Consider the following 282,523-nt stretch of genomic DNA (forward strand, 5'->3'; position numbering starts at 1 on the left):
CCAATGGCAGGACCCCCATCAGGCGCAGTGGGGGGCTCTCTATCTCCTCCCGGGCTCACGTCACGGACGAACCAGCCAGTCCAAAAATCCCTGACAGACAAACACTTATCGCCACATTTTGGATGAAACGCGTTCCTCTGCCCCGCTAGTTATTTTCTTTTTTCATATGCAGGTGTGAATTTCTCACCTTCTGCTCGGCTGGGAAACGTAACGTGGGAATTGAAAGAGGCCGACGTTCTGGCTGTGCTGACTCTCACCCCCCCTCCCCCCCCAGGGAAAACAGCTCCCGTGCTGCAATGGGCACGAAGGCAGCGCTGCTAAACGGCGGCAGCTCAAACGTAGTAGAGGGGCGCTCCGACATGCCTCCAGGGCATCTGCTCTGGTTCTCCCTGGTTCTGCTCGGTTCTCTCTGGTTCCCCCTGGTTATCCCTGGATCTGCCTGGTTCTCCCTGGTTTTCTCTGGTTCTGTATGGTTTCCCCTGGTTCTCTCCAGTTCTCCCTGGTTCTCTCTGGTTCTCCCTGTTTCTCCCAGGGCAGTCGCAGGTGCCGCCACAGGCAGGTGGCAGGAGCTCGACACACCCTCCACTCTCAGATTTTCGGCACCCTGCTGCACTGCCAGAAGACGTAGAGATGCTCAGGGCGTCAGAACAATCAAAACACAAGGAAGTAATGTGAATTAGAGAGCAAAGGTTAAAGCGGTGGCATTCTGAGAAACATTGATTGCCTGGAATCTGCTCTGCCACTGGCCAGCAGGGGGCAGTAAAGCAATAATGCAGATGTAAAGGAACACACTGTGCCCACAGGGGTCTATTAATGCAGATTCTGTTAGTGTTTATGAACAGTGGATCTATTAGTATGAAAGAGTATCTCTAGGATAACATTTACCCAAGCATTCCAAAGCCTCCAATGTACAATAAGCTGCAGCCATTTGCTTTTCCTCTTTCGCATCAATATTTTCTGTATTTTTACTGTGAAAACTTTCTAGCGAAGAGGTTTTGGAAGCACTAACAGCTCTCCCCACCGACACGTGCTGACTCTCTGAGCAAAGCCATTTTCCAGTTTCTTTGACAGATGGCTAGACAATGAACCGTGCAGGAAAGCTCAAAGCTCATTTTAATGTCCACACTGGGAATGACCATTTGCTTTTTTTGTTCCAAAGCCATGTATGTGTGTAAGACGCAGAGTCATGGTGAGCGCTCTGCTGATACGTTCGTGCGGTTACAGTGACATCCATTTACAGTGATCTCATTCACACTCCTTGGCCTTCTCTCCTGTCCTGTGTCTGACTCAGCCTCCAATGAGCAGCCTTCTGTCCTGCCCTGTGGCTGACTCAGCCTCCAATGAGCTGCTTTCTCTCCTGCCCTGTGGCTGACTCAGCCTCCAATGAGCAGCTTTCTCTCCTGCCCTGTGGCTGAATCAGTCTCCGAAAAGCAGCCTTCTCTCCCCCACTGTGACTGACTCATCGTCCAATGAGCAGCATTCCCTTCTCCCCTGTGACTGACTCATCCTCCAATGAGTGGCCTTCCCTTCTGCCCTGTGGCTGACTCATCCTCCAATGAGCAGCCTTCCCTTCTGCCCTGTATCTGACTCAGCCTCCAATGAGCAGCATTCCCTTCTGCCCTGTATCTGACTCAGCCTCCAATGAGCAGCATTCCCTTCTGCCTTGTATCTGACTCAGCCTCCAATGAGCAGCATTCCCTTCTGCCTTGTACCGGAAGTTGGCTCATTATACAAAAGCCCACCCACTTCGCAAGCAAAGGCTGCCAGGTTGACATCCGTTAATTTACTGACAAGATCTTAAGCTCACTGTTTTACTGTGTTAATGATCCTTTGAGTCTTTTCTTATTAATCCGTATTCAATATAAAGTTAGCAGTTAAACCTGATCACCTTACACAATAGATTTTCCTAAGTAGATTTTTTTTACTGTTCCTTTTACCGATTCCTGTCTTTTTGACAATCATCTGATTAAAAATGTGGCACCTGAAATAAAATCTGATGACATATTTATCACGGTGTCACTGCACAGAGCAAAGTCAGCCAGCTCTTGCTGTGACCATCCTCTGCTGCTTCCTGATAAGGTCACTTGTCACACAGTCATTGGCCCGGCTCAATGAGCATCACGTCTCAGATCAGAGTGCGTCAGGGCCATGCACAACCCGCACAGCACAGAAGCGAGTGCTTAGAACACACCGACATGTGGACACTTTGTAGCACAGAGCACTCATTTGAAGAGCATGATTCAGCTATTTACTTTTTCTTCTTCTTTAGGGAAAGAAACATGCTGTTCCATAGTCTTGCCTCCAAACAATGGCAAGGAAAAGCCATGAAAATTACAGGGAAAACAAAATTTTTGAGTAACGTGCACCCAAGTGATTAAACTGTCACATATAAACATGTGACTCAATTAGAGGCGGAGCCACACCTGCTACCAGTGGTCAGGCTTGTGGAGATCACATGACCAGAGCATGATTCGCTGCTGCTCACAGCATTAAGTTAATGAATGTTATGTTGATGTGAAACACTGTGCTGTCACTAAAAACCATGTTGCACCATGCAGGGTGTGTTTGTGTAATGGATTTAATTTGTGGGCCCTTTGCCTCATTATTTATCAGGACGACCACTAATCAGTGGTGTCTAATCAATCCTTATCTGCCTCTCCTTGGGGCACATTTAGGAGGACAGGGAAGTTCTGCTTTGCACCCGGGCTATGATGGCATTATGATGGCATTACAAACTAAGTGACTGATTTTCTACAGGTACCGTCCCTCCCCCGCAAACCCTCACTGTCACCCGCGGCGATTGGGGTGGAACAGATCATTGGATGCTCTTTTGGACAAATGTAATTTCACAAAAGCTTCAAAATGAAGCCTTAATTAGGCCCAAAATGCCTGCCTTAGGATGAATGATGCACAGGGCGGATGTTATTTTTGATTGTTTGAAGGTTTTTGTTGGTTTTAATACCTTCCGCTGGCAGAGAAAGCAACATCATCGGCTGGCTTGCTGATCGATACACTGCCCTTAGCACCAGGAACCATTCTACATGAGCTGAGTGGGGATGAACTTATCCCCTTGAAAGGCCCCCAACGCCCCCACATGCTCCCACCTCCTCCCCCTGCATGGTTTTGTTCCTTTTCACTTCCCTGTTCTTGTTCCCTAAAGGTAACCTTTAAGCAGCACAACACTGCCACTACTTAGCCGGCCAAGTCAAACTCTAATGGGGTGTGAAGCTAAACGGACACATGGGGTGTGAGGCTATATAGACACACGGGGTGTGAGGCTATACGGACACACGGGGTGAGAGGCTACACGGACACACGGGGTGTGAGGCTACACGGACACACGGGGTGTGAGGCTACACGGACACACGGGGTGAGAGGCTACACGGACACACGGGGTGTGAGGCTACACGGACACACGGGGTGTGAGGCTACACGGACACACGGGGTGAGAGGCTACACAGACACACGGGGTGTGAGGCTATATGGACACACAGGGTGAGAGGCTACACGGACACACGGGGTGTGAGGCTATATGGACACACAGGGTGAGAGGCTACACGTACGCATGGGGTGGCCGGCATCTCTGCAAAATAAATCAAACACAAACAGGGCATACAGATCTATTTAAGCTAAATAGATGCAGGGAAAACATTTCCAAAAATAATTCAACGAAATGTGTCCTGGGCAACTAATGCGCTTCAAATATAATTGTGGGTAATTTCTTTCTGAAAATTGTGACTCTCTGCAAGCAGGGTTAAAATAAGGTTGGACAGAAGAGAATAATCAAATAAAAATGAATTAAAAACAGCTGCCCAACATACAGCCAAATGTAAAAATAAAAATCCAGGAATGTTTTGACAAATGGGTAACCCTTTCACGTGGCATTTTGTGATAAGGCAGCTGAGATCATATTTCGAAATATAATTTCCTGTAACTTCACGAAATTCAGCACTTGCAGTTATTAATACCAAAATTAAAGCCATTTGTATTACACCACATATTCTATTGTCAGAAATTCAATTTTTCACTTTTTTTTATTTGTAATTGTAAGCATGCAGTTGTGATTGGGGATAGGAGATTTCATCTAAATTCATCATGACTGGATATAATATAAATTCAATTGCCTATAGAAGAATACAACTGAAAAATGTGAACAAACCAAAAATAAAATTATTATTTTAAAACTCTGAAGTTATAGTCGAGTCTGATTCTGCAGTGTACCAGTTGCAGAAATTAAAGCATTTTGTAAGTTTGAAATGTGGCCTTTACCATGAAGACATAAATGGGGAATCTAATTAATTTAACTGGTACAGACAATAACAAGAGCTTGGTCATCCCTGGCTTTCTGCAGCCAAAGGACACCTCAATATCTCCACCTGTGCTAGCCAGCCAGGGGGACAGGGATACTGAACCAGGGGGACAGGGACACTGAACCAGGGGGACAGGGACACTGACCCGGGAGGACAGGGACACTGAACCAGTAGGACAGGGACACTGAGCTGGGAAGATAGGGACACTGTTACAGTGGGACAGGGACACAGAGCCAGACACGTCCAGCCAGGGGGACAGGGACTGGTACCTCAAGAGCCACCTTGCAGGTTTGCTGCAAGCAAGATGCACCCTGGGTAATCCCAGCAGGTGCCTGCTGCATTTTAAAACCAGCCCCATTAGAAGATGGCAGAGCCCAGCGAGATGAAGGATACAGTCATAGCAGAATAAACAGGAAATCGATGACGGCAGTACAAAAGGGAGGATTTGTGTTGGCGTTTTCACTCACTACTCATATTTCTGTTTATTTTCAGCCTTTTTTTTCAATTTCAACAGCGTAAGCCTAACCTTCGAATTGTGTAACAACTGGTGCCCCCCCCCCCAAACTGATAAAAGTATAAGCAAGCGTCAGTGTGTGGGAGGGGGGGCTGTTAGGTTGCACTTACCACCCACACTTGCTGCAGCCCCCCTTTGCAATCAGGCACGGTTACAACCCCCTCCCCCCCCCCATCAGCCCAAGACACTCAGAAGGGCTTGTTATCCATTTGCCTGCAGTCAAAAATACACATTTCTTGAACCACACTTAACATACAGTATTGGATTCCCAGCAAAGAGAAGCAGAAAATGGTTAAGGACACTCACATAATCTGCCAATGAAACAGTAACAATATAAAATCTGGGCATCCTGAATTTTACTCCATGGTCATTTTTTTGTCATGGCAACAAAATCTATTAATAAACTGAGGTTACACAGACTGTTTGATTTCATCCATCTGTCTCCTTAGCACATACCCAGGTTACAGCTTAGAGGGTCTGCAGCTGGATAAGATGCAAGGCCAAGGTAGGCAAATACTGTACATGCATACCCTTTGGGCAACTTGGAGATAACAGCCAAACTGCTGGAATGAAGCCGGGAACCAAGGAAATGCCATGGAACACAGAGGTGGGATCAGAACCAACAACCTTGAAGGTGAGAGGAAACAAGAGCACCCAGCAAGTCACTACAAAGACAGGGCTAATGAAAGGTCTGCGTCTTTATCCTCACCTGAGCAAAAGTAATAACAAAACACATTATATTGCATAGTATATTTCCTGTTTTCATGTAATCTGTTAATGTAACCCGTAATGTAACCCCAAAGCAAATACCAGCACACAAACTTTCTAAAATACTATCTTGAGCTGCTTTCGTTATTTATATATATGTCTGAAATACAGAAATGAACGCTCTTCTAAGTACGGCTGATTATTACATAAACAAAGCAAATGATGAACACGGGTGTCATTTAACAATTGTGTCGGGTTAGGTGTCTAACCAGCTCTTCCGCGTGAGTTCGCAGAATTAGGTGAAGCGTCTACCGCCTTTGCTCCGTGTGGTTTCCGTTCGTTTCCCCGACTGAAAACAAAAAAAAAAGTTGAAAGTAGGTTGCTGCCTGCCCAGATAAAGTGACGCGCTGCACATTAGTGGGATCATTTATGCATGATATTTATGGAGAAGATATCAGCAATAAAATCAGGTTAACCAAATTTTTGTCCGACAATGAAGGTAATCAGAATTCAAATAATAAATCTGACAATAATAATAAAACATTGACTTCCATTCGCAAATTAGCATATATTCTGTCTTGGACCGTAGTTCTCCGATTACAGACTCCAGCAATAAAGGTTTTTTTGTGACGGAAATTGTATCATAACCTTATTAAATCTGAGATCTGGGACAGGTGTCGAGAGACCAAGCTAATAAGGAAACAGTCGAAGTGTCTGGGAGTTTAGAGGCGGGCGAGGGTACGGCGGCTCGCGCGGAGGGCTCCCGTCGCGAGCTGCGATAGCGCGCTGCCTCGTTCATTATTTCGAATCCCCCGAAGAGCGCGCTGCTGATGGCGGGGGAGGCGACGTTGTCATGGTGACCCCGAGCCTCGTGCTTCCGCCCGTCAGTCAAAATCATCGCAATTTCAGCACTCAAGCCGGGGAGGAAGAATAAGGTGAATGCGATTTAGACCAATTTAAACGAGCTCTTAAAACGCTGGAGCCGTCGTGGTCTGTTAGATAACTTTACTTCCAACAGTTTTCACTTGGATAACACAGCTACTTATTATTTATGCTAAATGACACAGCGGCGGTAGCATCACTTTATAACTGATGGGTTCCTCCTCACATCTCTTAGGCAGTTAATGGCCTAGTTGTGTTTAGGCTCATGACCTTTCATTTAGACGTTTGAGTTAGATTAAATGTTGGTGGATGAATGAATCGTTCATGAAAAACGGCATTCCTGAAAAGGAGCCACCCTCACAAATTACCTCAGCAATCTCAGCGACACTTCCTTTGTTGCCAGTTTCTGCTAGTCATTTGTGCAGTCTTTCATGTGTATATTACCAACGCTATCATTAAACTCTATGATACTAAAGTCTAAGGGTCTCTTGTAACCATGTTATTTTATTTAAGGTTACTTGCTTGCTTATTATGACAGAGAAGTTGTAGACATGGATAATGAATTAGACCTTAACTGAGCGATTATGTCACATATAAATTACCTTATGCGACTATTTTGGAAAAGATGAAACAGACATTCATATTTCTAAGTAACAGCCCTGCATCTTGTGTACCTCCTACATTATGAATGAACCATAGAAGATGATACTTCCATTCAGAGGCGTCGTGTATGGTACAGGTGTAATGCTAAGCATTTTCTCTCCCACAGTCAGTATTGCTATAAATATGCTGCCTACTCTTACCCAGCTCCTTGGCCTGCTGGAATTTACCGAGTGATTCATATTTTTTCAGATTGGGGGAAATTGTTTTTCATGCATGACGGCAGCCACTGTAAGCAAAGTTAAATTCCTTTAATATCATGTAGAAGAAATACAAGCTCAGGCACAACAATGTATAGATTGAAAAACCTGCGGGAAATATTGAGCCCCCCCCCCCCCTGCCAAGCCGGGATGGCTTCAGGCAGATATTGCAGTCTCACGGTGGCGATCACGGTGTTATTAATTTCGTGGCGAAGCACTGAGAGACGTTACAAGCTAAAGTGCTCTAATTGCCGCGGTGGAAGTGTAGGTTGAGGAACATGTATATTCCCCCAGTGGCCCCCAAGCCAGAGTTTTAGCTCCTCCCCTCGGGGTCGTGGTCCAATCAGGCGGCCCCCTCTCGTTCGTCACCACATGCACCCACGAGGAGGCGGCACAGGCTGGCGTTCTGCTCCTTGGCGTCCAGAATATTGCTGTCAACCCACAAGAGCTGTGTGCTCAGCTTATCAGATATCAGGTAGCGGTTTAACTTTTTGAGAAAGCAGGGTAGGCATCCCACACATGCACCGGTCTCCCATGTCATTAGAGGTCCATTACGAGAACCAAATTACACAGTAATTAGAGCAGTGCAGCCTCAGTGTACAGCCTGTGATATGTACAGTAACACACTGCTTGGTGGTTGGAGCTGGGAGTCAAGGCCGAGTGTTAAATAGGTGGAGTTTGCTTACATGATTAGCCGCAGATTGTAAATACGGATGGCGTTCAGAGGAACCCAGCTGATGACTAGAGCTGTGGTGGAGTCTGAGCTTTATGCGCTCTGTCCAAACGCCTGAAAGTCACAGCAATCAAAAGTTAGATCCTGAACACGGGTGTGTGTGTTCAGCACATACCCATAATGCTGAGGGTCTAGCATTCACCTCTCTCTGCTGTCAGAGTGTTGACTTCTGCTTGCTTATATGTGTGGTTGTTTAAGCGAATGAAAATTTGATCGTGGTGCTGAGTGTTTGCCGAGTTTGGTGTGGATATGTGTGTGTGCTGTGATTCAGGGCTGTGTTTGAGGGGGTTGTGTGCTGGGGGAGGGGCGGGGAGGGGGCTACGTGTTTAACAGGTGTCCCAGAAACCCCCTGACCGGAGCTGCTGTCTGGCTGTCCTCTCAGAAACAGCGAGCAGGACGGCAGGAGGCCCGGTGAACTGCGAACGGGGCACCATGCCAGCCTGGACCCGGTGCCGACCTGGTGGGGCATCGCCCACGCAATTTGACTTTCCAAGGAATGGCGTCCTTCACACGCTGCACGGTCTCAGAGCCAGGGGTCTATGCCAGGTATATGTGCCAGGTGTGTGTGTGTGTGTGTGTGCCCAGGTATGTGTCCATGTGTGCGCTCTCTGCTGTGCGTAGCCTGGTGAGAGCTGTCCTCTCCTGCCGTGGACTGAGACGACTGCACATATTCAGCACGGTGAACTATAAACAAACAGGCTGTGCATTATAATACATTTGCAGCACTTGCTGATTTTTACTCAACAATGTGCATATTGTTTCTTGCTCAGTGAGGTGGTGCAAACCACCTTTCATTTGGAATCTTTTTCTGAAACATACAGCAACAGCACTAATGAAACAAAGCAGTATCCCACCTCTCAGGCGAACCTTGAGTGCTTAGGCCAGCTTGTTCCCGACTGCCATGTGAAAACACTGCTGTAGAATGGGCCTGGTTCAGAGTCAGGCCCGGTTCAGAGTCAGGCCCGGTTCAGAGTCAGGCCCAGTTCAGAGTCAGGCCCGATTCAGAGTCAGGCCCAGTTCAGAGTCTGGATTTACCTGCTGTAGAGTTGCTCAGGCCTTGTTATATAATAAATGCATTTATCTCCACATCCTTCATAAAGTATCCTTCTTATGCCAAACCCTTATGTTAAATAAACACAATTTAACATGTAAATCTGAGGTATTGCCTAGACATATGCATGGGCATGAGTTATGACATGTGAATGCCGCGTCTTTCTCATTCAGAGTGGGACATTTCCCTGGTTATTAACGTGTCCTTGTAGCTGGTGACTCACTGCCCGTGGCTGCCTTTCGTTTACGGTGCCACAGCACGCCCGCTCACACGCTCCTTCATCTTGCCGTTTTTCCTCCTCGGTTACGTAACATGGAAGGTGTAAGCGGACGCAGGCTCCTGTTCTCACCTTCCATTCCATCGTTTTTTTCTGCTCATTTTCTCCTCATATCACCGTTACCTGCATCACGCTGCTCCGCGTTTTTTTCACCACGTCCCGTTTTCTTCCGTGGTCCCGTCAGACACCCCGATTAAACAAGAACTTTACTAAGCTGCTGTGTCAAAACCTACCCCGGCTACAGGACCTAGGAGTAACTACACATAAACTAAGCAAGGTCAAGTGAAGCAGCTAAGAAACTCTGCTTGTTAACGAAAGCCTGTAGGTTCTCGTCCCAAAGCGGGTGTGGCTGTTGTGCCTTTTAGCGAGATGCCTGCTTTATCTATTTGTACAAATCGATACAAAAACAAATACCCTCCGGAGACACTTTATTAGGCACAGCTGTCAGAATCAGGGCGCATGCTAACAGGTTCAGGAGGTCTGGCTGTGGTCTGACCAGGCTTCGGAAGGTACCAGGCCATTGAGAATGCAGTGCAATTACTAATAGAGCTGAGTGGTGGTACTGCAGGGAGGAGGTGTCAGGCCGAGGAGACGCTGGGGGCGGGAGGTGCAGTCTGGGTCAAGGTTGCCAAGTCCGTGCCGGGCTCCTCTAGAAAGGAGGAAGGAGGAAATGAGGTTTAGAGAGGGGAAGGAGGGCAGGTGGGGGTTGAGGCCGGCGCTCCCCAGTGTCCAATGTGGCCCGGGCTTCTCCTCACCTTCCGAGCCTCCCCGTTTCATCCTCCACCTCCACTCTTCATCCTCAGGCATCCCTCCTAATCAGTGCCCGCTGGCTATGGGCAGCTCAGAGACGCCAGGATGTTCCGTCTTTATTCCCGTTTATTTGAAGCTTAGAGTTGAAGTTGAGGTCGGTAACCTGTCAGGTGCATTGTGGGATTTTTATTGCTTCAAAATGAAACACAGGGTAAAGTCTCAGTCTCATGGCATTTGGACATTTTACATCCTTTCCTGTGAGAGGGAGAGCAGGTAGCTTACACCTACATAAGTAGGCCCTACATCCCTCAAAATAAGTCTTCGGTACTTGCTAAATGCTAAGGTAATAGTAACAGCGTTAGTCATCTTAACGTGTTTGGTGAGGCATTCAGCCTCGTGAAGCACCTTCTGCAGCAGGTGGGCTAAAGACCCTCGAAGCACGCTGAGAATCAGGAAGGGTGACGGCGTTCTGTAACATTTTCATTTTCCTACCATGCAAAATTAGGGAATGCAACGATGGCGGGGAGTGGATCGGGCCGGGGGAAGGGGGGGGGGGGGCGTATAAAATCTACTGAAATTATTTATTTCAAGTTTCAATTTCATTCATTTTATAGTCAGACTGTAAATCTGCCTGAATCCATTTTTGGCGCTCAGAATAAAAAGGAAGCTTTCTCTCTCCCCAGAAAAATGGCTGAGCAAAGCAGTTCCAGCAGAGCGACTCAGGCCGGCGTGTCTCACGTCAGCAGCGGCCCTTGGAGGCCGTCGAAAGCAGGCCGCCACAATTAAATCAAATTTAGCTGCCAGTGGAGTGTCAAATAATGCTTAAAGTGAAACTACGTCTGTACTTCTAAACCCTGTATTTTTAATGACCTACCATTATACAGAGAGACTGAAGGCAGTTCTGTACGTAAGAAACAATTACGGCTGCGACTAAGACACATTCACTGGCCGCAGTTAAATTGCACGCTTCACCCAGCTAAAGGCCCTTTCTGCCTAATGACAGCTCCCGGTTTAATTACCACCCAGGCTGGGCTGTGTGGGGGTGGGAATGGGTGTGGGTGTGGTCTCACCTCCAAACTTTTCATTAATAAGCTGTCACCAAAGCATCCTGACAGCTTTTGTCTGATTGGCTGGGCATCCTGACAGCTCGCCTCTGATTAGCCGGCTTCTCTGCCAGCTTGTATCCAATTGGCTTAGTCAAGGAGGGCTGTTTTTTTCTGCACACTCAAGATAGAGCGGAGGTGGATATCTCCAGGAGATGACAGCCATGTGATGGGGGGTGGGGGGGTGGGGTGGGGGGGGGGCTAGGGTGCTTGTTTGCTTTGCAAGAGATTTAATGATTTTGTCAATTAAAGAGCCTCAGACTCGATAGCATCTGCCGCAGTGTCAGTCGTGTGCCTGCCGGTATCTCAGGCGCCTCTCTGATTTCTGTCATTTAGGTCGGTGTCTCTGTTCGTCTCCAGTTGGGACGGGTGCCAGTATGGCTCATTCACCAGTGCAGGAGGAGCCGGCTTTGAGCAGTTCACCTCGCCGTACATTTTGTGTAAAACATGCCGGTGTGTCAGCCGTTCCGGCGACTGCGATAGCCCCTCCCTCCCCGCGTTCCTGCCTACACAAACACGCACACAAATGGTGGGCTGGCTCCTTCAGTCCTCATGCCTAATTCCACATTAAATGGCACATTGCGGCCACACTGGTCTCATGTGCACTGCTCACACTGTCGAAAGTTCTCTCCTGTCACTGGGTTCTGAAATTTCATATCCGAAGGTCGGCGCTTAGCTCTTATCTTGCTCAGTGCCTTGGCAGAATGAAATCGCGATTGAAGGTGAGGAATTGACCTCACTGCGGAAGGCATCTGTGTGTGAGGCAAACACTCTGCCTCCGTTTCAGGTGTCTTTATCTATACATTCATTTTCTGTCAGCTAAGTTACTTTAGAAAACAGCGAAAGAAAGCTACGTTTCAAGCTATTCTTGTTCCTAAGATCAATGCGAGGGGTTGGATTCTCAGGCTGTCAAGTCGACCCAACAGGCAGCCTGATGAAAAAGGATGAGGAACAAACATCACAGAGCCCATGGCCGCCACTTCCTTACATCCGATGTTATTAATCTGACAGTCCTGCTGGGACAGGCGATGTTTTCATAATAATTTTTTTCAAAATTGAAGAACGCTCTCCATCACTGTGCTGTGTGACTCCTTCAGTTACCCCCCCCCCACGCACACACATACAGACATGTTTTTAAAAGCAGTCTTGGTGAAAACACAAACTTGAGTGCAAATTTTGCTGCATTTATGGGATCAAATTTTGGAAAAGGTCTACCTAAAAAATCTACTTTTTTTGTGGGAGGGGGGTCAAGTGCAGGGAGGTTTATTGAGGAAATCCCAGAATGACAGAATTGCGAAGGTGAGAATATGACATTGTTTTAGTGGTTCTCCTGCTGGGACACCATCTACAGGTGCCACTGGCACAAAGCACCCCCCCGACTCTGCCCGCATTTTCATTACATTCCTAAAAGTATTTCAGGCTGATCTAAAATCTCTTGTTAGAAACCACACAGATATCCCTCAGTGGTACCCAACAATGAAATACACCAATCAGCTCAGAGAATTAAGAAAAATACTCTGTACGGTATATACATTTGCTCTAACCCCCGGAAAACATCTACCCTAGACTGTAACACTCAGTGTCTGTAGTTCATTGTCCTCTGGTCGAGCACTAATCATTACTTCATTAACCTCATTAACCACAATTTCCACAAACAGAAATGATGACATCTTGGGTTGTTGGTCCTGCCTAGAGCACATGCAGCAACACACACACACTCTATGGGCAATTTAAGGATGCCAGCCTGCCTAACGGCACAGCCTTGGAGTGTGAGAGGAAGCGGGATCACCTGGAGCAGAGCCTCACAGCACGGGGAGAATTCACCCACTGCACACCGATTCCAAATCCCAACCCTTCAGCGAGGGGTCAATAATGCCCCCAACTCAGCAAATTCAATACACCAGGCAGCCTCCTGTATGACGCACTGAAGCAGAATTTTAAACACACTAGTCCAGTGTTTCCCAACCCAGTCCTCAAGGACCACAGTGCACGTTTTTGCTCATTTTTGCTTGGGAGATGGGAGGGAGCAAAAATGTGGACAGTCTGGCAGGAAACACTGCTGTAGTCTTCTACCCAGTGCTGAGATGTGTGGAGCTTTTTATCCAAGGCAGGAGCCTGACCTGTACATCCATGCCGTGCTGCTATCAACTAGCTCTTCCTGTGGCCGTGCTGCCACTGCTGCCATGTGAGATCTGTCATACCTCACTGTGAGCCAGAGATCTGTCCGTCCTCACTGTCAGTCAGAGATCTGTCCGTCCTCACTGTCGGCCAGAGATCTGTCCGTCCTCACTGTCGGTCAGAGATCTGTCATACCTCACTGTGAGCCAGAGATCTGTCCTCCCTCACTGTCGGTCAGAGATCTGTCCGTCCTCACTGTCGGCCAGAGATCTGTCCTCCCTCACTGTCGGTCAGAGATCTGTCCTCCCTCACTGTCGGTCAGAGATCTGTTCTCCCTCACTGTCGGCCAGAGATCTGTCCGTCCTCACTGTCGGCCAGAGATCTGTCCTCCCTCACTGTCGGTCAGAGATCTGTTCTCCCTCACTGTCGACCAGAGATCTGTCCGTCCTCACTGTCGGCCAGAGATCTGTTCTCCCTCACTGTCGGCCAGAGATCTGTCCTCTCTCACTGTCGGCCAGAGATCTGTCCATCCTCACTGTCGGCCAGAGATCTGTCCTTCCTCAGTGTTGGTCAGAGATCTGTCCGTCCTCACTGTCGGTCAGAGATCAGTCTGTCTTCACTGTCGGTCTGAGATCTGTCCTCCCTCACTGTCGGCCAGAGATCTGTCCTTCCTCAGTGTTGGTCAGTTATCCTGCCCACTGTGCAACCTGCACCTCTGTCTGGTAATGCCAAGGCTTTGGCCACCTTCGCCTGTGCTTAGAGGAGAGCCAATCTGAAATGAAAGGGATCCTATGCGCCTGATCTTCAGTACAGCACCTCATGCTTGCTTGCACATTCAGATAAACACACTCCAGACCTCCAAGGACAGCATGGACACATGCAGATGGACGTCAAAAAGCGTAATTATTGCTGTGATCATTAGTCTAGATTTTTCCTTAAAATCTTTTTGCCACAATTATGGAATTGCGGTCTCGTTGGGTGAATAATAAGCAATGGAATGCAATAGAGAAAAATGTAAGTATACTGATCGTAAGTGCATTATACTCACCTGTCCAACTTAACAATGTGCTGTGGATCCAAACCATACATAATGTCAGCAGACTGTACAATAAGCCGCTAGACAGTATAATGGGAGTGAGGGCTTTTGAGCAGAAAGCAGTTTAACAAGAGCTTTCATCTGAACACGTACAAGCGTGTGCTTGTGTTTGATGTCTGGGAAATGCCCTGCATCTGCTGTAATTGGGGGACGGCTCTTCACCGTGACCCGATCTACCGCAGACTGTTTCACAGTTTTCACAATTTCACAATGTCTGCGTGAATTTGCATATACATTATGGAGACTGATCCGGGTGTGTTTTCTCTGTGCCTTGTAGACGGACACGCAGTGTTGGTGAGCAAAACCTCTGCATCTGTAAAATCTCCAGTCAGACCCTGTGGTAGAACAATTGAGCATGGCCATGAATTTGAAATAAAATATCCAGCTGTGTAGACAGGCAAAAATGTAAAAGCACCATAAAAGAGTATGATTGTATGGTCATAAGCAAGAACATATGACCCAACTTTCAAACAAACGTGCAAAACGGAGTCACTGAAGCCTTTGGTGACCTCTGACACACATCTATGTTTAGTCTTCAGCCAAATGACGGTTAATTGGATCTGGCTTTACCTGCGATGCAGGCAGGCGATGGGGGCTCATACGCCTTTTCATGTTGGCGGGGGTCAGAGGCCCAGCATGAACACCTGGTTAAAAATGACGCTGTCCAAATCCCCACGTTAATGACGAGAAGCCGCAGCATCATTACTCTCAAGATGCTCCCCGTATTCTGACAGAAGAGGAGCAAGAAGTGGGGAAGAGACTTATGGACAGAGAGCCGGGAAGCACAGGGCTGTCAGCAACAGGCTAATCAACCTGGATCCACAGTCTGAGCAGCACAAGCAGTGGCGTGGCGGGAATGAGCCTCATCCGTTAGTCAGCCACAAAGACGGGCACAGAAAGCGCCCCTCCAGTGCAGAATCCGCCTTCTGCTTGCCCACTTACACAGTGATGTGAGCAAACTGGAAAATGGAATATTATTATGGTGAACAGAGAGAGAATGTATTCAGGCTTCACAATGGCAAGAATGGCACAATTCGCAACCATACATTGTGTAATGTATTCTTGCAGAAATAGTAAGTCAATATCTAGTAGAAATATAAAAATACATATTTTCCACCTCTTGCAAGGGTCTAATCCAGGGTTCTTCAACTCTGGACCTCGATTCCAAATCTAGGCCTTGTTTTCAGTTCCCCCAGGTAGTTGTTTAATAATTACTGACTCTGATTGGTCAGAGGCTTCACACCTGACTGACAGGTAAAGGAAGGCTAGAAAACCAGCAGTGTTTGAATAACCCTGGTCTAATCCATCTGGTCCTGGTCTCCCATAATGGTACTGAACCTCACCCCCCTCCTTCTTCTTGTCGGTGATCTGCCCACAAGATGGGCATTCTCCATATAGCCATTTCAGGCTGAGCGTGGATCACTCCAAGGGTGAGTAACTATTTTGGACTGGGCACGCTTGTCCTTTTTAGTACCTATCATCCGGGGTCTTTGTTGGATCATACTCTGTTCGTTCTCTTCCCACAGACCTGTTCTGTACCTCCTATACACACCATAATTGAACACATGGATGTGCAGTTATACATGGTCATGTATACATGGTATAAGAGCACCGTGGGTCAAAGGTCAGTGACCAGTGACCGAACTTCATAGTTGTGTCCTTTGACCTCAGAGAGGGGTGAAGTTATCAGCCAGTCACTACTTGGGGGTGGGTTGGATTTGGCTCCTGGGCAGGAGGCTAGATGAAGCGTAGAAACCCAGGCGAACAAACTCCAGTGCAAGATGAAACCAATGAGTAAAAAGTGACGCCATCACTGAGGTCCTGCTCATCAGACCTGAAAGAACCATTTTCAAGGCATGAAATGTGCAGAGAACTTTGGCTAAAAGATGGTAAAACCCTAAAGGTGGGAGATTCTGGAGGATCACTGTAATTGAAATGGCTACAGTGGTCAGTGGCGGAAAGGCTGCAGGGGTGGATGAAATCCATCCCAGTAAGCTGACAGAACAAATAACTGGGAGATATGGTCAAAACGCCTCTTCAATGTTGTGTCAAAGGGCAGTGGTGGACCCTGTTTTTAAAAAGAGGGCCCAGAGGGCATCTCACAACTATGGGGGGGGGTTGGGGAAAATTTGTCAGTCTTCCTGAGAACACCTGGAGAGGAGGAACCAAGGATTCAGGAGGAATATTCTGGATTCCGGCCCGGCTATGGAACGGTGGACCTTCTCCCTTGCATAGCTATGTGAGAATTTGTCTGATCCCAAGAGAACCGATTTCGGTCATACCCCAGTTTTGATAACATTCGCAGTTGGGGTGTTTCGCCTTCGTACGGCAGCCGAGTTTATGCAGTACTAAGTTTATCCAGTACTTATGCTAAGCCTGTGTTGGGAATCACAGGGCAGCGGGGACAGAAAGACATAATGACCCAATCAGGTGGAATTCATGCGATCACAGTCATCGCAGGCAGTTCATAAAGGGGGGGGGTTAAATTCAGCCTGACATTCAGTGCTTCGCTGCGTCAGCCCAGTACCAGGTGTTTCATTAATTCCTGTAACCATAGCGACAGTGCAACTTCTGGGCTTGTCTCCGCCCAGTCGGCCCCCCTCCCTATCTGTGTCTTTTCCCTCTGTTTCTGACTTTCAGTCCTCTGTCAGGCTACAACCCGATGCCTGGTGGGGGGGGGGGCTATTCACCACAGCAGTCCCACTGATGCCGCTCTGAGACTCATCTTCCAGGAGATAGTTTGATCTTGGCTGTCTGAGATGGGCCTGGTATCCACTAGCAGGAGGAGAACAGGAGACAGGGTTAGCATGGCGGCTACATGTTGCAGAGGGGGAGGCGGCTTCTTACAGACTCACATGAGAGTCACTGCTGTTGTTTTCCTAATCTTGGGAATTTCTCAGTAAATACCCAACCTAGAGGCACATTTTAGTATTTAATTTAAATTTGGAGATTTAAATTAAATGCATTTCATATGTTTGAAACAAACAGTGAAATTACCAGGCAAGGACCTTCTGGGAGGAGAAATATTCTGTTCATAGCGGAGGAGCCTGTTTATGAAATGTAAAGCGTAGGTGACTGTGGCTTCTTAGGGAAGCCGTGCTGTTCACATAGAAACTGTGGCAGAGAGCCAGTAGCTACACAGGATGTGGCTTCTGAGGAAAGACCGGTGTGGAAGAGCGGTGTGCTGAAATGCTCAGACTTAAAGGCGTGTTCAATTTTTTGCTGAAAGGGATGCAGAGGGTATAATATGTCAGCTAACGTAGTTACCCAACAGTTGGTTGGATTGTTGGATCGTAGAACTGGTCGTTTAAGAATTGCCGTAAATTTATAGCAACAATATCCAATGCTAAGACTTGCAATTATCAAGAAAATCATCATAGATAATAATACCTTTTGTACAGATTTTTTTGGCATGCCTGTTTGTTTTGGAGACATGCAGTCCCCAATAACTTCACGGGTAGACATGTCACAGGCCCCCAGTCACATCCAATAAGTAGCTCTTTAATGGGCTTTTGTGTCTGCATGCGCAGCCATTAAGGTCCATGCTTCACACACAACACATGGGTAGCTTTCTCCTGTTGCATTAGCCTTCTGTATATGTGCGAGGAGAAGGCCTTAACCCAAGTAGCTTACATAAATGAGACAAATCTCTTATACTCAGGATCCGCACCTAGGATGCTGTGTGATTTTTTTTAGAGAAGAGAGGCTGGATCGCTGAAGGAAAATGCCTTTTTACCGCCGCCACGTCCGGACGGCTCAAGGCCATTGAACTGGGCTGTAATGATGTAATGATGATGTCATTTCTCATGGACACATTCGTCTCAGTTGATGTGCCGGTGTTTTTACCACGGAGGAGGTCAGCTCTGTGTCAGACCAGTGACAGATTCATAGGTCATGTGACCCTCGGAAAAGCAGAGCACTGCAAAGAGAAGAGCAGCATGGCACTGACAAGGCACTGACAAGGCACTGACAAGGCTGGCATAGTACACATGGTGGGGGGGGGGGGGCTTGTCTCAGACAATCTTGCCCATTTTTTGGCCGTGCAGAAACACCGGCCAGGCAGTGTCTTCACTTAATTGCGCCTCCACATGGTCCCGGCAAGTCCATCACAACTGTTAGCATCTAATCAATGAGCGTCGTCTATCAGGGCTGGTCAGCGTGTCACCTGGGTGCACTCTCTCCACAGACAGCGTCGGGGGCAGGACAGAAGAATATGCATCTGTGGCATGGGGAGACGTACAGGGGCACGGAGAGGGGGGTATGAATCACCGTAATGAAGGAATGTTCTGGAAAAGCTCTAATGAACGGTTCCCTGGGCCAGCATTTGTGCTGCTCTCCTGCCGTCTCTGTCAGAAAGCAGCCCCTCACACCCCCCCCCCCCCCATGCATGCACACGCCCCAACCACTAAAGGGAGTGAATGCAGCCCACCCCCCCCAGACACGCACACACACCCCAACCACTAAAGGGAGCGCTAATAGTATGCAACTCCAAATGAGCTGAAAAGCTGAAAATTGCATTCAAAGGTGCAACAGAGGTGTCTGACATCTTTCCTGTCCTCATGTCCCCCCTCCCCATCCTCCCCCCATCCTCCCCCCATCCTCCCCCCATCCTCTGTGCTCATTCACACACACAGAGGGCTGTAATCCAATTACCGGCAGGAACAGGCTGACAGATGGTCGGCACGGCAACACCTTCGCCCCTGCCGTCAGCTTACAGGCTCCGGCGAGGAAGTCGCACTGCCCGCACCCACAGCAACACGGCCTGGGCTCCGCACAGCCGGCGCCGCGGCACGTCAGGCGTCGGGAGCGATGTGCTTCACATGTTCAGTCAGCAGAGCACAACATCTGTCTGAAGAGGTAATGGGGAACCCACAGCTGTGCTCATTAATGAAGATGGAATGGGCGAGCCGGACGCGGATCTGGATGGGCAGGGCAGAGGCTTCCTCTGATGTTCAGAGTCACAGAGATCAGTTACACATACGGGTGGGAGGCAGAGCTTAAACTGCAGCATTGCCACCAACATCCACGTCTTGAAAGGATGGAGTTACAGACCTTAAGTCTGCAGGGTGCATCTGTGACTTTTCTGTACATTTCTGTGACTGCAAAGATTGCTGTGCATTCACGCACCTCAGTCATTCGCAAATCTCCATCTAATGCCGACTTCACACGAGTTACTGTGCACCTTAGTGAATTTATTAATATCTTGGCCAAATTAATGACTTCACAGCCAGCAGTCCAAGACAGTTGATGCCCTACCATCATCCCAAAAGCAAAGACCTGCCCCATTGCCTCACAAAGTAGAGTGATACCCTTACGCCATGCTTTTTTGTGATGAGGAACTAAAGTACTTTGGGTCCCAATCGCATGAAACCATTCAGAAGAACCAGTGCACCAAGGTCAGCTGTAACCTTCCAGGCCACAGTGCGATCTCTGGGCAGGTCAGGTTTGAACCCCACAGCCTTCCGGATCAGAGACTCCCAGCTCAGTGGAGGTCCTGACCCACATTAAGTATCAGTGCCGTTTATGTTCAAAGCTGCTGTATGCAAAAGAATTATATTATCTATCTATCTATCTATCTATCTATCTATCTATCTATCATCTGCCTGTCTCCTTTTGAAAATAGCTATTTACATATCAGATGAGAACGGAAGCACTTCAGCAATCATCCTGTTGGTTTCCATAGAAACCATAATTGAATTTGCTTGTAGAAATGACTGCAATTGAGCTTAACTTAAAATAAACACACCAATAAATTCAATAATTGCTTTAAAAACATCAGGACCTTAATGGGGTTAAAGGGAGAATGAGATTGACAAATACATAAGAAATATATACAAATTAACTATCTGACATTTCTTAGCATTTTTATTTGAAAATTTTAAAACATTTAAAACACTTCTCAGCACATCAGCTGTGGTTACTTATAATATTAAATTCATATATATATTTATGCTGCAACTCTAATCAGGACTAGTGGGTAGAATATGGATGGATCAACAGATGGATGGATCAACCAAGGGATGGATGGATGGATGGATGGATGGATGATGCCCCGCCATCTAGGCACGTTTGTCTCCCCCTGATGGCCATTATAAGCAGGTAATAGGCGGGATGAGTCAGGGCAGAAGTGCTCTAAATGTGATGTGGTGAAGTGGTCTGTCCACATCAGGCAGCCTAGAAGTGATACTTATTCCTGCACCTCCAATCGTAGTTCCAGTGAAGTGGGACCAGAGACGTGTCAAGCTGGTAGAATTGTCATTTTTACTTGTAGCGTGACTCACAGTCAGGAAATTGCACTGAAATAACAGACAAGGCTGGCTGGTGTTCGAGCTGCACTGCCTTTTGTCGGCACCCTACGCCACCCAGACAAGCGGCAGATACTCACCACACTCCGCCATTAGGATAAGCTTAGGTAGAAAAATAGGTGCTGAATGGACGGCCGCAAAGCCGAACCCTATTTACTGCCACACACTTTGTTTATTTTACACAAATATTTCATGAGAGAGGAGCAACATCTGTGCTACGCAGTATGAGGAACCGCTGGCTTTGATGCGACGCTCCATCGCGAAACATCCAAGGGAGCAGAAAGGACCAAGAACTGAGAGCGGCTCCAGCTCGCGGGGCTCCAGCTCGCGGGGCTCCAGCTCGCGGGGCTCCAGCTCGCGGGGCTCCAGCTCGCGGGGCTCCAGCTCGCGGGGCTCCAGCTCGCACGTCTGAGGGGGCCAGAGCCATGGGCAGGGGCCGGTGGGAGGACGCCTTCACGGGACCATAAGGGGCCTGAGGCCATGGATATCAAGTATAGATGCGTCTCAAAAAATAACTCCTACGTGGGCCGTTTGCGTAATGCTCAGAGAATATGCTGGGGTGGCTACAGAAAGTGGGAGTGGAACTAGATTTCCTGGTCCTGAGGAGGAGGATGAGGAGGAGGAGGAGGAGGAGGAGGAGGATGAAGAAGGTGTGAGGTATGCCTTCCCACTTGGGACTGGTTGGATCTGTTCTGGTGGGCTGTGTGTTAATAGATTTTACTGCAGAAAGCAGAAAGGATCTGGCGTCGATTTGCCTGGGGGAGATGAGCAGCTCCGCATAGTTGGGTTCAGTGCAGAGTGACTCGAGTGAGGTGAAAGGTTACCACAGGCCGTGTGTGCAGGCACTGCAGTGCTCACTGCGCTATTTATAGGCACAGGGCTCCTTCAGCGGATGTTGCCTTCTAGACATCGGTGGAAGCAGAAAATCAAAATACGCTTTGCGAATGCACCATCACTGTATAAATTCACTGTATAAATTTAGGTGCAGTGCCCAAAGCATCGAAAACATTTGAATGTGGTTTTTTAAAATGGCAGCTCACTGGAATATATCCAGTTTACCCCACTGTCTAAAAAACCCCAGCATCAAAAGGCTAAGGGGCACTGGCAAGGTTCATGCGCTTTCATGAGGAAGACTGCTGTATCACGACGAAGGCGGGGCACCAGGTTCTTCCCTGTACCCCCCCGTCGATATGTACGCAGCATTGTCAAAGACAGTGGAAATGCACATGTAAATGTCAGAGGATGCAGGGCACCTCATATACCACTCAGGAATGCAGACAAAGGTGGAATTAGGATGATAAGAAGTCTGCAGGGGAGACCTGCTGAGCTGGAAGCACGCCAGGCTTGTGTGTACCCTCTGTGAGAATGACAAGACGCTCTCATTTTCCTTATTGGCAAGACAATACAGAGTTTAATCACTAGTCTAAATAGTCTAGAGCAGTTTTTAGACGCTGCTTCTCCCTGAACCATTCAAGTGTAGCTGAAACAAGTGTCTGATAAGGACATAATGACATCGCTTCACAGATTGGTGCCCTACATTGTTTTCAGGGACGGCGTTTCTCTTCCAGCCGGGTGACACTAACTGGCTGTGACACCGGGGTGCGCGGAATACACAGTGAGCAATTAAAGCACTAAAGTGATTAATATCCTTCAGCGGCTGATGGAGAGTGATTTTGTCACACAGCCGTTCTTTAGGATGAGGACAATTCATTATGACGTCCCGTCTGCACAAGATGGCGTGTCGAGATTGCGCTGGATAGAGACATCTCATACACAGATAGTGTCTGTATTGAATTGGACAGGTCTTGGGACTCGATAATTTGTTTACTGGAGGTGACGAAGAGCCTCTTTCACAATCTGCAGCTCCTAGACCCCCAAAACAAGCCCAAAGCCACCTATTGTTGGTCGACAGTCATGACTCAATCCTGGCTTGTTATCGCTTTAATGAGTCAAAAGTTATCCCTGCTTCAAATGTGTGGAACGATACTGTGTCCCAAAATATGGAAGAAAGACAGGAATAAGACCCTGTGTCCTTAACATCTTCAAAGTCCCTCGAGCACGGAAACGTGATGTGACATCCATATAATAACAGGCTGCAACGAGGCATAAGGCGGCTGATAATATCGCATGATAACGAGGATAAAAATACAATCGCAGGCAGCGTGTCGCGATAAGCGAGGGCGACTTGAATCGGCGCTCTGGCGAGTCGCGTTTGCACACGGTGAGTCCCGCCTTCTGCCGGGCCCCTTTCCGCGAGGCGCCTGTCCGTCCCCCTCCCTGAGCGACAAGGCCGGGAGCAGATGGAACGGGAAGCATGTGCTAAACGCACCATGACAGATCGGGGGGGGGCTCAGCTCCTCCAGAAAAGCAGCATTGTTGTTTTTTTTCCTCCAGGCTTGTTTCCCCACCGTCTGTCTATTTCTGTACACAAACGGCTCTCTCCCCCCTACATGTTTCACTGCCCATTACGCTGTTCCTAAGCAACTGTCAGAGGATATATCCTGCACCAAACCTGCTACAGCATGGTCTGTTTCTCTAATTACTTGCAGATGGCTTCATCACTGAAGTAAATGTGTGCTTAAAATGAAACAAAGTCCTAGAATTTTTTTGGATGTTTTATAATCAGCACGATGCTCTCCTCACTTGCCACGGCTCCTCTTCGCCTGATCATTTGCATCTTCTTACATGTTCCTGAACAGTTATGTACTCGTGCCTTCTTCAGTCGTCTTGGGGCCAGAACGCTTGGTCGATCCTACCAAGTCAGTAATCGCTTCCCGGAGAATGAGATGTAGATGCAAAATGGCTTGTTAATTGTAGAACATTCCATGATGTTCTGGCATAAAGCTGAACATCTGCTTAAACCAGGCTGGAGCACAAGCTATACGTGTAATAAATGCAGATATTTAAGCGCATATGAAACACTACTTTGGCCATTTCCTGATTCTTAAATTTTTAACTCCGCTGAACCACACAGTACTTGAGATGCGTGCAAGCTGCATCTGGGCGAGTAGGACCATGACAAAGCACAGAGAGCAAAGCCGGTACCTTCTGCCTCCTGAGCTCGTCCTCCTGTCTTCATTCGAAGCTCCTGGTTTAGACCGTGGAAGAAAAGGATCAGTTTCACATATTAGTTTGCATTCTTTCATGTAATTTTAAAAAGATGCCAAAAGCGATTGTGATTTATGTAGGTCTTGTTCATGTATCTTCATACACTGCGCTGTTTAGCAACCTACTTGGATTCTGGTCACACTTAACTCGCTCTTGTGGTGCTTTTAACTTCTATAAGGTCGGCACTTCAAAAAGAGCCAAACCTCCAGAAGCTTCTGAGGCCTTGCAGCACCAGCATGACACCTACCTGGCTGTCAAGGAGCCCTGAGTTCTCTGCTCCAGAAAACAGGACAACACTGAGTCGATAGCTAAAGACCCCCGAGTTCTCTGCAGCAAACTGTGAGGCAATGACCCCCGAGTTCGCTGCTCCAGAAAGCAGGACAACACTGAGCTCCTCTGAGTTCTGAACTCTATGGGAAAAAAAACAGCAAAGTTTTCTGTTGAGAACTTGCAGCTCCTGGCTTCACGGAGCACTTTTAATTAAGCGACTGTGAGCGTGTGGGCGGGGCAGACCGTGGCAGATGAGCCGGTGAAATACATTAGCGCCGAACACGTCTAAGGTGTGAACTTCAGTGCCGGAACAGACAACTTACATCCCGGTGCCATGGAAACGGGCTCCGAGTGGGACCGGAATCGAGCAGGCAGAAAGGGAGATATGTATATTTCTTTTTTTCGCCCGGGTGTCTCTGGAGCGAGCAGCTCTCACACCAATAATTGTCACTAACGACTGACAGGCTGCTGAAATCTCAGCGCCAAGCCTCACTGGCTCGCCTGCTGCGACAGCGTCAGGAAGGTCGTCAGCAGGGGAACGTCAGACATGCCTCACGCCATCCCACCTGCCTCTCAGGGCCAAGGCGGGAGGACGGGGGGGTTGGAGGGGCGGCTTTCTATGCCAGCAGGTGACAAAACGCCCACGGAGCATGTGCGGGCGGCAGACACACAATTCCTGTTCATTAGAGCAAAGTTTTAAAGCACAAGTGACATGGAGAAACCCCCCCCACCCCCCTAGGAGCAATGGGGGCCTTGTTAATCCATGTTGAAACCCAACTCCACTGTCACCCTTGAAGTTTTTAACCCCATTTTGCATCCTGAACACTGTTGTGGCTTAGAGATACGCAAAAGCTTCCTCACTCAGTCACTGACGACCAGTCATCACCTTCACACAGCCTTGGACAGGGCCTAGAAGGTGCTCAAGCAAGAGACAGGAACGGCTGGAAGCCATTTCAGAAGCATGGAGTAACTGACACCGTTCAGCTTAAGTGCCCTATCTTAGGGCTGCATAACAGGAGCTATGACACACTAAATGCTCGTTGTTTCTGAACCATTAGGGTTAGACCTGCTAGCCAATGCTGTCACATTTAGTCGTGTGGTATATGTGGTATATGCTGTTTTCTGTACTTTATTTAGCAGAGGCTTTTGTCTAAAAAAACAACATAAGCAAGTCAGATAACACATTACAAGCATAATACATCATAAGTTAGATATAAATGCAAAACACATTCGCGCATCCACCAGTAGCAAATGAAAGCATTTCAGGGACCAGTGGCCAATGACAGAGAGGAAGAGAAGGTCAGTGGCAGGTTGAGGTTAACCTCACACTCTAACTGCTTTGTGAAATATTCTCATTCAGAGTAAGTCACCTCATCTGCCATGGTGTCCACACCAATTGCCGCCCCTTCAACACAAGGCCAACCTCCATCTGACCTGTGGCTTCATCCTTGCTGGATGGATCACGCGGAAATCCAAGTGAACAAATGAACATGGCTATTAACAGTACTGTACAAACGGATGCGGGGCGGTGGGGGAACGTGCACAAATGCTAATGTAAAAAAGGGAAGAGTAAAATGCGGGACGGTGGGGAAACCTGCACAAATGCTGATATAAAAAAGGGAAGAGTAAAATGCGGGGCGGTGGGGGAACCTGCACAAATGCTAATGTAAAAAAGGGAAGAGTAAAATGCGGGGCGGTGGGGGAACCTGCACAAATGCTAATGTAAAAAAGGGAAGAGTAAAATGCGGGGCGGTGGGGGAACCTGCACAAATGCTAATGTAAAAAAGGGAAGAGTAAAATGCGGGGCGGTGGGGAAACGTGCACAAATGCTAATGTAAAAAAGGGAAGAGTAAAATGCGGGGCGGTGGGGAAGCATGCACAAATGCTGATATAAAAAGGCAGAGTAAATGTATATGTTGGTTTCATATAATGTACTAGTGTTCAGCAACAAAAACAAACTAATGTAAAGCAACAGAATTACTCAGTTTACTACTTGTACTGTTGAAACTGTAATTGCACTTCTCAGTTTATACACACACACACGGGGATGTTTGTATTGGGTATAAACTCTCAAAGTGCTGCTATTCTTGGTGCCAAATGCTTTGGTTACGGCATTGCAGAAACTGCCACCCCTCTTGATACATGCCATGATGTCTCTTGTTTCCAAAGAATGGTGTGATGAAGAAAGAATATCAATGGCAGAAAACACCTTTTTAACAAGAGGTCGGAGGAGATTGGCCAGACTCATTAAAGCTAACAGGCAGGCCACAAATTCAAAAGTTACAGCTCTGTACAACAGAGGAGCACAGAATGATGTCTCAAGGAAAAAGTCTTGAACCTTGGAGATGGTTTTGGAGAGAAAAGCGAGTCCAGATCAGTATTATTTTGGTGTCCCTAACAAACTGGCCGTGGGACGTATATTTTAACAACACAATGACAGCACCGAAGGCACGTTCCGGGGGGGGGGGGGGGGGCTCGCACACCTGTCAGCCCCTATAATCCACCAGTTACTGCAAAGTAAGTAGGAGCATTTACACAGAGAATGTGGAAGGGAGTGCAAAGTGCACTTCTGGGGTAAAGTTTGTAGTGTGAGAGCAGGTTTATTCTATTCCCGAAGAAAGGGAATAGAATAAATTTTAGGGAAACTTTTTACTGCCAGTGGATATCCTGGACATTAATATTATCTCCTTTTTATGTCAGTACATGGCTGCTTAAAAGGTCATTCCTACAACCAGATTATCTCTTAGCATGTTTCTGTTGGCCAGTTATTAGGCATTAATTTAAGGTAGTAAAGACACTCACCACTGAACAGCCGCTAGTAGCAGTGCTTTCATAATCCTTATAAGACCCACAACATTATCTAAATCTGCCCTAAATATCTGCTACAGTATGCATTAGTAAGTTAGTTATAACATGTACGAGGAATTTGAAGTTGCGGTAAATTATAAATAATCTGTTGACATTGGAATTCGTTCATGAAACACTGAAACAAAGAGGTAATAAAATATTACCTAGACATACAAATCAGGGGAAATAAACAAAACCGCGATCTATACAGAGCCCCCGGTGCAGTGACTCATGGACTCATTTGTCCTTCAGCTGTAACGCTTTTGTTGTCATTGATTTGTTGCTGGTTCCGCTGATTTTCTTTCCTGTGTTAAAAGCAGCTCTGATGATTTCGCGTATATTTCATGATCCAAACCAGGACCGCCGGAATCGTGGGTCTCATAATCGCTTGTGGGAAATTATAATTACTATTGTTGTCGCTATTATTATTATTATTGTTGTTGTTATAACATGTTTTAGTTGTTAGTAATAATAATCATATTAATAATAATCATTTATAACAATTGGTCTTTGTGGAAGTTTTATATAGAAGAGCCGTAACGACTTGAAACTTAACTGAGCGAAAGGGGAATGTCCAAAGATGAGCTGACTTTCCTAACCTGCTGCTATTTAATGACGGCTGAGCAATAACTCGCTGACTAGTTCGCAAACACAGCAGGTTACACGTGTCTGTTAAGACAGGACTTTAGCAGGGAGGTGATGCCTTAACGGTTTCATCATTGCACAAGGTGTGGTCGCCATGCATCTCGAAAAACATTATGGTTCATATTGATAAGATTAATATAGGTTTACTGCCCAATTTGGTAACTAATATCGGCACAATTTAATGAAACAAAGAAGATTCTACCTAATCTAATAAAATGGGGAACAATGCCAACTTATATTCAGTAAGTATATAATTAATGCTCCAGGACACCAGCGGCCGACCGTCTCCTAAATCATCGCAGAAGCAGACGCCGGGCGTGACTGCGCCACCTGCGCATGTGACTGCGGCTCAGGCCGGCTACAGCTGCTCTCCTCACGCCGAAAGACTCCGCGGACGAATCCAAGTCCACGTCACAAGCGCTAAAGAAGTGTCAGAAACACCAACAGCATCTCACCGGCTGTCAGACGGCAATAAAGAGAGCTTCTGCTGGTCCGGCGAGGAGCGGCATTTGGTCTAGACAGGGATGATTACAAAAGCAGGAGTCAAGAGTCATTCACAAGAAGAGACACGCAGCAGAAATAGGAAGCAATTTCTAAGCAAAATTATTTTAACAGAGAAAGACATTTCTACTGTATCTGTCCATGCATGATTGCCGGTTTAACACGGATGCTTAATTTCCCTTTCCAAGAAGACAGAACTTCAAAAATGTTTGTTACTGTTGGAATAGTTTCATCAGTGATACTGTGATGTGAAAAAAATAACAGATTTTCACTTGTATTTTCTATCAAGACTGTGTAGATATTTAAAAAAACAGCTTCACACAAGGATGTTATTACCAGCTAAACTGCATATAATCAGGCTCAAATGTAACCAATTCCCCTGAGGTTAAAGGTGGCAGAACCGAGGAGGGACGAAATAACTCAATATACAGTGAACTCGGCTGCAGATTTCCAGATTAAATCCGTATTTCGGAAACCAATCGCCCGTCCTCTGCGGAAATGCGAGGCTGCCCTCTAGTGACTATAGGAAGAATTTCACATAAAACTTGATTAATTTTATTTTCAGCTGCGGCGGGAGATGATTATTAAAGGCCAACGCCTCCCCTCACACGTGTGATCGAGCAAGTATTATACAACCATTAGCTGAAAGTTATACTTTTCTTTTTTTTTTTTTAAAAAAAAAAGAACAGAACAGAAACTTTAGTTCATTCAAGGAGGCCGCTATCTTAACGCAGGGCTGGGCAATGTCTAACAAATAATATGCGATATTATAAAGCACACACGCCCGCGGCACCAAGCGGGCCGCTTACATTTGTAGCCCAAAAAAAAACATGAAAAAACGACACAGACAGCCGGATCATTGTTTTTTACTCTCTGTGGAAAACAATCAATTGCCCAAGGGATCTAAATTATGATTTTAAAACATCGGTGCGCCGCCTAAAGCAGCAGGTCGCAAACGTTTTACACAGCACACCACAAAAAATACTACGGTCTCTAACTATCAGTTGCGATGAAGAGGGTTTTAAAAATAATAGGCCACTAGCCATGTAAAAAATATATTATCGTCGATTACCGATATCGTCAAATGTCAAAAGCCTACTGTAAGGTGTTAGTTTTAAAATACAGGTATTGTGCGTTTAGTTTTAATTGAAATGTCATCGTTTATGGGTCCTTCTTTCTGTGCCACTCCTCTCTTATACAAAATGGTTAATTGTTAAAAAAAACGCGGATTTTATTGAACACCACTGGCTGCGAGAACTTCCTTGTGGATATAATGCATGCTTACGAGGTACCAGCCTGATAGTGAAAAACCCATAACTGCAGAATGAAAGATGTGAATCTGGCACATTGTGAAGGCCATTTCAAGATAACATGCCTGACAAACATTCTGTAACAAATCTTAATTTTATTTATTGATTAGTTTACAGAGCATACATAGACCTGGCGCATAGCGGTGTTCGCAGGGCTGTCTGCAGTTTGGTTATGCAGATGAAGCGCTTTTCACATACGGCTCCCAGATCGCTTGGTTTAGGCCGCGGCTACTTTTTTTTTTGCATAGAGTTGCTGCCCCTTACAGGGCGAGGAGAATGACATCGAAATCGTAAACAGAGCTGTTAACAACGAGAAGGAAAACTTCAAAGGTTAAGACGGTTAATACCCTGAGTACAACAGGGCTACCAGATTTAGGCGATCTGTTACAAGTGAAGAATCTGAAGCACTGGTTTGGAACTGCAGGTTCCTATGCTCCAATAGCGATAGCGCTGAAAGCAAACACTTGCAGCCTGTGGGCCACGCCCACTGACGATCAGGTCCACAGAAACGTCAAGGACGCTGATCGTCATTACCTTCAGACACTTAACAGTCGATTCCATCAACAGCACGATCCCAGAATTATCATTAGTGCAACATTTCATAAGAGCAGGAGGCTTCAGCGCAGCCGGAGTGCTCACTGCTGGATTGACGTCACTGACCACGATGAACCTCACGTGAGTGTCACGCGCAGAGGGCCAGGGTTTGCAACTAAAGAGGAGCGATGGAAAGGCTTATGTACAACGTGATTTTAATCAAGTTTAAAACAAAAAAACTCAGATGCAAAACATTTTTTGTTAAAGACAGATGGAATCTTTTATACAGTATCATCATTAATGTACCAAGTAACCCACAAGGCATTGATTGTAAGAGTAAAGAACAGAAAAGGAGACTGGTGTTTGCCCAGCTGAAGCTCAATAAATCGATGCGGAACATTTTCTTGAAATCCTGCCCCTAATATAATACACAAACATCTAGAGAGCACTTCATTACCTTATTCAGTATAAAAATAATATACAGTAGCGAGATAGAAGAAACGTTTTCATGAGAATTGGAAACAAAGAGTCAGTCTTCCCTTTTCCAGGGGTAGCCTGGTCTGATCATTGTGCGCAGTATCTGTGCAGATCCACTGATCAATATTACGCACAGCAAAGATGGCAAACAAGCGGAGGCAGCCCACCTGCTCGCCTGCGCAGGCCAGCAGATCTGCTCAGCTACTGCGCAGCTCTGATGCCCTGAAACCCAAGGGCGTCCTTGGGTGCCTGCCGTTCCCCGTCACTAGTGTTTAAACACGATGCATCTGGATGCAAAGCTATTAGTGGAGATCAGAAGTGTTAAGAGAAAAATAAAAGAAGCAACGGAGGCTGGGAAAGTTATGCTGGGAAAGATTAGACTGTGGCAGGTTGCACGGTGATGTTTCTGCCAGAAGTGCGCCCCCTATTGCTGGGGGTAGTACGGCTGCTGAGGCTGCGGCGGCTGCTGGGAGTACGGGTACTGCTGCTGGGCGGCTCCCGGGTATCCGGGCTGAGCTGGCGGCTGGTACGCCATGTAGGGCATGTTGTACTGCCCGTAGCTGTATGGGTTGTAGGCCATGGGCATGTGATAGTACCTGCGAGGGAAACAGTCACAGTCACCCAGGTCCACAGCTCAGCTCCCGCAGGCAAACGCGGCGGCCGCGCTGGGGCGCTTACCCGGGGTAGCCCTGGTAGGTGGGGTAGGGGGGGCCCTGAGCTTGCGGGGCCTGGGGGGCCATAGCCGGGGCAGAGGCCGCGGCGGCGGGCAGAACAGGAGCCGGAGCGGCCTGCGCTGGCGCCATGGCCGCCGAGGGAGGGGCACAGGCTGGCGGAGAGGAGAAGTTGGGGGGAGGGGGCCTTGCGGGGGGTGAGGGCTTGCTGGGCTGCTGCTGAGGCTGCTGTGGGGGGGACAGAGAGGCGTCAGTCAGAACGGGACCTGGAACTCGGCGCCCGGCTGTTCCGCCCCCAGAACCGGGAGAGGCCAATGAATGCAAACGGTCGTGTTCAAAATAACACAGAGGAACCTATACAGCTACAGAAAGACACTCAGTGGCCACTGGTACAGCAGAACCTCCTCTGCCGCTAGAACCGCCACAAGGATGGACAGGCTGTGTATTCAGGGCTCCCTGTCTGCACCCCGGTCTGCACACCGCCATGTACTCAGCCGCTGTTGGCTTTAAGGAGTCTGCCCATTCTCCGCTGACCTTTCCTCTTACTGTGGTGTTTTCAGCCAGAGAAATGCCACAGACGGCATGTTTTTTTTTTTGATCACACCGTTCTCCAAACACTACTCACCGTAAGAGGGTGACCGTTTCAGAGATGCTGGAAGTACAACATATGGCACCAGCAATCACCCCATACTCAAAATCAGGTGTCTCTGCCAGCAGGGGGCGGTACACACTGGAGCACAGCCACCTGATTGGCTGATTGCAGGAGCAGCTGGCCACTGAGGACAGGCAGCTTATCGCACTCGTTGGGCAGACGGCTGCTGGACTTACAAACATGGTCCTGGGGGCCGGTGTAGGGCCCCCGGCACTGGCAGGGGGGGTGGCCCCAGGGCCCGCCTGGTAGGAGGGCACGGTGAAGGAGGGGGCACTGGGCTCCCGTGCGATACTCTGCTGCAGCTCCCTGCAAAGCAGGCAGAGGGAGCCATCAGCCAGTGTTTGGGGGGGGGGGGGTCACAAAGATACAGCCAAGAGAAATCAGGGAACTGCCCCCCCCGACCCCCACACTCTTACTTGAGCAGCTCGTCTCTCTCGGTCTTGCGGGCGAAGACGATGTCGCTGCATTTGTTTTGGAAGCGCAGGAGAATTTCAGTCAAGTCGTTGTAAAACTGTCGGGGGAGGAGAGAGAGCATCAGAAGGGTTAAGCTGAATCACTACATGGAACCTTCCGGGAAGTAAATAAAGCGGAAAAACAATATCCTGCTATAGGTCACCGACAGAAGCTCAATCACTCAGGAATCAGAAAGAACGAGTGCCACAGCAGAAATGAGCAAACGCCCCCTCGCAGACCCGTGACCCAGACGGACAGGAATCCCTCCTGCCTGGCGCTCACCTTTGTTCCCTCCCGCAGGTTGCCGGTGATCTCCATGTAGCTGTCATGGGCAGCGGCCAGCTTCTTCAGGACCTCCTCCCGCTCGTTGGCCTCCATGTTGGACTGCTTCAAGGCGGAGAACTCCTGGTGGGACGTCTGGGAGGAGGAGGAACGTTGGGGTAAATGCTCAGGAGCGCCGCAGCTGGCAGCGACATGCAGAGGCGTCAGCCAACGCAAACGGGCAACAGTGCCGTTATGACCACCTCACCAGTACGGATATCTAAGCTACAAGCAGGCAACGCCGGGCTACTGTACGGCACAGTTCATGTGCAGAGGGCATTCGAGGTGCTTTACAGGGACAGAAAACACAGGTACATTTAAAAACCTATTTGAGTAGAGATTATCTAATTAGCTATTCACACAAATAATAAATTGCATAAAACAAAATAAGTAATAAAGCAAATTAAAAGATGATTTATCAAGAGTAGACTTAAAAATGGCTGCCGTTGGTTCCCAGGGGCCTCTCCTCCAGTACAGTGGCTAAACGCTGACTGACTGTTTGAATTTTATTCTAGGCACGATTAGGAGGCCTGTCACTAGTAATCTAAGAGCTGGCAGGCCTGTTGGGCGTGTGTTTTGGGCCTGAGCCATTATGTGATTTATCAACAAAGGATTAAAGTGGACGGCGATGGAAGGAGCTGAGAATGTGACTGAGGTGCTCATTTTTCTTGGTCCCCGTAAGTCTGCTAGTAGCAGCACTGAGAATAAGCTGCAGCCATCTACTGGTCTCTTTAGCTGGTCAGTAAGGAGACCACTGCAGAGTTGCTGGGGATGGAGGCTTGGATCAGCAAATCCAGATCCAGTCGGGATAAGACCCCCCCCGAACTGGGTGATGACTTCCTCCACAACCTGGTTTATGACGGACTGGTTAAAAACAGCCCCTGTAATTATCCAGTTTACAACCACCCAGCTTACTCTGTCTGAGAAACCTAACTACCCGATAGTTACAACTGACAGAAGTTCACAGTTTGCACATCTGTTTCTAAGCAGTTAAAACCATTATTTTAAAAAGTTGGTGCGGGTGGGTCGAGACCCCAGGTGCCAAGTGTGAACACATAGAATTGGCACTTCCAAAATGCTGCAGGTGATGGGGTTAAATTCTGACTTGTGATTTCCATGCGGTGGTGAGGGCAGCTTATTACCACTCATTATATTAATGAAGAAAGATGCAAGTTCGTCACACTGGCTGACAGTTTGATGCGACAGGCATGGTGGGGCGGGGGGGGGGGGGGGATATGATGCTGTGCTTTAGATCCTTTACAGCCTCCTAAAGTTTAACCTATATTACCCAGAAGCCCAGCTGCTAAATACACTGAGAGGCTACAGGGACGCAGCTACGTCGCATGTCGCATGTGCTGGTCCCGGTGATGTTCCTGCAAGGACAGGCAATAGCTCAGACCTGCACGTTACTCAGCAGCTCCTCCTGGGCCCGCAGATTCTGCTGCACCGTCTGTCTGTAGCTGCCGTACATGTTGTTGAGCTCCGAGACTGACAGGGCCTCCTCGTCGATGGCTCCGTCCTGGGCCAGAGCGGTGAGGAACTTGCTGGCCATATCAAACTGCACAGACTTGATGTCACTCTCCAGTTGCTCTCGCTCCTTCTTCAGCTGTTCCAGCTGAGCCAGCTGGCTACGCAGGACATTCACCACCTGCACAGTGGAGATGCGTGGCTGTAATCAGTTCGGGAACTTGGCGATCCTGCCGTTGGAAGCGGGAAGGCTGAGTGTCAGCAGTGTGGCTCGAACGGCGGCCATGAGGCGGGAGCACAGGGCCGAGACCAGGTTCCGCACTCACCTCACTGCCCTGCAGAGTCATGGCCGGGTTGGCGGACGGAATGGCGGCGCTGAGCTCGGGCTCCGGCTTACACAGCAGGGCGATCATCTCGCAGTGTGCGTTGTAGCGCTCACGCACCACCTGGTCTGCTTGCACTGCCTTGTCCAGCACGTTGCGATAGTTTGTTCCCTCTGGAACCGGGGGGGGGCAAAAGGAACAGCATCACAGGGCCGCTCCGGCACTGGGCCGCCCCAGGCAGGGAGCTCCGGCACCGGGTAGCTCTTTGGAAACAGGCGTGGCCACAGAATGCGCATGAAATCAATGATGATAGATCGACAGGAAACTAGAGACCTCTTCCACATGTCCACCGGTGGCCTACGGAGAACATTCACCTGCTCTCAGGGGCTTGTATAGTTCTCCAGAAGCCGTTCTGTTCCAGCGCTGACTGAACTTGGTCCTCAGTTCATTGTCTGTGGACTCCTCGTCATCCAGCATTTTCAGAGACTGAGGAGAGGAGAGAACATTGATCACATTTTCTGTGGCTCAGGATGGCAGCCTGGGCGGCTGCGCTCAGGTGTAGCTGGGGGGCACTAACTTCATCGAGGATCTCCCGGTTCCTCTGCAGCAGGTCAGGTAGATCCTTGATGAGCTGCTCAATGCTCTGCAGACCCCCCTGCTGGATGATGGTGCGGGACTTCTCCAGGATCGACTGGGGCACAGAATCCCCAGAGAGGTCCTCAAGGGCAGCAGGGAGGTTCAGTGAAGCCAGCACCCTGACAGGAATGTTACATGTATGTTTCTCAGCAACTGAGCAGCTCCTGAAACAGGCACCCAAACCCTGAAGGTGCAGTCTGACCGGCCGCTACAGTACAGCCGCTCACCCGTTGCAGAGGTTTGTGGCCTCCCTCATGGTGCCGATGAGCTGGTTGACATTGTCGGCCTTCCGTTGATTGTAAGCACTCAAGGACTGCTGCACGATCATGGGAACCATCTTCTCAAAGAGATCTGTAATAAGCAAACCAAAATCAGGATGATGGGACCGACGTCACAGGCAATGAATGCCAATGTGATGACCCGATTATGATTCTTCCACAACTTCCTCACGTAGCACTCCTGCCCTACTGGTCTTACCACTGAACTTCTGGCTGATGGGCACCTGGATGGCGGTGGGCTTCACCAGGGCAGCCTTGCCAATCTGCTCCAGGTCTTTCTGCTCTGGCACGCGGTCATGGTAGATGAAGTCATTGTCTTTCTTCCCTGCTGTCAAAGCACGTGCGATCTTGTTGGAAAGGTCCTTCACGTTAACGTACTCGTCGTAGCGTGTTGCGACGGTCTTCACCAGCTCCGATGCATGCTGAACAAACGAAACGTGACAGCAAATGTAAGCGACACAAGGGGCAAACACACAACGCGGCTTCTCTCGCCGTGGCAAAGTGCAGCTGACGTAACCGTCACCTGAAGCCTGGCAATCTCCTCCCCAAACTTCTTCTGCTGCTTGGCCAGAATGGACTGGTGGTACTCGGCGTTGGCCTGCATGATGCAGTGCTTGGCAGCCAGCACCGGCAGCACCTCCTGGAAATAAAAATACTGACCAGGGGAGAGTCCAAGCACAAACAAGCACAAAGACACCACATGGGATGCAGGTGGAGAATACAAGAGAGAGAACAAAACACAGGAAATGAGAATTAAACATTAATGCTTCTGGCTGATCAAATCAGTGAAAAAAAGAAAGAAGAAAACTGAACAGGAAGAAAAACATTGGCTGGAATGACTGACACGGACAGATGAGCTCCTCATGGTCTGCTCCTCACAACAAATTTATGAAAGAAGACTTTGTGTCAGTTGTACATCTACGAAATAAACTAGTCATCTTACAGGGTGCTCAGGAAGAGGGCATGGGGTTAGGGCAGCATGAAAAGGTACAGCATATAGTGTACGAGGTGGGCCTATATGTCCTTACGGCATTTAGAGTGCGAGGTGGTACAGCATGAAGTGTACGAGGTGGCCCCATACGTCCTTACGGCATATAGTGTACGAGGCGGTACAGCATATAGTGTACGAGGTGGCCCCATACGTCCTTACGGCATATAGCGTACGAGGCGGTACAGCATTTAATGTACAAGGTGGCCCCATACATCCTTACGGCATATAGCGTACAAGGCGGTTCAGCATATAGTGTACGAGGTGAGCCTATACATCCATACGGCATATAGCGCACGTGTTGGTACAGCATATAGTGTACGAGGTGGCCCTATACATCCATATGGCATATTGTGTATGGCGGTACAGCATATAGTGTACGAGGTGGCCCTATACGTCCATACGGCATATTGTGTATGGCAGTACAGCATATAGTGTACGAGGTGGCCCTACATGTCCGTATGGCACATGGCGTACGATCTATAACACGCCCGTAGTGTATGAGGTGACCTTGTCTGTACCATCAATTAGTCATTTTGTTCAATTTTACGCTCTGAAATGTCTTCAGTACTTTACATAGTGAGCAAATCGCTTCATTTACACTGGTTTGCCATTCTGATCACAGAGGGTGAAAAAAATCATCATTCAAGCCAATGTTATCTGATCAACATTTTCTGTTTATTCGTTAACAGGTTAAATCAATGAATGTTCATTTCAAACAGGTCAAAGATCAGATTTATCTTTTCTCTTGCTTTTTCCTGTTAAGAATTATTGTTAAGTGAATGCTGTATTTCCTGAAGGGCCCACAAGCAGATCCTGGGCCAGATACAATCATTTGCAAGTGAAGTACTTTTCATTTATCTACAGAGTAAGCACAGCCTGTTTAAATCCTCCCTTTAAAGACCACATGTATACTTGTGCTGCATGCTGAGGATCTTGGTCATTCTCATCCAAACGAGCTCCAGTACTTGGACAACCATAAAGTAACACTTGGTTAGAGTCCAGCCAGTCCAGACCCTCATTAAAAAACAAGCACAAGCCGCTCACCTCCAGCACTTGGCTAGACTGCAGCACACTCAGATCACATTAATATTAAAGATGTCATATTTTTACTTGTTTAGTACTTATATATCGTGCAGTCTGATGCTTCAATGGAGCAACTACATGCTGGTTTAAGTACTCAAACCAGAAAGAAAAAAAAAAAAAAATCAGGCTATAGTTATTTTGAAGTCGCACACCAAGCTTTTAGTGCAGTGTTTCCCAGTGCGGTTGTCGGGGAGCCCAGACGCTGGGAGGGAGCAAAAACGTGGACCGTCTAGTGGTCCCCTGAGGACCGGACTGGGAAACACTATTTCAGAGCTTTGATTCTCACTCCTATGCAGAGCGGCAGCAGCTCAGGAAGCCAGAACCCGACACTCAGCAGCCTCTAGACGGGCCACCGACAAAATCGAAGGACAGTGAACGTGGAAGCGTCCCTGCTGTGCGCCGACAGGGGTCGAGAGACACGGAGTGAGACGCATATGACAAGTGGGTCACAAGACCAAAGAGCAGACGAGCACAGATGAGAAAGGGTTCCATTTTCAAGAGGCCAAACAGACGAGACTGCAAGGCCCAGCTGACACTGAGGGACACCACTGTAACAGGCCGATGTGCTGGGAGCAGGCAGTGTCACACAGCAGCACAAACACTGGCAGCGTGGCTGGGTTCCCATGGTTACTGGGATCCTGGAATCTCTCTACTTCTCACGGTTTAAAAAAACAACTAAGTAAAATACAGGGAATCTGTGAAGTACTTGGGGGGGGAAATGTGTTTGCCTGCAGCTCTGCTGTCTTGTGTATCGGTTCTGAATTTAAATTTACAACGACGTAGCTGCTATAGCTGTTTGACTCCGTGTTTTACTGATGAAAAGTACGGTGCTACACAGCACACTTAGTGCTACCCGTCTGTAGGGTCCTGGACCCTGTGAATGTCTGTGGGGGGGTCTGGACCTACCTTGGGCAGATTCTCTTTGTACTGGCACTGCTTGAAGGCGTCGCTGTAGAAGTCTGCGGCCTGGTTAGCCAGCTTTGCGATTATAGCATCTTTCATTTTGTCTGCAAACCAAACAAATGGAAAACAATCTGTGTTTTGCCCCACAAAGAATAACAGCAGCCACTGCCTTCAGCTTTCAGCAATGACTTTTTAACTATAAATTTTATAACTATAAACTCATCCTAGCTTCTGTGAACTTTAAAATAACTTCTCAAATGAAAGAATACAACGGGCTCTAAAAAATTAAATGGGGATAAATGAAAATCCAATAGTAAATCCATAAAAGGGTGTTGGGACAATGGATTTGCATTGTGTAATTATGTAATTCATGATATTTGCACGATTACAACATGGCACAAGTTCCATTTATGTTACTCTGGCTCCCTCTAGTGGGAATAAGTGCATAGTGCAGCATTGAAAGCAATAGATGAATGAAGTTGCATGTCAAGTACCCCAACTCTCAGTACTGGCCAAGCAAACCCATTTGGTCCTGGGCAGCTTTTAAAAACCTATCCCTTAATCAGCATGCGCCCGGCTGCCCCTGCACTGACACAGAGGTGCGATTAGGCCGCAGCAGGCGATCGCAGACTTAGGAGCGGCATGTGGCATGCGGCGCTGTCACCGCCCCCACCCAGCGCCAGGCCCCCGGCCTTACCCGAGGTAGCCTTGATGAAGAAGACCTCCTGGGCCTGAGCCAGCATGATCTGGCTAAGGGTGCCGACGGTGTCCGGGGCGATGTCCATGGTGGGCTCCCGGTTTAGGGCCGACAGCACTGTGTCTTTGATGTGGCTGAAAGCCCCACTGGCCAGCTGGGGGAGGGGGGGGGGATGTAATGGTTCAGAACATATATTCATCATCCAAAGAGCTTACAAACATCACAGCAGCTGGACACCCGACAGGACTGACAGACAGACCGCAATGTCTCTCCTGGGACTCCTGCCCAACAGCATAGCGGTAGCTGCCGCATGGGCTTCTAAGCAGCAGCGTTTGACTGACGTGTTGATGCAGGAGACTCTTCAGATGCCCAGGAATAGTATAAGAAAAGGCACGGCATTCTGGGAGACGTGCAGCCCAGGCTGAAGCTGGTGGCACCGCGGACGCTGCGGGGAGCTGCTCAGCCTATTACTGCAGTGAGACGTCACAGGGACCGGGCTCACAACGGGGGAAACATCAACGCACAGCGCTGCGGCTTTCAGGAAGGCGGACGCCACGCTAAAGTGCCCGGGTGCCTGACGGACAGCCGAGCCGCATCAGCAACGGGACAGACCAACGGGACAGACCAACGGGACAGACCAACGGGACAGACCAACGGGACAGACCAACGGGACAGACCAACGGGACAGACCAACGGGACAGACCAACGGGACAGGACATAACTGACAGGGCGGGTAACTGACCTGGTACAACTTAGCAGCAGCCTTCAAGCCTTCGTCGTTCTCCAGGTTCTGCTCGGAGGCGATCTGGCTGGCCAGCGCCGCCACGTTGAACAGCACGCATGTCTTCTCATAGCCCAGGCTGGCCAGGGCTGTGGGCATCGAGCACACATGGGTACACAGGCAGGGACACGTGTCAGGTGGGCTTGGCTGCTCACTATGAGCAAGAAGGGAAGTTTAAGTAGAGTTTTGCCCACTGTGGAACTGGCCCATTGAGAGTGACGAGCCATTTTGCCCAACTCTGCGTTGCCATGGCAATGGGCTCTGTGAGAATGTCAGCCGACATAATGCGAGCAGAAAGGCTCACTGAGCAGAGCTCGGGGCTCGTGCTGCCCGGTCACACTGCATCAGCTACGGCTCCCAGAGCACAGAGGGACAGCCGGGGGACCCGCTCCCTCGGTAGCCCTGACAGAAGCAGGGAATCGCCCTTTGGAAAGGAGCGTGATCTGGAGCACAGGGTACTGGCACCCCTAGCTGGGTGGCAGGACCGTGACGGCGAGCGTGACGACGTGGAGGCGGAGCTCCCCGACAGGGCAGCTAGCTACTGCAGTGGAGAGCCACACTGCATGCAGGCAGGGGGTGGGAGGGCATGCATCTTTAAATATGTGCTTAGCAGGGTCGCCTGACATCTGCGGGGGGGGGGGGGGCTTCAGATTCCACTTCTGCTCTGTGTGTGCGCGTCTCCGTGCAGTTTTCATGTTCCTCTCATGTCGTGTGGGTTCCACATGCATCTACGGAGCACCTCACCCCCATGAGGTTATGGGAATGCTTATATCTGCGAATGGATGCACGCAGAGAAGACTTACCAAGCTTGACCGAACCAACGAAGAGCGATCCTTTGTCAAAGGCATCTTTCCAGGTGAATGTTAAGCAGAGCTGAAAATAGAGATCGTGTTAGCGATGAATCTGACAGCATCCTGCAGAGCACATTTAATAATATCCTGAATGCACAGCTCCATGAGGGCCAACAGTCCCACTGGCTTAAGCGACATATGATCTGCAACACTATACATAATGCAGTCTGTTGGAACCAAAGATTGTCATCTGTTACAAGTCAAACTGACAAAGAAGCAAGTGATACTTTAGTAAATTAAAAAAAAGATACCTGGTTTTCCGAAAAGGGAAATTTGGGTTCAATAGCACTGAGCTGATCATAGTACCTGAAAAACAACCACAAATCATTAAAAAATTCTTTAATGTTTCCAAGGGTCATACTAAACATAATTCATTTGTTTTAAGCAAACAGAATATCCTCGTTCATAAAAGAAGTCACATTATAAGCAATCGTTTTCATCTCATTCGTGTGTGCGGCCCTTTATAAGGCACATGACAGTAGCTTCTGTTTTCTGGGACTTTTTTACTGCAGTCTTGGTCTGTCTATGGAACTCTGCAGCCCTAAAAGGCTGGAGTCAGGAGTCAAGGAACGAAACAGCAACACTAACAACGTATGTAAAAGACTCAGAAACACCACATGTGACGGATGACATGAAGATCAACAAGGGTTTTATCATCATTCAAATAAAACATGACACTGGCCAAGAGTTATGTGGGTAACTTTTTAATTAAAAGTAAGACAATATTGAAATATAAGAAATAACATGAAAGCAAGGATTTTAAAAGGGGGGTGATTCTGAAAGCAGCTCCCATTTAGACACAGGCAGTGATCAGGGCAGCCACAGCCTCAGAAAGCCCAGAGAAAAGGGATCCATTGCTGCATCTCATTAGAAAACTGACCTCAATGCATTACTGGTACAAAACAAAAAAACCTCTCAAAACATTTACATGTTTAATTATTTATTTCATAAATGCTTTTGTTAAAAATGGCCAACAAGTGAGGCAGATCACAAGTAATACCAAGCACACTGAATGCTAAGTGTTTCTCACTGCAGAGACCATTAAAGAAAAGGCAAACATACTTTGTATATATATATATATATATATATACAGTGGATCCTAAAAAAAGCACTGTGTCTAAAAGCTGCTTTATGAACAGCACTGCAAGGGCAAGCAGCCCCCCAAAGCTGAAGGTGGTGATTGCAGTGAGGGGATGAAATGCTGCTTGGGTCTCCCGTCACGTCCTGTGTCTGGCACAGTGACACGGGGCCTCAAAGGGCCTGCTGTGCAGGAACACGCCACGTATGCGCAGTCAGCGCAGAGCAGCTGGGGTCAAAGGCTAAATGCTTAAGCAATTATTACAAACCAGGAAGAATCTCTCTCTCTCCGCATAAGCGGTTCATTCAAGGTCCGTCTATGTGCCTGGGTTTCCTTAAGGCTGCATTAAATATTCTGACCCCTAGGGACTTACGGAAGAGGCTCTCAGAAGCCCCATCTATTATACATGAGACAAAGCTCAGGATGTTTTAAACTCTGTTATTCACACAGCTTTTAACATGGCCAGCTGGCATCTCTGTAAATGTGAAGAAGCATCACATAACCCCCAGTACACACTGCTGCCAGCCAGCGGTTGACACAGCACCTACGCATAAATCCGGATGTATCAGGATATTATGATGCAGAGCCTTGTGCACACGACGCCCATAGAGAATGCCAGTTATCTGGGGTCACCGTGTGCAGGAATGTCTGTGTGCCCTTCACAAGCTGGTGGTCTCCTGGCGCTTTGTCACAGTGACGATGTGAGCCGCAGCCTGAGGAGTGCTGATAAAGCCTGTGGCTGATCGGCGGCACTCAGGGACAGCAGCTGGGGCTCATACCCGTCACGCTGCTCAGTGCCCCTCGCCCAGACTCTCCTAGGAGACGCACGCGGGGGACCTACACAACCTACTCAAGCTATGCAACTGTGTTCCACTTACATTCACCATTTAAAAAAAAAACTATGATACAACAGCACAGAACATGAGGGCAGCAAAAAATAATCTTCCAACTGCTTATCTAATACAAGATCATGGCTGTAAATAATCAATCCATCCATTCTGTAGTCCACTTACCCTGGACAGGGTTGCAGTGCAAACTGACAGAATTACTTTCACCTAGGGCTGGGCGATATCATATCGATATTGCATCACGCATGTGCAATAATCACCAGAGCTTCAGATGACAGACGCAACATTTGGCCGGGCGCCAGCTTTTTGGTGCTATACGGATGTTTATTTAACCCTAAACGATTTTAATCGTAGCAATATAGACAGCAGGTAGACTCAGGCAAAGCATTACATCTTTAGATTACCTTTGTCCTTCTAAATGCATATGAGAAACTTCAAACAAGGTCACCACAAAACTCCAACAAATCACTATACAAAGTCGGCTGTGGATTTGTTAAACAAATTCTGACAGCTTTGTTCCCTATGCAAACACGATCCCGCTGCCCTTCCAGTTTGTCCATTTTCCCACACACTAAGTGAACTCTGCAATCCTCCTTCATACACATTTTAGCGTCTTTCCAGTATCTCCTGCTTCTCTGGCATTCTTAATGTCGGCTTAAAGCCCATGTCACGATCCTGAATGTCCACAGCACCACGACTGAAAGACCGGCTGGTGAGACGACCATTCAAGGGCCTTTCTGAGGAACTATAGTTACCACAACAAAAGAAGCGTTCTTAACGTGTCAGTGCTTAGGTCAGGCCTGTACTCCAAATTCCACATGACGCTTCTGCAAAGTCCACCTTATCCGATATAAGGGTAAAGGGGCAAAACATTTTATATCCAGTAGTTTACCTGCAGAGACTATGCAAATTCCAACCCCCCCCCCCCCCCCCACACACACACACACACACTCTCCTTTTGTAATTACATGTACAGCAAATGGATGCCTCACCACAAGAACATATTTCTGGGGACAGAACATTGAGCACAAGTTTTCTAAACAGAAATTTACATTAGTGTTAAATTAACAAGCAGTGTTACTTGGTATAGTTTTTTTTATATAAAGTGTATTAATTTTTATAATGGATTGATCATGAATTCCATTTTCCTAAACATTAATATAATACTGTCAGAAACACATGTATCAAGTATAGCTTATGTCCTCCATGAGCTGCAGGAAGGTTACTCCATCATGAACTTTGTGTTTACTTCCTTGATATTTATGGTACTCAGGCTGCTCTGCACCCCCCATTCAGAAAGGCAAATATATGACATACGGGCACCTGACTTGGGGAAAACAGGACCGGACCAGACCAGCAGCCCCCCCCCCAGGTTAAAAGAGGCCCGAGGCTGGTCTTCAGTCACAGGGTGAGTACTCAAATGGCTGCGGGGAAAACTCCCACACAACTGTTGCAGGCTTATTGCCAAGTAAGCTGCTTAGCTGAACATTCTTAAGTGTCAGTGTATTCGGCTGAAAAGGAAGAAAGCGACTTACGATAAATGCCACTGGTAGTTGAATAAATAATTAATAGCAATATACAATGAAATGCTTGTGCACAGAGTCCTTCCCTCGCCGCTCACGGGAAAATGCTGTGTCACGGTGCTCACAGGGGTCCCGGCTTTAGGTCATTTTACACACAAACGACATCTCCATAAAGCCGTGGGACGGCTGTCTGCCCGACCCGCCCTACCAAAGAGCTACCCGCCAGGCTGGCTGTCATCATGCCGGGCTCCGCCAAGCTGCTTTTTCACATTCATCTTTAGCTCACGCTTTTTACTGCCCCGTCGAACACAGCTATGTGTCAACAACGATTTACAAGTTAAAAATGAGTAAACGCAAAACCCTTTTTATCACACGCTTAACGAAAATCATTAAATGTAAACAGCTCGCGTGTCTGAGAAACGGCGTGATCTTTAAAACACATCACAGAAAATCATAACGGGCGATATTTTTCGTGCAGACTAGCTTGACTGTACGTAAGAGGCTGAAACCTGCGGTTAGATGGCGCCTCACCTCATCAGGATCTCCAGCGAGCTTTCGTGCTTATCCAGCGGCCTATTCAGGGCATTCTTACGCAGCTTATTCAGCTCTTCCACGGCACGGAGATACTCCGCCTGATCTTCGCCCGCCGCGTAAGTAGCCGTGATAAACTTTGACAAGGGTTTCACCAAGTCTACATCAGACGACTTTTTTAACGGTACAGAAATAAATGTCGCCATTTCGGCCCGCGACACTGCACACAAACAACTGAAGAGGGAAGTAATCTTCGGCCGAATAACAACAGGAGTCACTTCCTGGGTACGGCTAACGGGGGTCACGTGGCAGTGACGCACGAGAAAGCGGAACCATGAACGGCGCGCGATGGGAGTTTGCACATGCGCACGGCGCCCGATTATTTCCATGATTCCGTCCCAGTTCCAGTAAACCACGCCCCTAATTTTATGACGTAGGTGTTATGACCAATCGTCTTCATTGGCTAACATTTGAGAACTTGGGACGGTATCTGCGTACGCAGTAGGACGGTGACCATTTCCGTAGTCGCTGTAGAAAGCTGAGAACGCTTAGCAGCCTACTACAGTTTAAAACCGTGGAAAGTTCGGTTTGTGTAATGACATTAAACTCAACGGAAGCTGACACGTACTGATTCTGACCCGGAAAACAATTATTCATATAGTTTAAGTTTTAGGACAGCTGGCTTAGCAGATGGTTTTTATTCTAAATATTTAAGACTATCCATGCACTGAAGCTGGGGTCGTTGTGTTTGGGTTAACTTCCATGCTATAATTAAGCACAATCTAATTGGATAATGTATAGGTTGTGCAATTCTTGAAAATGCACCCTGGAACGCATGATTAAATCGGCACATGGATGGGGATTAATAATCGTACCTGGACTTTTGGGTCATCAATGATAAATTTTGTCAGCTCACAAATCCATCAGTCCACTGGGAAAAGGCCTGGTATGCCAGGTGGCCAGGACAGCCCTGCATGTTACAAGTCCTAGGCAATAAAAATGTGTGACTTGACGAGTTAGGACACTGCTGTGACGAGAAGGTCACTGGTTCAAATCCCAGGGTTGGTAGAGTGATTTCAGCATTGGGCCCCAGAGCAAACCCCCAAATGCACCAGGGAATGTCTGACCCTGCTTTCTCAATTATGCATCACTTTAGATAAGTGCCTGATAAACTGTAATGAAATATCAGTAATGGTGTGTATATTTGAGGTAAGCCGAATAATTCCATGGCCACTACAATGGCGTAGCAACTCTGACTTAACTGTAGGACCTTTATCATGTAACTTACCTTCAACAAGTAATCAAAACAGTGAAAGTCTGAAAGTACTTTGCACATGTAAAGCTACTGCTGGATGGTACATGTGCACAAAACCAAGTCGAGGGGCGGGGCTTTGCTGTAGGGGCGGGGCTCTGCTGTAGGGGCGGGGCATCAGGCACATTCACCTATACTGCAGCAGGTCGTCTGCTCCTCCCACCCAAACAAGCATCACACAGTTTTTTCACTGGCATTTTTCTGCACTTTTTTTATTCCACCTTCTGTCACATGGTTTACATTTTCATTCCTGTAAATTTTCAGTGCTGCATTGGTAATGTTCACGTGGGGAGGAGGAAGCTGCCTTCTCGCTTCCCCTCGTGCTTTTAAATTAGAACAGCAACAGTAGGTGCATGCCACACAGAGATGCTCAGTACAGGTCCTGGAGGTCACCAAGTACAGAGGTGTCCACCAGCCAAAGTCCGCAGCCTTCATGTCTGACTGCCAAGAAAAGTACACCAAATTTTTTTCCTTCTTAAAAAAAACAAACTAAAAAAAAAAAAAACCTAAAGGACCGTCAAGACAGGGGGTGATTTTATTAAAAAAAAAAAAAACATGCACTCTAAAATGAACTACAGTACAGATGAATACAAAAAAAATGGCACAATGAAAAATGCCCCAGACAGCCAAGAGGCACATATGGACCAGTCCCACACCGGCATGGCACAAGCTCTCGCACTGCAGACGGGATGTGCTGAATTATCAGAGGGCACATTCCAGAGTTGAGGTCACACGCCATCGTCACAGTCAGGCACAGCGAGCACAGAGAAATTAAGTATTTTCAGCAAGGGGGGGCACTCCCCACCGTTTTAAGCAAATACAAAAGGTTTGGTCCACTTCGCTGTCTTTGAGGACGACCCTCACTGCCCGCTTTGCTAAACTCTTGACGCAGAATAATTTATGGAAATCCACATGCAGGATGCACATGAAGTAGCCTAAGCCATCAGGAGGAACACTCCAAATGACTCAGCAGGCCTGCCCTCCTGAATGCAGGCCGGGGGCGGGACTCTCCCCTGAGTACATCTACCCACGTGCAAGCAGGTGGACCAAAGCCAATATGGTACCAAAATGGGTCACCCAGGGCGAAAAGGACGTTAAAACCCATCTAAAAGGCGGGAATCTGCAGCCAGAATAACCAGCCTAGGCTGTGGGACGGGGCGTCAAACAGCTTCCAGCAGCTCTTTACATACGGATGGTTATGTTCTGTTCTTTTGTGGGGCGCTAGCGGGTTTAGCTCCCCTGCTGGCAGCCACGCATAAGCGCAGGCACACAGTCCCGCCTCCTCTGTGAGCCATTTCCACAGCACACTCGGCAGGAATTCATGGCGGGAGAAAGCGAGCGAGAGTACGGCTTCTCCGCTACCGTAACTGCGGGCTCCTGCGCCGCGTAACCCCCCCCCCCCCGCCCGTCCCCTCTTGCATGCTAAAATGCGCCGGCACATTCTCAGCTTCACCTGGGCATTTCTCCTGCACCCAGTGTGCTGGACCCCTTCGGGCTCACAAAACCTCAAGTTGTACGGCCACCGTGAGGCGCTAGCAATGCTGGGCCAAACACCAGTGAGGCTTAACAACCCTGACCCTAACCCCCAGCCCACGAGGGGAGAGAGGGCAAGAAAGGTGGTGGAGGAAGATGGGGGAGGGGACAAAACACAGACACACACACACACACACACACACACACACACACACACGATGCCCAAGAGCCATTCCCAGCTACGCTCCTTAAATCATGATTTCAATATGAAACAGTGTTACCCTGAAGTCAGATTCTAACATTTAATTGGCTCTAGGCTTCTCCACTTGTCCTTCTTCCTGATATCAAACCAGACGCCATAAAAGAGAAAATCTTGGCAATGGATCCTTCTGACGTCGCTTCTTGCCGTTTTACTTCAAAATAACGTGGTATCCCTCTCCAGTCTCATCTGCAAGCAAGAGGTGAATTGCCGATCAGGCAGGTACGCAGGACCAGGACACCAGCACGACCTCGTCAGGTCAGGCTCGGCCTCCATTACTCACGCAGGACAGTTACGGCTCAATTTCCACGTTTCAGTTACGCAAACAAGCAATTACATCATGTTCTGACTCGCTGCCATGAACAGGGCTGTCATAAGGATGCTCGTTTTAAAGGGGAAATGTTAAGAACAGACAGGAACTATTAAGATTAATGCGAGACATGGTGACTGTACCTTTCATTGTGCTAATCACAAAGCAAGTCTCATCTGGAAGATTGTAAACCATCTGTGAAAAGCAGCAAGGAGTCAATGTCAGAATCAGTCAGAAGAGTATTATGTGCATTTTAAAAAGAGGGAAAAATGTCAGGAATGATTGCGGGAGGAGACTGCGCGGCCAGGCGGGGGCGCTGTGGGCGCACTGACCTGGTCACTGAGCAGGATGTGTATGCCTGTGGGCCCCTGGCGGAACACCTGCTTGACCTGGGTGAGCGAGAGGCCGAAGACGGCGGCGATCTTGCGGGTCAGCTCGCAGGCCGTCATCTCCTCCAGGTACAGGGCGTGATACACTGCCAGTGTGCCAAAGCGCTCGTCAGCAGTGCTGCCAGTGAGCCTCAGACCTACTGCGCGGGCCCCACACTTACCGTATATGGCACAGCCAGAGTGCTTCCTCTGGTGGCCCTCAGCAGCGCCCTCTGGTGGCGGAGTGTCAGCCTGCTGGACCTCCTGGCTCACGTACACAGTCAGGCGGGGTCTCACTGACCTGGGGGCACATGGTGGGTATTTCACATCCGTGTGTCACACAAACTGGATTCATTCTAATGCGAAAGGCTTGGAGCTGCATGCAGGAGCACATGGACGAACTGAGCTCATTAAGAAAGTCACAGATAAATGCCTCATTCCCACCCCCACCGCCACCCACCCCTGCCCAAACGCTGCCATATTTACCTGGATTTAAGTGCATTAAACAGTCGGATACCATCTGCTGCTCCGCATATCTGGACTAGGTCCTCACGGGTCAGCTTCAGTAAATCAGAACCTGTTTTGGGAAAAGCGGCACGGGGGAAGACCAATCAGCAACCAGGATGGACGACGGCACTCGTGTCACATGACCTGACACCAGGAGGCTGACTGTGTTGACGATGTGATGTACTGGTGAAGCAGACATGAAAAAAGATAGCGGGAGGTCACTATGGAGGCTGACATTACCTGAGAAATTCGAGAAGACTCTGGTGTAGGTAGCAAATCGATTCTTTTGCAGCCACTGCTGCACATCCTGCATGGAGGCCAAGGGACTGAGCTGCTGTGGAGGAGCCAAGCATGGAGATGTATGCGTGTGCGCACACACACACACACGGACACGGATAAACGCACACACACACACACACACACACACGGATAAACGCACACGCACACACACACACGGACACGGACAAATGCACAAACACGCACACACGGACATACGCACAAACACGCACACGCACACATGGACATACGCACAAACACACACACACGGACAAACGCACACATACAAACACACATGGACATACGCACAAACACGCATGCACGCGCACGCGCACACACACACACACACACACGTCAAAGAGGTAAGCACACTGACTGGAGGAAAGTGTAAACAGTGGCCGAACACACTTCAAATTCAACTTGTACGCTTAAATATTTTTCATAAAAGAATACACCATATAAAGTATTAAATAATTAAATATTTTTCATATAATGAATATATTAGAGATGCACCGATCGATTGACCAGGGATCAGAATTGGCCGATTTTCAGCATGCTCACCTCGGACCAGCCGTTCAGTCTCATGTATCTGATACCGAACCAGACCGTTTTGCGCTTGCACCACACATCATATGCACAGTGGTGCAGGCAAGAGCCTCCCAGCCGTGAGCACACTTACAGCCGTGAGCACACTTACAGCTACATGCTAACATGTCGTTCGTGAGGAAGTTCCTCACTGTGAGGGAAGCGTGGACCAGCGTGAGGTTTTTCCCCAGTAGCTGCAGTGCCAATCCTGCCACCAAGCCCCAAATTATTCCCTGTAAATTGGAGGACCTCCTTACAGGGCTGGATGCAGATTAACATCATACCCAGGATGAAGCAATTGCAGGTTAAGGGCCTTGCTCAAGGGCCCAACGGAGTAGAATCACTCTGGGCATTCACGGGATATGAACCAACAACCTTCAGTTGCTGGCACAGATCACTAGCCCCAGAGCCACCACTCCGCCTTTTTCTTATGACAGAGTAACAGAGAAACTTTAATTCCCTGTGCTATATGGTCAGTACAGTATGAAAAAGCCTGATCTTAATCTAGCTCACTAGCGATGTAAGAATTGTTTGTACATAAAATGCGATGTAGGTATTAATATTTACCGTGCACCTATTATTATTTGGAAGAGTATAGTACACTTCAGTTATTTGGAGGTTTGTGACCCATGGATTTTTTAATATATATATATATATATATATTTTTTTTTAAAAAGAGTACAAAAAAAAGAGAAAAAGTTAAAAGTTGTGCTATCTGGTGAATTTTAAACATACTGGAAAATGATAAGTAACTGACATTTGTTTTGTTATTTTAATCTGTTGCAGCTGCTCTTGTTTGGTAACGTCAGACATGTCAGATAAAGCTGGATGTACAGCAGCTCATTTTCAGTTAAATGTTATTTGTACCTCTTTCCAGTCACAGGGGCACTTTATTAAGAGACTTAAGTGAGAGAAGATCCTGTAACTTAGTGCACTTCGGGGGACAATTTCTTTTATCATGAAAATAATCTGATTTTTGTTTGTATATGCTGTCAATTATAATTAATAGAAAGAAACGGCAAAAATCATCCAAGAAAATTGCAATCAGTGCATCTCTAGAACATCTTACTCTTTTTGCCAATTCATTCTTTCAAAAACGTGCTAGAATTCTCCATTGAAATGCAACGATTTTTCGATGGTTCAATCAAAAATATCAGGTCAATTTCACCCTCAACTTCCCTTATAGAACTCTATAAAAAAACCACAGTTAACTAGGTGCCAAGTTTCACTTTTCAGTAGCAAAATCCAACAATCAACAGCAGAAACACATTGCGGAAATGAAACTGTGGTCCCCACCCATACAGAAGGCACTCGTGTTCCCCCACCCTGACCCAGCTAGACACCAGTACAGACAGAACCAAGGCAGGAAGTCAGATTTCTGCTCCGAGGGGGCGGCAGAGGGAGGTGGAACTCACCTCCAGAGCAGGATGGCTGACTGCATCTCCCTGATGATTTGGTGATGAGGAATCACTAGGGAAGGCGGGGATATCAGTTACATCAGTGATCTAATGTAAGAATTCTCCTTCCCTCGCTCGCTGGCTGGCTGGCTGGCAGGAGCCGGGTTACCTGTCTGCGACAGGGGCAGCGTAGGAGGTGTGCGAGGTGGAGGTGAAGGAGGGTGTGGCCGCCGCCGCCGCCGGTGCTGCTGGGGCGCTGCTGACGTAGGCGCTGTCGGGCCAAGGCGAGCACTGTGGGACCAGGGAGAGAGAGCCCTGTTAGCAGCCCTGCGGGCCATGAAGAAGAGACGCTCAAGCCAGGGAGAAGCACTCTGGATGTCAGTGTGCTGTGTGTGTGCTCTCAGAGCGTTCCCTGTGCGCGGCCTGCGCTCCCTGTGCATTCTGTGTGCTCCATGTGCTCTGTGTGTTCTCTCTGTGCTTTATGTGCACAGTGTGCTCTCTATTCGCTATATGTGCGCCCTGTGATATCTGTGCATTCTCTGTGCGTGCTCTGTACCTGTGCACCATGTGCTCCTTGTTCATTCTGTGTACTCTGTGTGCCCTCTGCATGTGCCGTATGCATTCTCTGTACATGCTCTGTATTTGCTATCTCTGCATTCTCTGCGTACACCATGCGCTCTGTGCCCTCAATGTGGGCACTCTGTGTGTGTCGGCTGCGCTCTGTGCTCTGTGTGTTGTATGCCACACGCTCTCTGTGCGCTTCGTCCTGTGACATGTGCTCTCTGAGTGTGCCGTGTGCTCTCTGTACGCACCATGCTGTGACATGTGCTCTCCGTGTGTGCCGTATACTCTCTGTGTGCACCATGATGTGCCATGTGCTCTCTCTATGTGTTATGTGCTCTCAGTTCTGTGTGCCATGTGGTCTGTGTGCTATCTGCGCTCGCTGTATGTGCTGTGCGCTCGCTGTATGTGCTGTGCGCTCGCTGTATGTGCTGTGCGCTCGCTGTATGTGCTGTGCGCTCGCTGTGCACTGTGTGTGCTGTTGCTACCTCCCCAACGCTGTTCTCATGGGTATGTGCAGTCACACCTGGACACAGTCTATCAAACACAGTATCAGTTGACTTCCTACACAAGTCACTTCAGATAATGAACATAATGCAGGCTTAATACAGACTAGGGCCCCACCGGCCATAAAAACACACCCTCCTGCTAGGGCTTTGCTCCCCACCGGCACTTTCACCAGCTAAATAACACCAGAAAGCGCCAGCCAGCGTCACACGCCATCCTGGGCTTTGAGTGACTGGGTGGGTGCTGGCTCCAGTCCCAAGGGGGCGGAAATGCAAGACTGAGTGATCAGGAGCATAAATTCTGCTACACAGTATAATGCTTTGGATTAAAAAAAAAAAAACAGCCGACATTATGATCCAACAGGCCTGGATCAGTGTTTGGATGGATGTATATTTTAAATAAAATCTGCAAGACAAATTAGCAATGATTAATATCTATTATTAACTGGTCTTTAAAAAGCACAATTATTTCAATAAAGGATGAGTCTGCTTTCTCCCAATAGAAATGGAAAAAAAGCAGATTCACAGAAGAGGAAGAGGGGGGAGAGTGTGCGAGAGCAGAGAGACAGACAGCAGAGACCACGAGGTTCATGCCAGCATTCTGAGAGTGTTAGATTTAGGAGTGGGGGGGAGCCCCTTCCAAAGAGGGTGGGGGGATGCGCCCGGGGGCCCAGTGCCCAAGGATCCAACACGCTCGAGTGTTGAGGGCAGGAGGAACAGAATGAGACCCGGAGCCCAGCTGGCCATGGGGACTGGAGGCCCTATATCTAACACCGTGAGCTTCACACTGGCTTATGAGTGCCACAAGTGAAATGTAAGCAGAAGTCCTTACACTGCCCCGCTTGGCCAGAGAATCGCCGCAGTCTGCGGGCAGTGTCCGCTTGCTGGACTTTTTCAGCTCATGTTCAACTGCATCTTCTATTATAGGCTCAAGTCTCATCTAGGCAAACACCAGAGACCGAAATCAATGGCTTAAAGACACGGTGATCACATATTTATGCAGACGCAGCTCCACCATTGGACAGTTAACAGACCCCCTCCCCCAACCCAGAGCACATCAACAGCCACCGGAGCCTTCCTCTGAGTCCTGCTCTACTGGCAGTGCATGCACACCCAGACCACAGGGGGGAGCTCTACCCCCACACCAATGATCTTAAGCTTTAATGTTGCTGAAGCCTTAGCTGATAAAGAAGGTTGGACCAGACTCGTAGGAATTGGAGGGATGTTAAATTACTTGGGCCCGAACACAGAAAGTGAGAGTGTGTTTCCTTCGGGGAAGAACATGCCATGTGGCCCCTTTGAAAGTGCAGTGGAGCTTCTGGGAGCTCGGCACTGGAGGCAGCAGGACCGCTGTCGGCCCAAACTTGCACCAGGGCATGGGAGCGAGCCACGTAGGGACATCTACCCCAGAGGATTAAGCTGTTCTACACCCCAGCACCTGGCTAGCGTCTTCCTCCCGCCTGCTGACGTGTGAGGGTCAGGCCACAGCTGGTGGCGGCCCCCCCGCGCCCCCCTGCCCGCCCCTCCGCCCGGCCCCTGGCGCACACATGCCTCAGACAGGATGGTGGTCTCGTATGAGGGCTGGTACTTCTCCTTCTCCTGTGCCGTCCTCTTCTCCATCTTCTCCCGGTCGGTCTTCTGCTTCCGATCTGCTCCCTTTGGCTGAGAAGAGGAGATTCCCCAGGACGTGTGGGAGTCAGGAGAGACAGCTGGGGGCGGAGCCTGGCTGGGGGCGGAGCCTGGCTGGGGGCGGAGCCCAAGCGAGTGTGCTTCCCAGCCTGGTCACATTCCTGCCCCATCCCAGTTCCCAGTCAAGAACACAGAATACCTGCTACAGGTGAGCTGGGAGCTGGGAGCTGGGAGGGAGCAAAAATGCAAACTGCCTGGGGATCTGGGGGCCCCTGAGGACCCGGATGGGAGTCACTGTGTTAAAGAGACTCTGAAGCAAAGCGTGCATCACAGGGACACACCTGAGCGAGAAAGGGAGGGAAAGAAAAAGACAGAGAGAGAGAGAGAGGGGACAGAGAGGGAGAGAAAGAGATGGGGAGAGAGAAGGAAAGAGACAGAAGAAGAGTGAGGGAGAGAAAAAGAGGGAGAGAAAGAAAGGGGGGTGAGCGAGCCGTAGACAGAGGGAGACAGGGAGGGAGGGAGTGAAAGAGAGAGGGGGAGAGAGAGATAGGGAGAGAGGGAGAAAGAGAAGGAAAGAGAGAAAAAAATGGAGAGGAAAGGAAGAGAGAAGGAAAGAAAGAGGAAGAGAGAGAGAGAGAGAGAGAGAGAGAGAGGGCTTCACCTTGAAGACCTTGATCTGGCAGCTGGCCGAGTGCAGGTGCTCGCTGTACTCCCCGCTCTCGCCCGGCCGGAAGGTGTCGATCTGGATCCGGAACGGCACCCCCTTCTCGCCACCATGCTTGCGGGGGGTAAACTCTGTGCTGATGCAGTGCACCTGCAGCACAGGAAGACGTTTCTGTAGTCAGGTGCTGAATCAGTGAGACGCTTCGCTGACAGGGGTCAGAACAGCGGCCATTGCTGCTAAAGTGACTGTGGCAGCTGGGGGGGGGGGGGGGGATGATACTGAGACCGGGTCTCAGTATCAGGAGCGGAGTTAGCAGAGACAGCCTGACCGACCCCAGATATTAAATACGTTGGCACGGGCGAGGGCACGAGCGGAGTTAGCAGGGACAGCCTGACCGACCGCGGTCCAGCAGGTCCCAAACGCTGCAGCGGAAGAACACAGCCATGAGTGATGTGGCAGGATATCGCTCAGCAAGGCAGCACACGAGCCGGCTGGAGCCCAACAGCGGCAGCTAGTGCTATCAGATCACACAGACGCTGAGGGAGCGGGGGGGGGGGGGGCGCACCTGGACAAAGACGGAAGTGCGTTTGGAGAGGTCCCACAGGAACTCTGCGGCGTTGAGCTGCGAAGGGTTGGTCTTGGGATCAATGATGCCCACAGACATGGGAATATCTGCAGGGGATGGGAGGAGCCAGCGTCACATTACTGAGACACTAAGAGCCGAGAACACACTCACTGCTACGCCGCAGCAGCCCCGCGCACGTCAGGCGGGGAAACGATCTCGTACGGAGAGCCAACACCTCAGAGCCTCTGGGCAGGAGCGAGCAAGTACGGCACAGCAAGCTGGTTATTTGCTGGAATAAACATATTTATAGTTTTAGCCGATATGACCGATGAAAAAGAAGCTTACCATTTACAAATTATACACTAATTTATACATCTAGACTTACAAATAAATAATTTAGAAACTGTCACCACACCAGAAATACACTATAAAACAAGTTTTACAAATTTATTCTGAGGGGGAAAAAAAATCTATTAGCACTGTTCACAGTTTGTCACTTTGAGATTAAAGTTCATCGTGACTAAAGAACTGCTTGTTCTTTTTCTATATTTTTATTTAAATAATTTTTTTTATAATACAATTTGTATTTGTAATATAAATTACCCATCACTTATTATAACTCAAGAAAATAATTACATGTTGAATTATCTCCAAATACAAAAGATATATTGAGAAGGGGCCAAAAAGCCTTGCTGAGCACACGACCATATCAGGCCACAGCTGACATATTGGGGTGGAGCCGTGGTGCATGCTGGGACAGCGCGAGTCGGCCTCACCGATGTCCAGGAGCCTGTCTCCTGGGCGGTTCCACTTCCAGCCCTCCAGCTGCTGGTGCTCAGTGTACTGCAGACGCCGGTCGTGAAACACCACTCGCACGATGCTCTGTGGGCGGACGGCAGCCATGAGTGTGGCCTCACACGGACTCCCGGCCGGCACCCCCACGCAGAGTCGTCCGTTAGAGCGGCGTCACAAAATGCCGCTTCGACAATCGCAGTAAAAGGAGTGCGCTTAAACATGACACATCCGTGCCGCTCAGCGAGGGTTACGCAATCCACTTACTCATGCCCAACTTCTGACCTGCTTGTAAATCATTGTAGCAGAAATTTAATCTGTGATCAGCAGAGGCGGCCTGAATCGCCGGGTGTGAGATTAGCTTTAAGACGCGTCCTGCTGCTTTAAGGGGCACAGACAGGGCTGGGGGCAGGCGGCCCCCCCCCACAGAGCGCGCTAACGTCTCCTCACCTTCACATTCTTGTTGTTCAGCTCGGGAAGCTCGCCCGCCTTCCGGTTGTCCAGCATCCTGATCTCGTATGACTGACCTGCAGCCATGGGGGGAGACAGTCAGGTCCGGTCCTGTCCGGTCCGGCGGCACAGAGCCACATCACAGGCCCGCCCCCACCCTGCCTGGCCCCGCCCCCACCCTGCCTGGCCCCGCCCAGCCACACACCTTGGTTCAGGTAGGTGAGTGTCTCATCATGCAGCTTGACAGCGGGAGAGGTGGACGTGCACAGCACGTACTGGAAGGGGGGGTTTGTGCTCTCCGCCTCGGAGGGGAGGCCGGCGTCCTCCTGCTTGAAGATGGGCAGCGCCAGGACATCACTGAGAGACGAACATAAACAGAGACAAATGTGAATGTCTCAAACGCCACGGCAAACCTGCGGAGGGAACATAGGAGAGGTCTGTCCTGATACCCAGCAGACAGCAAGGCTGTCCTGATACCCAGCACACGGACAGCACTGCCCCCACTATTGCAGGAGGGGTCACCCATGACCACTGGAAACTAGCACACTTCAGAGGGAGCAGTACATTTTTAACTGTTAATAATTTGATTAGTTATTCAATTCAAAATGTTAAGTCTGATACACACAGAAGCTAGGGCTGCACGACATCACACTGCGATAGTCACGATTATATGGCACACGAACAATAATCACCAGGGCTTCAGATGACGGGTGAAACATTTGTCCAGACGCCGGCTTTTTGGAACTATACAGACGTTTACTTACACCCACAATTTGGTAAGCAGGTTAGTAGTACAGATGCAAGGCGTATTATGACGCCCAAAAGTATAAATTCAGTGTACCCTTATCTTTATTACATTTGATTAGTGGGGCACTCCACATACTACTGTTTTGGTATACTGTGGCCTGGTATACTGTGGCCTGGTATACTGTGGCCTGGTATACTGTGGCCTGGTATACTGTGGCCTGGTATATTGTGGCCTGGTATACTGTGGCCTGGTATACTGTGGCCTGGTATACTGTGGCTTGGTATACTGTGGCTTGGTATACTGTGGCTTGGTATACTTCAGTACAAAGTGGCGGCGAAGAAAGCAACAGCTCAGCAGCCACGACATCTTTTAAAAGAAGAGATATTGTAGTTAAACAAGGTAAAACGACGTCAGTGGTGTGGGGGGCATCACAATACTCCCCATTCCATGTACACAGCCTTGCTCTCATACAGCCAGGAGGGGGCAACAACGCCCAGCCAATTCCCATCCTACTGGGGGCAGGTTGCTAGGCAACATTTGAGCGTTTACCCCCCCAGTGGCAGGCAGGGTCAGCCGAGGACGGCCAGAGGCAGCAGAGACGGCGGTGTTGACAGGGCTTCTACTGACAACACCAGATGAGACACCCACCTCCCCCCCCCCCCCCCCAAAGCAGCAACTCCACAGTCTGCTCAGAGCTGGCAAGACCCAGATCCGGCCCTCCTGTAATCGTTGCAGGTGTCTAAAAGCCTGCAGCATGCTGCGCTGTCAGAGGAGCACCCCCGCACCCCCCCCCCCCATGCTCCACCCCAGGTGGAACCGCAGGCAGAGTGCTGTCGGCACGCCATGTTCTGAACGGAAGGACACGCGCCCGGGCTGGCGCCTTGGCCTGTCAGACCCTGCGGCCGAGCCTGGGCCCACCCGACAGGCCGGAACCTGCGACGGCCCAATCAGCCCTCACCTTCAGCAGCGCAGGCTCACCGCGGGGCAGCAGCTTCCTGTAGGAGGGCGCGGACAGATCACAAGAGCAACGGGTGCTCAAAGTGAGCTCTCAAAAAAAAAAGAAAAAAAAAAAACAGCTGCGTTTCAAGACTGCAGCAGCAAAACCATAATCATCCAGCACCTGCACAACTCTGCAATACTCACCAGCAGCCCAAGGCACGGTCCTTCACTAGCAGTGACACAGATTCTGTCAGGACACACTCACCATTCACTGCCACCCACAACAGAAAAGTGCCCGTGACTTTTAAAAATTCAGTGAAAGCAGCACAATTCCAAATTCACAATACTAAGTAGTAACACTATCCTATTTAAAAAGTTACACCAAACTGAAAATAAAACCACTGCACAATGCAAATATGAGTACCTGCATACACCTACAGCGTGCCACTTTATTAGTCTTTCCCATCAACCCCACTTGTTTACCTTGTGATCTCCTGTTGAATTGCATATCCAACTCAAAATAACAGTACAATAATCATTTGCCTGCATGTATAAAAGGACTATAGTAACTGTGACAAATGTGTCACAACTGAGTGTTTTTTTTAAGTAACATTCAGCTCCCTGGCAGTGCCTTGGTCCCAACGCTGTCTGAAACTGGAATTTTTACTGTAATCATTTTACAGCTCACCAGTGTTAACTCCTCATTGCTATATGCCACAACATAAGGGGGAGGCAGCTATACTGCAGAGGGTGCGAGGCGACACCCCCCCTACCTTGACAATCTAGCACGTGAGCCTCATGCAGCTGGGCTGGTGGGGGACAGCTTTGGAAATTGTGACGGAAATGTCGCATTAACACCGAAAGACGAATGCCAATTAAGTGCCACTTTTTTCATAAACAGAATTCCAGCATCACAACTGCATGCAGCACATGAGACAGACACATTACCCTAAAGATTGTTAACCACAGTGCAGGTAATCTTCCAACCCTCCTCACTCACACAAGGTTACACGTTATAATCATCACTAGGTAAAGGTGAGATACAGGAGATGGCACAAGGTCTACTTCATTTAACCCGTAACGAAGTTCACGGACCAGCGGTAACCTTAAAATATGGCTGTCATTTCTCTGCTCAGCATAACATCTAGCCATCATGTGGGCAAAACCCTAAGCTATACAAACACCTTTCAAAGACATCAGTTTTAAGTAAAACAGGACACCAAAGCACTGATCAGCTCTTCTGGAATCTACAAGAATCTTCACCGGTATACCATACCGGTATGCCATTTTCTATGTCTGTTAGAAGTTCGCTTGCAAATGTGTGTTGCGGAGAATCTGCACTCCATGTGACGATTTCCACAAGTTTCACCGATTGTATAAAATTACAAAGATATCACAAATATCAATCTCCCTACAATCTATTACAACGTGGAAAACTAAAACCATTATGCAATTAGCCTAAGACCACAAACCAGAGCATCGCTGGTCGTGACATACAAAACTAAATATCGAGACCAGACAATGATGATAAAAACGTAATGTATGGGGTAACTATAGCTTTCTATATGCAGTTTTATTTATATGATTAATGTTCAATTCTCGGTATAAATGAGCCTCGCTCGTTTTGATACTGAAAATGAGACGCTGGCACAGCGGTTGCACGGCGACGAGATGCGGCGGTGCGTTCGGCCGGTGTCGCCGAGCCCCACGCCGCTCGTGACATCGGAACACGACGGACGACCACGTGACCAGGGGAGGTTTCGAACCAGGGGCCAGCAGCAGGGCTGGAGATTCCGGCACAGGACCACCGTCAGACCTTCACATTGTGACCCTCTGGTGGCGAACTGTTCAAACCAAAAAACTAACGTGCATAATTCATTCTTTTCAGACAGAGATGTGGGGGCAGGAGGAAGAGGAGGCATTTATACACCGCTTCCGGGATTACTGGTGGCTGTACGTCCGAGCAGATCGAGTGCATCGATTTAATAGCTGCTTCAGAAGTTATCAAAATGCAAACATTTTGTGTAGAAAGCATGTCAGCAGTACAAAGGCACGGCTGCTTTTGCACAGACCTCATACTGTATGCGCCCGCTCCAAGCTCCTGACCAATTCCAGACAGACTGGCATCGAAGTCGTGCACAAGCCCGGACTCGATCGTGGCATCATCCATCTTCAGCACCCATGCCATGACGCCCAGCTCCTTCTCCTCCGGCTCTAGACGAATGGCCGCCAGCGTTCCCCTCGGCTGAGATGTAGCTGGCTAGCTACCAGTGTTATGTGGGGAGCAAAGGGATTCAGCAGCTAGCTAGCTAGCTAGCTACCAAGATAGGCGTATAAACTGCTCACCGCCACAACAGAGTCCGTCATCAACTCCAAAGGTATTCAGAACCATAATTTCATAGAATTGTTTATCCAAGCGAGTCCAGCTTTAGGTCTTCTCTACGCCTGGTTTGATATCGATAGATAATCGCGCGATTTGCAATCACAACTGGTGTGTTACTTGGCTAACGGCAGTACACATAGGGCTCTGGTGTTCCGACACGAAAAAAAAAACCCAAAGAGGATGTTGTTGACAGTCCGCGCGGCGCGTAGCACGCAATGCCGCTCCGCGCAACTCGCCAGCCGAGTAGCTGCGACCAATGGCGAGCATCCAGCAGCCGAACTTATCCGAAGCTCTACGCTGCTCGATATTCTCCGGCTCGCATCACGAGCCCGGCCGACGGCTTCCGCAGTCCGAGGCCGGCTTACAGCGATACTAAAGAATTATCCAGGTTCCACACAATCCATCAACATGGCCTCCTACACACAAAGGCCCCCCCCGACTACAGCCGCAGGAGGAGAGGCAAAGGAATACAATAGCCAATCAGAGATAACGTCTTCCGCAATAAGGTGGCCGTAATAGCCCAATGGACTGGTGCAATATCCTGGAGCAAGTCGTTCATTGGTTACAAGAGAGCGACCATTGGAATGGCGTGGCCAAAAGCCAATTAAAGAGATGTATTTTAAAAAACGATATCATTTATTGGCTCCAATTTTTGAAATATATTATATTTTTATATCTGAGTGAAGATTTATATTTACAGAATTTGTGCACCGCTTAAATGAAAGGGTTGTAAAGTACAATTCCAAATCAAAAGTATTTGAAATGGAAATAAAAGTGGAAATAGTACAGATAATCTAAAGTCCAATCGTAAAAGCTTCCCTCCAAATTATGTTGTAATTTCGTTTTCATTAAAAATGTACTTTTTTTTCCTCGTTAATTTCCACAGTTATCCTGCAGCAGCTACCTGTGTTCTATGCTTGCGCCGGATGTGCGCTTGTGACCACCTGGCCCATCCTGCTGGAAAGCTCCGCTCACCGCCAAGGCGTACGGGCTGTTCCGGTTACCGACGCCTCCGAAAGGCTGCAGCGCCCGGGCGGGGACCGGCCGCTTCTCCGCACGACGAACGTCACGCGGCCGCCAACCTCCCCATTCCCTTCCGGAATCTGACCGTCATTCCCGGAGTTTTGTTTAGGACATATGGAAAACTTCTAGCACATCCATTATATTTAAGTTCGTCGAACTTTAGCATTGCTAAATCTATAGTTTACATATGACTCCAATCTGTCACAAAGGCAGCATACATTATTTGTATATATTAAAGTATAATTGCTGGTTGAATTATATTGCTGTCGTATATGATAATCATATCTGTGACAAAATCCAATCTGAATTGGTAATCTGTGTTATTATGCCCTCGCCCCACCTCGACATTTGTGAATTTCACCATCGATCTCAAGGGACGAAAGTCCACCTCAAAGAGTTATCTTTTAAATGTGCAATTCTGCAGCTACTCCGATAAGTATACTTCGTTTGCCCAGCTTGAATTCTCGTGCGCCCTTTCCATATTATTATACCGTTTTCTCATGCCCTGCTTCACAGTATAAACGCGGCATTTCATAACAGCGCGACTTCTGACCGCACTTCGATCTGTGTCGGGCACCTATTTTCATGTTGAGCAATTCCGTTACCATGAACGGCAAACCCTCCCGCCGCCAGTCCGAGAAAAACACTGTGCATGAAGGTGGTTACGGCTGTCGAGTTTTGCTATTCCTATTTTGACTATTCGTAGCTCCTAAACACCTTAACAATTAGATAATTGCGTATATACAAATTTGCCATTTTAAAGAGTTATTTGCTCTATAGTTATGGGACGACTACAAATGTTCTGCGGTACCTACGAGTTTGTTATCGGTTTAGATTTATGAATCGTCAGTCTTATGAACGCTTCATTCTTGTAAGAATACTTTATATTACAAATACATAATAGAAGAAAATGCCCGAGGTTTCCAACTTGTTGCGAATTCAGAAGTGTTTTTTCCAATATAGGTTGAAGTTTGCAAAACAGGAAACAAATGAACGGTGCTCTTTTCCGTTTTGCATCTGTGGCGACATATACACGGCTGTGACAATATTCATATATATTCTTGGAAATACTCAAATGACACGCGACGCGATGTTGAAATTAATCGGCAAATACGCAGGGATGATTCATTCGTGCAGAATTACTAAACCTGACAGTCTGTATATTTACAGAGGTGTTTTTCCACTTACCGAATGTAGTTGCAGTTTGCATTGGGTCGTGGATCAAAGCGCTCCGTGTATGACTGCCAGAAAAGCATTGCCGCGGACATTGGGGATGTAGATCCACCACTACGTATATAAATATTAAACACATACTTCAGCAGCTAACATGCTATTCGCGATGTCTTCTGCCTTTAATCGGTAATTAATCAGACATGGATCTTGGCGATAACGGGAGGTGGCGTAAGACGACCTTTCCCACCGATTGGAGCAAAACAGCGCTTTTCTCCTTTAGCACACGTGCAGTTGGGTTGCATAACAGTACGTAATATCAAGGTGAAATTAAAGTGCAAAAATATCTGCAGAGGGTTTATATAGTGAAATCTTCCCCTAGTTGACTTAAAACAATTTATGCAATCAGTGTTTTCATAGTGTTCCGAAAAGACGCTTACTGATCAGCTTTATTCTCTGATCAACTTGCAAATTTAACGAAATATGAAGACAACAGTCTGGCAGGTAATATTCTGTACAATTTTATTGCCTGTATATGGACAACTATCAGCAGAAGGCTATAAATACACGAAAGATAACAGAACAGTGAAAACTAATGTTACAGCTCATGGGGTTGGGAGGGGCACTAGGAGAATGAGAGAGACACAGAATCAAGCCTTTCAAGTCTGCAAATACATTTTCTACAATTTTCCCCTTCCGAATTAATGTAGCCTCGGACCATCTCCAGCATAACCTTCGGTGCCTTTCCCTAAACATTATATTATAATATATATAAAATCAGCACCTGTCTAATCCAGAGGAGTGAATACCCCTCCCCCATACACAAGGGGGTGATGTAGAGCTGGCGCGTGAACGCCACACCTGGGTCAGGATGTACCATGAAACCGGGGGGGGGGGGGGTGAATGTCATTCAGGGAGCATCCACGCAGTGTTACGTTACTGGGGGAGGCTGAGCAGAGGATCAAAAAACGAAAGACGGGGGGAGAGAGGTAAAAAAAAATATATATATCTGGGTTTAGTCATTTTCCCACCACACAGTCCATGTAGCGATTGCCGGCTCAGTCTCCGTAAAGCACAGACCGAGCAGCGAAAAAGCCAGCCTCCCCCCGGGGTGACGGCCGGTCTGACAAAGACTAGACATGGACTTCAAGGCTGCAGACTTAACAGATCGAGGGAGAAAATAAAACAAGGAGCTGGTTAGCCATTGATTACATTGGACGTCCTGACAGCTGGTGTGTGCAGGTCCTGCCAGCAGGGGGCGAGCCGCAACAGTGAGCGCTGGCCCCTTCTAGCTTGCAATGTAAGAAGAGGGAGCCACACTGCCAGTTCAGGGTCCATTGACAGTTCCTCCATTTTGCATGGGACCAACCACAGATGCACACAAGCAAACACAAAATAAAGCAAATGACAGTCCGATCTGTTCGTACCACTGCTCCACTGATAAGTTAAAATTCAGTGTAAAAACTAGGAATTCACCAAAGGAAAAAAAAAAGCTTTAAGGGCAAACAACTTGAAGTTCAGGATAACACTAAACAGAATACTGCCTTTGCTCTGATTAGACAAACCTGTGAGTCGCATGTTTTAGGGTTAATGTCCATGAAATATCTGACTGCGCTCCCCCATGTTTGGAGTTAGCAAAACTGTTAGCACTGAAATGCTATTTGTAGGCGATGCTTCAGCAAATGCAGTCACTGTTATGGATGAAGGTCACCGCGCTTAGACTGCACCTACCACCACCAGTGTTACATGTTAGCGTTTTGTAACATTTATTGTAATATTTGTAGAACAACTTACACAGCTGATCCATGTCTTCATAATCGTACACTTGTGACCATATAAAAAAAAATTGCACATTATATATATATATATAGATATATATATATATATATAGATATATAGATATATATATATATAGATATATATATAGAGGTCACAGGTAACACTGCCGTTTACCCAGGGTGATGGGACCTGAGGTGGAGAAAGCCAGCATGCACGGGGTCCAGTTACTGGGTATAAACTGGAAAGCGGCCCCCAGTGATAAAGCTGAACTTGTCCCACATATCCAGGTGGTGGGGGGGGGGGGCATCGGAGCCCTTCGCAGCTGAAGACGTTGCATGGGTTGAAGTAGCATAACGTAGCTACATGCATAGCAAAAGGTGTGTGTGTGTGTGTCTGTGTCAGTGTGTGTGTGTGTGTGTGTGTCTCTGTGTGTGTATGGAGTCTAACTGGGCGGCTTCCTGCCCATGTCCCCTTCCTTTCCTGTCCAGCCAGCAGAAGGCACTGTCCCCACTCCCTTGCATCACCCTCTATAGGCCCTGGCCTGAGATGTCAGGAGATGGCTCTGTGTTGCCGGAGCTTGTCTGGGCACGCTTGATGTACAGATTCAGCAACTTCAGCTACAGGAGAGGAGGAAGAACGAGAGAGAAAAAAAATGTCCATCCATTAGAACAGACAGCATCCTGAACTCATCTACAGGCATGGCAGGTAACTAAATCAAGAAATCCTCTGTTTTTTCAGTTGGATGCTAAAAGCTCACAGTGACATTTACTGCTGAGGTCTGGCTCAGGTCAGGAGAGATGCAGGGAGGAGGAGGAGAGACGAGCTGTGGAAGAGTTAGGGGAGCTCACCTTACTGCCGGACAGCTGGCTGAGGTGTGGCTTTAGGTCCTCTCCGATGACGGAGTACAGCGCCACCAGGCAGAAGACGCAGGCCTTTCGCACGCTGCTCTCAGAGTTGTCGTATCCCTGGCAGGAAAGGAGACAGTCACGTGTGTGCTCACGCCACACGCCGCCATCGAGCACTGCGGTCATACCGCAACACCAACCACAGGGGGCAGTGCTGTCCTGGGTCAGGCTTGGAAAAGAGCCTACCTGTATGAGTCCTGGGATGATCTCAGGAAGCATCTGCCTCAGACCGTCCTTGGACAGCCGGTCGATGACCTTAGTCTGCATCTTAATGGCAGCCAGGTTGATGGGATATTCGGCTGTCTGTACAATGGGGCACAGCACCTTGGTGCACTGCTCTGGGCTGATGGAGCTGGCCAACATGGCTGCCGTCTCTTCTGCCGCCCGCACCACCTGTGGAGGGGCAGGGGGGCATTCAGGCAGGGCAGGGAATGTCGGCACAGACACAGACAGGGAACGCTATTGCCTTGAGTGGACAAACTCTCTGGCTTGTTTGTCACCTAGTTGTAGGTGAGTCAGGCATGAACTCACAGTGACTAACTCTGCTGTCAAGGGCACAGCTGACATAGATGGGGGACAGGGGACAGCAGAGTTCAGGGTTACCCCAGTAAGGAGTTGTGTGGGGGGGTGAAGCTGAGTGCGAGTCTCCATCAGTTAATGCTCTGTATCCGTTTTGGTAACAAGGTACCACCCAAAAGGTGTGGAGTTTGTATACCACACATTTATAAAGAAATGGAATAAAACTGAGGGATGTTTTCTGATCAAAAATTGAGATCTTCAAATTCCACAAAACCAAGGTGTTACAAGGGAGCCCTGCAGGAGAGTGTGGAGCAGGCCGGACCTCCTTGTGTGGGTCCTTGTGGGACTCCAGGGCCTTCATGATGGTCAGCTCGGCATAGTTCTTAAAGCGGGTCGGCTGCCGGTGCAGAATCTCCTTCAGCACCCTCAGCGCCAGGGCCCGGATCACATGCTGGGAGGGACAGCAGACTGGTCACATAACTGGGTGGCGGCCTACCATGCAGGTCATCGTCACACCACATTTGAGAAATACCATTGGGAGGCTTCTTGAGACACCCAATACAGTTATGCATTGTAGTGAACACTGTGGTCATGGAGGGAAGATAAAGCACTTGGTACGGAAATCACAGTGAAGCAAGAAAATATTTCTGCAGCCAGGTGCAAGAGTGTCGAGGGGAGGGGTTTATCATGAGGGGAAGGAGGGGTTTATAACAAGGGTTCAGGTATCAGATAACAGGCTCCTTGGTTTGCTTGATAACATTACCCCTCCCAATCAATATTCGGGTCCTGGCTGCAGTGATATGCTTCTCAAGTGAAGAACAAAATGATGCATCATGAAACATTTGCTGCATCTTCTGAGCCCACTAGATGGTGCTCTCTATTCAAAAAAGGGCACAAGCAAGCCCCAAAGCAAACCAAGAGCACCATCTAGTGGGGTCATAAAATACGGCAAGTGGTTCATGATGCGTCATTCTGGCCATCATTAGCAAACCTAATGAAGAGCCATTTAACATTAATTCTAGTCCTTGGCAATGACAAGGTGCAGTCATTCTGGGTCTTAGCTGGAGGGTATAACTTGATCAGTTACTAGTTCCCACCTCACGATCACCCAGAGTCTCCAGCAGCAGTAACAGGATGGTCTTGAAGTGCTCGTCCCACACCAGCAGCTGGCCATCGCGCACCAACCGGAGCAGCTCGCACAGGGCAGCCTTGCGCTCCTCCACACGCTCGTTGTGATTGGACAGCTCCTTCAGCAGCTCTGAGACCAGTTCTGACTGGTCCAGACCACCATCTAATGGGACACGATAGATTGAAGCACTCGATCCTCAGGCTGTTGGTGCACTGAGTATAAAAACCCCGTCAGTGTGACGGAGAACTGATGACAATGTGGCAATGTGACACTACACTCAAACACCAACACCAGCTCAGCTCAGCCACACTCACACTGGCAGGTGTACAGACACACAGACATAGAGATCCCACCCAACAGGAGGTGGTGCCCCCCCCCCATATACCTTCGGGGAAACGCTGGACGTCGTCGGTGAACACAGCCTCCTTGAGGGCGGCCTTGCTGAAGGATGAGTCACAGTAGTGGGCGGGATTGTAGTCCCGTAGGCCACGGGGGCTGGAGTGCAGCAGCGGCGGCATGGTGTTCAGCAGGGACGTCTTGTTGTCCAGGGCCGTGCGCCCGCTGTCTGTGGACTCGACGCCCATCCTATACTCCGGCCCGGTGCTGCCGACACCCCCCTGACAGACAGGGCTGCAGGTTAAGGCTGGTTCATACGGCGTACAAGCCCAACAGTCGCATATCCACTCTGCATATGCGTACGCGGAAACATTCACAGCCACATACTTTGCACATGTGTGCAACATGATGTACTTATATTTTTTTACTAATAATATAAATTATTCTGATATTCCCCACACACCACAGAAAAGAGGTTTGTGTCAGTTTCTCTGTTTTATAAATTCAGAAAACCAGCTCACAGGGTTGCCAACCTTGGTCAGCTGGCTCACTAATCCACCAATAAACCACATTGAAGATTTCCATAAACACTAAACAAGCATACATCATGGCCAGAAGCTGTGGTAAGCTACAAATTCTCACATATTCTTTGGACACAGGACTAATGTTCGATGTCACTTAAGAGCCCGGGGGGGGGAACGCAGCTCTGTGCCATGACAACTGCAGCAGAGAGCAAAATAATCCAGTCAGGTGTCAGGGGTAAAGGGTAAGGAGCAGACAGCCGGCATGGGAGGTGAAAACAGCAGATCCATGTCAGTCCACTGGGGCTGCAGCCACCGGAGGCAGGGGGTCAAAAGCCAGTCAGCGCGCCAGAAACTCTCCACATTTCTTGGCTCTCTTGGGGGACAAATTGGCATGTTAGGGGCCAAAGCTTTGCTTTGATCCCAGCGGGCAGCTGGTCCAGTGAGGTTCCACCACCTCAGCGGCGAACATGAGGAGTCAGCAGCGTGTCCCCCAACAGCAGCGCCCCGCCCTGACTGACAGGAAGCACCCTGCGGCCCTAAGCAAGCCGACCCAGAGAAATGATCAGAGGCTGCCTCATTCATACCGTACAGCCGGAGCGGGGCTAAAAATACTCAGAGTAACAGGAACGCGGTGAAGTTCTGCAATTCGGAAAACTTGAACCCAACAAATTTCAAATAAAGGTATTTTCATTTACAGTACAGCTGCGCCGGATGTCCAGGTACTGGCAGGACGTGCACCACCCAAGCCAGGTGTATGCTATGATAGGAGGCGGGGCCAAAATTCTCAGGGGAGGGGCCACGGCTAATGCTGCATTACACTTGCACCTGGAAGTTGGAATTTCCCAGTTCCTAGTCAGAAACTTCAGCTGGAATGGCCTCTGAATGGCCTCAGACAGTCGGCGGAACTGTTACAACACCGACCTCAGAATTCAAGATGGCTGCTCCCTTTAGCAGAAGTTAAAGCTGTAGTTATATACTGTTTATTAAGACATACGATTTATTTGTGGCTCGATTTGGTCGCACACACAGTCCTGTCCAACTGCTATCAGACATTGCTATGTTGCTAAGATGTTTATATGCACAAAATACCACGTAAAGGATCATTATCAACTGATCTTGCTAACAATGGCTAATGGTGAACCTGGATAGAATCGGCATCATTAAATGCCTTTCCGACTTTGTATTGCAGCGCAGTGTGACGACATTCCCAGCTATGACATCCAACCTCTGAGGTAAATGGAACACAGAATGGCAGAGCTGGTACCAGTAAGAGCTAAATGACAGTAAGGGATGTCGAGCAGGAAGGAGGACACAGGCACTCATTTGTGGGGACTAGCCCCCCCACCCCGGTGCTGACAGTGCAGCAAATAGTGACGTGAGCAGCAACTGGAGTGGCACCACCTAGGGGGCAATAGTGGTCGGTCTGCAGACGCTCACCCCATCGCCATCCCGCCGTGGCGTGTCGCTCATGTCCTCTTGACTCCGCACGCTGAAGTTATGGATGGCCTCTGTGACGCCACGCAGCGAGCTGTAGATGTCCTCAGAGTTCATGTTCTCCGTGTCGTAGTCAAAGGCGCTGTCACGGTAGTGAGAGAGCAATTCATTATGCCAAGATCATCAGCCAGCTGATTCTGGGTGTGCAAAACACGGCCGCAAATGACTAATGGCAGGTTTTACACTCTGACACAAGAGGCACCACTCTGGGCCCGATTAGCACAAGGACCGGCTCACCTGGGAGACGGGGCATTCTGTGAGGTGTTGGTGGGCGAGGTCAGCGGGCTGCCCCAGCTGGCCGGGGATCGAGAAGTGTGCCGGGTGAGGGGGCTTCCCACGGAGGTCTGGGAGGGCCAGAAAAAGCACCATCAGCCCCACACCGCAGCAGGCGAGCCTGCGAATGGGGTGTGCGGGTCAGGATACACCTACCTGTGGCGTGCCGCCACTGTTACGGAGGTGGCTCTGCAGCAGCTTGGTGGCTCCATCCTGAAACGTTTTTGGTAGAGCGCCCAGCAGCATGGTGAATTCGGGGGTGTTCAGCTGGAACAAGGAGATCAGCACCGACTGGGCAGCCTGCAGGCGAGGAGTAGGGGAGGGGCGTCGTAAGCAAGCCGACAGAATGGACTCCATCGTGCTGCCTTTGGAAAGGAGCAGCATTCTAAGAGCAGAAGCTCAAAAAACAAAACTCAATTAAAGGGGCCGTTCACCCTGAATCTGACAAAAAGACGTTTTAGAGGGAATTTAGCGCTATGTATCCAGCAAGGTGGTTGTTCTGGGAGTCGTCTAGTGCTGGAGATATGGGCCGAAGACATGTTGGGGTTCTCTTGAATATAATGGGAGGGAATGGCCTTCTTTCTGTGATGGTTCAAGTGCCAAAAAATACATTTGAAAAATTCAAGAGCAATGTCTCTTACCAGGAATCATGACCCGGTTACTCGAGATATTCCACAGACTTTGTAGACTGCAAATTACTGTATGAACTACTGTCTTTGACTGAACTCCACACTCTAATAGTATCACTGTGCGCAGAACCCCGGTTACTGGTGTGTGGAGATCGGTATCAAGCCCCTCTAAAACGTCTTTTTTATGCTTTGGGTGACCAGCCTCTTTACAAGGGAAACCACGTAGGATGTGGAAAGCAGCTGCACACCTTCCTGACGTCAGAGCTCTTGGGCTCAGTGGTCCAGGTTATGATGCGCGAGACGGCCAGCCGGGTCTCACTGGAGTTGACGAAGTCAGTGGGGTCCATCTGCATGGCCAAGGTCTCGATGTACTTTAAGATGGCCACCTTGACCTAGAAAGCGAACCGCGTTAGTGAGGCGAGAGCGGAGAGGCACGAGAGAACGGCCAAAACCTGGGGAAGCTCTGGCCCCCTACAGAAGAAGCACCACGGGGAGATGAGACAATCCCACCCTTCCCCTCCTCCCCCTGGCCATGATACACAAGGACAGGTCTGTAAGGCTGCTTCCTCACATGACAAAATCTCTCACTTCACTTATACTTGATTTCCCAAACCGCTGGGAGGAAGAGACACAGGATTGGGCTGGGAACCACCAAATGAAGGGAAAACAAGGAGAACAAGCAACCAATCAGGCAGAAGTCCACAGAGGAGGAGCCTGCCTATTGGCCACTTACCACAGCCAACAAAGAGGAGAAAGAGAAGATGACCCTTCAGTCGGAATGTGACCAGTTCCACATAAGGAGGTTTCCCTCTGTTTGGTGACACCAGCGGCAGTAGTAGATCACAGAGGGAGCGCAGTATAAAATTGCTTCCCCTATAGCACCACTGACCTGTGATGCCTGGTCCCACACTTGGATTTGCTCCTGCAGTGTGCAGGCATGGCGCCTGGGCCTTCTGTGGCAGCGGGGAAGCAATTTTATAGCGGCTCCCAGCCCGCAACAAGAGCTCCGTGCCGGCTTGGGGAAGAGAGAGGAGAGGGAGCCCGTTACCGGCAGGGACAGACGGGGCCGTCAGACTCACGATGGGGTGTGGAGGGATACGCAGGAGAGGAAGGACACAGCGACAGCTGAGGGACGCAGCAGCCAAAGCAGGAAGCCGGTGAGCAGTACAAACACAGGGGCTCGCTTTGGCAGGGGCAGCTGGGCGTGCCAGCAGGGAGCGGGCAGGAGGAAGACCGGCACAGGGAGAGGGCACAGGGAGCAAGACTGGCACAGGGAGAAAGACCGACATAGGGAGCGGGCGGGCAGGAGGAAGACCGGCATAGGGAGCGGGCGGGCAGGAGGAAGACCGGCATAGGGAGCGGGCGGGCGGGAGGAAGACCGGCATAGGGAGCGGGCGGGCGGGAGGAAGACCGGCACAGGGAGTGGTGGGGGCCATTCCGAAATGGGAGCACCATGAGTAAAGGGGCGTGAGGACACAGCACTCCGCAGCCTCAGAAGGCACCACAGACGGTTGGCACCACTGCGACTATGCCGATTCCTCCAGCGACGGCACTACATTCCCAGCAAATAGGTAACAAGAAGCCGTATTTTCATACAGTAAAAAAGAATGTAAAAGTCTTTTCCAGTGTTCAGTGACCCAAACTCCATGACTGTTTGGTCAGGTTCCCTACTTGACCCCAACCTGAGCCAAGTGACCTTTGTGACCTTGTCAGCCAGAGGAGTTCTCTGGTTTAGACAGCTAGACATCAGATAGACCTCATCATGCCAAATGAGAGAAGATGCAAGCAAACCAGGAGGCTCCCCTTCAAATGGCTCCTGAGATGGAATCTCCTTCATGAGCATGCAATGTTAATCCAGTCCCCCTCTTCCTGCATATAAATGGTTCTAAATTTCTGTAGAGCTACATCAAATTCCACATGTTTATTTAAGCTGTGACTGAGACATTTAATAAAACCACTTAAGACAATTTAAGGAGAAAAACAGATCAAGGTACAATCTCCTGTATCTCCACACCTGTGTGTGTGTGTGTGTGTGTGTGTGTGTGTGTGTGTGTGTGTGTGTGTGTTAGATCTAGCCCATTTCATGGACTGCTGGGAAATAAAGAATTCTTGAGGATCAGCCTTTTATTTTTGTTAACTTTACAGTAGCACTATGCGAATCTCACTCATGATTTGCCTTGTTTACATGTTCGTTGTTAACAGCTGGTGATGATGGCGATGAACACACGGCTTTATACAGAGTCACTCTGAGGCTTTACACACGATCCTGGGGCACAAGGTCATTAACAGCACTGTTACAGCACAAATGCATACAAACCTGTGTTAAGAGACACTAAAACAGGCCAAATTACGAACCAGCTGCCCCAGTGTCACGCAGACAAGAAAACCCAAACCCCATTTAGCACCTTCTGCATGCACTGCAGCACCCCCCCAGTGGCCTCAAAGAAATCACACTATCCAATACAGCAATCACTAGTCCAAGCGGGTCTTTGTGGGTACCTTCAGGTTGGGCGTCTGGGTTTGGTCCACCGTAAACCTCATCAGGATGGTGAACTGCAGGTCATTAGGGAAGGACTCTCTGTGAAGAAAGACAAGCAGAGGGACTAAACGATGAGGCACCAGATAGTGGCCATCGGGGCCAGGCAGAGATCAGGCCCCTTCCTCGTGAATTAAAGGTGAGGCACCGCAAGTTGCCCCTGCCACATGGTGGAACAGCGCCACTCTGTGGTGTGGCAGCTGCAGGGCAAGAGAAAAAGCAGCCAGGAACAAATTTACTTTATAACAAGCGGAGCACTTTCTAATGAAAGAATACAGGTCAGGATATTCAGGAGCTGCGTAGCCTATTACAGGCCAGACGGCGAGCGGCAGTGCCAGCTACTCACGATACTCGGGGGGGGGGGGGGGGGCGGGGGGGGGGACCCACCTGGTGATGTCCAGCGCCCTCTGGACCTTGGCCTGGACAGAGCCCAGCAGGTCAGCGCCCATCTTCTTCAGTAACTGGGTGAGCAACACAAAGAGCCAATCCTGGAGGTCCTCCTTGTGGACCAGGATGAAGTCCACCAGTGTCTCCAGGAACATGCTGAACACCTGCAGCAGGTGGGGGGGGGATCAGCACAGCATTAGCCGCCCAGCAGTGCGGCCCCCAGACGCCCAGCAGTGCGGCCCCCAGACGCCCTCCACTCAGTCTCGGGAATTAAGGCATTAGTATCGAACAGAGGCCTCACACACTCTCACAGCACTACCGCCAAATCGCTGAAGAGATGCATTCGACCTCTCATGCCGATAAGATCACTGACATCATAAAACGACAGCAGATCTGATACCCAGAGCTAATATAGGTGTCAAGCCCATGAAGCACAAAGGGATTCAGCCTCTATTGGTGAGGAAGCAAGGGGATTAGAAATCTGGAAGCAGGGAAGCCCATCTCCACCAGGACAGCGGCCAGGATCACCACACAGCCACAGCAGGCACTCATCAGGGCGCCCATTAAACCAAGCAACCACGCATCCGCCACTGGATTTTCTGAGATTCGGCATAATCCATACTTAAGCTGCACTTTCCTGATGCACTGCAGCGGCTGCAAGTCAGACACACAGACAGCCAGACAGACACACACAAAGCATATATTCCTCACAAGCGCACACACACAGACAGGTAGTTAAAATGGGTTAATTTCACTCCCATGCAAGAGAAAAGTCCATCACAGTGACGAAACCCACTTACTCTCTAGAAAGTTCCATGACACGTGGGCATGAGGGCAAATACATAAGAAAAAGGAGAAACAAACACCAATTAACTTCCAGCTTTAATGGTGGGATAACCGGTCAGAAATGCAGTTACCACTGAAACTGTCCGTGTTTAACCAAACCAGTGTGTCACTGGGGAAGTCCCCTCTCACACGGTGCAGGAGCATTCGGGGACAAGGGGCCAGCTCAGTCGGACACAAAGCGCCCACACACTAGTCCATTTAGCTGCCAACGGTCTTACAGCCTCTGATAAATGGAAAGTGACCCGTTATCCACTAGGGGTGTGGACCCTGCACCTGTAATGAGGGGGCCTGCTCAGTGAACGCCCCCCTACAGGAGGCCTGGGTGTGTGGCAGCAGCCCTGAAAAACTGAGCACTCAGATCAGGCCGTGCGGAGCTGAAAATGGCTACCATTATGGCAGGGGGTACTGCACTCTCCACGTCAATGATGCCTGCAAATATCTGCAAAAAAATCCTTTAAACTTTCCCCCCACGCAGGGGACATTCAGACAGACTAATGCACGGGGCAAACACAGAAAAATGAAAGAAGAACCTTCAGCTAGGATCTGTCAGAGCTGCATGTAGAGAGTGAGGTGTAAGTGGGTCAGATGGGTGTGTGTGTCATGTTCGACAGCTAGGAAGAGCGCTGTGGAGGGGTTACTTCAGGGCAGGGACTCCGTGGCAGGAAGGGAGGGGGCAGCTCAGTACTGAGTGACCCGACGTCCGCACCTACCACCCTAAAAGCCCGAAAGCGGAGCGGAGCGGAGCAGAGAGGAGAGAAGAGGGGAAGGCGACAGGAGAACAGGAGGTACCTTAAAAGAGGCTGAGCTTATACCGGATTCTGCCGGACCAAAGCCCCTGCTCCCCGCTTCTAGCTGAAAGTCAAATTGTTCACCGTTCATCGTTTGCTGACGACAGCCATTCAGAGGTCAAGTGGGGGGGGGGGGGGGGTAAACAAAAACAACAGGGCAGTAGAGGAAGAACTGGGGAGAAAGACGATAATCGGCCAGCGTGTCGAGGCGTAAACAACTGGCACTCGGTCAGAGGGTTAGTTGGTAGTCTCTGCTAAGGCGCCTCAGGTCAAGTGTGTTACGGAGGTGAGTGTGTTACGGAGGTCACCGGGATCACGCTGGATGCTGTGTGCGGCGGGGGAGGGGGGTGCAGTTCGCGTCAATCCCGTGTCAGTCCAATATTGCCCCCACAGGCCCATGCCAAGCATGCCCATCCACCCACTTACAGTATGGCCCCGGGGCTCAAACAGCAAGACCCCCGTCCTCCACTGTCGGCAGAATCCGGTATACAATCAACCGGCGAGGACGGCGCGCATGCCAGGGCATACCTTGCTGTGCGGGTCGGCGAACATCCTGGTGAAGATCTCACAGAGCCTCTTCAGCTCCACGCGGCTGTGGGGCAACGGGACAGGCGTTAGTCGGGGAGGTGTATGTTCCAAGAGGAGGCGCAGGACAGGAGGAGGTAGTGTACCTGAGGGTCCTCTGGCTCTTGAGCAGGCTTTGGAGGCCCAGCAGGCCCTCCTTGCGCTCGGACCAGTTGGCGCTGGCACAGCGGTTGAGCACCTCGGCCACGTCCTCCGTCTGCCGCATGTAGGTGGGCAAGCTGCCGTTTCGCGAGCTGTAGGAGCGCTCCGAGCAGGCGCTGGAGGCGTCGCTGTTAGCATCGTCGTCGGAGTACATGCCGTAGGTGTCGTAACGCCGCCGCCCAGCCTTCCGCTGTGGGGGTGAGACAGACAGGAGAACCAAATCAGGCTCCCCTTCAGTAAGGGTATCAGAAGTATCAGACACTCATGCTGAATCACAATGCTAACAGCAGAGGGAGCCAGTGAACCCCGAAGGAGACCCACTAACAAATATACACCTATTTATAAAAACAATGACAATCAGTCACCAGCTTGAGAAGCAACCATCTCTTTCATAGGCCGCAGAGAAGTTTATGAAGAGAGTGGGGGAAAATAAAAAATAAATCTACCTTGGTCCTCATGTCTCCTAGAAGCTGTCAGCGTTAGCGGGAGGAAGAGAGCAGTTAGACAGCGGTTAAGTGGGAAGAGGTAGTGAAGGAGGCCAGGCACACAGACGGCGGCATACAAACAGACCAACCCCACCCCTAAAAGCAACAGCGACCCCTTGTGAGGAGGAACTGTATTACACATACGATACAGCAGTACAGGCAGAGAAACAGGGGAGTGTTAGCTAGAGCAGGCGTTGTGGGAGCTGTCGGGCGGGCCGGTACCAGGGCATCAGCCAGAGCCTCCTCCACGTCGGAGCCGGTGTTCAGAACCCGCATGGCGCTGACCGACGAGGACAGGCGGCCCGCCTGACTGATCCCGTAGCCGGTGCCTGAGAAGAAAAACAGAGGCCTTAACCCCGGGCACAGAGCGCCTCCCACAGGTCAGTGAGGGTCAGAGCCCTGTGCTGACACGGAAGGGTCTGCACAGCCTGCTGAGCTGGCTCCGCCTGCCATGTAGACAGACCCAATCACCTTCCGGCCCACTCAGAGCCCCAGGTGACATGACATCCCACATTTGTGCAGTAAAACAAAGAATGGGTGACTCAAGATGGCAAAACAATGAAATTAAAGACCCATAATAATGGATGGTAGAAACCCCAGACTTGCTCACCCACAGTGGGATTCAAAGAAACCCATTTCTGCCGTGTTACAGGACGGGGGGGGGGGGGGGGGGGGGTGGTCATAAAGACTCATAGCCCTGGTTTATTTCCCCCAGGTAGCGAAAAGATCGAAACTCATGGATGCAAAAGGGGCTCAGAACAAAACCATGTTAAAATGCGAAGTGAGGCTCAAAAAAATCCATGAAGCTGAATGATGCAAATGAGAGGGGAAAACATGGTGCTGAAAACTGAAGCTAAGGACATGAAGGTTCTACTCAGCCTTCACCTGCTGCCCCAAAAACGTCGGGCGCGTGGAGGGCGCCAGTGGACCGGGAGTGATGTCGCGAGGCTGTAACGGAGAATCACAGAGCCCGCGCTGGTTAGTGTGTTTGTGTGCAGGAGGACAGGGGGTGTGGGATGCTGCGCCATGGAAGGAGCATGGAGGCTGAACCAGAATCATGTGACCAAGATAAAGCAACCTGCCGCTAAAGGCCCGACGGGCGCCAACGCGACCTGCCGCTAAAGGCCCGACGGGCGCCAACGCGACCTGCCGCTAAAGGCCCGACGGGCGCCAACGCGACCTGCCGCTAAAGGCCCGACGGGCGCCAACGCGACCTGCCGCTAAAGGCCCGACGGGCGCCAACGCGACCTGTCGCTAAAGGGCCGACGAGCGCCAACGCGACCTGCCGCTAAAGGGCCGACGAGCGCCAACGCGACCTGCCGCTAAAGGCCCGACGAGCGCCAACGCGACCTGCCGCTAAAGGCCCCTGCTAGACGCGACACCCTGCTACCCCCCCCCGTGCGCCGATGCGACCCCGTGCTAAAGGCCCAGCCGTGCGCCAACGCGACCCACCACTAATGCCTGACGCTCTGCAAACATCACCCATCGCTAACGTCCAAAATATCGCCCTAATCTTACAGGAACTCAATGGGGGCACAGATTAGGGTGACCACCTAATCCATGTCAGGTGGGACACTATGAGCTACAACAGGATTTGTAAACTACCATTTCATACATTTCAATTAAAAGGACCAGGATTTCACTTAAGCACTGGGTATGCTGATTGGTCAGTCTCCTATAATCATGCATATGTGTCAGTAATGTTAATGCGAAACAGCTGGATGAGTCTTTCAATCTAGGAACTAACCAAACATTTTAGCAGAGCACAGAACCCTTTCAGCTTTAAAGTAGTTCGTAAAAGCTGAAGTAGCTCATAGTGTCCCTCCTGACATGGATTAGGTGGTCACCCTAGCACAGATATATTTTCTGACATCTCATGTGGCTCCATCTATGTTCTCCAAGGTCTACAACACTGACACTTAGATGTTCAGACTGACTCAAGAAGCTAAGATTCAGTTTAGGTGCATCGATCCTTTGAGACGACAGAGTGACCACTGGGCTATCTGCAGATGTTCGAGAGCCTAGTCAGGGTCACAGCATGAACGCTGTTAGTTACCAGCAGGATCTGAACCAGCACCTGTACAAAATGACCAAACCACAAACTGCAGAGGAGTGCACTACATTTCTCCTTGTAAGCACAAGAATACTTTAAAAAGGGGAAGAATAGAGCATAGTGCTGAAAGAGAAGGGAGGGGAAAGCTGAAATCAATCATAGGAATTCACAGGGATGACAAGGCTTCCCAGAGGCAACGGCAGGGGGGAGGAAAACTCACGATGGTCCCAAATCCGGATTCGCACTGTGATTGGCCTCGTTTGGGGGTGGGCTCATGCAGGGTGGGTGGGGCAGGCTGGTACTCACCGAGGGGCTGGAAAGAGCGCACAGGACTGGTGTCCCGGCTGCTCTCGCGGCTGGCCTCCCGGCTGCAGCCCTGACTCATACTAGGCCGAGGGATTCGGCTGCCTCGCGCTAGCGGCCGCGGCGAGCCACGGGAAAGCAGAGAGCAGCAGTGAGGAAGACAACAGAGAAAGGAGGAGAGTGGTCAGAACAGACACAAGGGGCACTCACTGCACAGTAAGACAAGGACAAAGGACCTCAAGGCAACAGCACTGCCTCCAACCCCTTTGGAGAGAGAGAGAGAGACAGAAAGACCACTGGAACAGGAACTGTATAAGAACACACAGGTCAGCTGGGATGTGGGGAAACACACACACACAGGAAATGAAGGATGGCTTCTGTTCCCGCAGATAATCCTCACCCTGCATGTCACATTCCCTTTACCAAAGCACATTTAATAAATAAGGGAGAAACAACTGCAGACTAACATTATAAAAAGGAAGAAAACAAGAAATGATTAGTGCTGGTAGCAGGGAGGAGGCTACAGTTCCAATTATCCAATCTATTTAGTAAGCTAGAGGCGGCGTGGGCAGACGCCGGCCCACTCCGGGTGTCCTGTGGCAGGGAATGCCGGCTTCGCCTGGCAACACACACTCCGGAAGGACGAATGAAACGAGGGCCGACGTGGCACTGCCCCTACCGGGCAGCATCTTCTCCTTCACAGGCCACAGACGATACAACAGAGCTTCAGTCAAACCCTGAGCTGTTACTGCGCAACTGCGGGGCGCCGTTTTCTCACACCATCGTTTAGGAAAATCATCAGCCCTTATGACCACTGATTATGCGCAGAGCAGGAGACAATAACACCCCATGTGAACATGCACCGCTGTGGGTGACTCGAGGATGAGAGGCCCGTTCATGCAGAAAATCAGCTCAACCAACACAGAGCAAGTAGGCAGCAAAGATCACAAGGGACAAGGAGCCGTCTTCAGCATTTAGCTCAGAAAGTGCACTTCCTACCACAAACCTCGCCACTGGTCTTAGAGACATTAGGCGGCATGGCGGCAGCGGCCTGTAGGGGGTGCGGGAGAGACCGAGTCGATGAACCGCGAGCTGCTCTTACCTCCAAGGCTCCCGTTGTAGTGCTGGCTGAGACTGGAGGGGGCTTTGTATCGAGAGAGTAAAGTAAAGGCAGATTAGAAAAACATAGAACCTGTAGCAGCTCTCAAGCCTAAGCAAACACATCAACACATTTATGCTGAAAAGCCATTCAGACCTGCGAAGAAGCAGCAAATTTTAAGCAGCAACAAAAAGGGATCATAAGGGATGATTCTACTGGACGAGTGACACCAGCGGTTGCGCCTGAATGTAGTTAAACCCCACGAAGTCCAAAGAAAACAGCCGGTACCTGGGGTCTGGAGCCCGCAGAGAGATATGACAGACAGGAGTTAGGCATGACTGCAGAAGGATGAAAATGCTGAAGGAGGGACTCGAATGACTCAGGAGGATCGGAGGTCAGAGAGAACAGAGAGGAAGTGCTGAGGGCAACCTCAGCTGGACCCAGAGCCGCAGAAAACACAGGAAGCCCCGCTGCTTGTGGTTAGAAATACTTCGGGACAAAGCTAACACGACCACAATCATTCATACTCAGCCGGGTGCCACAACCCGCGTCGCTACGCAAACATATAGTAAGATACAAAATGCTGCACTATGGAGCGAGTACTTTTAGGAATGCAGGCTTCAATATCTTGGTATCTTCACAGCCAGCAGTTATTTTAAATCCTATTATCTGTGTGTTAAACTTAATCAGTGCAGAGGAGATCAACTATACTTGGACTAGGAGGCAATGTGACTGACTCTCTCTCTCTCTCTCTCTCTCTGATAGCTCTGCCCCTCACAAGGAGTTAAATGAAACCCCGTCCACCAGGGGGCGTACTCATCATGGTTGAGAAGCAGTTTACAGTTGCAAAGCAGGAAATTAAACATGGGAGACTCCTGACTGTGCTTCTTGAAGAGTGGCACCCAATCAGAGGGCATCAGAGGGTGAAGCGAATGGGGGAGGAGCATCAGCCAAGAAACAGCAGGGCGACCAGTGAGATGGAAGCTGAGGAGGAGGGTGGGGCTGCATGCTCCTTACCGACAGAGAGGCGGGTGGGGCTGGAGTCCCGGCTGCAGCCCTGACTGCGGGGAATACGGCTGCGGCGCTGCGACGAGCCCGGGCCGGCCTGGACGCGCTGGGCCCCCACAGAGCCGACTGTGCTGAGGGCCGTGCTGGCCAGTACCCGCCCTGGGGAGCCCGACCGGCTGCCCGCTACAGGAGGACAGGGGAGAGGGGCAGCCGCATGAGAGACCTGTCTGACCGGGGAGAAGGGGGCACATCGCCCCCCAGGGGAGAGAAAGCTGGGCGGAAGCTGTGCAGAGCCGGGCGCCCCTGGGGCAGCCAGAGCGCATGGACCCGGGGGCAGCCGGCTCTCAGCTACACACCCGCCTATCTCCAAGACGACGACTGGGGAAAGCCCATTCCTAGACAGTACAGCGCAAAACCCTGAAAGAACACTGAAAATATACATTTTAAAATAAATGACTAGCGACGCACCAAAACAAATGTACCTATTTATTTATTTATTTATTTTTTAATTCGGCTGAATAGCAAAACCAAAATAAACTTTTGTTAATTACTTGATCATTTATGTACCGACTTGTTCAGATGAATGTATTCGGTTAATTTTGCTTTTGAGTTTATCAATTAAAAGAGATTATGAATGCAGGTGGTTTCATTTGAACAAATGGCAAAAAAAAACAAAAAACAATGAACGTCAGCCTCCTTCAGCCACCAAGACGAGTGCGGGCCTTTTGTTACTGCCGAAGCCCCATTAGTGTCAATAGCAGCGAATCCGACACCCTAAACCAAAAAGGTTCAATGTTCCCAATACAGCGGATGCTCCGTCATGAAATCGTAAAGCTGAAAACTCCACATCCCACTGGAGCCTTTAGTTCCATTCTGATTACATTTCCCAACTGGAACTGTCATTTTTCTCGTCGGCAGACGAGGAATACAAAGCAAAAGTAAATATATAACATAAAACAATGTTATTATGGGTTTTACAGATTTTTTGGATCGACAGCAACTCCAGCTGTGGAGATTATGGACCTTCCCGTTGTTTTCTTGATGGATGAACGTTATGCTACGGCGACGGCCCACGGGCAAAAGCGAACGAGATGCCGAATCACGCTGCAGATGGCCGGTAAGCTGGTGGCTCTAGAAAATTCCGTTTTTTGCTTATTCAGCCGAATACTTTAGTTTGCCGAAATTTCGGTGCAGCACTAATCAGAGCAGGGAGGCTCAATCCAAAGCGGCTCTTAATTCTTTCAAGGTTTTTTCCTTTTTGGATCTAACTAAAGGAATCATGAAAGGAGAGAGGACACTGCAGGATGCAAACCTACAGGACGCCTCCAGAGCAGTGAGACCTCACTGACCGCACTGCACTGAGGCAGGAGCCTCAGTCAGGGCCCAGCAAGAGAGCCTGCAGTACCAGCGACCAGGTGACTGCTGGAAGAAAGTAACCCCCCCCCCCCAGCATCTGCCCCAGGAAACCCCCCACCGAAACGACTCTCACACTGGGAGACCCAGGTTATAAAGACTGTGGATTAAAGCAGAGTTATTAAAACAGGTGTCCCTGAGTTAAGAGCAGAACCGAAAGCGGTTACTTTGATTTTACCTGTGCGTGTACAGAAGGGAGTCACATAAATGAGACAAGCAGTGAAAATGAAGCAGAGCAGGGACAGGGGGTTTCCAGCATGCAGTGCAGGGGCAGGCATAGGGCCCCCCCCTTCAGGCCAGAGGCACTGTGTGTGTGTGTGTGTGTGTGTGTGTGTGTGCTTTTTTTTGGGGGGGCATGAGTGAGTGGACGCACACACAGATACACAGATAACATACAGAAGCTCTTACCACCGACAGGGGTAGCAGACTGAGATCCTAAGCGGGTGTCAATCATGGGGCCGCATTTTATCCCCAAAATGAGCAGGGTTGGGTTTAGCCAGTTAAGCCAGGGTGGGATTGGGGGGCAGGGAGGAAGCGGGGGGCAGATTAATTAATGGCAGCAGGGGGCACAAACAAAGCAGTGCTTTATTAGGATAAATAAAACAAGGACACAATGAATATTAGTTTAATACACATTAACAGCAGCAAAATAAATGGGGGGGAGGGGCAGAGCAAGCGAGGCAAAGCAAACACACAAACGGGCGCCGTGCTGTAAACATACTGTCTGACACACAAACGGGCGCCGTGCTGTAAACATACTGTCTGACACACAAACGGGCGCCGTGCTGTAAACATACTGTCTGACACACAAACAGGCGCTGTGCTGTAAACATACTGTCTGACACACAAACGGGCACCGTAGTACAGCGCTGTGCTGTAAACATACTGTCTGACACAAACGGGCGCCATACTACAGCGCTGTACAGTAAGTATACTGTGACACAAATGGGCACCATACTACAGCGCTGTACTGTAAACATACTCCCTGACACAGACACACACACTATACTGTTAGACCATCTCTCCAAAGTAGCTTTCTCCATTTTATTCATTTTTTATTAAATTTTATTTCTTTTTATTTAAACCCTCCCCAGTGCAGACCTGTACACAAACCACTTGGAAGCTGGATGCGTTTGCCCTGACTGCACATTACTGCAGACTGGATGGGCATGTAAATAAGGCCTTGGCAGGTGCGGAAACAGCCGCACACTTTTCTGGAGGCCAGGAGGGACTAAGAGCAGCTTTATGCTGCACGGAGCCAACGAGCGTTTGCTGCGTGTCGTCAGGTAGGGTGACATAGCGACACGAGCAGAAAAGGGCTCTGGGAAGCCGCACACTTCAGTGGAAAAGCATGCAGGAAGCTACACCCACCACAGCAAAACAGTGAGTGCCCGTAAATAAACAGAGCCAGCCGAGACAGATCACACACACGCCCAACACAGGGCAAAATACCTGGGGTACAATCAGATTCATCAAAACCTACAGGCACAAAAAAAGCCATGAATCAACTTATTCTCAGGAGACTAAAGGCAGTTCAGGCCTGGCAAAGGCTACAAGGCCACGGCATGCCGGTGGCACATAGGCATACTTACGTTGTGACTGGGAGACCACCTTGCTGCGAGTGCGCCCCCTGGAGTCCACTTGGCTGCTGCCCGCAGTGCTCGGCACCGTGGAGAGAGTCTGCTTTGTGCGCAGACGACCTTCGGGACAGACAGGTGTGACACGGTTACTTTCTCAAAGTGGCACCAAGGGGCACACTTTCCAAAGGGCTCATCCACACTGCGTGCTTCACTGTAAAAACTGGAGTATTGCTCCACCAAGGCTTCTGCCATTGAATAGTCTGAGACTGGGAGGCCAGGTCAGAAGATCATTCTCTGGCAAATGCCCTCGGATAGTGTAGGAGAAGCCAACCGCCAGTCAGCCAACTTATATTGACATATATTTGAACCGTATTTGCACTGTGTGTTTGTAAATGAACTTTAGAGACCTCATTGCTGTTTGCAAAAGAATTTTCGCTAAAAATCAGTACATCTCATCTTAAAATACCAGCCCACTCCTACTTTTGTGGGGTTTGTTGTGCGACAGCAGCAGGTGATGCATTTTTAATTAAAGCATTTTCTTCCATCAGCATCTTCGTTCTCAAAGAATAGCAGGTTAAATCCTCCATCAGGAGAAGACCCAAGCCACCGGTTCCATCATCAGGGTTGAGAACATTAATCCAGTGTTTCCCAAACTGGTCCTCGTGGACCCTAAGACCGGGATCTGAGGGTGAGCAAAAATGTGGACTGTCTGGCAGGGATCTGAGAGGGAGCAAAAATGCGGAGGTACCCTGAGGACCGGGTTGGGAAATACTTCATTAAATCAGCCGTGGAAAGACTGGCAGGATGTCAAGGGTTGTGAAGCAAAGGTCTGAACTAGTCCTGTTAGGCAGGTAGGCCAGCAGGGTAGGGACACTACAGGGTTAACGCACTAGAGCAGTTACAGAAGCTAAACCTACTACACTCGATCATGACACGCAGAGATGGGGCTCTGTTCTTACCCTCATCGCAAAAGGTCCCTAAACAGAGAGAACAGGATCGTCTGTCAGTCAGAATGAGCAGCTACCAGAGTTGTGGTTCTTATACAAATATTTCTGCTTAAATCACCAGTTGAGTTTAGCTACGCTGCTGGTATGACGAGCACCACGCAAGTGAAAATCAGTCTGAACACAGTGAAAACATCTAGTGATTTTACAGGAAGTTACAGAGTTCATCTGAGGAAAATGACAAGAATATCAAGACTCACTGTTAGAAAATAAAATCCACATGTTCTAAAGGCACAGAAACAAACCGAAGTCATTAGTAAGGTGCACAGCATTGCGAGGTCATGCCTACGAGGGCAGGGGTGCCCAGTGACAGAGGCGACAAACTCCTGGGCAGCTCGGCGCGACCCCCCCCCCCCCAGCCGCTTACAGAATCACACTCCTCCGGCGTGTTAATTCCCTTTGATCAGAGCTTATTTATTGACACTCTCATCACCACTAAGTATTAATGTAGCCACCCAGACAACGGGCTTCTCAGCAGGAGCAGCAGCAGGGGGCAGAAGCGGGGAGGGGCAGCGTGTTCTTACCGTCCAGCTTATCAGACGAGCCGCCGTCTGCCATGCACGGAGAAGAGAGGAGAGCGAGTGTGTTAATGCGAGAGGCAGATGCAGAACCAAGAGGCACATGCACACACACATGCATGCACGCAGGCACACGCACAGAAGGACAGAGAGGCACACCAGCAGCCACTGCTCTGAGAGTCAGTTCTAGACAGACGAGAGGACAAGTTGAGAGAAGACAAGAGAGAGAGAATCACATGCTGCAGGTAGCAGATGGAGGTTCCAGACGCTGTACCAGTAAAAGCTGCCTTTTCTTTAAGGGACCCCAGACCCTGCAAAGGCTGGGGACGATCAGGACCCCACAAGCACCCCCAATGCCACACTGACTTACCCAGAGAAGCGTAGGAGCCCGGGGGCAGTCCGGAGGCACCCAGCCGGCCGGTGCCCCCTGTATGGGCAGTGAGGCGGGCCTTGGCTCCGGCGGCGGCGTTGACATCCACATCGCTGCGAGAGCGCTGCAGCGACACGGGCGAACCCGCCGCCTTGGTGCTGGCCGGGACTACAGGGGCGCAAGACGGGCCAGGGCAGTTAGACGGGACGGGCTGCTTTTCAGCACGCGCACACACCGCTCAGAGAGCCGGGCCGATCCGAAGAGCCCCGGCACCGTGCCGGCCACCAGGACAAGCACAGACCACAGGAGGCGATGGCGGGATCTCACCTCTTCCAGGAGCCGCAGACCACACGGATGGCGAAGGCCGGCTGGCGAGGAGACAAGAGCCAAATGAAAAGGAGCGGTCAGCACAGGTACGCATGGGCCTACAAGCAGTCTACACGCCACAGACGCGTCACACACTCGCCGGAGTGTAACCGCACAGCAGGCCGCGGAGCCCCAGCAGAAGGCCGAGAGCAGAGCGCCTGACTCTTACTTAAGACTCTCCTGCGAGCTGGAGGAGGAGCGGTCCGACTGTGGCAGCGAGGTGGCGCTCCCGGCCCCCCGCAAGCACGACTGCAGGTTGCGCTGGTAGGACGCCTCCAGCGAGTTGTACAGAGAGTCCGCCTCCGAGGGGAAGTGCTGCCGCAGACCCCAGTATGCCCTGAAGAGGCAGCAGAGAGCAGGGAGTCTCAGTAGAGTGACAGGAAGAGGATAAGGTACACGGGGTGGGGGCGGCAGGGGCTTGAGCGTACTTCCTGGCCTCGACACGAGCCTCGGCGTCTGCGTCCCGGATCCCCTTCTTGATGCTGTCCACCAGCACGGCGGTGTGCCTGAAGGAGACGGACAGAGACAGGCGGTCTGTACAGCCCCACAATCGTCACTATGACAGTTTACAGTCAGCTGTGTCGACAGATTCCAGTATACAACTGCACCGCCATTACTGGGTACCATTACAAGCTGCTCACTGGTCCAGGACCTGCTCACCTCTCCAGGGAATGAGTCTGCCACTCCTGCAGCAGAAGGTCCAGGAAGTCATAGCAACGCCTGCAGGAAACACAACATCATCATCGACCACCAACGGCGACCCCGGACTGGAAGCAGGTCACTTAGGGCCACATTAGAGAGCTCACCGTCTGACGGCCACCGATTTGGAGGTGCAGTTGCTGGTGATGAGGGGGATGAGCCTGGGGACGTGTGTGTGCTGTGGGGGGGAGCAACGGTAGTCAGGGGGCGCCGGAGAGCAGGAGGGCAGACCAGCGCAGCCCCACCGTGCAGCACGCTCCACCGACAATCACACAGCACAGAGCAGCATCCAACACAATAGTCACAGGGTCACCACTGGCCTGCTGAGTGTCCGGTATGTGGAAAGATCTACACGTACAAAATGAAGCACGGCAAGCACGGCGAGCCACCGACTGACCCTCTGGGGGGGGGGGGGGGGGGGGGAGACGACTCACCCGGATGATGAAGCGGATGGCGGCCACACCCGAGGTGGCCATCACCTTGGCGCAGTTGGGGATCAGATTGAACAGGATGGGTAAGATTGCTTCTGCACCATGATCGAATCTGTTAGCCAGCACTGTGGACAGGTGGCTGTGGGGGGGGGGGCACCAGAAGGCAGCAGTGAAAAGTGAGGGGACACAAGGCCGGTCCTCTATTGACCAAGGCAGCTGAAGCCCCCCTCCCCCCCAGAAACAGGCTGGGTGCTCATTCCCATCTAACGTTTAACCCCAATACCGGCTTAAGGAGCACCACCGTGACCCCTGACCCGGAAGCACTCACGCCACAGTGATGCAGGCCTCGCGCACCACCTGGGAGCGCAGGTCCTTGGCCGACAGCTTGAAGGCGCCGTCCAGCAGGCGCAGGTGCTGGTAGAAGCAGTCGTAGTCGGTAGCCCCAGCCACCAGCAGCGAGCGCACCTTCTTCAGCTGGGAGCCACAAAGGAGACGCGTGAAAACCTCACACTCACAGAGCGCTGGAACACGGCAACAAATTAAAGGCATGGTGCAGAAAAGGACGCCCCAGACTATATCAGATAATTCAATGCTATGTTCATGCTAGGGACTTGAATCAGCCAATGAGATTGCGACCCAAGAGAAAGATAAGCCTAACCCTAACCCCCAAATCAGAGGCTTCGTATGAGCCCTCACCGCATTCGTGCGATGATCCCAGTCGTGCTTGTCATCAGACAAAATCTCACGTATCTTGTTCAGGTTGTCCTCAAGGTCACGGGAGGAGTAGATCTACAGGGAGAAGTCGGTGGAGAGCTTGAGTGTCCCAGGCAGAGATCCAGCAAAGGACATGCAGCTCCCACACCCAGGAGAGCCCATATCTACCTGAACAGTAGGCACATCTGTGAAGGCCTTCTGGAAGTCGTCTTCATCCACGGCCCCTGCCACGTCCTTGGATGAAGCTGTCAAAAGGATGAGGGGCTGTGAGCCTCTGCCGGCTGAGGCCGCGGGCGGGAAGACGCGTGGCACGAGGGCCTGCCCGCATGCCAGTGTGTGCGGCGGGTCACATGCAGCCGGGTGCCGTTGGCACCGTTTTGGCCAGATCAGCACACTGAATCAGCGTCGGAGCGAGTCAGTAAGCTCTCTGTGCTCTATAAATCAACCCTGACCATTAGTTGCGTCAATGTATTCCAGCCCTCAAACGGCAGCCACCTCTAACCCTGGCCGATTAACGAAATCATTCTTTCTTGCTGGTTTAGCATGTATGCGTGTGTCATGCATGTGTGTGTGCGGCGCTGCTCCACCTGCGCTCTTGGCAGCGCTGCTGGCACTGGGCCTGCGGGCCGCATTGCCGGGCTTCCGGGTGGCCGGGACCTTAAACACCGACTGGCCAGACGTGGACTGGCTCCCATCCACCGAGTCGTCGTCGTCAAAACTCTTATCTGCGGGGGGAACCATCAATGCAGAAAGTATTAGGAGAGGGGAGCACGACGGGGTGAGTAGATTCCTGGTGCCAGCAGAAGGTTCTGAGAGCTTGACGTGCCAGGAACAAACGAGCACAAGAAGCGTCTCACCATGCTGCCAGACCACAGACATGCTGCTGTCACCGTGACGACAGCAGCCGCACCCAGGACTGCACTGGAACCCACATGAGCCCAGAGGACCCCAACTCATCACACCAAGCACCACCACCACCACCACCCAGCAGTCAGAGAGCGTCCAGGTTAGGGGGAGGGGGCTCTGCCTGCCGCTCACCCCACAGACTCCCATCCTCACTGGTCCTGACCCACGACCACGCTCCCTCCACTTCCCTGCAGAACAGCCCAGCAGACGCCCCATTGTAACTGGGCTGCCTTCAGACATTCAGCACTCGGCCAGCGGTGACTGACACGCGCTGCACACTCACTCGCGTCTACACACTCACTCGCACTACAGGGCCTTCACTGTAAGATTTCCCATTTCGACCATTGAGGGTGGAAGACAAACTGATGAATCATCTTCTCAAACCGTCAGTGACATCTTTAAAAATATTTTATGGTCACTTTTTCCTTTTTTGACCCAAATAAATGGTTGACATGCTGACCTGTGTCTACACCAGGGTTCTTCAACTCTGGACCTCGATTCCAAACTAGGGATGTTAACCGATGACCGTTTGACCGGTGGTTGACCGTATCAACGTTAACCGGTCAAAGTTGTCGGTAGTCGGTTAAAAAAAAAAGTGATATCTAAATTAGGCTATTATAGACAGTGGACTATACGCTACTACAGTTAGCCATCTCATTCCTCATCTTTTTGTGTTAAGTGAACAAATCATCCCTCACACTCAATTTTTCATAACTCGCCTGTTACTTAATAAACCAATAAAAACATTTGCCGCGAGGTCACAGCGTTTGGGTTCGCGCGCTCACAAGTAGGGGTGCACCGATTGCAGTTTTCTGGCCGATCAACGATCACCGATCCTTAGACAACCTTACCTGCCGATCTCGATTTTTTTTTTTGCCGATCTTGTTTCTTTCATAACTAAAAGACAATTACTTCAATGTTTCCATTTTTATTGAGTAAATTGATATGAATACTCACAAAACATGAGGTAGTGTCCTCAAATATAAATGAACATATAAATGAGCATTGCTGTTTGAACTACAAAATCATATTTTTTCTTCCAGACTTTAATTTCTCTAATTTTGTAAAAATGTATTGGGCGGGCGGGAGGGAGGCAGCCTGCACTGCACCTCTCTCGGGAATGGGAGAAAAGGCTGATTTAAAAGCATATAACTAAGATCGGTGGATCTCATGGGAATATGGTCGATTTCTGATCCCCTCAAATTAACGTGATCGAGGCCGATAGATCGGTGCGCCGATCGATCGGTGCACCCCTACTCACAAGGTTTGCGAAAAGTTATTAGAAGGCACACAGTGAGTTAGACCTGCCTTGGCCGGTGCGTCTTTTACGCATTCTGAAGGTGCCTGTTTTATCCATTGGTTTTATCATGTTGCAGTCTATTAGGCAACATTCCGCATAAGATGGGCTTAGATTTGGAAATACATTACATCTACATTTCAGTGGTAACCGATAAGGTGATGATGATCATCATCTTTCTTTATTATGGTTAGCACTACCTCAACTAAAGCGGCGTCTCTTCGGAGCTGTCACTTTCTTAAATGAGCCGTGGCAATGTTTCAAATGAGCTTCTAACCTAGACAAACGCCTTTATTTTCAAAGCGATCACCTTGTACCCAAACCATTTGAAACTAAGGAGCCATTTGTCCTACGATTACATACAACAAGCTCTTCGGCGCCGCGTTTGCGGGACTCATGTTTCGCGCTGTAGGGGATTTTAAAAAAGTGACGTGAGTGGCAGTGTGTGTGTGTGTGTGTGTGCGGGAGGCAGAGCGGCAGAGAGATGCGACAGAGTTGCGAAATTGCAGGCGCGGCTCGAAATGGCTGTTATTTCAAATAGCGTACCATATTTTAAACTAATCGGTTAACCGGTTTCAACCGGTTACTGAGGCTCGGTGGTCGGTCAAGAAATTTTTTAGTTTTCGCCATCCCTATTCCAAACCCAGGCCGTGTTCTCAGTTCTCCTAGGTAGTGGTTTAATAATTACTGACTCTGATTGGTCAGAGGCTTCACACCTGACTGACAGGTAAAGGAAGGCTGGAAAACCAGCAGTGCTCGGACCTCGAGGACCAGGAGTTGAATAACCCTGCTCTATACTCTCTCTCAACCTTGTCCTTGGGGACCCTCAGACAGTCCATGGGAGCTGGGAAGGAGCAAGAACATACTCCGTCTGGGGGTGACCGAGGACAAGGTTCAGAAACACTGCGCTACAAAGGGCCCACAGAAGCAGATTTAAATGTGACAATCAAGACTAATTTTTTCTGAGGTTTGGGTCTGAAGTCTGGGTTCACTGATTGAAATTTCCCTGTAGTACACAGTTTGTCCATAAGAGGGCAGCCACAAACCAGTTCTCCATCAGGGCCTCTTTTCATCCAGGAATTCCCCTCTGAAGGCAAAGTGACTACATGCTAAACCACCATCAGCATGCAAACCCACGGGCTCCGCGCTAACCGGCCTTACCAGCCAAGCCAGGACACAGCAATAGCTCACATGGAAACCAGAGATACAAGTGTGGGCAGTGGTGGCTTAATGGTTAGGGAAGCACACTTGTAATTGAGAGATTGCTGGTTCGAATCCCCCTGAGTTAGCTGCCCCCTGCTATGTCACATATGGGTTAAATGCAGGGGACACATTTCATCGTTGTGCACTGTGTGCTGTGGTGTGTCAACAATGACCACTGATCACCAAATTCTACTAATTAATACTATTTTAAATCCGTTTCTGCAGCTCTCGCAATCAAACAAGCCCAAGCTTAAAGGCACAGGACACTCAAACACAAGACCAGCAGGTGAACTTCGAACCTCCTGAGACAATGTGGGAAACCCAAAAGAGTAAATAATTAACACTGTCATTTATGCACAAAGGGACCATCTGGCTTATAGCAGAGAGCAAAACCATCTCCCCCAGGGAGCTTTTATTCTGACAGAGCAATGACATCACAGCTCAGGAGCACCGGCTATTCACACAGAGTCAGGGTGAATGGAACAGGCCGCAGGGCGATGGCCGAACACCCCCACGCACCACTGCATTTTTCACGAGCAGAAAAACACAGAAGTGAAAGCTGATGAATTTAAGCGGGAAGTGAAACAGGACAGCAGCACACAGGAGCCCGTGGGCCAGGCCGCCAGGAGCGTGTGTGTGTGTGTGTGTGTGTGTGTGTGTGTGTGCCTGTGGTCCCTGCTACCTATTCAAACACCCAACTCACACACACACACAAACCTCACCCAGCAGGACCACGACCCACACACTGACCCCAACTCCCACCCCTCAGCGCCCGTCATGGCGACTCAGCCCAGCCCGGAAAGCCTCGGACAGCCCTGAGAGCTCCCTGACGGTGGTGACACTCTCCTGCTCACCCTCACGGGCGGCTCACACTCACCGTCTCCGTCGTCCTCCGCTGCCATGGCGGTGCAACCGGGAGGAGAGTGGGACAGAGAGGACCACGGGGTGAGCGGGCACCAGTGAGCCAGCGGGCACCTGTCTGCTCCCTCTAGTGCCCGATGTGGAGCAGCGTGCACACATACACAAGCACAGCCTCCCCCCACCCCCCATCTGTGGACAGCTTCACTGCTTTCAAAATAAGAGTCCCATGCTGACATTGGGCTCCGCTCCAACAGAAAACCCAGTCACCCCCCCCCCCCACCCCCCAGCTGCTGCGTCAGCTTGTCTCCCGGGTCCCAAAGAACACCCTCTATCACAACTTACCTGTGCCAAACACACACACACACACACACACACACACACACCATGTCACATCACAGCACTGGCAGCAAACAGGCTAGCAATCTGTCTGACACTGATCTGATGTGAGCAGCATTTTACCTGGCAGAAGGCTGATCTTTTTCTGCCAGCTCAGTACTCCAGGGTCACACTGGTTACGGCGAATGCCATAAAACTACCATAACCAACCCCTCTGTCCAAAAACACAGGGTCAGGCTCACTGATAAGGCCCGCAGCAAAGAGCAGACACTGCCGTCGCTCGGCGAAGCCTCACACTGGCATGGAACCCCCCCCAAAACGAAGCAAGGACCTCGCTTACCTTGGGAGCAGGTCAGAGCCATGTTTCCGGAATTCAGGGCTTCATCAAACTTGCTGAATATGGCCTGCAACCTTTGGGCAGAGGCAGAGAAAAGGCAGGAGAGTCAGACAGGAGGGCCGGGTGAGGCAGAGAAGAGGCGCGAGAGTCAGGCCGGGCATTATCTAGAGGGAGGGGACATCGCCATCCTCACACTGGGGGGAAACAGGTTGTATGAGATCAAGTAATCAAATGGCACATATCCTTAGAAAGTAAGAAAGGTCAACTCTGAGTGCCCTTTTACAGGGAACTAATTCATACACTGACAAAAAAAAGCTGAAAGGTCACTGCAATGACACTGCAAATTCCACATAACATGATCCAGTGAGGCTGTGACACGGGGAGCCTGCAGCTTTCGAGGCAGGGGACGGAGCAGCAGGACATGCCAGGCCGGGTAGCCGGGTACAGACACACAGGACAGGAAGACGCAGCGAAGGTAAACCGCTACGGAAGAGAGTCACACCGGGAAGCACCATCCTAACAGCCACGTCCGACTGGGCTTCCGGCATGAATTACCGGGGGGGCAGAGCTACAGGGTGTCTCCTCCAAGCGTGAAGCAGAGCGCGGACAGCGGGACGCTCGGGGGGGGCGGGACGCTCGGGGGGGGACGAGGAGACTGCAGCCCCTGAGGCTTTTACAGGGATTAAAGAGAAGCTGCTTCCCACCTTAGAACGACCACGGGACCGAAACGGAGCGATTTTATTCCTTCCTGGAAATACCGAGGTTCAGCAAAGAGCCCCCCCCCCAAAGGGAGGTCAGGGCAGGTCCAGCGCCACCTCACAAGCAGCGTCACTGGGACGCAGAGCTGCTCCATACTGGTTGCCCCGTCGGGACCATGGAAACACACAAACAATGAGCTCCGGCCCGGCGGAATCCGAGCCCCGTGACGTCAGCCTGTTATGCAGGTTTCCCCGAGCAACCAGGCAAACAGCCCCATCCTCCTCCTCAACAGGGGGGGGGGGGGGGGGGGGGGGGAGCCGAGAGTCCCTCTAAAAAGACGTCTGACACTCTGTACTAACTGCTGGTGTACTAAGTGTTGCCGTTTCCTGTGGCAGAATGCAGAGGCCAAAATGTTTGCAGGAAATACCCACCTCTAAAATGAGGCCTCAGAAAATGTTCCTGTCTCTAATGTCAAGCTTATAGGGATGAACATAACCCATTACTAATAACTGCAGGCAGGCGGAAGACTGGAGACGGGTGACTGGCGTCCGGCGCGGACGGCCTGCATTTCCAGCTGCAGGTTATATGCCTTACCGTGCGGCAGACAGGCCCCTCTTGCTGAGGTCTGCTCTCACTTTCTCTCCGACGTGCCGGTACACGTCCACCAGCGTCACTGTGGCCGTCTCTCGAACCTGGAACAGAGCACAGCATGGATCGCACCGGCCACATCAGATCAGTAGGTGGCGCTCTGTGGTAGTGAGGAAGGCCAGACATGCAGGCACAGGGAGAAAAAGGTGCCGGGACCCATGGAGAGCCCCAAGAGTGACCCATAGGGGGCGACGATTCACAGTGGTGTCTCCCAGAGCAGAACACCAAGGGGGGCTGAAATGCTGCCAATCAGCACGTGTTTGCATCACAAGTGACCTCACAGGCTCAGACAGACGGAAGAGAATCCAAACAGCATCGCAGTGACATTTTACTTATTCAGCAGGCTAAGTGATGTACATTTTTGAGAAAGGAGTGTCAGCCAGTTCCTGGAGCTATCGGAGAGTTAAGGGCCTTCACTCAGGGGCCCAACAGCAAAATCACTCTGCTGACCCTGGGATTTAAACCCGTGACCTTCCGATCACTGACACAGTGAGAGTGAAGAGGCACAGCCACGCCAGGGTACCCAGCCTCCCCAATAACTCACCTGCGCGTTCTGGTCTCCGGTCAGCGTACACAGGAAAGGGACGATCTTTTTGAGAGCCAGGGGCTGGGCGCCGTGCCTAAGGGGGGGGGGGTCAGGCAGCGTTATGCGCACCACAGCCAGCAGAATGACCAACAGGCCAGCAGTACAAGTATTTACTGAGGACAAGCGGTAAACATGGAACACGCTTAGCGCAGGGCGACACTTACGTGTTCAGCGTGGCGCTCAGACACAGGCAAACGCCCTCCCGGCTGCGGAAGTTCTTGTGCTTGAACCCAGGGAGGAGTCGTTCCCAGATATACTGTCGGGAGGGGGACATTTATAATTCAGAAACATAACTGTGACAAGAGCGGGGGCCACAGGTCAACGTTAGCGACAGACAGAGTGCCCCCTGCTGTCCTCTGTATGAAACACAGACTATTCTATGCTCCCACCCAGGCAAAACGTACAGGCCATATTTATGCAGAGCCCTGTAGGCGCAAACCAAATTCTAAACAGGACAGCAGTTTTAACTATTTAACAAAACTTTGCAAAGCTGGGGATGCAACTACACATTTCCTGCAAAATAAAAGTCCCTAGCAGAGGGAGTCACATGTCTGACAGATCAGACAGCGGCTGCTGCCGGAGACGGCTCCCCAACTGGGGTCACAGCTCGGACCCGGGCAGGACCGGCCACCGGGTCAGCAGAGGCTGAGGGTGAGAGCCTCTTGGGGAGGGGGCCATCCAGCATTCACCTCTGGCAGTCCTTCAGGGAAAAAAAAACCACCCACGCAGCCCCTCATATTGCTCTACAGCACCACCTGCTGCACGACTAAAGGGGCACAAAGAAAAAAGGGCCGGTCTCCTGAGATGTGTGAAAAGCGGAGGAGACCTGCAGTAGCCTGGTAGGGTGGGGGTGTGAGAACGTTCTCTGCACAGCACGTGGCCTGTATGACAGAAGGTCACCGCTGAGTGGCGTCACAGATGGCAGGTCGAGCACGCAGACGCAGTCCCCACCCCCAGCCCGACTTACCATGACGGGGGCGGTCTCCTCTATTATCCTGAGGATGAGCGCCTGGGCCTGATCCCGGACCTGGTCTTTGGAGTCGCCCAGCCTGTCAATCAGCGCCGGCAGCACTGCGGAGGTAAGAAGTGCACATTTATCTGCGGTAAATAACTCACCTACGACGTGGACCATTAAGAACAGACTCACCCCAGGGTCACGGGTGAGAGTCTTTAGCCTAACATTACTTCTTAAGCTGTTCACCGCCCCCAAAGCTCGGGATCAGAAACACACGTAAATTTACTCCCCGACAGGAATTTAATTACGATTATCTGCCAAAATGAAGGCCTTCTGTAACAGAGCATGGCCACCCAGGTGAGCATTCCAAAGCACCTGCTGCACATGGCCAATAAGGAGCCTTGGACCTTCTAAGCAGCCACAGTGTGTGTAACCGGAGGATTTAATCATGTGCCAATGGCGACATCACTACTCAGGAAGCCGCCACGTCTGCACAGTGACATGACACCCACCTCTCCCCGGCCCATACAGTCCCAGCACAGCAACATTAGGAGCTGAAAGGGACATGAAGAAGCAGAGACCCCCCCCAGCAAAGACCCTCTGAGCCACCACCACAGGTTCAGAGCAGCTCTGCCTGGCTGTTAAAGTGACTGAAAGGTCATTTCGCAACTTCAGCTTCATTCACAGCTACATCGGTGTAGAGTCTGTGGCCATATTGCTGTAAAGATTTTGTAATTTGTATCACTTGACATGAACCTCTAAACAGGCATTTTCCTAAAGACTCCCAGGCAGCCAGAAACCCAGACATCCCCAGCAAGTTGGACCCACAGCAATACGAAACACCTATAGTCCCCAAGAGGACACAAAGGTGGGCTGCAAGCGGGGGCCACACGAGCCGGAGAGAGCTGTCCGAGGGCCCAACTACGTCGCTTTTATCCTATTGCCTGACTGATGTACATTTTTGAGAAATCGGCATTAGCCAGTCCCCTGCCCCCACAGCAGAGACCTAGCCCCGCAGGTGGGGGGCGTACAGACAGAACTCAGACCCCTTGGCACCCCCTTACATGCTATTGGCCAGACAGCCGAATCATGGTCGGCCATCCCCTCCCCGAGCTGCAAAAGGCCCACTGGGATGGACAGGAAGAAGCAGCCCGTCCTGGTTCAGCACAATCGATACCGAACATAATGGGGTGGGGGGGGCGAGAGAGACGTGTACGTCGAGCGCCACACTGAGGCGCTGCAGCGCTTGATTCAGCATGATCAGCCAAGTGGCAAATTTATTAGGCCATGAAAGAGAAAATGGGAAACTTGTCAGATAGGAAGAGGCTGGAGAAGAAATGGCATTAAAGAAATGACGTGCTGTCAAGAAAGGAGGGGAGACACCAGCCCAATAAGCGGCACACCGGCAGAAACACACAGAGAGGGGGGGCAGATACACACAGAGAGAGAGAGAGAAGGAGAGGGGGGGCAAACAGAGAGAGACACAGAGAGCGAGAGGCAGACAGACAGAGAGAGAGGGGGGGGGGGCAAGCAGAGAGAGACAGACAGACAGACACAGAGAGAGAGGGGGGGGGGCAAGCAGAGAGAGACAGACAGACAGACACAGAGAGAGAGAGAGAGAGAGAGAGACTTTTTTTGCACCAGCCTTTATTTTGTCAGTCAACAACAGAAAAAAACCTTACTGCGACTTCAAATCACAAAATGGGTCGTTATCACAAACTCAATCAAACCAAAAACAAAATTAAACAATCAACCAAAAGAAAAAAAACAAAAGAAATTAGCCAGGGCAACCAACATAGAAACACAACCAATACAATGGGCCCCAACAAAAAAAAACATATGGCGGGTCAAACAATCGACACCATCAACAACAATACTAAAACTTCAAGAGTAAGTCCCCATCATGGGAGAGAGAGAGAGAGAGAGAGAGAGAGACAGACAGACAGACAGACACAGAGAGAGAGAGAGAGAGAGACAGACAGACAGACAGAGAGAGAGAGAGACAGACACAGAGAGAGAGAGACAGACAGAGAGAGAGAGGCGGGGAGGGGGGCAAACACAGAGAGAGAGGCAGACAGAGAGACGGGCAAAATAATCAAGGCGACACCTAAAAATACTTCTGAGTATTAATGACTCAGCAATGAAGTTTGAGGAGGCTGGTGAGACCCATTTTTTGAAAAGGGAGATATTACATAGAAGGCTTGGTTTGCTAATGCAGGAACTGTTATTAAAGAGCAGAACAGTGTATGACCAGTGCCAGCAGCACAGGAACATTACTGGAGGACTCACTCAGCGTCATGCCATTGTGAAGACTTTAATCATGTGCTAATAATTACTAATCATTATTACCAAGAAATGCAACTTATTAAATGAGGCATATTTATTGTGGAACATAACTTAAAAAGTGAGCCAAACATTCTTGGCTTAGGTTAGAATAAACATTTTGAAAATTAAGATTGCTGATTAACTCGCTGTACCTGTACTGACTCACTGGAGCTCAGGGTGCCAGTTGAATGAGACTTTATAATAATGAGCTGGGCCAGGGGAAACGCCTGAATTAGCGCCCGCTGATCCCAGCCACAGCAGCAGTGAGGTTCCACCAGATCGCGTGTGTTTCTATACTGCGACACGAGCTGCATGCTCACACATACGGATCATATTTTAATGGGACAGCCACAGGATGTTTACGAGATCCTCACAGAAGTGACCCTGACCTGGCCCCCCAGGATGAAACACAGACAGGCTAACTATAGCATCGGCCGTAACACCCCCGTATGCCATCCCCGCACTTCACCCAGCTTCGTAATGGACACACCTGGCACTCAGGGAGGGGAGGGGTAAGGCCAGAGCAGACAGTCACCCTCAGAAGGGAACAGCACATGCAAACAAAAACAGTGTCTCACATAGGACAGTTCTGCAGTCATTTCCTCGACACCGCTTTACGGACTGACTGACGCAGGATGCATGAGTTCTGACTCATTACAGCAAGGGAACGCCTGGGAGTTCCCTGCAAGAGCCCCGAAACTCAAAAGCTTAACCCTGCACAGGAAGGAATTAAACTGACCTTCTGTTCTTGTTAAACAGAAAATCAACCTACTGGTTAGCATGTAAAGCATGACTCTGACAGAGGCAAAGCACGAGACACACGCTGATGGTGCGCTTGCATCCCTGCCATTCACGGCCAGCCATGACCCACTGCCAGGGCATGAGTGCTGATGCTGCAGAAGCATCTTCAGTACTTTACCATAAAGGACACAAAATGCGCTAATGATTACCGTCCATGTGATTACCCACATTCACGGAATTCACCCTTGCCAACCACTAACAGGAAAGGGGCAGTCAGGCAATACAAGCACACACATACCTACAACGAAATTACTCTCTTAGAAGAAATAATTGAATAGTCATTGAGCTGTTCTCCAACCAGGCAGCAGGACGATGCACCTGCCCCTAAACACCCTCACCGACTGCAGCCCAGAAGCAGAGGCAGATCGAAACTTACCAGTCCCCAAGAAGCCCCTGAAGCGGTCCGACAAGCGGCCCACAAAGGCACCGACGATATCAATTCCCAGCAGCGCCACCTGGAGACAAGGAGAGGAACAAGTTCAGTTTGCGGGAAAAAAAAAATGTAAAAAAAAAAAATTAGAAAAAAAAAAATAATAATAATAAAAAAAATCACAGAATGTGGGGGTGGGGGCTTTATGAATTACACATTCTCTCCCCCCCTCGCCCAGCTGTATTAGAAAAACAGATTACTGACAATCCAGAGTATCAAAGTGATCTCATTCCCCTGAAGGTCAGCATACCACTTACTGGCCCCTTAATTTTACGTATTCTGAGTTTGTTCTCCCACCATCTTGAATAAAAATTGAATAAGAATGTGTAAACCATGTAGTATTCTACAAAACATGCTCAACTATCTGTACACAGAAGCTGTATGACTAGCAAAGGAGAAATGATACCTCCTGTCAAAATATAAAACTAAATCACATGTGGATGAAGTTCGATATTTCAGTGTCCTTAGAGACCCCCATCACGTTTAGTCACAATGAACACACACATGGCACATGGCAAAAGCCACAGTATGCAGACATGAGCAGGACTAGCGATAATCAAGATGGCAGAGGAGGCAGACAAAACGAGCGCTCTGTAAACAAGGAGGAGCGGCCAATCAACAGATGCGCAGATTCACTTGTTCTATCCTATGGTGCCTCCTGGCAGCACTGAACGCCCAGAGCAGGTCCAGGCACCCACCTGGGCGACGGAGACCATGTGACCTTCGTGTCGGGGCCTGCATAAGCCTTGTAAGGACAAAGCGGGCCAGGCGGCTTGTTCTTCAGCTGAGCCGACTACAGAGCTCACAGGCTGACTTCCCACAGAGATTCTCTAGTTCTGAACAAACACTGCCAAAGCACACAATGCAGACCACCTGTGGGTTTCATCCAGGACAAAAATCTAGACATCACGTTCTACCAGAAGCAGTATCTGGCCCCGTTTGTCTTTGGTGGGGGAAACATGCATAACCTCGGAGAGACGCAGCTGCCAGGGGCAGTGGTGCCCATGACGTCAGACTCGCCGGCACAAACAGCAGCCACGCCCTGTCATAACCCTTTGATTCAAACCGATCATGCAGAAGCTGCCAGCATTCCCTGCCCCAACAGGCATCCTATCGAATGCCATAACAGCTACAGTTTCTGCTTTACTCACCCTGATGCTAATGGGCTGTACCTTTCTGAGGAAACGCTGTATGCAGCTGACAGAGCCAAACTGGATATGCTTCTTAGCCAGCAGCCACATAATCCACCAACAAACTCAAGCAGCCTTGTAGGACAAAGGGAACAGTTTGAGGGTCCAATTTTTTTCCCTGCCACTGTACATGTACCACCGAAGGAGAGAGGGAAAAAACCCTCACACCCAATGCTTTGGCTTAACTGACACCAAATCACTCAAGGAGAAACTTCTACTACAAAACTGCATCACTGAGCAGCAGCTAGATTCAGCAACTCTCAGAGGATCTCAGACTTCATACTAAAGCAGCAGCGTTCGGCGCTGTGAGCTGGCTGGCAGACCCCATGGCCAAACTCCAACAGGCGGCCCTGATCCGGTATGGCTCACATTCAGCTCTGTGCAGAAGTTTTAATTAGGGTCTCTGTCCAGAAACATTACGTGACATTGCTGCATCACAGAAACCGCTCGACTGCTGTAAAGGGAGACTAGGGTCCCACTCAGAATAACCACAAAATCATATTTAAAAGGTTGACAGTAGTATTGCATGTTATTTCTGGCAGCACGGGATAAGACCCTGCATTCCAGACGCATATTGTAAACCATCTGATTGCCAACACGAAAGGAACCCTGCTAAATTTGACCAATTTTAGTAAAAGGAGGAGAGGGGAGTATTGTGAGACAACAGCAAAATCCAGTCATGTTGGTGGAACAAAAAAAAAAACCTTGTTACAATGCAAACAAAGGCAGAATATTTTGATACAAACACATTCAAGCAGACACAAAAAAAAACAGTTTTAAAGCACGAGGTTACTCTACACCACATGAAGACACCCTTAGGGAGTAGGTCAGGAAAATGCGACGCTGACCTGCTTCATGGTGGGCTGGGGGGGGGTGGAGGGGGGGGGTATGGATGGCGAAGGGACAAACCAATTAGAGAGCCAGAGTATTACTGCCCGACTAATATTTAACACTTACATGCGACTCAGCAGCCAGTCTACGCTGTGCCAGGGCAGCTTTGAGAGAAACACGAAATCCTGACGGCTCACAGAGCCGGTCAGTGCCAGACCGGGCTTCCGGGATCCAGAAACATCTAAACCTTCACTCATTTAGCAGATCCAAAGCAGTGTGCAACTGAGAGCAGCGTCAGCAGGTCCCCCAAGGAACTGGCAGATAAGGGCCTCGCTCAGGGGCTCAACAGTGACATCACAGGACTTGAACCAGTGACTGGAGTGGTAATCCACAGTAAACAGAAGGCCACATGCACTGCAATGCCACGCATGTGAGCAGCAGGTGACATCCCATAATCACACAGCCACCTGGGCTACCACACAAAGTTAGAATGCAGATCTGACCACCAAGGGTGGATGCAGTCTAAGCAGCACCCCATGCTGCAGTACCTGCTCTGCTTTTCCCTTCGGCACCCACAGTATAGCCACAAAACACCCCCCACCCCCGACAAAGCAGATAATCTGGCATGCTGGCTGGATTATCGCTACGGATTTGCCATTTGTGACACTCATGCAATTTCAAAGGGGATTCAGCACAAAGGGTCAAACAGCATGAGCCAAACACATGGGGCAAACAAGATCAGTCTGAGTGGAGGGATTGGGGGGGCATCACATTTTCAGTGAGAGGGAGAGAGACTATATTTCAGGGTTAGACAATGACAGAGCTGACAGAGAGCGGCGTGTTGCACTGAGCAGCCAAGCTGACAGCACAAGTATGTACATGGCTATGCCTGATTACAGGGGCATGCGTGTGGGGGACACTGAAATAGAGGGATCAAAGATACCCCCCCACAGACAATGTCTTCCATAAGAGCTGCTCTAAAGCCTGCAGGACCCATCTCTCACACTTCATTACCTGGACAAAATCACTAGTTTCCAGACGCACCATGTTCCCAATCACCAGCATTTATCCAAGACAGCATTTTAGGATGTTATAACAGAACAATCTCCTTTTTAAAGCAATCGACACAGAGTTCTACTGTTTTAAATACAGTGCAAGGTACCTGTTAAACATCTAACAGAAGGAAGTCGGCCAAAACATGAAAAGTACCTTAGTGAAAGTAACATGAAATATACATGTATGGCTGGTGGATCTGGGAAACAAACTGTTCTGTCACACTGAATTGGAAGCAAACTCCACAAGGTGCAGGCAGAGCAGTAACCCCACTGGGGGCCGCCGCTCAGGATTACTTGGGTTCACTCCAGGGCTGGGCGATATCATATCGATATTATATCGCGCATGCGCAATAATCACCAGGGCCTTCAGATGACAGACGAAGCATTTGGCCGGACGCACTAAACTGCCGGTGATAAAACATGCCACTCGGTAGACGAGTGGAGATTGCTGATCATAGCAGTGCTGATTATGTTTTTTTTAGTCTCTGCGGAAAACAATGGCTCAGTGGGTTAATTATGATTTAAAAGCATGTCACTTTAAAACCTCTAAAGCAAAGGATGACAAACTTATACCGTATGCCACCTCAGAAAGTACTACTCTCCACGTACCATGACCTGATTCTGATACAAAGATGCCTAGATGTATTGACTGTAGTCCCAGTGCATCACCCTACTGTCCACTTACGCTACACGGTCACTATATGATCCACAGTTGAACTCACACTTACTGAGGAACGTCATAGAACCACTTGGATCCATCCCACAGATTACAGGCATCCCACCCAAGCTGGGTTCTCAGCTGTTTTGAAAGCCTTGCTCACTGGAGAGAAGGCTAAACCATGAGCGTTAGAGAGGCACCAACTCATGAATAAAAAGAACTGCCTTTATTCCTACTAGATTTGTTTCACCCATGACCGATTTTCAATATTTTGAATATATTATTGTGTTTCTTATGCTGTGACCACAGCAACACATAAAAATTTCATTAGAATGTGACAAAGAAGCAGCGTACTGGCATCTGCAAATTGGTCTGCATAGCTTTTGCAGGAAATACAATTTTACATTTTCTCTTGCCAAAAGATCCCCAAAAGCTCCCTACCGAGGCAGTAATTCAGGAAATCCTGTCAGACATGGCCTGACTCCCTGAAAATTGAGAAATTTACTAGAGATGGGCGATCCACGTTTTTTCAGTTCCGATCCGATTTCGATACACAACTGCCGATACCGATACAGATTCCGATACTCTGTGAGATTACGGGTGTAGAGCTCTTTTTACTTTGTTATACTTTACATATTATTTTTTTAAGCTAGTAAATACAGATGGAAAAAATGTATGACAAAAAATATTTAATTAGGCTACTACAAACATACATAACGTACTGTTCCACATCAGCGCAGTTACACTTTTGTTGCGATGGCAGCCCCTCTTGTATCACAAGCAACGAGTTCGCAAAACAGTCCAATTAAGTTAGCGACTCCCAAATCATCCATTGCTTTGTTTTGTCTCGCAGTTGGGATTTTCCATTAAACGCTATTCCCACCTCAAAACCTTATTTTACATAGATTGCAAAACGCTGTGCTTCCGGTTTCTGTTAAAAGCTTAAAATACTCCCAGATCGTCACGTCTTATCTTACGCTCCTCATACTGCGAAGGGTATGCGCATGACCTCACAGCAGGCGGAAGTCACTGTACTCACACCCACTGAATAGCAAAAAAGACTTAGGGGCAGTGATAGCGTTCGATTTGAATTCCGCAAAAACACACATGTAAAATGGGAAAGAGCTGTCGTGCGATTGATTGCCAAAAACTAAATAAGTAAGTATAGGACGTGGATCTGTCACGCATGGCCGATTCCCGATCCGTCAAATAGGTCTGGATCGGCGCCGATACCGATCCGAATATCGGTATCGGTGCATCTCTAAAATTTACCCTGCCCCCCCCCCCCCCCCACACACACACACACACACACACACACAGGGTGAACACGCAAACTCCACAAACACAAAGATGGTGTGCGGCATTCCTAAAACCAGCAACGAACTGGTCCTACAATCATATGCATTTCCCATCCAAGTATATAATTAGATACCATCCAAAACTAAATCTCAACCCAACAGCCTATCGCAGTCGTTGCGATGTGAAAACCCCATGTGCATGAAGGGTTTGAAGGCCAGTTCATACTTCACTTTTGGTTGTGGACAGGGGAAGGTGATGTAAATTTCATCATCAGGGGTTGGCCGCGGAAGACTTGGATCGATATGTGTATAGTCCAGATTTTTATGTCTAGCGGGAACCATGCTTGTCCGCGCGTATCGACTATCGAATATCGCATGTGCAAGATAATTGATTAGGTATTTCCAGTAAGTAGCAACGTGGACTTTCACAGATCAATGGTCAATAACAAAAGAGGAAGAACAGTTGTTGTTGTAGTTATGGTAGGCAGCGGTATGAGGGTCGGAGATACCTGTATATAGAGGGGGGCGATAAATCAATTTTATCAATTAATCAAATTTACAATTCAGGACGATGTGTTTTTATGAAAATCGATTTTATTACTTATTTTTCACGCATGCACCAAAAGTGGATCTAATGCGACGCACCGTTCTTCGCGGGTACATTAGGGCGGCGCACCCAAACGCTGTAGCGGATTCACAAACATGGCAATGGTTCGGTTTTGCGCCGTCGGACACTGACCAAACAAGAACCCCTTTGCAAAGTCTGTTTAAAAACTGTTGCAATCAAAGGAAGCAGCACGACAAACTTATTTCAGCACCTAAAGCAGAGGCACACAGCGGAGTGGGAGAAGTGCAGCTCCCAGTGAAATGAAAATAGCCGCAGCACCAGCACAACATCCAATGTTAAGCAAGAAACCGTCCCCGACACGTTTTCGAACTGTGTGCCGTATGATAAGAATGGGGCACGGTGGAAGGCGATAACAGACGCTGTCGCCTATACATACTGTGGAAAAGCCAGGATTCATTAACATGCTAAAAGTTTACAAGTTTCTAAAAGTGTTTACAATGGCGTGCTCTGCCATCTCACAAGCATCTTTTTTGGCTTGTCAGATTACACTTATCGGTAAAAAAAAAAAAAACTTGTTTTGAACCATTTATTTGTCATCTGTAGTTTGATTTTGAGCAGGGGAGGGGAAAATCGATTAAAATTGAAAATCGGATTTATTGTGAAAAAAATCGGAGATTTTATTTTTAGGCCATATCGCCCAGCTCTACCTGTATATCTAAGTTGTCATACTGTCCAGCCATCATACCGAGGTTTACGGTGTTTTAAAAGGCAACAATATTCCAGCACTCTCGTGGGCAAGGGGGGCGGACTCCCGGCTAGTTTGTTTATAAGGATTTCAAAATACTGTGGTGTGTCTAAGGACCGTAGTTACTCAAGGTTTGGCCCATATAACATTAAAACTGTTCATAAAACTTCACTGTTTCACTACACTGCTTGTATTTGTCACACTGCATCTGCCCCTGCAAGTCTGGTGGAATATCACTGCCGTATGCATGCACCGACTGCGACCATCTACATCCGCAGCCAAAATGTAGTATGAACACGACACGCCACACAGACGACCATTCACAGCCCGAAAGTGCACAAAGAACATGTGGAAAAATATGAATTAGGCTTATCAAGAAATATCAATATTTATACTGCACATCATGCAGGCCTAGTTTATTAATTCAGATTCCAGGGAACCATAATCTCCCAAGATCTAAAATAAAGAATGACTACATTGTCAGGAAAGCACAATAGAGGCAGTAGTTCCTGCAGAAGCTGATGAATTCCAATTTTCCACAAACTAAAGGCAAAGTTCCATATTCCATATAGCCATCGTCGAGTCCAGTTTCATATAATGACTGATTGTTCGGTTCGGGTTTACCAAAACAGGACAGAACCAGACTCCAATGCACCAAGTCAACAGAGAGGGACATCCGCTGAGATGTTGCCTCCCACTGGGATCTTTACAATTCCAGTTTCTAAAAAATGAACAAGTAGGATCATGGCTGACCCTTCACGTCTTTCTTCATGTCAGCCTCTCCCATCTGGAATGAGATTCTGGTCACTAAAAGGCAAGACTTCAAACCACAATAACTGCCTCTTTCCTCAAGTAGTGGCCCTCTGGAACAAGTGACCATTCACAACAGCCATGATTACAAAATTACTACTGACAGTATGCAATAAGCAAGTCACAATAGCAGAAATTTATTAGCCGATACCAGTACCAGTAAAATTACTCCATTCTTGCTACCAAATTCAATACCACAGCAAAAACAAAAACAAAACAATTCCGATGTATTTCAGCATACGCTCCTTTATTAAATACATCTGAACATTACAAAAAGTGACCGGTATCCTTCAAGTAATAAAATGAAACAACTTAACGTTACAAAAAAAGAACAGTAGCATGTAGGTTCCGCACGCATGCAGAATTGCTTTCTGAGAATAGGACATTTAACCAAAAAAGGAAAGCAGAAGAGAGAACAGAGGTAAGGCATCTATTTACAGCTTTCATGACTGGGGCAGCTGGACGAACTGTGGCAAAATCAAAAGGCATTAAAGCCATTGAGTTACCAGTCATCTTAAAAACAAATGTAACATAGGTCAGTAAGTTTGAAAAAACATTGTCAGGCTATGCAAAACGTTTGTAATAAAACAAACCACAAAATCATTTATGGCTGTGCAAAAACATTACAGTAAAAGTTATCCAAGTAATGCTGTTAGATATCAGTTTGTTACCTGTTAACTTTTCGTGTCTGTCAGGATTCAAACCAGACCATGTTTATGAATGCAGTACACTTGGCTCAAGAGTAATAAGCATTTTATTTCAGGAATGTGCTATGTGTGTGTTGTAAAGGAGGGGGGAGTTTATGCTGCAGGTGTTTATGCTGCTCTCGTCAGGCTCAGAGGAACTGCATCACCGGTACCTAAGGTACTGTAGAAAAACAGGTTCTGTCATGTTTGCAGAGTTTTGGCATCGATTTAGTATCCAAGCATCGGTTCTCATGACATCCCTAGTATGCAGCACGTGTGCTTTTAACACTGACAATTTCGTGTTTAGGAGCTGACTTGCGAGATGCTTTACGTTTCACTGTTCTCTGTTATGCATTACCAGAAGCACAATACCAAGCCCAATTCCTTACGACTAGTAGCAGTCCTTCCACTGTGACACAGATGGATGCACAGTTGAATCATATCGTTTTATTTTCCGGAGAACCAAAGCACATCCGTAAGATTCTCTTTTTTTATTGTTGTACATCTGAAAAGACTGTACCTAATTATAACCTTCAATTTGCCAGCTTTGACTGACAAGAATCAATCGGTGTCTAATGCTATATGCAAAAACCGAAAACCAGATATCTTGTCGTGCGCGAAAAACTCGATGTAAAAATAAACTTAATCGATAATCTTAATGGAACTCTAAATATAACGGTGCCGTCATTCTTTTTTTTGTTTGTTTATTAACTCCGATGTTAGCTGAGCAGTTATTCCCAAGAAGGCACTTTCCCCAAATCCTTATATTACAACCACACCGACTTCACTCACATCTGGGAAGGGGATGAGAGTAAGAAAAGAATAATGACCTGTGCCCTACCCCCACCGAGGTCGATATGACGATTGCACCCAATACACCAAGAGCCCGCTTGCTGATCTCTTTGAACGACAGAAATACATAAATGCAATATTATTAGGGAAAGGGATAAAAACATTCGTCACTTTGTTTCGCACAACTTAAGCGGAGCACTTCCGTAGATGGGAGAGGTCGGTCATTTGTCTACACAGCAGAGTGCAAACAATCATTATGATTATCGCAAAACTGAGAGCAAATAATCTTGAATAAACAACGTGTCACACGGGAGAAACGTGCGCCGTTGTGCGTCGAGTTTCGACAGTCGCGGGTCGCTTGATGAGATTACGGGTGTAGGGCATCTTTTGACGGTCACCCACAACAATGACCGTCCCATGAATAATCAATGACTCGCCAACACATCGCAGTCCAGGTCCTGCATCCACATCCTCATACTGCCCAAAATAAAGCACTGCTAGTTACATACAGATTTTAAAACGTCTTCTCTCGGCGGAGAAGAACAACGCCACATCTCTAAAACAACTTACCTTGTAATTACTTGAATTCACCCATCCCGTCAGCTCATCTATAGTTTTATCCAAACGAGGTTTGTCTTGCTCCACGTCGGGGGAGCGCTGCGGGTCGTTGAGGTAGTCTATCAGATCTTGTCCAACTTGTAGTCGTCGGGTCACGTCCTTCTGCAATACTTGTTGGTAAAAATAGTCCATGTTGTCATTTTCCCCCATTGTTAGCCGCCGATGTGTCCCGCAAGTTTATTAAGTTTTAAGGCTAACGCTAGCTAGTTAAGCTATGTTATCAAACTAGTTGGCTTAATCGGTACCATGAGCTTGCATAAAACAGATTTTGTAGTTATTTTTCTGCTACAGAAAACTTTTTTGTAGTTATTTTAGAACTTGGGGGCAGTGTACAAAAGCAAAGTGGAACTTCCTTTTTTCCTCTGCAAATTTAAGTTGTTCCGTCTAACTTCACCAGTTAGACAGCTAGTACAAAAAAGCGACAGTGACCAGGACTAAAACTTATCCGACGTGTCCACGCTCAAGTTACGAGGCCGCCCGAAGCCGACTTTAAGGTACCACAGACCGTTTACAATTCATCGCCCCTCGGTACTGTCCCACGCTAGCTAACTAAGTAGTAGGCCTTCCAAGCCTACTTAATTCTTCTTTCCATTAGTCAAACTCCGTCAAGTTAACATTGGCTATAGTTTTATGTGTCGCTAATCCTCCGCGGCAGGACCCCTTTTGAGTTTCTCCGACTCTTGATTTTTATTAACCCCAAAATAACCGTCTCAACGTTCAACAAAAATATAAACCCGCAGCCGCCTATTCCACTAGGATACTGGCGGTAGCATCAGTTTCTCGAATAGTTGTAAAGGCCCAATGGGGCCTTTCACGCCGCACAGCTGTCCAAAGCACTGCCTGCAATAATAATTACAAACCGTTTATTATTTTATTGCAAACAAACCACTCATATTTTGGAAAAAGGTGATTACGTATTATCAGATTTAGTTATGGCGTGTTATTTAGATATATGAATGAATGCTATTAAATATTTACTAAAAAAAGGAAGCAACTCTTGTCTGAAAACTAGGCTTGCCAAAGGTTACCTTCTCGGACTGCATGGATTTCGTACCTGCCCGGTGATTAATTATAAAAGCCCGTTAGCTATTTGTCGTTAATGATGATTTTTTTCTTTCTTTTTTGCTTTCGCTTTTAAACACATATGTGTAATGTATTTTTTGGCGGATTCTGATCTGGGGATAAATTAGTATACTGTTTGCCTTCGTTTATCCTGACTGAGCACTGCGATCGATGTCATTTATTTTAAAATGAAGAAATTGCGAATTCGTCGATTGGACTACATTTATGTTGAACGGACTGGAGAATGTGGAAGATGAGTCGCGAGGGAATTGGTTTGTCTTGGTTTTATTGAAGCATTTGTAACAGGGTTGCTAAAAGTGAAACGCAATGCACGTCTAACAAATATACTTTTCTCTAAATAGAGCAAAATTTCAATGCTTTTATGTGACCATGCTGTTGTATTTGCAGAATGTACAAACAATACATTAATAAAAGAGTAATCAACTACAGGTATATGTCTACTCAGTTATATTTTTGTAATCCGCCTATATTATCTATTGTTACTCGTCGCACGGGTTCTCTCAGCGAGATTATTTTTGTTAATGGAGCCCAGATTACATTTTTTCTTGCTAAGTGCTGTAATTTAATTTGCAAAAAATTAATAATTAAAGGGCGCGTTTCGTTCATTTTTAATTTAACTAGGCATCGATCTACTGGCTTATTCATAACTAATAGCTTCCTGTAATCTCATATAGGGCAAAATCACTGCGTATTGAAACATAGTACTGGACATTCCTGTCGTTTCTTTAATTGTTTTAATTTGCAGCAATATTTAGCTTTTTTCGTTATTCTCCCACATACACACGCACAGTTTGACAAACCACGGTGTTCCTTTTTGATCGTTGTCAAAGGCCACAGATGACCTGTACGTGTTGCGTTGTCATTTTGCTTTTTCCCTAGGCAAATGTGGTAGTTTACATACACCTGTAATAAAATCCAGCTTGTTTATGAGTACAGCATGTAAGTATGAAATATTTTTAGTTTATGGAAAATAATCGTAGTGTTTAAAATACGATTTTTTTTGTATAAATAGTTGCAATTTTTAAGTCCCTTTGAATGGAACAAACCTTCGTAGTGCAATAATTATTAAATTGTAGAATAGCGCCGCCTACTGGATGACATGTGTAAGTCATACTGATGTTATCGCGTCGACAGACTGCGGTTTTATACGATTGTGGGTAGAGTTAAACTGGGTAGAGTTAAACGGGTAATTCAATACTACGCCGCTCGTTAACTTCAACGTGTTTGCCATGTCAAACTAAACAAGGCAACACATAATGAAACTTCCAGGTTTTAGTGGGGGGCCTTTGACCATGTTAGCGTACCGCTATATGTGAGAACAGCACCAATGACAGCTTTCAGTGACCAGCTGGCACTGGGCAGAAATGGACATTCTCCAAATCAACAATCATCTCTTTTTAATGCAGATCAAGAGACAGATTTTTATTGCACCACAGTGTAAGGTGCTCCGCCATTGTGGATGCTGACTCATCACAGGTAAGGAGATCCACCGCTGTGTAAGGTGCTCCTCCATTGTGGATGCTGACTCATCACAGGTGAGGAGATCCACCACAGTGTAAGGTGCTCCGCCATTGTGGATGCTGACTCATCACAGGTAAGGAGATCCACCGCTGTGTAAGGTGCTCCTCCATTGTGGATGCTGACTCATCACCGGTGAGGAGATCCACCGCTGTGTAAGGTGCTCCTCCATTGTGGATGCTGACTCATCACCGGTGAGGAGATCCACCGCTGTGTAAGGTGCTCCTCCATTGTGGATGCTGACTCATCACCGGTGAGGAGATCCACCGCTGTGTAAGGTGCTCCTCCATTGTGGATGCTGACTCATCACCGGTGAGGAGATCCACCGCTGTGTAAGGTGCTCCTCCATTGTGGATGCTGACTCATCACAGGTGAGGAGATCCACAGCTGTTGTGGCATCAGCGAATCTGATGATGCTTTTTGAGCCATACTTTTTAGAGCAGGTGTTGGCCAGCAGGGTTTAGGGACTGAGCACATCGCCTTGGGGGGAATGCTCAAGATGATATTTCCAATGCGGTCTGAGGTTCCTCGGTCAGGCAGGCCAAGATCAGATAGCAAAGGGAGGTATTTGGGGGATGGTGGAGTTCAATGCTGAAGTCAAATAAATGAACATCAATCTAACAGAGGCATCCATTTTAAATAATGGCATTTTATTATTAGAGAGTATTTCAGTTATCATGTAATTTTTAAGTATATACATTTCATTGCAAATTGGACTGCATATTCAAATTGTGAAATTTCTCCCTTAATGACATAAACATTAGGGCATAAAGTTCATACTCCTGAATTGTGCCTAAGACTGTCCCAGCTAATCAGAAAAAAGAGAGACGAATCCCATATATTATATAACTTACCAGACGAATGATCAGACATTAAATGGAAGTCATACAATAGAATCTGGCCCTGCTCCTCAAAAATAATGACACTGTTTTTTCATTTATGATGACATCTGTAGAGAATCTGAATTGGCCCCTGATTGTACAGGTTTAACTGCCCTTGACCTGCTTGATTGTGCTTTTTTCTTACATTTACATATTGCTCCATGCATGCAACAGAACAAAGACAAGTCATACATAGATATGTACCAGATTTGACCAATGATTGAAGCTCAAAGGTGAAGTCGACACACAGAATGACATGGTGTGTTGTGCTTATATTGTTTTGCTATCAATTTCTCGTGTAAGAGTCAGCCTTGGCAACCAATGACCCTCTGGAGAACGTCCTGCTTGGGGAGGCTGCACGACACGTTCCAGGTGCCCATATCTGCCATGGCCTGCCTGTCGTTTCTCTCACACAGTTTAATCCAAAGTAAGTGATCAGGTCAGCCAAATGTTAATGACTGAGGCATACTGTATGTACGTGACTGGAATAGACTGAAGCACATCTCAGATTCTTTATACATGATTGCAGAATGATAAATCCAGGCTGCTTCGAGGGCATATGTGGTGGACCAGCAAGGAACCACTGAGGTACCCTGAGCAAGGTACCGCCCCCAAGCACTGCTCCCCGGGTGCTGAATTAGCTGCCCTCTGCTATGTCACATTGTCACATATGGGTTAAATGCAGAGGACACATTTCATAGTTGTCCACTGTGTGCTGTGGTGTGTCAACAATGACAATTAATCACTAAATTCTAATTCTTCCAGGGTCACATTGCTGTCCAGTTATTTGGCTGTGAATGAACCAAGAAGTTTATCAACCCGAGGAGGAGACGCATTTCCTTCCTTTAGGTCACACAATGTGTAGGAAAGACAATAAGCCTTTGAATCTTAACATTACACAGTGGAAAATGTGTGTGAAATTGGACATATGTGGAACAATTGAAACTGTCTTTACAACAATTTAATACTAACAGATTTAAATTGAAATAAAATGCAACAAGATACGTCATTGAACCCAAAAGACTATTGTTGGAAGTCTTTTCCAAACCGTTTGATGGAACTTTCAGGTGGTCATGTCAGACCCCCATCCCTGGGGAGGTTCCCTCTCAAGCCATCAGCCTCATTGAAGGTTCACATTCAGCAGTCAAACCAGCTGCAGTTCAGACTAGATAATCCTCCAGGTTTGGATCTGGCCAGGACTTGGTTGGGAGTCCAACTAGGAAAGCTGGGTTGCTGCTGGAAGAGGTGTTGGTGTGACCAACAGGGAAGCCCATCCTGTGGTCTGTGTGGGTCCCAATGCCCCAATGCAGTGATGGGGACACAGTGCTGTAAAAATGGTGCCGTCCTTTGGGTAACATATAAAACTGAGCTCCTGACTCTATCAGGTTGTAAAAGGTCCCGGGCATCTTTCGAAAGAGTAGGGGTGGTACCCCGATGCCCCACTGTGGCCCTATCAAATCTGGCCTCCTAATCATCCCCTGTATCTAACTGGTGAATTCCCTCCTGCCCCTTCACCACCTTAGCTACTCTGTGGTGAGCATACTGGTACAGAATGGCTGCTGTCGCATCTTCCAGGTGGGGGCTACACGGCAGTGGTGGTTGAAGTGGCTCCTCATTGGTTCTGTAAAGAGCTTTGAGTGTCTTGAAAAGCGCTATATAAATGTAACAGTCATTCATACTTTATTCCACAGTAAATGCACATTTTATCACTTTATTATCTAATTTTATGCTCTCAAAATTCCTGATAACTCAGTATGACCACAAGGTTGTTTGATGGAACTTTCCAGAACTTTGGCACAGCAATGCTGGCATCTCCTAGGGCATGGCCTGCCGCCGAACACTTCCTGGGATTTCTGTATGCAGACCCGAATCTGAAGAATCCGGCACAATTTGGTTCTAGTCTGTGAATCTTGGCTCACAGGGATTAAAATCATGTGGAAGGAAGTAGTTTCAGGAGATTGCCATTGCACATAACCATGCCACTGAAGAACCACGCAGAGAAGAGAGATGGATGATGAGGACAGAGGATACAAGCGGTCAGTGTCAGGCACCTGAGTGTGGATTTGGTGATGCGTTTTGGTGTCTAATGAAAAGCAAGTTAACAAGTTTATGGATAGGAGGGCTGTGGACGGGATTTGCTGTGTTGACTGAGAAAACCATGCCGATCAATGCAACAGGCGACCATGCCTTGGGTGTCAGATGTGAGGGTGGATTCAGCTTTATCGTCCGAGGGCGACAGCATGGTGGGCCTCTGGCTGAGGGCATGGATGCCGGTCCTTCAGGAGGGGCACCGGGTACCATCTACACTCACCGTCCTCCATGTCCCAGAATAGAGGGAATGGAATGAGCAGAGTGCACTTATAAACACAGTGGGAGCCAAAAGAAACGACAACAGCCCTGGATAAACAAACACTGTGTCTGCATGGCCGGCAAAAGCAGCCTATCGGAGAGCTCGCTTCTCTGTGGTGCACAGGAACAGGGCAGAAAACTCCATCCCCATATCGGCAGGCTTCTGAGGGAGTGATGGACTCGGGCAAACCAGATGTGGAATTTGTGTCAAGCAGATGACACTGTTTGGAGAATCCAGTCGCTGAAGCTAACATCAGATTACCCTTTAAATGCAGCCCCAGTGGTTTGCTGGAAGCAGATCAGCAAGATAAGCTGTGGAAATATCCACCGACACCCATGATGAGCCACCTCATTTCAATACGCTCAGACACAAACATTTAGTGATGCCAAGACGCCAAAACTGATACAGACAGGGCCCATATGCTTCAGATAATGGGACGAGAAGGAAACGGTTAAGGCGTAAAAAAAATCGCCCTTAGAAGCACAAGCTTTGCATTTTAATTACCATTCAGCTTAATACATGCTCTGTTTAATTTTAGGCATAAAAAGGCTGCCTTAAATGACCAGAAGGGTTGAGATTATTGAATTAATATTAAACATTATGAACTATATAGTTTTAAAATGCTACAAAAAACAGCAAAAACTATAACAAAATTAAACAAAAATTACAAGGACCTCTTGGGATAGGAGACTCCATGATTTCAATACCTGGGTCCATCTTTGCTCTATAGCACGGTCTAATGCTGGCAGAAAACCTACAGGGGAAATTCCAGTGAACAGCTTGTTACCAAAGAAAGAGGCGACCCAGGATGCATCTCCCAGCCGGGCACATCAGGGATGTGGTCCCCCTGTTACCAAAGAAAGAGGCGACCCAGGATGCATCTCCCAGCCGGGCACATCAGGGATGTGATCCCCCTGTTACCAAAGAAAGAGGCCACCCAGGATGCATCTCCCAGCCGGGCACATCAGGGATGTGATCCCCCTGTTACCAAAGAAAGAGGCGACCCAGGATGCATCTCCCAGCCGGGCACATCAGGGATGTGGTCCCCCTGAACGTGTAGCAGCCTGCGGCCTTGGAAAAAGCGACTCGGTCCGACCTGCTCTGCACGCTGTCACCCTCAGCAGAGGACGATGAAAGGCAGAGACAATGAAAAATGACAGTACAAAATAATAAAGTAAAACCAGACAAACAAACAAATCATATCCATAGCTTTGTGTGACTTGACAATATTATCGGTGATCGGCGATTATAGACCAGTAACCTGATGTCGGTGGCTGGCAGTGACTGGCTGGCGATTATGGCCTTTGTCAGGCCAGTAGGCTTTTATGTTACGTACAAAGCAACACGACAGAAAGATTTATTATGTGGCTCCCAGTTCAGTGGACACAGTCAAAAAAAAAAAAAAAGATGGCTATTATTGTTCAACTCCATGTAGACGTCTAACAGAATGTGGGAAGTTTGTGTTAAATTTATTTACTTTAGAAGAGTGGTTCTGAATCTGTGGTACATGAAGGTATTGGACAAGTCACTGCTATTGTTTATCCAAATATTTTTTAAATTCAAATACTGCATACAGTGATCCCCCGCCATATCACGGTTCAGTTATCACGCCCCCGCTATATCACAGATTTTTCTGTGGAAGATATCTAATCTGCGGTTTTATACCGATCGTTTTAGTCAACTTTTTACGTTAAAATAAGCATTTTTTCTATGCTAAACTATTAGTAACAACAATGTATTACTGTAATTACAACATACATACATTTGTATTATGTGTAATCTCTGTTTATATTTTTCTATATTTTATATTCTACGCACCATGGGCGAAACGGCATTTCAATACACTGTATACTATATGTATATTGTTGTATTGACAATAAATCCCTCTTGAATCTTGAATACACCTGTATTGTATATAAATAAAAATTGAGTAAAAATTCAATAAGTACATCCTACCTGTAGTGTGCTTTGCAGCCAATTCATAACAAAGCATACGGAGTGGTATTTTAAAACTTAAACTATAATTTTTTTTATTTATATGGTCTATATTGTGGATTTTCACCTATCGCTGATGGGTCTGGAACGTAACTTCCGGGATAGTCGGGGAATCACTGTCTTACTGTTTGCAATACTGCCCAGCTCTAATGCACAAACAGTGTTTTTATTGTATAGTGTTATGTGATGCGTCCTGGTGCATAAAATACGCTTCAGCACCACAGTTAAATAAAATATATACAACCAATTATAATGGGAGTATAATTTTATTTTTAATAATTAGTTGTACATTGCAGGCAAATTGTCTTTTGAAACATAGCAAGATGTCCGTGTTCCCAGCTTATGCCCAAAACTGTTGTCCTTTCAAAGTCAACAAAATTATTTCCTTTGCTAATTTCTAAAAAACAGAATAAAATAAGAGCTTACCATCAGAGAAACAAAGCCTGGACGAAAACCACAAGCACTGACGTAAAAAAGAAAAACTCAAAAACTTGATTTGGGTCGGCACGCGAGTACCGTCAGTAACCGTGGGTCATTGTTCTCCAGAACCTCCTCATACAAACCAAGCCTACATCCCAAACTGATAGTCCTAAAACGCACAACGGAACCTAAGTGTCACTCTGAGGCAGCTGTTCAGAGCGCCAGAGTAATCCCGGATCTCCATATCCCACAATTCCAGAGGAAGAACCGATGTAACACAAGGGCAGCTCAGGTGATTGGTGGAGCTCGTGATCCAGTAACATGGCCACACAGCCTACAAGTCAAGCACATTCACCTTCTACACTGTCACTCTCAGCTCTGTCTTTTTCACAGACCTTTGTATCGTTACCACAAACAAACCTGACTCACCACACTTCCCATCTGAAATGTCTTTATCATAAGTGCTGCAGGAAGGTGAATGATCAGAACCATCTCTGCCGTTCCCGTTTACATGAGACTCTGACCCTGCTCCCCCCCCCCCCCCCCCCAGTCCCACGCACACTCAGGCAGGATGCTGCACTGATTATCGCCAGCGTCGGTTACGGTGATTCACACGTCAAATGGAGATGCCCACCCTCCCCTCTCGGCCCGAAAGGCCTCGGCTGTCAAAGGATGATGCAGCACCTGCAGAGTCGCTGTCCGCCGCCATGAACCGACGGGGGCGGAGTCACCGGCGCAAAGTAGGCGTGCACTTTGATCTCGGGCAGATGTGCCTGCGGAGAACACAGAACACAGAACACAGAACACAGCGGCATGATACACTGAGAATGTCATGCGAAAATGCACAAGAAGAGGAAAGAAAAACACAAATACCCAGGAAACAAATACAGACCCTCCCCCCCACCAACTAAGGGCGGAGGGTATTCCCAGACAGAATGGGGGGCAGAGGGTATCCCCAGTCCACAGGGGGTATCCCCGCTCCGCAGGGGGCCGAGGGTATCCCCGCTCCGCAGGGGGCTGAGGGTATCCCCAGTCCACAGGGGGTATCCCCGCTCCGCATGGGGCAGAGGGTATCCCCAGTCCACAGGGGGTATCCCCGTTCCGCATGGGGCTGAGGGTATCCCCGGCCCGCAGGGAGACGAGAGTATCCCCAGTCCGTAAACGGCGCTGTGGCCCTGCAGCGTGACGTACCCGGATCCTCTTGATCCCGGCCCGTGTGACCTGCTGGCAGTCGTATAGCTCAATGCGTTCCAGGTGGTGGCAGCTCTTCAGGTGCTCCAACGTGAGGTCGGTGATGAGAGGACAGTTATCCAGCTCTACCACCTGGAGGTGCTCCTGACCACATGTGCTGCTGCTCAGATGCCGGATACCATCGTCTGTAATCAGCTCACAGTGGGACAGGCTCTGTGTGTGTGTGTGTGTGTGTGTTTGTTGGGGGGGGGGGGTGAGATAAAAAAACAGTTTGGTTATGGCTTTTGCCTGCAAATTCTGTATTCGTTGTATTATCACAAACGTATTGCATCACTGCCCAGCTTTTGTACTTCCTGCTTCCTGGCAGATATTCAGACAATAAGAATCTGACAACATACTGTGATCCTTTACACAGCAGCCCAGTCAAAAACATGGCTGTTGTGATGTGTAACATTTACTGTGTGCAGTCAGTACGGCGTCACAACGGTCAGTATTCAGTGCCAGGCTCAGCTGCCTTCATGTGTCACATTCACTGTGTCATGTGCCATGTTCACTGCGCGCAGCGAGTACTGTGTCACCCCGGTCAGTACTCAGTGCCAAACTTGGCAGATGTCATGTCCCACATTCACTGTGTCACGTGTCGTGTCACGTGTCATGTTCACTGTGTGCAAAGAGAACTGCATCACTGCAGTCAGCACTCAGCGCCAGGTTCGGCTGCTGTCATGTGTCATGTTCACTGTGTGCTGTGAGTACTGTATCACCGCGGTCACTGTGCACCCCACTCAGCACTCAGGGCTGGGCTCAGCTCCTGTCGTGTCACATTCACTGTGTGCAATGAGTACTGCATCACAGCGGTCAGTGTGCACTGTGTGCAGTGAGCACTGCGTCACCCCAGTCAGCACTCAGGGCTGGGCTCGTTTCAATTAAAATAACATCTTGTAAACGAATTACTGGTGACGAAAGGATTGTTCCATCAATAGGCACAGGAATTGAAGGTACACATTACAGGGTAGTTCCCAAGTCAGCAAACATCTTTCCACATAGTCATAAGACAAAGACTGTCAACAAGATGGGCGAGCCAAATACTATTATACAAGAAGTTAGGGTTCAGATCATTAATTGGATACTTTGACTGGGGTTATATGTCTTACATGTAATACGGTAATTTGATAGGTAATTTCTTTGTAGATCCAAAACTAGGAAGCAACATTACAGGGCACAGGGGATGCAATACCACCCAGCAGAAGCGAGTACTTACCAAGGCCTGCAGCAGAGGACAGTGAATGGAGAGCTGGACTAACGTGTTATCCGTCACCTGTGGCAGCCAAAAAAAAACAGTGGAGTGTGGGAGAAGACAGCAGTGAAAGGCAACACGCGATGCAGAGACACTGACAAAACTGGGGAAGCATTTGCCAATGGGAGAACAGAAGCATCATCGCCGTTACTCATTTTCAGGAGTCTTTATGGAGTTCAGTACATGCTTACCAAAATACATTCTTCCAAGTCCATTTTTTCCAGTTCGTGACAATTCTGCAATCAGTGAAAGAGAAGAGGTTAAAGTTTCAAAGGAACTGCAATGCGAAGCAGGGATTCAGCATGCACAGATACCTCGGACATACAGTGCTGCTTGAAAATTGTACACCCAGGACTGAGCTCTGCAAATGGCACACTGAACTATGACATTCACAGAGAATCCAAACTGTAGCAAACGAAAGATTTTTGCAAGCTCCAGACGGTATGTATTACTATACTAGCATAACGTGTCGTAAAACTAGGTGAATAAGTGAAACACTGCATTCATTGGCTAAGTGAACACGGCCATAATAAATTATAATAAATAAAACTGAAAATCAAAAGATACATTTGGCAGGACAACATTTCCTTGGCTCTATGAAATAAAGGCAAATATATATATTCATCACATACTGGAAATATCATTTTAATAAACTATGCCTCAGAATAAGGGTGTGGAGAGAAAAAAAGAGCCACTGAACAGTGATCTGGGAAGCGATCAGGCCACAATAAGACAAACGGCGCAGAAATGGGGAAAAAATAGGAGCAGCTTGACTAGTTAAAACCTGGAAGTACAAAATGATCCTGCAATGCACAGTCCTATTGGACGTCCAAAGAATCTCCAAGGCAACGTGAAGATTAGGTTCGGCTAACAATATGACACAAAGGGAGAAGCAATGGAATTCATGGACATTAGCCAGGAAAAAACACATTGGCTGCAAAAGACCACCTGGATTTTACTAAAAATAGATATCCTCTAGACTGGGAGCCCAGAATCGTTTAAGCCACAACCTAAAATGCTTTCTATAATAAAACCATGACTCTGTCTACCAAAAAATCTGTCTACTAAAATCACTGCATTCCACCTGTCAAGCAGAGTGTTGGCAGTGTCTGGGTGTGAGCCTGCTTTTTGGCCTGTGTGCAGTGGGAACCATGAATTCACAGCTATGTGCAATAATGCAGAACGACGGCAGAACCTGCAACCGTAGGATGAAGTTACACCAAAAATGCAGCATGCAGTGATCCTAATTCCAGCAGATCTGCTAATAAATGGATTAAGAGGAAGGAATTTTGTTTCGGAATGGCCGAGTCAACGTGCATGTGGCAACCTGAAGCAGACTGCTCATGCAACACAGCCCGTAAATCTGCAGCCGGGGAAGCCGCTCTGAAACGAAATGGGAAAAACTCCTGAAAACATGCTTTCAGTGACAGCCCAAAAACAGCAGATCATCTGTACGCCTGACACAGGTTATCCTCATCAAGCGATGGGATCCAAATACAGATCTTAACATCATTTGTCTAAGAATAATTAAAAGACAGATGAAGGGATCACATAGTTTCAAGCAGCACTGTACCTTCACTAGCAGTAAATGCAGTGAGCAGTGAAGCGCGCTGGAAACGGGAGTCAGACTCGGGAAAAAGAGTCAGGGAAGCAGGTAGAGAGTAAGATGTCACTCACCCGGGCCAGAACAGCGAAGCCGGCATCAGTGACGTGGGAGCAGCGAGCCGCCTCCAGGATCCTGAAACACACACAGACATACAGTCAGACAGCCAGACACACACACACACAGACAGCCAGACACACAGACACACAGACATACAGACATACACAGACACACAGACATACAGACAGCCAGACACACAGATATACAGACAGCCAGACACACACAGACACACAGACACACAGACATACACAGACACACAGACATACAGACAGCCAGACACACAGATATACAGACAGCCAGACACACACACACACACACACACACACAGACAGCCAGACATAAACACACACAGACATACAGACATACAGACACAAACACACACAGACATACAGACAGTCAAACACAAACACACGTGCAAACACATACACACGCAGACACACCCCCACAGACAGAGAGACAAACATATACACACATGCAGACACATACGCAGATACACACACACAGGCGCACACACACAGAGACAGCCAGACTCACACACAAACACATGGTTCACTATCGACAGGATTCCAGGAAAATAAGATACACAATTAAGTACCAAACTAAAACCCATGGTATGTTTGTTTGTCTGGATATATGCTGTCTATATGCTTGTATGGATCTATACGCCACCTGTGCGTTTGTATGGATCTACATGCCGCCTGTGCGTTTGTATGGATCTACATGCCGCCTGTGCGTTTGTATGGATCTACATGCCGCCTGTGCGTTTGTATGGATCTACATGCCGCCTGTGCGTTTGTATGGATCTACATGCCGCCTGTGCGTTTGTATGGATCTACATGCCGCCTGTGCGTTTGTATGGATCTACATGCCGCCTGTGCGTTTGTATGGATCTACATGCCGCCTGTGCGTTTGTATGGATCTACATGCCGCCTGTGCGTTTGTATGGATCTACATGCCGCCTGTGCGTTTGTATGGATCTACATGCCGCCTGTGCGTTTGTATGGATCTACATGCCGCCTGTGCGTTTGTATGGATCTACATGCCGCCTGTGCGTTTGTATGGATCTACATGCCGCCTGTGCGTTTGTATGGATCTACATGCCGCCTGTGCGTTTGTATGGATCTACATGCCGCCTGTGCGTTTGTATGGATCTACATGCCGCCTGTGCGTTTGTATGGATCTACATGCCGCCTGTGCGTTTGTATGGATCTACATGCCGCCTGTGCGTTTGTATGGATCTACATGCCGCCTGTGCGTTTGTATGGATCTACATGCCGCCTGTGCGTTTGTATGGATCTACATGCCGCCTGTGCGTTTGTATGGATCTACATGCCGCCTGTGCGTTTGTATGGATCTATATGCCGCCTGTGCGTTTGTATGGATCTATATGCCGCCTGTGCGTTTGTATGGATCTATATGCCGCCTGTGCGTTTGTATGGATCTATATGCCGCCTGTGCGTTTGTATGGATCTATATGCTGCCTGTGCGTTTGTATGGATATACAGCCATGGAAAAAATTAAGAGACCGTTCTATATTTTTAAACAAATCTGCATTGTTAAATCATGGTTTAATGCTGGTTCTGCTGGCAGAAGGTTACGCTGCGCAGCAGGATGCTTTCAGATTCAAAGTCTCTAAGACAGCAGTACACAAGAATAAGGTGAAGCAGGAGATACTGGGAACGACCAGAAACCAGCCAGGTAAAGGGCGGAAGTGACATTCTAATGCCAGAGATGACCGTTAACTTATCCGACAGTTTCTCATGAATCGCAGGATGACATCAAGTGACCTTCAAATGGGAAACATTAAGTGCAGGTGTGAAGTGCAGCTAGGACAGTTCGTATCAGGCTCCTAGAAGCAGGACTGAGGTCCCATAAAGCAAGGAAGAAGCCCTTCATTAATGAGAAGCAGGGAAGAACCAGGCTGCAGTTTGCAGAAAAAAATATATTTTTGTGCTGTGATCTGTTAATTTTTTCGGCGGCTGTGTACTGCCTGTGTGTTTGTATGGATACATACTGTCCAGTGACATCATGATACTCAGACACTGCTGAAGGTGATTAACCCCCCCCCTCAGATTAACAAAAACTTAAAGCAGTAAGTAATTGGATGCCACGGCCTCCTCCCACTCTGAGAACACGCAGCTTACTTCAGGCGGGGGCAGTTGAGGCCCAGGGCAGTGAGGGAGGCGTCGGTGATGCTGCTGCAGCCGGAGATGCAGAGGGTCTGCAGCTTGTGACAGCCGCGGCAGAGGAGCACCAGGCCCTCATCTGTCACCTGCTGGGGGGGCAGAGTGGCGCGCTTTACTGGGCCGGTACTGCCCACTCGGAGACACTTACACCTAAACCATGATAAACCCGCCCCCTGCTGGAGGGGCAAAGCAACGCATCATACTGGTAAACCTGTTTACATACACAATCGATAATTAACATGTATGATATGTATGATAAGTGTCGGTTTAGATAATCGGTCAGTCAGCACATTCTCATTCCTTAACGTTGCACTACTCAAAGTTTACTCATTAACTTAAGCCACCAGTCAATATTTAGTCTTTAAGGCTTCCTACCTCATAATTTCTACAGTCCTTCCTTAATACATGCCTAAAACAAAATTCTAATATAAATAATAATTTCTAAAAATATATTAATATAGCTGGTAAAATATCCAAGAAAGGCTGCAGGAATTTTGTCTTATTGAAACCAGAATAAGGTAAAGAAGGAGGTAGAGTATTACACTCCATTGCTGTTTTGACCTTGCAGATAACATCCATCCACTTTCTGTAACCACTTGTTCAGGCAAGGAGGCTATCGTGGAGCCTATGGGCACAAGGCAGGGAACAACCCAGGATGGGGCGCCTACCCAGCACAGGGCACACTCACACACACACACACGCACTCACACACACACCTTTCACTCACACATTCACACCCAGGGGCAATCTGGCAACTCCAATTGACCTCAGCATGTTTCTGGGCCCCACACACACAGAGCCTGGGCAGGGGATGGATCCCGGCTCTGCAGAGGCGACCACGCTAAACACCGTGCCACCGTGCCGATAAGGTTTGGCACACAAGGCCCTGCAGCGCCCAATGCTCGTCTCTAACACTTACTGTACATGACTGCATGTTGATTGTCACAAGCTCTGGGCAGTATTTCTGTAAGTGCTTCAGTGCATCATCATCCAGCTGGAAAAGGGAACACGAAAATGACGTCAGCAAAGCGCCACGTCGCTGACGCGCTGCCCATGATGCGACGGGGCCAAAACACAAGGCGAACAGAACGCCAACACGGTGCTGCATCCCCAGGGAAAGACTGCCCCCTTCTGCCTGGGACATGTTGCACATAGTTGTGCCAATGAGCCCCGTACGGTTCGCCACCAAACAGGGCTCTGCATATCGGCAAAAGCAAAAAACTGAGAATCCACTTAGTGTGACAGAACAGGTCACAAAAACAACACAGGTTAAAGGTATTTGGGCATAACAAGCTGGACAATAAACCCTTGAAAAATCCTGTAACCTTGTGAATGCGAATTCACCGATCACCAACCACAGCTCTCAATACTCAGTATCTAAGCCAGTTCCTCCACGTCGACCTCTCCAGGAGCCAATCGGGGGTCTCTCAGGGGCCCCTCTCCACCCACCAACCAGAAGCTACAGATGCTGAAACAACTGTTCATCTGTATTGGTTATTGTTCTTGCCAGCATTAAAAATTCCAGCGCATAACAGGTTTCTTTCCTGTGAAAAAGGACTGGCTTCTCTGTACGTTGGGATGAATTTGCCATTTGATACACAATTCGATGGTTTTTAATTCACTAAGTTAGAAAAAAAGTTACAGAAAGGTTATACATAATAAGGTGATATGTGACCCGAATTCAAACGATGATAGTGTGACTGTGACATTGTGTCACTGCACCTCCCGGCTGGGATTTATGAAGAGCAGCATGCAGTGACCCTGGACCCACCTGTGTGCAGCCCCTCAGGAAGAGGGCCTTGAGGCCTCCACAGCCACGCACCAGCGCCTCCACTCCATCCCGCGTGATCTGGTCACACCAGGAGATATTCAAGTTTTCCAGGCTCCTGCAGCCTTCACTGGAGACCAGAGAGATTCCATGCTTACACATCTCAGTCAGTGAGTACTGCAGTGTGATTACCCACTAACTATCTCAGTCAGTGAGTACTGCAGTGTGATTACCCACTAACTATCTCAGTCAGTGAGTATTGCAGTGTGATTACTCTTGCTTCTTGGTGAAAACATTTCAAAGCAGACTAAGCATGTGGATTGCAGATATACTGTTTTTAGAAATAGAGCGAGTTTTGTTGCTCCGTAACAGGTAAAATGTGAACAGGTTTCTACTATAAACGTTTAGCAGGGTAGGTCTGTTGGACTCACACTGATGTCTTGTTTTCCACCAATGCAGTTCAGGGACTTTTTCCCCAATGTGGAACTAGTTCTACGCGTTTGCACTGCAAAAAATTGGCCCTGGGCCAGAAAAAACGGCTCCAGCACGGCACCACGGAAAAGCTGGTCTCAAAATTTGGCACCATAACAGCAGCGGAAGTGGGACGGGCTACTGCATCCAAAACCGCAAACCCGGAAAATTCAATCCATAACCAATAAAATTTTGTCTAATATCGCCGGTGCTGGCAGTGAAACAACTTATGTCAGCAGAAAAAGCAGAAAAACAGCACATCTTTTTTTTTATTCTGTGGAAAACAAAACATTGAAAAGTCGGCAGGTTCTCAAGAGGCACCAAGCGAGAACCAGTCCGGCACCGGCTCCCGTGTTGGTGGAAACAAGGAATGATATTCTGACTGAAATTACTGTACGAAATGCTTTATTGTCTAAAGGGTCATTCATTGCCTGGATCTGGCTTGAGGACATTACAGTAAATCACAGACTTAAACGCCAGCTGTGTCTTTGCATTTTTGAATACTCCAGATTCCTATAAAAGGTCCAGTTCTGACAGCAGGCATTGATGTAATACTGCTAAAACAGCCATAACATGAGGGCCTCAAAGCCAAGTCAATGTCAAGTATCCGGTTTAGAGAAACAGATACCACTTAGAGCAGGGGTGGGGAACCTGTTAGATGGAGGGCCGGTGTGGGTGCGGGTCTTTGGGATGGCCTCTCAATCAGCCAATAATAAAACAGTGGTTCGCAACTCCAATCCTGGTGACCCACTGTTATTGGCTGATTGAGAGGCCATCCCAAAGACCCGCACCCACACCCACACCGGCCCTCCATGGAACAGGTTCCCCACCCCTGATTTAGAGTGACTGCTTTCGCCATCATCAGTACATGAACAAGCAAGAAGGGAACAAATGGCTCTTACCTGAGCGCTTTTAGCGAATGGTTTGTTATGGACACACATGAAGTCAAGTCCAGGTGTTTCAGTTTGGGGCAGAATTTGCTAAGGCTGGTACAGGTGCTGCGGGGACAGGGAGAGGGCTGCAAGTCAATCGCGGCTGTTAGGCTGTGCTTCCGGAAGCATTTATTGCTGTTTTTTGGATTAAAGGAAATGGTGCAAACAGTTATTTTCCTTAAGATCTGGTTAAACTGAGGACTTTATGATTTAGTATTTCCTGTGAGGTTAAAAAAAAAGCGTTTTTTTTTTTTTTTCTCTAAACCAGAACCAGGTTGGTTCATGCTTTATTTTTGAATACTTACAACATTAACAACACTAAATAAAGAAAATAAAGGTTCCATTCCAAAAAACTACTTGGCCATGTATGAGGTGTGCATGGACATTCAATGCAGCCCAAAGGGGGCGCTCTCCCCCCTGGCTGTACCCGGAGAAAACACACTGCGTGGTCAAATACCTGTCAGTGATTTTTGTGCAACCGTTCAAGTTAAGGTGCTCGATATTTCGGCAGTTCTGTGCAAAAGTCCTGCGAAGAAAACAAAAACAATTCAGGCCCAAGATATTTCAAATGAAAACATGGGGGGTGGGGGGTCGGTCACATTCAAGGGAGAGCAAAGTTGGTGCCAGGGCAGCAAAGGGGAGTGGAAGAGATTTAAATATATCCAGGGGAGAGGGCCAGCAGAGGGCGAGAGCGAAAGAACCAGCAGAGGGCGAGAGTGAAAGAACCAGCAGAGGGCGAGAGTGAGAGGGGAAGAACCAGCAGAGTGCGAGAGCGAGAGGGTGAGAGGGGAAGAACCAGCAGAGTGTGAGAGCGAGAGGGTGAGAGGGGAAGAACCAGCAGAGTGCGAGAGCGAGAGGGTGAGAGGGGAAGAACCAGCAGAGTGTGAGAGCGAGAGGGTGAGAGGGGAAGAACCAGCAGAGTGCGAGAGTGAGAGGGTGAGAGGACCACAGACAGCAGACTCACTTCATGGCGGCATCTCCCACGCTTAGGCAGCCTCGCAGACTGAGCAGGCGCAGGAAACCGCCACAGCGTTTGGAGATGTGCTCCACCACACGGCCCTGCGGGGGGGGGCATCATTTTAATGAAAGACAGACACACTGTAATGCAATAAAGCGCACGTCACAGCGTGAAACAAACATTTGAGGGTATTTAGCCTCAGAGAGACGCCCAACGTGAACGTTTCGCCACATTCCGCCAGCGTCGGAGTTCTCGCTTGCCCATCTGCACCGGCCAAACCTTGCGAAGCGGAGCTTCATTGGGCCTAACGACGGCGTGAGCCCCGTCGCTTTTGAAACAGCCACTCAGCTGCCCTGTCTCACAGGCCACGCCCACATCCAGTCCTTTACAATAGTCTGTATATGGACAAAAGTATTGGGACACCTGGCCATCACACTCAGAGTAACTTTTATGACATCACATAGGCATCTGTATGGAGTCCCCCCCCATGCAGCTGTAACAGCTGCCCCTCTTCTGGGAAGGCTTTCCACATGCAGTGTAGGACAGGCAGGGGAGTGCAGGGTAGATGTTGGAGTGTGTCTGTGCTTCCAGCTCTGTAGGAACGGTTTGGGGAAGCCCCAGTGCACAAAGCAGGGTCTATAAAGACATGGTTGGGTTTGTTTGGTGGACTGGCCTGCAGGGAGCCCTGACATCAACCCCACTGAACACCTTCGGGAGGAACTAGAACATCACAGCCTGACCTCACAAATGCTCTTCTGGATAAAATTTAAAAATTTCCACCAGCACAGTCCAAAATCTTGTGGAAAGCCTTCCCAGAAGAGGGGGGGGACTCCATATAGATGCCTATGGCTTTAGAATGTGATGTCATAAAAGTTCCTGTAAGTGTAATGGCCAGGTGTCCCAATGATTTTGTCCATATAGTGTACATTCCTTATATAAAATGAATACGCTGTGGATCGTCCCCTAGGTTCCGTCATGATCGCAGAACTTACCTCTATGTCTGTCTGGAAATTGAAGAGGTCGATCTTTTGCCAGTTGCTACCATCAAGGGCTAAGATGTTCCAAGCCTGAGGGACACGAAGATAAGAGCAGAACTAAAGAAGATGAAAGGTTCAGAGAAACAGCTAACACTATTATATCGTTCTGTACCATGTGATGCAAGAAATGCAAAAAATTACGGAATGAAAGGTTTAGTGCAGACGGCATCCTGGTGATCTGTTAGGGTCTCGCCCTGTGGAAGCTGCGGCTTACCTTCGATACCTGGGCACATCTGCACAGGGTGACCACATCCAGGTAAGAGAAAATCCTGACCAGAGAAACAAGGTCAAAAGTCACACAGTGAGTGATACTCAGGATCATCAGTAGGTTTCGTTACCCCTCCATAAAGGGATCAAACACCAGACTGCAGGGCAGCGCTTCTGAATTGTTCCTCACTGGTAATTTCATGTGACTGCACTCCTGAACCAAATAATAAAAGACATACAGTTAAAATCCTGCAGTAATGCAGCTGGCGAACAAGGTGAAATAATCAGCTGAACAGCAGGTCTTCCCAAACGCTGCGGTGCCTGTATATGTGTACTCACATGGCAGAAAGGCTCGAATTACAAATCGTTACACATCTACGGCCGCGAAGGTAACACGCCAGCCAACACCAGGCAAAAGCCACCAAGGCCGGCTGGCCAACATCCGCCCCAGAAGTGGACACAGAGATGAAAGTAGGGCTAGAGAAATTCAGCAGCAGAGATGCATCTGGGATCTGATCCTATAACCTTCTGCTTAGAAGCACAAGCAAAAATGCAGTGGAGCTTCAAACTGCCACACACAGAAAACTGCAGGATGAGTTACTGTGGTTACAGACAGCCATTACGGACACATGCAGTGCGGTTCCTTCAGCAGCTGCAGCAGTAATCTGTGTAGACGCTGGAGGAATCCTGACAGACGTGTGGGTGCACACAGGTGGGCAGCGTTCTATCAAATAGGGTTTGAAGCTGCTTGCTGGCACCAAGAACCTGCTGTAAAGTGCAGGCCCAGCTCCTAGACACATGGTACCGAAATCTTGGTTCAAATTTCAGAATGCAAATGCAAAGACATCAAAGCCACCGGCTTCAGCGAAGCATTCAGCTCTGTGTAGAGCAGGCTAAGAAGCTTAATCTTCATCTGAATCGCTAAACACAGCTGACATACTGCTCCTCGGGAAGAGGTGAGGCCGTGAGCAAAGTCTGGAGTCAAATCCCTCCCTTTCTCTAGTCATCATAGTGCTCAGCTGTGTCACGCCAGACTCTCCCATTCCGCACTGCAATTACACCGATCTGTCATGACACAGGATGGGCTTGGAACCAAACACAGTGGAGTTAGAGCAGGAAACAGGAAGATGAGCCACAGTCATTTCTCACAAACATGCAGAGCCTAAGCGAATAAGCTCAAGGCCCCACGCAAGTTCATGCGTCGCAGATTAGCGGTGGATCAGAAATTTGTCCAGTGATTAGTTTATATAAAGCAGAACAGGTGGTTTCCTTCACGGGTTCTAGGATTTTAGCTCATCGTCATACAGAGCAAAGGCTAAAAGCACAAACCCTGAATTACCACAGAGGGAAAAAAAACTGAAAATGCAGTATTCTCCGAAACTGAAAATGTGGTATTCTCCAAAACTGAGAGCAGGATTTTTGGGGCGTTCTGGCTACAACACTGATTTGAACCTCTTCTGTTTTTTCTTCCGCACCAAACTAATGACGTGACTAATGGCTACACTTTTGTTTGCCTCTTAGAAACACACTTACTAATACTTGGGCCGTGTGCCTTTTTGTTTGTAAGTATGTATCACTGCTACTGGCCTCTTGTGTGGCTGGCCTGCGTCACACGCACCTCATGGCCAGACATCACAAAGCAGCACCACAGACGGCCACTGGAGGAAATCAACCATTAAGACATACAAGCAGAATTATACCAGGCTGTACCCATTTCCGCCATTTCGTTTAAAGCTTACCTAAGTAGTAGTTCCTTTGGGAGCTTTTTGTTAATCGGTGCTTCATCGTTGTTGGAGAAAACCTGAAAAAAATAAAAGAAACCCAATGGAAAATGGCACATTCAACACTCAGCGAACGGCACCACCTTCCCAGTTCAGCGAGCGTGCCGTAGCCGTACACTCAGAACCGGTCTTCCGTTTTAGTAGCCCAAACAAAGAATTCCTCACAAGCAGGAACTGTTTGAGACTTTTTTAAGCATATCCATTTGATTTACACAAGTTCTTTTCCATTAATTAAAAAAGCAACAATATTGCAATCTGGCCCCCCACTGCAGCAATCTCAGCGCCCACACCCAGGGCGTGCAGAGTGCCTGTACACTGAATAATGCCCTATTCTTAGAATCTATGTCTTCTGCTGATGGTACTTAGACTGTATATCTACTGCTGACATACACACATCGCAGGGCCTGCGAGCTACCGCAGACATCAGCTACAGGGGGAGACCTATAATGTGATTAATGGTCCATTCGGACTGGCGGTAAGCAGGGCTGTGCATTTCATATACATCCAATACCGACAGCATTTTACACTAATGACAGATCATTACATTTCATTGAAGACGCTTAACAGCTGAGCGATCTGAGAGCTGGATCAGGCTGCGCAGGCAATGTAAATTCTAACCATTACAATACGGCAAGTTTAGGGGATGTCTGCAAAGGTACGGGTCCCCCAGCGCGCGTCCGCAAAGGTACGGGTCCCCCAGCGCGCGTCCGCAAAGGTACGGGTCCCCCAGCGCGCGTCCGCTAAGGTACGGGTCCCCCAGCGCGCGTCCGCTAAGGTACGGGTCCCCCAGCGCGCGTCCGCAAAGGTACGGGTCCCCCAGCGCGCGTCCGCTAAGGTACGGGTCCCCCAGCGCGCGTCCGCTAAGGTACGGGTCCCCCAGCGCGCGTCCGCAAAGGTACGGGTCCCCTGGCCTCATCACAGCATCCAGCAAAACTGCCCAAAAAAGCATGAAGAGATTCTATTTGTTGTAGTGTAGATCTAGACGAGTCAACCGAACAGCAAAAGGTGGCCTGAACACTAAGCCAGTGGCCTGAACACTGAGTTCACGGCATTTCACCCATAATCCTCATGTCAGCTTGAACATCACAGCAAACCAGAAAAAGAGGAGAAAATAGATATCACTGATGGACCATGCTTCTCTCTCTCTCTCACTCGCTCATCATACCCATGAAATCCATCAGAAATCAAGGCACAAACAGATGTGCTCCTCCCTCTCTTTACCCAAAAAGAGCTTCAAGATTCACCGCAAAGCAGGCAGGATACCCACCACCAAAGTGAGTCAGTTCATGCAGAGCCTGGCTACCAAAGCCCGATTTCACATTCACGTGTGCAGGGCCTGCCGACAGTGTGTTTATCACTGAGTGACAAAGGAGGATCAGAAACGACAGCCGGTGTTTCATGTAGGTACTGTATCTCCCGGCGCATCGACACAGAGGCCAAACGCGACACAGCACCAGTGCCACAGTCCCGCGTTTCATGCACAAGTCCTTGGGGACTCCACAAGGATCTGACGTGATCTTCTGGTGTCTCCAATTAGCATCACAAACACATGCGCGAGCTGCCTGAGTATGTGCCTACAAATCTTTTTGGACAATTAACAGCCTACAAGCTTGTAGAGAGTCACATTCAATAAAGGACAGGGGGAAAAAAACATGTTTTATGAACCAGCCAGGAGTATATCAAACCCTCCTAAGGACACTCTACAGAGCAGAACAGGCAAAGTAAATTTAAATCCAATTAACTCTATGTAAGGGACCATTCAAGATGTTTTAAGTGAAAGAGGCCACGTCCACTGGCACAATACAAAGAACACTGGGACCCCCTGCATAACCCACTGGGGTCCCGTGTACTCCTGAGGTAGATGGTGCAACCTGCCCACCACACACAGGTTGGGAACCAGTAGTGTGTAGGCAGGCAGGGATGTGCAGAGCAGGCAGGGGAGTGCAGGGCAGGAAGGGGGGTATAGAGCAGGAAGGGGGGTATAGAGCAGGAAGGGGAGTATAGAGCAGGCAGGGGAGTATAGAGCAGGCAGGGGAGTATAGAGCAGGCAGGGGAGTATAGAGCAGGAAGGGGAGTGTAGAACAGGAAGGGGGGTATAGAGCAGGCAGGGGAGTATAGAGCAGGAAGGGGAGTATAGAGCAGGAAGGGGAGTATAGAGCAGGAAGGGGAGTATAGAGCAGGCAGGGGAGTGTAGAGCAGGAAGGGGAGTGTAGAACAGGAAGGGGGGTATAGAGCAGGCAGGGGAGTATAGAGCAGGAAGGGGAGTGCATCATTACCTCTCAGATACCAGGCCTACAAATCTAGACACACACAGAAAATTCATTACTATTGAATTCTCATGGGAGACAAATCAAATCAATTTAACATGTATTGAACTGTCCTACTTTTGAAGTAAACACATATATTCAAAATGTTTTTCCAAGGTAACTCTCTGTATTTATTTTGCACTGCAAAAACAGTCTGAGACTAAGTAACCCAATTACATCAGATCCTAACTTCAAAAAACCGAAAGTGATATGCATTAATAGTACTGTGATGGGTCTATTGACTTCTGACAGCTTTATTGGTTTTAGGCTGATTTCCCTCTGAATATTAGCTGGATCGGGGGTTGGCAATCAATGTGCATCGTATACACTCGGATCGGAAATTCAGTTCGCAGTGGTTTTTCATTACAGCCGGGCAGCAACCAGAATGTTCTGCTCCGCAGCAGCACTATGAGCCACGTTTGCCACAGCTGATCTATACTCATGCACTGTTTACAGTGAGTCTGTGTTTGCTGCTGCAGTCGGAAAATACAGCGGATCCCTTCACCTGCATTTCTGCGGCTGTCCACCCCATAAGTGATGCGCTTTGATGACATCACCCAACCCTTTTCAAAACCAAAACGACAAAATCTGGACGGCCATCCCACCATATGAACAGCACGTGAGTGTCACCATGACGGCCCCAGTACGGCCGATTATGTGTGGAACAGGCTGCATCCTCCTCGAAGGCCAGCTCAGGACTCAGCACCCAGCTTGTCCCGGCAACATTTTCAGTAGAGTGGGGGGGGGGCAGCATTCCAGCCTTTTAAATGGCCCCCAGTTTTCATGGACAATGCCTCGATATGGCAGAGCTGTGCAATTACATGTTGGGGATCCCGCACAGTTCATTACTGTGGATCCCGCACAGTTCATTACTGTTATCCCACATATAACACAGAGTATGGTAGCAGACGGAAAACACGGCAGCCCTGGCAGAACAGGAGGGGACGCCCCGCCCTGGCAGAACAGGAGGGGACGCCCTGCCCTGGCAGAACAGGAGGGGACGCCCCGCCCTGGCAGAACAGGAGGGGACGCCCCGCCCTGGCAGAACAGGAAGGGACGCCCCGCCCTGGCAGAACAGGAGGGGACGCCCCGCCCGGGCAGAACAGGAGGGGACGCCCCGCAGCCAGAGCGCTCAAGCAGTAAGGTCCGTAACGCCAGACAGCTTTGCTGCTCTATGCTGCCTTTTCATAATGATCACCGGGGGACTGGATGGCAACAACATACCTCTAAGCAAACAGACAAACTGAACAAACAGCTTGGCTTCAGAATCATCTGACCAAACAATGACCCCTAATAGTCCAATCTGTTTATCTCTTTCTCATTTATTACCAGAAGCAAACACAGAAGCGACTAAACAAGGTTTAACATGTTCTGTGATTAAAGTCATTATGGCTGAAGATCTTGAATCTGAGCTCGATATCATTATACATCGTCGCTGTCTGAAAAAAAACATGCATGTCCACAATTCTGACAATTGAGACCTTTCTTTACGAAACATACAACACACTCATTCTCCTCTGTCTACTGATGGTGTTTGACATCTAATTACCCAATGAAAAGATGTCTTATGAAACCATCTATTTAACTAGCATTATGTTTCTTATAGGTAACGTCTGTCTTCATGATGGTGGCTGATCCTTGTATGAATTACTTTATATTGCAAATTTTAACAACCAACACCGTGGCTAATTGTGACTATATTGTCAACACCGACATATTTGCCTCGCTGACAACAATCCATGTAAGTCCATTTAAAACATTCACTGAAGGCCGTGTACAGATAGGTTTCCATTTGTGGTGCTAAGGGGGACTCATTACCTCATTTTAGGTTTATTTTGTGAAGTAGTTTCTGAAAAAATATGTTTTCCAAGCAACTGAAATAATGGATTTTCAAAGACATGTGTTTTTCATTGGACAGCTACACGATTTTACACACACACACACACACACACACACACACACACACACACACACACACACGAATTGAGCAACACTAACAACACTAAATTTAGGATTTGACAATGTTTTTGCAAGAAATAACACATAAACATTAAGACTTTTATTAATTGGGGGGGGGGACACTGCAGCAGAGCAGTACCCCTAAAATGGCCAACATGGGAGCTGGAATTCAGAATTGGGGCAGAGCTCGGACTGCCTCAGCAGACCTCATGGTGTCACACATGGTCAGCACACAGCAGCAGCAGCAGCCGCCCTCTACTGAGAATTAACGATGCAAAGAAGACCAACACATTATTATTTTATACACAACTGCCATTTGATTGGACAGTGTAAACTGCAGGGCGGGCAGATAACAGCCTACATTCACGGTAACCCTTACAGGCAGAGGACAGGCCGCCACTGTGCATACAGGACTCAAGCAGCATCAAACGATGCTAAAAGCACGGCAGTTCCTGGGGACGCCGATTCCTCGATGGCCCTGAGGCGCAGCAGACAGACTGCGAGCCCTGCCAGAGAGAGAGGGAGGTAACAAGGGACAGAGGGAGCGAGGGAGGGTAGACGAGAGCTGCTGTCCATTGTGTGACTGCTCAGTGCCGGCTCCGCGGCTCGCTGCGGACATGACGGAGGTGATCTTCACCGGTGAATAAATAAGACGGCCTGGCCCCAGTGACTCACATGCTGACTGCGTTGGGTGGCTGCCTGAGGACTTTGCCGGCTTAATGAGGCAGGAACCTGAGCACAGGGGAGCTCTTCGGCCGTCTCCGTCAGTACGTGCCGCTCCGTGCAAACCCTCGCACTGCTGGCTCGCACGGGTCACTGATCCCAGCCTGAAATGGGCTCGCTTAGGTAGGAGCCATTAGCTAACGCTCTGCACTACAGAGTGACCAAAAAACAGAGAGAGCAGGCAGAGCTGGCAGATGGGGAGAATCCCGCCATTCCGCTTCCAACGGAGAGAAACCGCTGTAGCAGAAAAGTGCGGTAAAGAGCGGAAGCTACCTGCCAGCCCACCGCTATAAGCGCTCTGCCCTGAAGCGGCACTGTAGTCGCCTGTGTGAAGCTCCCAGCCCCCCAGGCCAGTCAGTCCACGTCCTGAGCACAGCAGCGGCACAGTCAGCCCCCCAGCAATGCTCCCCCCAGCCAGCTGCGACCCCAGAGGGCCTGAATCTTTCCAATTCGGCAAAAGAGATTCTGCAAGGACCAAGGAGTCTGTCACAAGAAATAAGGGGGGGGGGGGGGGGGGGGGCGACACACACACAGCATCTTTCGCTGTACACTGAGGCTGTACACTCTTCCTTATACCAATCTGTCCAGTATGTGTGTTCACAATTATGCTCAGATAAACACTGAATATATTAAGTCAATCATACTGCTGACAATAATAACAAAATATTGTATTACTGATTATCCATCTGCTGATGTTACAGCCCCCGGGGTCGCGGGAAGCATGAAGCCTGTGACAGGCAGTACACAGGACCGCCCTGACCAGGCAGTGAGTCCACAGCGGGACACATTATCCTTTTGTGTTTGTTGTTAGCACAAGTTTCAGTTCTTGGTATTTACAAGTTTAATTTGCACAACTTCCTTCTCACTCAGCCTCCAGCGCCATCGATGCAAAATAAATCGCACTGCACCACTGCGTTCTCTTCAGTTTTTTTAACCCAGAGCCCTGGATTTTGAAGCACTGCATGCAAGCCCGCTCTAGTCCAGTGACAGTCCATCAGAGAGAAACGAATTTCCTTTCATATAAAGGAATTGGTCGCGCAGGTCAGATGCTCGCTCTTTACAAGAGGTGCTCTCTAAAGCAGAAAGGCATAGGCAAGAATAGCATGAATATGTCTACAGTCTCTCCGTGTGTAGAGGTGTTAGGCAGTGGTACACTGATGTGGAAACTTTGACCAATACTAATAACAGATATATATCTGTCTAATATCACTGATACAGCTAACCTCTGAGCCACTTGCCAAACGGCAAGATAGTTTACTGTTTACTATTCTATTCACACTGGAAAAAGCAGGAAAAGAACAACAGTGTCAGATCAATTTCTCGTTAATGTATCGCAAAGTCAATGTTTCTGTTACAGAGTTTAAAGGTTAGGGCATCAGGTTTGGCACAATGGCCACACAAGCACTGAGAGCTCTGCCTGTTCACAACTCGGGGATCCCTTTAAGGGAGTCCGGTATACGCCCTCTACGCACTGGGGGCTCACCTAATCCCTTTACTGGGAGTCCAGTATACGCTACCCACTTAAGTCCAGTATAATCCTACCCACTTTAATTCAGCAAATGCACAAGAAATGCAAAAACTACAAAACCGCGTCAAATTCCCAAAGACCTTCAGCGATTTGTAAACACACAATTAATTACAGTCATTTTCCTATTGAGACTACAGTTGAAACTAAGATTTTACCCCAGATCTGAACCGGATGACTGTGGGTTGAAATAGCAAAAAAATACGGACAAGATACTTTGTGTATGTATACACCATCTGGTTATAAACAACAGACAAATGAAAGTGGGACTGGATTTCTAAGGCGATGCAGCAATGGAGCTTGGTCACATGGTCATATGGTCATCCACTGCACCGTGGGGCTTCAGGGCCACAAACTTGTTTCACGCTAAATTTTTCACTGTGTTGATTTCATCTGAAGAAACCAGCAATTTCATCCATTTTACAGATTTATATTATACTGAAGTAAAGCAGGATAACAGTCTTTAAGGACAGCACAGCAGCCCTGAACTGTCAGACTACACATACGGCTGGTCCGCATTCAAAGCTGTCCTGATTCAGTCCATCTTGTCAGTATGTTACAGTCCACCCAGGTTACGTCTGATAAAAAGAAATTATTCCATTTGTCTTCCATTCTAGGCAGGATTTTTGACTGAAAAAAGGGGGAAATAGACTAAGGGTGAAATTCCATTGTTTATACTATAGCCGGTTTTCTGCCACAGGCCGATTGCCCTCAGTCTACACTGGGAATGTCCCAGCCCAGACAGCGCAGAAATGATCAAGGTAAAGCTTCTACACATTAGCTAGCTACAATAAGCTATTTGACATCGTATAGACCCGAGGTCCTCGCCATCCACCAAACCTAAACCAAAAGCATAGGCGCATTCTTCGTGTGACGATTAGAGTTTTCATTCTAAATGTTTACATCAAATTTTCAATTAGGAGTCACTCACCCCTCTCCCCAAAAACACGTCAATGGCACGTGACAATGTTAACACCTTTGTGAATAGACCTCTGGTTGGTGAAATGGAAAGACACTAATTTCCAAATCATCACAAAAAAGCATAATATATGCTCAGGCGAATTGTGACCCTGTCCGTGCTCCATCGAAAAAAATCGATCCCAGCTCTACAGCAAAACAACACAGCGCCGACGGTAACCACTGTCAGCTGGTAGTGATTTAATGTTCAATAAAGCAGTTGCGATTTCCATATGCATGTCGATCCTCGACAACAGCTCGTAAAATTAGAACAGCAGACGATACAGTTAAATGCAAATATCACACACGCGACAATTGTCTACGCCGTCTCACAAATGAGAAAATGATTCATCCTTTCCATTTGCGTTGTGTAAAAAAATAAACACTTACCTCAAATCTGCCTCTGGTGATGCCGTTCATGTCAGCGGCAGCAGATCTGTGTGCACGGGTAGCACTAGTCTAGAACTAGCGCTGCCCGTGGCGGCGTCCTATTGATATTTAGCGTAGCACAACAAAAAAATTAACCATGCAGAGATGACACGGAGATGAACGCCCGGGTAACACGAAAGGGTCGCTTTCAATGGTCGTTTCTGCCACAATAAATAATCACAGACGATTAAAAGTGTTATTAAGAAGTCTGCCAGGGTCCTCGCCTACACCATCACAGTCAAAATAACAATAATAACATGGAGGAGACGATCTGTCTGTCTGACCTCACTTCCGGCTACTTTATAATTCCATCACAAGTCACGCGATTGGATGTCCGGCCGCCGTTTCGCTCCCTTCCGGATCCGAACGATGCAGCGTCTCGGCGATCAAGACGCAGTCCGACGGCTGCTCGGTACCGGCGGAGCGCTTCTGCGTGCTATAGGGCCGGAAACCAATCACATGCCTTTGTAATGAATAGTCTGTAGCAATGAACAAAATTTATTTTTGAACTCCGTTTTGGAGTAATGGTCGGTGTCACACGCGTGATTAATAAAACATAAAAAGCAAGCCAGGGGCTCTACGGTTTGCTCTTATAAATAATATCGCATCTTCATGCCACAATAATCTAGCATTGAAATTAATATTAAAGAAAGATTTTCATTCTGTCTTAAATTGAGAGTTAGTATGTAGCCGGAATAAAAATAAGCCAGCTGTGAGTGGGCGTTTCATAAATTATAATGTGTTTTTTCTAAAACCATCAAAATGGTAGTTTACTATTATTTGTTTTTATAATAATAATGATGATGATGATAATAATATAATAATAATTATTATTATTATTCATCCCGCGACCCTGTGGGATAAGCGGGTTGGACAATGGATGGATGGATTATTATTCATCTCCATTCTTAAATACGACGCCAGAGGTCGCCCTTATTCGCACAGTTATTAAAGGGGTTGGCACCTGTTTGGCTTGCATTTGCATGCTCTCGTCTACAGATTTTCCTTGGGTGTTAACGTGACGAGCTTAGTTGTGAGGCTGAATTTATAGCTTCGCCTGAAGGCTAACAGACAAGTCAAGGGCCCTACCGAGGCCCGTAGGATTAATATAACAACAACAACAGCAATAATAATAATAACATAGGGGTAAGGGTAGGAAATTCTCTGTAGACTTCAGTTTTTATTCATGTTAGAAAATTTATCACTCGGAAAAACTGATTGGTTTGCTGTGAAGTGGTTAATTTGGTTTTCTATTATGATTCATTTAGACCAACTGGGGACAAATATATAAAGTATTTGCTGGGAGACTGAAAAGACACGTCACAGGCTGAAGCGAATCGCGGGTCAATGGGAGGGTAAGTACATTTCAGAAAGGTGTTTCTTAGTGAGCTCAAATGAAATACCCTCTCTCCCCCCTTCTAGAAACAAATCATACCTCAACCAGGGTGGTTAAGACTAAGAATATCCCCCCCAAATTCTGTCTACACACCAGGGGCATGTTCCATGAAGCAGGATTTCTCAGTTAGCTGGGTTAACTTGAGGTAGAAGTCAAACAAAACAAACAAACATGGTTTATTTGCTATTTACAAAAGTTCAGTTACATTTGGAATGCTTCTCTTTGTCAATCCATCATGCTCTCCATAGCTGGGGGGGGGGGGGTCACAGCAGAGGGTCAGCCAGCATGCAGCACCCCAGAGCTGGGGGTTAAGGGCCTTGCTCAAGGGCCCACAGACATGTGACTGTTTTGCGAAGGCTGGGGATTTAACCAGCAAGCTTCTGCTCACAGGCACAGAGACTGAGCCCGCTGAACCAGTCACCATCATGACTGCATATTAGGTAAGGAGCATTCCTATTGGATAATCATGACTTCTACCTTACATTAACCCAACTAATTGAGCAATGCCACTTTGTGGACCCCCTCTAGCACCCTGACTGTGGTGGGCTTAGAAAGTCACGGCCAGTGCGAGAAGCCCGGCCACCACCCGCCCGGTTGGAAAGTCACGGCCAGTGCGAGAAGCCCGGCCACCCCCTGCCTGCTCCAGCCACTTCCTTTAGGACTGTTTGTGTTGGCAAATATCCTTGTGTAAAGCGATATGTTCTTAATGAGCACATCACTACAACTAACTGTTAGGAGACTGTCAGTTCTAAGAAAAGCCAAGATATTTATCTTGGAAATGTTATATGTGATTGGAAAAAATCACCCTAATCAAAAATGTGTGATTTCAGCCCACTGAAAATGACTAAACCTAAATGGCATCAATTGCATATTTTTTTTTCCTGTTTTCTGGCACGTTCTCTTGGGCACTGGGGTTGCCTTCTCTGTGTGGGCCTTGGAGTAGGGATTTATGGCCATAGAAGGACACGGAGGCCGAGATCAGTGTCTGGGAAGTTGAAAGGAGGCTGCCAAAGCGGACCAAGGCGGGGGCAGATCAGCTGAGGTTCAGGGGGCGAATCCTGCCCCGGAATGGGAGCGTGCATCCGCCAAACGTCACTCGCTGACATGTGCTCTGGAATGCTCTGGAACACTCACAATTAGTTTAGTCATCTTTTCTGAGCCCAGTGTGGATATGACTATATATGTTTGCCAAAGACATTTATTTTTATGGTTTATTTATCCGTTACCAAAATTGACATACAGTTTGCAGTGTTATTTTTGCTACCTGTTTATATTATTGAATGTTTACTGAAATATGAACACCCAGCTGTAGCACTTTCCTCGGTCACACGTCTCTGTTAAAGGACTGCAGTGACACTTCTTACAGCAGAAGAGCACTAACATGCTGATAAATGCCACCTTCGTCCCTTCAGGTTATGGTGGCTCTCCCACGGGCTCCTGGGAGACTTCACTCTGCCGCTTCGAGCCCCGTATCCCGTGAATTTGAATCCTTTTTTAAGGCAGGAGTCTCTGCACATGAGCAAGAAAGAAATCGGGTACAGGAGGTGCTGAATGTTAAGATTAACATAAACCTTACTGATCCCACGGGGAAACAGAAAAAATAACTCTTTGCCTTTAGCGATCAGACTGTACACTTACATTTTATTTATTCAGCAGACGCTCTTGTCCAAAGTACCAACAAACAAGCGAGAATAAGAAACTTTGCCTATTAAATTTCATTTCACTGCATGGTCTGTGCATCACTTAACTGAGACAACAATGCGGATAATGTGAACTGGGGTTCTGCCCAGGAGCACAGCAACGTGCACTTTGAGCATCTCAAACTGTATCTCCTTCGAGACGCTCAGACTTTGCTTCCGCTGTCACACCTATATTTATTTATTTTTTTTAATTTCCCTGAAGCACTCAAATGCTGCCCTCTCGTAGCACTATCTCTATGGTCACAGCTAGTCTAGCCTCCTGAGACCCAAGGAAAAAAGTGTCCTTCAGTTTTAGGTTAATTGTGATTTTCTATGTCTTTGGAGGAAATAAGACATATTTTAAGATGCAAAAACAAAATGTCCACTACAATGGACATAAATGAATGGGTGGGGTCTCAGGAGGCTAGGACAATGACTGTCCATCCTTCAACAGAAATGCAGACAGTATGTCACTCAGAGCGCGTGAAACCTGATGTGATACTGGAGACACCCATTCTAGACCTCACCAGCATTTCTGATATATAAAGTTCCTCCTCCGTCCTATTTCATGAAACCGTGGCTGTGCTCAATGCGATCAGGCCTCCGTTAAGCATATCAGCACAATTATCAAACTGCCTCCACCCAAAAAGACCATTAAGCACTCAGACATTCAAATCACTAACTGAGGCATATGCCATTAACCATAGCCATTGTTAATGGACTGAATGCGCTACGTTCACGGCATGGGAGGCAGGTAGTAATTAAGGAGACAGTCAGCAGAGTTTGCTGTTTAAGTTTTGTAAAGGATCATGTTTTTGCAACCTTCAGAAAGGACCTCATCCTGAATTATATTGATATGATATACAATAGTATAAATGGATAAAATGTGAATCACTTAGACTGCAACACCACTTTGCAATGAAATAATAATGTTTCATGATACTGGACATGATTATAATCATAGATCAATTTCGAAACTGTCTTCTAAGTTATAAGATTTAAATTTTACATAGTAGATTACCTGACTGAGCCGTGTTTACGATTATGTCACCTATTTCCTCGGGATGAGTCACTGATATGACGCAGCATCTGTACGAGTCATTACGTGCGTAAGGAGTGATCAGGCATCGGCACACAAGGACGAAATTCCAGTATGCAGTGTTGACCTAAGCGATGACGGCGAAAGTAAGGGCGCGCCAGCAGACTGAAACACGAGGCCTATATCACCGTACAACGGTATCTATTTTAAAGTATCTGTTAAAAAATGTCAATAAATCAGGCTTTAAAAAGCACATTATGTGCACAGCATCCACTTTTCAATACAATAATATCGTTGGTACTGCTGCTTGTTGGTCCTTTTAAAAGGCAATACACTGAGAAGAAAAAACATTTGGTACAGCCATGTGTAATCTTTTAGTGAGATCCACCATTTATCCGGCATTTTGTTATTTCACGGTCTGCAGAAATTGCAATTTCACAAGTTCAAAAGGCAAAAAAAGCTCGCTAGGCGGAATCTACCGTAAAATTATTCGATTCTCTAACAAATATACACGGCTCCTCGGGAAACTACACTAAAACAGCGCTTGTGCAGTCTTCCTCTGTGTATTTATTCATCTAATCAGGACATTATATTGTTTGCCTCTGTCATGGTCTGGGGAAGCGCCGCGGTTTCCCGTTGATCTCAGCCCTCCGCAGTTCGCACCTCCGCGCTGTAACGCGCTCCAGTTTGACCCATTACGTATTTACTGACAAACTACTGTGAATTTTCGCAGGCTCTCTCCATTTGCACCCCAATGCACTATTTGGATAGATAAAACCTCTCGTCGGTGCAGTCTGTCTGAATTGTTCCCCTTTTCTTTTTTGAAAAAGAAAAAAATATTTTGCTAACCAAATAGGTAGTCTGCCCATACCGTTTCAACATTTACTCAATCCTGTCGAGGGAGATACTGGTCTTTCTACGAATTAAGGACCTTTCAAAGAGAGACAAACATACATTCTGGGATATTATTCAAAAGAAAATCACATAGCGAAGAGAGGAGCGGAGGATGGCACAGGATTGCTGCCGAAACGTTTCTTTCTTTAAGTTATTGGGATGCTTGATGTGCTTAAGCTCCGCGTTCGTGCGTGCAGACGGTGAGTTCCTCGGTATGGTTCCTGTCAGCCCGGTCTTAACTTAAGCAAGCGCCGTAATAAATGAAACAGCTTCAATTCGCACCTGTAGCTGTCAGTGAAGGCTGGTGGCTGAAGCTTCGATTTTTTTCCCAGGAAAATCGTCTGACGACCATACCCGAGATTAAATTAATTGAATAAAAAAATAATTGCTGAATAGCGGGCATCTTTCTGAAAGTTTTGCCTAGCTCACTATTTAATTATGGCACGTAGCGTTTATCCTTTTTACTAAATCAAAAAACAGACTGAACCTCAAAGTCATTTCTCCGTAAAGTATGCATAATTGATCCTAATTTTTATTCCTTTCTTACAACTTAATAAATGTAGTTAAAACTGATATGCAGTAAATATAGAATTAATTATGCATTAATATTTGATAATTTGCATGACGTATAGCTACGGTGCATGAGGGACAACCGGCGTATTTCAATGAAGTAAATTTGTTGCCTCCGGGATGGAAAATTAAATGTTTTTCTTCGCAAGTATGGCTACAATTATTCAGGAATCCAAGAAGCCAACTCAGTAAATAAAACAAAAAGCATGGTTTATTTGCGTTTTCGAGATCATTTTATTGTTTTTCTTGTACGCTTGTGTATTGTGTGTATATGTGTGTTTAGTTTAAAACTTTCGCAGCACGGTTAGGTTCAGAGATATCATTGACGCACAGCAGTGCATGTACAGTAAGAGTTATTACTGACAACGACTGCACAGTCATGAATTGTAATGCTGTCAGCGGTGATAGGCGCACAAATTAATTTTCAAATTACTCGAATCTGGGATCAGCGCTTTTGCGTTACTGCGATAAATAAAATATTGCTAGAAAATGTAATGACATAAATTTAAAAATAAATCTTTCTGCAATATGTGCAGTAAATGAAGGTGGGGATTATTTCTTTCTCCGTCAAACTTTCGACTTAAGCCGACTTACAATTCACTCTCATTGAGAGCAATTCTGAAATTAACAGCAGCGGCTTATACTAATGAAGAAATGAGTGGATATAGACTCCTCGCACATTTTAGTGGATTCTAAGTGATGGAGCCTTGTGCACAAAGCAGGACTTGGTCTGGCCACACCTCCCCTGTTATCTGTGAATGTCTTCATTCTTCTCCGTGTCTATAATCTGAGGTATACTTGGAAGAAATGGCAGAATCCCCCCCCCCCCCGTAAATGACTGTTTCTCACTCTAATTTGACACTTCTCTGTTTCGTGAGGATTTATGAGATAAATGTTTTTCTTTAGCTGTATTTGCACATACAAGTACTCAGTGTTTCAGATTTCCCAAATATGGAAAGACATCAAAGTAGAAGCTAGTTATTGTAATATACTCTGCTCCCCAGATGAGGTAACTGTAAGCGTGGCCTGTAAGCAGAGACCCACCTGGAGGTACCTGATGTACATAAACAGCTGTTTGGGGCACGGGGGGGGGGGGCGTCGATTATAAGACGTATACTCTGTCTGAATACAGCAAGGCCAGCTTTTAGGGTGACGCGCGTCCACAGGCCCCCACCCCAGAGAGGCACATTAAGATTGGCGGTGTTTGTGTACGTGGGCCAAAGGGAGGCTGTTTATCGATGCTCCTTTTTGCTTTAGACACTCTTCCTTTTCATTAGCAACATCTGACTGCTTTCAGAAGCGTGTGTGAATCACGTCAGCGCCTGACTAACAGCACAGGGGGCGACGTGACTTTCTGCTGTGCCTGTCTGCTCGTTTGCTTTGGGCTGCCAGTGTCTGTATGGCGCGGGGCTGCAGTGGGTGGCACTGTATCACACTGCCAGTGTCTATACGGCGTGGGGCTGCAGTTGGTGGCACTGTATCACACTGCCAGTGTCTATATGGCGCGGGACTGCAGTTGGTGGCACTGTATCACACTGGCAGTGTTTATACGGTGCTGGGCTGCAGTGGGTGGCACTATCACACTGCCAGTGTCTATGCGGCACAGGGCTGCAGTTGGTGGCACTGTATCACACTGCCAGTGTTTATATGATACGGGGCTGCAATTGGTGGCACTGTATCACACTGCCAGTGTTTATATGATGCGGAGCTGCAGTTGGTGGCACTGTATCACACATCTTCATATCTGGGCTTTAGATCGCATCTCTGCTCTCTGTGTGCGGCTTTTTCCTGGGTCTGCTCTTTCCTCCCATCATCCAAAGACAAACAGTTTGGTTAATTGCTATTTCTAAAACTTAAACATGGATGAAAGGATATATCAACTCAATGTAAAACATTCATCTGAACAAACAAGAACATTTGTAGGTTCTGCAAATATTATGTTGCATAAGGTTTAGTATAAAAACAGTGATTTTAACAAATTTCTTTTGAGTATGTAATGTGCAAAGCAGCATGCAGGTACTCATTAGAAACACCAGACATTACTAGCCAATAAATAATTCAAAAACTAAATCTTTAGCTAAAAGGCTTTTTGAAAGGTGTATGAGTGAGCGGTAACAGTTATTTACCAATGAAAACAAGCGAAGTCAGCCTGATTAGCAGAGGCGCATAAGGCCTGGCAAGGTCTGGAATATCTGAAAGTAATTAAGGCATATTATGATTAGCACAGTTAACAGTGTCAGGCAGGATCATGCCATGCGCTTCAATAGCAATGTCAGGTGCAGTCAGATTGACGTCTATGGCTGGATTGAATAAACATGTAGTGAGACTGTTCGAATGAGGGTGGTGTTCTTAGCCCAGTCACAGCGCAGGTGCTGCACCTTCATCCTGGCCCAGGTAGTCGTGGATGTTACGCAAAGATCATACTTGTGGTCTTGCTAACTTGCCCCCCAAGAACATGCTTGGGATGCAGTGAATCATGGGATTGGTCTCATTTGGAGAGGATGCAGCTGTATCCTTGATATTTGGGGCGGGGCAAGAACGACTTTTGTGGATTTTTACCGTCTTCTGTACTTCTTTTCTTAGTATTGGAAGTGGTCCTCGGCATCAAAAGATGACATAAAACGAGCACACGGGAACACAAATGCGGCGAAGTACGCATATCGAGAGACAGCCGTGGTGCCCTCCTGACACGCCCGTCTTCCTCCAGGTCGGCTCTTCCTGTTGGAGGCCCGGAATGGCAGCGGGGAGGCCGACGGAGCCGCAGCAGCGCAGGAAGCATGCGCACGACACGGGGCTCGTCTGGCCACCGCCGCTCAGCTTCGGCATGCCGTGGTGGAGTGCTCCTTCGCCACCTGCACCCGCGGCTGGCTGGCTGGGCCCGGCATCGGGTAAGAGCGCCCCCTGTCCCTTGACATCAGTACTGACACTGGCGATCCCATTGTATCATGATTGTTATAATTCCAGATATAACACCTGCTGTCCTTCAGCAGACATTGCATTATCGCAAAATAATTCAGCTTCATTGACCTGGGACCCGTTTCCCGAAGAGGGATTCATTTTAGGCACCTTGCATCAAGGATGTAACTTGACATGATTGTGGCTGATGTTCCTGCAGCTTGGAGGCTCAACTAGATGTATCATCAGTTCCAGAAGCAGGAGGGTGACACACTATATGGATTAAAGCATTACGACACCTGGCCAGGAGCCAGGAACTTTTATGACATCACATTCTAAAACTATAGGCAACAATATGGAGCTGGTTCCCCCTTTGCAGCTATAAGAGCTGCCACTCTTCTGGGAAGACTGTCCACAAAATTTTGGATGCTGGTGGGAATTTTTGCCTGTTAATCCAAAAGAACATTTGTGAGGTCAGACACTGATATTGGACGTGAAGGCTTGGCTCACAATGTCCTTTCTAGTTCATTCTAAAGGGGTTCAATGGGGTTGAAGTCAGGCCAGTCAGGTTCTTCTACACCAAACTGTCTTTATAGACCTTGCACTGTGACTGGGGCACAGTCAAGCTGGAATGTTAAAGGGGCTTCCCCAATAAAGCTGTAAATATAGAATTGTCCAAAATGTTTTGATATGTATACCAAGACATTGTGGGCAATTCTGTACTTTCAATTTGGTGGGAACAACTTGGGGAAGGTTCTTTTCTGTTCTTTTACTTTTGTCCATATAGTGTATGTCAAATAACCAGGAAGTTCATGTTTATAATGAGATGGAGACCAAACCTAGACTGTGTGATCCGCACCCACACTCTGCGTTTCACTGAGGGCAGCCTGATCCGACCTGCACTCTGCGTTTCACTGAGGGCGGCCTGATCCGACCTGCACTCTGCGTTTCACTGAGGGCGGCCTGATCCGACCTGCACTCTGCGTTTCACTGACGGCGGCCTGATCCGCACCCACACTCTGCATTTCACTGAGGGCGGCCTGATCAGAAAATTAAGTCTTAAGGAGCTTCAAGGTGAAGCCATGGGTCCTGGCTTTGTGTCTCATGGCCAGTAGGTCTGTAACGTAGGATCCCACCTGGAATGCAGATGTCTCCCTTACTGTCCCCGATCTCAGGCTGACAACTGAAGGCAGTGGAAGGACAAAGAGAACAAATTTCGGATCTTCACATTGCAAACTCAGTCATTCCAGTTTTCAAACATTTAATGATGTAATTCATTAGACATAGGAACTGAGCTAGAATTTCATAGAAATATCCAGCAGGAGAAATGCTACAATATTAGCTATTAGGTTATATTATATGCATGTCCCCTGGAATCAGCGGCGGCTCAGTGAGCAGCACCAGAGCCTCATGCTTGGACTCTCGCCTCTCTCTGTGGTATTCTCACGTTCTTATGTGTTTGCTCGTGTTTTCTCATGATTTCCCCTCCACAACCCAAAGACGTTGCTTTGTGGCGTGGTCTCTGACATCATCATGTGCCCCCATGACAAATTAACATGCCTGCCTCATGTTCCCTGCTTTGCTGGGGGAGGTTCCAAGCTCAGTGTCACCCCACACACTGGGGAAGTAATGCTTTCTTACTGCAAAATGAATTTTACACTCAAAGATTATTGGAAGACTTGTTCTGAGTGTAAGCAGCTGTATAATGATATTCTGATGTAATGCTACATTTAGGTTTGCCCTAGTCAAAATAGACAGGGGCTCTGTTCCAAACCACCACTAAATAGTGCACTGTACAGTGAGTCTGCCTTTTGGTAGTGCTGTTTGACTTCTCAATGGAAAATCGGAACCACTACAAAGTGCAAAATACCCATCATGCAATGTGAAGGAGACGCCTATTGTCATCTGGTCTCTTATGATACAAACAGGACTTTTTATTACTAAAAAACACTTGGATTATTTTATCCTTCATTCTGTTTATGTTATAGCTGTATTTTGCGATTCGCTGATGTTGAGTTGCTAGGATGTGTCACTGATAGTGATGTCATTTCTTGGGCCAAATGAGCGAAGAGTGATTTCCCCTGAAGTGGCTAACCTACTCTCCTCGGTAGGGTCACTGTTTGCAGCGAATTGGGCGGCGGCCAGCAGGCGATGAAGACAGTGGATGTGAAGGTGGAGAATGTCACAGCATTCAGCAGTCACCTGGATATCTTCTGCATGAAGGACCAAGGTCAGCGGATGGCTGCGTTTGCATCCTGTGGACGTGTTTCTGCAAACGTATCACTGAAATTAGCTATTAGCTTCACCCGGATGAACCTAACGACAGTCAAAGGGGGGAGAGTGGAAAAGCAAGTGAAAAAAATTAGCAACATTGTGCTTCATTTTTAACGTTGGACCAACACACTATCATTTGTGCCAAAAAGACATTCAAACACGCGTGTGCGTGTCCGAGGATGGGAGCAGCTCTGCACTGCGGGCAAGATTGGCATGCCCCCCCCCAGCCCCCTCCGAATGTGCCCATTGAGGAGCCAAGCCATCCCCCCTGACCGGCATGCGACTCTAGCTGTCGGCAAGCCGGTGTCATCCCATATGAGGCTGTACCTTACGCCTCCGTGACAGTGCAGCAGGTTGATTAAAAAGAAACAAACAGCTTACATAACTGGGGGGTGGGGTCTGCTGCTGGGGGCGGGGTCTGATGCTGGGGGTGGGGACTCATGTTGGGGGCGGGGTTTGCTGCTGGGGGTGGGGACTCCTGTTGGGGGTGGGGTCTGATGCTGGGGGTGGGGACTCCTGTTGGGGGTGGGGTCTGATGCTGGGGGTGGGGACTCCTGTTGGGGGTGGCCCCCTCAAAGGCCTTCCTGTATCGGCAGCTGGCAGGCAGGGGGCGCACACACTAGGGTTTCTGCCCCTCCCCTCGTGCCCCATCTTTTTTAGGGGGGGGCTCAGATTAATGTCAAATTAATGTGAAAATTAGCTTGACCTATTATTAGGTGATTTTCAGATTGGAGGAGGAAACACTCAAATAAGCAGACATTCTTATGCTGGTGCAAAATTTTGGATGCAGCCCAAAAACAGTGCATCAGGATCCTTGGAAAAACAAGGAAGTCTGAGGGTCTGGATGACTAACTGCCCCAGAGCCACACAGACACACAAACTCTTACTCTCACACATATATGCTGAAATACCCACATCAGGACTTGGATGAGTTCAAACTTAACCCTTGAATGTCAACCACTTATGAGTTATGTTAGACTGTGTTTATACAACAAGCAGCTTAGTTTCTTGGCTTCAATGTTATTTCTTGGTCTTTGTATTGTTTTATCATGATATCATGATATTTTAGTATTATGGAAAAGAATATTGTAGATTACACACATGCATTTTTTCCACAGACGCTGACTGACTGGCAGCTCTTTTTAATATGGAACATAGCACGTGTGCATGTCTGTAATTCTCTGACGGGCCCACAGGGTGTGGGGACCCGCCCACCTTCGCCCACACCGTGTTGCAGAGCCATACGGGCTTGGAGCTGGGCGAGGAGCTGCTCTACGTCTGCGCCCCGGGGTTCATCATGGCAGGCGGGCAGTCAGCCTTCAGCCTGCTGTGCGACAGCTGCGGGGAGTGGTATGGCCTGGTCCAGCCCTGCGGCAAAGGTGAGGCATGGTGGGGGTAATCAGAACAACAACACACCGCTACAACACAAAACCAACACCACAAAAGCAGCAATACACCACCACCACAACACAATGACAACACACCACAACAACAACACAACAGCAATAACAGCATAACACAAAAACAACACCACAAAAGCAACAACACACCACCACCACAACAATAATACGACAACACTATGACAACACAACAACAACAACAACAACAAAACCAACAACCCAATAACAATAATAATGCTCCAGTGTAACAGTGTAAAGGCTCCAGTGTAACATTGCTGCTTCTGGATCAGGTTGCCTCTTGGTTGGGGGTTGTTTCCTGGAAACAACTTTACTTTCTCACTTTTTGAGCGCTAACTTCACACTGGGGGCTGTCTGCGGCCACAGGCGTCCCGCATTAGCAGTGTGGTGGCCGCTCACACACAAAGCCGCATGCAAGACGCCAATCTGGAAGGTCATGGATGTGGGCGATTAAAGCTCCGCTCCGTCGAGCCAAACTGACACAGCGGTGCAGTGGGAGCGCGGAGGAGCTGCTGTGTGCATTCTGACGGAGGCAGCCAGTTCTTACCGCATTAGCTTCTGCCGGGCCTAAATGCTGCCTGATTTGCTCTCATTACACATTTCCGATATACAGGACTGTTGCTGTCTAAGTGGGAAGCTGTGACTCAGAGCTAAAGCTGTGTCCATTTCATTTAGCTTTAAATCGCCCATTTGGTGAAAATACAGAAATTGTTCTGCATTATCACTACAGCTGACAAAATAACTCCGCCTGGATGAGTGGGACATTCAGACTGCTATCCCAGAAGGCTGTGCGGCTCCTAGCTGACCTCCTCACAGATGCAGCTCCATGCTTCAGTGACTCTGTTAGTAGCAGTTCCCATGACACCCAGGTGCCACATAGCACAGCTGGGCGTGTAAAGGCGGCGGCACCTTCTGATGGTCCTGCTGTGGACAGGAGCAGCGCAGAGTCCAGGAACCTCAGAAGGTCTCTGTTATAGCGGCAGGATTTTGGCACTTTAGTAAAGATTCCAAGGCATGGAAACCAGAAGTTAATGCACAATAAACAAAAGGCCAGCCATAAACAGAAACCATTTCCAGTTTATAATTGAAAAGCTGCGATTTTGTTGTGGAGACCATCCTCGCAGTTTGCTGGGGTCACATGGGGTCTTTTATACAAGATACACCTTGGTATCAACCTACCAGTTGCTGGACCTCTGCTGACTCTCGCATGGCTTTGTTGTAATAGGGGCCTGGCTCACGAGACACTGAACAAAGTGTCACCACAGTGAGGTCATTCAATGTATCATCATCTACATACTAATGCAGTTTGTTACCTTTGCATATTCCAGTTGATCATCTCGCACCCTGAAGAATGACTTTACGCCATTCATGTTTTTCAGATAAAGTGGAAACCCAGGTTGACTATGAGATCCCTGACGAGGGACATGCCTCCTACGAGGATGTGGAGCGGACGGGGGGCGCTGAGGAGACCAGTTTCGGTGAAGGTGACGGGTTAGTGCCAAGAGCGAGCTCATCAGAGCTTGAGCAGGAGCAGGATGGCAGACCTGGAGAGGAGATGTCTATGGCAGAGCATCAGGCAGGAGGACTGGAGGATGGCAACATGGAAGATGCTACTGAGAAGATTGGCTACGAGCTCACAGCTGGCACGGACGCCCCGGTCTCCCTGCTCAGCCAGAAGCACCTGTTCTGGTTTCCGTCCGAGACTTTTCATGAACCGGACCGACCAGGGATCCCAGGAGTTACAGTGGCACCGGCCTGGGTGGAGGACGAGGATAATCACATCGCCGTGAAGGCATCCGGCAGTGAGACGGACAGCGTTAAGGCTCACGGCCAACGGGACAGTGTCCCCCTGAACACAGTCAAACTGAATTACACCCGGGTTGGGGTGCGGGGACCACGGCCTGAGGCAGACGAATCCTGGCTAGATGGCTACCCTGTTACCCAGGAGACCGGAGAGGAAGAGGAGGAGGAAGGTGGGGTTAGGGATGCAGGAATTCCCACTACAGAGACAACAGAAGATGATGAGATTGGGAGAAAGGTGCCAAGCAGGACCGAGCGCATGGACGGCAGCCAGCCTGACCATGGAAGCCCCGCCCCCTCCTCAGACTCCGCCCACATCGCCGTGCCTCCGACACGCCCGGCAGATTATGGTGTGAAGCACATTCCTGTGAGACTGACGCCTCGCTCCAGCCTAGAGTCTGTACATATGGGCCTGCACCCTTCCACGCGGCACAGCATCGCAGTGCACACCCCCCCCACAGCCACCACTCCTGCTCCTCCTGAGCTGGACCTCCCAGGTCACCCAGCTGACCGTGGGGATGGTCGCAAAGTGAAAATGGGCCCAACGGCCCCCTGGCACATCACGAAAAGCCTGTACCCCTTTCTCGACCACCTGCCAGGCCCCACCCAGCGGGAAGACGTTACCGTGCCTTACCAGAAGGTTCCATCAGGGACCGTTGCTACTGACATGATTGATGAGTTTCCTGGGACTGGTCTCAATGGCGACTCTGTAGAGCGGAATCTGACTTGGCTGGGGCCTGAAGCTGGGGGCCCCCCAACCGAGGGGCCGTGCCTGGGGGAGGGCTGCCCCTTAGCAGGCAGGGGGCCCGTGGTGGCCATCGTCATCGTGGCTGCATGTGCACTGATGGTGGCTGCAGTGCTGGCAGTCTGGTGCTACAAGAAGCAGCAGCAGAAGAGCTCCGTCTACAAGATGAACGGGAAGGACCAGGGCAGGCCTGCACAGCAGATCGAGATGCAGCAGAAAGTCTAAGTGCTGCCTCCTGCAGAGACTTTTGAGGAGCTCGACAGTGCTTGTGTTGGTTTGCCTGCTGGTCTGCTAATCTGTTTGTTTACTTGTTTGTTTACTTGTTTGTTTACTTGTTTTGGCCTTGAGTGACACGAGAGGCAGATTCAAATGGCAGATCAGCTCTTGTAGGAATCAAACCTAGATATTCTCTATGTCCAGAGAGAGCCTTGTGGTATAGAAAAGTTCATTCTTTCACTTGTAAGACTAACAGATTATATTTGTGTTGTGTGTTACATTTTTTTGTTCTTTTATATGTTCCTGTGTTGTTGTTTGACGCTTTTTGCTGTTGCCAAAGTGCTTCCATTGTTTCAGGCCTGTTGCATTCCATGCAAATTCAGTTCAGGATCAAATATTATTGGCTACAAGGTTTAATTGTTTTCAGAGCCTGAGAATCGGTTAGTGCTGTTTAACGTAATAATGGCGCAAATTGTTCACTCATTGATTGTACAACCAATAAGTACTTTAAAAATCAAAAATTCAAGATATTGGGAATATTTTATATTCCAGTTGTATTTTAAAGAACTTGCCTTGTGCAGTGTCTGTCTGATGGACCCCAAAGCCTGCAGATATATCAATACCTTACAATAAGGGAGCCCTCTAATGCATAAGATATTCGCCTTTCAACTCTCATTTTCTTGTGGATTTTCGTTAGATCTGTTTTAGGTTTGATGTCTGTTTCATGTTATCATAATTATAATGCCTTGAAGTCCTCTTTTGAAATATATGTGTGGGAGCCCAAACTTTTGTTTTTACGTTACACAACATGAATTTCCTTGTAGGTATTCTCCTAGGGATAGGGAGCAGGGGGAGATGTGGATTTTAATGTCGTTAATTTGTTGGTGTTGACGAAGCGTCGCCTGCCCACTTCCGCAGAGTCGCCAGCTGACACACGAGTGCGGTGCTGACCCAGCAGTGGGGGCGGTTCTCACCTAGGTGTGGTGGACGGGTGCTGGCAGGTGGACGAGACATACCCAGGGCCATGTGAGCCCAACGTGGGCCCCTTGGACATTATATGCAGGGGGGCAGGTCTGCCCGGGAATTAAAATAGAAATAGTGAACTGGTCTGAGAAAAAAAACATGTCAAATAGAATTAACAACTCATCAAGGTTTAATCGGGCTTCATCCACCTGTAGCTTCAGGATCAGAATGTCGAGAACTTGCTTACCGATCCGTAGGTTCTGACTAGCAGTAACGACAATCAACATGTAAATCAAAATCCAGTTAAAACAGAGCCCCTATTTTGCTTTACAGAAAATGTGAATTTTTACAATTAAAACGAAATGGTCATCAGTATTTGGTTATTAGTCTGGGTTGAGGTTTTCGTCCTTTATGAGTTTCCACTCGGGCTGTATTTGCAGGTCCGAAAGCCCAAACATTCTCCCTGAACCTTGGGGTGTTCTGCCTTTCTACGTCCTTGTGCCGGGGTTCATGTGTAAATCATTCTGGTCGATGTCTTTGTTTATGGATAGCAATGCATTTCAGTTTTTTTGTAAACTTTTGTGATCTTTCAGTCATAAATCACCACCAGAATAAACTAATTTTATGCTTAGAGTAGATGTTGGAAATAGACTTTAACCTTTTTTGTTTCACGGATTTCAGTTCTGTTTCCAATTTTTTCATCAAACGATACCTCTACTGATTACCCGAAACTTTTCTCACATGCTTTGAGCTCAAGATCTCAAGGTTTGATTTGATTCATAGCAAGAAGCTCGTGCAGATATTTCCCATAAATTCACGTTTACTGGCGACTTGTCTTCTCGTTCCTGCAGTTTTGTTGGTGAGGAGTCGCAGGTAGGTCGGCCTGTCCCACGGGTGATTCTGTTCTTCTTGGGACACAGCAGAGTAGGGGTAGTACTGCACCGTACAGGTACCGCATTACCACAGGTAGCCTTCTGGGCCGACTGTGGAACGTCAGTGTCATGGCAACATCAGATCCTATGTGCAGGGTGAAGCCTTTCCCAGGCAGCTGACATTGTTCGGGATGCAGTAAATGCCCACGATATCAGCACAAATCCATAGTATCAATACAAATATAAAAAATCATAATAATAATAACGACACTATTCTATTGATATGTATGCTAAAATAAATAATAATAAATTATTGCAGAACCCTGTGGCAGTTTCTGCATACTGTACGCCTACAGAGGCAGGTGTCAGTCTTTCCGCTTGTTTTGCTGTTAACTCGCAATCTCTTGTTATAACAGTACAATTATCATTAATGTGTGTGCATAAGATTATTATGCGTGAGAATGTGTTAAAGTCAGTGTTTTCAAGAGTAACATTCAGCTCTCCAGCACTGACATTGCCGTAAACAAGAATTTTTGCTGCTGTAGCTGCAGGAGGCCCATGAGCCTAGCAGATCACTAATGCTGTGCCGTGCACATGATGGGGGGGGGGGGGTCAGTGAGACTGTGCCTCTCAGTCACAATCAGTGAGCAGAATGAGGCTTTCTGGGTGCCAGCGTCCAAGTGAGGACTCCATGTTGACGGTACCATGCATATGCATCTGGAGTCTACAATAAAGTGATTCGTATAAAATACCTTATTCTCTATGCTTTTATCATCCACACAGAACAGAGAACATTCTGTGTGGGAGAGGGTTAACAGTTAAAAACAATTGGTAACATTTTTGAGAGAGTGTCATGGACCAATGGAAGCAAGTACTGAGTGTTCATATTCTCACTAACATCTAAAAAACTAGATTTAAGGAAAACTCTTTCAGTACATTCACCATCTTTTTTGTGTTTATGAGGGCAGCGGGGCTGATTTATTGTTTCTGGCAGATTGTAATAGCAATATTTTCTTGTTGTATCTTGTTTAAACACACTGCTGAATATTTTTCCACAGTTTGGATGAGAGGAGCGTCTAGGTTCTGGTATTTGTTCAGGTTAAGCTTCAGCAGTGACCCTTCGGCGGCGCTCGTCACCCTGCGGTCCCGGCAGTGACCCTACGGCGGCGCTCGTCACCCTGCGGTCCCGGCAGTGACCCTACGGCGGCGCTCGTCACCCTGCGGTCCCGGCAGTTACCCTACGGCGGCGCTCGTCACCCTGCGGTCCCGGCAGTGACCCTACGGCGGCGCTCGTCACCCTGCGGTCCCGGCAGTTACCCTACGGCGGCGCTCGTCACCCTGCGGTCCCGGCAATGACCCTACGGCGGCGCTTGTCACCCTGCGGTCCCGGCAGCTTCCTGTCGCGGGTGTGTCTCTCTGCTTTTCTAATCCTGACACCTAGCCTGACAGGAATCAAGCCCGCAGTGTTTGGTGTTGGAGCGACGTGGCTGGTGTCTGGCTGCCTCGCGTTTCTCCTGCTGTTGATGGGTTGGGGGGGTTGTACTTTCCCACAGTGACATCTGCTGGCTCTTACTTACTGGGGGGGGACAGGGTCTCGCTGGCAGGCGTCTGGGCTACAGCTGGCTCTACTTATCCCAAGTCATTACCACCAACACGCCCTCCAGTGCTGACCACACGTGGCCGTCTGGGGAGGGGGGCTGTTACCCACCAGTCAGACTCGCAACAATATACACATTCTTCTGCTTCAATGGCCAACTGGCCCCAGACAAGCCTAAAATAAACTGCCTTGCCCCTTTTACTCATAGCCCACTGTTAGTCACCAGAGTCCAGAGGCAGGACATGGCCCCAGATAGTCCGAGGCAGAGGTAATAGCTATTCTTGTGCATGAATGTAATGTCATAGGCAAACTGGTGCCATTTGGTGCATCTCCTATTCCAGTTAGGAGCAAACACTGGTCTCCATTTATATGTGGTTTGCAAAGCTAAAGACAAAAATAGCACAGCTGAGTGATGTTACTTACAGATGTAGTGACTCTGTCAGTAATGGCAGGCCGGCTTCCTGAGAATCACCTAGAAAAGGGCTCTGAAGGCAAACGACCTGCAAGTGCAAGACGGAAAACGTGACAGCTGAGAATTAAACACCGAAAGTGATAAGGCAGCAGAATGTAAGCATTTCCTACATTCCAAAAGATAAATTTAGTTTAAAATGTGAATGACACACCCAGCTTACAAAAGGAGTACACAGTGCCCACCCCACCCCTCCCCCTCCCAGTGGCAAAAATCCCAAGACTGCAGTGGTCAGGATTCCAGTGCGTTTTTCAGCATCGCTCTGTGACAAATGGCAGAGAAACTCCATGTTCAAACATCACCAGGCAGGCTGGGGGTTTCCCTGTCTTTGTTCTTCACCGGAGCTCTTGGTGAAGGTTTGGGTTCCCTCAGATGGATCCAGAGCAGCACCCGCTGCTGTGCGTGTGGCTCCTGCCCGATTCCCCTTCAGCATGATTAATAACTGCACTTACAAAACGAACCCGGAGAGTAACTTCAGCTTCTATTAACCTGAAACCGGCACAGCCTCTTTGCGGTTATGTTTAAATGAGGCTGTGTAGCTGTACATTCCCAAACACACATAGGCACCTATGGGTCCACGCCTTTGTGTGGTAGTATCCTTTTTAAGTTCCAGGCCTGAAACAGCAGTAGTTCTGAATACGGAATAATCCGGAATGCCATATGGTCATAAAGACAGCCCTTACAGATTGATACTGTTACTTACTTTTCATCCTAATAAACATCCGTTTTCTTTTGGAAGGTTGTCACTCAGCTTCTCAGTCTTGTCCACATGTACATGATTATTTTTCAAAAGCTTTTTCTATGTGTTTTGGCCTTTTGTCCACATGCAAATGAATTTTACGTCACTGAAAACTGAGCTTTTGTAAAACCCTGTCCAGGGTGAAGATTTTCAGAAACTCCGTTTTCAGTGTCGATGTGTAGACAGGGAAAACAGAAGTTTTAGTTTGTACCATCGGATTTTGCACCATCGTCCACTTTGGTTGACATTAGAGCGTGTACCGGTCGCTGTTTACATTAGCTGTTTTTAGCCTAGCAGAACTGCTAAGGCGGCTTCTGATTGGCCAACATGGCATTATGGTTAGAGTCATATCGCCACCTGTTGGTTTGGCATGCTCTTGCCAGCGCGTTTTCATGTGCATGGGAGAATTTCTTTAATCATGGAGGAAAAACATCATTTTTAAAAATACACTTACCCTTCCTTTAATACTACATACCGTATATAAACACATAGTCCCGTGACAAAAAGTGACTGTACTGCCACCCCAATTTTTGGTGGTACTGCACCGCACATACGCGTTGCATTATCTCCCCGTGTAGGTGCACCTACGACGCGTGGAATGAACGCAGAGAACGCGTGGTGGCCATGATGCGTACGCGTATGTGTTGTCAGCGTCAAGTATAAATCAGCCAGTCACCCACAGCATAGCTACATCCGCCGTGGGAAGATAACGGAGGAACAAAGCACAGAACATAAGCAGAGACTATCGTACAAAAATGCTAGGAACAAGATCTACATTGATACTTATAAAATAGCAAACAGGCGCACAGCCTCTGTGCCTTGGCTGCGGGAAACACAGCAGCCCGTGGCCTAATATGGTTTAACACGCTCTGATGTAATCACCCCTGGCTCATTCTCCTCATTGCAAACTGCTGATTTTCTTTGGCAGCGGAATCATAATAAATCTTAAAATGAGACTATTATGGTCAGACCAGCCTCTCTGGCAGCTTCTCCTGACAGACTGAACGTTTTCCAAGAAATGCAGGGCTGGTACTTCAGTTCAGTATCGCTGCTCCCCACCCCGGACCGGAGAGCTGCCTGCTCATTATCAATCTCACATATACAGACCTGATCAGAGCTATAGCTCAGAAGGCACGCTGAGTAAAACCTCGGAGTCCGGCTCAAGCAATTAAAACTTTTTGCACATTCAGAAAGTAACCGAATCACTGGACTTAAAGGTAATAACATTACTTAAAAATTAGAGTAAAAAAAGAACACGGTACACGTGTAAAAGTATGTTAAGTATGTTAGAACCAACATGTTCTCAATTTTCCAAAAACACCCAATAATCAAGCTTTCGTGGATTTGAGTATAACTGCTGCCAAAGCCCAGAATCATGGCTTTGCAGGGCAATTTTTAAAATATTCAAATTCAGCTTTCAAACAGAATCTTCATGTGGATTAAGTGATAAGTGAATGAGGAGGCATTTCATGTTCAGAAGAACTTCATTTTTAAGAAAAACCACCCAGTTGTACAACAGTCCTCAATGTCAGTGAGCAGCACTTTGGGCTGCACTTAACATACTGAAGCAGGAAGGGAACCTGCGCCGTCACGTATGCAGGAGAGCAGATGGACGATGAGCGCCAAACACACGGTACTGTCAGGAGTAGTGTACAAAAATAAAGTCTGCCTTCAAATAAATACAGCAAAAAAAAAAACCTAGATCAGTCTTGACTGCATGTTGGGAACGTTCAAATATCAGCACCAAGAGCTTTCACACAAATACTGGCAAGGTGTTTGATCAGCTCTTGTTTTTATTTTCCACCATCTCGTCCAGGAATTCCAGCACCGCCCCCTGAAACAAAAAGCAAACATGTAGAAAACAGTGTGAGCAAACGAGCAGGTTCCCGCAGAAAGCCGTGCCCAAGCCGCCCAGTCCCAGCTGGTGTACCTTCTCACCTCATGCCATTCCTCTTAAAACTACCCATTTACCTACTTTACTGAAGTGAAATAACTAACCCAACCACCCAAGGGTGAAATGGCATCCAGTACAGGGTCGAAGAACTTGGAGGCTATTGCTGGAAGCATAAGCCCCAAAGCAAGAAACAATCCATTAGCCAAAGTATAACGTATGTTTACATTTTCAGTTCTTTATATTCACAACTTGGGTTTAGTTATCTGATTTCTTCTGGGGAAAAAACTCACCATACAGTCAGTGTTACTGAGCAGGTGTGCAGCAAGCTAAACTAAAGTTAATCTTTACAAGTCTTGTTGTTCTATTTTACAATCAGTCCCTGCACTGTATTCAATCCCCACATTGCATCTTTGCGAAATCAGGAAGGACACGATGCAGGCTGTCTCCCTCTGCTGGAGCTCATAGCAATTTCACCCACAGAGGAAGGTGCACAGTAATATTATGTTTGGCGAAATTTGTAAATGTATTTTACTTATTTGGGCTGAAGTAGAAGTAACACAGTGAGCTCATTAAATGGACCCTCATTGTATGAAGGTCATGTAGAGGAAAGCAGAGGGGGGACAGTGAGCAGAGAAATGGTCACCACAGGTCACATTCTTCTGCTGATCCTTTAACATCATGGCCCCTGACCTCTATGCTGATGATGACTATTCATAGAGATTAATCAACACTGCAAACACGGAGAAGCAACAACAATAGGGCCTCAGGACTGAGCCTCTGACCAATCACAGAAATGAAGGGATCTCCCCTCCAATCCGCTTTTGGGGGCAGGGCTAAGAGACACCTACCTCATCGTCGGCCTGTAGCCGTTGTTCTGAGAAGGCCAGCATCTCCTTCTGCATGGAGGTCATGTTAAAGTACCACACTGCCTCCTGTCAACACAGAAGGAAAAAAAGATGAAAAACTGGCATCCAGTGTGAGCCCTAAGAAGCAAAGGTCTATGTGCGTAGGTGCCCTGCAATGCAATCTGAGCACGACATGCATGTAACATGGCCCTCTAGTGGTAGACATGTCAGCTTATAATTACTATAGAGAGGAGGAAAAAAAATATGTTTCGACTGCCTTTTCCAAAATATGCTCCCTCAAAATACTGTAAATTTACAGTATAGGTCACACACATACAAGCAAGTTAAAGTGGCAGGGGGATTTGAACAAGACACGGTTTATAAATGCAAGACTTTACCAGCAGAGAAATCGCAAAGCCTTCGATTAGCCACCACTGGCCCCAATTTATGCAAAAAAAGTGGGGACAGAAGACACTCACCGAACGAGGAAGGAAGTCATCCTCTGTAAGGCCAAACTTGTCCTTGTGGAAGCGATAGTAGACCATGTTGCTCTTCATGATTTCGTCATCAGGGTCAAACAACACATAGCTGGCCACACAGGGCACTGCCTTCTTCACGTCGTCCACTGCCAAGAGCACCAGCGCGGCCTTACTCATCTGTGTCATTATGCATGCTAAACTCTTTAAACAGATTTATGGTACCGAAATACTACGATCACCAAAAATGCAGTAGCTTGATCTAGTTGCAGCCCTTATTCATGTTCTGCGAGATGCAGCTTAAGGAATTGCTGACACAACCAAATCTGCATCCCCCCCCCCAGAGTTGAGACGTGACAATGTGAGCTGCTAGGTGTGTGAAAGGAATGCTTCTACTACACATGGAGCTAATGAATTCAGCGGCTAGAAATATGAGTGCGTGCTCTATTTCCAATGACTCCGACACTGAATTTTCCATCCCGAAAGGAGACTCTACAAACGCCGGCATGCTTTACACTTACGCTTGTAGTATGCAAACTGCAGATAGTGGTACATGGTCCCCACAAACCTCTCCACAGGAAAACCCCCAATGACAGGAGTGAGCTCATTCTCACACCTGACCTTTCGCCTCAACACTTCTGTATAATGATCTTTAAAAAAAAAAAAAAAAAAAGAGAGAGAGAGAGAAATTAAACCCAATAAACAAACAATACAAGCCCAGTAGCTTAATCATATTAAATAAGTATAATTTTCCCTTTTTAAGAGGAAATGCGTAGTTTGTGCAGTTACTCATAACAGTTTTAAATTCGATCAATTAAAAATTCAGGCAGTTCCTGTTTCCCTGCATTCTAGCCACAAACATGCAGAACTCAAGGAAATATTAAGTAAAAGACATAACCTGGCAAAATGGCGACAGCAGGGGGCTAAGAAGTGCTCTCCTCATTTCAGATTCCGCATTTGATTTAGTAAACAGACTTAATCCAAATTCAGATTCATGTCAGAGATGATAAATAATGTCAGCTAACTGCCCCTTACACAGGGGCCCGTGAAGGTGCATTGTAACTCAGCATCAAAGAGCTCTAACGAGAGCTACATGATTCAGCATGTACAATGACAAGGCTGGACCACCGAACACTTGAATAGGAAAAGTCATCATGAAGAAAGGAAGGAAATGGAGTGCAGAACGTAAACAACGAGAATGTCTCATAGTAAGAGCATCAGTGGAACAATTTTACTGCTCAACGGCCGATGAAAAACGCGAAAGGCACAGAAAGAACATCTGTCAAATGGAAGTCACAAGAGTCCCCCTACCTGCTATGGAAGGGTAGAAGTCCTTGAAGTCTTGGACTTCCCGGGAGCCCTCTGCCGCGGACAGGCACTCGCCGTACACCTTGCAGTAGTCCCGCAGGGCGAGCTCCATGTCGGATATTGAGGTCAGGTAATTGTCTCCATTGTAAGCTCTCACTGCCCGGATAAAGAGAACCTGTGCCGAGAAAGACAGCTTCCAAGGAGAACTTGGGGGACACGACGATCTACGGCCCAGAGCTGAAGCTCCCTCACACCAGCCTCTAGCCCTCAGGAAGCCAAGCAAGCAGGTCACCTACAAAGGCACTGCATCAAAGCACAGAGTGTCATACAAACACGCAGCCTTTACTAAAAGGTGGTGCTCTTGCCATCTGACGGGAAACTCCCACGCCTACAATGGCACTGAGGGTCATTGGGATTCTGTCCAGGGTGCATTTTTGTACGAGATGCTATTAATTCCTGCTTCCCAGTGACATTGCTGGCAGCTTCCTCTTTCAATTTCAAGTTTCAAGTCATATTCCAATTAAAGCACAATTTGCAACATAAGCATCCTATTTTTAAAAACCTATTAATGAGCCAGTGACTATGACATTAAAAAAAACATTAAAAAAAAAACTATTTCTACTGCAATTTTCAAAAGAGGTCTTGACCTGCAAATGTTTCTCTACCTTCCTCTGAGGAGGTCAAGACCTTTTTTTAAAAAATAAAAAATAAAAAATCTCTTTCTAGAGCTGGGTATTTACTGACTTAGTACCTGTACAACAGCAGAATTATTGCGTTTCATAAACAGCACCACCGTCAGGTTAGACATGAAAGGGCAGCCTCTACAGAAATGACAAAAAAGGCGAGAACAGCAGAGGGCGCTCACCTCATAGGACTTGGTCTCCAGGTCTCTGAGGTGCTCTTCAGTCCCTGGCAGGCTTCTGTAGTAGGCCATGTTCCTCTGCATCATCTCATCCTTGGGATGCTGGAGCAGGAAGGTGTGGGCAGCTGACACTGCTTTGGCCAGGTTGTCAGCCTGGGGGGGGGGTGGGGTGGGGGGGGGGGGAGAGAGCTTATTGGGGTGGGACACTCCATTCTAACAGGTTATCAATACACATTCATTCAGAATTACAATGCAAGAAAAGGCAAATACCTCAAAATACAATGGGCTCATATAATATGAAATTATAGATTTTATTCCAGTGATTAAACATTTAGACATATCCACTGATCTCATTTTAATTCACTGTCAAATTTGCCCTGACAAATCCTAAAATTTGTATTCTTCATCCACCTTTCAGATGATTCAGGTACAACTCTCACACGTGTCAGACAATATACTGACAGTGCAGTGGGTGTCATGGCAACAGTTTAACCTTTATTGGGACCCTACTGCACCATGGTGTCTACATGAACTGCACTGCGGCCGTGGGCCTGATTCCTGTGCATTTGGAGACTGACATGTTTCTGTAGGTCTCATCATAATCCGGTTTCATCCCACAGTCCCATCACATGCAGCCAGGTCAAACGGTGGCTTGAAATGACCGTGTGTGTGTGTGTGTGTGTGTGTGTGTGTGTGTGTACTCTAACGGCTGTTAAGGGTGTCCCCTGCCTTGTGCTCCGTCCTCCACGCGAATCAAGACCTGGACTACATAAGCAGAAACTCAACATGAACCTCAAATCTGAAAGAATAATTCTGCACTGCCAAAGAGACAACTGCAGTAAAATAAGCAACCTCTTCCTTCATATGGATCGGAGTAAAACACGAAAAGCGCAAAAGAAACGCATCGCGATCTCCGTCACAAAATCAATGTTAAAGTAATGTTCAGTCATATACATCACGCCCGATATTCTGACTGATGGGTCTAATTTCATTTAAACTCATTAGTTTAGTGAAACTAATACTGAGGCCTCGTCTTCACATAACGGGTCCCGCAGTACGTGGCAGAGCCCCGCGGTCCGGAAACGCGGCGCTTTAACAAGGAAACGACGCATCTGCGAGGGACGGTCACCGCCGCTCATTAAACTACTTACAAGAAGTACTTTGCTCTGTTAATCTACTTCAGTCCAGAAATATATACTTGATAAACAGCTAAAAACGTTTAACAATGGAGTTATCACAGTGCTCGAGCTGTGGCTGAGTGACTTTGAATCCTTTTGATGATACATTGATTAATTAACCATTACATCATCGGTGATGTCCTTACTTTGAAGTAAGCGAACTGCAGGTACTTGTAGGGCTCCCGCTTCTCAAACTCCTCAAGGGTCTCCCGCTTGGGCTTGGTCTGCCTGAAAGCCGGTAAGCCCTCCTTGCACCTCTTCAGGCACTGGGCCCGTTTCATGATGTTCCCGAAGAATCGCAGCTCCGGGAACTGCGCGTATTTCCCCTCGTTCTCCATGCGAGCGGTGCTGCAGTTCATACCGCAGAAAGCCTCGCTGTCCCTGTACAGCCTGTAGAGCCGCAGACTCACCTCCAGATACTCCACGCTCTCCTGCCACTTCTCCTCGCCGTACTGATCTAACGCGTATTTATAAGCCGAATCTAGGGGCATCAGTTCATTTTTTGGGAAACTTCTGAAGCTGTAACTTTCGTACTGACCTTGTACAACATCCGAAAGCACAATTAAGAGAAAAGTTCGTGTCAGAAGAGAAATCGTTGCCATTTCTGCCGCAAGTCACCGCCGGACGATCCCAAACGCGAAATCCCGACAGCAGCCCCCTCCAAGACCGCCTACTCTACAATTTACGGACGTAGATAGGTGGAGTTACGAAAAACCATAGTTCTGAGATTACATTTTCGAGATAACTTAATTTTATTTTACCACACATTCACACAATAATTAAAAAAGCATTTTTTTTTACTTTAGTAATATTGTCAAGTTGCATTTTAGAAAGTTGTGTTTACCATTAGAAAAAATAGATGCCCATAACGAATTCCGCTATGTTTACATAGTGCTATGATTTATTTGATTTTTTTTTAAATAGTAAATAAAGATTTTGTTTAATTTAGTAAGATTTATAATGTATATAATGTGATACCCAGGTCAACACAACTGACCCCCAAAGTGCCACGTAGGAGGTTCTCCACAGTGCTCTGCCGCCCCCACCCCCGTCGTATGTGAGATATGTAAAAAAAGAAAAAAAAGTCAGTATTTTAGTGAACAGTGGAGGAAGATCCTAATAAAATTGCATATTGCCGGTAGTTTTATGTAACTTTGTAAGAGGTGGAGTTGAGCGTAACGCATGACGAGGCGTCGCGCACGGTCACGCCGCGGTGCGGGTCTGCTAGTGTGCTGGACCGACGGAGATTATTCAGCTGCTGCATGAGGAGTTAGGGCCAGAAAAGCAGCCCTTAAACTCTGTTACAAAATGCCTGCTCACAGTGCGACATATCTGGCGCTTCTCATAACTTGTGTTGCTTGCAGGGCACCGCCGGTGCCGTTAGACGATATTGTCATTGAGCAGACTGTTGTTCCCGAGCAATGCGAAAGAGCCGTGAAAGTCGGCGATTTTGTCAGGTATCACTATATCGGTACGTTTCCAGACGGAAAGAAGTTCGACTCCAGGTAATACGTGTTTCTTTGATGTATTTTTGAGGGGGTTGTTGTTAAAGCGGCATCTTTAACTGGCCACGCAGGCAGCATCGCGGCACGGTAGCGGCTCGGCTGGGACAGTCCCTGTCACACAGAATAGCGCTATAGAATCATTAAAACCCGCAATACATAATCGAGATAATACAGAGCTGAGTTGTTTGCCTTATAGTATAAGAATTACTCGATACTTTACGTAGCCTAATTATAGCCCCGCAGAATCTTCCTGTGTGCAACTACTTTAACTGCTTTTAGATTCTTTTAGGTTGCAAGTTTTTCCACAACGCAATATACAATCTGCACGAGGAACTGATTCGACCAATCCCGCATGCCCATTTCAGTAAATGCAAACTAAAAGTATATCAAATAAGTAAAAGTAAGCTTGGTAAACTGCTCTTGTGTGAGGAACCTGTAGTTATTCTAAATTATGAAGGCCGTTAAGTGCGTTCATCTAAACGTATCGCGTTCATTTTGTTAATGGGTGAAGGGTGTTCATGCTTGGCAAGTTCATCACTGCGGATGCTACTGGTGATGATGTTCTTGTTTGATTCTCCTCTGTTCTCCGTAGCTATGATCGAGGCTCCACTTACAACGTGTATGTGGGAAAACGACAGCTCATCCCCGGGATGGACAAGGCGCTGGTGGGAATGTGTGTCAACGAGAGGCGTCTGGTAAAGGTCCCCCCCCAGCTAGCGTACGGGAAGGAAGGATATGGTAAGACAGTAGGCCTTATGTGTGCCTGTATTAACCGTACGTCGATGCTATGCTATTCCGTGACAGAATGCTGCTTAATGGACTCAGCATTTGTAAGCGTTGATCATTCTAAGGCACTAGTGTCTTCTGTGTCTCCATGTGTCCCCGTTAAACAGCCTTCAAGGTAGAATGTGTAGGAACGTTTAATGTCTCCCGGTCACTCTATGGTTTAGCACGTTCTGAAATGGAGAGGTCATTCTGGCTTTGGAACTGTGTGTAGAAAATGGAAAGTATATTCACTGAAACATGTATGAGAATCCAGTGTGTCACCATGGAAACCAGTGTGGTCCATGAAATGTCCTTCAACTTGGAGTGAAACTGAAGCAGTACGGAGGAAGTATTCTTCTAGAGCCAAAGAAATGGCACACCAGCCATTTTTATCACTGTAATTACAGTGGTTAGAATAAGTGCCTGTTGTCCTTGACATTTTGGAAAATGGGTCCTCTGGTGGATTTTAGCACTATAGCAGTATTGCTCTGCATGTACTTCACGGTGTCATGGTTAGAAATGTAGTTCCCAGTGAATCTGTTAACCTCCCATTGGCTTATATTTGGAGTTACATCACTCTTACTAACTAGTTACTCTTGTATATCATGTTAGAAGCCTTTTAAAATAATCTGATTCTGCCAAAAATAATCTTAATTTTAAAATGTGACAAAAGTATATTTCTCTGAGCCGAAAGACAAAAAGGGCTTGATGAGCATCTAAATATTGGGAACTAAACAGGCGTTTTGAGCAGCGATACGTACATCTCTCTGTGAGCAGCTGGACAAGACCAAAGTGGGATTGTTTGGTATGGAATTCAGGGCCTTTGGTTACATGTACGGGCTTGCAGGTGGGTCGGTGCTACTTTTGCTGCAACACGATGGTTGGACGTTTCAACTACCAATCACAGGCACCCTGCAAATCCTCAGCCTTTTCATGAACACCTTGAATCCTTGCAAGCTACTACGTATGCAAGGACTGTGATTGGCTGATTGTTTGCTGATAGAGATAATAAACATGTATAACTTTTAAAGGTCTAGTAGAATATCTAACTTATATGGGTCTTGCCTTTTCTTTATTTTTTTAAGCAATGAAGTAATAACAAAAAAAAAATCCAGCTAGGAAGACACTCAGGCCATCTTATGAACAAAAACATGTCAGTAAGTGTGTTAAAGGCAAGTCAAAATCTGCAGTCGTAGCTGTTCTTGCATGGCTGCAGGGATGCATTGCTTTTGGAACAGACAGATCAAACAGCAGATCACTCTGCGTGACTGTAGGACCTAGACTGTCCACTGTTACTGACTCAGATGGAATTGGCTAATTCCGTTTCCTTTTTCTCTCTTGATTTCCGATGTCCTAGTCAAGACCATGACCCTGGTCAGATCTTGGTACAGGCTAACAGACAGAACTCAGCCTTTGTGGGGTCTCACACCACGATGAGGGGTTTTTTGTGGTCTTAGCTGACCTTGCCACTAGGACACCCACTAAGACTTATGAAAGTGCTCATCCAAAGCCCACACTGGTGTCCCTATTGATGTTCTGATTTCAGTCCTCACTGCATCCTATAGAGAAATCACAGTTTGATGCAGACCTGTGTATGATGTTTGCTGAGCCTACAGACCATAAACCCCAGCCCCCAATGTTCGTTCCCATTGGACGCCCGTTCTGCCATGTGTCCAAGCCGATGGCCAAACGGGGCCCTTTAGTGACAGCATTGTCCTCGGCCCTGCAGGTGACATCATCCCACCTGACGCTGTGCTTCACTTCGACGTCCTTCTGCTGGACGTTTGGAACCCGGAAGACAGCGTCGCCGTGAGGACGTACCACCGGCCCGAGCAGTGCGGCCGCTCCGTGCAGGTGTCGGACTTTGTGCGGTACCACTACAACGGCACGCTGCTCGACGGCACGCTGTTCGATTCCAGGTCAGGCTCCTGTCCACACAGCTGACGTGATAAATAAAGCCGAAGGAGTTTTTAAAATTTGTTTGTAATACTAAAGAAAATGATTATTAATTAAAAAAAAAATTTTAATAATATATTTTTCAAAATATGAATAGCTAGCAAGATATAACGTGACTTTTGCCTGCTTCGGAAATTGGAATATTCAGATGCATAAACAAACAGACACATAAACATTTAAGTGTAATATGTAGCTGTGTAGTCCTGCATGCCGTTGTTGCTCCTATTCTTCGTGAGAATTCTGTCCACCGATTCTTTTCCAAATGATCAAGACAGCTGTGTATCCTTCTCTTGTTCTTGTGTTGTGCTGTATGTAATCTGCAGTGATGCACAGCTCTGATTTTCAGTGTTTTGGAGATTGCATTTCAATCACAAGCCCCTATTTTACTCCTGAAGCTGTAAGACCACTGAAGCTGACTGGTTCCCCTGGGCCAGTGTACTCCTGGGTAATCAACCCATAGCTGCTGTTTCTGCAGTATTTGCACACAGAGTTACTCTTGTCGCTCGCCTTCCGTAGCCACACCCGTCTGCGCACATACGATACGTATGTTGGCATCGGCTGGCTGATCGCCGGCATGGACCAGGGGCTGCTGGGAATGTGCGTCGGTGAGAGACGCATCATCAGCATGCCGCCGTTCCTCGGCTACGGCGAGAACGGAGATGGTGAGTACTCAGCGGAGACAGGCGTCAGGTTTGGAGTAGGATATTCCGGTCATATTTAACCATTTTCTTCATAAATTGCGACGTAACCCTTATCAATATGAGCTTAATGTCTTGCTTGTCATTGCAAATTGAACACGAGTTACTTGTGAATTTCCACGGTGGTTATAGTAGTGGCGAGCTCCGCAGATTTGGGCTGACACAGACTTGTATGCGTAGAGGCCTCCACATTCGGCACCCTGCCTGTAACTGACCTGCTTTCTGGCCTCGGCTTGCCCCCCCAGGCAGCGACATCCCAGGCCAGGCCTCCCTGGTCTTTGACGTGGTCCTCCTGGACCTCCACAACCCCAAAGACAGCATCAGCGTGGAAGGCCAGGTAGTGCCGGAGCCATGTCCGCGCAGGAGCAAGGTGGGCGACTTCATGAGGTACCACTACAACGGCACCCTGCTCGACGGCACCTTCTTCGACTCCAGGTGACTCAGATGTGTTGCTTCACTGTTGCACACCATAACTTACATGTTTCCTCCATGACCAAAGAAATCATTCTGGCTTCTTGTTCAGGGGTCCAACCTCATTGCCTAACTTGAGATTTGAGCCTACAACCCACTGGTGTAAGTGCGTTGAGTGACAGTTGTGGCTCTTTGCGCAGTTACTCCCGTAACAGCACGTATGACACGTACATTGGGAAGGGCTACCTGATTGCTGGCATGGACCAGGGCCTGGTGGATGTCTGCCTCGGGGAGAGGAGGAGGGTCATCGTACCCCCCCACCTAGCCTATGGGGAGGGGGGAACAGGTAAGGGGGCGGCATGGTCACAGAAATGACACTGTACACCAGGACTGCGGTCAGAGGTGCTTTTTGTGTGATTCCTGTTCCTGCTCCCGGCCACTCAGACAGGGTTCCCGGCTCAGCGGTGCTGGTGTTCGACGTCTCCGTGGTGGACTTCCACAACCCCTCGGACACGGTGCAGATCACCACCACCTTCAGGCCCGAGACCTGTGACCTGCGGAGTAAGAAAGGCGACTTGGTGAAGTACCACTACAACGCCACCCTCATGGACGGCACCTTCATCGGCTCCACGTGAGCAGCCGCCTCCACACTCGGGATCATGTGAGGAGAAGCACACTAGATGGAGATAAAGCAAAATAAAACCGGAAAAAAACATTTTAAAATGCTCACATCCTGTATGTTATTGGCACAGCCTTTCTTTGGTCTGTGCTTCTGGGATAAGTTGCACGCTCTCTGTGATCCTGCACAGCTGCGCTACCCAGCCCTAACCTTAACCATAAGTAACCAAACTAAATATGAGACTTTTGGCATTTTTACTTTTTTGATTTTCATGAAATTGAGTTTCCCCTTGTGGGGATCAAAAAAATGGTCCCAAAATTACACACCCACCAGTCTCCCCTCTGATTACATTCAAATGGAAACCTTTACCGTCTCTATAATCTCCCCGCTCATGCCTGAAAGGGTTAAATTACGGTATAGATGCGAATGACGTTTCAGCATGGTGTGTGTGTGTGTGTGTGTGTGTGTGTGTGTGTGTGTGTGTGTGTGTGTGACCTTCCCTGTCCCCGTAGGCACAGCTTCGGGAAGACGCACGATGTCCTTCTGGGCACTGGCCAGGTGGTGTTTGGGCTGGACATGGGCCTGACAGACATGTGTGTGTTAGAGCAGCGCTCGCTGGTCGTCCCTCCACACCTGGGCTACGGCGAGAGGGGGCTTGGTAAGCGAAGCCCTGCTGCATCATCCAGACACCTGGGGATGCTAACAGCACATCAGGCCTATGACGTACACATACAGGCATGTGCACAGAACGCAGGCTCTTTGGGGCGGTATGTGGCTCACTGGGCTAAGCCTCTCTGCCTGTGATCAGAAGGTCAGTGCTTCAAACCCAGTGTTCCTAGCATACTCATGTGTCAAGCTCACTCACGTATATGGAGTGCAAGACGGAGTAAGCAAAGACAGTTTCCCCATGGGGATCAATAAAGTGTCACTATTGTTATTGATTATACTTTAAGTATTTATACAGTGCAGCCTTTATACAGTCTCACACTGTATTCACTGTCTGTTCTTACTGACCTTTTCAGAAATAACTTACTGCTTCAGGATGATGTAGAAACATGTCCTACACTGCCATGTGTACCTGGGATCAGTGTGCTGCTCTCTCTCCATGTCCTGAGCTCACTCTGTGTGTGTGCGTGTGCGTGTGTGTGCGTGCGTGTGTACAGTCGGGGAGGTCCCAGGCAGTGCTGTGCTGCTGTACGACATCGAGATGATGGCCATGGAGGAGGGACTGCCTGAGGGCTACATGTTTGTCTGGAATAGTGAGGTGTCACCAGACCTCTTTGGCGAGATGGACAGGAATCAGGACGGCCATGTGGATTCTGCTGAGGTACGCAGTCACTGTCACGTAGTCACTGTCACGCAGTCACTGTCACATTACCACAGGCATCACCGCACGCCCACAAATTCAATTTAGCCTCATGTGGACTGTTCTGTTTCTGTATCTCGAAAATACAGGAATTATCTTCATTGATTTGTATAGGATTTTCTTTTTTGTTGTTCATTATTGTTGCATTGAGTATATTACTATAATAGCCATAATCCAGTATGGGTTAAATGTTATATTTTAACGTATTTTATAATGGGACTGGCTTCTCGCCTCGTATCCATGTAAAGTCCCAGTCTTTCATTTTTAGTGACCCATTCCAATGGCTGCACTTGCTAATCTGTGGCCATTTTTCCTTGCAGTTCACAGACTACATCATACGGGAGGTGAACGAAGGCAAGGGCCGGTTGGCTCCCGGCTACAACATGTACCACATCATCGACAACATGTTCTCTAACCAGGACCGCAACGGCGACGGCAAGATCACGGCCGCGGAGTTCAAGCTGAAGGCAGATGAGCCCCCAGTTCGAGACGAACTATAAATTACAGGGCACACGGGGCATCGCTCACAGACACGACAGGGCACACGGGGCGTCGCTCACACACACGACAGGGCACACGGGGCGTCGCTCACACACAAGACAGGGCACACGGGACGTCGCTCACACACACGACACGGCACACGGGGCGTCGCTCACACACACGACAGGGCACACGGGGCGTCGCTCACACACACGACAGGGCACACGGGGCGTCGCTCACACACACACGACAGGGCACACGGGGCGTCGCTCACACACAAGACAGGGCACACGGGACGTCGCTCACACACACGACACGGCACACGGGGCGTCGCTCACACACAAGACAGGGCACACGGGGCGTCGCTCACACACACGACAGGGCACACGGGGCGTCGCTCACACACAAGACAGGGCACACGGGACGTCGCTCACACACACGACGGGGCACACGGGGCGTCGCTCACAGACACACGACGGGGCACACGGGGCGTCGCTCACAGACACACGACGGGGCACACGGGGCGTCGCTCACAGACACACGACGGGGCACACGGGGCGTCGCTCACAGACACGACTGGGCACACGGGGCGTCGCTCACAGACACAACACCTTTTTCCTTTTTGTATTGTGTTGCTATATTGTCTTTGCAATGTTTTTATTAGTTTTTTTTTAAATAATCCCCTTAAAGCAGCTACAGCCCCGAAGGGGGGGTCAGGGACTGTTTATGGGCAGGACAGTGCTGTTGGTCATGCCAGTTTCTGCACAGGGAATCGCACACGGATTTCATCCATCATCTTCTACTGCATTTGTATTTTGTAACACCGAACATTACTTAGGCTACGTTCACACTGCAGGACAAATGTAGCCCAAATCTGATTTTTTTGCTCATATGTGACTCAGATCGCATTTTTTCATGACAATGTCAACAGCACAAGTTTCATGGAATCCGATTTTTTCAATTCCGATTTCGGCCACTTCAGTATGTGGTCAAAAATCGGACACAAGTCTGATTTTTTGCAAAGCGACCTCAGTCTGAACAGCAAAACTGGAATTCATGCGACTTTTACGTCACTCTCGATCGACGTTCATCACAATTCTGCGCAGGCGGAAGTCACCATATTGGGAGCGTTGTTCCTTCCGTCAGTGCCAAACATGGAGGAGAGCACAGAAGCTGGCCGGTGGAGGGACAGTGAGGTGCTGAATTTAATTGTGAGCAGTTCTGAGCAATGCTGGAGATGGACTTCCTGCATCAATAAAGTGACGTCTTTGTTTCTGCGCATGCGTGTCATTGCGTCTTTGTTGTTTTGTGTGCACGCGGGCCAGTTCAGTATAGTGAACCGTTCACATTGAAATCTGATATTGCCCACATTAAAAAGAGTGATGTGAACAGGCAAACAAAAAATCCGATCTGAGCAGAAAATCAGAATTGAGCATTAAGGCCTGCAGCGTGAATGTAGCCTTAATGACACACGGAAAATTAGCATTTTATTTATTTAAGTTTTTGTTCATTCTTCACACAGTTTAATTAATCCACCACTACCAGCCATGTCCAAATGCATGGAGAAAATGAATGATTAAACTGTATGGAAAAATCATGTGCAATTTATTTGGAATTTAATTTTTAATACTTTTCGTCTGCTCCTTCTGCACCTGTTTAGCTTCTGCAGGTTATCATTGCAGCCCTTTTCTTTCATCTTAACTTATCTAGGATGTAGGGGGGGGGGGCATAAACTTTTTAAACTATTTTAAAGCACATAACTCAACATCGAAGGATGATTTCCTTAATGCACGACAAAATATCAACATATTTCAGTGTTTTGAAATATACTTGATATTTTTAAATATCAATTTTGAAAATGATTAAAAAAATATTTTTTGAAAAAACAAATACCTGTATGGACGTGAAAAGCCGGCGTTGAATGGGAGAAATTCAGTGACACGTCATTCCTTCCCTTTTGACGGTCAGACTAAGCGGCCGCAGCGACGGCCTCTCTCTGCCATCGCTGCCCCTTCCATCTTCCATAAACACATCCTGACGCCATTTGCTTTGCAGGACACTCCTCTGCAGGGATGGTTATCACTGTGCCACAATCCACAAATGTTCATTTTATTGGGCAACATCGGGTTAAATCCTGGTATAAATGTGGTTTTCTAAGCATGGCTCTGTAACTAGGACTTTTATTAATTGTGGAACCATTGCTGTGGTCACCGTTTTAAAGGGCCTAGTGAGTCACAAGTCACTGATTTTTCAAGTTTAATTGTGTGGGGAAAAGTCACCTTGATTTGCAACCCGAGTTCTGGAAGAGTTGTGACGTTCTTTAAATTTGAATAAAATGAAAACTAAAAGACTTTCAAATCTCATGAGCCAATATTTTATTCACAACAGAACATAGAAATTTTTACAATTTTATGCACAGAATGAGCTCATTTCAAATTTGATGCTTGCTTCAGATCTCAAAATAGTTGGGACAGGGACATGTTTAGAATTAAGTGGTTAATTGTCATTGTTGACACAGCACACAACAACAAAATGTGTTCTCTGCATTTAATCCATATGTGACATCATGACATAGCAGGGGGCAGCTAATTCAGCACCTAGGGAGCAGTGCTTAGGGGTGGTACCTTGCTGGTCGGGGTTTCGAACCTGCAATCTTTCAATTATAAGTGCATGTGCCTGACCATTAAGCCACCACTGCCCACAGTGTAGCATCTCCTCTTTTCAAAACCATTTGAAGACATCTGGGCATCGAGGTTATGAGTTTCTGGAGTTTTGGTGTTGGATTTTGGTCCCATTCTTGCCTGATACTACAGCTGCTGAAGAGTTTGTGGTCGTCTTTGACGTATTTTCCATTTAATGATGCGCCAAATGTTCTCTATAGGTGAAAGATCTGGACTGCAGGCAGACCAATTCAGCACCCGGACTCTTCTCCGACGAAGCCATGCTGTTGTAATAGCTGCAGACATGTTTTGCATTGTCCTGCTGAAATACACAAGGCCTTCCCTGAAATAGATGTCGTCTGGAGGGGAGCATATGTTGCTCTAAAACCATTATATACCTTTAAACATTCATAGTTCCTTCCAAAACATGCAAGTTGCCCATACCGTATGCACTTATGCACCCCCATACCATCAGAGATGCTGGCTTTTGAACTGAACGCTGATACCACGCTGGAAGGTCTCCCTCCTCTTTAGCCCGGAGGATACGGCGTCCGTGATTACCAACAAGAATGTCAAATTTGGACTTGTCTGACCATAGAACACTTTCCCACTTTGAAACAGTCCGTTACAAATGAGTCTTGGCCCACAGGACACGACGGCGCTTCTAGACCATGTTCAGATATGGCTTCCTTTTTGCATGATAGAGCTTTAGCTGGCATCTGCAGATGACACGGCGGATTGTTTACCGACAGTGGAAGTATTCCTGGGCCCATTTAGTAATGTCATTGATACAATCATGCCGATGAGTGACGCAGAGTCGTCTGAGGGTCTGAAGACCATGGGCACTGTTGGAGTCGAACTCCGCCGGGTCCGTTGATGAGAAGAGATTCACAGCACAGTCGAAGAGTAGTTGCAAGTCACAGTTTATTCTCTAACAGATTGCAATCTGGGAGCAACTATCCGACATACAATCAGCATATACAAGAAGATGCTCAAACCCTCGGTGTCGGTTCTGTCCCTTTTATTGACCTTCTAGGGTGCTGCCCCCCATCTCGGCACTTTCCACCTACATGACCACAACATATTTTGACTTTTGTTCCAATTAGTCAGTGTGTGCATGTTTCCCCCCTTTTTCTTAAGCATAAGCGAAAATAAGTGTCCGTTGTATGATGGTTTCCTGTTTTTCCTGCTATCTCGCGCGAGGTCGTCCTGACCTGCTGGCGTGCTGTCAGTTCCTGATTTTTCCAAACTGCATGGGGTGAGATCATCCCATCCTGCCGGCCTAACATTGGTTCCCATGTCTACTGTCTACATTATGTTAGATACTACTCTATTAGCTACGTTCTTAGTAGATATTATATGATTAACCCCTATTAGCTACATTGTTATAAAATTAGTAAGTGATTATATGCTTAACCCCTCAGCACCCAATAAAGGTCTTCGGCCATGTCCCTTGCGCACAGAGATATCTCCAGTTTCTCTGAATCTTTGCAATTTGACGTTGAGGAACACTTTTTAAAGTATTCCAGAATCTTTTTATGCGCCACCAGTAGCCTATGTTAAAAAGAGGCTGGACAATAGCTAAAAAAAATTGCCGTTTTAGATTGGAAGGGGGAGGGGAACCTGCGAAGGAGCCAGACTTCCCGGGGGGGAGGGCTCTGAGCTGAAGGGGATGGGAGCCACGTGGAGACCGCCCCATGACCAGCCTGAAAGCGATAAGTGACTGTAGCCGAGTGTTGGGGGCTGATGTGCAGGAAGCCTGGCTACCTTGCGGGCACAATAAACCTGACAGCTGGGTTGTTTACCGGACTGCGTGACTCCGAAGGGGAAACCTCCCAGGTTTAGAAAATAAACCTGTTAAAGTAGGAGGGGATTCTCAAACTGAAACAGTAAAACCGAATTAAGTAATATTTCTGTATCAGTGCGCACATCCTTAGTTTGTGGAAAGCGCTTCCTGTCGCCGAGCGCTGATAGGGGCGGTTTGCTGCCGCACCGAGCTGTAGCCTGGGGCTGCGGGGCCGTGCGTGGCGTTTCCGAACGCGGCATTTCAGGACAAGTGGTGAGTGAGGAGCCCTGCATGCCGACCCGCTGGCCGAGCTTCCCTCCTGCGTGTTTGGCGGCTCCGCGAATCGGCAGGACTCCCGCACCGTCCCGGGGCGCCGCTGCCAAGCCGCATGCTACCGTGCCTGGTGACGAGTATTTCTCCGCTTATAATGCGCCATAAGTGAAACGTTAGGTGAGCTTTACCTGGGGGTTTGGCCATGCAGATAGCCGGTCCAGTGTAGCTGTATATTTAAAATGTCGGAATTACTCAGAAGTAGCTTTATAAAGTGCAGCTCGGCGGAGGCTGGGCGCCGCGAAAAGGGCGGAGGGTCCGGTTACTTCAGACGCGTCAGGCGGCAGAAACTTTGCTCGCAGCTCACTGCCATCTGGGAGGCTGCTGCCAGCGTGAGTTTGGTGCAAATACAACGCCTTTGCTAAACTTGTTTTTGATACAGAAAAGGGACTTCCTGCCAGCACGCATTCCTGGAGAATACATGTCTTAGAAACTCTTTGTAAAATGGAAGTGTGGTGATAGAGGGTTGCAGATCGCAGGCCAGGTGGCCGTCCTGGGAGCGTTGTTGATAAATCTTGCATCGTCGGGGTTATTTTGAAGGTGGAGGCAGAGATCTGACGAAGGGTTTTGCAGCGAGGAGCCGCGCTGGGAGCTGAGGTGTCCCGCGGTGCATTTCTCAGCTTATCGCGGGCGAAGCGGCGCTGCACATTCGTACCTTTATCTGCAAGCGCCCGCAGAGCTCGGCAACATTAATGCGAAACGGGAGATAGGATCACTCACTTCTACCAAGGGCTAGATATTTTAGACGCAGCGTCTTTAATCATTTTTCCCGGCTTCCCGACTTTTATTTCTTTAGTAAAAGGTAGTCGGAATAACAGTTCAAATAACTGTCAGATAAATCATAATGCTGGCATTTCCTGTTGTATTCCCGCTTTATCTGGTAGGTAGAAGCAGAAGAGACGCCGCTTGAAATGAAGACGACGCTGAAACGTCTTTATTGTCAGGTTTGTTTGCGGACGGGCTTCCGAGCAAATGCGACATTTGACTAATTGCGACATTTGTCACGGGGACCCATTTGGTGTCCCATAATGGTCTGGGCAACCTTAAGAAAAACAACAGAAACTCACACATTTAATTTGATGTAAGAATATTATCAGGATTGCAAATTTAGGTCAGCTGGCCAGAGTGACATTTTCAGCTCGAGACAAGTCTGCACGCACATTTAAGTGTATATTACGTATATTAAGTTTTACTACTATGTAAATCTGTAGAGTTTGCAAACTACGCTAATGCTTTTGATGCAGCTAATTTTAGGTTTGTAATGAAATTTATATAGATTTTCCGTATGATTTCTTATGTAAGAGTGAAACAGTGAGTGTCACGCCAGATGCGTGAGAGTTGGCAGCCCTGATACGTCATGAGCAGTAGATGCCGGGCTTGGTTATAACCCTTGGCATTAAAGGCAGAAAAGCTGGTGCCGCCACGCCGGTGAGCCCTACCCAGACACTGCCATCCTGTTCATTAGCTGAATCAGCCAGGACGGGTTCTTTTGCTTAAATACAAACGTGTGGATGTTGGCGATGCAGTGTCGCTGTGCCCCGATTGTACCTGATTCTCACCTTTGTCCCACAGGCCTGTGGCATCCAGTTTAACTTCTTTTCGGCCTGCAAAAAGCACATGTATGGGGCAGAGCACAAGCAGGTATTCCTTCATTTAATCCTAAAGGCTGTTCTTTATTTTCTATGATAATAATTAATAATAAGTATGACACTGCCATTCCCTCTCTATAAATGCTGGTTTGTGGGTTAGTCCACACTGGATGTATTCAGAGAGTTGGATTTTATAGTGATTCTATGACTGAATGTTTTTCCTCCTCTTGTCATTTGGATAATATTCACCATAAAATCTAACTCTCTGAATACATCCAGTGTGGATTAACCCTTCGCGAAATAGATCGGCCTGTTTCGTTTCTAATGTTCTTAGCAGACATGCGATGGTGACTTATCTGTGTCGGATCTTTCTGGAAATGGCTGAATGACTGAAGACAGATGAGTTCCATAGTCATTAAGTTTAATATATAGTATATAAAGAAGTGTTCATTTCAGTATCTCTGCCTGCCCGGGGCTTCCGCAGAGATAACGTGTTTTTGGCTTTTACAGCCAAGGATGCATTCCAGTGTTTTTCCAGAAAAATCTTTGCTGAAACCCAGTAAGCGTGATGGTGCCAGTCAGTCAAGGTCACAAAGGGGGGGGAAGACCCCAGACACATGGGAGGGAGAAAGGCAAGGTGCAAACGTAAAATAGCGTAACGTAGCGGTGAGAATGGGTGAGGAAAAATACACGCTTCCCCACATCAGTGAGCTTGGCTGATGTCCCACGTAAGCTTGAGGGACGCAGATGTCGCCCTAACCTACTGAGGTCTCTAAGATGTGTGGTGGCGGCGTTTTGTGCAGTTGTGATTTACTGTACATTGAAGCAAATGTTCTTTATCGTTTAAATTTTATGTGGCATCTTGACCTTCATTGAAAGTGTAATCTTTGCCTTTATCATCATTTAGTGTGTAGTGTGTGGGGGAGGGGGGGAATAATGAAACCAGTTTGGGAGTGTTTTAGCTGTGTGACAGTGTATAGCACTGTGAAGAGGCACTCAATGTAATTAATGGTGTTTAATGAATGATACTTTGTGTCCTTAACATTTAATTTGCCTCCGTTTCTGCACTAGAGAATAGCCAAGCTCTTCCAGACAGGTACCGTTTCCTCTCTTGTCCTGGGCCGGTGGGGGTGGGGGGCAGGCAGGCAGGCAGAGTGTCAACATGTTAACCCATTAGTCACGCTTATTTTGGCATTAAACCTCAAACTTGGGGTGCATCTTCATAAGATAATTGTATTTTTTTACATGTTACACTGGAATATATAGCTGGTAACAATCTCAAGTGTAAAACTAAGCTTTTAAAGAAATTGGAAAGTGAAGTCGTTGACATTTGTGACATTTGTGACATTTGGGGGGGGGGGGGTGGTAACAGGTGTACTTTATGGGGAGTGTGTGTGCGCACGGATACATCACTGCTGCTTTCCTGTGCTGATTTTTAAAATTTGTTTCCCTTCTCTTTCCTTTTCATTTCTATTCACCCTGTTTTGTGATTATGAAGCACTGAATAAAGGTGCAGGTAAGGACGGCCACCCTCTCTCTTATCTGTATTCAGGAGTGTCTGCATATGTATGAAGATCTCCCAGATGTGGCGTTTACCGTAACCACGTGTCATTTGCAGTGCATTTCCCGCAGTTGGTCGTGCAGGAGTACCTGATGCGGCCTAACAGATTCCACGCTGTGATCGGTAAGATCCTTCTGCGTGTCGATGCCACGATGCTCTTGTTTGATGAAGGCCTTTGAAGAGCAGTATGTGAAGAAGTGCAGAGAGTAGAGCAGAGAAGTGGTTTTGAAACGCTTAACGTGCGAGCGAAACTTGAACATCACCCCCAGTAGAAGAAAGCTGTTGCCTTTGTGTTGCTCAGATTTAAAATGTTTAAATTTGTTCATTAAGAATGAATTCCCATACTGTGATTTGCTCTTTATAGTCAAATGCCGAATTGAGCTGTTACTGAGGACCTCATCCTCCTCAGGTCTCCATCTAGTAACCGCATGCATTGAAACTGCCTTCGGTGACCCTCCCGTCTACCTGTGCCATCCGTGCCAGGAGAAATGTGCCAGCAGCCAGATAGTGGAGCACCTCACCTCCCCCGATCATCACCTCGCCTACTTCGTAAGAATCTTCTTAGCACTTTGATAGCCGTGTGAAAGGTAGCCCCTTAAAAGCTAATTAGAGTAGACGAAACTCAAATGGTGGCTTTAATTTGGCGTTCGTCACGTTTGTCAGGCACATGTGGGCCCGGAGAAGCTGCCTTTTGGCTGGATGTCGTCTTCTACAGCGACGCCGACGGAAACGTACGCAGCAGCAGAGCTGGAGGAGCGGCAGTGTGGCACTGGAGTACTTCGGGTAGGACTCTGCCCTCTGGTGGCTGGGTTTGGAGCATTCAGCTCCTGTGCTCGGCGCTCTCAGCTCGTATTTAAGTCATTTTCTCAGGCTTGACCAAGGGTTCCCTCTCTCCGATCGTCCAGTAGACACACCGTGTCATTCCTGCTGTTTTGGCTTAAAGCAGGCCGTCAGGAGATGTGGATGTCTGAGACCACCTCTCTTTGTTTTTGTGTCCAGCTTCTAGAACTGCCGAAACTTTTGTTCAGAACAGTCCAAGGGCTCTCCTACTCCCAGGGTGAGCTTCCTGCAAGGTTTGCTTGTGAGAGACTCGCTCCTTAGTTTTCAGTGCTTATTAAGTGTTTTATTGACCGTTCCTTTGATACCTTCACCCCTCAAGCCATGAAGCAGATCTTCAGCACGGATGATTGCAAGCAGTGCCTGGAAGGTCAGTGGGTCTGCACGCTTTAACTTAACAGGGTTCCACCGATGTTTTTCTTGACAAACATCACCCACCTGATAGATTGAGTTATTTTTAATAGGCATCCCATCTTGGGCATTTTGATTTCAAGGTGGGGTGGAAATTTGTCTATTGTGGGGGTGGTTGCTGGCTGTAGTATTTGTTCACCAGAGCTGTATCTTGATTTTTCTTGTCGGTTTTCCTGCTTGCAGGTCAGCACGTTGAGCCATTCAGTCTGCAGAAATACTGCAAGGAAGCAAATCGGACTTACCCCTTACTTGGTTGGTACTGCTCAGATAAACTCCGTCTTGATGTACGTGGCAAACTGCTGTCCGCCTTTGTTAAACTAGATGCAGATATCAGTAATGTGTTTTTTTGGCAGTAACGGCCTGCAGGTACAGTTACAGTTACGTCCTGACAGGGCAGCTGCTGAGTGTCTGTTCCTGCACCTGCAGGCTTGCAGTTTCTGCTGGAGCTGTGCTGCATAAATAGCAGCAGCCCCAGCTGTTACCTGTGCTTGCTGTGTCAGAAGAAGGTCCCGCCGAGCCAAGCTGTGGCTCATCTCGTCAGCTTTGACCATCTCTACGGCTACCTGGTGAGAGTTCGGTCAGCAGGCAGAGTAGGAAGTCAAAGATGCGCTCTGAGGCTTAGGCCTGAGCTGTCTGCCCACATGGAAAAGGTTTATATGTGAAAGTTTTCAGTGTCACCTTTTATGCATAATTCTTTGAACTCCGTTGAATCATGGACAACGGTTCCACACAACTAAAATGAGTGTTTTGAAAAAGAAATATTCTTTTACTACCGATGTCTGATGCATCCACTTTGCGTTCTGAGAGCATAACATGAATTTTCTCATGTCTAATTAAACAAAGTGAATGTGGAGAGATCATATATGTCTGCATTAGGGGGTCTATGGCTGGGACAGTCTGTTTTTTGCCACACTGCCTGCAGAGCATGAACACACCATCTGGGGGCGACAGAGTATGCTTGTTGTGCCAGTGGATGTGATGGTCTGTTTCTTCAATCAGGGCCAAATACATCCATCGTCCTTGGAGAGTAAAAGCAAGTACAAGGTTCATTCTCCCGTCTTTCGCTCGATGATCCTGAACCTGGCGCAGCAGGCAGAGCAGTTGGTCTCATCCGCGGACGTGCAGGTCTGACAAACTCTCGTGTCCTCACTTTGACAGGCCAGGACCTGCACTGCGACCTGCATTGGATTTAGGGTCAAATAACTGATTTAGGATCTGTTATGTAGAAACTAAAAATGGATACGGTGGGCTGATGGTCAAATCTGCATTTTGCTTTTGAATGCACTAATGTCAAAAGCATCACACACTGGCATTTGTAGTATTCTGGATTTTTTAATTCAAAATTTTAATCCTGGAACTGTCCCCAGTATAGTGTTCATAGATTTATTGTAACTTAGTTTTAAAAGATGATTACATTTCCTTTCTTTTCCTATCTACAGGCATATGAAATGTTCTGGAAGCTAAACAAACTCAGACAATTGGTGCAGACAATTGGTGCAGAAAATTGGTGCATAAATACCTGCATAAATACCTGTGTAAAAGTCAACCATGTGTTCATATTCCTGGGTTTGTAGGTCATGAAGGTAGATGCTGAAGTCTATGAGCAGATGGAATCTCTGAGCTTTTCTAATGGTGAGCATGACAACAAATGTCACTAAGATGCTCAGAATTTTATTTAAATTCTGGAGTCTTGTACCTGCTTGGAAAATCATTGTCACTGGCTATTTCTTCCAGCCCTGAAGAAGCTGCAGGAAATTCGCAGAGAGCAGAACCTGGGTGACCTTCAGCCCCAAGTGATTCTGGGAGACAGACTGGGTGTGTCTCACTTCTGGAAACTTCTGTCCGTTGAGCAACGTCAATGTTTGCCCAGTGTAGTGGCAGCGCAAAGCACCAGTCTGCCCTTCGCTTGTAGATGCTAACTTTATTTATAAATTAAATTCTTCAGTCTGTAGAAAGAAGAGAAAAAGAACGAACAGCCCTGACAGATCAGTAAAAAATAAGGAAGGTGAGTGAAGCCGTCTAGGATTCTTTTTCCATAGCAGCTAATATTCGTATCACAAATATTATAAAATGTAAAATGTTGCACTATAGAGACGTAGGATTCGGGTCAATCCCATCATCTTTTCTTGAGAGCCGCTTGTTTCTCCCAGATGATGTGACCACTGATGGATGCACGAGTCCCGGGGAGCCCCTGTGGAGCCCTGAGCACACGAAGACGGGGCCGGGTGGGTCACACTGCCCATCCAGGGCAGCACTGCCGCCCCACTGCCTCTCCTAACTGTCTTTGGGTCACACTGCCTCTCCCCCTGTCTGTCTGTGTGTCTCTCCGCTGGGTGGGTCACACTGCCCGTCCAGGGCAGCACTGCCGCCCCACTGCCTCTCCTAACTGTCTTTGGGTCACACTGCCTCTCCCCCTGTCTGTCTGTGTGTCTCTCCGCTGGGTGGGTCACACTGCCCGTCCAGGGCAGCACTGCCGCCCCACTGCCTCTCCTAACTGTCTTTGGGTCACACTGCCTCTCCCCCTGTCTGTCTGTGTGTCTCTCCGCTGGGTGGGTCACACTGCCCGTCCAGGGCAGCACTGCCGCCCCACTGCCTCTCCTAACTGTCTGTGGGTCACACTGCCTCTCCCCCTAACTGTCTGTGTGTCTCTCCGCTGGGTGGGTCACACTGCCCGTCCAGGGCAGCACTGCCGCCCCACTGCCTCTCCTAACTGTCTTTGGGTCACACTGCCTCTCCCCCTAACTGTCTGTGTGTCTCTCCGCTGGGTGGGTCACACTGCCCGTCCAGGGCAGCACTGCCGCCCCACTGCCTCTCCTAACTGTCTTTGGGTCACACTGCCTCTCCCCCTAACTGTCTGTGTGTCTCTCCGCTGGGTGGGTCACACTGCTCGTCCAGGGCAGCACTGCCGCCCCACTGCCTCTCCTAACTGTCTTTGGGTCACACTGCCTCTCCCCCTAACTGTCTGTGTGTCTCTCCGCTGGGTGGGTCACACTGCCCGTCCAGGGCAGCACTGCCGCCCCAGTGCCTCTCCTAACTGTCTGTGTGTCTCTCCGCCTCTCTTCCGTACAGCGGACTCGCAGTGGACAGTGTGCCGGCTTGTTTGTCAGGTGATTTATTTACCATATTTGGAAATGGCTTGCATGAGGGCTTAAACACCCTTTTGTTCAGTGTTATACTAGTTTGTTCTTGCACATGTGCTGGCTGCTTAGTTTCAGTAGAAAATGTGGTCACACACTCGATTTGTCTGTTGTTAACAAACATGCTTCATACTCTAAAAATGATCAAAAGGCAAACCCCTTTCTGTTTAGAAGTGAGGGGGGCATTTCTGTTGGGTAATTTAGAGTTTCAGAAAGGAGACGCGTTTAGCAGAAATCAAATGGAAATCGCCGGTGTGTTTTTGTTCTGCTTTTTTCCTCAGAACTGTGACCCTGGCGTTCTGTACAGCTCTGTGAAATCTTATAAACGGCACGTGCGCGGCTATCAGCACCAGCAGGTAGTTTTTCATTTCTTCTTCTTTTATCTACATCTTTCTGTAAGTGTTTTTTTTTTTTTTTACGCCTTGAGATAGTGTGTTCGTCTCTTCTGTGGCTGCACTGCCCCCTGCTGTCTGCATGTCTTAATTGCTGTTGCATCAGTTCTAAAAGCCGGAGTCCTTTTTGTTCTTAGACCTGCTATGCCACGCGGACTGTTGATATCTGTGAATATCTTGGTGTTTGTGGGTATTACTAAGGTGCCTCAAAATAGTAGTTCAGTCTTGGGCAACATTTGCTTTTTATGTCACATCATTCATTTGCGGGTTTAAATGTTTTTTCTTCATTTTTTTCTAACCCTAGTGCATAGACCGTTTGTTCCCGGACCTGGATAAAGCTGCGCGTGTCAAGAAGCAGAGAGGTCAGTGAACATAGCGCCTGCTTGCTGATGTAAATAAGCTGCCCTTGGTGCTCCCCCCCCCCCCCCCCCGGCTGGGCACAGGCTCCGTGCTGAGTGAGGGTATACTGGCATCCCTGCCCTCTGAGCATTCGCCTCACAGCGGGCCTTGATGTGTAGCAGCATACAGATTTCTCAGAGAAATGTGCATTATTGTGGCTGTGGCTGCACAGTGATGTCACCTTTCCTCTAGGGTTGGGTCGATAGACGATGCCATCGTCCATCACCGATGGCCGATAGACATCGCGATCCTCCGCCCCGCCCCCGCCGCAGCAGCAACCAGCTCGTGAAAAACACACACTTAATCACACTATATAGCCAAATGAAATGCATGCTTTCAATTTCCGCATCTTTACTTACTTTATTATTATTATTATTATTATTATTATTATTATTATTATGTACATCTTTAGGACTGCAGTCTTCGAGAAGTATTTCCGACCTGGCAGCTCATACGGCTTGTCAAATGTTTGCAGCATGGCCTTAAATGCGCTCTTCTCTACCATATTAAAAGAAACCATTTCTTTTGCTAGGTAGCGGGTCACAGCGTCAGTACACTGCTTCCATCTTTCGCTTTCACGCTTGTACTTAGTAATTTTAGCGAAAACCTCAGATACTGTTGGTTGGTTCCTACGAGGTTCAGTTGTGCGTGATGACACTGGCAATGAGCTGTATTCCGCGGGATGGTGAACACGCAAATGGTCATGTAAATTTGTCATCTGCGCATCTTTTGCGCGGATAACTTGACCGCAAATCTAACACACCACTTCAGACGTATCTCGTGGCTGTCCTCTTTCATTTGGTCTAAAGCCAAAGTATTGCCAGATTTGCACCTTTTTTTAGCAACCAAGTTTGTCGACGCCATTATAAAGACACAGATCACTGTGCCTATTCATGCCAGAGTCCCGCGGAAAAAGTGACTGATAGGTGGTAATTTGTGTGTAACTTATCTTTATTTATTTATGGTTTGGTTATGGGTAAAACAAAGACCATGCGGGTCAGGTAGTGGAAACGGTAGGCTACAATTAATTAATTCGTTATGAATTAATTATTTAACAACAACCACCTCCCCCCCCCCAACCTGCCGCCTACGACGACGATGCCATCGTCCATCGCGATGTTTCACATTAAACATCGTACGATGCCAAATTGGTCGACATCGCCCAACCCTACTTTCCTCCATATCTTTGCAGTGCCTGTTCCGACTCTAAATGTTTACGGATCTATGATGGACCAACTCCGGACTGAGCCAATCATTGGTGAGTCTGGTCTGGACCCAGGCATTGATTCTTAATCTGGTATCGGTTTTGCATTAGTGTCTCGATGAGCGAGGAGCTTTTCATTTGTACCTTGACTGAACACCTTGGTGAATCTGAAGTGCTTTGCTCACAAGGGTCTACCATCTCCAGGGCTCCACCTGGTGACCGTGTGCATCACCTTCTCCTCCAAGCCGCCGGTGTATCTCTGCCATGCCTGCGAGGAGGCCTTCCCCAGCCAGGCGGATGTGCAGCACCTCACCTCTGCCGACCACTACTTCAGTACCCTGGTGAGCTATTACAGGGAATGCCCACTAGGTGTCAGCACCCTTTCTGTGCCTTTTTAACAGGACGCTTTCCCTGTCGTTAGGCCCCTGACGACCCCGAGGCGCTTCCGTTTGGCTGGATCCACTCCCATGATGCTCTGTCTGTGCTGAAGCCCAGGGCAGTGGCTGAGGAGAAGCGACAGAGTAAAAGTGTTCTCCAGGCAAGTCGCGTGAAGCGGGGGCGGGGTCTGGAGGCTGGAGGAGAGCTGTCATTGGCTCCTGATGGTGGGCTTCCCTCCTGCTGCCTCGCCTCGTCCGAGGCCATTTCCCCCCCCTTCAGTATGTGACCCAGCAGCTTGGGAAAATGTTGGTGCCATGTACGTTTTGGAAGCTGAATGGAAGCATTAGAATCATAAGAGCTGCAAAAATAGATATACAAGAGGCTGAAAATGCACGTTTGGGGGCAGCGTGCACCTCCTCTGTGGCTGTGATCGGTCGTCGGTTCGAACCCGGCCTCGGGAGTATAGCCACGTGTCCGTGGGCCCTTGAGCGAAGCCCTTAACCCCCAGCTCCAGGGACACAGCTGCAGGTGGCTGCCCTACCAATAAAGTGTCATCGTCATCATTATTATTATTATTATTATTGTTATTGCAACGTAACTAATTGCATTGTTAATTTCCGTACTGCACACAGATGCTGTGTGTGCCGGACAAGATCTTCCTGGAGATCAAGGGGGCCTGCTATTCCATGGGTACGCGGGGCCTGCACTTTAATTCGGGGGGGGGGGGGGTAGTTGCAGCCTCCCTTTCTCAGATTAGTTTCCTGTTGGGTTTTATGCGTTTCTATTGTGTATCTGCTTTGTCTTCAGTCTCGTGCTTGTGAGTGTTTTTCAATGGCCGCTTCTGGGCTGATGCTGCTGGTCCTGCTACAGAGAGAACAGATCGGCTGCAGAAGCTTCTCATTTCCTTTTGTTTAAATCCTAGAACCGCATGTGATTAAAAGCATCCCCCCCCCCCCCATTACGTCATCAGTATTGTTAACTCGTCAAAGCTGTTTGCTGTTTTACTCGTTTGCGGCTCCATTCGTTCTTTTACTTGTTCTGTTACTTAGCTGTACTTGTTGGGTCTCCTTCCCACCCAGCCATGAAGAAACTGCAGCATGCGGTCAAACCTACAGCCAGTCTGAAGGGTAAGGCTGCTGTTTACTGGCTTTTACTGGACATGAGAATATAATGGCCAAAGAACATAACGTATATGCCAAACAATTTGTCCTTAAAGGCCATTGTCAGTAAAATTTTGTAATTGGTCTCTTTGGGGAGGAAAAAAGATACAGCAAGCATTTAATTTCATGTTGTGTGTGTGGTTTTTAAAAATTAATTAATTTAAATAACTGCATGTTGCTTGCAGCTGAGGAGAAGGTGGTCTTACCGGAGTACCTGAGTAACCCCAAGAGGAAATTTCCGCTACTCGGTGAGCGGTCGGCATCCTCCTCCTGTCTAAACTAGCTGGCTCCGTTTCTGCTCTTTTCAGAGATTCACCATGAGTAACAGCTTTTCACTCCATGCCATTTTCTGGCTGCTTGACTGTACAGATCTGCCTAGTTCATTTTCGGTGGCTCCGTTCAGGACCTCCACCTCCTCAGAAGGGGCGTTTCCTGCTGCCCTAGGAATTTCTCGATCAGAAGTCTGTCCTTATTATTCATGGCTTCTGCTGACCCTCATGTCGACGTGTAGGGCTGCAGTTCCTAGTAGCGTACCGCAGCACAGACCTGGCCGAGCCCAGCGGGTTCCTCTGTCTGCTGTGCCAGAAGAAGGTCTGTCAGAACCAAACTGTGCTTCACGTTATCAGCTTCGACCACCTGTTTGCGTACCTGGTGAGTGTCGGCTGGCTGGTGACTGAAAGTGGCTGTTTGTACCGATAGGTTTTCACGCACACTGCTCCTAAGACGTTTCATGTGTCACCTTAAGGAAAGCACACGTCCTCTCTCCTTGGGGGTGAAGAGTGACTACACGCAGTATGACGCAAAGCACAGGGCGACGATGCTGGGTCTGGCCACTCGGGCCCTGGCTACCGATTCTCCAGGTGAAATTCAGGTATGACTGCAGCCCTTATCGTTTAAACCTTGGTTTTTAATGATATTGGGGTAGTTTAGTAAACAAATGTGAAACACCTGAGCTAGAGCTGGGCGATATGGCCTAAAAATAAAATGTCCGATTTTTTTTTCACAATAAATCCGATTTTCGATTTTAATCGATTTTCCCCTCCCCTACTCAAAATCAAACTACAGATGACAAATAAATGGTTCAAAACAAGTCTTAACTTTTTTTTTTTTTACCGATAAGTATAATCTGACAAGCCAAAAAAGATGTTTGTGAGATGGCAGACCACGCCACTGTAAACACTTTTAGAAACTTGTAAAAACGTTTAGCATGTTAATGAATCCAGGCTTTTCCACAGTATGTATGGGCACCATGTCTTTTGCAATATACATCGCGACAGCGTCTGTTATCGCCTTCCACCGTGCCCCATTCTTATCACATGGCACACAGTTCGAAAACGTGTCGGGGACGGTTTCTTGCTTAACTTTGGATATTGTGCTGGTGCTGCGGCTATTTTCATTTCACTGGGAGCTGCACTTCTCCCACTCCGCTGTGTACCTCTGCTTTAGGTGCTGGAATAAATTTGTCGTGCTGCTTCCTTTGGTTGCAACAGTTTTTAAACCGATTTTGCAATGAGGACTTTTGGTCTGTGTCCGACGGCGCAAAACCGAACCATTGCCAGGTTGTTTGTGAATCCGCTACAGTGTTTGGGTGCGCCGCGCTAATGTACCCGTGAAGAACGGTGCGTCGCATTAGTTCCGCTTTTGGCGCTCGCGTGTAAAATAAGTAATAAAATCGATTTTCATAAAACACATCGCCCTGAACTGTAAATTCAAATTAATCGATAAAATCGATTTATCGCCCACCTCTAACCTGAGCAGTTCCTACCAGTAGCATGTTTGTTGAATTTGCATGTTTTCACAGAAGCATTGCAATGCAGCATCCTTGTGGTAACATCAGAAAAATACTATTATCTCTTCATACCGTAATTTTCTTTAAAATGATGTGTGTAAGGATTGTCAGATGTATGCAGGATTTAGTGCTTGTTAGTTTGTAACCAGAGCGTGAGCTTCTGCGAGTCGCTGGAATGTTCCCTCTGTCCATTCCTGACTCTCATGCCCATCTGTTCTGCTCTCTGAAGGAGGTGCATTTGGAACCTGATGTTTATCAGGAAGTGTGCAGGTCCAGCTTCGTCGACGGTGAGTTTGTCAGCAGGAGAAACTTCTTTTGTTACAAGATGCTCTGATTTTAGCTCTGCTGCTGCTCTTCAAGGTATTTTATTTAAAACATTTTTCAGGAGTACATCTTCAGTGTAGGCCGTAAATGTGTGTATGTGTGTGTGTGTGTATGTATGTATGTATGTATGTATGTATGTATGTATGTGTGCATGCGCATTTTGGGTTTTGCCTCAGCCCTGAAGAAGCTGCAGACGTTCTGGAAGGAGAAGAGCCAAGCTGCCCCCCAACCCCAAACATCGCCTGGACCAGGAACAGGTAACCACACCTTCTGCTGCTTTGCCACTGTCATGGAACTATGGCCGGGAAACACATTTAATATACAGTCTTATAATCTATTGACTTATCGTCATGTAAGATTTAACCTTTAGAAAATGAGAAACCTCGATAAACTGTCGATAAGGGACCTGGCCGCTGTGTGCCATCAGTCTCTCAGTATAGCTATTTATTGTGGCGTTATTATGGATTAAGGTGTAAACGTCTGCTGTGGTGGTACTTTCTGCATTTTTAAGTCTGACATGCAACAGACCGGTGCTGCGTACTGTAAACCCGAAACCTTGTGCCATATAAAACCCGAAATTCTGCTGACTTTGCAGCACCTGAGGTATTGCTATCCAGTGAAGCATACAGAATGCATGCATCCAGTGAAGCATTCAGAATGCATGCGCTCACAGTCACAGACACCAGCAATTAGGGTTTGAAGAAATGCTGGACAGATTGCACCCCGCGCTGAAAACTGGGACACAGCGTTTTATTTTGACTTCGGGACGGGTGATGACACTGCTGTCGATGACTAACCTGTTCCCTGGAACAAGCGGCCAGGCAGCGTAAGGAGGATTTTTAAGCAAAAATTAAGCTTGAAATGCAGAGATGGCAATACTTGCATGACTAATGATGAGTAGCTGGCCGGTACAGTCAAAAAGGTTGAGAAACCCTGTTGTTTTAGCATTCCAGTGCATTTACTGTCCTTTCTGTATTTACGGGAATGGTTCCCAAAATCAGAGGCGCCAGCGAAGTACAGAGCGGCTGCTGGAGGAGCAGAGTGTGCTGTGACTGCTTACTAAGGGTCCCTCTGTACTCTGGTTAAAATGTCTTGTCTTGAATAAATACACTGTTTACTACAAGGAAGTGCGCTATACCTGCTTTTATTAATGCTGCATGTCCAGTCCAGTCTGTTCCCTCAGAATTGGTCAGAACACTTTTGTTTCTGACTTGATGAAGCCAGCCTTCGATTGAGGCTAAGCAAGGCTATGGGAAATAAGTGGAGCCGCCATCTTTAAGGTCACACATTTGGACACCTGGCACCAACCTGCTCGTGTGCTAATGCAAAAGGATCTAACCGCCGAAGGTGGTTTATTGCTGTGATCAGTCTGGTCAGATAGAGATAAACGGCCCACAGTGCAACCAGCCAATGAGGCCCTTTCTTGGGCCTGGAACCCAGCCCCCACCACGAGGCTGGGCCTGAGCTGGGCTTCTTGATAGGAAGGGCTCCTCCCCTGCCTGGTTGTGATCTGAGGGTTCTGTCTGTGCTGGGGGGGGGGGGGGGGGTTGCTCAACACTTGGAACACCCCGCACTGTTTTCCCGATTGCAGACATGCTTTCTAATTAGTGTCTCTGTCTGCTGACTCATTTGCCGTCGTCTTATTGTAGCTGCAGCTTCCAGTCCTGCTTCCAGCTCATTCGGTGCCTCGTGGGCTTTTCGTTTTTCATTTTCTCTCTGAGTACCGACACGCTCAGCATGATCTTTCAGCAACAGAATGCGCCTTGCTGGATCTTGCCTGGCTTGTGAAACCTTTCTTCGGTACGGGGTTATCATAAGCTAAAACCATAAGAGAACATTTTTGTGAACTGAAATTTAAAATATGAAAATTTTAAAAATACGAAAAACGAGACGAAACAAACTTTCATTTGATTCTGAAACCAACTGAAATGAAATGTCATACTTGACGTTTTTAATGCAGTCTTACTGACGTAATGTTTTATGCTTTTTATCTTTAGTGAACATCAATAATTCCAGAAACATGGTTTGCCAATTCTGAGCTCTTTTAGTACAGAATGTGCACCATGTATTCAAATCAGATTCTCAGATTCTATCCCTAGAAATAAAATTACTAAAATGGAATCTAAAAATAAACTAAATACAAATATCTTAACATAACTAACAAAACCACACTGAAAACTAAATTGTATTTTAAATATATATTCCAAATATTCCCAAGTAGGCCTTGAACGATTAAATAGGGATGTTTTTGGAGCTTTTAATTTACTGTAGCATTTTTAACAATGAGTCCAAAATGTAGCCTAGTGCTCCCAGTGCGTACAGTGCTCCCAGTGCATACAGTACTCCCAGTGCGTACAGTGGTGACTTTGTACATAGGGGTGTATAACTCGGATGGTTTGTATATTATATAAAAAGGTCTCTATAGGAAATGACACAGCAGTCTGACATGCAAAATGGACAGCACTGTACTGCTTGTTTAGAAAGTGGTAATAAATGCCCCTCTGTCGGGGGGGGTTGGGGGTGACGGACGGCTAACCCTCATAAATGAGAAGGGTGACTGGATATCGATGGTATTTTTAATTTTTTTAAAGGGCTCTCATAGGGCTGATTTCATATTTGTATTTGATTCCCCCCCCCAAACCCATACAGTCTTTTAATGCTACTAGTCATAATGGTTCGGTGCATTCAGTATGTGGCGCCTGCCAGTTTTACACATTTGAATAATTTCTAATCATTTCTTCATATTAGTACAGGCATTGTAGATGTGCATTATTTTGAAGATTTGTGTAGGCTGCAGTTTCGAAATGATATGCCCCCCCCCCCCCCGCCTCACACACATACACACTCACAGGTCTTATCACAGTCTCCCCTGCAAATTCTTTTGCGGCCCACAGTTTGAATACCCCTGATGTAAGGATGGGTGAAATGATTCAGTTCGCCCAAAGGATTTGTTCTGACTCAACCAGTGGCACTTTCATAAAATCGATCTGAAACACTTGTGTTCTGATGTATATGTTAAAAATAGTCTATTATTTAGGCTAATTAGTGCTAAGGAGTAAGCTAAAGGCCACTGAAAAGTCATGTGAGGAAAAATTAGTTATTAAATTGTAGCCTCGCAACATTATACTTTAGCTAATCATGATGGTCAAATACGCAGACCCCTAACATGGCATCTGTCCTCGGTAGCAGACTAATAAACCTTGGTTAAAATAGTTTTAAATCATGACAATGTTGCATCTCTAATACTGAGTACTGACAATATTGAAAGGAAAAAAATAAAAATGTGTAAACTGCTCATCCAGTTAGAGTCCAGAGCCTGAAAAACCGTAGGAAACGCAGATGTCAGTCAGTGGATTTATGGGGAAATTCCCTCACACTCTGCATGCACAGACATCTGCCATATTGCTGCAGACAGGACTGCTGTGAGTCCCGTGTCATGTGGATGATGGCCTTGCTGCCGCTGTGTGTCCCACAGCCGACACCGTGCAGCGTACGGAGGACGCCGCAGCGGCCGTGTGCCCGGCGACTGTCGACGAGCCGAGAGTCTGCACAGATACCGGTGAGGCTCCTGGGTTGCAGTACCATTATAGTGCGAGGCACGGGGAAGCACGGGGAGGTACTGGTGTTTTCTCCTCCTAGATGCTGTCTGTCAGGGAGTGGCAAAGAATCCGCTACCAAATCAAGTACTGGTGCCAGAACCCAAGGCAGATGAGCCTGAGAGCGGTAAGGTCGCGGCCCTTTCAGGGACAGACTGGTAACTCGGTGCTTTACGCCGTGCTTCACAAATGCTCTTGTGTTCAGTGGAAGGAACTGGCAGGGATCCTACGGCCGAAAGCTTGACAGAGGTGGAGCAGGAGAGCCTGTCCAATAGGGGTGAGGACAGCCCCAAGGAACTGAAATCTCTGAACAGCATAGACGGTGAAACTACTACTCCATGCTTGAGCAATGAAGAATAAAAAAAACTAACCACACCGCAATGCAATACTGATCAAATGACACAACTCTGTTTAGCAGTATCACATGTCTGCTGACAAGTGTTTTTTTTTTATTGTCCATTTACCGCACACCAAGCACGCTTTTCTCTCTCCCCCATCCAGACTTGTCCAATCAGGAATTTGCTCGGTATCCCAGGGTTCCCCCAGAGTTGCTCTTGGACCCAAATAGGGCACAAACAACAACTGGTGAGTGGAACTCGAAGCCTGAATATTCTTGGTTTCGTATGGCAGGAAATCCAGCTAAGCCATTCCGCATTCTGAGACCTGCCAGTGTCCAAAAAGGACTACAGGCCACACCCTGAAATATACAGAAACGGGTGGGAACATGTTCTGCATTCATTTTTAATAATTTATGTTGTCTTCAATCCAGAGAATCCAAAGTTTCTCTATTAAGGGCACTGCAGTTTAGCTCATAGCTGAACCTTACATTGTATGTTGATATTCTGCTCTGTGTCCGTGGAAATAATGACCTGGAGGTTGTATTAAATTTGCCAAAACTGTGTATGCTTCCGCAGACACTTGAAACATAAGTAAGTACAAGGTATTTAAAAATGCATTCTGCATGATAATGTATTCAAACAGTGCATATAAAATTATGAAACCTCAGTATGTTTTCTAGCTGCTTATTCAGTACAGGGTCAGGGTGAAGCACAGGCTCACTGCGAAGCATAGCGATGGGGTGAAGCACAGGCTCACTGCGAAGCATAGCGATGGGGTGAAGCACAGGCTCACTGCGAAGCATAGCGATGGGGTGAAGCAGGGATCAACCAGATGCTCGTCCATTATAGGGCACGTGCACAATGAGCAATTTAGAAACACAAGTTCACCAAAACACAAGTTTTTTTTTTTTTTCCCCCCATTATGGGTAAAATCCTGCTTGACCGAGGGAAAACAAAAACTCTAAACTGACAGGGGGCCATGGAATTCAACATGCCTTTTGAAACTGATGTCTGTGTGCCTCTGCCAGGTCCAATTGGTGAGAGCAACTGGTCCAAGTTCTGGTTCTTGGATGGCAGGCCATACCCCTCAATTGGTTAGTGCTGCTGCCCCAGCTACACCTGTGATTGTGTCTGTGGTATGTTACCATGATAACCTGCAGCCAGCTCTTGGTTTCCCCCTGCAGGCCTGGAGGCTGTAGTAGAATGCCGCTGCCTGAAGCATCCCACTGTCTACTTGTGCCTCACGTGTACAGAGTGGATTACCTCAAGTAACATTTGTGATCATGTCATCAGCAGGCGCCATCAGTATTATTACATTGTGAGTTGCCCCCTCCCCCCCAATGCATTTCTTTAATTGTGTCATTTTAATCAAAGCTTGAGACAATATTGGCAGCAGAAGTTGAGTTTTTTTGTAGATATCTCCAACAAGCGTGAGGATTTACTGATATAAATGGTGGGGCCTCCCTGGGAATTTCCGGATCGACTTTCCGACATAAGCACCCTGGGATCTGCTCCCTGTTGGTGGAATGAAACATTCTTTTGCGTTGGGTCTTGCAGAAATCCCTCTATCCGGATCTGCTTCCTTCCTGGAGGGATGATCCTGATGAAACTGCCTGGCTGGTCTACCACCATGACAAGAAGTGGGACGTCCAGGTAACGGCCTGGGCTCGCTAACGGTTGTGCGCATGTGGGGTCCTCCTCATCCTGTGGGCACTCAGCTTTACCTCCTCATCCTTCTCTAAGGTGGTGAAGCTCCGTCCAGCTGCTTACCAAAGGATCGTCTCAGCACCCTTCTACATGGGTGAGGGGCCTATTATTAACACAAATGTTCAAGTTACTGCTATTTCATAGTTCAATTCTGTTGTTTATTTATGTTATGTATCTATGGACTGTAAATTGGTACCACAGATGTGTGCCTGTATGTCTGTGTAGCTGTGCAGATGATCAGAGAAGAGCATGATTCATACGAGCCCCGGCCACTGATTACCCTGGAAGATGTCCTGGGTGAGTTCATCTTGAACACAGTGCAGCTTCATGCTCACGCCCTCCACAGAACAGAAACCCAGAGTAGAACACATCCAGATATCTGAAACCTGTGTATACTGTACTGGTTTGCCAAGATATGCCTCCATGTATAAAATACAAGCACTATATTCAAGTTTCTGCATCTGTCATTGTTTTTCCCATTTAATATGCTACTATATATGTAACTGCTTTGGTGGTGATCGCATTCTCTTCATAGTCAAATGCAGCCTCATGAGAAAAGCTTGCCTGTATGGTGTAACACTACATGAGTATATTTGACAAATGTTACATATTCCAGTGCATGCGTGTGCCACCGCCCCCACTGCACTGAAGCACAGCGAAGGCTGCCTTACTCTTTAATCCACTGGAATAGGAATTACTTTCACCCCCAGCTGAAGCCATCAAATGTCCTTTGATCTCATTCCACGAAGTCTGTATGCTTAATGACTTTATAAGACTTTCTCCCTCTTATGGTGGCCTGCTCTGTAGATACTGGAGCTTCTGCTATTGCCCAAAAGCAGCCTTCCAGACTTGATGCCCGCTGTGGCAGTGCAGACTGCTGCAGCTGGCAGTCTGAGAAGCAGAGTCAGGATGCTTATCGGTGCTGCAGACCCCAAGCACATGCCAAGGCAACTGATGGCGTGCGGGCAACATTGTTTACAGATCGTTCCCTGCAAAAGTCTGTCCAACCGCAAGCTTCAGACAGCTGCGAAACCAGGAAGTCTGTGAGGTCAGTGGAAAGTCCTCTCCATTCCGACCTCTTAGTTTTGAGGATGTTTGGCTCTTAAGAGGTTTTTGACTGTTTATGGTCTATTCAAAACCAGTTCCTACGTTTGACAGTGTTAGAAGCAGGCCTAGACTAGGAACTGAACCTCTGTTCTTCATGAGGCTTTATTCCCAGTGTTGAAGCTGCACATACAATAACTTTTTAAATAATTTTTTAGCCCTCAGTGTTCTAATGCTTGCTCCTCCCCACCATTTACACCAGCCCAGAATGTCCTGGTTCTGTCCAGTTGGTTGGCACTGATACAAAGGTGGGTGGATCTCATGGATGGCCTCAGCGACACAATGGGGCCCTGGTGTGCTTGTGTCCCCCCATTGCTGTGTGACTGTCCTGCACTGCCTGGTACGTCCAGCGGCTCCCTGACTGTTTCTGTTCTTTGTTAGACTCTCACTGAGAAAGTGCTGACTGCCTGGAAAGAGATGACAGAGAAAGCGGTGAGCTCAGACTAAATACATTAATTATTTATCCCAGACTGTCACTGCTTTACCCAAGTTTTTTAAAAATAATGTCCCCTCCGAAAGACAGTGACATTTGTTGCTGTAACAGGCTAATCTTTTATATTAAGATAATAACTTTGTTGTTTTGCCAGTGACCATGTAAAAAACTTAGGTAGGACTAGGGCTGGGCGATATGACATATCTTAACATGATATTTATTTATTTTCCTATGAAATAATAATTATTTCTTTACTTCGATGCTCCATTTTTGCTTAAAATGCCCTTAGAATCACCCTTAAACAGATTCAGAGCGTGAAAGGGGCCACAAATTGAATGCACTGCAAACTGAAGCCTAATTTTAATAAACAAATCATATGAAAATTTTGTCATAGGGTGTAACGGAAAATGCAGACAGTATGTTTGTTGCAAAGTTTTTTTTTTTTTTTCTCTGACTACTGTTTATTACTGAGTACAGGTTTGACTAGGGCTGGGTGATAGGCCCTAAAAATGAAATCATTATTTTCAGAGGTTTTCACAATATCAATATTTAGCACAATATTCTAAAACTGATATGTAGAAAACTATAAAATGACAGATGGTTTTGAGTCTTCCTGAACATGATGACTAAATTGTTTTGCTAGTAATCCTGGAGCATGTGACAGGTATGATGATAAATTACGTCAACAGCTGACTCATACCTGGATGGAATTTGTGTAAAAAAAAATGTACAAATATAACTATTAATTATGTAAGAAGTGTTCAGATATCACAATATGATATAGAAAAAAATTATACAATAAGTGTTCATAATCACAATACGATAAAATATAGTGACGTCGCCCAGCCCTAGGTAGGCGTATATTGCCGGTGCTGTAGTGGTTCACTGATGGGGTCTCTCCTTTTCAGGGAGGGATGTAACTGCCCCAGTGCCCCCCCCCCCCCCCCCAAGAAGTGGAGGCTGAACAAGAGTGCAAATGGAAATGTATAATGAATGGTTTTGATGTTTAGCTTTTTCATATAGTGCACGTTTTGTTTATTTCAGTGAATTATTTTTTTTATTCTGATAAAACTGATTAAACAATTTTCCAGCTTTCTTGGATGGTAACACGTTCGTTCACAGAGCATGGACTCTGCGGGCAGTGTGTTCTGTGCTGATACTAGCAGACAATGTCCCCATAGATGGTGTATGTCTCTCTCATACAGACTTTTCTGGCTGCTTTTGGTTTCCACCAACATGTGCCCACATGTTTTTCCACAGGGGCAAGGTGTAGGATCCACCTACCTTGACACGGCCTGCCTCCGTATGTAGAGCTACGCTTTCCGTTGGTGATGGAAACGCACCCTGCTTCCTGATGTGTTGAGGCTTGCATGCAGGTCTTCTTTAATAGTCGGTTTCCTTTTTTGAATCGTGTCCGATAAGATCATATTGTGATTGCGGCAGGCAGGACTTTCCTCCCGAACAAATGCGTGAAAATAACCAAAGGGCAAAACTGAAAGACCTGATCTATTAGTGTTAACATAAGTTTATTTTTCTAATGTGAATTTTACTAAAAATCTTTTAAGTGCGAAGTGCATGGGCGCTTTTCATCAGAATAACATTTGATTGAATGGAATCATTTTCTTTTGTATAGGAATTTTTCTCCAGATATGTTTCAACGGATTACAGTTTAAAATTTGAATGCAAAGCATTAATTTCCTTTGGATGTAGCAAAGTATTCTTGATCAGAGTAATGTTAGCTAGTAAAAAAATCTTGTTTGTGCCTGGTGGGCCAGTGATTGTAGGCCATGGCCTAGGGAGCCAGAAGGAGCCAGAGAGAAACATCAGAATACATTTGGCTGCATTCCGTGACCTTACAGAGATTTTACTCGTGTTTTAATATTTCAGTACTCTGGAGGGAGGCCTGGACACCTTGGACTAGCCCTGTACTTCTGGATTAATTTACAGAAGCATTGTCATGCACACTGCCAGTTTGCTGTTGTGACTAAGCACTAACCTAACCGGTCTTAAAAAGTGCTCTCACTGAAGATCACCTGGAATTTTCCAGGTACAAATAAGCTATGGACCCACCATAGTTAAATTCATATGCATAATATTTAGTTGATGTTTAGTTTTGTCAGTGCTTTGGATCATTTCCATTTCTCTATCTAGACAGTCCTGTTAGTTGACTTGAAGTATAAGGAACCGGTCCACCGGTGTAGACACTCTCGTTGGTGCTAACTCAAAGTATTTGATGGATCTTTTTCAAACATTGCAGACAGTGTATGGGTTAAGATCTGGACCTCTTTAGCGCTTAGTGACAAAGAGAAGGGTGACTTAGATGAGATGCTTGACCCTGTAAACAGGTTACTCTATTTGCTGTTATTAATCTATTTTATCTTTGGATCTCATTACCACTTCACAAAAACTTTATATGAATGAAAATCTACACCTGATTTACTTAATACAAATTGTCCCAAAATTGAAACTGCAGTGGCAGCAGAGGGCATCTTGTGAACAGTTATCTTAAACAGGAAAGTATATTTTTTTAACTTCCCAGCAAATGTATTTGGTTACAGTCCAGTAGCCAGTCGGTGAAATTATTCGTGAGGAACTTATTGATCATGGGGGAATTTAATTAAAGTTGGGCTATTATAATAAGAGTGTGTAGGGCAAGCATGAGTAGTGAGTAGTTAGTGGTATTTTCGTTTGGTGAAATTAAGTGGGCGAACCCCTCCGAAATTTGTGGGGGAATTTGGCTCATTCGGTCCTAGTTAGTGGTGGCACATCAAAGAATATCTCTGGACAGGACTGGTCATGACATGCAGCAAACAGTTTTACTTTCACTTTTGAGTTTCACTTTTATCACTTTTTGTTCAGAACAATATAAGAGCACGTAAGATCCAGCCCATTGCTGTATAGTTATGTAATGCTACATTGAATGGTAATGTATGCCTTTAGATACCGCAGTTAAATTTTTGTTTTATAATTTCCATAAAAAGTGCACTGAGTAAGGGAACGTCTTCTTCCTTTTAAGGTAATCTTTATGGTTTTTAGGGGAACTACACTGTGGTTTGACATACAATGTTTCTTGATGAATCATTACCGCCTCCTTTTTAGATTAAGTTGCCTTTTAGGTTTTGTGTCTATTCCTGAAAGGGGGAAATGCTGGGACACTGGCAAATGCAAAGAGTGCAGTGCATTATGTACTGGGGGATGCTGACGAATGCAAAGAAATAGGCATTCTCACTGTTGTAACAGAAAACAGACCATGTCAGCTATATGTGCAGAGGTTAAAAGAAAGACGAAGACGTGTTTGTGGTTTCAGTTTAATGGTGTTATTGACTCGGCTTCTTGTGAACTTTAGCTGTGAGATGGGATTTGCAGTTTAGGAGACAATCCTGTGCAAGTACAACACCAAGATAAAGCGACTGTCTACAGCAATCGGCACCATTAATGCAAACACAGTGGGACGTATCGGTGCCCATTGTCGGTTGTAAATAAAAATGGATAGCTACATACACTGAAATGCACAACTGCCAGCACTGTACATGCTATATACATTACAAAACGTTTATCAAACAAATGTGCTGCAAGCTTCACTGTTATTCCACTGCAGGAAATGTAGACTATTGTGAATATTTGAAATGTAGCTCTTAACTCACTGCCCTGTTTGCTGTTAATCAACACTGTTCATCGGTTTGCTGTGTGGCTCTTCTGCACGTTTTACTTAAAGTCCATGGAGTACAACTTGTAAAAGGCATCCAACGAGAAGTGCTGGAAATAAAGACGAGATGCAGTGGCCAGTGAGATGGGACATTTCAGTTATAACGGAATCCCTGAAAATACCTGTTCGTCCACAACTCACCTGATAAAGAGCTTCTTATACGATGGCTTAAGCCTAGAACAGGTTAAAAAGATACAACAAAATAACTAATTGACGTAGTAACTAGTTTTCTAATAAAACATCTCTAGCAACAGAAAGGTACTGTCAGGATATTCATGCATAGTATCCTAGGATTCACAGTATAAACCAGTGGTGTGTTACACACGTGCCAACAGCCACTGCACTTTGGGGCAGGCTGCCATACCCAAGATAAATCTGGGGGTGAAGTGTACACTTCATTATAAAATGTCTAGGTAAGGATCATATTTGTGCTCTGTAGATATCCATCCAATTTAATTTAAGTAGGTACTGTTCAGATAGGCACACTTGAAATTTATATATTGTTTCATTCTTTAATAGAACTTAAAGTATACATTTAAAAGGACTTGTCTGATTATGTAGTTTCATAGTGAGCTTACAGAGATACAGCAGCTCCAGAGACAAACACTGAAGCGGGAGCTTACCTCTCACTTGCAGGTAACCAGAGATGGTTCTGTATTCGTTGGCTTGGTCTTTGTTAAACACTGTGCAGCTGTAGTTCCCCCCATCCACCTTCTTCACTTTATTAATGATCAAGTACACTTTTCCGTGCTCTACTTCCAAATCGTATCCCTCAGTGATTTTTGTTTCTGCGTCAGCCTTGTAGACTATCTGAGTGTTGTTTTTCTGCCATGTGATGATGTCGGCCTTTTTCAAGCTGTGATTACATTCGAGTTTCCCTGGATTGTTCGTGTCAGCGTACCATTTCATGTCCGAGGCTGCAGGACAGTGAATACAGGATTCAGGACATAAAGGTGTTAAACTCCATTCAAGTGTCCATCTGTCTGTCTGCAGGTGGCGGCTCCAGTCTCGTCCCCTGATCTTCTCCTTTTATAACTTGTCTTTGCCATTTATACCACTATCACTGCACAGCCATGCACACAAACCAACAGTGAGACGACACAAAGTTCTTAATTGGTAGCTGAATGTTTAAGATGCTAATGCATATAATCACTCATTTTCGGGTTCGTATTATCTAAAGTAAGAGAATTTGTGATTTTTCCCCACAGTATGGCAGTTTAACAACAGGCAGATGATAGGATATCTGCCACACTGGAACCAAGAATGGGAACACTAATGTGTGACTTTACTAATTCTGAATTTCTCTATTTTATTCCTAGCCCAAGAACACCATCTTTTCTGTGAACTTTTCAGGGATTTTTAATGTGAAGATCACTTTTTAAAACACTGTATTGATCTAAAGTATACATGACAATACCTGATTTTGATATGTCACACATTAAGCTAATTTATGAGATGCAAGCTCTTTTTTTTTTTTTGTCTTTTTACCCATTTGAAGGCCTTCAGGTAGGTAAGTGCCCATGTAGGCAGCTTGAGCCACATCTGTGCCCCACACTGTCACATGGATCTTAGCAGATTTGGTTTAAGCCGATTAATCCTTCTCACGCCTCATTAGTGTGTTACTGTTGTTACCACACAGAACTAGGGCTGGGCGATATCATGTCGATATTATATCACGCATGCGCAATAATCACCAGGACTTCAGATGACAAAGCATTTGGCTGGATACCAGCTTTTCGGTGAAATATGGACATTAATTTATGCCCATAATTTGGTAAGAGGATTAGTAGTACGGCTAAAATATTAATGAGATGCGTTTTGTGATACCCAAAAGTTAGTCATCTGTATAAACTTTGTTTCTTAAATTCGATTAGCGGAGCACCCCACATAATACTGTTTTGGTATACTACGGTTTGGCATATCTCAGTGCAATATGCACTGAAGTTCCGGTGAAGAATAGCAGCCACGACATCTTTTAAAAGAGGAGATCTTGTGGATAAACAAGGTAATAAGACGTCGGCGGTGTGGTGGTACTTTTTGCAGTTCAAAGTCTGACACATTTATTAAACATAAGGATATGCCGTATTTATACTAATAATGACTTTTGGACGTCATACAAAGCCTCATTAATATTTTAGCCATATTACTAAACTGCTTAAATTGTGGGCTTAAATAAATGTCCGTATTTCACCGAAAAGCTGGCGCATGACCAAATGCTTCGTCTGTCATCTGAAGCCCTGGTGATTATTGCGCATGCGCGATATAATATCGACATATCGCCCAGCCCTACACAGAACCATGCTGTGCCCACATACAGGCCAGACACAGATGCATAGCCATGTTAGAAAAACAGAAATTCACTTGCCTGTGGTGAAGAATAGAAAATGTAGGAAGATTATATCCTTCACCAGTATTCTGAAAGACATCAAAACACAGGAACACATTATATCTCAATGGAGATTTTGCATTTAAATACACTCTATACAGTCACTAAATTTGTACTGTAATTTGCCCTAATATTCCCCCCCCCCAGTCATCAATTTTGGCAATACTTTGTAATGACCAAATAAAATGTCTTGTATTTCATAAATATTCCATCTTTCCATACACTATGCTCTTCAGTTTGCTGTCTGCCTCTGTGTTTGTAAACCCCTCAGCTTTGCTGGTGGTTTGTTATTTAACGAATGTACGTTAAAACAAGTCCAGTGGGTCTTTATTGTCATTCCTTCTATATACAATCATCGGCATACGGCGGCATCAAATAATATTCCTGTTGACTGCGGTGCAGCATATATACATAAAGTGCAACACATGAGGGAGAGGGGAAAATGAGAGGAATAGCTAATGCATATAAGTAATAGAGAATATACATACACTAACACAGGGGAGCTAGGGGTACCCACACAATAAAACATATGGTGGCTACTGCAGAAATAATAAATACAACAGATGTAAAATTACCACAGATACATGGTACTGATGTAGGAAAAGGGGCAGTGCAGGGCAGTGTCCACTGGATAAGCTGGCTAGTACTGGTGGTAAATCAGAGTTCCACTTTGGAAAAACAACCTCCAAAGTGAATATGTACACACATTCACTAAAAAACATGCAGACAACTTAGTGCATACACTATTTACACTACTATTATATGCAGTCTAGCAGACAGAAAATCTTTGTAACCCTGTTTGCAGGGTGCTTCAGTTCACTGGTATGATATCTAATTAGATAAGTATTTCATACTTACTGCAGATATTTCATGATTCTTGGAGTAGTCTGGATACTGATTGCTATGTGTGTTGGTTTGGCGTTGCTCTAGAACGCGAGGGATTACATGCTCACTGCAGCCTGCAACACATCCCGGATTATGAATTGTAAATCAAAAGCATGTTTATAAAAATAATAACAAAAAACATACAGCCTGTTTCAAAACAATGTGACCTCGGACTGCTGCTCCCCATTTATACGTAGACTGAGAAATAACTATAATATTCAGGTACGAATAACATTTATGGGTACAGCTGCATTTTAAATCAGCAAAGATCTATTTTAAGTGGCCCAGCAATGTAGCCTCGCATTTGTGCAGCGCTCGGGCACAAAAAACAGCTCGCGCTTGTAAACACTGCTGACATTTAGCATAAAGCGCAGTTACGACAGGGAAGCATGAACTGAAAAACTCATCCATCCATTATCCAGCAGGTAATATTCCCATGCAATACCGCGCCATTTCAGCAGCGTAAATCCTGAACTCACAGATCTGTTCTTCAGACTATCTGGACAAACGAAACCGAAAAACGACGAGCACAGACCCTCATCTTCCTTTACCCAAGCATATATATTTCTTCCAAAGATATTTTCTGCTGCCGGTTATTTCAAGAAAAACACAAGGTGTATATATAATTCAAGTCTGGTAGAAATAATGCGCGGACCTTGTCCGCTGTCAAAAAGGGTGGGTGATGCCGTGAAAACCGCCATTTTTGTAAACACAAACGTCGATTAACGAAGATATTCAGCTACATATATCTTTATTCCTTCGACACAGCCACATAAAGTACTTATTTGTTCTACCTAATTTCTGTTCCAATTAGAATTATTCTGATTCGAATCATTTATCTACACAAAACGTTAACAAGTTTATACAAACTTCAGCTAACCTGGTATTCAAGAAAAATTATATTTTAGATAGAAAGCATTGCAAAAAAGCGATTACCAAAATATATTAAAATATAATACTCCACTGCATGTGCTCTCCACTACAGAGGTACAAGCTTAAATAAGGCTAAAGACTTTATCAACGGGCAGTCAGGCGTCTGCAGGTTAATAACTATTTTTTTTGTAAAACAAAACTAAAGAATAATCGGTTCACGAAATGCGTACCTTTCCGTCTCCTTCGATGCTCCGTGAGAAAGGGGGCGGTGTGTGACGGTCGACATGTCCAATCCCTAAAAAGGCAGATGGTGCTTAGGCCTAGTTGTAGTAAGACGTATTAGCCTGATGTCTTTCTCTCCTAAATTCGGTAGTTGTCGATACTGAATGATGTTACTATGTTCCTGAGTAGCTTCTGGTCCTGTACTGCATACGCGAGTAGCTGTGAATTAATCGGAAGCTTAGTCTCACTTCGAACAAAAGCGTCGTGAATAAAATAAATGCATATTTTTTCAGGCGCAGGTTACTCGAACTGAAACATACAGCATAGTAGTTTACCGAAATATTGACACACATCGTGTCTTACGGATATGCCTATTTATTCAGGGAGGTGGGTGTGAGAGAAACCGCGCGATGTGGGGGGGAGAGTTGGGCTTTAAGCGGTAAAATTTTATGGCTGATAAAAAGCAGTCAGCTTTACACCGTATTTAAGTATTTTTCAGCGACGTTTGAATCAGATGCTATTTATTCGCAAATGTATGTGACATTTGCAAAACATTAAGATCATCAGTTAAGCTTCAGATTCGGAGGAAATTGCTTGTGATTACAGGCAACTACACGAAAAGACAAAGACAGACAGTGCGCAGTATGCATAAAAATACTATATATGACCTAGAAATACTGACTTCTGACATGTAGAAGTGGTAATAAGTGGGTGAATAAGACAATAAGTACACTAAGTATTGCACGAGAAAGATAACTAAATAGAAACTGATAAATATCTATTATCGCACATATGCCATGGGTGACTCAAGTTCGGTCCAGTAGGCACGTAAATCGAGTTCTTACGATGTTGTTTTGGATGTTTTATCTTTTGCTTTTTTGCCACAGTTTCCAGAATTTTTCGCTTAAAATATGAGGGGCGAAATATAGCAATGTGTCGCAAATACAAATATATTTTTGGACTAAGACTAACCCCGATGTGATGTATCACACCACACGCAGTAACAGAATTACTTTTTTTTTTCTTTAGCTGAGTTTTTAGGAACGTATCGTCAATGCTTATGGTATCACTGCAGTTTGGACTAGTAGCAGGCTAACCAGATGTTTTAACTGTGGGGTTTGGTTTCTTTGCTTAATCTTAATTTGCTTGATATGGGCTCTCAAGCAACTGTGAGACACCCAATTTCAACCAGTTCACACGCCACACCCTGTGTTTCTCACGCCCACCGAGGTGTCCCGTTACCCAGAATTTTTGGACGATGCGCAGCATACGGAGTAGAGTTATCCGGCTAGTTCATAGCTGTCCCGAATTATACAGAGTTAATAGCCACCTACCAGCCAGTCAGAAAATTGCATTTGTTGTTTCCGAGTAAATCCCAAAACAAGTTACATGTTATCTCCTTGCAAGCGCGTTATTAACATGGATGCCCGCACATGTAGTGCAGACAAGGTGGGAGTGGAAGAGCAAGACCCGATGAATGCGGTAGGTAGGGCTCCAAATTGTCACGCATTGACCGTGAGACACGAGCTTCGTCCCCGATGTAATCTCACTCCACACTTTTGATGAAACCCGAGAGCCTTGGCTTAAGTGTTAATGCTTCATGTAAACTGGCTTTAACAATCAATGTCGGAGCTGCAGTCTCGAGCTTGTGCGGCGCGCGCGCGCGGTGTTCGGTGTTTTCTCAACCGTTTTTCCAGATGCCTAGCAGTTCTGAGGAGTATTAATTTAACTATAAATATCCTGAAAGTCAAGTCTGTTTTGGCAAGACCGTCTGAAAAGTTTTGTGGGATCAAATAATAAAAATGAGTCTATCTCCAGGTAGGACTCTTTTTTAGTAATTCGTGTCAAATAACTTTTTATGCCTTTTACTGAGGCATTTGGGAAATCCAGGGCTGGGCCATATGGTAAAATATTTATTCATGATATTTTTCTCCACATCAAACGATATCGGTAATGATATAACTCAAGTCATTATTTCTTTACTTCAGTGCTCAAAAAACGTAAAATCGCCCTTAAACTGATTCAGAACATGAAACGACGAATTGAACGGACCGCAAACTGAAGTCTAATTTGAATAAATAAATCATACGAAAAATACGAGCAAAAACACGTATTGTTGGCGTTTCCTAATATTAGGCCCTTCACAGTAATTTGCGTATTTTTGAGGACAGGTAGATAGGAGGAAAAGTGTTGTAAGACTTCTTAGTATTTGTTATAATATTAGTATGAAATAAATCTTCTAACAGCTCATCCTTTCTAGATTTTGTTAATCATAGTAAAGTAAAATGAAACACAATTCAAATGATCTAAAGAAAAATGTATTTTATATCTTTGTTCTTTATTCAAAGAAATATGGTTGAATGGTTTAGTGCAGGGGTGTCATACTCCAGTCTGGAGCCCTACACATTTTTGGGTTTCCCCTTATTTTACACAACTCCTTGCACCTGTGATGGCCGGCAAGGACAGAGGAGGCAGAACCCGTAATGCAGTAGCAAATGGGTTTAATAAGTAATCCGGGAATGAACACAGCCAAAGGGGAAATCCAAAATCGTAGTCGGAGGGCAGGCAAGAGGTCAGTGTCTGGGAGAGTCAGTCCTATGAGGAGAGACGGGACCGGACGACGATGGGAAGGGAGGAACGAAGCGGTTGAGGTAGCCGGGCAGGATGGAGCAGGCAGGCAGGGTGGACAGGAGAAGGCAGGTTGATGGAGCAGGTGTGACAGGCAAGGTAGGCAGGACAGCAGGGCAGGACACAGCAGGTAGGGCAATCGGGGAGAACGAAAGACAGGGAATCGCTTGTAAGGCACATTAGAAATAATGGCAACATTCTTTCTTTGCACTGAGCCTCTGGGTTCGCCAGCTTAAGAAGAGGAGTGATTAGCCAACAATTGTCTGTAGGTGCTTGGTCCCACCCGTGTGGGCATGGCAGTATCTCCTTGCACTAATTACCACACAGCTCTTGAGATGAATCGTTTGTGGTGGAATAGGGAAAGAACTAAACTACACAGGGCTCCAGCCATCCAGGGCTGGAGTTTGACACCACTGGTTTAGTGTGATACCTTCTTATTTATTGTGCAAAAAATCTATTCATAGGCCACGTAAAATTCACTGCTCAAAAAAAAGAAACACTTTTTAATCAGAGTATAGCATCAAGTCAATTAAACTTCTGGGATATTGACATGGTCAGTTAAGTTGCAGAGGGGGTTGTTAATCGGTTTCAGCTGCTTTGGTGTTAATGAAATTAACAACAGGTGGACTAGAGGGGCAACAATGACACGACCCCCAAAACAGGAATGGTTTAACAGGTGGAGGCCACTGACATTTTTCCCTCCTCATCTTTTCTGACTGTTTTTTCACTAGATTTGCATTTGGCTACAGTCAGTGTCACTAGTACCATGAGGTGATACCTGCACCCTACAGAGGTTGCACAGGCAGTACAACTCCTCCAGGATGGCGCATCAATACATACCAATTGCCAGAAGGTTTGCTGTGTCTCCCAGAACAGTCTCAAGGGCATGGAGGTGATTCCAGGAGACAGGCAGTTACTCTAGGAGAGCTGGACAGGGCCATAGAAGGTCCTCAACCTATTAGCAGGACCAGTATCTGCTCCTTTGTGCAAGGAGGAACAGGAGGAGCACTGCCAGAGCCCTACAAAATGACCTCCAGCAGGCCACCGATATTCGGATCGGTATCGGTATCGGCGCCGATTCAGACCTATTTGACGGATCGGATATCGGCCATGCGTGACCGATCCACGTCCTATAGTTATTTATTTAGTTTTTGGCAATCAATTGCACGACAGCTCTTTCCCATTTTACATGTGTTTTTTTTGTGGCATTCAAATCGAACTCTATCGCTGCCCCTCAATCTTTTTTGCTACTCAGTGGGTGTGAGTACAGTGGCTTCCGCCTGCTGTGAACAGTAGCACAGCGATTTGAAATCTACAAAATAAAGTTTTGAGGTGGGAATGGCATTGGACAATCCCATTTAACAAAGCGCACGCAACTGCGAGACAAAACAAAGCAATGGATGATTTGGGAGTCGCTAACCTGGACTGTCTTGCGAACTCGCTGCAGCTTGTGCTACAAGAGTGTCTGCCATCGCTTTGAAGATATTCATATTGAACTGCAAATGCCTCAAAAACTCTTAAAACAAACGAGGTGGAACAGTACGTTATGTATGTTTGTAGTAGCCTAATTAAATATTTTTTGTCATACATTTTTTCCATCTGTATTTACTAGATTAAAAAAAATTAATATATAAAGTATAACAAAGTAAAAAGAGCTCTTGTATCGGAATCTGTATCGGTATCAGCAGTTGTGTATCGGATTTGGATCGGAACTGAAAAAAATGTGGATCGCCCATCTCTAGTATTAAGGGGGTATGCAGCTGGAGCCTGCCTCAGGCACTGGGCAGATGGCGGGGGTGCCAGTCCTTTGCAGTTTTCACTGGTTTGCTCTCTTTAAATTATGTAGACATGTCCACAGAATATGCCAGTGGATCCTGAGAACCATGTAGTCGCTTGACCTTCTTTAATAATTTTAAGTATTATTTTTATTTCAGCCGTGGAGCCTAAGTTGGAGGAACTGAAGGGAAAAATCAGACACCTACAGCAAGGTAAATACCCCCCAGAATTACAAAGCCTACACTCAGTATCAGTGTGAGCATGTTCTTTTACTAGGTCAAAGATGCACCAGTTACCTCAGGCTTCCTCCTCCAAGTGAGTGTGTGCACATCTATACTCAGTTTATAACACTCTTTATTTGTGTATATTTGTGTATATGAGGAATTGGTTCTGTTCAGTACTTTTTCATACTCAAATCTGTTTTATTCTATTATTTTATTTCCACTTATTCCATTTTTCTTTTTATGTCCTATGTTGTCTGTGAATGTATGGACCTGTACTGGCAAAACAAATCCCTAGTACATGTAGATGTACCTGACCATTAAAGTTAATTCTCATTCCAGTTCTGCTTAAAGTTTTTCATCTCGTTCTGTTTTTTTCTCTTCATCCAGTTGTTTTTCTATTCAGTTGATTGTCATTGTCATTGACAGTCAAAAGGACACTTGAAGAGGATCTGAGGGAGGCCCAGTGTCTGAGGGATGCGCTGCAAGAAGAACAAGATGCTTGTAGGAGAGTCGAACCCTTAACACATATTGAGATTACCAAAGTTTGTGTGGTGGTATGTATACATTTGTGACCTCCTTTACAGTGTGCACAGCGGTTCACCAGCTGGAGATAACATACAAAGAGAAAGAAGGTACAGCATTGGTGCAGTTTCTTACACAATCTTTCACTGTGCAATGGACACCCGATGTATCACTTTATTTGTTTAAAAAAAAATAGTTAATTTGGGCAATATAACAAAACCAAACCCATACTATGCGAAATTCCTATAGAAATCTTTATTGCCAGATCCATCTCTGAGATTGACTGTTGCTTTCTGTGGAATGATTACATCTGTATTAGGAGAACAACTAGCCAAACAAGTTAAACCTTGACATGTACTGTCAGGTTTCTGCTTATTTTGTATGTAACAACTCAATTAATAACAATGTTGTATGGTAAAACCGTAGGACAAATGAACATGGACAAAGGATTTTTTTAAGGGCCAAAGTAGAGATTTGTTTTCACAGAAATGGCAGTGGACATGAAAACAATGTCCATTTCAGAGTCAGTAATCCACCAGAAAAAAGGGTCAGGTCATGGAATTGGAGCTACAATTATGTGATAAACGAAAAGATAGGCCAGTCATATAAGTAACTGTCAGCACACTTAATGTCTTAGGACTGGTCTAGTTGGATTTTTATTTTTTCTTCTAGAGTCTTGCAAGGTGCTGCAGTATAAATGTGAGGAGCTGGAATTTGATTTAAAGAGGTAATCATTTGCATTGTAGCTACAGCATGTGGTTATAAATGAGAATATTACATGCAGCACGCAGCAGTTTCTCATTGTAAATCAAGTTATTGAAAAGACTAGTCGGTAATTTAGCTTACCTTTGTCAGCCTGAGACCATTCGAATATTTTAAATGAGGCACAGTGCTGTTTGTACATGGACAGCAGGTGCTTTGTGTCTCTCCTGGCTCTTGCCTCTGGTTTTATAGTCTATGGGGATTGTTGCTGATTAGTTCTGGATCCTTGCTGTTCCTTGCAGAGAACAGCAGCTGAGCAGTGAGACCGAGGACCTTGTTCAGCAGTATACCTTTCAAATACAAGAGATGAAGCTGAAACACAGGAAACTACGGTACTCTTTAGGCAACAGCTAATTTCAGCAACTGCCAATCCAGTCAGGGCTGCTGTCATCCATAGTTCATCTCTGGATGTGTTAATATAAGGTGGTCAGTATGTAATGTTACAGGCTCTTCTAACATCCTCATTTTGTTAGAAGAATCATTTTCATTTATTTTTCTTTGAGACAATTACTGTTGGGTATATATGTGGGTATGTCTTAATATGTGAAAGGGACATAAGCTATATGTGTTACACTATGTGAAGTTATTAGCTGTGAAAAATATTGATCTTTTGATGCGTAACAGGAGCTTGACCAAATATCTTGAAAAGCTGATAAAAGATTATACAGCAGAGAGCTATAATATTAAGTATTCAAAATAATTTTCACAGGATGAAATTTGAAGGTGAGCTTCAGCAGCTGATGGCCCAGCACAAGCACCTCTACTCAGTTTATGTGAGTTTCGGGTGGGATTCCAGGTTACTGTTTAAAGAAATGGGCACTTAAGGAAAAATTACATGTTGATTCTGGGGCATTCAAGTTGTGCCTTAGGACAAAAAGATGAATAGCTATTTTGGAAGAATCAACATAAGCTGCATAAATGGTTTATATACACTGTCCGGAAAAAAGTACCAATTTGTACCTTTGAGGATACAGTTACTTGTCACCCTCAAGGGTCTGCCAGTTGTATCGTAACTGTAGGTAAATGTACCTTAGAATTTAATGTAAGGTACAGAAATGGACTCAGGAACATTTTTTTAGCATTGGGGGTACATTAGTGTTTGTACCTTGGGGAGCAAAACTGTACCAGGGCTGCACCCTTTTTCCTGACAGTGTAGGTGACACATGTATGTTTGATACTCTACAGGTGCTGGTCATATAATTAGATTATCTTCAAAAAGTTGATTTATTTCACTAATTCCATTCAAGAAGTGAAACTTGTATAATGTATACATTCATTCCACACAGACTGATATATTTCAAGTGTTTATTTCTTTTAATTTTGATGATTATAACTGACAACTAATGAAAACCCCAATTCATTATCTCAGAAAATTAGAATATTGTGAAAAGGTTCAGTATTGAAGACACCTGGTGCCACACTCTAATCAGCTAATTAACTCAAAACACCTGCAAAGGCCTTTAAATGGTCTCTCAGTCTATTTCTGTAGGCTGCACAATCATGGGGAAGACTGCCGATTTGACAATTGTCCAAAAGACGACCATTGACACCTTGCACAAGGAGGGCAAGACACAAAAGGTCTGTGTCCAAGCACATTAATAGAGAGTCGAAGGGAAGGAAAAGATGTGGTAGAAAAAAATGTACAAGCAATAGGGATAACCGCACCTTGGAGAGAACTGTGAAACAAAACCCATTCAAAAATGTGGGGGAGATTCACAAAGAGTGGACTGCAGCTGGAGTCAGTGCTTCAAGAACCACGACGCACAGACGTATGTAAGACATGGGTTTCTGCTGTCGCATTCCTTGTGTCAAGCCACTCTTGAACAACAGACAGCGTCAGAAGCGTCTTGCCTGGGCTAAAGACAAAAAGGACTGGACTGCTGCTGAGTGGTCCAAAGTTATGTTCTCTGATGAAAATGGAAATCAGGGTCCCAGAGTCTGGAGGAAGAGAGGAGAGGCACAGAATCCACATTGCCTGAGGTCCAGTGTAAAGTTTCCACAGTCAGTGATGGTTTAGGGTGCCATGTCATCTGCTGGTGTTGATCCACTGTGTTTTCTGAGGTCCAAGGTCAACACAGCTGTATACCAGGACGTTTTAGGGCACTTCATGCTTCCTGCTGCTGACCAAATTTATGGAGATGCAGATTTCATTTTCCAACAGGACTTGGCACCTGCACACAGTGCCAAAGCTACCAGTACCTGGTTTAAGGACCATGGTATCCTTGTTCTTAATTGGCCAGCAAACTCACCTGACCTTAACCCCATAGAAAATCTATGGGGTATTGTGAAGAGGAAGATGTGATATGCCAGACCCAACAATGCAGAAGAGCTGAAGGCCACTATCAGAGCAACCTGGGCTCTCATAACACCTGAGTAGTGCCACAGACTGATCGACTCCATGCCACGCCGCATTGCTGCAGTAATTCAGGCAAAAGGAGCCCCAACTAAGTATTGAGTGCTGTACATGCTCATACTTTTCATGTTCATACTTTTCAGTTGGCTCCTAAAAATCCTTTCTTTGTGTTGGTCTTAAGTAATATTCTAATTTGCTGAGATACTGAATTGGGGTTTTCATTAGTTATCAGTCTGTGTGGAATGAATGTATACATTATACAATTTTCACTTCTTGAATGGAATTAGTGAAATAAATCAACTTTTTGAAGATATTCTAATTGTATGACCAGCACCTGTATATCAGGGGTTCTCAAAATCTGGATCGTGGTCTCAATGTGGACCGAACTGCAAGTTAATCTGGACCCAGCCGATAATGCAGCATATAAATCAGTATGGTTAACATGAAAAGGCACACTCATCATTTGTCATGCCCTCCATGACAGGCAGTTGAAAAATTAAGAAGTTCCCATTTTTGTTGTTTTGATATCTCCATCGAAGATTCAGTAATATGTTCATGTTTTAATATTGATAATTAGGATCATATTTTTAAAGAAAGAAAGTAAAATTCCCAAACTTGTTACAGTTTAGCGATGTCCACTCTATATGTGTAATCTTTAAGTCTCCAGAACAGCTACCTGGAGAAATAGAGAGGCTTCAGAAAGTCACAGCGCAGTTGCTAAAAGCAGGCAAGGGCCCTTCCCGTCCCATACCTTTCTTCTGATTTGTGTTATCGTCCTTATGTTCTGGCTCCATCAGTTATAGTCTATACCAGGGGTCTCCAACTCCGGTCCTGGAGAGTTACTATCCAGTAGGTTTTCTATCTTACTTGGCTTCTGATGAGCCACACCTGGCCCTGGTATTTACCTGAGAACAGGTGTGGCTCATCAGAAGCCAGGTAGGATAGAAAACCGACTCAATAGTAGCTCTCCAGGACCGGAGTTTGAGACCCCTGGTCTATATACTTTCATTTTATTCAGTGAAGTGAAGGAACCACTGAGACTGTCTTGTTCTCATGCTAGCAGAAGAGCTGCGGCTGTCACAGCTTAATTCTCTTGAGGAGGAGCTAAAGCGAGTGGCCAATGGGCAGCAGCCAGTGGGGGGCGCTGCAGACACAGCGGAGGCCCACATTCAGCAGGCCTTTGTTCCTCACATTGCTTAAAGCAGAATGCAGCTTCATGGATTCCAGTTCGCCAAGCAAAAGCAAACCCAGGAGGAGTTGTTCTCGTTAGCACATATAGCAACATCTCAAATGAAAGGAGCCCAGACATGTTTTTGTCTTGCACCACCACAAAATTTCATAATGGACCACATGAATAGCTGGAATAGCTGGATGGTTTGTGGTATCCAAAGCAGTAAAGCAACGTAGCACGTGTTATTGTTTATAATTTACCCGTACGTCTATGAATATTGGAAAACAGTTTACAGCTCTTCCCTTGTATTGTTACTTTATGAAATAAAATTGATTTAAATTCAGACATTATTGGTAATTTATTCATCTTATGTTTATAGAACTAAAATATTTAATATCATTTTACACGTGTTGAGCTGGCCGTAGGTTATTTTTTTTGTTTAATTAGTTTTGGTTGGGTGCCTTTGCTGTTTCTGGTGCTATTGCACCACCTACGGGTTGATCTTTAACCCACCGCTCAGCCACAACCAAGCATATTGCTAAGCGGTAACTCATTTTACCTGCCGTGTTTTTTTGATGTCACTGCTGACCATTCAGAAGCAAAATTCTTTAGCATTCGGAAACATTGGTACGTATTGAAGAATTGTATTGAAAAATAGAAAAACATAAAAACAGCTTCGCTCACGTTTTTCATGTACAATGGTACCTTGACTTACGAGTGCCCCAACTAACGAGTTTTTCGAGATACGAGCCGTCTCTCGGCCGATTTTTGTTGAGTTCAGAGCTAAAATTCGGGTTACGAGCCAGCTTTATATACCCCACCGCTAGTTGGCGCAGTGCACACCGCAACATCCGCCCAGGATCCGGTGTCTCAGTCGTTCACTTTAAGCGCTTAGCTCGCAATGGAAGCATCAGTGTTTTGCTAGCATTTGTGCTTGCAGTTATTTTGCAAAACTTCGTTTTTCCAACCATGTGTCCGAAGAAAGTGAGTGCGAAGGGCTGCTGAGAAGAATAAGCGGATGATATGCATTGAATTAAAGAAAGAAATTATCGAAAAACATGACCAAGGTGTGCGTGTAGTCGACTTGGCGAAGCAGTACGAGCATAGCACTTCTACAATCTGCACCTTACTGAAGCAGAAGGAGTCGATAAAGGCTATAACGCCAACCAAAGGCGTTAAAATATTTTCTGAACAGCCGACACCTATCCATGAAAGTATGAAGGAGCTGCTGATGGTGTGGTTCACGGAGAAGCAGCTTGCAGGGTATACCGTAACAGAGGCTATAATCTGCGAGAAGGCACGAGCTATTTACATAAAATGCGGTGTTTTTGGGTGGTCCGGAACTGATTAATGGCATTTCAGTTTATTTCAATGGGGAAAATTGATTTGACATACGAGTAATTTGACTTACAAGCTCCGTCACTGAACGAATTATACTCGTAAGTCAAGGCACCACTATAGTTTGTATTTCAGTGCACAAAGTTTGACTATTCGCTGCAAGCAGTAAACCATAACACATTTCCGACCTGTACCGGGACCACCTTCCCACACTTCATACACTATAGTGTTTCAACACATCTGGAGAATGTTACACAAACACATCTTTGGCCTGTGTCTTTTTAGTCCGCTTGAATTACATGACAAAAGTAGGAAATACAGCTTCAAAACAATCATATTTTCCACAACATTACAAGCCTGCTAAATATTTCTCCATTCACTATTGTTATTTGGTCGTTTGAGAACATTTTAATAGTTTATATGACAGGACATTTTGCTGTAGCATTTAAAGTTACATGTTTCTAAGGATTCCTTTTGGCCATTAACCTGGCAGCCTTTGATTCTTAGCCTCCATAACTGTGTCTGCCTTGTATGTGTACTCTCCTCTTCCATATATTGTGTTCTAACACTGAAAATGGGGTTTTAAAAAAAAGAATAATTCATGAGATCACCTTTGCTCACCAGCTGTCTTTTTGCCAAGTTAACAAGAGACAGCGGGTCCTCAGTGGTGCTACATTCAGCCAATATCAAGTGATAAAACAATAAATCAGTTTGATGCGGAGTTAAAATGATATTTTTCAGAACCTGTACAGTTGTGATTTGTGTCATTAAAGGATTCTGATATCTGTGAAATGGTTACGAGGAATAACATTTTCAGACACGTAAGAAATTAGCATATTTTAATACAGCTGACATGGAATACAATTAAAACATAACTCCTGTGTTGAATTCCCTTTCCACATCTGTCAAAGGAAATCATGTACGTGCACAGAATATAGTACAAATAACATATAAAGGCACTTAAGTGTTGAGGAAATTACTGAATTTAATCTGCTACTATTTGATGTACTGCCCAGCCGTGTAAGAAATTCCAGAATGTATAGAAACAGTAATCATTTAATGATCAGACGTGCGTAGTTCTTTTGTTGGACTATGGAGTACTTGTACAAAGTAAGATCAAGTCATTCTTTGTAAATCACCTTGTGTGGCTGCTTACATCCCTGTTTTATAGACTGTGCTTCAGGATTCTTACAAATGCACCCTGAGTCACCAAATGCTACTGATCAGCGTCAGCTGGATAGTCAGTACATGTTTCATTTGTCAGATAAAAACAAGGGCTTTAACCCTACACAGTCAAGCTCACCTGAGAAAATGAAATGGTTGTTTCCTTTTTGAAATATATTCTCATTCTTTTGTCTTTTCTGTTCTTTATGTTTTCCCTCCTTTCCCATTCAAATTCAGATTTTTGGGATGCAGGCTGTAGTCTGGAACAGCAAACAGATCCATGGCTCACTGTCCACATTTCATTCAGGTCTGTAGGCATTATTATGGCCACGTTTCCACAGAGCACTCTGGGCCTCGAGATGCGGCCATGTTGGCTAACTGCACGGCTTTGGTCGCTCGCATCCTGTACCAGTGCAGGCACAGTGTAGGTAATGGCTCAGCGCTTTGCTGCTGTTCACAATGTCAGGATGTTAGGTAATTTCTCTGTTTTTGCTTTGGTGTTTCAGATGTCAAAAACTGCACACAGCCAGCTGCAAAATAAAAATGATATGGCTGCAGTGATTAAGCGAATGTGACGACAGAACCGTGACATTGAAAGACACAAAGATGGCGAAAAGGAAGGAAAATCTTTTGTCTGCCAGTGTTGCGTCTGTAGAGTTGTCTCGTTCACATTCTTTTCAGCAAGCCTGCCGCTTGTTATTCTGCTGCTAATCCTGCTGTAGGGCAGACGCTCTGGAATAGGTCCTGAGTAGATCTCCTTCTGCACTAAATACATGGGCCTTTGTTGTGTTTTTCTGAGATGGAAGATCCAAGGCAGCCTCCGCTTCAGATCCCCAAATCAAGCTTATTGTAGCAAAGTAGTCAACAGGAACTTAGCAGTTGTTTCCTGTCTGTTTCATTATCCAAGAGTATTTCCCATCTGTTAACATACAGAAAACATAAGTTGGAGAACATTCAGCTATCCTGACATACTGACTTATCGGTAGATCATGCAAACTAGACTGTACTATCCTCTGTCAAGTGATCAACCAATCATTTCAATTATACAGAATATGCATTGTTTAATAATTTGTATAAAAATTGTATCAAAAGAAATACTAAATGAAACAAATACTATAATTGATTTTTTAAAAATGATTCATTTTATGCAAAGATGTAAAATGTGTTTTGCAATGTTTTTTTTCTTCATATTTTGGAGTGATAGCACATAAAATAGATGCCCCCAGAAATTCAGTTTTCTGAAAACAAATAGCACATCCTAGCTTCTCTACAGTACCTCAAAGCGGCTGTAGACTTTCTTCTCTTTGCGCAAGCTCTCAATCCTCTTCAGGATACTGTCTCTTTCATGGCTGTTGGCTTGGGTACGTTGGAACCGGTTCCTGCTCTGGTAAGTATTGGATGGATCTGGCTCCGTATTCTTCTGCACGTTCCCCTCCCCTTCTTTGGCCTTTTCTACGCTGTCAGGTGGCTGCTTGGCCAGCTCCATCCTGTTCTTTTGGCTGTTTGCAGAGATCTGCTCTAGAATAACCTTGGTATCATCGCGAAGGTTACTGCTATAGAGCATGCTACTAGTGGAGGACTGATAACCAGGCCGGGTTGTTTTGGAGGCTGCTTTGTTGACTTTCTCCGCCTTACTCCCTGTTGCCGCTATGCTGCTGTCACCTTGTGACGTCTTTGCGATGCTGTCAGATGCTGGGTAAACGTTTTGAGCGGGATTCTCTGATACTTCTTTGACTGTATAGATAACCTGACCTGCCTTTTCCTCAGCGGCTGCCACAGCTTTCTTGTCACTTTTCGTTCCAAGAAAGTCCTTCAGTCTTTGTTTCTGCTTTTTCAGAAAATCCTTTGCCTTCGTGTCTTGCTTGCCTTCCCCTTCTGAACTTAGCGAGCTGGTGGAGCCGAGCCTCCTAGTCAGCCTCCCCCCCGACTCTCCACTTGTGGCGGTAGCTTTCTTCATTTCACTCTTCTCGGCATCCGTGGCATCTGTGAACATCTTCTCGTCGCCAGAAATGCGTCGAGAGTGACTTTTGAAAGGATTCAGTAAATCTTTTTTGAAGAACTTGGGAGAAGGGGATGATTTTGTTGGCTTGGACGGCAGAGCTTCTTTGTTTGGCACCTCTGGAGCATCACTGAGTTCACTCTGCCCTACAGACTGAAGCTCATCTTCTTTAAAGACTTCCGATGATGTCTGAGTTATTGCTGATGTTTCAGGTTCCATCTCTGCTGTTTCTGGCTTACAGGAATTAGGTTTTGTCAGTGTGTCAACAATGGCTGATTTTTGGGGAGCAAGATCTGGTGGAGTGTCTGAGAGGTCTGGCTTTTTGAGAGCAGGCTCTGGGCTTCTGACAGCGGATTCTATTGCCATCCTTGATGCCTTTCGTTTGGCAGCGAGTTCTTTAAAGTACTGAAGCCTGCTCTCAGGATCATTCAAGCTTATTGCACTGCTTAAAGGGTTTGGAGGCTCCACTGGTGGTGTGGCTTCAGTTTTTTCCTCGGGTAACGGCTCCTTCATCTCTCCTTCACTAGAGGGAACTTTAGATGACTCCTGTGTCTGTGGAGTCTCTGTAAGGGCTGAGTCTTTTGCATCTAGCTTTATGTGACTGCTCCAGTCAAATGGCTCTCTTGACATGGATCTCCTCTTTTCCAAAATCTGAGCAACGATAGAGGTGGTTTTACTGGGATTTGTCTCGTCCTCTTCGTCGTGACTTGAGACAGTTTTCGCTACCAGAGAGCTGTGCTGCTCAAACTTGGATGAGCTGAAGATCAGTGAAGATCGTAGTCTAGAGTTTCTATGAAGCATTGGGTTCAGTCTGCTGCGGAAGGACTCATGCTTTGTGAGGCTGATCTCCCTGAGATCCCGGTTCTGCGCCTCCTCTGGTTTGCTTTCAGCTCCAGTGGTGTATGGTAAGTCAGAGGTAGCTCTGTATTCTGTCACTGGCTGAGCCGGATCTTCAGTGTGTGGAAACCCTGCCACCCCAGGCAGCACGGGCTTCCCGTAGCGTGGCAGCATATCAGTCCTGCCAGATGTGATGCTGGGAAATTCTCTGGTACGAAATCTGGGCTCCTGTTCTTGCAGCTTCCCTTCCGAAGGCTCGTCAAGAGCATCAGGCCCCAGCGGCTGCAACAGGCCCTCCTCTTCTGTGTTTTCACAGGTACTTAAATATGAGGAGATCCTCCAGTTCCGCAACCCCTGCTTTGCACTGTGGTCCTGTGGTTGCCTGTCCATACTGTCCCCAGCACTGTGCAGTTTAAAGTCAGGGGGGTGTGACTGTGTAGGTGAGGTCTGACATGCATATGACTGGCCCATACTTGGCCTCATTGGTTTTGTCTGAGTGTAGCGCCCCCCACTAGGACCCGTTGCATTCTCAGATTCACATATTGTCCCTTTGCAGGTGTCAGGAAGCATGTAGCCTCCCAGGCGGTTATAGCTCTCTGGAGGTTCTAGCTCAGGTAGGTAAGCTGTTTCTAAATGCTGCTCCGAGTGATGCTGACCTTGGTTCCTTATTTTATCATAAATTCCTCCTTGGACGTGAAACTGATCTCTCTGGAAGTGTGTCTCTTTCTCTTCCAGGTTATTCATGACTCGGTGCTTCATGAACTGTCGAGACGAGGAGTAGCTCTCGTATGTGCCCTCTGCATAGCTGTGCCTCTTGAACGCATTCATTTCCATCTGGCGGGAGGCTGTCATTGGTCTGCCTTGGTCCAGGAAAGATCGTTCCATCCTGGAGAATTTATTGCTTGACATCTGCATCTGGCCTAAATCCTTGGTTGCATGGCGAAAGTGGTCTTCCAACCTGAATGAACGATCAACATCCATTCGTTCTCCAAAGGGGTATCCAGACAGCTCCCCAGGATGGGCTGTCTCCAAGTGCAGGTATGGGACGCCTCTGGGGTTTCTTAGTGACTGGGTTCTTTTAAAAGCAAACTGGCTGCCATATTTGCTGAGATCCCCCGGTAATGGAGCCAGAGCATTCTCCATGACCAGAGGCTGAGACTGAGCAAAGAGGATCCGAAATTCCTCATCAAACGTGGTCACCAGATCTCCGAGGAAAAGGTGAGCGATGCAGCGGTGGATCTTCTCAAACGACCACATGAAGCTGTGAGAGGAGCAGAGAAGACGAAAGTGAAATACCTCGGTCGGTGAACAAGCGGAACACGTCAGCCGTAACATTAAAAATGTATCTGAAACATTTGTATTGTTAACAGTGTAAATAATAAATGCACAACATAACCATTTACTGGATGCCTGCCTATTAAATGATGTGACTAATGAATAACAAACAGCCTATGAGGCTGACCTGTAGCTGCCGCTGAGCACGGCCCGGCAGTCGACCAGCAGGAACCGGGCCATCAGCTGTCCCTTGAAGGACTTCCCAGTGCGGCAGAAGTACGTCGTGCCCGACACGGTCCTCACGCGCATCATCTGAAACAGAAGTCATGTGCCTCACACACTCAGCACCAGCCACTTTCTTCCTTTGCAAATATCAGTAGAGACGATTAGAATTTTCTTTGAGCTGTCCTCCGTCTGTTTTCCGATTACTTATCCTGGAATAGGGAGCCTATCCGAGGCTGAATAGGATAGAGGCAGGTGGACACCCTGAGGCTGAATAGGATAGAGGCAGGTGGACATCCTGAGGCTGAATAGGGTAGAGGCAGGTGGATACCCTGGACAGAATGCAGCCCATCACAAGACACAAACTCACATTACGTGCAAAACAGAGATACCAGTTAACCTTACTTTGCATCTTTGGATTGCAGAGTGAACCCGCATGACAGAGAAAGAATATGCAAACTGTACACACACAGAGCAGAGGCAGGACACCAGCAAGCAGTGCTGAAGGTATGACGCCTAAGGGCTGCCGTAGCACCCAGGTTCGAGCTGTTGTTCTGATTAAATAAAAACAAAATATCTAATATGCTATGGCAGTGATTCCTAACCCGGTCAGTGGGGACTCACGGACAGTCCATGTTTTTGCTCCCTCACAGCTCCAGCAAAAACTTGGACTGTCTGTGGGTCTCCAAGGACTGGATTAGGATACACTGCTGTGGAGTAGTTAGTCAGTAGTCAGTAGTTAGTAGTTAGTTACTGTGGACAAGTTAGTCAGTAAGTAAGAGCCAGTAAACCTCTGTCACTGTAAGTCATTTACTATATAGCATATTTACTACATATGGTTTTTACTCAATAAGTACATATTTAAAAATAACTGTTGCAATTGAGATACTACGGGTACATTTGCATTCACATTTACATATTTAGCAGACGTGTTTGTTCAAAGCAAAATGCAAGTGAGGGCAATAACACATTGCAAACATACCTGCCCTCGAGGAGTCTGCTAGGCATGAGTACAGCTAGGCTGAGCTTCCAATGAATGCCCAGGTACCAGAGTAAGCAGGATTACAGCAAGAGCTACAGAACAACTTCTAACAATACAAGAGCCTAATAAGACTATTCAGTGACCAGAAGTGCAACATAAGGACATCAAGGGAACGTAAAGAGGTGTCAGGTTTGTGGGATATTTGTACTCGTAACACCAGCAAGCACATCGTGTTTGTCTTCTTCTTTAAGATAATACAGAACCACTCTGTCTAAATACATGGAAAACAGGCTTGTAGAATAGAATAGAATAGAATAGGAATGTGATACTTTATTAATTTAATAATTTTGTAGTCAACAGTCAACAGTCAACCAGTCAAAGAAAAACATTTAGTACTGTCGATGGATTAACAAATCACTTGGGGAATTTTATAAAACTTAAACTTCTTTAATTCCCATGTTTTATAGGGCAGCACTGTGGCCTCATTTACAGGTTTGAGGGTCCAGCCTACTTAAGTGGTGGTAAGATGGATGGATGGTCATTTATATGCAATCAAACTCACAGGAAGTACGCCCAGGTTGACTCTGCAGCCGGTAACCATGGTGGTGAAGTGGTGCGAGTTCTGCTCGTCCAGCAGGATGTAGACTGCCACATGCCGCGCTGCCGCGTCCAAGAGGTCCGCAAAGATGTCAACATCCGTGAACATGTCCATCACCACCGCGATGACCTGCGATACAGAGCAGCAAATACGGTGCAAAGCCACATTTACTGGGTAATACACGATGGGCTTCATATTTATTAGTTACCGGCCGCTATTTTTGGAATAGCAGAACAACAAACTCTATTAATACTATTTCCTGATCATACTGTAGCAAACACTTAACAGTGAGGCAAACATTTAGTCTGTTGCGAACACTTCAGTCATATTCTGTTTCCAGACCGAGTACATAGGGACTGTGTACTCCATTCGCTCACCTGCTGGGCGCTCTTAATCAGCCTCCGGGCCTGTTCCTTGATGCTGGGCATTTCTGGATCTGCAGGGTTGACCAGCGTGGTAACTTCTGTGGGGCCGACGAAGCTGTGGCGCGTGGGCCAGCCCAGGTCCAGGGCGGGGGCCTCCATATCTGAATGAATGGGCCAGTAGGTGTCGGAGGATCCATCAGGCTCACTGTCCGTGTACAGAACCTCAGGCTGAGATATCTCTCTGGGTTCCTGCACTCTACTCTTGATGTGCTCCACCTCGGGGCGAGACAGAAAGTCCACCACACCTTCAGTCTGAAGGAATTTATGGAAGCCCTCCAGGTCATCTTCCACTAATGCGTCGATGGCCAAACGATACTCTTCACGGTAATGTGGTGGCAGATAGTTGGGGTCTAATGGATTGTCCCCCAGGTTGGAGCACTGTGAGCGGTGGGCCATGACCAGACAAGGACTCAGCCTGGAGGAAGGGAGAGGTGAGGATGTAAGGACAGTGCAGGCAACTTACAACTAGAAAAATACAGCAACTAGGATTGTATAACTGAATGTTATATACAGTTACAGTGGCCATGACTAAACCAGAAAATATGAGTAATGGAATATTTTTAGGGTTTTTGCTTCCTTCTAAGTTCCTGCCAAAGAAATGAAACAGTCTGTGCTTCATAAGCTACGCTGCTCTATATTAGTCTCTAAACTAAATTAGACTGTGGTATTTTTTTTCTTTATATTTTTTTTTCAGCCTCCAAATTTAAATTCCAAGCTCCCTAATGAACAACAAAACCGACTCAGTTTAACAATCTTCTTGATGTCAGTAGCTGGTCCTCCCCAGTCTTGTGAAAGGTGTAGCAATGTCCCGCATTTCAGACATATCGCAGAATCAGTCATAAAAACTATGAATTTGGTTGGATCAGTTTAAATTAGAACCACAATAAAACCATGAGAGCTGACTTCTACAGTTTTGTAAGTATCAGTATTTTATCTGCACAATCGATTCTTTCATTCAAACTGCTTTCATCAGAGGATCAATAGACATTGTCTAGACGCCAGAAAATCAATCTTTGAATATTTTGCAAATTGCAAGGCCTCTGAATTAAACCATAGAGCTCATGCTTGCATTTTACAAGCCGTCTTTTATTCACTAAATGCTAGTGGTAAGACTGGTCTGTCCAGACAAATGACATTCTATCTTTTTATTCTGTGCAATGATCTACACATTAAAATGGATGCTAAATTAATCATGTTCTTATTTTTAAGGAAGTATTTCTACACTGCTAGGCTAGGGCTGCACGATTATGGCAAAAAATTATTAATCGTGATTATTTATCATGATTACTCATTGACTTTGGAAACATGCATTTATTGAACTTTTTAAAAAACCTTGACTTTTTAACAGTGGATTTCCTTGAACTCTAAATATACAGACACTCCTCTACTTACGAACTTTCAACTTACAAAGTTTCAGACATACGAACAAAGAGGACTGTGAGACCAAATTCTGTTCCTTGGGCTCCCGTTTCCTGTCCGCAACATCAATTTTTTTTTCTGCGCGCCAGTTCCGCCTAGTACGACTTCTGGCCGCTACTCCCGCCGCGCAGCAGCGTAGCGTGCGTACTCCCAGCATACTAGCTCTTTGTACTTGCGTATACACTTAAAATGATGTTGGATAACGACTTACGAACATTTAAACTTACGAACGGCCATTCGGAACGTATCTCATTCGTAAGTAGAGGAGCGTTTGTAATTCAACTGAGAGACAAATAAAAAGGGGGTGGAATGTGCTGCACTGGGGCAACAGCAATGATGCCAAGATGATGCTCATGCAGCAAAATATTGATTGATTTTTACAGTTTCCTTGGTTTCCTTACTAACCTCCTTACTAGATTCAACAAAGCTGACCAAGTCTGGTTTGTGAACAATGCTGGTCGACTCTAGTTATCATCACTGTGTGCATATAAACAGACCAACACACACACACACACCTGTATTCATATCTTTGTGGGGACTCTCCATTGATTTCTATGGGGAAAACTCTATTCCCTACATGATGACCTTAACCCCTACCCAGCCCTAACCTTAACCATAAGTAGCCAAACAACATACGAGACTTTTGGAGTTTTCCGTTTTTTGATTGCATTCTCAGATCTTTGTGGGGACCTGAAAAATGGTCCCCACAACATCAAAATAACAGGTTTTTATCACATTGAGGCTAAGAAGCTGAGCAGGCTGGGCAGCTGGGCGCAGCCCCTGAAGGTCCCTGTGCATGGCCTTCCACAGCCAGGCTCACTCACGTCTACACTCAGCTAGCTACACTTCCTCTTGTCGTTCCTACAAGCAGGTGTGGAGTTTCAACTACTACACAACGTGAAACTATGCAAATATTTTGACATCGTCAGATACACAAAATGATTATATCAATTAAAAAGCAGAAGTAGATTTTCAGGTCCTACCCAGACAGCGACCTAATGTCAGTCATACCTCTTTCTCGGGCTGCGTGATATGGCAAAATATTTTATCTCAATTATTTTTTACCACGTCACTTGATAACGGTAATTATCACAATATAATTCAAGACACTATTTCTTAATTCAAGGCTCCATTTTTACTTAAAATGACAGCACATACATTTTAATATAGACATAGCTTATTTGTGGGATTTAGACTTTTTTATTTGTATGGTTTAGCTCAAACACCCTATTCAGTTCCAGTGTTTGTGTACAATAGGCTACACTCGTCTCATTTTATACCTTTATTCATTGTAACTGTACTGGAATATCTCATTTTTTAGATTTAGCTTGTTAATAAGGAGACAGAGATTAGTATTGTCGCCCCACACTTCTGGGACAAGGGTTTGAGTCTCCGCCATGGTTCTGTGTGTGTGGTTCCATGTTCTCCCATGTGTCGTCATGTTGTCCAGTTTCCCCCCACAGTCCAAAACATGCTGAGGTTACCTGGAGTTGCCCAATTGCCCGTAGGTGTGCATGTGTGAGTGACTGGTGTGTGAGTGTGAGTGACTGGTGTGTGAGTGTGCCCTGTGAGGGGTTGGCACCCCATCCTGGGTTGTTCCCTGCCCCCAGGATAGGCTCCGGACCCCCCACCACCCTGAATAGGACAAGCGGCCACAGAAAATGGATGGATGGAGATTGTGAATGAAGTGTACATGTACATCATGTTTAAGTTTTACTTTACTGCAAAAGTAACATGTATACTTGTGGGCTGTCTGAAAAAAATAGAAACTAATAAGACAATAGAATTGATACAATTTTACAAAAAAGAAACGATGCCATATATAACAGCAGTCGATGGACGCACAGGTAAGCAGCGACGGCGGAAACACACTTTACGGCCCGGACGAATCGGTACAAGCAGCCGAAACAGCTGCGGTATCGAGCCTGGGAAAATACTGTACAATGTAGCTGGACGGGCTACTGGCTGTCACGTACTGTCGGTAATCGCCCTGCTGCCGTTCCTCATACCTCAGGTTAATTATATTCTATTGTGCGTAGTAGATAGCGCGCATAACCACACAGGACTGTCACTGAAAATACACTTCATCACTCCTAACTATTGGATGCCAACATGTCGTACAGCAGCACTTTGCTTAAAATTTAAATAAACAAAAACACTACAAGTTGAAATCCTTTAACAGCCCACTGTAATTTGAAATACCGCCGCCTTTTGGATTTGGAGCGACTTGGTATCCAAACCGATTTTCGAAAGGTTTAATGCCTGTCTGGGTGAACCTGGATGTCATGTTGGCTCTATAAACACGGTTTCTTGTTTCTACTGGTGACACATATGATTACAAAACAATATAACTCGTCTGCGTTGCAAAACCACCGAAAAGCCTAAAAACAAGAAATGTGGCATTTAAGGGAATAAATTGCTGTGTTCGCATTATTACATATAGGCTACTATTGTGCCACAATGTGTGATACAAATTTAATATACGATCTACTGAAAATGTCTGTGGTACTTTTCCACGTCACTCTATAATATATGCATGAACTCACACTAATGATTTACGATCCAAAGGAAAGTATATTAATAAAATTAACATTTACAATCTCTGGGAATAATTTCTATATAGTTAAATTAAGGTAGTAGAAAAAAGTAAGTATCCAATAATTTCAAAACAGTACAGTAAAGTTTCCTGCTGCCTCGTGTAAAAGAGCTTAGTCCCGGCGGCCGGCCGCCGATCGAAGGGCTGCCCGTTTCCACGCTGCCTTTATTTTCTCGAAAAACTGGGTCGGATTTTCTTATACCCGTCAGGAATATGTATTTCGCTAACATACTGACTATTTGTTTGCGGGGATGGGAAATAAAAATACCCCTTTTAATCCGGTTACTGGATGTTTCTGTTTTATTAAATTTTAATTTAAACGTACATAAGGGCATGTTTCGCCGGTCCCCGGCAGCCTTACCGTGAGATGCGCGATCGCCAGCTTCCCGGGCCGCTTCCCCTCCGTCCCGATGCCTCGGAGCCCCGCGTCTGCGCTCCAGCTCGCGCGCCCTCTCTCACATTCCTGATCCCGAGCGCGGCTCCACCCAAAGAGGTGCAGTAGCAGAACGAAGGGAAACTCCGGTGAAACCTGTTTGTGTTCCTTCTTTAGTACAAAGTTATTTGACCGGCAAATGAAATATAAAATTACATAAGTAGATGACTAATTAGAACATTGATATTGCTTGGTTTTTTATGTGTATAATGCTACTTACTCAGATGGTATGAATAACCAGTCCGATGTGAGTAATTCCTTACTTCCTTATGCACCTTAAAGGAAACCATCATTACCACCGTACAGAGATTCATGCTGCCGATAAAACCTCTCTTGCTGCCTCACACATGTTTCTCTACGAATTTTAGTCAGCATATAATTGACATTTTTTTAAAATTTGGTTGGCTACATGAACCGAACTGCGGTTTCAAACGTCCAGATCCCAGTCAGTCAGTGGATCACATGGCATTCGTGAAGTGGGTGGGGGGGGGGGGGGGGGGGGGGTCAGTAAAAGAGGTCGCACTGCACTACGGGGACCATGGTTATCCCTGGGGGTGCTGGGGAACTCAGTAGGCTTCCTCCTGCCAAGACCTGCACAGCTACAAATCCATCGCTCACTGAGCTAAGTGCCTTCAAATGGATCAAAATATGAAGCTGCTTGTAAAATTCATTATCAATGTCTATGTTAGCATTGAGCATTATTTTTGGTGGAGTAATTCTTTATCCTGAGAATGAACCCATGGCACTAATGAAAGGAAGTACTGCAAATGTTATTTTTCATGCAAAACACATTACTATAAGGTTTAGAAACATACTTTGGGCTATGTTGCTCTGCCTAGTGTAACACAGTGTAAGCCATACCCCGTATCCCTGACCTTAGACCCGCACACAGGGCTGGGCCGGGTTGACAGCCTGCATGTCCTCGCCGCTGCCCCTATGAATCACAGATTGCCCGCGTGTCACTATCCACACCATAGAAACTTCACAGCCAGCTGTAATACTGCAGTGATCAGATAGGTGGTCAACCGTGTGACAGGGCCTGGCATTCTTCAGGAGGTGAAAGTGTGTGTGTGTGTGTGTGTGTGCCTGTGTGTGTGTGTGTGAGAGAGAGAGAGAGAGAGAATAAAAATGATGCACTTTTGGTAGAGTTCTTAGAAAGTGTGTAAGGGCAGTGTGTGGCTCTGGCGGCTATGACTCTGTGCCAGTGCTCAGGTGGTTGCTGGTTCAAATCCCAGCAGAGTGATTCTTTCAGTGTACTTAACCCAGCTGCTCCAGGGACCAGCTAACTCCGCTCTGCTAAGTGCATGTTGCTTTGGACAGAGGTATCAGCTAAATATACACTCACCTAAAGGATTATTAGGAACACCTGTTCAATTTCTCATTAATGCAATTATCTAATCAACCAATCACATGGCAGTTGCTTCAATGCATTTAGGGGTGTGGTCCTGGTCAAGACAATCTCCTGAACTCCAAACTGAATGTCAGAATGGGAAAGAAAGGTGATTTAAGCAATTTTGAGTGTGGCATGGTTGTTGGTGCCAGACGGGCCGGTCTGAGTATTTCACAATCTGCTCAGTTACTAGGATTTTCACGCACAACCATTTCTAGGGTTTACAAAGAATGGTGTGCAAAGGGAAAAACATCCAGTATGCGGCAGTCCTGTGGGCGAAAATGCCTTGTTGATGCTAGAGGTCAGAGGAGAATGGGCCGACTGATTCAAGTTGATAGAAGAGCAACTTTGACTGAAATAACCACTCGTTACAACCGAGGTATGCAGCAAAGCATTTGTGAAGCCACAACACGCACAACCTTGAGGCGGATGGGCTACAACAGCAGAAGACCCCACCGGGTACCACTCATCTCCACTACAAATAGGAAAAAGAGGCTACAATTTGCACGAGCTCACCAAAATTGGACAGTTGAAGACTGGAAAAATGTTGCCTGGTCTGATGAGTCTCGATTTCTGTTGAGACATTCAAATGGTAGAGTCAGAATTTGGCATAAACAGAATGAGAACATGGATCCATCATGCCTTGTTACCACTGTGCAGGCTGGTGGTGGTGGTGTAATGGTGTGGGGGATGTTTTCTTGGCACACTTTAGGCCCCTTAGTGCCAATTGGGCATCGTTTAAATGCCACGGCCTACCTGAGCATTGTTTCTGACCATGTCCATCCCTTTATGACCACCATGTACCCATCCTCTGATGGCTACTTCCAGCAGGATAATGCACCATGTCACAAAGCTTGAATCATTTCAAATTGGTTTCTTGAACATGACAATGAGTTCACTGTACTACAATGGCCCCCACAGTCACCAGATCTCAATCCAATAGAGCATCTTTGGGATGTGGTGGAACGGGAGCTTCGTGCCCTGGATGTGCATCCCACAAATCTCCATCAACTGCAAGATGCTATCCTATCAATATGGGCCAACATTTCTAAAGAATGCCTTCAGCAGCTTGTTGAATCAATGCCACGTAGAATTAAGGCAGTTCTGAAGGCGAAAGGGGGTCAAACACCGTATTAGTATGGTGTTCCTAATAATCCTTTAGGTGAGTGTATAAACCGGTACAACAGAAGTAAAGGGAATCTGCTCTGCATGATGCTGCTGGAGGTGGCGCAGTGAGTATGCTAAGGGCTTAAATATTTACGAAGGACTTGCTGTGGCAAGCAGGCTCTGCTTTTCCTCTGCAAGGTAAGCTAATAAAACAAAGCAAGCCCCCCCCTCTGCCTGTGAGCCACACCCTGCTCTTCTCTCCTTACAAACAGAGGTGTCTGCCCACAGAGCTCATGTTTATGGTGAATGGCCGTTCTTCCCTCTAGGCATGAACAGCCCTGAACACGGCCTTTGCTGCCTCCGTACTTAACACTGCCTGAGAACGGCGTCCTTCATGCTTCTGCTGCCAGTGGTCTTACAGTGCTGAATTTAAAAGGTTAATGTAGAGCCTTCAGAGCTTGTCCCACATACAAGCGATCCAGCAGGGGACTCACAGTTCTGTTTTCACTTGTTGCTCTGACAGATGTGTAGCAATAGCAGTGGAGTTGCTGAGACAAGCAAGTCTTTCTGATTTTTCCTGCCTGCAGTGGTAAAATCAGTCAGCGTGCATGTTTTTGCGTGTATATATGTGTAAACGCTTCTTTGCCTGCCTTGTGTTGTGTTTTTTTAAATAACTTAGCAACCAGTCAAATTTTAAGGGCGGGCTTGTGTGTGGGCGGAGCTTCAACTTTCCAGGGTGCAGTCATCTCGTGGAATGTGGCTACCCTGTTCCAGACCACACCCACAGGCTGCAACGGAGAACTACCTCACCACTCTCCTCTCCACCTTTGACTCACAACCCTGTCAACAGCTATAAGGGGAAGCGAGACCAGGGGAGGCGGCTGTAAAACCAGGTCTGGATTACTGGCATCAAAAGCAGCCTGCTGATTGGACCCCAGGATGGGGACACAGAGCCTCTGGTCTGGGTGTCAGGTTAGGGAAGGAAGAAAAGACTCCCCATCTACCAAAACAAAAGTCTGTCCATCTGTTGAGACTAACATTTTGAGTTTAGCTTAGCATCCATGATAAATCTGCCAGCATGATCTCCGAGTCACAGCTAATGATGTAATGTCACACCTGGATATAAAGTGACATGTTTTTAAACTGAATACACAACCTTTATGTCAGGTGAAGAATTGTTCTCCGTATTAAACATTCAGCGGTTTAATGAGTATTATTATTATTACTTTTGAGTGTGTGGTGTGAATTTCATTGGCCACAATTCTTTTGATAATTAGTGCCACATTGTAGGGCGCTGTAACGTTTCAGGTAATTGTTTAATTGTGTGTCAGGAAAGGCCCACAGATAGTTATCGTGCGACATGATTAGTTAATTAAAAATATCTGTGAAACTGAGAAAAAACTGTGCACGTAGCAGCAGTCTGGTTGATTGTGTCTGTAGTCTAGTTTTTGGTTAAATCTCATTTAATATTTCAATTTAAAAAAAAAATCTTTAAGTTTTTGCTAGTAGAAAAATAGTATAGTCAGTTTCTTAACATGTAGTGTCTCCCAATCCCTTTGAATTGTATATTTTAGCTTAACTACACCTGTTTTGAAATTGAATACTATACTGAACTGAACAGCTATTGACTCAGAGGGTTAAACGATTCGAGGTACGTGACTTTCAAGGCAAAGCAGAAGAGAGCCAAAGCCAGAAGAATAGGTCAGCTCTATTCCTTATGTTAGGATATAGCCAGAGGCTGAGTCACCGTGCAGTGCGTATGAAAGATGGCGTGCCCTACCCAGGGTTTGAACACAACACAGCCTAAGGCCAGGAAAGAGTCTATGATTCTGTTCAACTTAAAAAGAATAGCACAAAAGACTAACAGAAGCTGGTAATATCCAGCTGTTCATATCCTGGGATAACAGCACTGAATTTTAACTCTTACAAATGTGCAAACTGCAATTATCCTGATTCCTGTGAAATATTATCAGCAGGTTGTACTGATTATGGTGAATCGGTTATTAATTATGGCAAATCAATTATTATGATAAATTCCTGACAGAAGGGAAAAACATGATCAGCCAGCTGAGTAGCGGCTGGAGTCCAGCCGTAAAATTGTGAAGGAAAAGTTTCAGGTTGAGAAAGTTCATTTGTGAATATAGTAAAAAAATGTTTACTTACCGGAAATACATTTACTTATAATACATTTTAGGATTGACATGTGAAAGGAAATATATATTTTGAAATATACATGTGGTAGATAAGTAGATTAGCTCTTTTTACCCAAACCAGTCAGACCAGCAGCTCTTTTCTCGGTCCCAGAAGGAACAATGGATGTTTCCAGACACGCTCTGTCTGCATTGCCTACTTTATCACTCCACATGACTGCCTCTGAACATTTGACATTTTAAATGATGCCTGCGGGGCTCGACCAGTGATACAACAGCCCTTCTGTGGCTGGCGTTCCACTTTCTGCCCAACGTATCTGGTGCAACATTTTTGTGAGGCTGCAGCAAGATTAGCGTGGCAGCAGTGACTCAGCCGGACTTCAGTTTCCTGAGAATGGCTCCTATCTGCCTCCTTACAATCTTCGACGACGTAGTGTGAAAGCTGGAAGATCAGAGGAAGGTTTCATCACACTGGAGACCTGGGCAAAGAGGCACCGCAACATCTTCTGGCTTTGAGGGTTAAATCAGTTATATTATAGTTATTTGATTTTATTTTAGGGCTCAAGAGTGTAGTAACCTAGAGAATTCCCTAAATCAGTATGTGTATGATATGGGCCATGCTGAGTAAGCTCGTGTACAGTGGACTTTATCTTGCACACTTTATACTCTTTACTGAGTCACCCTCCTGTTACTGAGAAGGAATTCAAGCACTCTGTATTTGGACTTGTCGTGCAGTAATGCATAGAATGTTTTTGACTGGATTGCACTGCAAATTAAAATGTCATCTGTGAAGTGTAAAGACAATGTGATACCTGTACATACTCACCCACTACTCTCGGGAAGCAGGTAACAGCACGGACTGTGCCGCTACTCGCAATTATACAGAACAAGTGGGTTCAGCAGCATCCTGGCCTTCGGCGATGGGACTTAGAGGCATGAGTTTGCTGATGTTTCTTATCAGTGGAATGAAAAACATGTTCCTGCACGGGATGTGAACCAGAAACGTTACCAGGTTACAGATCCACGTCTAACTGCTTTGCTGCAGTTAGTGTAAGACACTGAGTAGGAACGGTATCTGTAACCAACATCTTAAGCCTTCTGCACAAATGATACCCTCAATCGAGCCCATATACAAGAGTACTACTACACTTCTTCTTTAGTGAAATGGTACAGCACAAACCATAGAAGTTAGGAAAAGCAGATAAATATCATTTGAACAAAATTAGCCCTTGTTAGTTTAACTACAGATATCCGGTGAGTCAGCTAATGATGGTGGAGAAACTACTATACTGGTTGTGGTCAGTTCTTCCATTTTTTCCTTGTGATGGCATCTCCATTTTCCATTGCCAACAAAACTCAACATCAAAACAAGCCTCAAGCTAAGTTATCCAATTCACGTAACATCCCGTTCTTTAGTGGTCAGTGCTAAAATTAGAAGATTAGATAGAACTTAGAGCATATTGGTAAAAAATCAGATGGAGAGTATCTGTCCAAAACCCATAGTTAACAAGCTGAAAACAGGACTGGAGTTTGCATTATGTTGTATTTTGTCAGTCCGCATATGTTTAGCTCCTTCAAGAAATAGCTGGTTACTGCACTGGAATCGGCTGAGTCCATTTTATGGTTTGGGAAGAACAATCTATCTGTTGTTACACCCCAGTGCTGCCTGCAGTGCACCTGTATCACGGAGCTGTGGAGCTGAAGCATGTGCGTTAAGTTTAAGGTCTGGATATTGTACCAGCTGTGAAAAAACATGTTAGCAAAAAAGTGGCTCCCACTCTTACGTCGCTCCTACAGGGTCAGGAGTTTTAATCCTAACTGTGCTGCACTAAATAATGTGCTTCCATCAGAGCTGACTCTGGGAAACATGCAGACATTTATTCCCAGAAAAGGCTTGTTTTCATGCAGCCATCCCAGATAGCAAAATTCTTTTGGGCCAGATCTGGCCCACACTATTCATTTTCCTTTGGCCCAGATACCGCAAAGAATGACGGCCCTGTGACGGCCCAGACCTGGATTTTCTGATTTGGGCCATAACAGGCCCAGTGACGGCCCAGACATGGTTCTTCCTGATTTGGGCCATAACAGGCCCAGTGACGGCCCAGACATGGTTCTTCCTGATTTGGGCCATAACAGGCCCAGTGACGGCCCAGACATGGATTTTCTGATTTGGGCCATAACAGGCCCAGTGATGGCCCAGACATGGTTCTTCCTGATTTGGGCCATAACAGGCCCAGTGACGGCCCAGACATGGATTTTCTGATTTGGGCCATAACAGGCCCAGTGATGGCCCAGACATGGTTCTACCTGATTTGGGCTACAACAGGCCCAGTGACGGCCCAGACATGGATTTTCTGATTTGGGCCATAACAGGCCCAGTGATGGCCCAGACATGGTTCTACCTGATTTGGGCTATAACAGGCCCAGTGACATCATAAAGCACAATGGATACACAATTGATATCAATAAAGTTTATTTTTACTTTTACTATAAACAACATATAAATGCTTTTCAACAAACCACTGATTGATATTTAATTACACTTTACTTTGTAACATCAACAGACAGATGAGGCGTTTAAAGCACTTCACAACATACAAAATATCTAAGAACATGGCCCTGTAAAACTGGTTAATAAAATGTGAAATTTGGGTGGTCAAAAACACACACAAAAACATCCAAATACAAAACAAGTAAATACATCACAAACAATGGAATTAAGTGTCATTTGCCCTTTTTGCATGTTCCTTCATTCCTCCATCCCTGTCAGGTGCCAACTGAAGCCATCTTTGAATGTTTTTCTCTGCCTCCCGGTCCGTTGCACTCCTAGTTAAGGAATTTTGCAGCCACAACACACAACACAAAACTATTAATGCCACCTGCTTCTAAGGCATAGAACATAAATCATACCATCAAGATCAAGACAGCACCCAACATTTATAGTATAAAACAATTCCAAAACACATACAGTAGTACACAAATAAGGAGATATGAATCATTATGTCCATGACAGAATATCATGAACAAGTAAACAATATTTAAACAGGGTTGTTAATTTCACCATTTAATTCACAACACGTCAAAGTTGTATGCATATATGTATGCAATCTGAAATGTAATATCTGTTCTGATCTGACATAAAAAACACTCATTGCTGAACTGTAACTGTCCATAAGGCTGCTATATCCAATACTGCACAGAATATATGATTGTTCCATATGAATTTCATCCCTGTTTTTTTTTTACTGTGACTTTAATATGACACACAACTTTACCAACTTATGATCATGCATAACTGATAAATCTGTCGATTGATCAATTAGACGCATATATATATATATATATATATATATATATATATATATAAGGATATATTTCCATCACTAGGAATTAAATGCACAAAGTCGTAAATTGGAACTTGCGGTGCTCATTTTTAACCAAACAAGTTTCAGATATCACCAGCAACAAAGGAGCAGTGGACTGAAGTGACATGTCCCCCATGAAAAGAAAAAAATAGAAGGTGCAGGTTTGGATTAGCTGTGGCGCGAGCTTTATCACTTCTCAGACAGAGAAATGTCGTTTGGCGTGGGAGATTGTTGTGTTAAATGCGTGTGTTCCACACACAATACGTGAGACTTGAGAGCTCTGCAGATGTAATCTAACGTTAAACATCTGATTTAAACTCGAGAGCCCTGTATTTAATATTATGTCAAGGCGTGTGACTTGTTTGAACCGACTTTTTAAAATGAACGATCATTCCCAACATACCGTTCCGACAGAATCTTAAGCTAAAGTCTCTGACTAAAAAGGTTAAATGGAACTTTAAAAGTAACTGAAATATTTCACTTACCACAATTCGCTCGTTATTATTCAAACTGAATCAGCCATCTAAAGTCGATCGACGCCGTCAACAGCCTCAAAGTCCGGTGAAATTGCAGTGACGTCTAAAGGACATTGATTGGTCTAAACTGAAACGTTAACGCCCACTTATTTCAGGATTGGTTGTTTAGCGTAGATGATCAAATACCGAACGGTCAATAGAAAAGCCCTATACACAAAGTATTCCAAACGGGTTTATATTTTTAAAAGACAAGATTTTAGAGAAGATAAATTAATGTTTTCATTTGTTTTTACTTTTCCTTTTTTAAGTAAACATGTTAGATGAAAAATAATGATTGACGATATACCGTAGTTAACAAAAAATATCCAATAAGTTTTAATGGTTTTCCAATGTTAAACAAAAAAATTATCATATCAGTGGGACTGTACTATGTCAACAGCTGGTGCTTGGAGTCTTTTTGTATGTCAGCCATTAGCCCTTTATTGTGTTTCTCATGATCTTTAGTATAGGCTTTATCCCAAACAGACAGTGGTTATGATATAATAGAGAGCAGAGCCTTCAGCCACAATTTTATGCCAGATGAGGGTCAGGTATGGGACAAAGCATTACCAATGCTCGAACAGACCCAGGTGACATCTTGCAGATTTACATATACAACATAATGAAATGAGAACCTCATATATACTGCCTTAGAAAAGGTGCAACGAGAATGATTCCTGGTCTTAGAGGAATGTCTTATGAGGAGAGGTTAGCGGAAGTGAATCTGTTTAGCCTTGAGCAAAGGAGACTAAGGGGGGATATGATTCAGGTCTATAAGATTCTAACGGGTCTGGATGCTGTTCAGCCAAATGACTATTTCAGTATTAGTCTAAATATTAGAACTCGTGGCCATAAGTGGAAATTAGCGGGAGAACATGTTAAAACAAATTTGAGGAAGCCCTTCTTTACACAGCGTGTAGTTAGAGTATGGAATATTCTTCCTGCTAGTGTAACGGAAGCTAAAACCATGGGTTCCTTTAAATCCGAGCTAGATAAGATTTTAACAACTCTGAGCTATTAGTTAAGTTCTCCCCAAACGAGCTTGATGGGCCGAATGGCCTCCTCTCGTTTGTAAATTTCTTATGTTCTTATAGACTAAGACCAGGGGTCACCTTTTTGAAACTGGGAGCTACTTCACGGGTACTGAGCCTTACGAAGGGCTACCAGTTTGATACATTTTTCTTAAATCATGTATAATAAACACGTTTTAAATGCTTTCTTTTAGATATTGCCATTTTCAAATCTATATAAATGCAAATGTGATTAAAGAAGAATATCAACAGGATAAAATTAAATTTTAGACGCCATGCTCAATGGTGAGTTGTGCTATTTTTAGAACAGTCACCGTGGGCAACTCATGTGGTCCTTGGGGGCGCCCTGGTGCCCACGGGCACCATGTTGGTGACCCCTCCTATAGACTGTAGTCAGAATGATCTTCCATGTTAAGACTAGTTCTGGTTCGAATTTTTTTGAGAATATTTATCTGACATCAGGCCAGAATTTTACGCCAGGTGAGGGCTAGGTACGACACAAATCATGTTACCAATGCTGAAATGGATGACTGTCAGCCAAAGTCGTCCGACACGCAAAATGCCGACTGTCAGCCAGAATCGTTCGCCGCGCTCAGAACGGTTCTGGCCCAGATTAAAAATGCCGACAGTCAGCCAGAAACGCTCGCCGCGCTCAGAACGGTTCTGGCCCAGATTAAAAATGCCGACAGTCAGCCAGAAACGCTCGCCGCGCTCAGAACGGTTCTGGCCCAGATTAAAAATGCCGACAGTCAGCCAGAATCGCTCGCCGTGCTCAGAATGGTTCTGGCCCAGATTAAAAATGCCGACAGTCAGCCAGAATCGCTCGCCGTGCTCAGAATGGTTCTGGCCCAGATTAAAAATGCCGACAGTCAGCCAGAATCGTCGCCGTGCTAGGCCCACAATCGGCCCGCAATTTTTTACCGTTGCTGACAGTGAACCGAATGTGCCACAACTCAGCGAAAATCGGCCCACATGTGCTTGCTAACTGGGCAGCAGTGCCGGCTTGACGCCAGATCTGGGCCAGACCTGTCTTCTATGTGCCTGGGCCACATAGACCAAACCACAATCGGGCCACATCTGGCATGCCATAATGTAAACAGTGCCATCATTGCCAGACCTGGCCCATATCTGGTTGACATACCACTTGCCATGCCAGAACTCAGCCAGCAATGCCGGCTTGACGCCAGATCTGGGCCAGACCTGTCTGCTATGTGGGATATAGGGGTTTCCCAACCGGGCCCCGGGACGCTGGGTGTTTTACGGAGGGGTTGGTTAATTTTCAAAATAAACCGCCGATCTGCCGGTCCTCCCGCCGCCCACTCGGCCATTTTACCAGTCCATGAAATTTCTGTAGCACGTAAACCGGTCCGCGGCTATCAACAGGTTGGGAACCCTTGCATTGCATATCCAGTTAACATGAAGCGATATAGCTAATTTTTAATCACTTACCCCCCTCTAGTGGTAATTATCCAAAACTACACGAAGTACAACGCGAAGATTCAGAAGGAATACGCTTTCATGAAACACGTATGGGGATCTCTTACTTTACCAGCCTTATCCCTCAGTCACTTTTATTGTATGTATTCAGGGGCGGATCCCGACAGGGGCAGGATTGGCAGTTGCCCAAGGCGGCATCGTCTGAGGGAGTGCCGACTTGGCAAAGTCCCGGCACCGCCCCCCCCTCGGTCGACAACTCTCTTTTATGATGTTTCAGTGAACATCAAATTGGGTGTGTTGGAGCTGTGTCGTGTCCTTCAGATCTTGTTCTTCTCAATGAATAGACTTCACTTCAGGGAAGAATCTACGCAGGACCAGTCATTCCTACAGGCGACATAGGCGGCCTAGGGCGCCAACTTCGGAGGTCATCCAGGGCATCCCCGTCGGCTAAGACAAGTACTAAATCTGTGTCTCATTTCTTTAAAATTAATTGATTTAATTTCAGAACTATCATAAGCCTATCTAAAACTTGCTGAGTATCAGCAATTGCTGCCTGAATGTATGATTGACGCTTTTCTCCCTCACGGTGCATTTGTTCCCACGTGTGTCTATTTGTTTGCCCTGATGTAAGACAAAGGATATGTGTTGCTTTGTACAGTACTTTTACATCAGGGGTTCAAAAACGAGGCAATATATAGGCATTTTAAAAACTTTAATTATTTACTCTCAAAAGCAGGCCTACCGAACAATTTCATTTCGCTGTTGGGGTGGAAAATGAACAGCAACATTTCTCAACAGCAATTCCTGAGGGGGACATAAAACTACTGCTGTGCTCTTATTAAATGTATATACAGTATAGGCCTATTCATATACACTGAATCAGTGGCTGGTTAATAACAATGTTAGCAAGTTGAAATGTTTTAACTACATTATAAAGTCTTTGCATGTGTGTCACTGGAATAATTTCCGAGTCTGACAATGACCCAACTAAATCAATCAAAATATTCCCTCAAAAATATTTATTGCACTGTTTCTCTTAACAAGATACATAGAATTAGGTTACGCCACCAAATGTTCCCTCTGTCTCCTTTGCCTAATGACACCATTATATGCATTATATTGACATTGCCATAGTCTTTTATAAAGATTTTTTATCAAATTGCCTTTGGTATTACTGGCAACTTTCTTTTTTACTTACTTGGCATATTGATGCACTGAAAAACAACTATTTGTTTACCTTTTTGCCATTTTGGCTGGATGACAAAACACACACACGGCATGTAGATTATTTAAAGCAGGAGAGAAGCAACACCCATTAACGGATGTGAAATTAATAAAGCTAAAGGTTCACCCATGAGGTAACGGAACCAACAAGATGCATTTAATAGGTCAACCAAAACAGGCACATCACTCCCCAAAAGCATATCTGTTGATAGAGCCTCGACCATACCAACCTGCAGCAAATAAAGCATACTATTGATTTCAGCAGCATCGATTTCAACCCTCTGAGTTCTTGCAATAGACGGTCTTCCCGGGACCCTTGGGAAACCAGAAAGGATCTCAGTACGACACTACTTCTGTTTTCATTGAAGACATGGTTGGCATTTGCTGGGGTGATTTCATCTTGGGCCTTGCCACATCACCCTCATCTGACTCTTCTTCCTCCACTGTGTCCCAGACTGGCTCCTCCTCACACTTTTCTGGCCTTTTCTGCGATCTGAGACCAGAGCGTCCTTTGGTCACTGTTGTCTTCTTACGACCGGCCATCCAACTTCTGACACCAAAATGTCACCAGAAGGTGTTGCAAAATTTGCCCGGTTCTTGACACACAAATTCCAAAAGAATTCCAATGACTCAATCACCGTTTTAGGTGTTTTTATTTTCAGTGACTTACGTAGTGCCCAGTGTGATTTATTTACAGTGGAGTAGAAACAAAGCAAAACAAAACAAAAGCTAAAACAACAATTTCACACACTTAGGTGTTACCAGCTTCACTCTTGGTAAGTTCCACGCACTATACAACATAGTACTCCAACTCAATCTCCTTGAAATGACCAAGATCTGGAGCTTATATATGTAAAGCCACACCCACCAGATCAGACCATACCTTTACCCCATATATGCAACAAAATACTAATCTGAATGCAAACTATATTAATTATTAATTAAATAGTATTTATGCAAATTATTTATACTTATTCCACAGAATAAACACAAAAATATTTAAACATGGACATCCCAACAAGAATTAATAAATTGGAATAGTCCACACATTCCCCCAACCCATGCATGGGGCGGGAAAATACATTATTTTAGGATTCCCCAAACAAAACCTCGGTTTCCCACCATGCTCCTATGAAGACGTCACTGTGTCGCCTCATACACGGAACCAAAGACAATGAACTGACGCTCACGGAGATAAAACAAAACGTGTATAACTAAAATTAAAGCAATGCAACGATTAAGTTTTGTCTTTTATCCTAGTGTAGGTTAGCTGCATAATTAGGGTTATGTTTGTAATGAAAATGCATCGTAAATGTTTGATAAATGTAGAGATGCCGGTGTTGTGTTATGCGTGCACCCACAACTTGCCGGTTTATGGAGAGATGAATGTACATCGGTATGTTTCCGCGCCCTACAGCAATGTTGTGAACTTCGTCACATAGTCGACGTAAAAGAGAACTTTGTTATTATAAGTTTCGTTGTAATAAACCAACTGCAACATGATTAACCCCCGTCCACTTACGTGTGAATACCGTGTTCATGCTGCATATATGCAATGAAACTGGAAAATTTAAAGACCAGATAAGTTGGACAAAGGCTGGAAATCCTACATCTACGTATTTGCTTAGTTTTATCTAACGAGTATAAATTGTATGCCATGTAACGCAGGAAAGCATACAAGAAAAATAAAGCATACATTTAATACATGATGTATTTCTTTCAGATTCACGATTAGCCTAAATATCTACAGAACCAGAAAATGACAGCCGTCCCGGGCCCCGCGTTTCCCTCGGGCGTGGCTGCTGATCAGCCGTATAGGAAGCTCGTTAGGTCCGTTAGTCTCACCTCCTGTTCCTGTCCCCTTGCTAACCAGCCACAGCTGCCTCGTGTTTCCTCCCCGCAATAAACATCCTACTTGGCGTTACTTACCGACAGCCTAGCTGCCTTAGGGTCGCTCCGACGTGACAACAGCGTTACTGTATGTTTTGTCTTGCTGCTTATTAAGTATTACGGCAAGATATAAGTGCAAGATCTTTATTGAAGGTCACGGAGGATGTCATGCACTACATACATACTGGTAGGTAGAACTATACCGACCGACTCTCAGTGAGTATGTATAAAACAGATCACGTGTACATCAACCAATCAACATAAGTTTCTAGCAAACGTGGACACACCATTTGAATAATCAATTATGTGTCTAACACATTATGCAATATATTCTGCACGAATATTACATCCACCTTGTTTTAATTTTTTTTTTTTTTTTAAGCTTTTACATGTGGATAACTGAAGGGTCACAAACATAACAATAACAACAATACCACTATGATGGAATATCTGCAGCCTTGTTTCCACATTACCGACAGGGCATGAACAAAAGAACAAATATCAGCACCATACAGTCAACGTGCCATTTTTTTTTTTTTTTTGTTGTGAACATATATGTAGCATGTTAAGGGCAGCGATCCACCTGCACCCTGTTACAGCAGTTACAAGTCCAAAATTGTTCTTCGCTTGACTTCACGTCCAAACCTTGTCCGGTAAGGGACAGTAGAAGTGATTGCCTCACTGGCTGCAAACGAGGCTGGTTGTGTGATGCGGTGTTGGGCCTGCTGCCCGTAGTGATCAAAACTCTCTTCGGCAGTATGTGCGTCCTTAGTGTGAAGGAGGTGTCGTCTGTTTCGCCTATACACTTGTCCTCCATCAGTCGCACGTATGTGATATGACCTTTCAGTATCAGCTTGCCTGATGACTACAGCTGGTTTCCAGTAACCTTGCTCCTGGAATCGGATGTATTGTCCATCGCGCAGTGACGACATTGGTTTAGCGGATCTGTCATAATACTTTTTCTGATGATTTTGTTGGTGAACTCGTCTGGAGCGAAACTCTCTACTATTAATCACTTTGGGCTGAAGCTGTTGATGACTTCTGGGTAAGGTTGAGCGTAAGCGACGACTCATTAAAAGCTGTGCTGGTGATCTGAAGCCATCAACTGGGGTGTTGCGATATTCGAGAAGACTCAGGCACAGATCTTTCTGATCGGCATTGGACTTTTCCATGAGCGATTTGGCAATCTGAACTGCCTTCTCAGCCAAACCGTTGCTTTGGGGATAATGCGGACTAGTGGTGATATGGCTGAACTCCCAGGTGTTTGCGAACGTTTCAAACTCGCTACATTTATACTGGGGGCCATTGTCCGATACGACAGTTTCAGGTATGCCATGTCTGGCAAATACCTCTTTCAATTTGTTTATCACAGCAGAGGATGTTGTGCTGTGCAGCTTGTCAAGCTCAAAATATCTGCTATAATAGTCCACTGTGACTACATAGTTGTCCCTATTCCAAGTGAACAGATCAGTTGCAATAGTTTGCCATGGCCTGTCCGGAATCTTGTGACTTATCATGGGCTCCTTCTTATTGGAAGCCCTGTGCTCAATACAGATGGGACAACGTTCAACCATCTCCTCGATCTGCCTATTCATCCCCGGCCAGAATAAAACATCTCTCGCTCTCTGCTTGCACTTTTCTATACCCATGTGGCCCACGTGTATCCTGGAAAGCATCTGTCGCCGTAGGGAGGTAGGAACAATGATTTTCTCACCCTTAAACAAGATGTCATTCATTTGAGTGAGCTCATCACGATGGTTCCAGAATTCAGCTATGGTCTGAGGGCATGATCTCCTTACTGCAGGCCAGCCCTCCTTGATTGTTTTCTTTAACACCATGAGCTGCAAGTCATTTTCAGTCTCTTTGCGGATGTTCTCTAATTTGGCATTACTGACGGGTAGGCTGCTGTATACTGTGTGTACCTGCATGTCCATTCCTTCTCGTAGGCTGTCATCCTGGTCAGTCAGCGACTTCCTAGAGAGGGTATCGGCAACAGGGACGTCTTTGCCTGGCTTGTGGATGATGGTAAAATCATACCTCTGAAGTTGTAGGATCATCCTTTGTAGTCTTGGAGGTGCTGCTGCAAGCGATTTTTTCATGATGGACTCCAATGGTTTGTGGTCACTTTCCACAATAACATGACGACCATAGACATACTGGTGGAAGCGCTTGCATCCAAATAAAATGGCATACAGCTCTTTTTCTATCTGGGCGTAATTAATTTCACTGACAGATAGTGATTTCGAAGCATATCCAACTGGCTTGCCCTCCTGCAGTAGAACTGCACCTAAACCGTGCTTAGAGGCGTCAGCTTGTAGTCTAAGCTCTTTGGTCGGATCAAAGTATGTTAAAACTGGACCTGGTTCTCGAGTGATTAGCTCTTTCACCTCATTGAATGCTTTGTCGTGCTGTGCATCCCAGGTAAATTCATTCGACTCTTTTAACAGGTGACGCAGGGGTGCATTAATGCTTGCAAGCCTTGGGGCAAATTTCGACAAATAATTTATCATACCAAGGAAGGTTTCCAGCTCACCTTTGTCCTTAGGAGGTCCCATATCTCTTACAGCTGCAATTTTATTTGGATCTGGTTTTATTCCATCCTTGGTGATACGGTGACCGAAGTAACTGACTTCTGTGGCACAAATTGTGCTTTTTTCTGGGTTTAGCTTAACTCCCCGTTCTCTGGAGCGCTGTAGCATGGCATGAAGGTTCTTGTCATGCTCCTCTTTGCTTCCGCCATAAATTAGGATGTCATCAACTATTGCTGTTACCCCTTGTAGGCCTTCAAACGTTTCATTGACCTTCCGTTGAAACTCATCCTGGGCAGACTTCAAGCCAAACGGTAGGCGGAGAAACCGATATCTACCAAAAATAGTGTTGAATGTGGTTAGCTTGGATGATTCGTCTGTGAGCTTTATAGCCCAGTAGCCTGACCTGGCATCCATAACGCTGAAATAGCATGCTCCTGCCAGCTTGGACGTTATATCCTCAAGAGTGGGTAATGGGTAATATGGTCGTTTGATGACGTTGTTTAAGTCCTTGGGATCTAGACACAGTCTCAACTGACCTGTTTTTGGTTTTTCAACTGCCACCATCGAATTAACCCATTCAGTTGGTTCAGTGACCTTTGTGATAATATTCTGCTTTTCCATGCTCTGTAATTCTACTTTCAGGCGGTCGCGTAGAGCGACAGGAACACGCCTTGGCGGATGAACCACAGGTACTGCATTGCGGTCAATGTGAATAGTGCATTCACCTGGAAACAGTCCTATCCCTGTGAAGACGTCAGCAAATTCTTTGGTGATTTGTACCTCTGTTGTGCTGGCTATAGACAGTATGAGCTTAATGAGCCCAAAGTCTAAGCATGCCTTTAACCCTAGCACTGGAGGTGCATGTGTATCAACAACATGAATTTGTAACATTAATTGAATGTCCTTGTACTGGCATTCCACATTGCACTTGCCTCTAACAACCAATTGCTCACCTCCATAGCCATAGAGAGGTTTGGTTGAGGGCTGGAGTACATTCTGTATTCCCAATTTTGTGAAGATACATGTTGGGATGACATTTGCTGAGGATCTTGTATCTAATTTAAAGTTAACCGCATTTCTATTAGGTCCTACTTGAACATTTGTAAAAACCTGATCTGTATTTATATTGTGGCTTTGTGTTACGGTATCAATAAACAATTCCTCGTTGCCTGCATGTACACTTGATTCGATGTCGTTTACAGTGTGTACTATTTTTCCTTGCTTTGAGCGGCATACTTTTGCAAAATGGTTCCACTTGTTGCATTTCTTGCACTGTTTCCCGTGTGCTGGGCAGCTATTCTTCCCCTCGTGAGCTTTGCTTCCACAGTAGCTACATAATCTGGGGCAATCTCTGTTTTCCTCGGCTCTGTTGTCGGACTTTATCTTTGTCTTGTCCTGACGGATTTTCCAAGGTGCTGTTTTAAAGTAATGCCGGCTTGTTGCGTGAACAGAGTGCTCGTACCGGTTACTATTGCCACTAGACATAGTTTTAAGCTGCGTTTGCGCCATTTCGTGAGATCTAGCAATGTCTATTGCTTTATCCAGTGTTAAATCTGAACCGATGCTTAACAGTTTCTCTCTCACTCTGGGTGAATAAATTCCAAATACGACGCGGTCCCGTACCATTTCCTCACTGTTAGCATAATTACAATCTTTAACAAGGAGTCTTAAGTCTGTCACGAACTGTTCAAATGGCTCGCTAGCTCCTTGTAGTTTTTCATTAAATTTGTAACGCGCGAATATAACATTGGATTTTGGCGCGACGTATGCTTCAAAGCGATCGTAGTACGATTTCAGTACCTTTCTTTCATCCTCCGTAAGCGACCATGTGTCATAGATGTCCCGGCCTTTGTCTCCGACCCATAGGAGTAGGAAGCTGCATTTTTCATCCTCCCCTATCCTCTTGAACGGACCAGAAAACATTAATTTGACGTGGAGTCTGAACTTGCGCCATGCTTCGGGCAGGTTTCCAGCATCCCAGTCCATGCGGGGCGACGGAACACCAGCGACGTCCATTGTGTCCGTGTTATTCACTTTTCTTCTGACACCATGTTTTGTCTTGCTGCTTATTAAGTATTACGGCAAGATATAAGTGCAAGATCTTTATTGAAGGTCACGGAGGATGTCATGCACTACATACATACTGGTAGGTAGAACTATACCGACCGACTCTCAGTGAGTATGTATAAAACAGATCACGTGTACATCAACCAATCAACATAAGTTTCTAGCAAACGTGGACACACCATTTGAATAATCAATTATGTGTCTAACACATTATGCAATATATTCTGCACGAATATTACACTGTATTTTCCCAAACTTGGGCTATACATAAAACATTGGTAACACTTTGACGGAGCACAAATGATGCAGCATTATGCTGTTACTTATGTATTAATTAACCACAAACTAATTCAGTGATTTCATACCGATCCCTTGTTAAAACATGCGTCACGATTCCTTAATGATGAATTATCTCAAGCAGTTACTATATTTGTTACTATATATCTGTTATTTCTGTACACATTTGTGAACGACTGAAGGAACAAGTCATGAGTAACAGAAGGTAAATACTGATTTAATGTTTGTTCTTCATTAATGAATCATGACGCATCTTTTATCTGAAGTAGCGACTGTATTTGTTAATGATTTCTCAGTAGTAACTTACTTATTGCTACAGTACGTATTTGTGCCCCATCAAGTAAAATGTTACCAAAACATTTGATAGTCATTGTCATCCCCTGGGCGACAGACAAACAGAAACGAAACAAAATTAAATGAAAGCGAAGTGCATCATAATATTTACATGGCCTTTGGTTTCGGTTTCCTGACTTCACAGGCTGGGCGGCATAAAACGGTTAAAATGCGTCCGAGTCCAATATCGGAGAAGCCAGTCTGCCTGAAGTCAGTCATCGTCAGGAATAGACAACACTGGGCTCTCTAGACAGGAGGAGGTTGTGTAAAATGGCTACAGGTTCGTATATTATTGTTGTTATTATGAATAATAATAATAATATTTGGAGCGTTCCATTCTTGAAAAATTCTTAGCAACACGAACCATAGGCCTATAACAACCGTATATTACGGATCCTGTCTTTTATAATTATAAAGCTGGTACAGTATGTCTGACTTTATACCCTTAACTATCAGACTGGACTCCCGCTCTCTGGTCGGATACCTTCGCTCAGCTGGAGGAGGACGAGCTGGAACACGGCGACAGCTGGGCGTTTCAGTTCAACTACAGCCTGACGGAGACCCTGACTAACGAGGAGAGGAGAAGAGGCTGGAAGATCTACAGTTCCAGTGCTCGCGGAAGGTGAAGCCGCCTTTTCACGGAAACTGTGATTTTTTAGATGTTTTATTACTATGTATAATAATGTCTACTTAAAACTACAAAAACGACCTTATAGAACTGCATGACGTGCAACGCGATATGGAAAAACGGAGTGAGTTTAGTCTGCTAACAGCCATGATCAGGGCCGGCCCGTGGCATAGGCAAATGCTAAGACCGCCAACTTCTGAATATGCGCCGAACTGCCAGCAAGTTTCATTTTGCCTCAAGCGTGGCGCGCTGGCGGTGATGCTCGCCTAGGACGCCACACCGGCTAGGACCGGTACTGGCCATGATATATGACTTTATAAACAAATATGTTCTTGATTTACAATGACCCTTTCAGTACCTGTGATAATTTTTAATTTTAAATTATATGAATATGATATGAGGAATGAACACTGACCATAAGGTATTTTGCATGCTGAGTGACTGGTCCAGAATGATCGCTCATACATTTAGCAGTATGAGGACCGGCAGGCCCCGGCCACAGACACTGGAGGTGTGGATGATAAAGTATCTTCACGGCTCCCATTTCAGTTTCAGTTGCAGCAGATGTTCCAAACAATGGACCTCCGCCAGAGCTGTAGTCCTCTTTCGCTACCGCCTGCAGAGCTCTTTGTGCCGGGGAACCGTCATCATGCGGCCCTTTGGCCAGGCCTGCCGCCGCTGCGACGGGGATTTTGAACGGCCGGGGTTCTCCCCGAAGGTGGTAGAGGACATCCTGCTCTGCCTCTTTGGCAAGATCAGGAAGAACTGCTACGGAGAGGAAGAGGAGGGCGATGAAGACCTTGGCTCCGACCGCTCTGAGAAGGGGTGGACCAAACCCCATGAGAGCGCGCTATGCGAGGCCTGCAGTCAAAACATCTGCTGCCAGGATGAGTAGTGCCTGCGGGGCCCAGGAAGGCAGGCATTCCGCAGGCCTAACTCTCTGTAGAGGGGACATGGGCTGGGGGATTGTGTGCTGCTTTGGGATCTGTCCTTTTTACCTGATAAATAACCAGCAGTAGGGGTTTTAAACCCTTGTGTCTGTAAGAGTATTACAAGCCAATTACCCATAAATCACTGTATATAAGCAGACTGATATTTATACTCTGTAAAATAAGTTTTGAATTCAACATTAAAATCTTTCCGCGTTTGAACTTAACTATATTTAAATGCATTTTTAATGCAATAATATTTTTTTATTGTCTTGTGTAATGTAAAAATTTAAATTCTCATATTAAATGTTAATAAATTTGAAGAAATCATGACCAATATATACTAATGTAATCAATATTTTTTGGTGTAAGGAGTATTGTGGTTAGTGCTTGTTAAAAAAATTATATACTGTGCTCACAGAAAATCTGTCATGGCGGGAGCGACGGAAGGTACACAGGATGGAAATTTTATTGAAGATACAATTAGCAAAAAAATAAATAAATGGATACGAGGGTCACACAAAAGGAAATGAGAGACACGGAGGCAGGGATGGAGTTGGACAGGGGACTGACAGAACCATCACTTAGTGAATGGAAGGTGTCACACCAGAAATCTGTCATGATTCCGGGTGGCTCGGGCGCGGGAACGAGGCATGGTGCACAAAAAGAAGGGTGGACGACCCACTGGCGGCTCCAGGAACACAAAAACAGGGTTTATTAAACAAAACAGAAAACACTAAAAACACAACTAAACCAAAAAGACCACAAGGGGTCAAAAACAGAAAGGGGATTATACAAGACTAAATAACAAAAACTGAATGCACGCAGAACACTGAAAAAACCATCAACCTACAACAACCATAGACAAAGACAATGAACCACTGGGGAACTGAACACAGGCAGGAACTAAAATACTAATGGGTAACGAGACTAACACAGGACAGGTGAGGCTAATTAACAAAACCAAGGAAACAGGGCACAGGTGAAACCAATGAACTCAAAAGGAACTGAAAACAGGGAAACTAATAACTAACCAAGGAAACAGATACTAACACTGGGGAATCTAAACAGGTAAAGACACAAGCAGAGGCACAAGGAACAAAACCAAAAACCATATACAAAATCACCAAATACAATAACTAGACAAACTCAACTAGAACACTAGGGAGCAAAATACAAAAACAGGAGGCAGGATTCAAACATAAGACAAGAGGGAACTCAGGACCGAGGGGCAAACAGACAGCACATGCTTAATACATTGAGCCACGAGACCAGACAGGAGACAGGGGAGAACAAGGACTGACGTGAAGGACGGAATGACCAGCACCACCTGCTGGTCAAACGGGGAAGGGGCACGGAAGGACCACAGTGGGGGGCTGACCCTGACAAAATCTAGTTTAACTGACCTGGAATGAAAAACTTCAAGGGAGCTGTTGGGCTCACAGACTCCTGTCCCCTGGATCCTGGAAAAAAAACTCAGTTTCAAACAACTTTAATGAATTAATACTAAACCTTAATTTTATATAGTTACTCATATGGTGAGTGAACAAGATTTAGTCTAAAAGCTTTTGAAAAATGTTAACCAACTGATCATAACAAGGCAAGAGCCAAAACGGCAACGGAAATGAAAGCATGACTCTTCTGTGCTGAAAGCAGCTTCCAAGTGGCTGCTGGGTCACGTGCTGATGAAGCGTTTCTCTGCCGAGGAATGAAAGTTTTGGGTGAAGCCAGACACGTTCCTCCCTGCATCACCAAAAAGAGGGTCGACATTCATGCAACTACATTGACAATAAAATTATAATAAAATACTTACAGAAATGACAGGTGGGTATTCAGTCTCGGCCCTGTGTTATGAAATGTGTGTTATAGGCATAATATTAATTTAAATCATGTCTAAACAGTAGAACCCAATCTTAGCTTCTGGTCTGTGATGGGAGGTCCAGGTTGGGTTGGGCGGTGGTTCTGAGGCTAGGGATCCGTGCCGGCAATCTGAGGGTGGCTGGTTTGAATCCTGTAAATGCTAGGAGTGATCCGGCTCTGTTGGGCCCTTGAGCAAAGCCCTTAACCTGCAATTTCTTTGTCCTGGGTATGACGTTAATCTACATCCAGCCCTATAAGCAGGTCCTCCAACTTACAGCGGAAATTTGAGGGTTGGTGGCAGGATTGGCACTCCAGCCACCAGAAAAATATCACACTGTTCCATTCCATTCAAACTAGCCTGGTGCTGAGGTATCACTTGCCCCATGGCTGTGGTGCTGAGGTATCAGCCATGCCATGGCTGAACTGGGGTTCTCATCCCTGAGGTGGGTAGTCATGTGGTGGTGCGGCAACAGGCTCCAATCAGCACCCCCCCCCCCTCCGCAAAAAAAGCAGTACAGGAAATTTATCGGGAAAAATGCGTTACTATAATAGATGATTTTTTGTTTCCACATATTGTCTAGACACTGCCTGGTTACTTAACTCCACACTGTTTCGATTTGCTCCGTTTTCGGTACCGCCTCTGAAGCAATCGCTTTTATTGTGCAAACAAGATTACAAGCGCAAGGCATAACTATAAATGGGCTCCATTACTATTGGCCGCTGAAGGTTTAATGTGCTTACAGCTGGGGGGCGTTTTGTTCTCTATATTTCAGTGAATCTTCCTGGTCTCCGACAGAATGGAAACAAGTTTTGTGTAGATCAGAAACAACCCGTAAGTGTGGCAGTAATACAAAAAAGTGCTTAAATTAGTTGTGGACAAAAATATTCAGATTGGGAGCCATTTCTGCTTATCTTCCTCTGCTGGATTCCCACCGAGTCTAAAATACTGCTGTCCGGAACATGACTCCTGTAAGCGCTTATATTTTAGTGACTTTCGTGGCTTTATGTGGCTCTAAGGGCGCACTGAGCGGCAATGTGCTGGTGGTGCCAGGAGAGTACAGCCACTGGCTCAACATGCGTGCCATGCTGGAGGAGCTGGTGAACCGCAATCACAGCGTCACCGTGCTGGTGAATTCCGCCTCCCCGACGGTGGACTACACCCGCCCGGAGCGCTTCCACTTCGAGGTCTTCCAAGTGCCTTTCAGCAAGTGCCAGTTGCACGGCATTTCCGAGGAGCTCATCCGCTTCTGGATATACAATGCGTCCGACGCTTCCGTAATGGAAATTGCGTCTAAGGTCATAGAAGTGACGAGCCAGGCGACACCTCTGCAGATGCAAGCGTGCGACGCGATGCTCCGCGACAAGGAGCTGCAGGACAAGCTGCGACGCGGCGGCTTCCATGTGCTGCTGTCTGATCCCATGATCCAGTGCGGCGATCTGCTGGCCGAATCTCTCGGGATCCCCCTGATCTACTCCTTAAGGTTCTCCTTCGGTTATACCATAGAAAGGTTTTGCGGACAGCTGCCAGTCCCGGCTTCTTACGTCCCAGCCGCCCCAGGACAGTATTCCGACCAGATGACTTTTGTGGAAAGATTAACAAACGTCTTAATGTATGCCTTTCATACCTCATTTTTTTACATCCACTCGGTAGTCAACTGGAATAGATACTACAGTGACTTTTTGGGTAAGGTAAAAAATTGGAGACAACGATCATGTGTAGAAAAATTATACCCAACAAATCAGACATTTGCACAATGAACGAAATCTGATAGCTAATTTCTCATGTATATCATAAATGAAAAAATTTTGTGAAAGTAATTCTAATTTAAATTGATCACATCACTATTTTTTGGTAAAGGTTACTTGAATTAATATTTACTATCATACTGCTGAGTTTATGCTTGTTTGTCCATTATACCTGCAAAATGTAGGAGAATGATCAAATACGTACAGATAATACACAAGGCAAATTGTATTGGGGGTAGCAGCACTGAAATTGAAGTAAAAATGGACAGCTATGCTGAGTCAGGCAGTAGGCCTACATAGTGCAGGACATGCAGCCGTAACTGTAGTTGCGTGTCCTGGCGATGAGGCCTGGTCTTATCTATCACAAGATAAGGATTGCATTTAAAGTTCAAGGTGTACAGTTAATCATTCATTATATTTTGCGATATGTCAAAAAATCAGTTTGTAACATTGCTAATCATCTAAAAGATTGTTGCATTTCTTCTAAAAAGAAGATAGTTGTGCTGTGGAGTCCTTCTTCTGTACGCTTAGATAAGTACGCTCCAGTGAAAGTGGCTTCAGTGATGCACAGAATCTCTCGATGTTCTCAGTTGATAAACTGGCTGAGATGAAAAAGCCACCGCAGTACAGCGCAGTGAGCCACTGCAGTACAGCGCAGTGAGCCACCACAATACAGCGCAGTGAGCCACCACAGTACAGTGCAGTGAGCCACCACAATACAGCGCAGTGAGCAGCAGGGTGGCGTCAGACACTGGGGCTGCGAGTCTGATACGGCTCTGATTGTCTGTGTCTGTCGGTTAGGTTTTATAAAAAATCTGTGACTGCAATCAAAAAACTGAAAATGCCAAACGACTTGCATTTTGTTTGGCTACTTATGGTTAAGATTAGGGCTGGGTGGGGGTTACGGTTGTCATAGTTGGGATTAGAGTTTTGCCCATACAAATGAATGGACAGTCCCCACAAGGAGATGAATACAGATGTGTGCATGTGTGTGCTCTATCTGTCCTGTGCAGGCAGACCCACGACGGTCTGTGACATCATGGGGAAGGCGGATGTTTGGCTGATTCGCACCTACTGGGACTTTGAGTATCCTCGGCCTTTGCTACCGAACTTCCAGTTTGTGGGGGGTCTTCACTGTCAGCCGGCCAAACCGCTGCCCAGTGTAAGTGCCTCTGAAGCGGGACCTGAAAGTCAGGTCACCCTGAAAGTCACCCTCAGTCAGGCAGCTTACGAGTGTCCAAAACTTTTGATAATCACAGCCAGGCGCTTCTCCACAGATGAATGTGAACCCATATTCAGAATATGTGAATAAGCACTTATTTGACATGGTCTCAGAGGAGAGCTTTGTTATGCAGCACAAGAGAGGGATATCATTTTGAAATTCACATGGGAATTGCAGTGATACCTGTTTTGGTTCCTGTGAATTTTACATAATAGTGCAAAGTACTCTGCAGTGAATCAGCCAAAGTTACTAAAATGATATGTGTAAGAGAGTCACCTTAAAAATGACAGCTCATTACATCATACCGTAAAACTGTATATTGCTGTAGTTCTGCTTGGTGGTTCCCCACCTTCCGGCCTGCGCCGGCAGCTGGAAGGTGGATGGAGAGAGAATTTACAGAACATTACTGAACAGTTTCCGAAGCGATACGCAGCGAGGGGTGACTTTCAGCCCATTTTCATTATTGTTTGTGTCACTGCCATAAACCTTCTGAGGGAACCTGAACTGTTGTGTTTCAGGATATAGAAGAGTTTGTGCAAAGCTCTGGAGATGCTGGCATTGTGGTGGTTTCTTTCGGAACGCTGATTCCGAACCTGACCCGGGAAAAGGGGAACGTGGTTGCTTCTGCTCTTGGACAGATCCCACAGAAGGTCGGGGCCGGACTATTAACCAAACTAAACCATTTTCAAAAGTATTTCAAACTCACTCCCGTGTATGCAGCACAGTTGCCTGGCGGGATTCATGCTAGATACCTGTTCAGCAACAGCAGGGCCATCGTTGTTCTATGTTCTTAATTGCTGCAGAACCTTCTGCTCTGTAATGATCCAAGGATGTTCACTGTGTATCTGTGTTCTTCTGGCAGGTTCTGTGGAAGTACAGCGGGGAGAAACCAGACACCTTAGCTCCGAACACTAGAGTTTATGACTGGTTACCACAGAATGATCTTCTGGGTAATGCGTTCACTGTCTGTAAAATGCCCACTGCCACCTTGTCAGTCTTCTAACTTAATAGGTGGCATAGAATAACCCACCATCTTCTGTCACGTCAATAAGGTCACCCCAAGACCAGAGCTTTCGTTACCCACGGTGGCACCAATGGCATCTATGAAGCCATCTACCACGCCGTCCCCATGGTCGGAGTCCCCATGTTTTCTGACCAGCCTGAGAACGTGGCCCGTATGAGGAATAAAGGAGCTGCTGTTGTCCTGGACTTTAACACCATGCGATCCAAAGACCTGGTCGACGCCCTGAACACCGTGATCAACGTGCCGTCGTAAGCCAATCATGAGTGTCACTGCGGTCAGAAAACTACAGCAGTGCATAATCTTAAGGCGAGCCTTTCAAACTGAGGTTTACTGTGTAAAGTCACTAGCTATCCTGAAGCTAGAATGCTGCATTACATATATATTGAAAAAATTAATCAACCTCAGTTTAAAATGTAACCCAGGTAATTCAATGCAATGCATACAAATAATGTCCAAATGCAGTGACAAGATAATTCATTTTAAAGCTGCTTAATTTCCATTTTTAATTAACTTCTTGACTGTCTGAAGTCTCTTTTGGCTTTATCTTGTCTTCTTGTGATTTTGCGTTCACAGGTACAAGGAAAGTGTCATGAGGTTGTCTCGGATCCATCACGACCAGCCGATGAAACCGCTGGACCGCGCCGTCTTCTGGATCGAGTTTGTGATGCGGAACAAAGGAGCCAAACACCTGCGTGTCCAAGCTCACAACCTGACCTGGTACCAGTACCACAGTCTGGACGTGCTGACTGTGCTGCTGGGCAGTGCCACACTGGCTCTTTACACCTTTCTCAAGACATGCAAATATTGTTTCTGGTTGTGCTGCCAGAAATCAAAAGCAAAGAACAAAACGGAATGATTTCTGTACTTTTTTATACTTTATTAAAAAACTTTATTTATACTTTTGTATAAATTTCCTGTAAGCAGTTAAACTTTTAAACACTGTGCTATATATACAAATGATTTGTCTTGTCAGTACTGACTTGATACTTCATTTTTAAAATTTTAGTCTCTATAAATAAAAAATTAGGCAAAGGAGCTAAATAGCATCTGACCCAGTCAATGTTTCCCTGCATGACATAAATCCTGTTAGTGCAGGGATCTCCAACTCCGGTCCTGGAGAGCTACTATTCAGTCGGTTTTCCTATCCTACCGGCTTCTGATGAGCCACACCTGTTCTCAGGTAAATCCCAGGGCCAGGTGTGGCTCATCAGAAGCCAAGTAGGATAGAAAACCTACTGGATAGTAGCTCTCCAGGACCGGAGTTGGAGACCCCTGTGTTAGTAAATGATGTGGCGCTCCCCCTAGTGGACACTGGAAACCTTACACTCCTTACAGGTAAATATTCTTTCATTCTGGGACCAAGTAACAGCTCAGTTCTAGTCTGTCACTCAAGTGTTTTTTTGTTTAAACTGCTACTGAATTGCCTGTATCAGAAATATTGCTCTTAGTCTCAGGTGCTAACCTGTGGCGCCCCCTGGTGGCTCAGCTGGGTATTTATGAGGGGCTGAGCTTCTGCGGCTGAGTAGTTGGTGATTCCACACAAAGTGTCAATGAAATGGGAGGCAAACTGTGACGGTCTTGGCAGCTCATGAATATTTACATATATCTGCTGCCATTGGATCTCCTTTGTTCAACAAAGAACTCTCAGCTTGATAGTCACAGAAGCAAGCTGTATATGTGTTTGAGAATCTGTTACACTGTTTCATGTTCACACAGTGCATCTACAGTACATGTCAGGCAGGGCCCCCGACTGGGGGGAACCGGCTTGGCCTGTAACCTTTAAATAATCTGTTGGAATAATTTATGAAAAATACACATTTGTGAAAACTAGAGTGAAAATGGTTTGGTCTGTCACTTGTAGAGAAACTCCTCCCTGTCTCCCCAATATAAGTTTTACTTTGTACATCAGAGGAGTAACAGAACGTATTCAAAGAGTTTTTAGGAAGTATAACATTAATACAATTGTCAAACCACACACAATACTCCGTCAGATATTGGTTCATCCTAAAGATGAAGTACATCCGGAAAACAAATGCAATACTATTTATGAGATCCCATGTAAATCATGTAATAAAACTTATATTGGGGAGACAGGGAGGAGTTTCTCTACAAGGAAGAGCGAACATAAGAAGGAGTGTGAAAAGGAGACAGCAATAAGACAAACCCGGACCGTAAAAGAAAAGGCACAACAGGTAAACTACAAATCAGCCATAACAGATCATTGCAAAAGGGAGAACCACATCATGGATTGGGGAAATGCCAAAGTCATCCGCACAGAAGACAACAAACATCAGCGCTGGATCAGGGAGGCCATGGAGATCCGGAAACGAAGCCCGAGGACCATCAACCGGGATGAGGGAGCATACATGCTCTCACACACCTGGAGTGACATCCTACAGGGGACGAACAGACAGCTGAAGGCGTGACCGATCCGTCAATCCAGACGGGAAGGCCACGCCTTCGAGAACATCAGCTGATAACTAATGAGTTACCGACAACATCCGGTAACACTCTGAGGAAGACGACAGCGAACGTCGAAACATGTCAGGTGAATAAAACCTAAAAAAATTAGATGTCTGATAAAAAAGAAAAAATAGCATTGTCATAATTACTTTAAGACATAATGAATATAATTGAAAGATCACTAATACTCGTTATGGAAGAGGTTTGCGAAGAGAAACATCAAATATAAGTGAAGAGAGCAACAGCTGGGCAGCCACATTTCCAAAAGGGAGATGTTGTGGGTGTAAGGGAAAGAAGTCAGTGTTGTGACTGTACTAGTCTGTTTAATATCTGACACTCAACAGACTCTGAAAACTTGTGCCAACTAAAACCACTTGTCTAAAATGCACCTATCTTGTGTTTGTTTACCTGCTGTTTTTGCACATGTCTGCACACGTGCACTTTACCTGACATACGTGCAATTTACATCTTTTTTGTATTGTCCCAGTCCTTTTATGTAGCACCATGGTCCCGGGGAACGTTATTTCATTTCACTTTGTACTGTACCACGTATATTGTTGAAATGACAATAAAAGCAACCTTGAACCTTGAACCAGAAATTCTGCTGACTTTTCAGCACCTGAAGCATCGCCATCCAGGAAAACATACAGAATACAAACGCTTACAGTCACAGACGCCAGTAACATCAAACCTGCTCCCTGGAACATGGAGTCAGGAAAATGCCAGCAGAAAATCATACTGTCAACTTTTTCTAGGGTTACGCCCTGTGACAAAAAGATTTGTTAAAATTAGAACCCAGTATGATCCTCGTGGGTCTTTAGTGCTGTATAAATTACCCACCATGTGTGAGCTTTACCGTCTTGCGTCTGACTTCCTTGTGTTTCCCCACTGGATTTGGGTTCGGTGCTTGTTGGGTTGTGCTATAATCCTGTTCAGGACTATAATAAAAAGCGTGTTCTGTCCTGGCAAACAAGTCTCCTCGTCCTTCACGATTTTCACGATGCCTCAGTCCTACAATATACTGAACTTTGAACTAGGGTTAGATAAGCTGTGACACAATGCCTGTCTTTGGGTCGTGTGTTCTGTGGGCCCTTGAGTAAGGCCCTTAACCCAGACAGCTGATCCCAGCATGCTCTGCAGGTATGTATATAATAGCCCATTTTTTTGTGTTAAAAAGCAGTAGAAGCAGAATAATGTTGGAAGCTATAATTGAGCTCATAAGCTCTATGTGTATAACTCACATCTATCCATTCATTCGTCTATTCTGTATACCCATTTGTCCTTGCAGGGTAGCGGGCGTCCTGAGCCCATCTCGGAAGGAACGGGCGCATGGCAGGGAATAACTTTGGATGGGATGCCAACCCACCGCAGGGCACACTCACACACCACTCACGCAAAAATAAGCAACTCAAATTCACGAACAACCAGAAGGAAAGCTCAAGGGGAGAACATGCAAACTCCACACACTCCTCAGGCCGCGTGCTGAGGTGTCACCCAATATGTTTCATCATATTGTCTACATTGCCTGGTTACTTAACTCCACACTGTTGTGATTTGCGCCGTTGTCGGTACCGCCTCTGAAGCAATCGCTTTTATTGGGCAAACAATGACTATAAACGGACTGCATTACTATTGGCCGCTGAGGGTGTGTGTGCTTACAGCTGGGGGGCGTTTTGTTCTCTGTATTTCAGTGAATGTTCCTGGTCTCTGTCAGGATGGAAACAAGTTTTGTGTAGATCAGAAACAACCCGTAAGTGTGGCAGTAATACAAAAAATTGCTTAAATTAGTTGTGGACAAAAATATTCAGATTGGGAGCCATTTCTGCTTATCTTCCTCTGCTGGATTCCCACCGAGTCTAAAATACTGCTGTCCGGAACATGACTCCTGTAAGCGCTTTCATTTTAGTGACTTGCGTGGCTTTGTGTGGCTCTAAGGGCGCACTGAGCGGCAATGTGCTGGTGGTGCCAGGAGAGTACAGCCACTGGCTCAACATGCGTGCCATGCTGGAGGAGCTGGTGAACTGCAATCACAGCGTCACCGTGCTGGTGAATTCCGCCTCCCCGACGGTGGACTACACCCGCCCGGAGCGCTTCCACTTCGAGGTCTTCCAAGTGCCTTTCAGCAAGTGCCAGTTGCACGGCATTTCCGAGGAGCTCATCCGCTTCTGGATATACAATGCGTCCGACGCTTCCGTAATGGAAATTGCGTCTAAGGTCATAGAAGTGACGAGCCAGGCGACACCTCTGCAGATGCAAGCGTGCGACGCGATGCTCCGCGACAAGGAGCTGCAGGACAAGCTGCGACGCGGCGGCTTCCATGTGCTGCTGTCTGATCCCATGATCCAGTGCGGCGATCTGCTGGCCGAATCTCTCGGGATCCCCCTGATCTACTCCTTAAGGTTCTCCTTCGGTTATACCATAGAAAGGTTTTGCGGACAGCTGCCAGTCCCGGCTTCTTACGTCCCAGCCGCCCCAGGACAGTATTCCGACCAGATGACTTTTGTGGAAAGATTAACAAACGTCTTAATGTATGCCTTTCATACCTCATTTTTTTACATCCACTCGGTAGTCAACTGGAATAGATACTACAGTGACTTTTTGGGTAAGGTAAAAAATTGGAGACAAAGATCATGTGTAGAAAATTATACCCAACAAATCAGACATTTGCACAATGAACGAATTCTGATAGCTAATTTCTCATGTATATCATAAATGAAAACATTTTGTGAAAGTAATTCTAATTTAAATTGATCACATCACTATTTTTTGGTAAAGGTTACTTGAATTAATATTTACTATCATACTGCTGAGTTTATGCTTGTTTGTCCATTATACCTGCAAAATGTAGGAGAATGATCAAATACGTACAGATAATACACAAGGCAAATTGTATTGGGGGTAGCAGCACTGAAATTGAAGTAAAAATGGACAGCTATGCTGAGTCAGGCAGTAGGCCTAAACGGTGCAGGACATGCAGCCGTAACTGTAGTTGCGTGTCCTGGCGATGAGGCCTGGTCTTATCTATCACAAGATAAGGATTGCATTTAAAGTTCAAGGTGTACAGTTAATCATTCATTATATTTTGCGATATGTCAAAAAATCAGTTTGTAACATTTCTAATCATCTAAAAGATTGTTGCATTTCTTCTAAAAAGAAGATAGTTGTGCTGTGGAGTCCTTTTTCTGTACGCTTAGATAAGTACGCTCCAGTGAAAGTGGCTTCAGTGATGCACAGAATCTCTCGATGTTCTCAGTTGATAAACTGGCTGAGATGAAAAAGCCACCGCAGTACAGCGCAGTGAGCCACCGCAGTACAGCGCAGTGAGCCACCACAATACAGCGCAGTGAGCCACCACAGTACAGCGCAGTGAGCAGCAGGGTGGCGTCAGACACTGGGGCTGCGAGTCTGATACGGCTCTGATTGCCTGTGTCTGTCGGTTAGGTTTTATAAAAAATCTGTGACTGCAATCAAAAAACTGAAAATGCCAAACGACTTGCATTTTGTTTGGCTACTTATGGTTAAGATTAGGGCTGGGTGGGGGTTAAGGTTGTCATAGTTGGGATTAGAGTTTTGCCCATACAAATGAATGGACAGTCCCCACAAGGAGATGAATACAGATGTGTGCATGTGTGTGCTCTATCTGTCCTGTGCAGGCAGACCCACGACGGTCTGTGACATCATGGGGAAGGCGGATGTTTGGCTGATTCGCACCTACTGGGACTTTGAGTATCCTCGGCCTTTGCTACCGAACTTCCAGTTTGTGGGGGGTCTTCACTGTCAGCCGGCCAAACCGCTGCCCAGTGTAAGTGCCTCTGAAGCGGAACCTGAAAGTCAGGTCACCCTGAAAGTCACCCTCAGTCAGGCAGTGTACGAGTGTCCAAAACTTTTGATAATCACAGCCAGGCGCTTCTCCTGAACCTGACCCGGGAAAAGGGGAACGTGGTTGCTTCTGCTCTTGGACAGATCCCACAGAAGGTCGGGGCCGGACTATTAACCAAACTAAACCATTTTCAAAAGTATTTCAAACTCACTCCCGTGTATGCAGCACAGTTGCCTGGCGGGATTCATGCTAGATACCTGTTCAGTAACAGCAGGGCCCTCGTTGTTCTATGTTCTTAATTGCTGCAGAACCTTCTGCTCTGTAATGATCCAAGGATGTTCACTGTGTATCTGTGTTCTTCTGGCAGGTTCTGTGGAAGTACAGCGGGGAGAAACCAGACACCTTAGCTCCGAACACTAGAGTTTATGACTGGTTACCACAGAATGATCTTCTGGGTAATGCGTTCACAGTCTGTAAAATGCCCACTGCCACCTTGTCAGTCTTCTAACTTAATAGGTGGCATAGAATAACCCACCATCTTCTGTCAGGTCAATAAGGTCACCCCAAGACCAGAGCTTTCGTTACCCACGGTGGCACCAATGGCATCTATGAAGCCATCTACCACGCCGTCCCCATGGTCGGAGTCCCCATGTTTTCTGACCAGCCTGAGAACGTGGCCCCTTTATGAGGAATAAAGGAGCTGCTGTTGTCCTGGACTTTAACACCATGCGATCCAAAGACCTGGTCGACGCCCTGAACACCGTGATCAACGTGCCGTCGTAAGCCAATCATGAGTGTCACTGCGGTCAGAAAACTACAGCAGTGCATAATCTTAAGGCGAGCCTTTCAAACTGAGGTTTACTGTGTAAAGTCACTAGCTATCCTGAAGCTAGAATGCTGCATTACATATATATTGAAAAAATGAATCAACCTCAGTTTAAAATGTAACCCAGGTAATTCAATGCAATGCATACAAATAATGTCCAAATGCAGTGACAAGATAATTCATTTTAAAGCTGCTTAATTTCCATTTTTAATTAAATTCTTGACTGTCTGAAGTCTCCTTTGGCTTTATCTTGTCTTCTTGTGATTTTGCGTTCACAGGTACAAGGAAAGTGTCATGAGGTTGTCTCGGATCCATCACGACCAGCCGATGAAACCGCTGGACCGCGCCGTCTTCTGGATCGAGTTTGTGATGCGGAACAAAGGAGCCAAACACCTGCGTGTCCAAGCTCACAACCTGACCTGGTACCAGTACCACAGTCTGGACGTGCTGACTGTGCTGCTGGGCAGTGCCACACTGGCTCTTTACACCTTTCTCAAGACATGCAAATATTGTTTCTGGTTGTGCTGCCAGAAATCAAAAGCAAAGAACAAAACGGAATGATTTCTGTACTTTTTTATACTTTATTAAAAAACTTTATTTATACTTTTGTATAAATTTCTTGTAAGCAGTTAAACTTTTAAACACTCTGCTATACAGTGGTGTGAAAAACTATTTGCCCCCTTCCTGATTTCTTATTCTTTTGCATGTGTGTCACACAAAATGTTTCTGATCATCAAAAACCGTTACCTATTAGTCAAAGATAACACAAGTAAACACAAAATGCAGTTCTTAAATGAAGGTTTTTATTATTCAGGGAGAAAAAATATCCAAACCTACATGGCCCTGTGTGAAAAAGTAATTGTTAAAAAATAACTTAACTGTGGTTTATCACACCTGAGTTCAATTTCTGTAGCCACCCCCAGGCCTGATTACTGCCACACCTGTTTCAATCAAGAAATCACTTACTGTAAATAGGAGCTGCCTGTCTCGGTCCCCGTGATCAGCTGTGCAGAAAGCTCGTTAGGTCCGTTAGTCTCACCTCCTGTTCCTGTCCCCTTGATAACCAGCCACAGCTGCCTCGTGTTTCCTCCTCTGTTAATCTTGTATAAAAGTGTCTCCTAATGAAATGCTCCCAGTTCGGTTATTGTTCTCTGTCCGCGTCGCTGCTCTGCCTGGTTTCCCCGCAATAAACACCCTACTTGGGGTTATACTTACCGACAGCCTGTCTTCGGGTCGCTCCGACGTGACAACAGCATTACTGTATTTTCCCAAACTTGGGCTATACATAAAACATTGGTAACACTTTGACGGAGCACAAATGATGCAGCATTATGCTGTTACTTATGTATTAATTAACCACAAACTAATTCAGTGATTTCATACCGATCCCTTGTTAAAACATGCGTCACGATTCCTTAATGATGAATTATCTCAAGCAGTTACTATATTTGTTACTATATATCTGTTACTTCTGTACACATTTGTGAACGACTGAAGGAACAAGTCATGAGTAACAGAAGGTAAATACTGATTTAATGTTTGTTCTTCATTAATGAACCATGACGCATCTTTTATCTGAAGTAGCGACTGTATTTGTTAATGATTTGTCAGTAGTAACTTACTTATTGCTACGTATTTGTGCCCCATCAAGTAAAATGTTACCAAAACATTTGATAGTCATTGTCATCCCCTGCGCGATAGACAAACAGAAACGAAACAAAATGAAATGAAAGCGAAGTGCATCAGAATATCTATATGGCCTTTGGTTTCGGTTTCCTGACTTCACAGGCTGGGCGGCATAAAACGGTTACAATGCGTCCGAGTCCAAGATCGGATAAGCCAGTCTGCCTGAAGTCAGTCATCGTCAGGAACAGACAACACACCGGGGATTTGGGCTCTCTAGACAGGAGGAGGTTGTGTAAAATGGCTACAGGTTCGTATAATAATAACAATAATAATAATAATATTTGGAGCGTTCCATTCTTGAAAAATTCTTAGCAACACGGACCATACAACAACCGTATATTATAGATCCTATATTTTATAATTATAAAGCTGGTATGTCTGACTTTATACCCTTAACTATCAGACTGGACTCCCGCTCTCTGGTCGGATACCTTCGCTCAGCTGGAAGAGGACGAGCTGGAACACGGCGACAGCTGGGCGTTTCAGTTCAACTACAGCCTGACGGAGACCCTGACTAAGGAGGAGAGGAGACGAGGCTGGAAGATCTACTGTCACCGTGCTTACGGAAGGTGAGGTCGCCCTTTCACGGAAACTGTGATTTTTTAGATGTTTTATTACTATGCATAATAATGTCTACTTAAAACTACAAAAACGAGCTTATAGAACTGCATGACGTGCAACGCGATATGGAAAAACGGAGTGAGTTTAGTCTAACAGCCATGATATATGACTTTATAAACAAATGTGTTCTTGAGTTTACTCAACTGATTTACAATGACCCTTTCAGGACTTGTGATAATTATTTAAATTTTACATTATATGAATAATTTAAATAGTGTGATATGAGGAATGAACACTGACCACACGGTATTTTGCATGCTGAGTGACTGGTCCAGAATGATCGCTCATACATTTAGCAGTATGAGGACCGGCAGGCCCCGGCCACAGACACCGGAGGTGTGGATGATAAAGTATCTTCACGGCTCCCATTTCAGGTTCAGGTGCAGCAGATGTTCCAAACGTTGGCCCTCCGCCAGAGCTGTAGTCCTCTTCCGCTACCGCCTGCAGAGCTCTTTGTGCCGGGGAACCGTCATCATGCGGCCCTTTGGCCAGGCCTGCCGCCGCTGCGACGGGGATTTTGAACGGCCGGGGTTCTCCCCGAAGGTGGTAGAGGACGTCCTGCTCTGCCTCTTTGGCAAGATCAGGAAGAACTGCTACGGAGAGGAAGAGGAGGGTGATGAAGACCTTGGCTCCGACAGCTCTGAGAAGGTGTGGACCAAACCCCATGAGAGTGCGCTATGCGAGGCCTGCAGTCAAAACATCTGCTGCCAGGATGAGTAGTGCCTGCGGGGCCCAGGAAGGCAGGCATTCCGCAGGCCTAACTCTCTGTAGAGGGGACATGGGCTGGGGGATTGTGTGCTGCTTTGGGATCTGTCCTTTTTACCTGATAAATAACCAGCAGTAGGGGTTTTAAACCCTTGTGTCTGTAAGAGTATTGCAAGCCAATTACCCATAAATCACTGTATATAAGCAGACTGATATTTATACTCTGTAAAATGTTTTGAATACATTAAAATCTTTCCGCTTTTGAATTTAACTATATATAGATGCATTTTTAATGCAATAATATATTTTTATTGTCTTGTGTAATGTTAAAATTTTAATTCTTAAATGTTAATAAATTTGAAGAAATCATGAACAATATATACTAATGTAATCAATATTTTTTGGTGTAAGGAGTATTGTGGTTAGCACTTGTTAAAAAAAAAATCAGCGGAAAATTGCCAGACAATCTGTCACGGCGGGAGCAACGGAAGGTAGACAGGTTGGAAATTTTATTAAAGATGCAATTAGCAAAAAAACAATTAAATGGATACAAGGGTCACACAAAAGGAAATGAGAAACAGGGAGGCAGGGATGGAGTTGGACAGGGGACTGACAGAACCAACACTTAGTGAATGGAAGGTGTCACACTAGAAATCTAGTTTTACTGACCTGGAATGATAAAGTACAAGGGAGCTGTTGGGCTCACAGACTCCTGTCCCCTGGATCCTGGAAGAAAAACTCAGTTTCAAACAACTTTAATTAATTAATACTAGTGCTGTCAAATGATCAAAAATTTTAATCAGATTAATCACAGGGTTTCTGTGGATTAATTTTGATTAATCACGATTAAATATCATTAATTTTTAATCTATATTAATCACATTTAATTTTGCATGAGCAAACAGACTTAAGAAAGAAGGGAATATATATGCACTTAACATGTTAACTGAACATCTTTAACATGAGTCGGATGCATTCCATCTGCCACAGAAGAGCAATACCATGGACCCATATCAAAAAGCAAGATTTTTTGCTTAGCCGGACAACTTGTCGGATTTAAGGTACCTCAATTTAAACGGTCTTTATCTTCGTTCGCTTACAATTAGCACGAACTACCATAAATCCGACAAATAATCAAACTAATCATTAAGTCCAATTATAGCCTGGTTAATTGCCATTGTTAGCAATATCAGTTTATAACACATTACGTACGGTGCTTCACATATAAAACTCCGTAGCAACACATCCACAGATAAGTTGGACGGTATAGCGTGTGCGACCGATTTAATGAGCCACAAATGAGAAGTAGTGCTTAAACCGTATAAAACTACAACTTTCCCTTCTTTTGATAAAGGGCGCAGCCATCTTGGATTCTGAACTCGGGATCCTCTGTGCTGCTCCGAGATATTTCTCGGATGTCCGAGAAACGGGAGCGCATGTAGTCACTTCCGGCTTCAAAACTCCGGAATCCGACTCGGAATACAAGTTCCGAGGGGAAATGGAACGCACTAAAACTACCGGTAAATGGGTTGACAGAGACATTTCAGTGATTTTGAATCATTCTGCGCTGCAGATGGGTTAATTGCGTTAAAATTTTTTTATCAGATTAATCATGATGATGGATTAATCCGAGTTAACCCGTTAATTTTGACAGCCCTAATGAATACTAAACCTTAATTTTATACAGTTATTCATATGGTGAGTGAACAAGATTTAGTCTTAAAAGACTTTTGAAAAATGTTAACCAGCTGATCATAACAAGGCAAGAGACACAACCCGCGGATGAACGGCAATGAACAACGGCAATGAACGGCAAATGAAAGTATGACTCTTCTGTGCTGAAAGCAGCTTCCAAGTGGCTGCTGGGTCACATGCTGATGAAGCGTTTCTCTGCCGATTAATGAAAGTTGTAGATTAACATCTACGTTCCTTCCTGCATCACCAAAAACAGGGTTGACATCCATGCAACTACATTGACAATAAAATAATAATAAAATACTTACAGAAATGATAAGTGGGTATTCAGTCTTGACCCTGTGTTACAAAATGTGCATTATAGGCATAATATTAATTTAAAACATGCCTAAACAGTAGAACCCAATCTTAGCTTCTGGTCTGTGATGGGAGGTCCGGGTTGGCTTGGGCAGTGGTTATCCAGGGATCCATGCCGGCAATCTGAGGGTGGCTGGTTTGAATCCTGTAAATGCTGGGAGTGATCCTGCTCTGTTGGGCCCTTGAGAAAAGCCCTTAACCTGCAATTTCTTTGTCCTGGGTGTGATGTTAATCTAGCCTACATCTAGCCCTATAAGGAGGTCCTCCAACTTACAGCGGAAATTTGAGGGTTGGTGGCAGGATTGGCACTCCAGCCACCAGAAAAATATAACACTGTTCCATTCCACTCAAACTAGCCTGGTGCTGAGGTATGGCCCGCCCCATGGCCGTGGTTCTGAGATATCGCCCGCCCTTTGGCCATGTGCTGAGGTATCGGCCGCCCCATGGCTGCACTGGGGTCGTCATCCCTGAAGTGGGTAGTCATGTGGTGGTGCGGCAACACGCTCTAATCAGCACCCCCCCAAAGCAGTGCAGGAAATGTATCGGGAAAAATGCGTTAATATAATAGTCTAGATGATTTTTTGTTTTGACATATTGTCTACATCAGTGGTTCTCAAACTTTTTCAGCAGGAGGCCCCCTTGTGTAGGGTGAATCCTTTTGTGGCCCCCCTCCTCAAAAAAAAAATCATGACGCAAAACATCCTCAAACTTACAATTTTACTTAATTTTAGATTTTAGATTCTGTTTGTAGTCTTTATTTCTCTGGTTTGTTAAATTTACATTTCACAAAATATAACATTGTATTAAAACAGTTTTGACAGTAAAACTAACATTGTCTGAAAAGTGCAACAAAAGTAGGCTACTGAATAGCCTACTGAACAGTAATTTATGATGTCCATAGCAGCGTAGTGTGCTACGTAAAATTTATATTTACATTTTTTTTATACTTTCTATTTTTTTTTAAAATACATTATATTTTACATAGGTTGACAAGCTTGATTTACATACAGTAGAGATGCGCGGATGGCGGTTATATCCGCGGGCGCTGCGGATAATCCGCGGGTTGGGTGGGTCGGGTAATAAAAAAATACATTTTAATTAATTGCGAGTGGGTCGCGGGTGGATGAGATCAATCATTAATGATGCAAATATCAACTACATTCTCTAAAATACGAACCTGTTTTAAATGCATTTTTCATCAGGCAGACAGTCGCTAATTTGCGCTCTCGTCTTAAAAAAATACGTGCTTGGCGGGAGGAGGGGGTGTCCATTTCTTAAAGCAGAAATGGAGGCGAAACAGATCCGAGAGAGACTAAAAAGGGAGAATTAAAAACAAAACAAAAGGAAGGAAAGAAAAGTTCTGTGTGGGAGTGGTTTAGCGAAGTGCCTATCGCCTGTTACCTATCGTCTGTATAAGTGCCTACGAGTTTTTTTGGGGAAAAAAAGTTCTTAATTGTTCTCTCTTTTTTTTATATATCTATTTGGAAAGCATAATATTCTGTATTATTTGAATAGATAGGGCTAATAAATTTGCCGTTATCCAGTCATTGTGTGTTTATGTGTTGCAGCGACAGAAACGGTGATATTCCCATTAAAGTCTGAATGGAGTAGGCTAAAGACTGTTTATTTTATTGAGAAAATGTTGGTTAATCTGGCCAAAGACAAAATTTGTTTTATGAATAAATGTTCATTTAAAGCAGCATACGATACGCGTATTATTTTACTATCAGAGATACGCAGATTAGCTCTAAAGTCACTGAATCTGCTGTTAAAAACGAAGAAGCGGGTGCGGATATCTATATCAGAGAAAATTATAGGTGCGGGCGAGTGGCGGGTGGATGATTTGTTTAAAGCCGCGGATTCGGGTGACATTTTAGCTGATCCGCGCATCTCTAACATACAGGTAATTTTTTTTTTAGATTCTACAATTTCGATGCGGCCCCCCTAGCGCCATCTGGTGGCCCCCCAGGGGGCCGCGGCCCCCAGTTTGAGAACCACTGGTCTACATTGCTTGATTACTTAACTCCACACTGTTTCGATTTGCGCCGTTTTCGGTACCGCCTCTGAAGCAATCGCTTTTATTGTGCAAACAAGATTACAAGCGCAAGGCATAACTATAAATGGGCTCCATTACTATTGGCCGCTGAAGGTTTAATGTGCTTACAGCTGGGGGCGTTTTGTTCTCTATATTTCAGTGAATCTTCCTGGTCTCCGACAGAATGGAAACAAGTTTTGTGTAGATCAGAAACAACCCGTAAGTGTGGCAGTAATACAAAAAAGTGCTTAAATTAGTTGTGGACAAAAATATTCAGATTGGGAGCCATTTCTGCTTATCTTCCTCTGCTGGATTCCCACCGAGTCTAAAATACTGCTGTCTGGAACATGACTCCTGTAAGCGCTTTCATTTTAGTGACTTTCGTGGCTTTATGTGGCTCTAAGGGCGCACTGAGCGGCAATGTGCTGGTAGTGCCAGGAGAGTACAGCCACTGGCTCAACATGCGTGCCATGCTGGAGGAGCTGGTGAACCGCAATCACAGCGTCACCGTGCTGGTGAATTCCGCCTCCCCGACGGTGAACTACACCCGCCCGGAGCGCTTCCACTTCGAGGTCTTCCAAGTGCCTTTCAGCAAGTGCCAGTTGCACGGCATTTCCGAGGAGCTCATCCGCTTCTGGATATACAATGCGTCCGACGCTTCCGTAATGGAAATTGCGTCTAAGGTCATAGAAGTGACGAGCCAGGCGACACCTCTGCAGATGCAAGCGTGCGACGCGATGCTCCGCGACAAGGAGCTGCAGGACAAGCTGCGACGCGGCGGCTTCCATGTGCTGCTGTCTGATCCCATGATCCAGTGCGGCGATCTGCTGGCCGAATCTCTCGGGATCCCCCTGATCTACTCCTTAAGGTTCTCCTTCGGTTATACCATAGAAAGGTTTTGCGGACAGCTGCCAGTCCCGGCTTCTTACGTCCCAGCCGCCCCAGTACAGTATTCCGACCAGATGACTTTTGTGGAAAGATTAACAAACGTCTTAATGTATGCCTTTCATAACTCATTTTTTTTACATCCACTCGGTAGTCAACTGGAATAGATACTACAGTGACTTTTTGGGTAAGGTAAAAAATTGGAGACAAAGATCATGTGTAGAAAAATGATACCCAACAAATCAGACATTTGCACAATGAACGAATTCTGATAGCTAATTTCTCATGTATATCATAAATGAAAACATTTTGTGAAAGTAATTCTAATTTAAATTGATCACATCACTATTTTTTGGTAAAGGTTACTTGAATTAATATTTACTATCATACTGCTGAGTTTATGCTTGTTTGTCCATTATACCTGCAAAATGTAGGAGAATGATCAAATACGTACAGATAGTACACAAGGCAAATTGTATTGGTGGTAGCAGCACTGAAATTGAAGTAAAAATGGACAGCTATGCTGAGTCAGGCAGTAGGCCTACATAGTGCAGGACATGCAGCCGTAACTGTAGTTGCGTGTCCTGGCGATGAGGCCTGGTCTTATCTATCACAAGATAAGGATTGCATTTAAAGTTCAAGGTGTACAGTTAATCATTCATTATATTTTGCGATATGTCAAAAAATCAGTTTGTAACATTTCTAATCATCTAAAAGATTGTTGCATTTCTTCTAAAAAGAAGATATTTGTGCTGTGGAGTCCTTCTTCTGTACGCTTAGATAAGTACGCTCCAGTGAAAGTGGCTTCAGTGATGCACAGAATCTCTCGATGTTCTCAGTTGATAAACTGGCTGAGATGAAAAAGCCACCGCAGTACAGCGCAGTGAGCCACCGCAGTACAGCGCAGTGAGCCACCACAATACAGCGCAGTGAGCCACCACAGTACAGCGCAGTGAGCAGCAGGGTGGCGTCAGACACTGGGGCTGCGAGTCTGATACGGCTCTGATTGCCTGTGTCTGTCGGTTAGGTTTTATAAAAAATCTGTGACTGCAATCAAAAAACTGAAAATGCCAAACGACTTGCATTTTGTTTGGCTACTTATGGTTAAGATTAGGGCTGGGTGGGGGTTAAGGTTGTCATAGTTGGGATTAGAGTTTTGCCCATACAAATGAATGGACAGTCCCCACAAGGAGATGAATACAGATGTGTGCATGTGTGTGCTCTATCTGTCCTGTGCAGGCAGACCCACGACGGTCTGTGACATCATGGGGAAGGCGGATGTTTGGCTGATTCGCACCTACTGGGACTTTGAGTATCCTCGGCCTTTGCTACCGAACTTTCAGTTTGTGGGGGGTCTTCACTGCCAGCCGGCCAAACCACTGCCCAGTGTAAGTGCCTCTGAAGCGGGACCTGAAAGTCAGGTCACCCTGAAAGTCACCCTCAGTCAGGCAGCTTACGAGTGTCCAAAACTTTTGATAATCACAGCCAGGCGCTTCTCCACAGATGAATGTGAACCCATATTCAGAATATGTGAATAAGCACTTATTTGACATGGTCTCAGAGGAGAGCTTTGTTATGCAGCACAAGAGAGGGATATCATTTTGAAATTCACATGGGAATTGCAGCGATACCTGTTTTGGTTCCTGTGAATTTTACATAATAGTGCAAAGTACTCTGCAGTGAATCAGCCAAAGTTACTAAAATGATACGTGTAAGAGAGTCACCTTAAAAATGACAGCTCATTACATCATACCGTAAAACTGTATATTGCTGTAGTTCTGCTTGGTGGTTCCCCACCTTCCGCCCTGCGCTGGCAGCTGGAAGGTGGATGGAGAGAGAATTTACAGAACATTACTGAACAGTTTCCGAAGCGATACGCAGCGAGTGGTGACTTTCAGGCCATTTTCATTATTGTTTGTGTCGCTGCCATAAACCTTCTGAGGGAACCTGAACTGTTGTGTTTCAGGATATAGAAGAGTTTGTGCAAAGCTCTGGAGATGCTGGCATTGTGGTGGTTTCTTTCGGAACGCTGATTCCGAACCTGACCCGGGAAAAGGGGAACGTGGTTGCTTCTGCTCTTGGACAGATCCCACAGAAGGTCGGGGCCGGACTATTAACCAAACTAAACCATTTTCAAAAGTATTTCAAACTCACTCCCGTGTATGCAGCACAGTTGCCTGGCGGGATTCATGCTAGACACCTGTTCAGTAACAGCAGGGCCCTCGTTGTTCTGTGTTCTTAATTGCTGCAGAACCTTCTGCTCTGTAATGATCCAAGGATGTTCACTGTGTACCTGTGTTCTTCTGGCAGGTTCTGTGGAAGTACAGTGGGGAGAAACCAGACACCTTAGCTCCGAACACTAGAGTTTATGACTGGTTACCACAGAATGATCTTCTGGGTAATGCGTTCACTGTCTGTAAAATGCCCACTGTCGCCTTGTCAGTCTTCTAATTTAATAGGTGGCATAGAATAACCCACCATCTTCTGTCACGTCAATAAGGTCACCCCAAGACCAGAGCTTTCGTTACCCACGGTGGCACCAATGGCATCTATGAAGCCATCTACCACGCCGTCCCCATGGTCGGAGTCCCCATGTTTTCTGACCAGCCTGAGAACGTGGCCCGTATGAGGAATAAAGGAGCTGCTGTTGTCCTGGACTTTAACACCATGCGATCCAAAGACCTGGTCGACGCCCTGAACACCGTGATCAACGTGCCATCGTAAGCCAATCATGAGTGTCATTGCGGTCAGAAAACTACAGCAGTGCATAATCTTAAGGCGAGCCTTTCAAACTGAGGTTTACTGTGTAAAGTCACTAGCTATCCTGAAGCTAGAATGCTGCATTACATATATATTGAAAAAATTAATCAACCTCAGTTTAAAATGTAACCCAGGTAATTCAATGCAATGCATACAAATAATGTCCAAATGCAGTGACAAGATAATTCATTTTAAAGCTGCTTAATTTCCATTTTTAATTAACTTCTTGACTGTCTGAAGTCTCCTTTGGCTTTATCTTGTCTTCTTGTGATTTTGCGTTCACAGGTACAAGGAAAGTGTCATGAGGTTGTCTCGGATCCATCACGACCAGCCGATGAAACCGCTGGACCGCGCCGTCTTCTGGATCGAGTTTGTGATGCGGAACAAAGGAGCCAAACACCTGCGTGTCCAAGCTCACAACCTGACCTGGTACCAGTACCACAGTCTGGACGTACTAACTGTGCTGCTGGGCAGTGCCACACTGGCTCTTTACACCTTTCTGAAGACATGCAAATATTGTTTCTGGTTGTGCTGCCAGAAATCAAAAGCAAAGAACAAAACGGAATGATTTCTGTACTTTTTTATACTTTATTAAAAAACTTTATTTATACTTTTGTATAAATTTCCTGTAAGCAGTTAAACTTTTAAACACTGTGCTATATATACAAATGATTTGTCTTGTCAGTACTGACTTGATACTTCATTTTTTAAATTTTAGTCTCTATAAATAAAAAATTAGGCAATGGAGCTAAATAGCATCTGACCCAGTCAATGTTTCCCTGCATGACATAAATCCTGTTAGTGCAGGGATTTCCAACAATCCTGTAGAGCTACTATTCAGTCGGTTTTCCTATCCTACCGGCTTCTGATGAGCCACACCTGTTCTCAGGTAAATCCCAGGGCCAGGTGTGGCTCATCAGAAGCCAAGTAAGATAGAAAACCTACTGGATAGTAGCTCTCCAGGACCGGAGTTGGAGACCCCTGTGTTAGTGAATGATGTGTCGCTCCCCCTAGTGGACACTGGAAACCTTACACTCCTTACAGGTAAATATTCTTTCATTCTGGGACCAAGTAACAGCTTAGTTCTAGTCTGTCACTCAAGTGTTTTTTTTTTTTAAATGCTACTGAATTGCCTGTATCAGAAATACTGCTCTTAGTCTCAGGTGCTAACCTGTGGCGCCCCCTGGTGGCTCAGCTGGGTATTTATGAGGGGCTGAGCTTCTGCGGCTGAGTAGTTGGTGATTCCACACAAAGTGTCAATGAACTGGGAGGCAAACTGTGACGGTCTTTGCAGCTCATGAATATTTACATATATCTGCTGCCATTGGATCTCCTTTGTTCAGCAAAGAACTCTCAGCTTGATAGTCACAGAAGCAAGCTGTATATGTGTTTGAGAATCTGTTACACTGTTTCATGTTCACACAGTGCATCTACATGTCAGGCAGGGCCCCCGACTGGGGGGAACCGGCTCGGCCTGTAAACTTTAAATAATCTGTTGGAATAATTTATGAAAAATACACATTTGTGAAAACTAGACTGAAAATGGTTTGGTCTGTCACGCCATGGCAAAGTCAAAAGTGGAATATTTAGCCCCCCTCCCCCAGTTAAGTGTCAAAATGGCAGGTTATCAAAAATCAGGTATGATAAGAAAATGAGAGATTTCAATAAACTGTCCATAAGGAACATTGCTTAATAGGACACATCAGATCACAGAAGCAAACTGAACTCCAACCAATCATTAGGCAGAGTTTTAGTATTTTTAAGAACAGACAACCTATGAACATTAAGCGCACGGCGATGTTGACTGAGTTATGCAGTACATGTTACTGTATTGGTAATACATGGTATGTATGGGTGATAACATGGGCTTTCAATATGGGTCTGCAACATCAGTAATACTCCTTATGGAAGAGATTTGCGAAGAGAAACATCAAATATAAGTGAAGAGAGCAACAGCTGGGCAGCCACATTTCCAAAAGGGAGATGTTGTGGGTGGAAGGGAAAAAAGTCAGTGTTGTGGCTGTACTAGTCTGTTTAATATCTGACATTCAACAGACTCTGAAAACTTGTGCCAACTAAAACCACTTGTCTAAAATGCACTTGTCTTGTGTTTGTTTACCTGCTGTTTTTGCACATGTCTGCACACGTGCACTTTACCTGACATACGTGCAATTTACATCTTTTTTGTATTGTCCCAGTCCTTTTATGTAGCACCATGGTCCCGGGGAACGTTATTTCATTTCACTTTGTACTGTACCACGTATATTGTTGAAATGACAATAAAAGCAACCTTGAACCATGAACCAGAAATTCTGCTGACTTTTCAGCACCTGAAGCATCGCCATCCAGGTAAACATACAGAATACAAGCACTTACAGTCACAGACCCCAGTAACGTCAAACCTGCACCCTGGAACATGGAGTCAGGAAAATGCCAGCAGAAAATCATACTGTCAACTTTTTCTAGGGTTACGCCCTGTGACAAAAAGATTTGTTAAAATTAGAACCCAGTATGATCCTCGTGGGTCTTTAGTGCTGTATAAATTACCCACCATGTGTGAGCTTTACCGTCTTGCGTCTGACTTCCTTGTGTTTCCCCACTGGATTTGGGTTCGATGCTTGTTGGGTTGTGCTATAATCCTGTTCAGGACTATAATAAAAAGCGTGTTCTGTCCTGGCAAACAAGTCTCCTCGTCCTTCATGATTTTCACGATGCCTCAGGGAACAATTGTGAGAAATGGCTGTGAAAATTGGGCTCTTCTTCGACTTCTACCTGTTTTGATAGGCCATCGTTTTCCAGAGGGCGACCAGGTTTGGGAGGTTTTGATGCTCTTGGAAGATGTAGTGGAGTTGTCATTGTCCCCAGGTGTCATAGAGGAGCCTGTGTACTTCCTGCAGAGCAAAATTTCAGAACAAAGAGATGCATTACAAAGAGCATTCCCAGACGAAAGACTATGACCTAAGCACCGCTATGTGGAGATTACTCAGAGCTCATTAAAGTGTTTGGGCCTCTTTCTCAGTTGTGGACAATGTGCTCTGAAGGAAAAGTTTTTCAAAAAAAGTTGTCCATCACACCAACAATTTCAAGAACATTGAACTCTAGCTGTGAGGCATCAGAAAATGATGGCATTCCATCTATCTGCCACCTTCTTTTTAAACCATCCACTGAGCCTACAAAAGTCGTATGTGATGGTTTCTTCATTTTCTGAAAATGTCCAGAGCACAATCTATGACATGAATGCCTGACAGAGTCCAGTCCTTGCATGCTTAGATGGTGTTAAGTATAGTGTGGAGATGGTGGTTTCAGTTGGTTCATGTTCTGGGCTCCCAGATTTCAGAATGATAACAAAGATTGTGGTAATCAACACTAACATTGTGTGTAACATTGCATATATGCAATGAAACTGGAAATTTTAAAAACCAGATAAGTTGGGCATCTACATATTTGCTCAGTTTTATCTAATATGAGTATAAAATGTATGTCAAGTAATGCAGAAAAGCAGACAATAAAACTAAAGCATATATTCAATACATGATGCATTTCTTTCAGATTCACAATTAGCCTAAATAGCTACAGAACCAGAATCAGCCCCCGCGTTTCCCTTGGGCGTGGCTGCTGATCAGCCATGCATGAAGCTCGTTAGACTTGTTAGTCTCGTTAGTCTCACCTCCTGTTCCTGTCCCCTTGATAACCAGCCACAGCTGCCCCGTGTTTCCTCCTCTGTTAATCTTGTATAAAAGTGTCTCCTAATGAAATGCTCCCAGTTCGGTTATCGTTCTCTGTCCGCGTCGCTGCCCTGCCTGGTTCCCCTGCAATAAACACCCTACTTGGGGTTACTTACCGACAGCCTGCCTTTGGGTCGCTCCAACGTGACAACAGTGTTACTGTATTTTGTCACACTTAGACTATACATAAAACATTGGTAACACTTTGACGGAGCACAAATGATGTAGCATTATGCTATTACTTATGCAGTAATTAACCACAAACAAACCACAAAGTCTTAGTTACATACTGGTCTCTTGTTAATCTATCATGAATGAATCGTGACATGTTTTATTTCAATATATTTATATATTATTATAGAATAATATATTTGTTACTATATCTGATACTTCTTTACATCTTTGTGAACGACTGAAGGAACAAGTCATGAATAACAATGCAAATACTGATCTCATGTTTGTTCTTCATTAATGAATCATGATGCATCTTTTATCTTTTATGGGGCAGCGTGTGGCTCAGTGGGCTAAGCCTATGTACCTGTAATCACAAGGTTACTAGTTTAAACCCAGCCTCAGCATGTCTGCGGGTCTTTGAGCAAGACCCTTACCCCCCCCAGCTCCCTGGGCACCACTGCAGGTGGCTGCTCTTTGCAGACAGCTTACTCCACAAAGAACAAGCTGAGGGAGGCATAAAGACAATTTCCCCATGGGGATCAATATAGTCTCAATTACTGTTATCTGAAGTAGCGACTGTGTTTTTTCAGTAGTAACTGACTTATTGCTACGTATTTGTGCCCCATCAAGTGAAGTGTTACCAAAACATTTCATAGTCATTGTCTCCCCCTGGGCGATAGACGAATGGAAATGAAACAAAATGAAAAGAAATTAAAGCAAACTGAATCACAATAATTACATGGCTGTTTGGTTTCGGTTTCCTGACGTCACAGAGGCCGGGCGGCATAAAACGGTTAAAATGCGTCCGAGTCCAAGAACGGAGAAGCCAGTCTGCCTAAAGTCAGTCATCGTCAGGAACAGACAACACACCGGGGATTTGGGTTCTCTCGACAGGAGGAGGTTGTACAAAATGGCTGCAGGTTCGTATAATAATAATTAATGATAATTCATATTTTGTACGTTCTCCTATTATTGAACAATTATTAGCAACACAGACCATACAGCAAACATATATCAGGCATCATATCTTTTATAATTATAAAGCTGGTATGCCTGACTTGATATCCTTAACTATCAGGCCAGACTCTCGATGACTGGCAGAGAACCTTCAATCAGTTGAAACGGACAACATTTCCTGACAGTGACACCTGGAGGCTAGAGTTTAAGCACAACCTGCCTGAGAGACTGACTAACAACGGGACGATAATTGGCTGGAGGGTTTACCATCGCCGTGCTCACGGACGGTGAGGCCACCTTTTCGCGGAAACTGTCATTTTTTTTTAGATGTTTTATTACTATATATAATAATTATGCATTCTTAAAATTACAACAAAAAAAAGCTACCCTGTAGAACTTCATGACGTGCAACGTTATATGAAAAAAACGAAGTGAATTTGGTCTGCTAACAGCCATGATATATGACTTTATAAACAAATGTGTTTTTGAGTTTACTCAACTGATTTACAATGACCCTTTCAGGACCTGTGATAATTGTTTTAATTTTAAATTATATGAATAATTTAAATAGTGTGATATGAGGAATGAACACTGACCACACGGTATTTTGCGTGCTGAGTGACTGGTCCAGAATGATCGCTCATACATTTAGCAGTATGAGGACCTGCAGGCCCCGGCCACAGACACCGGCGGTGTGGATGATAAAGTATCTTCACGGCTCCCATTTCAGGTTCAGGTGCAGCAGCTGTCCCAATCAATGGACCTCAGACAGAGCTGTAGTCCTCTTCGCCTACCGCCACGAGAGGTTTAGGAATCAGGGAAAAGTCATGATACGGCTCTTTGGCCAGAGATGCCTCAATTGCAGGATGAATTATGAACAGCTGGAGTTGTCCATGAGGACTGTCCTGCGCGACCTCGTTCTTGAGATCAGGAGGAAGTGCTATCATGAGAGAAATGCCCCGGCCCCCCAAGGCCATGGCAGCGACAATATTGAGAGGGTGATGACCGGCCCCCATAGGGAAGAGCTATGCGAGGCCTGCGGTTATAGAAAAAATATCATCCATTAATCAATATCATGCAAATCATATAATAATCCAATCAGTAATTACTAATAAAACCTATGTTATCATTTATATTACAACTGTCAATTTAAATGATCTATGATTATGTAATGCATTACGATTTGTTAAAGAAAAGTATGGTACGTTGCATTTGATCTGTTAAACAGTTAATATTAGCTTGCACTTAGAAAACTAGGCTTTCATGCATAAGAGGAACTAACGTATTTTGGTATGATAGCTTGTGCTGCAAAAAGGACCAGATCATGGTACAGCCCTGACCCAAGAAGTAAGACTGTTGCAATATAAGAAATGCATGTATATTAGGGGTCAAGGATATGTGAAAAGAGAGCAAAAGAGCATATGGGGAACTGAAATGAAGAACTCAACTTCTTTGAACTGATAATGGGCACAGGATAATGATCATGAAAAGGTCGACCCTGCCTTGACCAGATAATGAGCCCCATTATGGAGTTGTAACTGGTGTCCACATATTTGACCCCTCCTTGACTGACTGTAAGCTGTCGTAATTTTTGGCTAATAAAAGATGTAAGCACCTGTTTTTCGGGGAACAGATCACAAGACGCATGGAAGACTGCTGAGTGCCTGTTCCCCAAATATTTGCAAAAGGAAATAAAGTTTTGTCAGACTCTTAAACTAATCGACTTCTGCCAAATTCCTTCCACACCGTCACAAAATCTGCGTTCGAGATGAGTAGCTCCTGTGGGGCCGAGCAGAGCAAGGCAGGCATTCTGCAGGCCTAACTCTCTATAGAGGGGACATGGGCTGGGGGATTGTGTGCTGCTTTGGGAACTGTCCTTTTTACCTGATAAATAATCAGCAGTAGGGGTTTTACAGCCTTGTGTTTGTAAGAGTGATACAAGCCATATTCGTGATATTCGGGAGAAATAGCAGATTACGCATCGGAACTGCCTGGGATACAAACGTCATGCGTGTGACTAAACTCTTCAGCCAATAACGGCAAAGGTGTGTCGTCACGGAGGCGGTTCCAGTTTGTGCAGCCGGGTAAGGTCGCAATGCATCTAACCGTAATGCATTGCGTCAGGATCAGAATGCGTTGCTTTAAGCCAGCGCTGTAAGCAAGTTGAACGCACCCAATGACCGGACTGGGGAAACAAACTGAAACGCGGACTAATGTAGAGGACTAATGACAACAACCAGAAACAGCTGATCACATGGGTATCCCACACGAGGTTAACGAGGGGGCGTGGCACATGGAAAGAGCGGATGATCGGGGTAGGACAGGGGTTATGTTAGGATAAGATCTTTATCGTTTTGGAAGCCATTAAGAAAAAAATGCTCTTCTTGTTTTATCCGGTTCATTTTGTGTTTAAATGCTAAAAAAACATATTTAGGTGTAATTTTGGGTGGCCATTATTTCTTATGGGAAAAAATCAATCAGAACTCGAACTTTTTAGGATTCGATCCGGAGACCGGAACGGATTAAGTTCGAGAACCGAGGTACCACTGTATATAAATGCATTTTTAATGCAATAATACGCCGACACCTCTCCGGGAGCCGACACCTCTCCGGGAGCCGACATCTTATCGTGGTGGAGGGGTTTGCGTGTTCCAATGATCCCAGGAGCTAAGTTGCCCGGGGCTTTATGCCCCTGGTAGGGTCACCCAAGGCAAACAGGTCCTGGGTGAGGAACCGGACAAAGTGCGGCTCGTCAGACCCTTATGATGAATACAAACATGGATTCACGATTTCCCTTGCCCGGACGCGGGTCACTGGGGCCCCCCCCTGGAGCCAGGCCTGGGGGTGGGGCTCGATGGCGAGCGCATGGTGGCCAGGCCTACACCCATGGGGCCTGGTCGGGCACAGCCCGAACAAGGCACGTGGGTCCCCCCTCCAATGGGCTCACCACCTGTAGGAGGGGCCATAGGGGTCGGGTGCATTGTGAGCTGGGCAGTGGCCAAAGGCGGGGACCTTGGCGGTCCGATCCTCGGCTGCAGAAGCTAGCTCTAGGGACATGGAATGTCACCTCTCTGGTGGGGAAGGAGCCTGAGCTGGTGCGCGAGGCTGCGAGGTTCCAACTAGATATAGTTGGGTTCGCCTTGACGCACGGCTTGGGCTCTGGCACCAGTCTCCTCGAAGGGGGTTGGACCCTCTTCCACTCTGGAGTTGCTCACAGGGAGAGGCGCCGAGCTGGGGTGGGCATACTTATTGCTCCCTGGCTGGGCGCCTGTACATTGGGGTTTACCGCAGTAGACGAGAGGGTAGCCTCCCTTCGCCTTCGAGTGGTGGGACGGGTCCTGACTGTTGTTTGCGCTTATGCGCCAAACGGCAGTTCAGAATACCCACCCTTTTTGGAGTCCTTGGAAGGGGTGTTGGAGAGCGCTCCCCCCGGGGACTCTCTTGTTCTGCTGGGGGACTTCAATGCTCACGTGGGCAATGACAGTGAGACCTGGAGTGGCGTGATTGGGAGGAACGCCCCCCCCGATCTGAACCTGAGTGGTGTTCTGTTGTTGGACTTCTGTGCTCGTCACGGATTGTCCATAATGAACACCATGTTCAGGCATAAGGGTGTTCATATGTGCACTTGGCACCAGGACACCCTAGGCCGCAGTTTGATGATCGACTTTGTAGTCGTGTCGTCGGACTTGCGGCCGCATGTCTTGGACACTCGGGTGAGGAGAGGGGCGGAGCTGTCAACTGATCACTACCTGGTGGTGGGTTGGCTCCGCTGGTGGGGGAGGAAGCCGGCCAGGCCTGGCAGGCCCAAGCGTATAGTGAGGGTCTGTTGGGAACGTCTGCCGGAATCCCCTGTCAGAGGGAGTTTCAACTCCTACCTCCGGCAGAACTTCTCCCATGTTCCGGGGGAGGCGGGGGACATAGCGTCCGAATGGGCCATGTTCCGCGCCTCCATTGTGGAGGCGGCTGACCGGAGCTGTGGCCTTAAGGTGGTCGGAGCTTGTCGCGGCAGCAATCCCCGAACCCGCTGGTGGACACCGGTGGTGAGGGATGCCGTCAAGCTGAAGAAGGAATCCTATCGGGCCTTTTTGGCCTGTGGGACTCCGGAAGCAGCTGATGAGTACTGGCAGGCTAAGCGGAACGCGGCTTCGGCGGTCGCTGAGGCAAAAACTCGGGTATGGGAGGAGTTTGGCGAGGCCATAGAGAATGACTTCCGGATGGCTTCGAGGAGATTCTGGTCCACCATCCGGCATCTCAGGGTGGGAAAGCGGTGCAGCATCAACACTGTTTATGGTGGGAATGGTGCGCTGCTGACCTCAGCTCGGGACGTTGTGGGTTGGTGGAAGGAATACTTCGAAGACCTCCTCAATCCCACCGACACGCCTTCCAATGAGGAAGCAGAGTCTGGGGACTTGGGGGTGGACTTACCTATCTCTGGGGCAGAGGTTGCTGAGGTGGTTAAAAAGCTCCTTGGTGGCTGGGCCCCGGGGGTGGATGAGATCCGCCCGGAGTTCCTCAAGGCTCTGGATGTTGGGGGGCTGTCTTGGTTGACACGCATCTGCGGCATTGCGTGGACATCGGGGGCGGTGCCTCTGGATTGGCAGACCGGGGTGGTGGTCCCCATCTTTAAGAAGGGAGACCGGAGGGTGTGTTCCAACTATAGGGGGATCACACTCCTCAGCCTCCCTGGTAAGGTCTATTCGGGGGTGCTGGAGAGGAGGGTCCGTCGGATAGTCGAACCTCGGATTCAGGAGGAGCAGTGTGGTTTTCGTCCTGGTCGTGGAACAGTGGACCAGCTCTATGCTCTCAGCAGGGTCCTGGAGGGTGTGTGGGAGTTTGCCCAACCAGTCTACATGTGCTTTGTGGACTTGGAGAAGGCATTCGACCGCGTCCCTCGGGGAGTCCTGTGGGGGGTGCTCCGGGAGTACGGGGTGCCGGACTGCCTTATAAGGGCTGTTCGATCCCTGTACGACCGGTGTCAGAGCTTGGTCCGCATTGCCGGCAGTAAGTCGGACTCATTCCCAGTGAGGGTTGGACTCCGCCAGGGCAGCACCTCCAAATCCGAGACCATGGTCCTCAGCCGGAAAAGGGTGGAGTGCTCTCTCCAGGTCGGGGAGGAGGTCCTTCCCCAAGTGGAGGAGTTTAAGTATCTCGGGGTCTTGTTCACGAGTGAGGGAAGGATGGAGCGGGAGATCGACAGGCGGATCGGTGCGGCGTCGGCAGTGATGCGGGAGCTGCATCGGTCTGTCGTGGTGAAGAAGGAGCTGAGCCAAAAGGCAAAGCTCTCGATTTACCGGTCAATCTACGTTCCTACCCTCACCTATGGTCATGAGCTGTGGGTAGTGACCGAAAGAACGAGATCGCGAGTGCAAGCGGCCGAAATGAGTTTTCTCTGCAGGCTGGCTGGGCTCTCCCTTAGAGATAGGGTGAGGAGCTCGGTCATTCGGGAGAGACTCAGAGTAGCGCCGCTGCTCCTCCGCATTGAGAGGAGCCAGATGAGGTGTCTCGGGCATCTGCTTAGGATGCCTCCTGGACGCCACCCTGGTGAGGTGTTCCGGGCATGTCCCACTGGGAGGAGGCCCCGGGGAAGACCCAGGACACGCTGGAGGGACTATGTCTCTCGGC

The 282,523-nt window shown here is 46.5% G+C and overlaps 13 protein-coding genes, 6 long non-coding RNA genes and 2 pseudogenes across 68 annotated transcripts; 12 read left to right on the plus strand and 9 right to left on the minus strand.

Moving 5' to 3' along the window:
* Positions 1–30,120: 30,120 nt before the first annotated feature.
* Positions 30,121–44,796, minus strand: pdcd6ip (programmed cell death 6 interacting protein). 4 transcript variants are annotated; one of them, XM_023803899.2, is made up of 18 exons: positions 44,487–44,796; positions 40,758–40,812; positions 40,459–40,528; positions 39,617–39,744; positions 38,875–39,028; positions 38,181–38,281; positions 35,724–35,840; positions 35,400–35,622; positions 35,150–35,273; positions 34,864–35,041; positions 34,661–34,772; positions 34,290–34,459; positions 33,896–34,144; positions 32,458–32,592; positions 32,139–32,233; positions 31,899–32,028; positions 31,078–31,295; positions 30,121–30,995 (listed from the first exon to the last, which is right to left on the minus strand). In XM_023803899.2, the coding sequence occupies exons 1-18, from the start codon at positions 44,690–44,692 to the stop codon at positions 30,824–30,826; spliced, it is 2,637 nt and encodes an 878-aa protein (XP_023659667.1). In that variant the 5' UTR covers positions 44,693–44,796; the 3' UTR covers positions 30,121–30,823. The 4 variants fall into 4 exon arrangements, with proteins under 4 accessions (XP_023659667.1, XP_023659666.1, XP_023659665.1 ...); XM_023803898.2 differs by having other exon boundaries at positions 31,078–31,298; XM_023803897.2 differs by having other exon boundaries at positions 35,724–35,855.
* Positions 44,797–45,980: 1,184 nt separating this feature from the next.
* ubp1 (upstream binding protein 1) lies at positions 45,981–62,671 on the minus strand. 5 transcript variants are annotated; one of them, XM_023803853.2, is made up of 16 exons: positions 59,900–60,663; positions 56,346–56,497; positions 56,141–56,217; positions 55,675–55,780; positions 54,899–55,005; positions 54,331–54,483; positions 53,592–53,702; positions 52,873–52,980; positions 51,143–51,264; positions 50,992–51,046; positions 48,956–49,049; positions 48,695–48,785; positions 48,391–48,509; positions 48,173–48,315; positions 47,984–48,035; positions 45,981–47,719 (listed from the first exon to the last, which is right to left on the minus strand). In XM_023803853.2, the coding sequence occupies exons 1-16, from the start codon at positions 60,013–60,015 to the stop codon at positions 47,682–47,684; spliced, it is 1,644 nt and encodes a 547-aa protein (XP_023659621.2). In that variant the 5' UTR covers positions 60,016–60,663; the 3' UTR covers positions 45,981–47,681. The 5 variants fall into 5 exon arrangements, with proteins under 5 accessions (XP_023659621.2, XP_023659619.2, XP_023659618.2 ...); XM_023803851.2 differs by lacking the exon at positions 59,900–60,663 and adding an exon at positions 62,422–62,671 and having other exon boundaries at positions 48,173–48,509; XM_023803850.2 differs by having other exon boundaries at positions 48,173–48,509; positions 48,956–49,046; positions 59,900–60,665.
* A 237-nt stretch (positions 62,672–62,908) lies between these two features.
* Positions 62,909–108,751, minus strand: clasp2 (cytoplasmic linker associated protein 2). 11 transcript variants are annotated; one of them, XM_072706089.1, is made up of 43 exons: positions 107,905–108,751; positions 98,648–98,726; positions 95,158–95,261; positions 94,355–94,446; positions 94,149–94,224; positions 93,551–93,648; positions 92,261–92,331; positions 91,601–91,618; positions 87,905–88,042; positions 87,486–87,562; positions 87,300–87,392; positions 86,932–87,077; positions 86,607–86,742; positions 86,280–86,350; positions 86,134–86,193; positions 85,902–85,979; positions 85,643–85,810; positions 85,435–85,475; positions 85,108–85,275; positions 84,744–84,770; positions 84,175–84,192; positions 83,228–83,335; positions 83,088–83,114; positions 80,232–80,405; positions 79,218–79,259; positions 78,119–78,226; positions 76,645–76,707; positions 75,982–76,088; positions 75,721–75,744; positions 75,220–75,464; positions 75,077–75,140; positions 72,915–73,078; positions 72,491–72,569; positions 70,240–70,383; positions 69,519–69,662; positions 69,327–69,433; positions 69,033–69,171; positions 67,121–67,352; positions 66,704–66,897; positions 65,929–66,057; positions 65,274–65,480; positions 65,031–65,147; positions 62,909–64,799 (listed from the first exon to the last, which is right to left on the minus strand). In XM_072706089.1, exons 1-43 carry the CDS (start codon positions 108,100–108,102, stop codon positions 64,710–64,712), a joined length of 4,665 nt encoding a protein of 1,554 aa, XP_072562190.1. In that variant the 5' UTR covers positions 108,103–108,751; the 3' UTR covers positions 62,909–64,709. The 11 variants fall into 11 exon arrangements, with proteins under 11 accessions (XP_072562190.1, XP_072562191.1, XP_072562193.1 ...); XM_072706090.1 differs by lacking the exon at positions 83,088–83,114; XM_072706092.1 differs by lacking the exons at positions 83,088–83,114; positions 84,744–84,770.
* Positions 108,752–108,976: 225 nt separating this feature from the next.
* On the plus strand, positions 108,977–115,757 carry LOC111839694 (uncharacterized). Of its 3 annotated transcripts, none has more exons than XR_002837164.2 (4): positions 108,977–110,924; positions 111,738–111,861; positions 111,964–112,036; positions 112,200–115,757. It is a non-coding gene; the product is annotated as an uncharacterized lncRNA (long non-coding RNA). The 3 variants fall into 3 exon arrangements; XR_002837163.2 differs by having other exon boundaries at positions 108,977–109,286; positions 110,442–111,861; XR_002837162.2 differs by having other exon boundaries at positions 108,977–111,861.
* Positions 115,758–116,026: 269 nt separating this feature from the next.
* Positions 116,027–137,984, minus strand: fbxl2 (F-box and leucine-rich repeat protein 2). Of its 2 annotated transcripts, none has more exons than XM_023803756.2 (15): positions 137,548–137,984; positions 129,646–129,707; positions 127,914–127,968; positions 127,655–127,729; positions 126,669–126,763; positions 126,162–126,230; positions 125,675–125,770; positions 124,305–124,431; positions 123,453–123,527; positions 122,492–122,619; positions 120,362–120,422; positions 118,876–118,920; positions 118,649–118,705; positions 117,391–117,603; positions 116,027–116,972 (listed from the first exon to the last, which is right to left on the minus strand). In XM_023803756.2, the coding sequence occupies exons 1-15, from the start codon at positions 137,575–137,577 to the stop codon at positions 116,865–116,867; spliced, it is 1,296 nt and encodes a 431-aa protein (XP_023659524.1). In that variant the 5' UTR covers positions 137,578–137,984; the 3' UTR covers positions 116,027–116,864. The 2 variants fall into 2 exon arrangements, with proteins under 2 accessions (XP_023659524.1, XP_023659523.1); XM_023803755.2 differs by having other exon boundaries at positions 122,492–122,622; positions 137,548–137,982.
* On the plus strand, positions 137,974–139,921 carry LOC140582012 (uncharacterized). The gene is made up of 4 exons (XR_011985057.1): positions 137,974–138,053; positions 138,855–138,941; positions 139,373–139,422; positions 139,511–139,921. It is a non-coding gene; the product is annotated as an uncharacterized lncRNA (long non-coding RNA).
* A 1,865-nt stretch (positions 139,922–141,786) lies between these two features.
* On the plus strand, positions 141,787–154,108 carry susd5 (sushi domain containing 5). 2 transcript variants are annotated; one of them, XM_023803753.2, is made up of 5 exons: positions 141,787–141,897; positions 145,872–146,052; positions 148,171–148,289; positions 149,530–149,712; positions 151,131–154,108. In XM_023803753.2, exons 3-5 carry the CDS (start codon positions 148,211–148,213, stop codon positions 152,519–152,521), a joined length of 1,653 nt encoding a protein of 550 aa, XP_023659521.1. In that variant the 5' UTR covers positions 141,787–141,897; positions 145,872–146,052; positions 148,171–148,210; the 3' UTR covers positions 152,522–154,108. The 2 variants fall into 2 exon arrangements, with proteins under 2 accessions (XP_023659521.1, XP_023659520.1); XM_023803752.2 differs by lacking the exon at positions 141,787–141,897 and adding an exon at positions 142,196–142,794.
* LOC111839661 (uncharacterized) lies at positions 149,562–157,037 on the minus strand. The gene is made up of 3 exons (XR_011984846.1): positions 156,716–157,037; positions 156,368–156,444; positions 149,562–149,701 (listed from the first exon to the last, which is right to left on the minus strand). It is a non-coding gene; the product is annotated as an uncharacterized lncRNA (long non-coding RNA).
* A 1,580-nt stretch (positions 157,038–158,617) lies between these two features.
* crtap (cartilage associated protein) lies at positions 158,618–164,436 on the minus strand. The gene is made up of 7 exons (XM_023803757.2): positions 163,862–164,436; positions 162,541–162,690; positions 161,679–161,850; positions 160,889–161,017; positions 160,371–160,516; positions 159,895–159,978; positions 158,618–158,986 (listed from the first exon to the last, which is right to left on the minus strand). The coding sequence occupies exons 1-7, from the start codon at positions 164,315–164,317 to the stop codon at positions 158,933–158,935; spliced, it is 1,191 nt and encodes a 396-aa protein (XP_023659525.2). The 5' UTR covers positions 164,318–164,436; the 3' UTR covers positions 158,618–158,932.
* A 302-nt stretch (positions 164,437–164,738) lies between these two features.
* On the plus strand, positions 164,739–172,794 carry fkbp9 (FKBP prolyl isomerase 9). Its single transcript, XM_023803754.2, has 10 exons — positions 164,739–165,220; positions 165,813–165,958; positions 167,715–167,904; positions 168,458–168,603; positions 168,885–169,074; positions 169,251–169,396; positions 169,495–169,681; positions 170,182–170,327; positions 170,833–170,996; positions 171,356–172,794. The coding sequence occupies exons 1-10, from the start codon at positions 165,024–165,026 to the stop codon at positions 171,533–171,535; spliced, it is 1,692 nt and encodes a 563-aa protein (XP_023659522.2). The 5' UTR covers positions 164,739–165,023; the 3' UTR covers positions 171,536–172,794.
* Positions 172,795–175,785: 2,991 nt separating this feature from the next.
* Positions 175,786–202,946, plus strand: LOC111839685 (uncharacterized). Of its 18 annotated transcripts, XR_011984874.1 has the most exons (44): positions 176,443–176,623; positions 177,176–177,235; positions 177,864–177,932; positions 178,952–178,976; positions 179,379–179,396; positions 179,499–179,564; positions 179,851–179,990; positions 180,105–180,224; positions 180,441–180,498; positions 180,601–180,648; positions 180,873–180,941; positions 181,116–181,255; positions 181,689–181,814; positions 182,264–182,321; positions 182,424–182,504; positions 182,635–182,694; positions 182,840–182,914; positions 183,759–183,796; positions 184,108–184,182; positions 184,523–184,580; positions 185,810–185,875; positions 186,026–186,162; positions 186,243–186,359; positions 186,832–186,889; positions 187,279–187,326; positions 187,545–187,607; positions 187,871–188,010; positions 188,105–188,230; positions 189,378–189,435; positions 189,649–189,729; positions 192,948–193,031; positions 193,112–193,195; positions 193,274–193,345; positions 193,570–193,653; positions 194,435–194,500; positions 194,591–194,724; positions 194,964–195,059; positions 195,150–195,207; positions 195,339–195,410; positions 195,921–196,161; positions 196,420–196,465; positions 196,599–196,649; positions 197,559–197,634; positions 197,911–202,946. XR_011984874.1 is itself a non-coding variant. In XM_072705414.1 (43 exons), exons 2-43 carry the CDS (start codon positions 177,203–177,205, stop codon positions 201,736–201,738), a joined length of 3,402 nt encoding a protein of 1,133 aa, XP_072561515.1. In that variant the 5' UTR covers positions 175,786–176,234; positions 177,180–177,202; the 3' UTR covers positions 201,739–202,946. The 18 variants fall into 18 exon arrangements, 14 of the variants coding, with proteins under 14 accessions (XP_072561515.1, XP_072561512.1, XP_072561513.1 ...); XM_072705414.1 differs by lacking the exons at positions 176,443–176,623; positions 197,559–197,634 and adding an exon at positions 175,786–176,234 and having other exon boundaries at positions 177,180–177,235; positions 201,676–202,946; XM_072705411.1 differs by lacking the exons at positions 176,443–176,623; positions 197,559–197,634 and adding an exon at positions 175,787–176,234 and having other exon boundaries at positions 201,676–202,946.
* A 2,933-nt stretch (positions 202,947–205,879) lies between these two features.
* Positions 205,880–214,501, plus strand: LOC111839688 (synaptonemal complex central element protein 1). Of its 5 annotated transcripts, none has more exons than XM_023803825.2 (9): positions 205,899–206,208; positions 209,285–209,338; positions 209,777–209,851; positions 209,935–209,982; positions 210,545–210,599; positions 210,877–210,966; positions 211,344–211,407; positions 213,648–213,714; positions 214,048–214,501. In XM_023803825.2, exons 1-9 carry the CDS (start codon positions 206,112–206,114, stop codon positions 214,185–214,187), a joined length of 690 nt encoding a protein of 229 aa, XP_023659593.2. In that variant the 5' UTR covers positions 205,899–206,111; the 3' UTR covers positions 214,188–214,501. The 5 variants fall into 5 exon arrangements, with proteins under 5 accessions (XP_023659597.2, XP_023659598.2, XP_023659593.2 ...); XM_023803826.2 differs by having other exon boundaries at positions 205,950–206,208; positions 214,051–214,501; XM_023803828.2 differs by lacking the exon at positions 205,899–206,208 and adding an exon at positions 206,298–206,540.
* A 1,817-nt stretch (positions 214,502–216,318) lies between these two features.
* Positions 216,319–227,888, minus strand: fam83hb (family with sequence similarity 83 member Hb). 2 transcript variants are annotated; one of them, XM_023803824.2, is made up of 7 exons: positions 227,667–227,888; positions 227,375–227,542; positions 222,951–223,413; positions 222,538–222,702; positions 220,959–221,083; positions 217,937–220,757; positions 216,319–217,579 (listed from the first exon to the last, which is right to left on the minus strand). In XM_023803824.2, the coding sequence occupies exons 3-7, from the start codon at positions 223,392–223,394 to the stop codon at positions 217,559–217,561; spliced, it is 3,576 nt and encodes a 1,191-aa protein (XP_023659592.2). In that variant the 5' UTR covers positions 223,395–223,413; positions 227,375–227,542; positions 227,667–227,888; the 3' UTR covers positions 216,319–217,558. The 2 variants fall into 2 exon arrangements, with proteins under 2 accessions (XP_023659592.2, XP_023659591.2); XM_023803823.2 differs by having other exon boundaries at positions 227,375–227,557.
* Positions 227,889–232,139: 4,251 nt separating this feature from the next.
* On the minus strand, positions 232,140–238,547 carry LOC111839774 (uncharacterized). The gene is made up of 3 exons (XR_002837183.2): positions 238,454–238,547; positions 232,920–233,073; positions 232,140–232,535 (listed from the first exon to the last, which is right to left on the minus strand). It is a non-coding gene; the product is annotated as an uncharacterized lncRNA (long non-coding RNA).
* Positions 234,550–236,046, minus strand: LOC140581963 (uncharacterized). Its single transcript, XR_011985023.1, has 2 exons — positions 235,944–236,046; positions 234,550–234,919 (listed from the first exon to the last, which is right to left on the minus strand). It is a non-coding gene; the product is annotated as an uncharacterized lncRNA (long non-coding RNA).
* A 7,845-nt stretch (positions 238,548–246,392) lies between the features above and the next one.
* Positions 246,393–248,681, plus strand: LOC111839768 (receptor-transporting protein 4-like). 4 transcript variants are annotated; one of them, XM_023804007.2, is made up of 4 exons: positions 246,393–246,431; positions 246,929–247,063; positions 247,240–247,405; positions 247,961–248,681. In XM_023804007.2, exons 2-4 carry the CDS (start codon positions 247,054–247,056, stop codon positions 248,304–248,306), a joined length of 522 nt encoding a protein of 173 aa, XP_023659775.2. In that variant the 5' UTR covers positions 246,393–246,431; positions 246,929–247,053; the 3' UTR covers positions 248,307–248,681. The 4 variants fall into 4 exon arrangements, with proteins under 4 accessions (XP_023659775.2, XP_023659777.2, XP_023659776.2 ...); XM_023804009.2 differs by having other exon boundaries at positions 247,967–248,681; XM_023804008.2 differs by lacking the exon at positions 246,393–246,431 and adding an exon at positions 246,507–246,655.
* A 2,126-nt stretch (positions 248,682–250,807) lies between these two features.
* Positions 250,808–255,227, plus strand: LOC140581921 (UDP-glucuronosyltransferase 2A1-like). 2 transcript variants are annotated; one of them, XM_072705794.1, is made up of 6 exons: positions 250,808–251,884; positions 252,960–253,108; positions 253,687–253,818; positions 254,031–254,118; positions 254,221–254,440; positions 254,766–255,227. In XM_072705794.1, exons 1-6 carry the CDS (start codon positions 251,161–251,163, stop codon positions 255,046–255,048), a joined length of 1,596 nt encoding a protein of 531 aa, XP_072561895.1. In that variant the 5' UTR covers positions 250,808–251,160; the 3' UTR covers positions 255,049–255,227. The 2 variants fall into 2 exon arrangements, with proteins under 2 accessions (XP_072561895.1, XP_072561896.1); XM_072705795.1 differs by having other exon boundaries at positions 250,814–251,032.
* A 3,058-nt stretch (positions 255,228–258,285) lies between these two features.
* LOC140581886 (UDP-glucuronosyltransferase 2A2-like) lies at positions 258,286–261,862 on the plus strand (annotated as a pseudogene).
* A 585-nt stretch (positions 261,863–262,447) lies between these two features.
* LOC111839767 (receptor-transporting protein 4-like) lies at positions 262,448–264,689 on the plus strand. Of its 3 annotated transcripts, none has more exons than XM_072705614.1 (4): positions 262,448–262,821; positions 263,090–263,234; positions 263,391–263,556; positions 263,983–264,689. In XM_072705614.1, exons 2-4 carry the CDS (start codon positions 263,114–263,116, stop codon positions 264,326–264,328), a joined length of 633 nt encoding a protein of 210 aa, XP_072561715.1. In that variant the 5' UTR covers positions 262,448–262,821; positions 263,090–263,113; the 3' UTR covers positions 264,329–264,689. The 3 variants fall into 3 exon arrangements, with proteins under 3 accessions (XP_072561715.1, XP_072561714.1, XP_072561713.1); XM_072705613.1 differs by having other exon boundaries at positions 262,448–262,597; XM_072705612.1 differs by lacking the exon at positions 262,448–262,821 and having other exon boundaries at positions 262,858–263,234.
* Positions 264,690–268,389: 3,700 nt separating this feature from the next.
* On the plus strand, positions 268,390–272,709 carry LOC111839733 (UDP-glucuronosyltransferase 2A2-like; annotated as a pseudogene).
* A 4,038-nt stretch (positions 272,710–276,747) lies between these two features.
* Positions 276,748–278,599, plus strand: LOC140577570 (uncharacterized). Its single transcript, XR_011984935.1, has 3 exons — positions 276,748–276,864; positions 277,023–277,188; positions 277,632–278,599. It is a non-coding gene; the product is annotated as an uncharacterized lncRNA (long non-coding RNA).
* Positions 278,600–282,523: the final 3,924 nt, after the last annotated feature.

This window comes from Paramormyrops kingsleyae, chromosome 23, assembly GCF_048594095.1.
Source record: "Paramormyrops kingsleyae isolate MSU_618 chromosome 23, PKINGS_0.4, whole genome shotgun sequence".
NCBI lineage: Eukaryota > Metazoa > Chordata > Actinopteri > Osteoglossiformes > Mormyridae > Paramormyrops > Paramormyrops kingsleyae.

Bases quoted from the DNA above. Each gene is read 5' to 3' on its own strand.
- crtap (XM_023803757.2), bottom strand. From the start codon at position 164,317: ATGGCAACGATTTCTCTTCTGACACGAACTTTTCTCTTAATTGTGCTT. The intron at 162,691-163,861 runs GTAAGGACATCA...CCCCCCCCCCAG, and splicing joins TGCAGTTCGCTTACTTCAAA to GCTGACAACCTGGCCAAAGC. The intron at 161,851-162,540 runs GTGAGCGCCCTC...TTCTCGGCACAG, and splicing joins TGGAGACCAAGTCCTATGAG to GTTCTCTTTATCCGGGCAGT.
- LOC111839767 (XM_072705612.1), top strand. From the start codon at position 263,057: ATGGCCTTTGGTTTCGGTTTCCTGACTTCACAGGCTGGGCGGCATAAA. The intron at 263,235-263,390 runs GTTCGTATAATA...CTTAACTATCAG, and splicing joins GTTGTGTAAAATGGCTACAG to ACTGGACTCCCGCTCTCTGG. The intron at 263,557-263,982 runs GTGAGGTCGCCC...CTCCCATTTCAG, and splicing joins TGTCACCGTGCTTACGGAAG to GTTCAGGTGCAGCAGATGTT.
- LOC111839768 (XM_023804007.2), top strand. The intron at 247,406-247,960 runs GTGAAGCCGCCT...CTCCCATTTCAG, and splicing joins AGTTCCAGTGCTCGCGGAAG to TTTCAGTTGCAGCAGATGTT.
- LOC111839688 (XM_023803825.2), top strand. From the start codon at position 206,112: ATGTTATCTCCTTGCAAGCGCGTTATTAACATGGATGCCCGCACATGT. The intron at 206,209-209,284 runs GTAGGGCTCCAA...TTTTTATTTCAG, and splicing joins AGACCCGATGAATGCGGTAG to CCGTGGAGCCTAAGTTGGAG. The intron at 209,983-210,544 runs GTACAGCATTGG...TTTTTCTTCTAG, and splicing joins AACATACAAAGAGAAAGAAG to AGTCTTGCAAGGTGCTGCAG.
- pdcd6ip (XM_023803901.2), bottom strand. From the start codon at position 44,692: ATGGCGACATTTATTTCTGTACCGTTAAAAAAGTCGTCTGATGTAGAC. The intron at 40,529-40,757 runs GTATCTTTTTTT...CTCTATTTTCAG, and splicing joins TTCCCTTTTCGGAAAACCAG to CTCTGCTTAACATTCACCTG. The intron at 35,623-35,723 runs GTGACGGTTACG...TCGTTTGTTCAG, and splicing joins AGGAGATTGCCAGGCTTCAG to CATGCATCGGAGCTGGTGAA.
- ubp1 (XM_023803849.2), bottom strand. From the start codon at position 60,015: ATGGCATGGGTGCTGAAGATGGATGATGCCACGATCGAGTCCGGGCTT. The intron at 56,218-56,345 runs GTGTGTGGCTGG...CCATGGCTGCAG, and splicing joins ACTCACCTACCTGAACCAAG to GTCAGTCATACGAGATCAGG. The intron at 47,720-47,983 runs GTACAGTCACCA...TCTTGCTTGCAG, and splicing joins TGTGATTAGCACAATGAAAG to ATGAGACTGGAGAGGGATAC.
- fkbp9 (XM_023803754.2), top strand. From the start codon at position 165,024: ATGCCTGCTCACAGTGCGACATATCTGGCGCTTCTCATAACTTGTGTT. The intron at 165,959-167,714 runs GTAAGACAGTAG...TCGGCCCTGCAG, and splicing joins GTACGGGAAGGAAGGATATG to GTGACATCATCCCACCTGAC. The intron at 169,682-170,181 runs GTGAGCAGCCGC...CTGTCCCCGTAG, and splicing joins GGCACCTTCATCGGCTCCAC to GCACAGCTTCGGGAAGACGC.
- fam83hb (XM_023803824.2), bottom strand. From the start codon at position 223,394: ATGGCCCACCGCTCACAGTGCTCCAACCTGGGGGACAATCCATTAGAC. The intron at 222,703-222,950 runs GTGAGCGAATGG...TCTGTATCGCAG, and splicing joins TGATTAAGAGCGCCCAGCAG to GTCATCGCGGTGGTGATGGA. The intron at 220,758-220,958 runs GTCAGCCTCATA...CTCCTCTCACAG, and splicing joins GTGCTCAGCGGCAGCTACAG to CTTCATGTGGTCGTTTGAGA.
- fbxl2 (XM_023803755.2), bottom strand. From the start codon at position 137,577: ATGAACGGCATCACCAGAGGCAGATTTGAG. The intron at 126,764-127,654 runs GTAAGTTCTGCG...CCCCCCCCGCAG, and splicing joins ATTTCCAGACAGACATAGAG to GGCCGTGTGGTGGAGCACAT. The intron at 117,604-118,648 runs GTAAGTACTCGC...ACACACACACAG, and splicing joins GTCCTCTGCTGCAGGCCTTG to AGCCTGTCCCACTGTGAGCT.
- LOC140581921 (XM_072705794.1), top strand. From the start codon at position 251,161: ATGACTCCTGTAAGCGCTTATATTTTAGTGACTTTCGTGGCTTTATGT. The intron at 254,119-254,220 runs GTAATGCGTTCA...CACGTCAATAAG, and splicing joins ACCACAGAATGATCTTCTGG to GTCACCCCAAGACCAGAGCT. The intron at 254,441-254,765 runs GTAAGCCAATCA...TTGCGTTCACAG, and splicing joins ACCGTGATCAACGTGCCGTC to GTACAAGGAAAGTGTCATGA.
- clasp2 (XM_072706089.1), bottom strand. From the start codon at position 108,102: ATGGGGGAAAATGACAACATGGACTATTTTTACCAACAAGTATTGCAG. The intron at 98,727-107,904 runs GTAAGTTGTTTT...CCTTGTCTCCAG, and splicing joins TGAATTCAAGTAATTACAAG to GTGGCGCTGCTGGGAATTGA. The intron at 70,384-72,490 runs GTACCCACAAAG...TTCGCTTTCTAG, and splicing joins CCCAGACGCCCAACCTGAAG to GTCAAGGTGGCCATCTTAAA.
- susd5 (XM_023803752.2), top strand. From the start codon at position 142,707: ATGGCACAGGATTGCTGCCGAAACGTTTCTTTCTTTAAGTTATTGGGA. The intron at 146,053-148,170 runs GTAAGAGCGCCC...TCTCCTCGGTAG, and splicing joins CTGGCTGGGCCCGGCATCGG to GGTCACTGTTTGCAGCGAAT. The intron at 148,290-149,529 runs GTCAGCGGATGG...ACGGGCCCACAG, and splicing joins CTTCTGCATGAAGGACCAAG to GGTGTGGGGACCCGCCCACC.
- LOC111839685 (XM_072705408.1), top strand. From the start codon at position 176,474: ATGTCGGAATTACTCAGAAGTAGCTTTATAAAGTGCAGCTCGGCGGAG. The intron at 181,256-181,688 runs GTGAGAGTTCGG...TTCTTCAATCAG, and splicing joins ACCATCTCTACGGCTACCTG to GGCCAAATACATCCATCGTC. The intron at 182,505-182,634 runs GTGTGTCTCACT...TAAATTCTTCAG, and splicing joins GATTCTGGGAGACAGACTGG to TCTGTAGAAAGAAGAGAAAA.